This window comes from Tachysurus fulvidraco, chromosome 17, assembly GCF_022655615.1.
Source record: "Tachysurus fulvidraco isolate hzauxx_2018 chromosome 17, HZAU_PFXX_2.0, whole genome shotgun sequence".
Lineage (NCBI taxonomy): Eukaryota > Metazoa > Chordata > Actinopteri > Siluriformes > Bagridae > Tachysurus > Tachysurus fulvidraco.
In genome coordinates this window covers 8,864,329-9,152,686 of record NC_062534.1, presented here as the reverse complement: position 1 = coordinate 9,152,686, position 288,358 = coordinate 8,864,329, and the positions used below count along the sequence as shown (strand labels likewise).

Here is a 288,358-nt window from a genome sequence, read left to right as displayed (position 1 = left end):
TATTCTACATTATTATTAGGCACTCATTCTACATTATGGTTTTTGTCATTTAAAATTTAATTGAAATTGCTATAGCAGATGTGCTGTACAGAGATATTTAAGGGGACATTATATTACATTATAAACGTTAATTTCAGATGTACATATGCTTTGCTAACTTTTAGTTAATTTTAAATTTTAATGTTCCTATAGTTTCCTAGAGGGATTTTTGGCTTTTCACTTACATGACAAGCTGCATTTTTGTCTTATTGGCTACACAAGAGACAAAAACAGTGCTATAAGAAAGAGTTTTAGTGTAAGAAACCAGATTCAAGATTCTTTCATTGCCACACAATGGTGTTGATGGTAATTGGAAAAGACAATGCATCCATGATTATAACTATACCTTCAGGAATTGTCATGGATTAGTTTCCTATAACAGCAAGCCCTTTTGCTTTTTATTTCTTACATACTGTTGTTAACAGGTGGATATATCCTTATTAAAGTCATATTTAGCTTAAAGCTTCTGGGGAAGATATTCAAGGTAAGACATTTTGCCAGATCAAGCATAACCATGCATTTGTACATGTTTCTGTGAACCTGAAATCTGTAATCCCATCTTCCTGGCAGTGAACACTATAGGCATCATTAGTGTAGACATGGCCTGAGCTAAAGCCATTTCAGTTTGGCTGTTTTTCTGAAGATTAAAGATCATTGTAGTCATGCTTTACAACACAGACTGTGGCACTCAATCACAGCAGATGGCACTGCTTACTGAACCTTGTCTCTCAGTAGGCGACTCATTGCTTATCATGAAGTGAAGCTAACCAAAAAAGCATGCCCCCATGAAAACTATGCATAAAACCATTACCTTATAAGGGAGCTCTGTTAAGTACATTTACGTTAATGTTTATTCTGTGAGGCCCAACAAGGCTATTATTTAGAAACTAATCACAATTACAGTTTGTAATGTTAAAATTTAAACACATTAAACACATTTCTCAACTCACTGCCTTAAAAGGTCTGTCCATCTTCTTCAAAACTCAAGTTTGGATATAAAATCAGGATCATGTATATTTTATGGTGATTAGAAGATTAAAGTATCAGCCTGGGTAAGAGTGCAGGTTTTAATGATGCAAATGGAACTTGTAATGCTGCTAAGAGCCATGTCTCCTTCATTATATATTTCCTTCAACTCTCTCTGTCTGAAATGCACAGAATAGGAGCTGTGAAGAGAATTCACATCCAGAAATATTACTAAATAATAAATAAATAAACAAATAAACAACCAAATAAATAAATAGATAGATAACTTTTACAAACTGTGCTTTCCTTTTTATCTCTAGTAGAGGTTTTTAAAATGAAAAAAATAAGGATCACTGCATTACATTGTTACCTTACCCATCATATATATATATATATATATATATATATATATATATATATATATATATATATATATATATATATATATATATAACAAAATCCAAACTCACGTGGCAATGTGTGAAAAAGTGTTTGTCCCCCTGTTAAAACATAATTTTACTGTGGTTTATCACACCTAAGTTAAATTTCTCTAGCCACACCCAGGCCTGATTACTACCACACCTGTTCACAATCAAGAAATCACCTGACTTGACAAAGTGAAGTAGACCAAAAGATCCTCAAAAGATACACATCATCCCGAGATCCTAATAAATTCAGGTACAAATAAGAAACAAAGTAACTGAGATCTACCTATTGGGGTACTTTTTGGAAGGTGTGTTTACCATTACATCTGGCATAAAAGTCTGCCATACATCTGGTGTAAAAACACTGCATTTTAGAAAAAGAACATAATACCAGCAGTAAAATATGGTGGTGGTAGTGTGATGGACAGTGGCTGTTTCGCTGCTTCAGGAACTGGAAGACTTCCTGTGATAAATGGAACCATGAATTCTGCTATCTACCGAAAAATCCTGAAGGACAATGAGTGTGTATATGTATGTATATAGTGAATTATTAATTAATTAATTAAAATTATTTTATCCCCAGCTCATTTTATGTTTGTCCACTGACAAAGAAATGATCAGTCTATAATTTTAATGGTAGGTGAATTTTAACAGTGAGAGACAGAATAACAAACAAAGAAATCCATAAAACGCATTTCAAAAAAGTTAAAAATTTATTTGCATTTTAATGACTGAAATAAATATTTGATCCCCCCATAAATCAGCAAGATTTCTGGCTCCCAGATGTCTTTTATACAGGTAACAAGCCCTTTAAGAGATCTTAGACCTAATCTCAGCTTGTTACCTGTATAAAAGACATCTGTCTAGAGAAGCGATCAATCAATCGGATTCCAAACTCTCCACCATGGCCAAGACTAAAGAGCTCTCCAAGGATGTTAGGGACAAGATTGTAGACCTACACAAGGCTGAAATGGGCTACAAGACCATCGCCAAGCATCTTGGTGAGAAGTTGACAACAGTTGGTTGTCTATTATTTGCAAATGGAAGAAACACAAAATAACTGCCAATCTCCCCCGGTCTGGGGCTCCATAGATCTCACCTCGTGGAGTTTCAATGATCATGAGAACGGTGAGGAATACACTTAGAACTACACGGCAGGACCTTGTCAATGATCTTAAGGCAGCTGGGACCATAGTCACCAAGAAAACAATTAGTAACACATTACGCCATGAAGGACTGAAATACTACAGCAACTTCAAGGTCCCCTACTCAAGAAAACACATGTACAAGCCTGTCTTAAATTTGCCATTTAACATCTGAAACATCACTGGGTGAAAGTGTTTTGGTCTGATGAGACCAAAATCGAGCTCTTTGGCATCAACTCATTGTCGTGTTTGGAGGCTGAATGCTGCATATGACCCCAAAAACATGGAGGTGGAAACATTATGCTTTTGGGGTTTTTATCTGCTAAGGAGACAGGACAACTGCTATGAAGGATGATGGACAGAGCTATTTACTATCAAATCTTGGGTGAGAACTTCCTTTCCTCAGCCAGGGCATTAAAAATGGTTTGTGGATATTCCAGCATGACAATGGCCCAAAACACACACCAAGACAACAAAGGAGTGGCTCAAGAAGAAGCACATTAAGGTCCTGGTGTGGCCTAGCCAGTCTCCAGATTTTAATCCCATAGAAAATCTGTGGAGGGAGCTGAATGTTTGAGTTGCCTCGAAAGTCAGCCTCGAAACCTTGATGACTTGGAGATGTGTGCAAACCTGGTGGCCAACTACAAGAAACATCTGACCACTGTGATTGCCAACAGGTGTTTTGCCACCAAGTACTAATCAAGGGTCACTTGTGAAGGGGTCAAATAATTATATCACTTATTATGTGAACAGAATTGTTAGGAGTGGAGTAACTGCCATATCACATGTAACTGCCATACAACGTACACATGGTTAAGACATTAAGACAAAGAAAGCTTAAAAGGAAATCACAAGGCTTTGTGTCAGCAGCTTTGTGTCAGCAGCATAAGAACACACAATAGGCCATGCAGCCTAGGAGACTTCTGAGGATGTTTTACAAAAGCATGAGATCATGAGAGACCTGATAATATGCTGACAGAAGCAGAATGACGTTATGACATCATACTAATAAATGGTATAAATAGGGTTTTAGAACCAGTTATCGGTGTGCATTCACCTTGAGGCAAGCTCATTGTGTTATACTTTGGTATTGCTTATAGAGGGTGCATCAGGAGAACAAACTCAGGCTTACACTTGTTTCTTGGTTTGTTTTATCTTTGCATTTTAAATTTCTACTTACGCTAGAATTGTTAAAAGAGAATTGGCGGTGGGTCATCATGTAGTTTTAGCTGACGTCTTCAACACAGTAAAAGTAGACCATAGCACAAAGCAACAAAAACAAGGATAAAATCTCCTGGTTGAATGTTGAGTAATGTAGTGCTTAAAGTTTAAAAATGATTAACAAATGAGCAAAAACAATGCTTCCGAGTGGCAGAAAAAAACGTGGTGCAGACACGAAAGATGCTTCCTATTGAAATACATTAGATCGAAAGTCCGTGCTGAGTGACACGAAAAAAAGGAAAATTCGTCTCCACGAACACGAATCAAACAGATTACATTTCGTGACCTCTGTCACGAACTGCCGTGAGACTGGGTTGATATATTACACACATCTATTTGTATTACACTACTTTTAATAAAAACAAGGCCTCCCATTGTGAGGATCCTGAAAAGACAAAAAGGTCTAAGTCTGACTCATTCATCTAAAGATTCAATCAATAGAATAGGTAGAATAACTTGGAGCGGAACCTTTGTTAGAAGACCGAGGGACTTCGAAGGACTCCTGCATTCATGGTAAGAGCAACTCTAATTGTTGATCTTGCGTTTTCAATACTAACCTGTACAAACTAGGACACATCCTTTAGTGGGATTGTGGAAGGGTTTCCTACGCAATCCGAAAACAGGTGTCACTAGAGGATACGTATGTCAGTATAAATTACTTCAATTAAAATGCAAATCAATTTATTTCTTTTTTGAAAGGCATTTTCTGGTGTTTTTGTTGTTATTCTGTCTATCCAGATGTTAATTCAATCAAGCATTCCTGTACAAACAAGTCTGATCATTGGAGGTCCAACCTAACAATTTATAGGACTTGCTGGCAACTTAAGGATCTGGATGTTTTGGTGCCAGGTACCACAGCACACCTCCTTGTTGTCTTCATTATTCATCAGCTTACAAAATAGCACTTGATCCAGGAGCACATCCTGTCCATTTTTACTTTTTACATCAGGCTGTGTTAGTTGTATGCAACTTAATAAAGCGACATATCTTCATGTAATGCGTACCAGACATAATTTATTTTATAATACTTTTTTTTCCATTTTGCTTTATCAGACTAATAAAATAATAGCAATATTTTGGTTAATTTAGTGCATTCTCTACATTTAGCTTTTTTTATTCATTAAAACATGTTTTAATCATATTTATATGATTAAAATTGAAAAACAACTCCTAGACTAATCAGTTATAATTTATTGTCCTTAAATAATATTCCACAATTTCCTAAATACATTTAAAGCCCAAAATCATCATATTTTTTAAATCACACCCACATTGTGTTAAACTTTCCTGTGCAATAAAACACAGTAATCCAAGGTCAGACTCAGATGTACCTGAAACATGAAACTGTTTTCTGCAAACGCCTCATGACTAATCCTGTAGAAGTGTCTGAGTTAAAGCTGAATTCTATAGTTACATTTGAGATCTGAATACTGATGTGTGCAATTTCAGTAATTTATCCCCTCTACACACACTTAACTCAACTCTGAATACAGCTCAGTGTGCATTATTGATGTGTATGTGTATGTGTGTAAATCACTGTGCTATTTCTACTTTCAGCAGCAGGTTCTTGATCGATAGTTGTCCTTTCTAATGACTTGGCTTTGGCCTTTTGCTCCAGGACACCAGGCAGCATACTAATATAAAGTGGTGAAAATGAGCTGATAAGGCGATACTTCCCGATGAACTGCAGTACTGAATGAGGACAGTGGATCTTGAAACCAATTGACAGTTGAAGATTGAATATGCTCTGAGGGGCTTGGAAGCACATAAAAAATCCTCTTTTGGAAAAGGCCAAACAGAGCAGCACTGCAAATTTGCCTTTAGCTCCTAACCTTGTGTTCACTGCTTCAATTGGAATATTATTTTAGATTGATGAGAGTTTTTGGGCATATTAAATTTGCATTTCTTTAAAATTTATAAAACTAGCCATGACCGCAACTACTCAAATGTGCAGGAGAAGCTGTCAGAGATTTTTATTTTTTATGCTTCATAATTTAAAGAGGAGAAGGCTACAGGGCAGTTCTTGCCAGTTCAAAGAATTTCTCCCAGCCTGAACATGATATGAAATCAAAATCATTCTCTTCTCTGTTTTAAGGGAGTAAATTGATAAAATATTTAAATTCACCACTCTGGTGTGGATTCCATTAAAATAAATCAAGCTAAAAAGACCAAAATGTATTTCTGTGAAACCATCTGATGTTTTTCAGTCATGGTTTTTTAATTTATTTCAACAGTAAACCGTAAACAATAGCTCATGATGAATATCAGTCTGTACAGTACCATGCTCATGTGACACATTTATTCAGTTTAAAATACATGCAGATCCTGAACAGCCCTTTAAACACATGTTCTTTATTTAGCTTCAGTGTAATGATACAATCAAACACTCTTCTGTCAGCTATGATTTGCAATCAGCAAACGCCAGACAGAATGCGCCACAATCAGCTCAAAGTTAGTCAGCCACTGACTTCCTGCTCCCCCTTCCGCTTCCTTTTACTCAGAATATGTTCTTTTTAAAGAAAAAAATTTGACAATTCCCAATTTCACAATTTAAATTTGACAAAAATTACAATAGTATTAAATATTTTTCATGACTGCCTCTCAAACTAATCCTGAGAGACAAAACAGTTCAATTCACATACCATTGTTTAATTTTTGTACATTCCATGTTGATCGCATACGCAGTCTTTCTGTCAGTATTATGCTTATGGAGAGGATGAGGGTCAGCAACGGGAGAGACTTTGTCAAAATTTATGTGCAATGTTAATGATGAAATAGGACATTTAAAAAAAAATCACATTTGGCAAATGTATCAGCTTCCTAGTGTTTGTATAGTTCTGTAGCAACATTTTAATTAAGGAGAAACTGTTATGCACAGATTAAGCATGTTTCCACACTTAGTATAGGTTGAAAAGCATGAAAAGCACAAAGGTTCATACACTGCATAAATTCAAGATTGCATTGCATTAGATCACTCAACATGGACATTCAGAAATTAATTTTAAATAAAGAAACCGGTCACAATGAGTGTGTGTTAGTAAAGCAGGCACATATAATTGCTTTAGGTCATTGTGGTGTTGTCATGGTAACTGTATTCATAGTAAAATGGCTGAACTGGTGTATCTAAGGTGTATTTATACCTATCATGGCAACTGATGACTCAAGTTTTCTGATAGACCTAGGCTATTTTGCGTTTATTTTATGTAGTAGCTTTTTTAATGCTCTGCAATATGTATGTTGCTTTGTAGATTTTATTGTCATATAGTAACAAAAAAAATTGTCATTGTTTGCTAGCTGTATTTTTCTAGCTGAGAATACTTTGCAGTATGTTATCACCCTCTTTCTGTATTTCAAGCTCCTCCTCATCAGCACTCCACTGGCACCAACTCTGGAGAGGATACAAGGTCCTGTCTTAGGTAGACTAACGCATTGCAGAAGGAATAAGAATGTTTACTCTATGGAGTCTCTGCTTTAGTGGTGCCCAGCCACTGCATTTGTTTGACATGTGGATCTGAAGTCATGTGAGTTAGGCATTGTATTTTTTCAGGAGGTCACTCTGCCAGTGCCTCTTGCGATCTGGGAAGAGCTTAGGAATTCTAATGTTGTGGAAATCCTCAATGCACTTCTTAAGCTCCTCCTCCATTATCTTCTTCTCCTTGCTCTGTTGTTCTTGGGCTGGTAACCCACATCTCGCTTTGTTGCAGGCCAATGTCTTCAGAGACAGAGTGGTGGGTCTTGCAGGGCTGATATCAGAAAGTGGAGGAGGGCTGGCAGAGGTGTCAGGTGGAGGAGTGAAGCATTCTAAGACTGGAGTCGGAGGTGGGGGAAGTGGAAGGTCAATTATGTCCTGGGGTTCTAAAAGGGGAACCGGGTCTGGAGGAGGTACATCTTGCAAGTCCAGGTCTACACTGTTCCTCTCCATACATAAGTCTTGTTCTGGTCTTTCTTCTGGCTGGTCAAAACCTTGGTCATGTGTACGTGCTAGTGATGTTGATTTGCCACCTGTGAAAATACATAAAAGTATAAAGAAATTTAGTAATATTGGAAGCAAACATAGCAGAACTAGTGACCATATCAGTCAAATCTAATGGACTGAGAGTCACATTTTCCACATCTCACACCAGGGGATATTTATTTTAACTAGAGCTTCCTGTTCGTGAACTTTCCACTGACAGAGCTCTATGGTCTAAGTAGACAAACTTCTTTGTCTGGAGTTATTGAGGTTTGGATTATACCAAATTTAAGTGTCAAACTGAATAATAATGAAACATCAATAACACAATAAATAGGAATGATTTATCACCCAGAAATGAAAAAATATCAGGGATCTCTGAGCTACAATTCAAGGACCCCTGGAGGCCCCAGATTACACTTTGAGGTACACTGACAAAAAATATTCATTGCTTTGTTTTCCATGGTCTTGAGAGCTTGATAAATGGAAGAAACCAGTCTATATATATTTCTACAATTTCATGAAAAACACAAACAAAGAAACAGAACGAGAAAGACAAAATAGTGCACAACAGACTCAAAACATTTGATCACATTCTCCTATTTGGGGTTTAGCCCATAAAATCTATTTTACATGACCAACCAGAGAATGGATGATTGAGGTCAGTTAACTTAAAAAGGAGAGCATAAGAATACATAAATATTGATTCTAAGGCAGTTTGGTGTGGAAGACTGCCATTTAGGTAAAAAATGCTGCTCCAGTGTTTAGGCATGTTGATGCTTTGTCAGCTGAGTTTGCAGAGGTGAATGCCCTGGTCAGCCATCGTTCAGAAAGACATAGCACTGAATAATATAACCTCTGGCTTTTAGGAAGCAATTCTTTTTAGTCAGACCAACCACACACACCCACATACAAGAAAAGCACACACTCACTCACCTGGGGATTCATCTGTAGCATAACCAGCTCAGCCTGCAGCTCCAGTGCAGGAAAGCTTGGTTTGTGTAACACCAAGATTGAACAGAATATTTCAGTGTGTCCATGCATAGAGTGTGTACACTCTAAAAAAATGTTTATAAACTGTACTATTCCTTGTCATAAGGATGGTGCCCTCAAGGAAACATCTTTAGTACCTTTAGTTTGTACTGGTAACATGAACTTAGTGTACATTTCAAACCGATTGTAAGGCTTTTCAGGACTGCTCTTTTACGTTTACTTAGCTTTTAAAAAGTAGACTATATGCACATTTCCAGGGAAAATAAACATATTAAAGGTATCACTGAGTGTACCACCCCAGTGACTGAAGGAAAGGTACAGTCGAAAAAACAGTTCAATAATCTTTTTTTTCTGAAAGAGTATATCCTTTTGCCATCATTTATTTACAAACCCAAACATGTGCACTTGAAAACTAATTTGGGTTTGCAAAGGAGGAAGTCAGAGTAACAGTGTTAATGTAAAAGCTAAGTTTAACATAATTCCAAATGGTTACTGTTCAATGGCACTGTAAATATAGGCTCACATTCAGTGAATGTGAAGACAACTTGTATATAATAGCTGTGTGTGGGATTCACAGGCTTTAGTCGTGGGCATGTGTGGGGGGCTTTTGAGTGCTGTTGGAATTATCTAGAGTAAGAGGGGGGGATGGGCCACAATTCTCTGTCAGGGCGTGCAGAGTAAAGAGGAAAATACTCTTCCATTTCCCTGTCAGTCTGGTAAAATATGAAAGCACCGTAGCATGCCTTCCTTTTTTCCTCCATGCAGCCCATGGAACGTCAATTGAACATTTTTTCTACAAAATCATCATTACTGCTATTAACAGCACTAATGTGTTAACCAGAACCAGCCTCTCATTAGGGAATGTGTGATTTCCCCTGCACAAATTCATCAACAAGGCTTGAGTAATGCCTTTTAAAAATCAGACTTACATAATGTTTTAAAGGAAAGTGCAACCTACAACTCATTAAATATATTCACATTGAATATTTATGTTGGGCTAAATTATTGGTTCCTGATTTGTGCCTGTATTGGCATTATACTTGCTTGTGTGCAGCACTTACCTTATCTGCAATTTGCTAGAGCAGTTACAGTTAGGTTAAATATTTGCTTGCTATTCTCAATGTCATCTATCCATCCATTCTCTACACCGTATTTCCTACTGAGTCGCAGGGAAGCAGGATCCTATCCAAGAAGCCTCAGTGCACAAGGCAGGGTACACCCTTTACAAGATGAGAAGATGCAAACTCCACACACAAACGCACACACAGGAAGTGTGGGGGCAAACAGGCAAACAACCATGCCCCCCAATTCTCAATATCATATTAATGAAAAATACAAGTTTTAGTATGCAAAAAACTTAGATAGATTGCTACTGGCAACACTATCGGCTGGATATGTACAGTAGGATTTGTATAGCAACTTTTATACAAAAACAAAAATTGGTACATTAAAAGGTACATTAAGAATTTAATCATAAAATAAACATTTTGCACCACTTAGGATCACATACAGATTAGAAATATGAATATGCAAGGAATTCATGGTGCATTTCTCTTTAACGGAATAAATCTTTATCAAAGTCCACTCAAAATATCCACTAAGATTTCACAGATTTTTGTGGTGAGTATGAAAAACATATGCCAACACATCAATGCACAGTGGGCACCTTAATTTTTTGTCCTCTCTTCAAGACAAAACAGGACTGCTAGAATTTATCCTCTTTCATATAATATTACACTTATTTGTATTTGAATTCATAAAACCTTCAATTAGCAACAATATTGCTTTCTTATCCACAGTGCTGTCTCAAGAGCAGGCATGGTTGTGAGCTCAATTGCAAAAAGGGGTGCATGGAGTGCTATGTGAGAAGATCTACAGTGTAAGTCTCCACAGCTAAGAACTACAGTACACTTGAGTGGGATGTGGGAAGCTTTTTACTATAAAATGTTGTCTGTTGTCTCTGTGGTTACACATCACCATTATGGAGCTTTACAATGGCTGAATGCACCAGAACAACTTTTCTCTTTTAAACATGTCTTCCAGTGACTTATAAAATTTAATAAATCTAATTCACATGTTTGTTATATACAGCAAAGTGTTTGAGATCAAAAGATGGAATTAAGACAAGAGTTTAGGATTTCAGACTTTATTTCTTAGTAGTTGTAACTAGATGTGTTAAAGAACATACAGTAGAACAAACCTAATGTATCAGACCACCAAATTTTCAAATGGATGTTATTTGTAGTTGGACTCATCCCTAATTTATACGTTTATATGTCATTTTATAGGACATATTGAAAAACCCAAGTAACAAGCTTACAACATGTCCATTGTCAGAAACTGCTGAAAAGTGCAAATGACAATTAACACAGACTATGATTATAAATAGATTATCTGTAATCTCTAGTTATTATGACTGACAACATAAGTATGACTAATAGTAGCTACGAAGTGTACATAGTGTTTAAAACATTCATCAAAGCTGTTGAACTTGATACTTGACACTACTACCAGCACCACACATCAGTGGTAATTTCAGATGGCCTTCAATCAATAGTGTATCCACTATAGCATATATAAATAACCTGAATTCAGAACCATGGAGAGTGCCACAACAGGACAACCACCAAAAACAATAAGTACATCTGCTTCCTGAGTTGTGTTAATCCCAAGTGCTCACAGCTGGAGGGCGATAAGTGCATCAGGCTTCCCCAGCTGGCAGCTCATTAGTGGAGTGACAAAAGGTCTCCTCATGGCAGGAGAGAAGACAGAGGAGTTGTATGCCCCCTACTAACCAAATAGAAATCCATAACACTTCACACTTTTCCCTGACAAAGGTTCCCCAGTGGAAGACTGCCCTTCAGCTGCAGTGATATTACCTAATTATGTGGCCTGACCTTTCCATGCACACCAAATACCTTTGCAGTTGCTCAGTAGTTACCCATCACAATCCATCAAGCAGCAAAACACCATAAAGCTCGTGGTCTGTTTGTCCTACATACCCAATGTTGTCCTAATCATAGTGGATTGTTGTAAATGTGTTACTTATACCTCAGAATACTGGCAACATGAACACTATGGAAAGGACACCCAGAAAAATAATAAAGAGCATGTGTTCCCAGGTTGGCATCAATCCCAGGAGTCTAAATGAACTCAGAGTACCAAGCTGAGCTGAATGAATTGAATTCTGAGATATAAGGGTGTATGAATATGCCCTGATAATGCTAAACCACCTATAGAATCATACTGTATGTTGACAATCAGTATGTCTTCTTTCAGTGTTCTTTCCTGCTTTACACAATATGTGAATACCCCTCTACAACACAGAGATTAAGCTCCCTACTGTGGCAAGTATGTCACAACTAGAAATAATGATGAACATACAATAGCTTTTATTGCTTTTATATATAAAAATATATAAACAATAAAAGCAATTTATTTTGATTAATAATTCTAGTTGTTTCTAGTTGCTTGTCATTTTCTTTTCTTTGTAGTGAAGATAGTTATGAGACAGAGAGATTGAAAGATATATGCTTTGAAATACTTAATTAATTGAATAAAAAAAAATCCCTATATGCCCCCTTTGTTTGTACACATCTAAAATTTGTTCATTTTCTAAAGCCAGTTTTGTGCAGTGTTGAATATTAGATTAATGGATGAGTTATTGCAGGCAGACAAAAGACAGCTGCTCTGCAATACAGATTTTATTGGGTTGAGACAATTGTTGATCAGAATGAAACTAGATTGAAAATTCGACTCTAGAGTTGCCATGTGTTGAATGTGCTGTGCTTGCTTTCCTTATGGCTCACTATTAAATTGTAATAGATTGAATTTTGCTGGCAAGCAGCTGCATGATCCAGTCACTACTCAGAGGTGGAGGAGTGAGAGAAAAAGAGAGAGATTTTCAAACATCTGTTGGCTGGTGGTGCTTTCATAAGAAGGAGTGTTTTGCTACACTGAATGTTAAATTTTGATGCAGTGCAAGAAAATGGAAGAAGAGATGATAAGGTGAGGAAAAGATAAAAAGTGTAAGTGGTTGGTGGGGGTGAAGGTGAGTAAACAGAATGAATCGATTGGGAAATTCTCAAGTCAGCCAACCTTATTAACCACCACAACAGATTACTTTACATTGTTTTACATCTCTGCTCTAATTTAATTAGAAATAAAACCCTCCCACTGCATCACACACACACACACACACACACACACACACACACACACACACACACACACACACACACACACACACACACACACACACACACACACACACATGCATTCACTCTCAGGGCTGACAATAGCATGCATTCATCATGCTCTGCTCGGCACAAAATAAACAAGCAAAATCAAAATCTTTGTTTTAATTAATTTTGACCTAAGACTTCCTGTGAAAACTTAGGTTATAATCTTTTTCAATTAGAAACAAAAGAAACTGATTTTTTTATTTGTTTCCATATATTCCTATACACCTAATATCATTTATGTCACTAATTGTTTGTAGTTATAGAATTAATAGTAATATACTGTGTATTGTGTACAGTGGAATATTAATTCCTAATTAGTGAATGAAACATGAGGGTTAAAGGAACAGTTTGAAAATAAAGGATCATTTTGCTTTTTGTGTGGTGGATTTCAGTTCCAGGGGCATGCCATTCCATCTCCTGTGGAAACTGCATATGTTTTATTAGTTGTATATTGGGAAAATGAGACAGAATGAACCAACAGTGAAATAATGCAAACAGAGGCCCAGTTATTAAGAAAATCAGGAAATCATATACTTATGTATCTTTAAAAGAATATGAATATTGTAGTTCTATTGTCACTTTTAACCATTTAAAGCTATAGTATTAATTAACTGCAGAGTACATAAATTAATAATGTCTACAAAGCAGGCAAAAAGATTTTGGAAACCAGGTGGGCTCAAGCAGCTGCAGAATCTTAAAAAAGGAGTAAAAACAAGCCTGGTCCAGTCATGCCTTGCACACCCTGAGCTTTGGGCCACTGCTGTGCGTGTTGACACAGAGCCGCTGAATGCTAGGTAATTAACAGGCTGGCACTTTTGATTGGGCTGCTTTTAGCTCTGCTTTTGCACACAGCTCTCAGCGAAGGAAGGAAGAAACTGTTTAGCCCCCTGATGTTTTCTCTGTACATTCAACACCTTTCGTTATTTGTTTGATTTGTCTGTTTATTTATTCATTTAGGCTGGGGTAGAGGGTATGCGGCATGATGGCACAGTGGGTTATGCTAGATTGCCAATAGTCATGAATGAGTGTGTGAGTGCATGTATGCACGGTGTCATGCGATGGAGTAAGTCCCACCATACCATGATCCACTAAGACCTTGTCCAAGGTAAAGAGGTTGCTGGAGATAAACGAACAAGCTTATTGGTCTATTTATTTATTTAAATGCGGGAAAGTACAATTCAGCTTGAAAGAATGAAACATTTGCTTTAAAGGTAATTTTATCTGTCTATCCATTTATCTATTTTCTTATGCATGTATTTATCCTACACTGGGTCACAGAGTCCAGAGCCTGGAGTCCATCCTAGTGACTCACAAGGCACAAGCAGGGGGGGAAACTGGACAGTGTGTCAACTCATAAGAGTGCATACACCTATTCAAACAATATAGACAATGTAGAGATGCCAATCAGCCTACAAAGCATGTCTTTGGATTGAGTATCTGAAGAAACCATTAAAGCACAGGAAGAACTCCACACACAGGGTGGAGGCAGGAAACAAAACCAGTATGTGGCAACCTCTAAGCCATAGTGACCTTGATAAATGTATTGACAAATATTAATTATTTTTCCTTTAACTGTCCTACAATTCCTCAGTTGAAATGCGGTTGAAAAGTGAACCGACTACTGTTTCTCAGCACAACATATGATTTTCCCTCTGTTAGCCCTATGCCCCATCAATAAAGGAACAGTTTCCTTCATTGAGGTCCCCTTCTGGTATGTAGCATCCAGGAATCAATACATTTCTGAGAAGGTTCAGCAGCACAGTGTTTGGTATTATAATGTAAAATGTGAGACTTTAATGGAAAAATGTAGAACTTCTGAGCCAAAAGGACTTCGCTCCACATTCTGCTCATTACATATGCTACCAGATTAAAGGAACATTTCCTCCCAAATGTGGTTAACAGCGAATAAAAACATGAATCACTTGGTTATTTGCAGAAAGCCAACCAATATGTTGGACTGAATTCATTATAAACTTGCTTAGATTTTTTTTTTTACACCAATGTTTGAGCTATTGCTTTTAACTACTTGAAGCATAAAGCATAATTCTACCAAGGACACTGCCATAGCTGCAGAAAATTTGATTAATAGAGTTAATTAGGTTAGAGACAGTGTGATGAATTACACTGGTTGCAGAGGGTTGTGTTTACTTCCTGAAATATAAGCAATAGGATGAATGGATTAGAAAATAGATTTGGAATTTTATATTAAATATACTATACAAAGAGAATTCTGTCCAAATATCCTGCATCACTTGACTGTTTGCCCAAAGGTTTAGAAATGACTGAAATGAATAATGATGATAAATGATTTTATTGTTTCAGATTTCATTCTTGACGAAAGAAAAGTGGCCGATATTTTTGTTAACAGGCAAAAATCTAGAATGTTTTGTGTACAATAAACTGTGTTAATGACCCTAAATAAAGGACTACCTGAAATTGTCCATGAAAACATGACATCGTTGTATTCCTTGTGGAAAAATTAAGCTTAAACATTAACATGAAATATGCAATATTTTTATTTTGGTATGATTTCTTACTTGACTAAATTTTCTAGTTGCTTTCTAACCAAAAACACACTCTGGATGGGATCCCAGAGTAGTGAATTGGGAACTGCACTACCATGCTGTCTCTACTCCAAATCAAATGAAATAATGGCAATTTCATAGACTCTAAAAGTTCATTCATTTGTTTATGAGGGTTGTGTGATATGCTTCAAAGAAGCCCGTTATGCTTTGCCCCATTGCTATTGTCCTTTCCTTCATTTTGCTTTTGAAGTCATCACAGAAATAAATGATAAGCCAAGAGAAGAGAGATAAGAGAGATAAGCAGGAGAAAGCTTGAGAAGTGCTGAGCACATTGCAAATAGGAGGCATATGTTCAGCAGAGATGTGCATGATAATCCAGTTTAATACTTCTTCCATCTCCACCATTAACTACATAGACACTGTAGCAACATCATCATCAAGGCAAAGTTGATCACATCATCAACATCATCAAACCTGTTGGTCTTGTTTCACATCTTGGCCCTAAATTATTAACCAAATTGTTTATTTTTCCTTCATACAATTTTACAGTCATTAGATATGGAGAACTGTGATTACAAAAAGTAATACATGACTGATTATTACTTAAATTCACCACACATTACAGACATTGCTGATTTATTCATGCTGCTTTTTAGCACTTTTATTTTGCTAACTTGCTGCTAACAACACAGAATGTCTTCACAAGAAAATGAATAGGATAACAGGATATCCTATTTAAGGATATGAGTGGCTCAATGTAAACATTTTCTTGTCAGGCAATAGCACATATGTGGCTAATGAAAGCATTAAGTGAAAAAAAATGCTTACTCAAAATGGTAATTTCATTATTTGTGCCATAATACTTTCTAAAGATCTGAGGTAACAACTGCTGTGCAAATCCTGAGGGTGGACCTGAAAATGCGTTTTCTATCTTCTCTCAGTTGTTTTGTATTCACGCCCAATTATTCTCCTTTGAATCTGCCGTGTTGCTAACATTGTAACTACAATTGCTAATGTTGTAACCTAAACTTTCCCGACTTTCATAGTGCATAAATCTATATGTTTTATCACCCGAATAATTGCTAAATAATCAACTCAGCTAGCTGTTACAAAAGAAAATATGCTAATATATCCGCAGATCTGTTTCTTACAAGGAAGAAAATGTTAATGGTGTAAGCTTACATAAATATGGTAGGAAAATAATAATAAAAAATCCTGAAAACTATACACAAAATTATAAAAAAGGGGATGACGTTTTTGTTTAACATTTCCATTTAGAGCACAAAAGAGCAGAACACAAAATGGTTCATGTCACTAATAATAAATATCATGAGGCTTTACTGAGCAGGTTTCGGGCAATACCTTAATCCTTTTTTGTCTGTGTTCCAAAGCCTCCTGCTCAGTGTTCAGCCCTTGATGTGCTTTGGCAAGAAGGCAAATTCCCCTTCTACTGTAACGCTTTGTGCTAGTTAGAATTACAACAGCATAACACACATTTCTTTTTTATAAACACATTATGCTGTGTACTTTCAGAAACTAAACAGATCACTGGACCTTCTCATGCCATAGTGGCAAATCTTTACATGAAGTCCCACTGCAGATTGAGAATGATGTGTGTGTCTCTCAGCTTTATGGTTTATTCGCCTATTCTGTCTACCCGCTGGTATCCTAATGGCTTGGTCCCATAATATTTAGCTTAACATTATAATGACTAAATGACTTATGTTACAGATAAGCAACATTCAAGAAAGCAATGAATGTCCACTTATGTGATGGACAGCTGAGAAGAATGCTATAGTTATAGGTTGGTGCCAAGGCTACTTGGAGATACAGAGAGGCCCCATCCAAGCCCTTTCAGTTGGCCTTTTCCAGATTAAAACAACAGACACCAAAAAATCAAACACCCAACAGCATGAAACAGTACTTCACAAAGGCCAGAAATGGGTACATAAGTATAAAGAGCTGTTTCTAGCTGAGGGGACAGAGTTGGTTTGAAGAGAGGGGAAATGGTCAACCATAACAAGAAGCATCAAGGGCAAGTCTGGTTGGAGATTAAGGATGGTTAGCTAGAAGTGTCTGCATCTAAGGGAGCATGATCTCAAAGAGAGGCAAGTAGGTTTGGGAGAAGAAGGGTCAGGAACACAGGTCTGTTCTCACTCACGGTAGAAAACGTATTCCGTGTAGCTGGTCCAGATCTTGTCATCAGTTTGGTCATGTGTGAAAGCGCATGTGCCTGTCGAGTTGCATGCCACCATGTGAAAACCAGCATCAGCCAGCTTGTCGAATGCCTGTTCAAGGAAAGTGAACTTCAGATAGTAGCGACAGGTGTACCGCTCGGGCGGCCGGTCCGGGTCTCGACTTTCATTTAGGGTTTCCCCAAAAACCTCTTTGGCCAATGACGTCTTTCCACACACCATGATCCGGGCCACACGCCGAAATTTAGCGTCGGTTTGGCTATCACGACCCAGAGTGTAGGAGCCTCGGTAGCCAATGGTGATGAACCCAGTGCGCTTGCCGTCACTGGCTGCTAGGCTGCTGCAGGTTGCTGTCCCCAAAGATGCCAGGTTTCGGCTAGCATCAGCACTGGGTGACGATTCCTCTGGGTCACTCTGGCATCCATCATCGCCCAGTGAGTTCTGCTTGCTGATCTTTGGAGCCAGAAGTTTGACTAACTCGGGAAGATTGAAGTACTCGGCCTCGCGTTGTAGTCTCCCTCGCTCTGGGAAATGGTCAGGCAAAACAAGTTGCTGGTCTCTCATGTAGTCCAGGATATAGCGAAAAAGAAAACCATCACGGTCAATAAAAAAGCGCCCCTTGGTGTCACGTGCTAGACTCTTAGCAGTTTTCTGGCTGAACATCTCCCATAAGAGTGAGTCAGGAACACTTGTGAGTGTTGAGTAACGAGTTATGTATACCTGGCCCCCTACATTGAGTTCAATAATTTCTGGAAAGGCCAGCTCCTCTGAAATGCCACTAGTATTATCAGGCAAAGCCATGCTGATGAAATAATTAGCTGTTGAGGCAAACCTTCAGCAGGAAAAACTTTGCAGTGGAGTATGAATCCCAAGCCTCTTGCTTCTCGGTGCAGAATTTCACACTGTGATAAGAAATAAATTATACGAGAAGCTCCTTTTCAAACCTACACAAATAAAATTAGGATTAGGAGTAATTTGAATTCAGCCGTCCTTTGAAGAGAAGAAATTTGTACAACAGGAATTGGAGAATCCGTCCTTCTGTCCTGTAGTTTCACTCATAAAGAAAGAAATGTTTACATACAGCTCTCTCAGAAGTCCATTACTATCCCCTTGCTTTTACAGTTCTCCAGCTGAACTTCAATTGTAGACAGCATGAAATATAGTGCAGAAAAAAAATCTTAAGGGAAACCGTGAAAAAGGAATGATATAAACAAACACGCCAGGATATGCACCTTCCATAACTGATGCTGTTTGAGACTGAAGCTCTGTTTCCTCTGCCTCTGTGCTCTCGCTCTCTCTCTCTCTCTCTCTCTCTCTCTCTCTCTCTCTCTCTCTCTCTCTCTCTCTCTCTTATCCCCGCCCACTCTCTCTTAGCCCCGCCTACATCACAGGCACGTCACGTACATAGTGTACTTGTTAACTTCCTTAATCCATTAATATCACAATCTAGTCAGTGGAAATGTTCATTTTTCAATTCATAATAATAAAAAAAATAAGACTATTATAACTCTGAACCGATTCCCGGGTCTTTTCAATAGAAACACATTCGAAAATGAAAGCGATGTAAAGGATATCCTTATACTCAAAATATTAGATACGTATTTTTACACAGATATGAAGACATGGTTTGCTCTATATGTGTATTTTTAACGCTTACATTTTTTTCTTCATAATCATTCCAATCTGAGGCGAGCAAGCAGCAGCTTTTTATGTGCAAAAGTGACATCTAGTGGACAAATAATGTGGTGCGTGGCTGGGTATTGCTTGTCAACACTGGCTACTTCTAGTGTAAGAGTATCATGTTTATGTAATTCATTCTTCTTCAGGTAAAGCATTAACTTGTTTAGGGCTGCTGTGCTGTGGACTGTGGAACACTTCTGCAAGTACAGCAATAACAAGCCATGGTTCACAGCCAAACTCAAAAAACAAGCCAAGGAAGATGCCTACAGAGGTGGAGACAAAACTCTGTATAAGCAGACCAGGAACCTACTGACGAAGGAGATCAGAATAGCCAAAAGAAGCTACTCTGAAAAACTTAAAAGCAGGTTTTCAGATAACAACCCTGCATCAGTGTGGAAAGGCCTGCAAGACATCACATATTACCAGAGTCACCCCCCATCACCCTCTGAAGCAAACAAAGACCTGCCTGACGACCTCAACACCTTCTACTGCAGGTTTGAGAACAGCATCTTCATACCTCCCATCCAACCCAGCACACTGACTGACACCACACCTCTGGGAACCCCATTAACAACTCCTCCCAGCACTCGAGTTGCACTCACGATTTGTGAAGAGGATATGAATTGGCTCTTTCTGAGACAGAAGACAAGGAAAGCCCCCGGCCCAGACGGGGTCTCCCCCTCCTGTCTCAAAGCATGTGCTGATCAACTGGCTCCTATTTTCAGAGTAGCTGGATCCCCTACAGTTTGCCTACCATGCAAACAGGTCAGTGGACGACGCAGTCAACATGGGACTGCACTACATTCTGCAACACCTGCACTTCCCAGGGACATATGCCCGGATTCTGTTTGTTGACTTTAGTTCGGCTTTTAATACTATAATTCCGGAAATTCTTCACTCCAAACTCCTAAGGCTCACTATCCCCCCTTCCATCTGTCAGTGGATCACCAGCTTCCTGACAGACAGGAAACAACAGGTGAGACTGGGAGGTGCCACCTCCAGCATTCGGACAATCAGCACTGGCATCCCACAGGGATGTGTCCTCTTCCCACTGCTATTCTCCCTCTACACTAATGACTGCACTTCAAGTGACCCAACTGTTAAACTCCTGAAAGTTGCAGATGATACTACGCTCATCGGTCTCATCCAAGATGGCGATGAATCTGCATACAGACAGGAGGTAAAGCGGCTGGTGCTATGGTGCAGTCAGAACAGTCTGGAGCTAAACACCCTCAAAACTGTGGAGATGATAGTGGACTTTAGGAAAGACCCCTCAACACTACTCCCCCTCACAATATCCAACAGACTGGTGTCATCTGTGGAGTCCTTCAAGTTTCTGGGCATTAACATTTCCCAAGACCTGAAATGGGAGTGCAACATAAACTCTATCATCAAAAAGGCCCAGCAGAGGATGTACTTTCTACGTCAATTAAGGAAGTATGGTCTGCCACAGGAGCTGTTGATGCTGTTCTACACTGCAGTAATTAAATCTGTCCTGTGCACATCCATCACATCAACTAAAGAGGACAAAAACAGACTGCAATGCACGGTTAGAACAGCAGAAAAATAATTGGCACCCCCCTGCCCACTCTCCAGGACTTGTACGACACAAGAACCAGAAACCAGAAGTCACTACTGACCCTTCACACCCTGGACATAACCTCTTTCAGGTCCTCCCTTCTGGCCGGCGCTACAGAACTTTGCTTTCTAAAACTGCCAGACACAGGAACAGTTTCTTTCCCCAGGCAATCACCCTGATCAACAACTCACCATAATTATATTCACTGCTTCTTATCATAAGTACTGCATTATCAGGACTGTTAGTCATCAATTCATCTGTATATTAAACAGTACTGCTGCTGTATATTGCACAAAAAGCATAATATTGCACAATATTGTTATTTGCACTCCCACACTTTATGTACATTACTGATCGTTCATATTCTATATTCATATTTTATATATTTTTTCATTCTACATCCACATTTTATACTCATTATGTCTACATTGCATCTGATCATCTGCATTGTTTTCTTGTATAGTATTGTGTTATTTATGTCTGTACCTTTGATAGTCACAAACTGCTGGAACCAAATTCCTTGTGTGTGTCAACACACTTGGCCAATAAATATGATTCTGATTCTGATTCTGTACGTGAGATGTGAAAAGAAAAGATACACCCTGGTTTCAGAAGCAACACACACACACACACACACACACACACACACACACACACACACACACACACACACACACACACACACACACACACACACACAAAGCCAAGGCAAGAACAGACAGTATCCTGAGCTCAGGATTAAATCACAGTCAATGGATCTTCAAGGTGGCAATGCTACCTGCCCCATTGTACTTTTGACAATGATCAACAGACCAGAGAAAATTGTATGGGAGGTTTGTCTTCACTTTGTTTTGGAGCATCGTACAATTGATCAACTCTTATTAAAAAGCTACAACTTCAGATGTGGAAATAAAAAGCAGCAACAATACACATAATATTAAATGGGTTTTTAAAGAAATATACTGATGTATAACAGATTAAATTGTACACACATTGATATGGTGAAGTTTCCTTTTCCAAACCAGGACTTAGGACTGTGTTATGATACATAAACACAACAAACTACATTTTATTATTTGCTTGTATTATTAACTTCTTTTAAGAGCTATAAAATGATCACAAGGTTATAATTATGATGTGTTAATAATTAACAAATAAATAATAATAATGTGTAATAATAATGATATGTCAATAATCATTGGCAATTTGCTGTGTTGGAAGACCAAACCTTTCTGGGATATGCCGTAATTGGAAAAATAGTCACACACTAAAAGAATAGTCCACAATCACACCACACAACTCCACCGATGATTATTTTCCCATAACACTACAGCCTGTAATGTTTTTTTTATTCCCAACATGTCATAATTATCTCACTATGTATACAGAGGTTTGTCATGTACTGCTCTTGTAGTAGAGGCAGTTACAGGTATAGATAACAAAAGATGATTGCTTGACTGATTGTGTTATCACTGTCATTGGTTTAACTGATGAGGACATCTTAGAGATACGGAAATTCATTCAAATTCAAAGGGGCATTGCATGAAAAAGCATGAAAGCTGCTGACACTAAATCAGATAGCAATGTTGAGCAGGACATCAAACACACTGTTTCAATAATCTAATCACATTTTAATTACATTCACACAATCAAATTGAATATGACATTTTCATCTGATGAATGGCTTTGGAGAAGCCAAACCTCTCAAACCTATACAGTATATATTCATTTTGTCTCTGCCTCTTCGGTCTCTCACTATAGAATCTCTAGATTTAATTCTGAAGCTCAGGCCAGTCCTTATATTTATTTAATCTTATAAAGGAGATGTCAGACGTGGGGGTCAAATTAAAGCATCTTCTTAGTGCTTACACTTAATATATGGCACAGATGGCCTTTTCATTGTTCTTTATTTTCAGCCTTTATATTATTTTTTTATTTATAGTATAGGCACTTCTAGTTACACATCCATTTTATTGATCTTAAAGAATTACACAAAATAAGCTGTGATTTTCCTATTGGTATGGTGAATATCTCTTATATCAAATCAAATCAAATCACATTTTATTTGTCACATACACATTTTTGCATCTGTCTGGTATTTAAGCATAAAAGGAATGCAATTAGTGATAAAAAAACAAAAACAAAAACAAAAGGAGATAGATAAATAAAAAGTATAAACTATATAAAAAAATATAAAATATGAAAATATGAAAAACATATATGTGAAAAAATAATGTATATACATATACATAAACATATACATAAATGCGTATGGTTTTTAATGATTGTCCTTAAAGTGTTTATGTGTAGTATGGTGTGTATAGAGTGTATAAAGTGCCACTGAGCTGTGCAAGTCCAGAATTAAAGTGACAGTCCAGAATTAAAGTGTCATAGTGCAAAAAAGGTGTGCAGAAAAACAGTGAAGTCGGACGGAGAAGTCCAGTACTAGATCCTTGGTGTTTCCTGGTTTAAACTCTGAATGGCCTGTGGGAAGAAGCTTCTCCTTATTCTCTCTGTGTTTGTTTTCAAGGAGCAGAAGCGTTTCCCTGAACGCAACAAAGAAAAGAGTCCATTGTTGGGATGGCTGAGACCCTTTACAATCTTCCTGGCCCTGGTCTGGAACCACATGCTGCAGATGTCCTGCAGGTCAGGGAGCTCTGTGTGGATGGTAAGTTCAGCTGACCGCACCACCCTCTGGAGGGCTCGCCTGTCCTGCATGGTGCTGTTCCCGAGCCAGGAAGTGATGCTACCCATCAGGACACTCTCAATGGTGCAGGTGTAGAAAGTCTTTAGCACCTGAGAGGGTAGTTTGAAGTCCCTTAAACGTCTCAGATGGTACAGATGCTGCCGGGCCTTCTTCACCAGGGTGTTGATGTGACAGGACCGAGACAGGTCCTGTGTGATGTGAACACCTAGGTACAGAAAACTGTCCACTCTCTCCACTGGGGTCCCTTTTATGTTTAGCAGTTGGTATGACCACTCCTGCTCCTTAGTCTTTTTTTTTTTAAACATTTATTTATAAACATTTTCAAAGCATTAACAAAAAGTTTGATACAGTTTCAGTTATAGCTTTCCCCCCTTTATAGCCCTTTCCGCCAAAGTAATTAACCATACATCACATAAAGGTTAACACAATAATTATACTTCTAATAACCACAAAAATAAATAAATAAATTTAAAAAATAAATAAATAAATAAATAAAAAAGAAACAAATAAATAAAAATATACACAAATTACATAGCCAATAATAAAAGTTTCCTGACATGGAAACTCATGGTCCGTACACAATTATAAAACAAAACTCTGATTGGTGATAATATTTAACATTGATCAGAGAGTGGGAGAGTCTTCATCTTCTCAAAATATGTAATCATGGGTTGCCATGTCTTATAAAAATTTTGGACAGATCTTTTCATTAAATATTTAATTTTCTCTAATTTTAAGTATAATATTAGATCACATAACCATATTGAGGTTTTAGGCAATCTTGTTGACTTCCACTCCAATAATATTCTTCTTCTCGCTAATAAGGTGGCAAAAGCAATAACATTTTTTACTTTATTTGTCAGTAATACTCCGTGTTCTGGTACTCTAAAAACTTCAACACTGGGTTTTATATTCAAACTAAAGGCCTCATTTAATATTTTGAATATGCATGTCCAATAGTCACTCAACTTTTCACAAGCCCAAAACATATGAAAATGGTCTACTTTGTCACCTTTACATCGATCACATAAATCGTCAACATTTGGATACATTTTTGAAAGTCTAAATTTTGTGTAGTAGGCACGATGGAGGACTTTAAGTTGTATAAGGCTGAGGCGTGCACAGGAGGTTGATCCATTTGCTCTATTAAGAGCCTCATCCCAAATTTCATCAGGTATTTCGCTTCCTATGTCCTTTACCCACTCACCTCTTATTCTGACAATTAAAAAATCATTTGAGGACATAATCGTCTTATATATTGCCGCAATTTGACCTTTAGGAGAAGTAGGAGATTGTAGAATTTTATCCAATAGTGAAGTAGGTGGTAAGTCAGGAAAATTTGAGCTCTGAGATTGAATGAAATGTCGGACTTGAAAGTAACGGAATAGGTTGGACTGTGACAGTTTTCTGAAAGGTCATTAAAACTGGCAAATGTGTTGTTTGTACACACACACACACACACACACACACACACACACACACACACACCCCCCGGGAAGAGACTGAAATAAGTATAAGAATGTAGGTAATATATTCATTTTTAACGTTTCCTATATTTGCCTCAAGAACAGAGACAAATTGCAGGAACCTATGATCAAACCCCCAGTAATCCCTCAACTGACTTAAAACTATTCCAACCTCTAGGGGGCAACCCAAACTTTACCCTTATAAACCATTCTCAGTACGTTACAACACTTTTTATGAATAAAGTCTTAACTCAGTGAAGAATCAGGCTATATCCCAGTCTCCTGTAGGTAGGCTGTCTCTTCGTTGTTGGAGATAAGACCCACCACAACAGTGTCGTCAGCAAACTTGATGATAGTGGTGGAGTTGGAAGTGGCCACACAGTCATATGTGTACAGTTAGTACAGCCACATATTTAATATACAGCATGAGATGCATTTTAGGACCCTTGTTAAGGTCAGTTGGTAAACAATTTAAGCTCTGAAGTTATTGAAATATAAAGACTTTGTCTAAAAATGTATTTTGTTATTTAAAATATAGTAAAACTGAGATTAAATATAAATATAGGTCAATAGGCTGGTGTATCCAAATAGCAGATGAAACAACATGATAAATGTTGAACACTACTACACTTTATAACTGTAATTTATGACATTCATGAAACCCATAGGGGGCATGGTGGCTTAGTGGTTAGCACGTTCGCCTCACACCTCCAGGGTTGGGGGTTCGATTCCCGCCTCCGTCTCTTGTGTGTGTGTGGAGTTTGCATGCTCTCCCTGTGTCTTGGGTGTTTTCTCCGCTTTCCTCCCCCGGTCCAAAGACATGCATGGTAGGTTGATTGGCATCTCTGGAAGTGTGTGAGTGTGTGAGTGAATGAGAGTGTGTGTGTGTGTGCCCTGCGATTGGTTTGCACTCCGTCCAGGGTGTAGCCTGCCTTGATGCCCGATGACACCTGAGATAGGCACAGGCTCCCCGTGACCTGAGGTAGTTTGGATAAGTGGTAGAAAATGAATGAATGAATGAAACCCATAAAAGTTTCCTGAGAAATTAAATTATCTGCAGCCCAAAACATTTTGGACAAAAAAAAAAACTAAAAAAATTTGTGTAAAATCTTCAGTAATTTCTTTGAAACCACTCACTGCCTCTGAGAATGGAAATGTGACTACTGTAGATGGTAAAAAGAGACCTTGAAGATGGATTGGTTTGTAATTTAAAAGAGCAGTTTTGCTATGATGGATTAGGACTACAATTAGTGTGAAAGCTTTAGGATTTTGCTTGCCAATGAACAAAGTCTGCATCAGTTGATAACTTCATTAATATAGACTTCATGTTAGAATGAGAATGAATTTCCTGGTTACACAATTGCACTTTCTGGATACAGAGTATACAGTTATAGATGGGGAATAATTTATGATCACACTATCAAGTGTCACAAAGATGAGGATTAGTTTCCTTTTGTGTCTTCTTCCTGTAATGTTTCTTCCTAGTATCATCTCATTAAGCCACCATGACATCAGGTTTGCTAATTAGGGATAAATTGATATTTTTGTAAAGCTGTTTTGTGAAAATGTCCATTATTAAAAAATGCTATACAAATAAAATTCAATTATTTTATTTTATTCTTTTTTTTTGTCTATGTGCCAAAACAAACCTATTATATAATTGCAGATATTTAACTGAACCTTCCAGAGACATTTTGACATACGCTAAAGGATCTTCCTGTTCCACCAGTTCTTTATGTCTTCATACACTGTACTCATTGACAAGCTAATAAGACCTGCATGTAGTATTTGTGGTTATAATTGTGTCATTTTTATGGTTAACATGGTTTAAAAATCTACTACACAGATATGACAGGTTTTCCAGCTCTCAAATCAGTTAATTCAACAATACAACACCACTGGGACACTGATTAGGTTTAGGGCAGCTGCAGTTATTTGTGGTATTCCACAATGTTGGAAACATTCTCACTGCATCACAGACAATGTGAATCTTCTCTTCTAACACATCTCAAAAGTAAATGTGGAGACCAGTGAAGTGAATTGTAAAATGATAAAATGAACTCACTGTCATTGAGCTAGATTAAGTTGGTGCCATTATAAGAAAGGTAAATTGTGGCTATAGACAGATGCACATGACAGTGCTCAACTAACACTTGATTGACATTAAAGGGCTCAATATGTGTTTAAAAATCCTTCCCCACTCCACACCACCATCAACACTAACTGGTGTCCCAATATGTGTTTAGCATACACAGACGTTAATTGGTTAATTGCCTAAAGGCTTAAAATCATTTTGTGGAATTTTCCAAGCTGTTTAAAGGCTCAATAAACTTTTAATTCACTGGAATTGTAATAAAGCCTATTAAAAGTGCAACAATCTATCTGTAAAAATTGGAAAAATTACTCATCATGCAAAAAATAGACATCCTAAAGAACTTAAAGATTGTTAAAGATAATGACATCATGCACAGGCACATTCACACCTACATTTTATTTGGTGGTGAATTTAAACAATTTACATATGTGTATATTATTACCAAGGGGCAAGGAAAACTCCCAAACTAAATGCTATGCATATGTAAGGAAAACATGCAAAATTCCATACAGATCATAACACAAGTTAAGGATTGACTTGAAGGCCCTGGAGATTTGATGTGGCAATGTATCCCACTACGCCACCTGTGCCAACTGTGCACTGATATAATTGAACACTGTGTACACTTACTGGTCACTTTATTTGACTCACTCATTGTTATTCATCTAACAGGTATACAGTTAGAGATTAAAAATGTCCTTTTCCATGCACCGTACACTCTTATTGGAACCACATAAAGCCCGATGTCACAGTGTCACTTATGAACAGAGAATTTGTGATCAGTGGTGCTCCCTTTCCACTGAATGATAAAGTAACAGAAGGTTGACAAATAAAAAAATACTCCTTTAATAAATAAGACTCCCTTGATTATACTCAAGTATCTTATGCGTTATCTGTTATGTAAATGCGACAAAGTTCCAGTAATTGCTGTTGAAATTAATAAAACTTAATGCATACTAGTCTATGCTTTATTTAACATGATTCATGTAACCCATATACAAAATAGATAACCTGCTTGTCACTATGATTCATATATTCTCTCAAAGATGAAGATGAAGAAGCAGCAATAATAATTACATTGCATTATTGTATTAAAAGTGCAGTGTTTAAGAAATAAAACTCAACAAGCCAGACTGTTAAATGAAAATTACCTATGACCCTGGTCGTGTGATGCAGTCTGATGCAATACCACCCTGAAGTGGATTATTTTCTTATAACAACACATCATGAAGTCTTTTATTCCTCTGACACAACACTGGTTAGCAAATGATTAATTATTATTTTTTTTAATTAATGAGCAACACGTCGTGCTTTTTAACCTTTTATTTCTACATTTCATTTCACCGATTCCTGATCTAATTTACTTTACAGACACAATACACTGTTGTTCTCATCTTTTATGTTTCTTTCTCGAAAGACAGCACTGATGCCAGACTAGCCTGCTATACATGTTACATAAAGTTCTCCTTTCAAAAAGTCTCAAAAGATTCAATTTATTTGTATAGCGCTTTTAACTATTCACATTGTCTCAATGCAGCTTTACAGAAGTATGGAAACAGAAGAAAGAGAAAAAGAAATAATAATAATAATAATAATAATAATAATAATAATAATAAGAAGAAGAAGAAGAAGAAGAAGAAGAAGAAGAAGAAAAGTAAATAAACATATGTATACAATTAAAGTTTAAAATTAATTTGAAGAATATTATATATTATATATATTAATTTGAAGAATATTATATGATATATTATATGTTGGGCAACTGAGCAAGGCCCTTAACGCTCAGTTGTATAAAAATGAGATAATGTAAGTTGCTCTAGATAAAAGTGTCTGTTAAATGGCTTGTCTTTAGATTATCAAAGATGCTGTTAAACACGTTCTGACCAATCAGATTCGTGCATTTCAGCGTGACGTGGTGACGACACCCACATCGCTTTATTTTTACTACAGAGTCGGAAAATCTTATTTTAAACTAATTACCTGCCACTTTTTTCATTATTAAACGTTCACATTTAACACCAAATGAATAAAACCAGCGTTTGCTGCCTATCCGTTACTCTGTTAGAGAAGAACCGCGCCAAAGGGAACATCGGAGCTCGTGGGCGGGGTGCGTGACGTCATCGCGCAGGAACGGCGTGTGTGTTCTCGCGCGCTATCGCCATCGGACACTCAACAGATCAACTATGGCGGAAAGGTAGTGAAGACGTTCCACCTAACAAGGGGATTCAGCGTCAGATAGTTACGGTTTGACCGACACACCAGCCTGCATCTGCTCAAACATTAGTCGTTGTTGTACAGCAAAGACGCAACGCCAGAGGCCCCAGAACACGAAAAGATGCCGAATATTAAGATTTTTAGCGGAAGCTCCCACCAGGATTTGTCTCAGAGAATCGCCGACCGGCTCGGACTTGAGCTGGGGAAGGTCGTGACGAAAAAGTTCAGCAACCAGGAAACATGGTGAGTAAAAACCCCACAGCTTTGTACAATTGTCTCGTGTTGCTTTCGCGTTATATTGCCTACGAGCATCTTGTCAAGATGCCGTTAACCGATTGCTTTCGGAGGATGTAGTTCCGGTCATGTAGTCGGTCTTTCCACGTGGGGCTGTGGACACTACAACTCCCAGAATGCTCCGCGGGACGCGTTTACCTAATATAGCAAACCGTTTGGTGTGCTTTATATTTATACTGTATTATTGTTCGTCTGTGTCGGTTTTATTAACATTAGCCTGGTTTCATGGTTTTGGGAGTTCATAAGCAGGTTCAATTAATGATAATCAGGCTAAATTCGGACAACTAAGTATTTTAATAAGATGTACTAAAATGTTTTGCATTTGAATACCATTTTATTTGTATAAAACACGTAGATTTTGATTAGAATGGAGTTTAACATCACTGTCTTGATTGTGGCGTGTTGTGTTCAGCTCACACTGGAACTATCACGAATGTCACGCGCAGCCGGTGACGTGTTTTCACTTTTACTGCTAAGATACATAGCCCTACATCACACACTACACTACACTACATTACACAACCCTACATCACACAGTACACTACACTACATTACACAACCCTACATCACACAGTACACTACACTACATTACACAACCCTACATCACACACTACACAACTCTACATCACACAACCCTACATCACACAGTACACTACACTACATTACACAACCCTACATCACACAGTACACTACACTACATCACACAACCCTACATCACACAGTACACTACACTAAATCACACAACCCTACATCGCACACTACATCACACAACTCTACATCACACAGTACACCACACTACATCACACAACCCTACATCACACAGTACACTACACTACATCACACAACCCTACATCACACAGTACACTACACTACATCACACAACCCTACATCGCACACTACATCACACAACTCCACATCACACAGTACACTACACTACATCACACAACTCTACATCACACAGTACACTACACTACATAACACAACCCTACATCACACAGTACACTACACTACATAACACAACCCTACATCATACAGTACACTACATCACACAGTACACTACACTACATCACACAACCCTACATCACACATCACACAACCCTACATCACACATCACACAACCCTACATCACACAACCCTACATCACACAACCCTACATCACACAGTACACTACACTACATCACACAACACTACATCACACAACACTACATCACACAACACTACATCACACAACACTACATCACACAACACTACATCACACAACACTACATCACACAACACTACATCACACAACACTACATCACACTACACTACATCACACTACACTACATCACACTACACTACATCACACAACACTACATCACACAACACTACATCACACAACACTACATCACACAACACTAATCATATACACTACATCACACACTACTTACACACCACATCACACCACACTACCTCACACCACAATACTTCACACAACACTACATCACACACTAATTGCATACTAACCACACAACACTACATCATACACTAATCGCACACACATCCCTAATGTCATAAGCGTCTGCTGCACCCTGTAATAAATAAACAGAATCTTCTCGTACATCTTTCAGTGTTCATAAACAAGACATCTGCTTGATTAAAGTATTGTTTTTTTACTAGTACTGTTAGAGAGCTGTCTGGCTTCCTCTGAAGTGTGGTAAAATCCAACATATACATATATATATTAACTCAACATTGATTGATTAGAAGGCTATAAATGCTGGATTATGTCCATTTTGAGATATTTAAGTGACCGATTAGGTCTCGTCTCGGCGTACACAAATGTCAAATCTTGAGTTCGAATTGCAGAAGGCCACATCAGGTTCTACTCCTGTCAGAAAAAACAAGAATCTGAAGCAATTATGGGCAGAAACTCATCAAAACTGGACTGTTGAAGATATTAGAAAAAAAAATTATCTTGCCCTTTTTGCTCCAGGCTTCAACGGTCCAGTTTGGGAGGGTCTGTGCCCAGGATAGACTCAGTTTCTTGTTTTTGACATAGGAGGAATCCGTTGCCATCTTCTGCCGTTGCAGCTCATCAGCCTCAATGTTTTATGTGTAAATTATGAGATGCTTTTCTGTTCACCAAGGTTGTAAAAAGAGATGATCTAAATTACTATAGAATTTCTGTAAACTCAGACCAGTCTGCTCAATCTCCTCCGCTCTCTCTCGTTAACAAGGTGTTTCAGTCTGCAGATCCTCCACACACATTTTTTTGTGTGTGTCTTTGTCTTTCCCACCATATTGTGTAAACTCTTGACATATGAAGTGTGAAAATCCCTGGAGATCAGCAGAAATTTGCTTCTTGCCAATGTTCTCAGATTACATTCACTGCTTCTTATCATAAGTACTGCATTATCAGGACTGTCAGTCACCAAATCATATGTATATTACACACTACTACTGCTGTATATTGCACAAAAGCATAATATTGAACAATATTATTTGCACTCCCATACTTTATGTACATCACTGATCGTTCATATTCCATATTCATATTTTATATATTTTATTCATTCTATATCCACATTTTATACTCATTCTGTCTACATTGTATCTCATCATCTGCATTGTTTTCTTGTATAGTATTGTGGTATTTATGTCTGTACCTTTGAGAGTCACAAACTGCTGGAACCAAATTCCTTGTGTGTGTCAACACACTTGGCCAATAAACCTGATTCTGATTCAACTGATCCACAACACAGAAAGCAGATTACAACCATTTTACCAGGTTAAAATTCTACTCAACATTGTGTGCTAAACCTTGGACACTTTTTTGCACAGTGTGGAGATTGGAGAGAGTGTACGTGGCGAGGACGTATACATCGTACAGAGTGGCTGCGGTGAGATAAACGACAACCTGATGGAGTTGCTGATTATGATCAACGCTTGCAAGATAGCTTCAGCTTCCCGTGTCACTGCAGTCATCCCCTGTTTTCCTTATGCCCGTCAAGACAAAAAGGACAAGGTGAGGCTGGTGTCTGGTGGAGAAAAAGTGCTATGCAAATATCCTGATGTTTGCACAGTCTATTGACTTTGGGTGTGAGGTGCATGTGCTATATCAGTGAAAAGAGCAGTAAATTTCAAGGTAAAAATTAAACTTTTACACATCGTTTACTTGCCTCCATGTTTGTAGATTACTTAATAGGATTCATAAACATGTTAAATGGTTTCTAGCTTTCTATTGAGCAGAAAAAACATTTCCCAAATTCTCTGACAAATTTTAGTCTTTAAACACAAAGGCATTTAAAAAATGTATGAATAGTGTAATGAACCTTGCAAGGAATATGGTATAAGTAATTTCTTTCAGATGTTTATATAACATACAGTATACATCATTGCCATGGACAAGAATTTTGACAGGTTTCCCTGCACTAAACAGAGTTCCTGTTACTCGTGTATGAAACTGAAAACCCATACATTCAGTTCCTTTTGAAGGTCCTGGAACAGCAAGGCCACATCTTACATATACACTGAATTGGCTTTGAGAACAAAAGATGATCTGTGCTGTTCTAGATTGACTCTTAAATAATTAATATCTCTGAATGTCCAGTCTTGGTTTGAGCCCTAGTTATCACCTGCGAAGGCTGAATTTGTTATTAAATAGGATAAACCAACAAGAAGGCTATAGAGCTGTCTATGGGAGAAACACAAGACATTTTATAGCTCAGGAAAGAAAGAAAATCACTGTCACTACACAAGCAATGGGCAGAACCAATTTAGAATGTCCTGTGAAAGAAACCACTAATACACAGGACAATAATAACAGTCAGTGACATTACAATCAACGTCCAAAGGGCAGGAGTAAAGGTATCACTATCCACTGTTTTGAAGAATTCTTAAAGAACAGGTTTTCTTTAGAAATGAAAATCACTGATCAGCTGTGAGAAGCAGAAGGCAAGAATGGAACCCAAAAAGAAGAACAGAGATGAACCACCAAAAGTCTGGAACCAAAATGGACCTCTACCAAAGTGATAGAAAGGCCAAAGTGAGGAGAACAAAAGAATCTGCTAATGATCCAAAACACATAAGGTCATCAGTCATGGTGTAGGTGGTGTCATGGCTTGGGCGCTTCCTGGACAGGCTCCCTTCATTCACTTTAGTGATGATGTAACTCATGAATGGTAGCAACAGAATGAATTCAGAAGTCTACAGAAGCATTCTATCTGCCGATTTACAGAGAAATACATCCAAAATAATTTTGAACTAAAACACAACAAAGTACTTTTTAATCAGGATAAAAGTGGAAGGTTTTAGACTGTCCAAGTCAATCAGAGGACCATAACCAAATTGAGCAGTATTTTTCTTCCTAAAGAGGAGACCAAAGGGATGGACTCCCCAAAAGCAGTAAGTGAAAGAAGCTTTTTGTACAAACCTGGAAAAGCAGCATAGAAGAAGAATGCAGCTGTTTAGTTCTGTCACTGGGTCACTAGCATGATGCAGTTATTGTGAGCAATATACATCCAAACATGGCGTTATTTACTTACTTTTATGTTTTTCTCACCGGAAAAAATGGGTGGTATGTCAGCAAAGGTGTCCTGTTCTAAGTTCTCGTGTAGATTGACTTTCTGATCTATCAGCTCATATTTAACAGCTATTGTGTGAAGCAAAAACAGAAGAATCAGCCTTGCCACTTTTGCAGATTAGGGCAAATGTTGAATTCTGTAAATAAACATTTAAGATGTTCCATATTTTCTAAAGATATAATGCAAGGTTTCAGGATTTCAGTTGATGGAACAAATGTGAAGCTGTGCAACTTTCCATAATGGTACTGTAGCATCTGAGTAAGCTTCTTTTTTTCTACAAATATATATAAAATTTGTTTGGCTGAAGAATTTGTGATTTTCACCAAAAACGGCTTTTTTTTATATATACTTTGCACTGAGTAAAGAATTTTCTTTCTTTTTCACCTACAAAAGTTCTGGAGAGAGTTTCAGTTGAAACGTTTTATGACCAACTGTCTGTTGTAGACATAATTGACTAAAGCAAAATCGAATTACTTTAACCACTCATCATTTCCACTAACAGAACGTCTTGAAATGAATCTTAAACCACACCAATCTACTAAAAGCAGTTCGTGTAGTAATGGAATATATGTTCGTGTTAATTCCTGTTTTTCATTTAGAAGCAGTAGTTCCCCCTCACTTTCACTTGAAGTTAATGAAAACAGGAAATACAGCTTGTTACCAAGGAACCAACAAGCAGTCTGTCCTGAGGAGTTTCCTGTGTCTGCTCACATAAAGCAGCAGCTTTACATCAGAATGTTATAAAGGAGCCTCCTTTTAAAATATGAAAAAAATGTTGTGGTTTTTCTATGAAAAGCTATATAACAATGATAATTAGATTCCTTAGAGCCATATGACACGCTTCCCTCTGAATTACATGTTACTATAGCAACACTTCCATAATAGCACATTAATATTAATGCTGCAGTTGGACCTGCTGATATTAAGTTGAACTGCTGTTGTAGAGCTGAATCCCATACTGACAAGACATTGATGACTGTTTTTCTAGAGCTTATTGAATCCTTTGTAAAATTCTCATTGCCTTTTTAAATGTTAAACAGTAAAAGCACTGGTGATGGTTGTAAATATTTGTAGCAGTAGAGCTGCGTTCTCAGATTTATTTACTAAGCAGTTGCTTACGAAAGCAAACTCCATTCTGTGTGACTCGTCCCCGTCATGACGCATTCCATACTTTGCCTTCAGGGTCTTTGTATGAATTTCAAGATTTAGCTCATTACTTAGCTTAGTGCAATTTGTGTTGTGTTTTTTTTTGTGATGCTTTCTTTTAATGTTTATTACATGTTTAATACCTAATTGGTGCATTTGTCATTGCATTTGGTGTGTTCCTTTTCTGCAAAACAAATTGCCCCTAAGGGGGACAAGAAAAGGTTAGGTTAATTTAGACAACCCTGTCAGACCATTCGAGAGTTCCACAGCGCAGTGCTTATAATCCCAGTTCAAATTTAAAAAGCTGTTGGATGCAAAACCTCGTTAATAATTTGAGTAAAAGAGTCACTGATGCCATATGGAAAGTTTATCACAGCTTTAACTATCCTCATGTGCAAGGTTACTCCAAACATGAATATATATTTTGAGTCTTTCTTGTTTTGCTTTAACTTCTTTATTTGCTGAATATAAAGCACACATCCAGAAGTAGAAAGTGAAAGTATAAACTGGTGACTGGACAGTGCAGATTATTTAGAATGTCGATTCCTTAACTCCTGACTAATTTGCATCATTTTAAGTGTATTTGAATTTTGTTGCTGCTCGTAGAATCGCAGCTGAAGTTGTGCACTTCAACTGAACATTAAAAAGCTTGATGTATGTACATGTATGCTTTAAATTGTAATGAGTATTAACAGTATGCTGATATTTTTATAGGTCAGTGATTGGTCAGTTTTCTGTTGCAGTCTGAGTTGTTTTACTTCACTAATAATAATAATAATCATATTTGAATCATTTTTTATTTATAAAGAACATGAAGTTTTCTGTAAGAAGAAATATTTCATACTTTTGCTAACAGTGTGTTTCTGGCATGGAAGATTTTATATTGCTCATTATTAAAAAAAAGCTGTTGGGTAAATCAATCTGATCACAGGAATAAACACAAAATCAAGCAAAAAAACAATATTCAGAAGCGATTGCAATTTATCAAAAGATTTCCAAAATACGCTTTCAGCCAAAGGCTTCTTGAATTTGCATGCATTAAATGTGTGCTTGTAATTTTACCAATTCAAATAGTTTTCTTCTTTAAAAAAAAAACACAACAACTTACAGAACTTACCATAAATGGCACATTATAAGCACATTATTAATATTTTTCTTCGTTGCCATTTTGTTTTCAGAGTCCCGTTACCCATCAGAATGAATATCTGATAGTTTTGGTTTTTTGTCTTTTACTCTTAACATCGAGTGAGTCTTAATCAACCTTTTTTTAATCAAAACAAAAAAAAAAAACCCAAAAGGTTTCAATTTTACTGTAATGTGAGATATGTAAAAGAACATAATTTTGTGTGTGTGTGTCTCGAGACTTATGCACAGAGAAAAACAGTTTATTAACCGAAAGTATTATCGTTATTAGAGCCGAGCTCCAATCTCTGCCAAGCTGGTGGCCAACATGCTGTCGGTCGCAGGAGCAGATCATATCATTACCATGGACCTGCATGCCTCTCAGATACAGGTGAAGCTCAGGAACTGATTCCTCTGAAAGCCGGTTGATGCATGAATTTAATATTTGACTGGACTTGTAATGCTGCTCTCTAAAGGTGGTGTGTTTTTAGGGTTTCTTTGATATTCCTGTGGACAACCTGTATGCTGAGCCAGCTGTGCTGAAGTGGATTAAAGAAAATATCCCTGAATGGAAGAACTGCACCATTGTGTCTCCAGATGCTGGAGGAGCTAAAAGGTTTGTGTCACTCTTTCCGTCTAAAATCAAGACACTGACGCTTTTACAGTTTATTCTGCCTTTGCATTCATTGCAAATCACACTATGTACATTTACTGCATCTGGCAGATGCCTTGATCCAGAGCAACTTATTTTATCTCTCTTTTTTTTTTTTTTTAATAGAGCTGAGCAGTAGAGTGTTAAGGGTCTTGTTAGTTAGCAGTTTCTCTCTACAATGGTGATCCACACTCTCAATACACACTTTGTCTGCTGTCCTTCCTCAAACTGCTTTAATCTCACCTGCAGCTTATGCAGAATTCAGCAGCTAGGGACCAAAATGATGGATCATATTTCTCCTATTTTGGCAAGTTCAGAATTGAATATTAAAGGTATTTATATGCACAAAGCTTTTTCTGGTCCTACTCCACGGTACATTAATTGACCTTTTCCACCCATACTCTTCTATCAGAGCTCGTAAACAAAAACTTCTAAATGTCCACCTTTTGTTGTATTAAGTTGGTCCTGAATTCTGGAACACTCTTCACTTCCACAAAAGGTCTTCTCTGCCATTTTGAAAGCTTCTCATGACCTTTTTTCCGTCTTGTGATAGTGTTATTTTAACTTGATGGCAAATACTGTCTTCTTAGAAATGTTAAATGTTGGGCTTTTATTTCTTACTTGCATGAAGTTTTAGCTGTCACATTTATTGTAAAGTTAGGTCATGCCATCGATCAGTTATCCTCAGTGGACAGGATAAATATTTATTGATGAGAGATTTTGTGCTAAAGATGAACATTTTATGGAAATTTACTTTGCTTCACTTCTCAATGTTGCAAGACATAAAACAGGAATCAAAAACACTACAGAAACAAACAAAGATTCTGCAACCATTGCAGTTGGGGTCATACATTTAGATACGCCTTGCATCAGGAAAAAAAAGAGGGATCATAAAATTTGCTTTTTCCTTTAGTTAGTTCTGCACTGAATAAGCTATTTTACTTAACAGATTTTTCTATATAGTCCATAAGACAATGAATATACACAAATGAACCAGTTCAAAAGTTTAAATCCCCTCAATTCTTCTTATGTGTTGTTACATGGATGATCAAAGATTGTTTTTATATTTTGTGCTCGTTGTTCATGAGCTCCTATTTTGTCGGAACAGTTAAACTTCACAATTGTTCTTCAAAAACAAATAAATAAATACTAAATAATATTTGCTTTTCCAGCCTCATCTGTATATTTGAGACCTTTCCAACAGAAGGCTTGCGTTTCACATCCATCTTTTCACACTGGGGACAAATAAAAGACGTACACAACTATAACACAATTTATTGACCGTGTGAACAGTTAATGTTGAAACTCATGATACAATGAGAGGCACAGAGGGGTAGCTTTTGAACAGGATGTGAATTTTTATTGAATGGTATACATAAGATAAATCTGTATTTGCCAGAAGACAAACTTTTTTGCGCACACATGTAGACTTGTGTGTTTATTCCACTGACAATTCAGCTATGTGCTTTTTGGTTTAAAAAAATATTTAAAAATGTTTTTTTTCCCCACAATGTTATTTTTACTCGTTTGTTGACATAAATTTTAAAAATTTAAATTGTTTTTCCACCTACAGGGTCACATCTATAGCAGACCGGCTGAATGTTGACTTTGCCCTCATTCACAAAGAGAGGAAGAAGGCTAATGAGGTGGATCGCATGGTGTTGGTGGGAGACGTGAAGGACCGTGTGGCTATCCTCGTCGACGACATGGCCGACACGTGTGGTACCACCTGCCATGCTGCTGACAAGTAACTACTATATTCTACTGCTGCTCTTTACACTGAGATTGTAATAAGGAATAAGGTTCTGCATCATACCTTTTTAGAACATGAGCTGAATTAGTTTTTTGATCTTTGCCAAGACAGAACAAGTCACTTTTAATTTTGTCATACTTGGCTGAACTAAAATATTTGCCCACTTTAGTTTTTCACTTAAAAAAACAAGCTTTTTGCCTGACAAAAATGTATATTTGGAATATTTTCCAAGATTAACTACAAAATGCTAAATATAAATAGTTAATAATAATACACTGAAACATCTCCAGCCTCCTGTTCTGATTTTCTATCCTGTTTTTGTTACATTTAAGAACTGCTCTTCATGGACAAGCTACATTTTTGCTAGAAACTCAGTTACGACTGGTAAATCTTCTTTATCTTAATACTTATAATCATTGTAGTTTCTGTGGTTTGTTCTTGGAGAACAGTAGAGCTGCAGTCAGGACCAGTTTTTCAGCACTGTCTCACCCAGAAAGCTTGTGTAATCTTGGCAATCTTGGCTTGGTTCAATAATGTACTTTCAGTGAATGAATGAATGTGGTAAGTGTGTAATGTTCAGTCCCCGGTTTGGGCAAAGACATGCCAAGTCAGCCTAAGTCCTCTTCCGTTTGTGTGTTGAACATGAGTACAGCCATCATAGAATGCAATTAAATATATATGTCTTCACTGTTAATAGTTTAAAACAAGTATCCTGTGCTTACAGTTTCACCAATTCAGAGGTATTTTTTGATGCTCATGTTCTAAAGGCTGCAGATGCACTGAATCAGACCTAAAATACTGCATGGCATTTTTCCAGCTCTTATTTGCATGGGTGTAAAATATTTTCAGTCCAACAAAACATTTTTGTTTTGTCTCAATGCACCTGTCTACATTACACTGACCAAAATCTCCATCCAATCTGGCAACCTTGAATCCATACACACATATATAGAGTATATTGTGGTCCAAGCTACATGTGTACGAGACTACATATCGTGCTCAATAAATTGAAACTGAGCAAGTGTTCTTTCTCTCACTCTCCTGTTTCTAGGCTATTATCAGCCGGTGCCACCAAGGTGTATGCCATCCTTACCCATGGCATTTTCTCAGGGCCTGCCATATCACGCATCAACAATGCCTGCTTTGAAGCTGTAGTTGTGACCAACACCATTCCACAGGAAGAGAAGATGAAGCATTGTCCTAAAATACAGGTTGGATGTCAAACATATAGTATAATAAATTAGGATTAGTGCTCAGAATTAGTACAGGGTTATTATTCTACATAACAAATGAACATAAAACAGAAAAGCAAGGTTAAAGGAGCGGGGCTACTGCATGCTGGTCTGTGCTGGGTTTCACAATATGAACACAATATGTAGCATTTTAGAGAAGTTTTATATCTTTGCACTGAAGAATAATCCCACTTTAAAAACAGGTGCTGTCTTTGAAGGAGCATGTAACCGGTAGGACATATTAAATGAATCCATCCCTTACTTTGAGACTTGGATTAATAGATTTACTGATTCTGAACAAACTGGTAAATTGTCATTTATGAGCGAAATAAATGAACCAGGATCTGCTGACTCACTGTCGTTCATTCAGTTTACTGCCTGAAGGGAAAGTGGGACAGAACGGTGAGTCAGATGAGTGTGTAGCATAAAAAAAACAAGCATTTACATTTACCTTATAGAGCAACTTATATTTTATCGAAATATTTTATATAGCTGAGCAATTGAGGGTTAAGAGCCTACATTGTAAATATACACATTTTAGGGGCAGTCCCATCAGATAGAGACAAAACACTCGTGTGACAATCAAAGCACAAAAGGATGTAACAGCCCCACCCCAGATCCTGGACTTTAACCCACCCTTAATTCCATTAACATAACTGTCTTTCTCAGACCACTTCATTATCATAGGAATGAGTTTACTTCTAATGCTTGGCATTCATTCTTGACTCAGACCTTGAAACCAATGGCCACCTTAAAAAATGGGACAAATGGTATCCTGAGTTACCTACAGTAGCCCTTTCCTTTCACATTAAGGAGATACAGGAACCACAAGATTAATGTAAAGTTTGAATTTAACTAGCACTGTAACCTGATTTGGCTTCAGCATGATACAAAAAAGTATACTTGAAATAAAACATTGTCTTAAAATTATTTTCCCACACCCTCCACCTCTATCTTATGTAGCTGTTTATTTTGTGTGGCTGCTTGATTTTTTTTTTGGTTATATTTGGGCCACTGTGCTCTTTTTCACAACCGTGTAGATTCTGTGCAGCTAAAAAAAATTGTCACTGCTGTGGGTATAACTACACCAGTGATACCTTTATCTCTGCTTCTTCTAACTTTATAGACTAAAAACGTATGAATGTTACTAGACTCCGTTTACTAAAGTGCTTGTTACTGTTGTTTTCCACTTTCCAGGTCATCGACATTTCAATGATCCTTGCAGAGGCTATTCGGAGAACCCACAACGGCGAGTCAGTCTCGTATCTCTTCAGCCATGTTCCCCTGTAACCTCTTCTCAGCACGTGTCCCTTTATTGTGCTTTAGTACCAAAACAAAGGGAGCCTGACCCCAAGTCGGTAAGATGTACCTGGCTGAGACCCCAAAGGAATTCTAGGAAATCATATCACCCTGTCCACCTCTTGGAGCTGTTCATCTCTAGTTGAGGATTCAGATGCTTTCACTCAATAAGACTGTGGACATTTAGATTCTAGTCTTAAACACCTCCATTTTATTACCTTCTGCGACTAGATTCGGGTGACAACCTATTACACTTTAATTTATTTGGGCTTAATTTGTATAAGTAAGTAACTTGCGAGATCTCCATAGGCAGAAAATGTAAAGTAGTTGAATGAGTTTATTTTCGTACTTCTTTCCGTTTCTGTTTGTGTTTGTAGACACTTGGGGATCGTAACTTGGGGTCTCTGCTTGGGGTCTCTGCAGGCTGGAGCTTCCTTGATAGGCTATTTGTTTTCACTTCATCCCCTCCCACACTTTCTTTACATTACTCTACTTTTTTATTTTAAATTTGAATGTATTTTCCGAACTGATTTAGCCATACTTTCTAGAAAGTTATCATGAAAATCATCACGAAAGTGCTAATTCTGTTTCTCTTTTATATGTGTTGGGTTTCCGTTGTTTTTCCATTTCGAATTGCTAAGTTTTGTTCTTATTAAACAATTGTGAAAAGGAACAAGGCATATGACTTGGGTTACTTGATCAGGAGAGGTGTTTGTCAAAGAAAATATACTTAATCACTTACTAATTATCATTAACTTTTTACTATTGGTTGTTGAACTTTAATCTTTTTGGGTCAGTTTTCATCCTTATCAAAGTGTTTGTTCTTTAGCATTGGGTAAGTGTGTATTTATCATTGGTTAAATATAATAGCTCTATACTATACTGATGCTGGGGCTTTTATTTATTTATATTTATTTTTTCCTTCCCTCCAAATCAAGAGAGCCTGTGTCAGCTGAGATGAGAGAACATTTGTAATGGTAGACCAGTTTGATGATATAATTGGAAATAAGTATCACTGGATATTGTAACCATGCAATACAGAAACTGACACTGTTGAAGGTTATGCTGATGATAATGTGTCACTCTTGTAAACATGGTTCTCTGTTTAAACCAGACAACCTCCAGGGGCAGTGTTTTGACACCCGGTTACCTTCCTATAAATCAGAATTTCAGTTTTAGTTTTGTGAAATGGGGGAAAAGAAAGCACATTCTCCTTATTCCTAATTCTATGTATTTATTTATCAGGGCCTAAATAACAATTGTTTGGTGCTCACCATCTTCTGTAAACAAACAAATAACCTCAGTTACAACAACAACAAAAATACAGTATATTTCAGAAAGTAGTTTTTTTTTTCCTAAAAAAAAATAAACCCAACACTCAGAAACCAGAGCAGTCTTTTTTTTAAGTCTTAAATAAAGATGATTGAGCTAACAATGTAGGATGAGTAAAAGTTTTGCAGGTGTTTTGATGCCCTGGAAGGTTCCTCTTGGCTCACATTAGGCTTGTCATCACCCAGATTTTCCACTTGAATGATGCACTGTTGCCTCAAGCTGTCCTGAGGGAATAGCTCCTGCAGCAACAGTTAGCAACTCAAGTGTGTCTATCGGGCCAGTAGCTCACATTGTTGCCTGCACATTTTTATAGTGCTTTGAACAATAAACATTGTCACAAAACAGCTTTACAGTACTTTTTAATGTAATTTCTAATGAGTATGCCAGAGTTGACAATAGCCAGGAAAAATTACTGGGAAGATATGAAGAAGATCCTTGAAAGGAACCAGACTCATCTGGGCCATATCAGTGTGATGATAAATAACTTCTCTTCTATAACTATATATGTAAACTACTCCTTATATAAAGTGCAGTTGCAGGGTCTAAAGTCTAGGATCTTTTTCCTCAATTAACAAACACAAAAAAAAATCTATTTGACGTGCTATTAAGTGGAGGAGCTCAGTGATCCTTGGGGAAGTTCCTTATGGTTGTCTTTTACACATCAGTTAGGTTTGACTGTGCTGGCATAGCTGCCAATGGCCCTTGAGCAAGTTGTTCCAGACCCAAGTGCCCTACTGCCAGGAGTGCAGTTTAAATCAGCTTCTTTATTGAGGAAGCAGTCCGTGCCAGCTGGAGATCCAATGCACAGCAATGTCAAAAGCCAACATATCATTCAAGCACTTGTGCTTACTTCTTGAACAGTGTGCATCTGTCTGGTGAACACACCATGAAGGAGACTCAAGCATCAGAGTCCATATGTGCAAGAGTGAATCTTACATTATAATGCTTTACCTTTTTGAGTTTAGCTGTGAATATTATGGGAACCACTGCTTTAGTTGTTTACCACAAGAACATTATTTCAAAGGAAACCCTTCAGAAAATGCAGTGAGGAAGAAAACATGGTACTTGGGATCATACAGGTAAGATGAGGGGCAAAAGTGCTCTGTTTGCCATTCTCAAATATTCCTCTGAAAAACATATGTAGTCACAAGCTTTTATTCTCAACGTACAGCATGGATGAGGCGAGAAGAATACAGTGAATGTCAGCCATTAAGAAAGTTTATAATGTCATAAAATCACCACATGACTGACAAAAGTCTTAAAATGTGTGAATGCTTGCATTAAAAGTTATCCATTTATTGAAACATACTGAAACTGCCTCTTTCAGAAAGTGTTGGAGTGTTTTCTGTACTGTTTATACTGCATAGGGGTGCAGGGAGTCTGTAATCTATCCCAAGGGACAAAACGGGATACACTGGACAGGATGGCAAAATACAATCACACACTACAGTCAATATAGCGATTTCATGCTTACAATGCATGTCTTTGGACTAAAGGGAACCACCATGTGAACCACAAGGAAAAATGCAAACTCCATACACAGGAATACTCAGGAATCAAACCCCCACATATATGGATGTGCAAGGCTGAAAGGTGGCTACTTGGCCACAGTATTCCCCTTATTCTGTTGTAATACAAATGAAAACCAAACTGATCCATTACTTTGCAGGATGTTAAGTATGCCAAATTGGTTTAATTGCAAGCAAATGAACATTAAAAACCTGAGCTCAGTTTTTAACATTATATATATATATATATATATATATATATATATATATATATATATAAACAAAGTATTTTTTACATAAAAATGACAAAGCAGAAGGTTATTAGCATTCATTTCAATGACCCTTCATTTCTCTTCATCTGTCATTTGGATTCGCACCTCTGTTAGTCTAAGTAAATAAATCATTCTGCTGTGGTGAGATACACAAAATGATTATGGTTTGATTAGCTCAGTATGAAAATGGCTAGTAATAACAGTCCTGAAAGTCAGTATTCACAAGCTTTTCAACATTAACGTTGACATTTATGTGATTTCTTCACATTCAAATTCCTGACGGCTGCCACTGCCAATGAGAAGGATGCTTTATCTATGCATGGTTTTAGCAAATGGGTGTCGGCACATGACGGAGAGGTTACAGAAACATGCATCAGGGTTTTTTGTTTGTTTGTTTGTTTTGTTATTCTTTTAACCTCGCACCTACATTTCCTTGAGAAAGTTATAATGATAATAATTATCTGGGCGATACTGTAAATTTTGGTATCGATCTGATACCAAGTAAATAACAAGGCCGATACTAATACCAATACAGATAATTTTTTACTTTTAAAAGCAGGCATTTAAACCTAATGTACTTTCCTGCATAGTGAGAGCAGTTTGTCATGATTTATAGGTAAACGTCAACTATGCTGAAGCTGAATCTTTTTTTAGATTTTGATTAGTGTTTTGTTCAGTCACAATAATATCACAAAATAAAATGTATCCCTTTCGTTACCCTTCTCTGGCTTTTTTTTTTTTTTTTTTTATAAACAAAGTGCACACTAATTGTTTCTGGGGAAAAAAAGTAAAAGTGCAATTAAACAAAAGCACAAACTGCTTCTGGCTCTAATTCTTACTGAATTCAGGTGGGCCAACCAGTACCATGTGATTAACCACCATCTAAACCGAGGGTCCTCCTGCAGTATTACAGCACTTAAAACTAGTGCTTGAATATATGTGATGAACAACCAGATTTCTCCATTGTGTACTTTTCAAAAGTAAGCTATGGCAAATATAAAGGATGTAACAGGAAAAGATGTAATGGGAAAGTGGTGCGTCCCCTTCTGTATGACGCTACTCTGTAGTCATACTCTGTGCTGAATGTAATGCATGAACCATGTAGGAACCAACAGATTTGGTACCCATATTAAGATGGATATTATTAAATTGTTAAAAATCATTTATTTAGACAGTGGCTAAATATGTATGAATGTATTTATTTTTAAATGTCTGCTAAACAAAACTATAATAACTAACTAATTTCACTTTAAAAATGAACATGAACTAATGCTGCAAATCATTAGTTCGTGGTGTTGCCACATTATTGAACCTGCTACACACAATAAAACAGTTTGCAATGTTTTTATTTACGGCAGTAAAAGTCACGTGATGTCAGGACCACGAATGGAGGAGTAACGTGTACCGTGCAAACGAGACGTAAAAGCAACGATATGTAGAAACCGAACTTCATATACATCAAAATAGAAAGTATCGATGATTTCAGATCGACACCCCACCACACGTCCAGGGGCGTCACACGGCGCCTTATTATTGGCTTGCTGCTGATGCTGGGGGATGTGTGCAGCTGTTATACACCCAGCAGCATCTTACACCAGTTTCATCTTTCAGTGCTGAGATACAACGGAGATATAGGCAACGTACGATTTACGGTACTTGTGACTTAAAAAATAACCTTATTATGAAGTAGAAGGAAGAAGATGCTACGGTGCAGAGAGAGATATATAAAGTGCACCCTGCTATTTCATCCGGGTGCATAAAATCCGAAAGAACCTCCACCCTTCTGTTCCGTCCACCACCTAGTTCTTTAACGGTAAGAATATTATGGTATAATTCCCGAAATGTTCCTAAATCTCTGCCTTCTATATGCTGATTTAAAAAATAATATGATGTACTGCACTTTATTATTCTGTAGTAGAAGAAAAAAACGTTCATTTGCGTTATATAGTTTAGTATATGTATAGTTATATAGTAATATGATAATATTAGAATTTTAACGGGTCCGGGCAGACCCGTCACTCGGTCCAGATCCGGACCGCGGTCAGCCATTTGGTGATGCCCGCACTAGGCAAACCACATCCTGTGTTAACAAAATTATTTCCCTCATTTAAACATTAAGGTATAATCAGGAATTTGCAGCATGGGCATATTTGTAGCAAGGCCAAGATAAGTTTATTCTACTTGAACTACACAAAAGACTGAAACTGGCTTCATGTAGCGGATTACTCATTTGAGTATTCAACCTGGTCACTATACTTCATCATCTCTCTTGCTTCTTTCCCATCTTTAATAACTGATGTGTGTGTGGATGTTTTCTGAATGATGACGTTTTTATCTGAAAATGAGAAATGTTTTCTCCTATTTGTTGTTTTACCATCTGCCACGGGTCACATATCTATTGCTGGCAGACAGTTAATCCTATATGGTAAACAAGAATATGCTGAGTAAATATTGTTACACAGAAACTACAGCAACTGAGAAAAATTCACATGTCTTATCTAGAAGTCCTACAATGGTTAGTGTTGCAAATGCACAAACTTTCTACTTTCCAGCCACTAAAGTGCTTTGAGAATTGTGTCTTACATCTAATTGACTACAACTGATAGAAACAAAACAAAAAGAAAAATGAAACAAAAGAAAAATGAGTAAAACATCATAGGTAGAACTTCTTGATGTTTATAACTCACTCCTATAGTATAAACAACATACTTTCACTATTAAAACGCACTTTTTGCAGCAGACCCCTGAGTGTGCACTTTGGATGGGTCAAATGCAGAGAACGAATTCTGAGTATGGTTCACCATACAGTACTTAGCCGTATGTCACGTCACTTTCACAAACAGCTTGTCCACTTGGACAACAGGTTTCTGGACAACTATCAGTTCCCCATGATTGTGTAGCTCAGTGAAACTGAGAGGCATTTTGATGGCTCAGGAAACCTTTGCAGGTGTTTTGATTTGATTAGCTGATTAGCATGTCACCATATTCTTATTCAAGGTTTAGGAGTGTGTTTATGGGAATTTTCTCTTTTGAGCATTCTTCTAGAAGAGCATTTGTGAGGTCAGGCACTGATGTTGGACGAGAAGGTCTGGCTTGCAGTCTCCACTCGAATTCATCCCAAAGGTGTTCTATCAGTCAGTCAAGTTCCTCCACACCAAACTCGCTCATCCATGACTTTATGGACCTTGTTTAGTGCACTGGAAGGGGAAATACCCAAACTGTTTTCACAAAGTTGGTAGCATGAAATTGTCCAAAATGTCTTGGTATGCTAAAGCATTAAGAGTTCCATTCACTGGAACTAAGGATCCAAGCCCAGTCCCTGAAACTTAACCCCACACCATAATCCCACTCCACCAATTTTACACTTGGCACAATGCAGTCAGGCAAGTAGAGTTTTCCTGGCAACCGCCAAACCCAGACTCGGCCTTCGGATTGTCAGGCAGAGAATCTTGATTCGTCACTCAAGAAAACACGTCTCCTCTGCTCCAGTGGTGGTGGCATGCTTTACACCACTGCATCTGGTGCATTGTTTTGCACTTGGTAAAGTAAGGCTTGGATGCACCTGCTCAGTCATAGAAACCTATACTTTGAAGCTCTCTATGCACAGTTCTTGAACTAATTCTGCACACTGTGGCCCTCAGCATGCACTGGCCCTGCTCTCTGATTTCACATGACCTACCCCTTAGTAGCTGAGTAGCTGTTGCTCCTAATTGTTTCCACTTTGTTAAACACAGTTCTCTGGTCAGATGAGACCAAAATTGAACGTTTTGGCCAAAATTCAAAATGTTATGTGTGGTGGAAACCTAACACGGCACATCACCCTGAACACACCATCCGCAACGTGAAACATGGTGGTGGCAGCATCATGTTGTAAGGATGCTTTTCGTCAGCAGGGACAGGGAAGCTGGTCAGAGTTGATGAGAAGATGGATGGAGGCAAATACAGGGCAATCTTAGAGGAAAACCTGTTAGAATCTACAAAAGACTCGAGACTGGGGCAGAGGTTTACCTTCTAGCAAGACAATGACCCTAAACATACAGCCAGAGCTACAATGGAGTGGTTTAGATCAAAGCATATTCATGTGTTAGAATGGCCCAGTCAAAGTCCAGACGTAAATCCAATTGAGAATCTGGTGCGAGACTTGAAAATCGCTATTCACAGATGCTCGCCATCCAATCTGACTGAGCTTGAGCTATTTTGCAAAGAAGAATGGGCAAAAATTTCACTCTCTAGATGTGCAAAGCTGGTAGAGACATACCCTAAAAGACTTGCAGCTGTAATGTAAATTTGAGTCTACAAAGTATTGACTCAGTGGGGCTGAATACAAATGATAATACAAAAAAAATTTGGACACCATTTATCATTTTCCTTCTAATTCCAAAATATGTGCCACTTTGTGTGGGTCTATCACATAAAATCCTAATAAAATACATTTTTGTTTGTGGTTGTAACGTGTCAAAATGTGAAAAAGGTCAATGGGTATGAATACATTTGCAAGGCACTGTCTATGCTGATTAACCTACTGTATTTGCTAAAGCACTTCAGAAATGACGAAAGCAATTGTGTTTAGCACTTATGAAATTGAGCATAGCCTGTGTGTTTTTATTCCTCAACAAATGGCCCTAATAATTATTCTACCGTGCTGAGGTAATTACACACCCTTTAAAAAATTTGCACACCACTGACATTAGGAAGGCATACTTGCATACTTTACTTTATTGTCCCCAAAGGGGAAATTCTTTTTCACAACACTGCAGTTGTTCGACACACACAACATAAACATAAACAGTCATAATACAAACATGTCAAGAAACATTCAGAATAACACTCAGCGATGACTACTGTTAAGATATTTAATGACTGAGGGAATCAGGCTTCTTCCAAAGCGGGCCCTTCTGCACCTCAGAGCCCTGTACCTGCGCCCTGAGGGCAGTGGGGCTAGATACTCATTTAGTGGATGTGTGGAATCCAGTTCTACTGAAATGGCAAAGCGTCCGATAGCTGTGTTATTGAGTTCTATAAGGTTAGGTGTTGAAAGACCTATAACTTTTGCAGCAATATTGGACACCTTTGTGAGTTTGACCATATTTTTAACAGAAAGCATGCCGAAAAAACACGTTGAACAATACAGTAAAATTGACTGAATAATGCTTTGATAAAGTAGAAATAGTAAACGAGGAGCGACATTAAGTCCTTTGAGTTTGCGAATGACTGACAGTCTTTGATGACTTCTTTTCTGAATGTCCATAATGTGCTGAGCAAAGGTGAGTGTGTTATCCAGTGTCACTCCCAGATATTTGAAACTGTCCACTATTTCAACTGGTTGATTTTAAATGACAATAGGGTGCTGAGGTGTAGAGGGACTGACTATCAGCTCTATTGTCTTGCTAACATTCAGATTCAGGTGGTTACCCTCACACCACTGAGTGAAGTACATAACAGTGGTGTGATAATCCATGACAGAGTTGTTGTCTCTAAGCAGGGCAAGAATTGCGATGTCGTCAGAATATTTTAAATACTTTATGCTAGACGAAGGGCTGATATTGTCATTTGTGTAGAGTGTATACAAAAATGGGCTTAACACACAGCCCTGCGGTGCTCCGGTATTAATAGTAAGAGCAGAGGATGTAATTGAGCCCAGCCGTACTACTTGCTGCCTGTCGCTAAGGAAGTTGTGTATAAGTTGAATCAGCCATATGTATACAGAAGAAATGTTTTTTTTTTTTTCATTCAGGGGCATTGGGGGCCCTTTTGTTGAGGTTCTGTGGTTCTCTTCCGCTTGGTTCTCTCATGTTTTCTTTGTATTAGTGGACACCTTCATGACCTACCATGTTTGCATGGTGACATGGTTACAAACTTCTTTTATTTATATATGATGGAAACCAGTATGTTTTTCTCGTATTCAATCAGCTGAATTTAACACAAATGTACCTTAATCAACCATGCATAATTTTCTTAAACCTGAAAAGCCTTTTCAAAAGATAGGAAATAAGAAAAACCTGCAAGGATCTTCCATGAATTTTCCATGGCTATTTTCCATGGCTAAGTAATTAACTCAAGTGACAACAGTATATTGATGTTTTACAAAGTAGGAATAATTATTTTATCTCATTTCTTTCTGTCCCTAGCAACGTGCTGTTCACCAAAAAGAGAAATGCAGCAAAATCCTGCAGACAGCAGTGGAAAGCATGATGTCTCAGAGCGGGGTATCTCTTTCCAGAGTTACATGAATGGTGGAATGTCCAGCCTCGTCTGCACTGTCATCACTTTCCCCTTGTACAAAACTGTGTTTCGGCAGCAGCTGCACGGCACTCTGATCCATGAGGCTGTGGTGCAGCTATATAAGGAAGGAACGCTAAAGCTTTATCGAGGAGTCGTGCCACCCTTGCTGATGAAGACTCTTCAAGGAACCATCCTCTTTGGCTTCCAGAACACCCTCCTGCAGCAGTTATCCCCCTGGGCTGAATCATATTTTCCCCAAGCAATGCATCCTGCTCTGGCCGGGCTCGGGACAGGGGTAGTGGAGTGTTTGTTTTTTACCCCCTTTGAGCGTGTACAGAGTGTCCTACAAAACAGTAGTAATGACCGCAGCCTTCCCACTCTTAGCAAAATTGTCGGTCGGATGCGGACAGAAACTTTAGCAAATGGGTGGTACCGAGCTTTTTTACCCACTCTTACTCGCAACGCAATAGGAAGCAGTCTTTATTTTGGCCTTAAGGATCCGTTGTCCAGAGTGTTACTTGAGAAAGATTGTCCCCCCATTGCATCATCTTTTGTGTCAGGGATGGTCAGCTCTATTATGATAAGCTTGCCCTTGTATCCACTGTCAGTGTTGGTGGCCAACATGCAGGCCCAGGTTGCGGGTGACAACCTGGGTGTGAGAGCTAGCTGGCTTCAGCTGTGGCAGAAACGACAACGAAGTCTAGTATTGTTGTACCGTGGAGGATTGCTGGTCATCTTGCGCTCCTGCATATCCTGGGGCATTACCACTGCCATTTACGACCAGCTGACAAAACGCTCAGGCTGAGGAACAGGTCTGAATTTCGCTCTTAAATGAGTAACATTGTTAGCATAGAATAAGCATATCCACAAAATGAGTTTCCAGTTGATTAATTTAAAAAAAAATTTGTTGTTGATTTTTATATGTGTGTGAATAATTTACTTTCACTCTACGATCTGGGTAACACTTGACCTGTGATCTGTAACACTTGACCGGTCACACTTGACAGGTGACCTGGCCACTTAATAACCACACTCATTCAAAATGAATCAGAAAAAAATTAACATACTTTTCTTCTTCACATGATCCTCAGGAAATTTGGATGATCCAACTTCCTGTTGAACATGTAACTTGTGGAATACTTTGCAAGCATGAAGTATTAAATGAATTCACATATTATGCATTATAGTATTTTGATGATGTGTAGTTTAGTGGTACAGGAAATACTGTGGTTTTCTTTTCTAAAGAGATTTTTAATTAATCTTTTACTTTATTTTTCTAAAACATTTACATTAGCTGTTGTGAAAGACACTTTACTTGTTTTTAAAATGTATTTTAACTTTGGTTTATATACATATTTTTAAAATTGTATTATTGTGGGGCCTAATTGGCCCTGTTTATTTATTCATTCTGACAAGAATCTAAACAATCCATTCTGACTTCCTGAGTGTCTTGAGTGAGTTAACTATATTGCTAACTATTGTTAACTGTATTGCTCATCCACCATCATACAGTGCATTTCCTCAACATGCTCAGGTTTTATTGATGTTACAAGGTAAAGTAAATTGTTAAACAGTGCCTCAAAATGCAATCTGTCTTTTTGTGTACAGTATTTCATGTAGATTACATAATTCATTAATCACCTGTAGGTATTAATCTCAGGGTTACAAGCTATTAGATCGTTACTTTTAAAGGCTGAACTAGTAACAAAATTTACATTATACTTTACTTAGATGAAGCAGAATCTCTTATTTCATCAAGTGAATTGTGAATGTAACCTCATACACTATTACTCTAAATATAATCAAATAAACTTTTATCAGCCTTGCCTTGGCTTTGGATCTTTTTGAATGAATACCCACCTAATGCTCAACTGACTGGATTTCATTTGCTCACTTCTTCTCAGTCTTGCTCAAATAAAATATCAATATAATTATTTGTGGTGACGCATCTCCTGAGGTACCTGTTACCATTTAACATTTCACATATGCATTCAGTATTTGTTCCAGGATTAGGGTTCCACCCTCCAATCCACGTGTATGGAATCTGCATGTTTTGCTGGTTTTCTCTGTGTACTGGGCACTTCGGAATCACTTGGGATAAGCTTCAGGCTCTTCACAACCCTGTGTAAGATAGGCAGTACAGAAAATGGATGCAATTTGAAATTTTACAGCGTATCTTACAGTCTTATCTCATTTTAAACAGTTTAAACTGCAGTTTAAAGGCCTTTTTCAGGGACTCAACTGTAGTAGCTTAGTGAACCTGGGACTCTGAACAGTAGGGCAACACCTTAACCAGGAAGCTACCACGTCCCAAAATATTAGGAGATTTCTGGCTTAAATTGGTGCCCAATGTGGTATTATGTCTCAGCAATAACTGTTATTTGTTTAACCAAGTGCTTATAATAAACATTAAACCGACAGGCTGTAAAATAAATGACACAGAGTGGTATAATTGTTTTTAATTATAAATGATTCAAACCACAAGAGGGTGCTGTTGCGTCTTGTTTCACAACAACAGAAATGGTCAGTGAAAGATGTACAGTGTCCATCACTTCGTGTAGTATAAGCTCGAAATAGGCATCTATTTGCTAGACATCTAGTGCACTACATGACACAAGCACTGTCACAGACAGATATTGCTTATGTAAGGAAAGTAAGGTTCTGTATTAGGATGCAGTGTCTCCTGCTGTTATTTCTGATTAACTGTAGCTGAAACCCAAACGGCTTCTTAAGTAATCCCACACTGGACAATTTATAGTGTTGAATTTATCCACAGTTGAGCTATTTGGAACTCAACCTTCAGCTGTATGCGATGACAGACATGAGAAGGAGGGGGAGGTTCGTTTGACCAATAAGAGTGAGGGGGTTTAGAAGCGCGCTCGCGCAGATCGGGGCGTGATTTCCTACTTAAACCGCTAGTCATAGGATTACACGAGCACACAGACACATAGCTTCATAGGTGTACTAACGGCGCGAGGACAGCTTCAGGTAAGCAGTATTGTGTGTATTATTCCTATATAACTCATATACGAAATAGAATTCTAATGCAGACGGTTCAGTTTGTACCGTTTAAGGTGAGATATCATTTGCAAGCGTGATTAATTTGCAAGATTATATATATATATATATATATATATATATATATATATATATATATATATATAATGATTAGTTTAACTTAACTAGTAGTAATTAATGATGCATACAAATATTTTACGCGAAACTGCTTGTGGGTTAAAAGTGAAGTTAAATCACTGTTTTTCAGTGCCACCTAGTGGGCTAAAAGCCAAGATTCTCCTGCATTCACCTCCTTTAGTCCCATCAGTATCACTTCTTCATCTATCTGCCTTCAACGGATACTGTGTTAATATTCGTTTTCTGAACGTTATATGTAGTGAATAAAGGAAGTACATCCACTTCTTCGACGCGTTCAGGCTGTAGATTGTGTTTATTGCGCAATAGCAGGGCGTAAACTGCACTGACAAACAGAGATGTGTTAATGTAACCATGGGATTATTAAATACATCAGTGCCTTTTGGTGCATGCTGTATTGGTGCAGATGTATTAGGAAAATGACTCAAATATACAGTTACAGTTACAAAAGATACAGTTTTTGTGTTGCTCTTGTTGCAATATTTATACTAGATCCAAATAACAGGTGAGCTTATTTAATTGCTGTGTTATATGTGATTTAGTGTCATTTGTTGTTGTTGTTGTTGTTGTTGTTGTTGCACAGATAAAGTGATGGATGTAAGTCATATGTGCATCATATTTTTCATACATTTCCACCTCTTTGCTCAGGTAAAATTCTAGTTAGAGGTATGTAATGTGATTTGTCTGTGAACTTGACAACAGTTCAATGCACTTTTTGGGTGGAGTACAGTTTTTTAAAGTAGATCAGCAACCTCTACATGCAGGGAAGGCAACACAAGCCTCCTTAATTACAGTGCAAGGGGACAAATGTGTTTCTTATTATGTTTACCTTAGGCCTGCTTGTCATTGAAAAGCACACTCAACCCATTGTGTGTGTGTGTGTGTGTGTGTGTGTGTGTGTGTGTGTGTGTGTGTGTGTGTGTGTGTGTGTGTGTGTGTGTTTTCCACACCCACATCTTGTGCAATGGCACCTGTAGATAAGGAACTCTGTCAGTAACACTGTTGTATGTTCCTAAAGAGTGCAGATAGAAAGACTGGATTTGCATCAAGCTGATATGCAACAGAACTTCACAGGCTTAAAACAGTGGGCTTTTTGTAATGCGCAACACTGTGTGGGCTGAGCTGAGCTGTCACATGAGCACTGATGAAACAAGGCACATTCTGAAATCCTCAAGACAGATTCAGCATGGCTATGGCATTTATTTGAGAAAGGCGTTAAAATCCTTGTTCAAACATTTCTAATCCTTGACTATTATAGTACAATTCACAGTAATTGGTGATCACACCAATGTTTTTTTTTTTGTACCAACTGCCTGTTAATGTTTTAAAACCAATCAAAACGATGTAAAGACGTTACAAATCTCTTTAGCAATTTCTTGGTTCTGTTTGTGTAACCGCTTGTGAAAATCTTCAGGTTTTTTTCTAGTTCTCTATTCTCGACAATTTGCAACTGTACAAAAAGACCGTTGTACTTTTTAAACAGGCTTCTCTTCCACTGATAAGAGAAAGTTTAATTTCATGGGTGGGGTTTGACGACGTGTCCAGACAACAGAAAAGAGGAATTAGTTAAGGGCGTGTAGTAACAGGGAGAAGGAATGGCCTGGTCTACAGGACAAGCCTGCTTAGGAGCTGGAACAAGAAATAAAAAAGTGAAAAATCAGTTATACATTTGCTAATTGCACTTTGGTTTAAGATCAGCAGGTTTCCATTTTTGCAAAGAGTTTCTTAATAAATTGTTTAATGACCATCCTTAAATTGATGTATGAAACTCTGAAAGCTCATTAATGTCATGCAGCAAATGAACAGCTAATTTCTCACCATGTAAAATGTGAATGAGAGAATTTATTTTACTACAATTTTTCTTCATCACAGTTTTGTCACTTATTCGGTCATAGTTTGTTTACAGTCATACAAGTGTCTTGGATTTACCTCACAGTTTCTCCGGTTTGATTTAAAAGATTCAAATCAGCTCATCTCTTTCTAACAGAACATCCAAAATGAGTGACCACCCAGTCAAGCAGGAGGTGAAGAACTTCGACAAGAAGTGTCTAAAAAAGACCAACACTGCAGAGAAAAACACTCTTCCAACAAAGGAGGGTAAGCAAAACTGGAAGCCTTCATTTAGCTTCCACACTTCCCCCAGGTTCAAGCAAATGCCACATGCTCACATTCACCTTCTGTGTTAAGTGACATTAGGAAACAGAAACAACAGATTGTAAGAGCAGATATGTGATGTATTTTGCGCTCGGACAGAATCAGAGGAAATGGTGGAAATGGATGTTTGTCCTTAATTCACCTGTAGCCTAATACACTGCCAAGTAAAGGATCCAAAGTATAGAAAGGCATGTCCTTTTATTGTGTGAACATGAAACATCTCTTCAATCTCCAAGCCAGCAGAAAATCCTTCCAAATATCTACAGACACAGATTCAGTCTAGCTCTTTGTAATGTTCCTGTTGCATGGTGCATCGTTTTATTACTGTAATTTAGGGTAATAATGATTTAATTATTAATTTAAAACCCTGAATAATCTGCCCATTATTTTTCCATATCATTTAGTTATTATTAACTTATTTCCTCTGAATTTCCCAGAGAGAGGAAATATTGTAACATGGACTAACATGTAACATTGAGTAGGTTTATACTATTATTGCTATTATTATTGCTGTCGGTCTCCAGAATAACAAGGGCCGAAGTGTGCTAATGTGTGCAGAGGGATCTTTATCATAGCTGTAGGCCTTTTGTACACCACAAACCATGCTGCTATCGATTTCCTCGTTCAGAGTTGGTTCAAGTTAATGTACAAGTATGTTTATAGCATCTGGTTACACACAATACCGGAAAAACCAGGACTGGCCTGGGATATTTTTGTGTTTTGTACAACTAAATTCAAACATCAGCACGAATACTAGAGTTTGTCTTTAGTTAGTGATGATCAGCTTATGAACAGTTTCTCAAAATGCTTTGATAAAGACAATGAAGCAAAGAATGTACTTTGTTTAAAAAAAAAAAAAACAGACAGACAGAATGAGCATTTTTGTTTGTTTTGTGGTTTTATTTATGAAAGTGAAGTGAAGATCCCAACTTAGCTTTGATTTAATTTGTCCAGCAATTATTATAAAATGAACAACAGTTATTAGTGTTTAGTGTTTAGTAATTTTGTCATATAATCCTTTGTCTATCCTGAGAAAGCCAAAATTGATGCAAGTGTCACATTACAGTGTTTACATCTGATACATGGAACTATGCCAAAAACTACAGACATCAGTCAAAATATAAGGGATACACTCTTCCTTGATATATTCGAAATGTTATTGAATCTGTATTTTTTTTTTTTAAATCTTGCAATAATAGTAATAAATAAATGTAATAAATGTAACCATAAGGTCATCGGTAACCTCAGAATATAATAGCATTCCAAAAGAAAAAATCATAACATTATAATTATCTTAAATAAATTATTTGATGATGGTAACTGATGTTTCCTTTAAGCGTCATTGCCACTTTATTATCTGTTTTTTATAACATTCGTTGCATCACCTTTATTCTTACATGCACTTCCCTTTTTCTTTAACAGACATTGAACAAGAAAAGAAGGCTACCGAGGCTGGAAAATGAAGCCTGCCTGCCATGATTCTTCATGTATCTCTTTATCTAACATCCCCACCCTTTTCCCATCTCCATTTTAGGACATTTTCCTCAATCACCCATTCCTGCACTCTAAAATCATGTTAAAATCATATCACAGTCTCTTCGTAGTGCCATAGGCAGAGAGACATACAGCTGAAGGGGCAGATGAGTGGTAAAAATCCTGCATAATTGCACCTATGCATATTTTTAAACGTTTCTTCTATTTTGCATTCTGAGAGTGGAAAAGGTGGCATTGGAGCAGCTGTGCAATCAAACACAAGCTTATAATTTCTTATCATCAGTCAGTAACTCTGTCATCTATGCCATGCCTCCGTATCTGCTAACATTCTTTATGAATTATCCAGTAAATGACATGTAAAAAATATTTTTGTTTAAAATAAATGATGTTTTAAACATACATTGTAGCAGTGTTCATTGCAGTTTACAGTCGTGCTCAAAAGTTTGCATACCCTGAACGACATTGCTAAACATTGTCGTTTATTTGGAAAATGACTGATTTTTGTTTGCACAATGACTACAAAAGGAATGCAAACCTTTTAACAGGGATTATTTCCTTATTTTACATATTAACTTGAGTCCTATAAGAAATAATATAAATTTGTCTTCTCACTCGTGTTTTCTTTAAAAAATGATACACAACTTGCAAATTCTCCCAAGGAATGCAAACTTTTTGAGTACAACTCTATGCGATTGTGTTTATAATATTCTTTGCATTTTCTTAACTATGATCATGAATATCATTCATTCAATTCAACTTCAGTCACTGCCTTCAGGTAGGGTCATGGTAGTACACCCTCGATACACCCTTAACATGCACTCATCACAGTAACACAATCATCCACACCTAGTGGCAGCTTAGCATAGAAAAAAAAAACCTGCTGGCTCATATGCAACATACACTAAACTCTCATGGTGAGGTATTATAGATATGCATCTTAGTTACATTAACAAACAATAACCTAACCCAATAATTACTAATTATTCTCTTCCACATTTCCACTAACTGAAGATTATAGTGCAAACATGTTAGACATGTCAGACTGGAGTCTACAGAGTATACTGTTGCAAGTTGTCTGACTAATAATTTGCTAATGATTAGGTTTAGCTATAGTGCTTTGTGCAGTTGAAACACTACCTAACTGATATGTTTATTACACTTGCATGTTTGTGGCATTCATTCTCAATCCATCAATGACAATTATTAATCCTTAAAAGTAACTGCAAGTTATTAAATTTTCAATAGAACATTTTTCATAGTTTGATTCGAATGCTACATTCACAGAATCATGTAGCATGAAAATTTAAGTTTCAAAAAGGCCATCCACCTCTTCCTGATTACTAGACTTTTGTATATTAACAGTATTGAAATAATTTGATGAAAGTGGCATTTCCTACTGCTGTGTATAGATGAGTAAAAACACTTCAGAAATGCTTACAGTGAGAATCGACTTATTCTTTAATTTATCATGCAAGGTTTCCTTTTCTAACCAGCACTCAAAACAAATTTACATCCTTATTGCCTACTATTTATTATTCTTAGAGCCAGCTTCAGAAAAACTCTGTCAAACGCTTCCAAAAAGTTAAAGGGGATGAGGGCAGATGACAGCTTGGGCAGAATCTTCTATGAAGTCTTCTCAGGGACCAGCAGGGCAGTAGATTGCAGTAGTTGATGATGAAGAGGTTGATTGGAGAGGTAACTGAAACTGCATGGCATTCAAAAGATGAGATAGTTAGATGAGACAAGGGGAGAGGTGTGAAACACCATCTCCATGACAACAGCAGACCTGTACCACCACCCCTGCCTGTTTCTCATGGTTAGTGAGAGAAAATATAGGCAGAGGATTGGGCAGCCAGTGTAGCTGTGCTTTGTGGGGATTTTCCATTTTCTCATTTCTCTCAACAATGGGTCTAATCACCATTATTTCCAACAAAACAGTCACTGATCTCCATTATTTTAAACCACTGTCAATCACTAATCACTACTGTTCCTAATGACCAACCACTGATCACTGATGCATATTTTTACACTGCAAGTACATTTCCCATATTCCTAAAGCGATCATAGAACACATTGGCACTGGCATCTTATCACACTAAACTGAATTTATTTGACCAATATTAAGCATAATAATAAAACGATATTATGATTTTACTGCTTTAAATCCTTCATGTACTTTCCATCAGCTCTGCTACAATACATAACATGTCTGTGAAAATTTGAAAAATTTCCAGGGGTTAAGATACTTAAGTCCCACACTGTGAGTATTCTTTTTTGTTGGTCATTATATCATCACACTGTTAAGAAGACTGATAAGAGTCTGGCCCACACCTTCTTTTCATACATTGTTATTCAAAAGGTGGGGTTAGAGTAAACTTGAGGTTTCTAGAGTCCACATGCAGCTGAAGACTTGAAGAAAAATAAATCCTACATAATAATAATCCTACAACCTACAATCCTACATAATAATCCTACAACCTCTACATAATTATTGCACCATTAATTAATGCTCAATAATAATAATAATAATAATAATAATCATCATCATCATCATCATCATCATCATCATCATCTGTATTTATACATCAAATTTTACTTCCAGTGTTGTACTTGACATTCTGTAAAATACCAATTTACAATCAATTGTTGAACAGTATATACATAAAGTTTTATGATAGCTATTTAAATTCACAAATTAAAATCTAAGTAAAATTTGGAAGTGTTGAATACGATTTGCCCTCAGTTTTTATGTGTATATTAAATCATATTTTAAGTCAAATCTGAAAGTCATGCATTACACGTTTTCTTTTTGCAAACCCTTCTCAACACGTCTCAACAAGAATGACTTAACATTCCTACCAATACGGATGCTTATGTGCATGTTCAAATAACCTCAAGTGAAAGTCTTATATCAAACCAAATGTGTCAATTTGATTAGGACATTTGGCTTAGCCTGGAGGAAGATGGTGAGGAGAATTCCATAGGGAGATCAGCAATTGCAAACACAAATATATCTGTGGGTGATGAAGAATGCAGTCAGACCATTGCACCACTAAGAATGTCTCCCAGCACATTGACTTGCTTGAGCATGGCAGCAGGGCGTGTTTTTGCACGTAGGCTGCCTTCAGAGCTGAACTTGAACTGAGGACAACACAAACCATGAGGCACTAACTCATACTATTCCTTATATGTTTGAAAGTATTTCTGAACTGTAGTTAAAAATTAAATGTCTAATGTATTTAGTTTAATGTCTTTTTTAAGCATAAGCATTCACCATTGAGCTCATACTCAATCTTTTTGAAATACTGTACAACTTTCATTCATGGTCCTTTTTTTGCTGCATGCTCAGCTCATTGTCATCTTCATGTTCAACATTATTGTGACTCAAACAACGCTCTGAATAAAGTTAATAAAATTCCATTCATGCCTCTAGTGAGGTTCTTTGAATCCGTACCGCTACAGAAAGACAGACGAAGAAGCCTGCAGTGTGCAGATGTACCAAATGTCTACTAAGGCCACAGAACCTTTACAAAACACACAGTGCAATACAAATGCTCACAGACACGAAGACATATGACATGAGACATATAAGATATAAAATCAAATATCTATCATCCCATTGTGTATATATGATGTTCTAGAATACTAGCTATTCTGGTAACTGCAATATTCTCAGATTAATATATGACCATTAAATTATTTACTTGGGGAAAATGTGTTAACTTGTTTAATGGATGATTTTGAATAAATTAAATTTATTTACAGTTTATTCCTTTTTATAAACTGAATGTTGATGTAAATTTTGTGCCACACCCAGGCCTGAACACATTGCAACATCTGATTGTGTTTGGAGCGTGGATACCTCTTCTTCGGCATATTGTCTTCTAATCTTGTGGTTTAGGTGTGTAAATCATGTGGTCATAAAAAGGATCTAGTTTCTTGCTCAGATAGCATCAGAGCAGCTCCATGCAAATACTGTACTTAGACTAAGACTACTTTTAAATCCATTACGACTCAACTGTATGAAACAACTCTATATTCTTGTGCAATGTTCCACAGGGTTTTGTTTTAACACTGAAATGGATTTATATGATATCCTTGGGTGTAAAGACAAAGTCCATGAATCACCATAACTAGTTTTGCCAGAGCTATGGTTTTCTTATGGAATTAGGCTTTGTTACTTCTGTGGGATGTATTTTTTTATTCCTGTGCTGCAGGTTTGAGGTTGAGAATTTCACAATGTTCACAAGTGTTTACAAGCCATTTTGTATTATATTGTATTGTATTGGAAGGTGCTTGTACTGTTTAAATTTATTTACTTATTTTCATAAGGCCATATCACAGTTGGTGTCGAAACTTTAAATATAACCTAATTATTAACATAGGTAACAATTATCTTAATTAAGGCAAATGATATGACTTTTTATTTTATTTTTTTAAATACTAAAATATACAGTGGGTCTAGACATCTGAGACCACACTGAATATCTGGGATTGGTTTTTATTCACAGTAGGAAAGAAACAGAAAGTTTTAGAATTTAGAAATATTTTAAACTAAGAAATTAAATGTTTAATATCTACAATACCTTTAGTCAAGTCGAGTCAAGTCAAGTCAAGTCAAGTCAAGTCAAGTCAAGTCAAGTCAAGAAGCTTTTATTGTCATTTCAACCATATATAGCTGTTGCAGTACACGGTGAAATGAGACGACGATTCTCCAGGATCATGGTGCTACATAAAACAAAGACAGGGCTAAGGACATGTAAGTAGTCTTAGCCACATGTGCAACCTGGTGCAAACAGTGCAGGACAAGACAACAAGACAGTGCAGAACAAAAGAGAGTGCAGATGAAAAGTTACAAGACAATACAAAAAATACAAAAGAGACAATACACAAAAGACAATAAACAGAAACAGCGCCAACCGACCAGTGTAAATACTGTATGTTCAGACAATATTAATAGTAGCAGTAATACTAGAATGAACACAGTTTCCTATCAGCAGGTCCCTGAGATAATGTTTAGGATTTGTGCAAAAACAGCAAACGACTGAAATATTGTACAGTATGTGCAAAACGACTGAAATATTGTACAGTATGTGCAAAACGACTGAAATATTGTACAGTATGTGCAAAACGACTGAAATATTGTACAGTATGTGCAAAACGACTGAACTATTGTACAGCATGTGCAAAATGAAGGAAATGATTAGACAGTGTGTGGAAAGAGCAAAAAAGTAAAAAGTGTACAAAACAGTATGTAAACAGTTTGATGGATGTAAGCAGTATGTAAACAGGTTGATGGATGTATATTGGAAGTGTGTGTATTTCGTGTAGGTCTGTGCAGTCAATAAGATGATGTGTGTATGTTGTGCTCAGTACAGTTCAGTTCAGTTATTGAGAAGTCTGATGACTTATGGGAAGAAACTGTTACACAGAATGGTCGTAAGGGCCCTTATGCTTCAGTACCTTTTTCCAGACGGCAGGAGGGTGAAGAGTGTGTGTGAGGGGTGTGTGGGGTCATCCACAATGGTGTTGACTTTGCGGATGCAGTGTGTGGTGTAAGTGTCCCTGATAGAGGGAAGAGAGACTCCAATGATCTTCTCAGCTGTCCTCACTATCCGCTGCAGGGTTTTGCGATCCGAGATCTTAGTACAGTTCCCAAACTAGACAGTGATGCAGCTGCTCAGAATGCTCTCAATGGTCCCTCTGTAGAACATGGTCAGGATGGGGGGAGGGAGATGGGCCTATCTCAGCCTTCGTAGGAAGTAGAGACACTGCTGGGCTTTCTTGGTGATGGAGCTGGTGTTGAGTTACCAGATAAGGTTCTCCGCTAGATGAACACCAATAAATTTGGTGCTCTTGATGATCTCTACTGATGATCCGTCGATGTTCAGCGGAGAGTGGTTGCCCTGTGCTCTTCTGAAGTCAACAACCATCTCTTTAGTTTTATCAACATTCAGAGACAGGTTGTTGGCTCTACACCAGGTAGTTATATGTTGCACCTCCTCCCTGTATGCTGACTTGTCGTTCTTGCTGATGAGACCCACCACAGTCGTGTCATTGTCGAACTTGATGATATAGTTCAATCTGTGCATTGCTGCACAGTCGTGAGTCAGCAAGGTGAACAGCAGTGGACTGAGCACACAGCCCTGAGGGGCTCCAGTGTTCAGTGTGGTGGTATTGGAGATACTGTTCCTGATCCGGACTGACTGAGGTCTCACAGTCAGGAAGTCCAGGATACAGTTGCAGAGTCGCAGTGTTTAGTCCCAGTAGGCTCAGCTTCCCAATAAGGTGCTGAGGGATGATTGTATTGAATGCTGAACTAAAGTCTATGAACAGCATTCATGCATAATTGCCTTTATTGTCCAGGTGGGTGAGGGATTACTAATATTCAAGCAGTTATTAGTACATTTGCCTAGCCTTCACCAGTTTTCCTTCCTTAGACCACATTTGGTAGCTACTATCCACTGCGTTGTAGGAACACCCTACAAGACCTGCTGTTTTACAGATGCTCTGACCCGGTCACCTAGCCAATTTCGATTCATTAATTTGGCTGACTTATAGGTTTCATAAGGGAGGCTATATCACAACAGTGTTTCATAATAGTTTTTCAGTTAAAGATCATTTTATTCCATACTAATATAAAAAAAAAAAAACAATAGCAGTAGCTAATCCAAAGAAAATGTGAAAAATGGATAATTTATGCTAGATTTCCCATTGCTTCCTAAATATGCAGATGGTAAATTAATCTATTCCCAAATAAGACAATTCGAAGTTCTTTCTTCTCTCTTCGAGGTAAAGACAAAACAGTGTACTTCATATAAGCCACAGTCATCTGTGCTTAAAACAAGTAAGCATAAATTCTCTAGTATTACTTGATAAAATATTTACATAATGCCTATGATTGTGTTATAAAAGCTGACTGCAGGCATTCTGGGCATCACAGGCATTACCATATGGTTTTATTCAAATATGATCACTAGAACCTTGTGACCAAAATAAAAATAAACATTGTGTGCTGAATATATAATTAGTGCAGGTTGAAGAGGAAGTGTTTATCATTTCTATTTTTCTCTGAACAAACCACTATTCAAATGTTTTTTGGGGGTTTCTATAAATTTAATATGCCAGAAAATTCCCGTCAAACTCATTTATCTGAAATTAGACATCATTTTGGATAAATTAGTTTGGCATGCATTTTCTGACATATTAAATGTTTTCACAAGGAAACATCTGTAAATCAAGCCCAGAGTAGGAGGCTTTTTACCTGCAACAACCTGTTAACACTTGCCCATGAAGAAAACAAAGCCCACATTTGATCTGAGCCATATAAAGTATCATAGGATCATTGCACAATGTGAAGAAAGTACAGATTTTCTTTAAGGTACCTTTATATCTGAGTCAGTATCTTGCCATAATCGTAATTCCTGGTGTTGTGGTCATGAAGCAGCCATAATCAGGACACATAAACAGTCTGTTTATTGTCGAAATAGAAGCAGACTTGCTTTCTGTTTCTCACTGAAAGACACTTTGACCTTGCTTAGCTGTGCAGCAATCTTGCTGCTGTTCATTAGAAACTTTCTCCTACACAGCCAATACACTGTAGTGCTTTGGCCAAAGTACACTAAAGTTGTTGCAGCATTCTTTGGCTCACTTAACTACACTGAATGGTTGCCAACTTCCTCTTGCTTATCTGGAGACACTGGTAAAATTATTAATATTAACATTGAATCTGTGTCTAAACTGGTCTAAAAAGCTTTCAATAAGAATGAAAACTGCAGCATAAACATGGCTGTGCATGAAGGTGTGTACCACTGTCAGTATGTATGGAGGTTTTTTGTTGTTGTCGGGTTTAAACTCATATGCTGACATTCAAGAGACGCTGGCAAGGTTTCTGAAACATGGTGAAGAAACTCACATGCACAGACATGAGAAAGCTAAACACATTCGCATGCAACCCTTTACATTCCAAGACAATAGGCTCATGTACATTTAGTGGAGCTGTTTTTAACGCTTTACAGGTTTACAGGCATGCTGTGGATGCATCATTTTTATTGAAAATGAAAACTTTTCTTCAGAATTTTCCATACTTACTTTATATTATATATATTTTCTCAGATAGCCTTTAAGAATGACTTTGCCAAAAGAAGAGTGTATTGAAATAAATCATTCTCATGGCTAAATCAGGAAACTGTTGCAAGGTTACAATGGACTTTCGCAGGAAACACAGCAAGCACATCACACACCACACTGTTGCCAAACTGGGAGCATTTTGCTAAAAAGTGTTAATCTCTCCTATATACCCTATATAAAGGAACATCTGTTATATGCACTAAACCGTTTTTAAACTAACAATCTCTTTTTTCAGCATCCTTTGGCCTTTAATTCAAATTTTACTTCCCTTTTTTGCACATTAAATACTGCCACTAATGAAAGTAATGGTATGATGTAATGTGATTCCATCCTTCCAACACAAACAACCCACCCACAATAAGACTTTTGTTTATATGTTTTTTTTAGTACTGCATTCTAACTGAAACTGGATTATTTACTGCCATCTCCTGGATACATTTAGACATTTCTCAGACAAGTTCAGGTACCCAGCATGTTGCTTGCATTTTTGCATATTGAACATCTCTTATAATCTCAGCTGGAATCATCACTTAAAACAGTGAAACCCTGTCACTGTCTATCCCTTCTCCTTTCCCCCTTCACTAACAACTAAGCTGTATTGGATAATCAGCCTCTGCATCATTCTCTGCACATGTTGTAATCTTTACGTGGCTATGCAGGTTTTCTTGTTCCCCTGTTCACTTTCATTAGTGGCAGTATTTAGTGTGAGAAAAAGGAAAGAAAATATTTAATGCTTAAAAAGTGATCATTGGGAGAGCCTAGTGTAAGTACTGTTTAGTGACTATAAAATATGTCCCATTATATACAAGAATTAATACTTTTTATCAAAATATGTAGTCTTTTAACAAAGTATTTTTACAAAACATATTCTACATGATTTATCAGTTTGTCAACAGTGTGGCATGTGATGTGCTTGCTGTGTTCATCCTAGCTGGTCTTCCTGGATTTTCCAGTATCTTACTCCATGCTGATTTGCCAACACTGGCATTTGTCTACATAAATGGCCAAAATATCAATGTTAAAAATCCCACATTGCACTGTCCATTCAATTATGCACAACTATTACTGGGTTTGACCTGCTCCTAAAGGAATTCTGACCAAACCACCCTCCACAGTCATATTCACTAACCAACCTTATAATTATAAATGTTGGTCATATAAACCACTTTGATGCTTCAGGTGGCAGTGAAGACCCATCTCTTCATTAAGCAACTAAATAAACACTAATCATGCATTAAAAACAACAACAACAACAACAACAACAACAACAACAACAACAACAACAAAAAACGCATATATTAGTTATTTACTGATTCACCTGTACTGAATGAACATCCTTGAAGAAATCGTCTTGGATCCAATACCTGTACTGAATGAATGTGCTTGAACATCCTTGAAGAAATGGTCTTGGATTCAGTATCTGCAATGAATCCTATTGCTTCTGTCACTTCTGTCAGTGAACTGCACTAGGAATATCAATTTGTTTTCTAACCAGACTGCCAAGCATGGTAAGAGCATCTGCTACATGCCTGAAATGCAAATTTAACGTAAATAAAATTCTCAAAGCGGCAGCATTATGGTGCATGGTCCATGGTCCAAGTTACTGTCTGTGAGGAGATTTGCATGTTGTGTTTCATCCAGGTTCTGCCATTTCCACTCAGCAGAGATATGAGGCATGAATTTCCCAGGTAGACTATCTGTATTGTGGATACTCCAAATAATCTAAGCTTAATAACAAATGCTTTGAAATCTGATGTTATTTAACAAAGAAATGGGGGTGCATGGTGGTGTGTGCATGTTCTCTGTGTGTGCAAGTATGTGTGATTGTTCAGTGTCTCACACTGTCCAGTGTCTTCTTGCTTGTCAAGTCAAGTCAAGAAGGTTTTGCTGTCATTTCAACAATATAAAGCTGGTGCAGTACACAGTGAAAAGAAATAATGTTCCTCCATGACCATAGTGCTACAGTGGTGTGAAAAAGTGTTTGCCCCTTCCTGATTTTTTTATTTTTTTGCACGTTTGTCACATTTTACAGTTTCAGATCATCAAACAAATTTAAATATTAGTCAAAGATAACACAAGTAAAGCCATCATGCAGTTTTTAAATTAAGTCCAAAGATGTACAGTTGAATATGACTGAGTATGTGTTACTCAGCCTGGTTGTGAGGGCCAGAATACTGAATACCTTTTTCGCCAGATGGCAGGAGGGTGCAGAGTGGAGGTGGTAGATGGGTTTTCCTCAGGCTTAGCAGAAAGTAGAGATGCTTCAGGTGATGATCAACAGACTAGTTGAGGGACCAGTTGGTTTAGGGACTGATTGAGGGACAAGTTGAGGTTCTGTGCCAGGGGTACGCCATGAGATTTGCGCTCTTGACAATCTTCATGAAGGATCTGTTGATGTACATTGGAGAATGGTTGCTCTGTGCTTTCCCGTATATAACAACCATCTATTTTGGTTGGCGCCCATGGTAATGTAATTTGCAGACTTGATGATGTGGTTTGAGCGGTGCATTTCTGCACAGTCATGAGTTATCAGAGTGAACATTAGTGAACTGAGCACACAGTCCTAAAAGGCCCCAGTGCTCAGTGTGGGGCTGTTTTAGAGTGTGGCACCCAGTGTGGTGGTGTACTGTGCTTTCTTATTTAGAAAGTCCAAGGTCCAGTTGCAGAGGACGGTGTTCAGGCTCAGCAGGCTCAGTTTTTCAGTCAGATGCTGAGGAATGATTGAATGCTGTCTATGAACAGCATTTATATGTATTTGTCTTTTTTGTCCAGGTGGGTATGGTCTTGTTGGAGGTTGATGGCAATGGCATCATCTGTGGAGAATTTGGGACAATATGCAAACTACATGGGGTCCAGTGAGGGTGGCAGCAGGGTCTTGAAATGCCTCATGATGAGCCTCTCACAGCACTTCTTAACTATGGGTGTTAATGCAATGTGTTAATAGTCATTAAGGAAGGATGGTAGCGGACTTGAGGCATGTTGGAACAATGGCTATTGAGGGAAATGCCGAAGACGTCATTGAAAACATCTGCTAGTTGTTCTGCACATCCCCTAAGTTAGGAATGTTGTCTGTCCAGCAGCCTGCCGGGGTTAAAAACTGGTAGCATTTTCCACAGCTATGGTAAAACAACGCACATCATCATTGGGAGGATGGGTTGTCTTCCTCGTCACCCCAAGTGTAGAAATAATTCAGTGCATCTGGAAGGGAGGTGAAATTGTCTTGAAGTTATGATGACTATTGTTTGCATGCTTCCTGAATATGTACCAGTTAGCGTACTCAAACATAGTCGTTAGCAGAGTTGTCTCCTGTATGCCAGCATAGCTTTACGACCCAGAAGTTAATTTCTGTTACACTTACCTTACAGCAGCTATAAACAGTAATTTCTGGTATAGGAATATGTATATGTGTATTTATAAACGCACCCTCCAGTGTCACCCGAATGAGGATGAGGTTCTCTTTAAAGTTTGGTTCCTCTCAAGGTTTCTTCCTCTCCCATCTAAGGGAGTTTTTCCTTGTTACAGTCGCCTCAGTCACCTCAGGCTTGTTTATTGGGGATAAATACAAACACATTTAAATATAAGTCTAATATTATCCTTGAATTTTTGTATTATATTAATCTTTGTAGTATATTTTTTTGTATTATGGTTCTAATGTTGCTTTGCGACAATGTCCATTGTTAAAAGCGCTATACAAATACATTTTAATTGAATTATTTTTTAGTAAATTAAAATGTGTAGAGGTAGACTGATTTCTGTGGTATGAGTGGTACACTATTTACAGTTTTCTATTAGCACTGAGCACAGAACTCAAATTATCCAGTAAGGAGCGCTAAATCCCAATACAACACAACGTGCGTTTTTAGGATAGTTAGGATAGGCTAGGATTGGCTAATAGAGAAAGACTGCTTGTAATTGGAAACTACTGGCCAATTATATTGTAGAAGGCGAGTTCTATTCAAGCCGTACGATCCAAAGGTAACGGTGATGTATGTATAGTTACCTCCACAGGCAGGGGGGCGGGACCTTTCATGCGATTGGTCTAGAGTCGGGCTACTCGGCGCTTCACAACAAACTGGTTAGCCCTGGGAATTACCTAGCTAGGCAGCTAACCGGCGAAGGTTGCAGCAAGAAAATCGAACACTGGGAACAGAAAGTAGTTATTCGGTAAATAAATGTTGATACAAATGTTGCTGGCGGTAATTTAAGGTACGTTCTTTAATATTGGTTATAGACTGGGAAACACGTAGCTCACTGTTTACCCGGCAACAGTGCTAGCTCTCTGTTTAGCTAACGGCCCCTTTTATATTTAGCTTGTTTTTTCGTTGCTAGGTAGCGGTGTACACCGACTCAATGTTTATTTTAATAGAATTCTCGACAATATAAGACTTCAGACAAATATCAACGACGTGCAATATACAGGTTACTAGAATACATGTAACATGAGGAGCAGTTTTGCGGCTTTCCTGGTCTTCACCAGTATTTGCAGACTTAGGCAGATTAGCTTAGCTGTGTTAGAGACACGTTTGCTTGACCTACGTGCAGATATAAGGAGCTGGGGAAAGACATTCCATATTAATCCGATTTTGTTTCTATAGCAACAGCTACACCACAGAGGACTTTGCGGTTTCCAGGTAACCTGACATGCTGTGCATTTATTATTATTATTATTATTATTATTATTATTACTAACTTAGAGTTCATGTAATGAGTTACATATTTTTTTACATAAAAAAATACATAATTGTAGCTATAGATGGTTAAAAACGTATGACGTGCCATTCATTAATAAATGAATTGTAATAAGTGGTCACATTTATTACATAATCTCAATTATTAATCTCAGGTTTGTGACTGGACTCATTACATCACAGTGCTGATTATTTCTGTGTAACTTCTTACCCTGTCATGGTTTATTCCTTACTTAATGTTAAACACATTAAACACTGAGAAAGTGAACACGAAATGCTTTAACTATCAAATGTTTGTACAGCAGGTAACAATGGCCTTGGCTTAAAGTCAAGTGAGCATCATTAATGTACCATGTATTACAGTGATTCATGATTTCCAGCCTATCTACAGCATAAACCCTGCCCTTTTCAACAAATACCAGCCCTAACACACACTGTTATAATAGCTAACAATAGAACAAAGACATCTAGCCCAATATGAATGTAATAGGACATAATAGTATTTGTTTGTCTTTATGCTTTTTGGTTATGCACAGAACTGATGTGAACTTCAAAGAGAGCAACTTTTTTTAGAACACAAACTTACAATACATTGTTGAAACAAATTTCTCCAGCTGAATTCAAAACTCGCCAAGAAAGTTTGAAATTTGATTGGACAGGACTCCCTAAACCTTAAATAGTTTCCATTCGAACACGGGTTGAACATACACAATCCCTGCACGTTTTAATCAGATAGATTAAGTCATAGGGATTTTGTTTTTATTTCTCTATTAGTTTTTCTTCAGGGTAGGGCTGTATCTCTACTTTCCAGTTTACTTGCAAATCATTTCCATTTTCAATCTTACTGATTTCATGAAACCTTCTCTTGCTCCTTTACAGCCTAACCCTACACTTGTGTGGCTTTTATTCTCTTATGGGGTGGAATCTAAAGCTATGTGGCTAAACACAAATGAAATAATGCACCAATCCATGGCAATGTTGTTTGTTTCACATTGGTCCATGCTAGTCTTTGTACTAGTTTCACAGGCAGATTAGCAAAGCAGGCTAACTCTAGTAGCTGTGGACGCTCAACATTAGCGCCAACAATCTCTGCTACTTCCTTCCAGGCTTTATTTTTGTTCCTTCCCACATATAATGAGAGGTTGTATAGGACAGGATGAGGTGAAACCATGCTCATTTGCAAGTGCTTCTTTAGTTTCCAGAGAGATTTGCAAAAGAGCTAAAGCACTTTGAGCAAAGTGGATTTAAACAATGGCATTCAGATCATATGCAGAAGTATTATTGTCATTGCTTCCCTAATATGTTAATGTTCTAGGAGTTGCAGTAGTTTTCTGTAAATGTATAGTGATTGAGACTAGCATAGTGCTTTTAGTGTCTGTCTTTCTTTTGCTAGCTTGTACTATGGAAATGCAGTGTGGTTGATCGATGTCTTGCTTATTTAAGATTTACATCCAGGTACATTGAGTCATCTCAATCTTTATAACATGTTTTACCCTCAGCTTATAACTAAGAATATTTTCAGTTTTAGTCTACACGAGGGTCATTCTTTTAATTCTTAGGCTTATATACATACCAACCCTGAGGTGCATGTCAAATTACATGCTCATGCACTGTTTTACAGTAATTTGTAGTAGATAGTAAATAGTGTGAGTAGTGTGTCTAGTGTGATGCACTGTTGCATGCAACGTCATTTGTCGTTGAGAGGGAAATATATGTTTTTTTATATTTCTAACAATTATATATAATATCTCTATTCACTAAAATATGGATGTACTGAAAGAGGACATGAAGTTAATTGGTGCAAGAGTATGCTGAGGATAGAATTAGGTGGAAACCGCTAACAGGAAAAAGTAGAAGAAGACTATTTCTGTTTACTAAACCACAATAGTCTTGAGACCCTTCTAAAGTTCATACACTAGATGATAGTTACATAGTCTATAGTGTATGTGTTTAATATGCCATTTGGGATGCAGCTCTGGTACTTAGGATTAAAATTACACATGCACTGAACTTGTGTTTATACCCTACAGAGTAGGAGAATGGTGGTTCCTGACAGTGGAAGCGGAGCTCAGCAGGCAGACATGGGCACAGTGTCGGGGTTTGTAGACGAACAGGACGGCGTGGAGCTGGAGGAGGTCCGCAAGTTGCGTGAACTGGTGCGGCGTCTTGAAGTACAGAACGAAAGCCTGCGCAACCGGGGCAGCACTCAGCATCACAACATAAATGATAACGAGAGAACACTGCACGAGGACACTGGAACCAGCTCAGCAACGGACGACCAGACTTTGTCTCCTCCTCAGGAAAGTGTCATGAAAGACATGTATCCTCTTTCTGAAGCCACGAGGCTAGAGGATGATGAGGAGATGGAACAGCACAGCCCAGTTTTTAATCTCCCTTGTGTCTCTGCACCAGGGCACACTCAAGAACACACACACACTAGCTCTTCTCCCGATAGTTATGACTTCGAGACAGTCTGTGGGAGCGATGCAGGTGTGGACCAGTCTGCGCTGGACGAGGTGGATGTGCTCGATTTGGATGACTGTGCTGATATCGGTGACGAGGACTGCTGGTATGTTTCTGATGTTTTTTATTTTGCGATATTAGTTTCACCTTATCAAACATTAAACCAGCTGTTCTAAAAAGGTGGTGTAATGTTTCAAATAGAAACAATTACAGGTATCCATTTATGCACTGGAGTCTGATCAATCACTAGCCGTGTCTGTCTTTTCGAGTTGACATTGTGAACATTTTGTTTTCAGCTTATTCCTCTTGAACAAATAAATTCTCCATGCTGTAAAAAGCATCCAGTAACTTCAGAAGCAGATTTATTAATGTCACTACTGAAATATAGGTCATGCACTGCACATGCATAAGCAAAAACCGGCTTAAACAGGAACTTCAAGGGCATCATTGATTCAGTTGACAACAATAGCTATGTCCCAAATGACATACTATACACTATGCTTATGCACTATGCAGGTCCTCCAGGATTTCACAGAGGGTTTTTTTTTAAGTGTTGCAGCCAAAAATGTTTGACGCTACTTTAGATTTTTTGTGGCAAACTACTCGAATATGCTAAAATGTAAGTAAGGTTTCTTTTTTTAAACTACCACCAGTTGCTTTATTTACTTTGTATAACTGTACTCATGATCAACACACTTGAATGGAAGAAGGCTTTGGCTGAATATTTGTTGTGATGACATCTAATGACACGTCCTTGTCCAAATCTAAAGACAATCTATGAATTTTAGAAGTGAAGTATCGTCTCAAATGGAACAGTTTTTTTTTTTTTACCAACTGGAAGTATAAAACCTTTCCCAATCTATGGAGGTAGATGTCTGATGCATATAATCTGAGGACCCTAGCTTCAGGACTCTGTAAAAACTGGCAAATGAAATCCCACAATGTCTGCCAATTTAAAAGACGTTTATTTATCATGTTAAAATGTGTTGCCTGGCCAACTTTTCCTTATCCAGGCTCAGAGCCTCTTAGCTATGCCCCTGTTCCACAGTGTGAGCAAAGCTGTGTATGAAGTTTACAACATTCCTCACTTTTTTTTCTCTTTTCAGTTCAGTAAGTGCATCATCTGTGTACTTGAAATGCACTTCATGTTTTTTTGTGGGAACACACTACCCGCACTATTTATACTAAGAAAAGGCATAGGTTAGTGCATAATTAAGCAATTTGGGACGCATCCAATGTCAAATTATTGTTATGCCACGATTAAAACAAGGTTGAGAAAATCTGCACACTGTCATGTATGCTGGAATAAACAGCAGCAACAGTCTATAATAATCTGTGTTTTACACCTCTCTGTTTGTTTTGAGCATTCACAATTGTGTATCTGTTATAGGGTGTATCACAATGGCTCCGTTCAGGCTGAACATTCTCAACAGGAACTCTTGTTTGTTTATGTAAAAATGTATTCGGCCATTTAAAGAAATGTTGGTGCACTGTACAGTATCTCGCAATGGAACTGGCTGTGTGCACAAAATGGTCGTAAACCATGCAGATGCCACTCGTCTGCAGTGCTCTTTTAGGATTTGGTTTTTACATGTCTGGTTTCCTCTGTCAATCCAAAGATTGGCGCTTCTAAATTGTGTGTGTGTGTCCCTTATGACATGTTGGCACACTGTCCAGGATGCCACCCTCTCTGTGCCCCATGTTTTCTGAAGTATACTTACTCCAGGCTCAACCCTGTGTAAGGTATGCGTTACAGAAAATAGATGAATGAATATGACCTGAGAAATGTCTCTTCTGTAATGTGGGAAATTCACACAAAACCAATTAACAAACACATTTCTGTCATGGCCATAAACCAGCACTGGGACCTCTGAGGTTTGATTGTTTGTTTATTCTGTGCAAAAATGTCAACTATCCAAAAGGCTTTTAATTGTGTTGTCAGCATTTATAATCTAATGTCTGTTCTGTAAGCGAGGAGAAAAGCCGTTCCTCAGTCTGAGAGTGCAGGCAGAAATGGCCCTGAAGTACAGTACCTGCTGAAAGTGCAAACAGATGATGGCAGTTGGTGAAAGAGCTCTTTGCACATGCTGGTAGCTTTCCTCAGATAGTACATGAGACACGGAGAGAGATCTCATCCAAGACTGGAAGTGACTAACTGCAGAGATTTCTTGGCTATTAATGTGCAGTTTGTATTAAAGGTTTACGGTTTGAAATGGAAGTAAAAAAAAAACAAAAACATCACCATGGAAGTAATCAACTGTATAAAAACTATGTGGTGTATGTAAAATGATGTAATTATGGTAGTAGTTTGGAAGTAATTATGATCAATTTGAGGGCCCATGGTGGCTTAGTGGTGAGCATGATTGCCTCGTACCTCCTGGGCTGGAGGTGTGATTCCTGTCTCTACCCTGAATGCACAGCTTTTGTATGCTATGCTCTTCCTGTGCTTCAGGGGTTTCCTCGAAAAAAAAAATGAGGTGTGGGATGACTGGCATCTCTAAATTCTATGGAATGTATGTGTTATTGTGCTCAGTGATTGGTTTGAACCCCGACCAGGGTGTCCCCCTGTCTTGTGTCCAAGATTCCCTGGACACGATTCCAGGTTCTGATGCAGCTGATAAATAATGGGTATAATTATCAGGTTATACATTGCAGCTTCCATATCTGATTGATTTGGCGATACCTGAATTCTGTGCAGGGTCTCATCATATAGCCGGCTAAGATCTGTGCTTCTCAGTACTGGGCTTGTTGCAGCGTTGATATCGATGTCATTTGTGATGAACTGCTGTGCTTGTGGCTGTTCTTTCATTCCTTATGCCTGTCTGCACATCAGCGTCCAACCCGGAGGATAGTGAATGCGACTGGTTTGCATTAATCAAAACACTGCTCCTGGCTTTTGTTTTAGTCTTGCTGCCATTGTTTCTAAGAGTAAAATTGAAACGTGTTGTTTAAACAGCATTGCTGTTGAAGTGATACAACTGTGGCAGTGAATTGACTGCCTGCTTTAATAAACGTTATGAAAGGCAGTTTGTGTTTGAATGTTTGTTTCTCTCTATGCTCTTCCTGCTGTTATGTCATGACAGATTATATTTATTATTATTTCAGCCAGAAGGTATGCTTATCCAGCCAATTTTATTTAAGCAGTAGAAAAACTTGCTATCAAGTTGTAGACATGATGTGACGTTAGGGCAAAATTCACTACAATTTAGCCCCATTCATTAATTCATTTACATATGGAAGATGATCTATATAAGTGGATGTCTAAAAAATGTTTAATTTATATGACAAGGTTTATTGTGAAGAGATCATTGTAAATCTCAGTCAGATGGTAAAACTGTGCTTTCTATCATATGTAGACTTCAAGTTGGAGGCTGGTGAGGGAAGTTAGAAAATGAACTAACATGCCATAAGAATGTTTTTTGTAACTTTATACATATATGAAGTGTGATGTATCACACAGATGTAAACCAGTGATACCTTGGGTTAGAGATCATTGTTTATGAATCATCTGAGATGGTCAAAGTAAACATAAATAAAGAATGTGTATGAGACTTATTAAGACCAGTAGTCTGTCTGGTGGTCTGTAGTAGAAAGTGGTATGTACCAGTAATCCTTTTTTCTATATGGTTGCTTAATATAGACTATTCTAACCCACGGGTTATCCTGCTTGGGTATTTGAGTTCCATAATTGCATATATCCTAATTTACACATATGTACTTGACATATTTTTTGTTGTCTCTGATTTAGGGTTGTTATAAGCTCTGGGCTTGGCAGTAAGACGGCCATACTAAACAAGTATGTGATCCTGCTTACGCAAAAGCAGCGGTGGCTCAACGATAGCTTTATGTTTAACTATGTAGAATCTGATCACGTGGGGAAACAGGAAAACCTGGTGAATCCTGACAAACTTTAGAAAAAGCAACACCGAATTTATTAGCTGATATCCTTAACTGGATCTGGGATTTGAAGGGCATATTATTTCCTTTGTGTCTCTATTTTTGGGTTGTTTACTCTGTCCATAGCTTTTAAACGTTACATGAACTTTTCTCTCTTTAGTGCTACAAAGGCTTACAATAGATTCGCTCAGTACATTTACATTTGAGCAGTAGTAATTGTGTAGATCAGAGGAGCTGTACCGCCTCCTCTTCTGCCTGTGGGCTTTGTCTGATAAGATTAAAGTGAGAGCCAAGAGAAAGTGCTAATTGTTGGGTAACTGGGCCATCTGAGGCAAAGGCTATTGGCTTTTAAACACACGCTGAAGATGGGCCTCAAATTATATACCTACATTTACATTTACAGCCTCAGGCAGACGCACTTATTCAGAGAAATTTTACATTTTTTGACTGTGCTTGGGCGATGATGGAGCAAAATAAGTACTTCATACTTATGCCACTATTCTATGCTATTTTGTATATTAGTGAGTATTGTGTTCATGTTGAAAAATTCCCCCAAGAAGAAGTGAACTTCAGGCACCAGCATAATGTACTTCTTCATGTGAAAAAGTGTGGAATGTTGGACTCTTCTTTCTTAGCAGACGAAGGATAAGGCTACCAGGCACTGACACTTAAAAAAGATGCCGATTGACACTCTAGTGGACAAGCCATCTTACAAAGGTCTTTTAAATTAGCTCACATTATGTGAGTTCTAATAATCCACCATATTTTGATCAATTCTATGATAGCATGTGAAAGCAGCATTAGATTTTATGAACATGGTCTGTTTAGCATGGAAGCTTCTGACAATAGGTTTTTTCTCTTCAATCTGAGCTGTTAAATGTTTTTACATCTGTACTGTATTTTTATCTGTGTTTTTCAAAAAAAAAAAAAAAGATGTGACTCTTTAGCTGTAGGTGTGTTTTTTTTGGCTCTGTCTTTGAGGCACGCGTATCATTTATATCGTGAGACATTCTTCGACTCAGCCTTGGGTTGCAAGTGATCACTGTGAAATCGCTGATCATCAGTAATCTGAGACAAACCTGTTCTGATGAGACACTGTTTTTTCAGCTTGGCATTCAGATCATGGGTGTAGTGTTGTTGTTGTTGTTTTTTTTGTTTGTTTTGTTTTGTTTTAGAAGTGTGTGAAAAGCTGGATGTCTTCAAATGTGAAGGATTTGACCATCACTTCTGTTTTCTTTCATGAGCCTTATTTGATGTACACACACCTGATGAGCATGAATACTTTTCCATTTATTTAAAACACAGCTCTCTCTCTTTCTCTTTTTTTCTTTCTCTCTGACACGTAGGTTGTACGTGTCTCCGAAGAAGCAGGTACAAACAGAGCAGGGCCCGGAGTCTCCTCTGAAATGGTGCCGGAAGGTGCTTGATCACCCGAGCCCTGAGACTGAGGTGGCTTGCAGGACACTTCTGAATCGTCTGGATCAAAGTATGCATTACGCACCTTGACATTGTGTGTACACATTTACTTTTAGACAAGTACACACTAACACACAAGATGCTATGTCTGTGTATGGAGAGATATGGAACAAGGGATTCTTGCCTTATATTTACAAAGAAGCAAATTAATTTTGTTTCTTGTAGGTCAGTATGAGTAACAGTTAACGTAGGATTTTGAAAATGCAATGCTTTTTGCGTTTAAGGAACCCAGCTTGTTTGAAAATAGTGCAACTTAAGAAAACAGACCATAAGAGAGAACTATTCTGTACTGTCTGTCTGCAGAACGAGGTGTTATTTCTGTGTTTATTACTGTGTTTGTGTAGTTACATGGGGTGTGTGTGTTTTACAGCTGAGCATGTTCCACTGAAGCTTCCTGTTGTATGAAGCTTGCTTTCTTTACTCTAGTGTTACAAAGGGTTATCTCACACTTGAAATATTTAACTCTAGGTCATTGTAAACAGAATCCTGGGTTTATCTTGTTTCATGTTTCACAATGCTCATACTTTACGAACAACAAATCCTGCCTATTTGCAATCTGAAGTTTCACATTGTATATTCCTAAACTCTGGCTTAATGTGTGTTTTTTTTTTTTTTATTTTTTTTTTTTATGTATTTGCATATTAGCTCCATCAACAGCCATGACTAGATAAATTCACCATGAATCCATTTTAAATAACAGCCAGTCTCACACCTTCTCAGTAAGGAAAAAAGTGTCTCTGCGTAAATCCTCCGTGACTGTTTTTAAGCCTCCTGAGACGTACAAAGGCAAGACGAGACAGGAAAAAACAAGAGCAAATGATCTGTATTTTTTTTTTTTACCATGGAAAGATATGTTTAATAGTACAATAGTGTCATTATTTATGCCTTGGAAATTATGGATTGTTTCCAAGAGTCATCACTGGTGCCTTTTCATGTCTACTGGCACATTTAGTGACTGGATACACCATATTCAAATTACATGAACAATGTTCATGTTTTTAGTGAACACTTTGATAGGCCAGGCTCGCGATTATAGCCGTGAAATTCTGAAATTCGGAGTATGGTTTGCTTTCTCCATGTAGAAAGCGATGATCCACTTGTGAATTACAGATTGACACGTTCCTCTACACAGGGTTAAAAGCAGGGTTTAGAACGCTGATAATCCAAGGTTAAGAGCATTGTGAAAACTCCGTAAAAGAAAGGATTAGCTTGCATATTTATGAAGCCTTTAAGATATGACAGGAAGAAAGATAACAGTACCTTCTCCTTTGCATGGAAAATGCTTAACATTTTCACTGCAGTATAACAGTATATACAATATAAAATGTACTGAATTGTAATTGGTGCTTACAGATAAAATTGCATTTATTGATTCCATTCCAAGTTCAACGGCTGTAAATGATAAACAAACTTAAAGGATTAATACCATTTCTATACGTTTTTGCTCATGACCTGCTGACTCTACAGTCCTAGGCATCTTATATATAAAAAGAACATCTAATATATAAAAGAAAATCTAATGTATAAAAAGGTTACTTTATTTCCTGGACAAGTGCAGGCCTGAGGACGAGTTGTGTTCACGAGAATCAAGGCACAGGACCATTGTAAATCTAATTCTGACCCCCTCTTGCAGGTAGTCTCAGGTTTATTACCGTGATGCATTTCCTGGTCCACATTCTTTGACTTTACCAGCTTTTCATGTGAACCTTCTGTGAGTCCTTAACAGGCTACATGCTACAGAATGTGAATGTCCCACGTACCTTTCGATTAAAATTTATTTTTGGAAATGCAGCATCAGTGATTATAAGTTGATAAGGGGAAATATGTAAACACCTTTAGCTTACAGGATGTGGTAGCCTAGTGGTCCATGTACTGGACTGATAACTGAGTTATAATCCCAGGTCCACCAGGCTGTCACTGCTGGGGCCCTGACTAAGGTCTTTAACCCTCTATTGCTCAGCTGTATAAAATGGGATAAAAATGTAGGTCGCTGTTAATAGGGGCGTCTGCCAAATTCCATAAATGTACATGAATTGTACGTTAATAAGGGTGTCCCCTCGCTTGACTGCCCCTACTCCAACACATATATTGATATTTGTGTAAACTCTAGAGACTGGTTTGTGTGTCTGTGTTTGTGTGTGTGTCAAATCAGGCATTTCTGAAATACACAAACCAGCACATCTTTTCATATTAAAGTGACAGTTGAGTGTATACAGTGAGCAGCGGTGCCTAAACAACGTTATACTCCTTCAGATGCAAAATTATATGCCACCTCTCCCTTTGTTTCTCCCATAGGCTCGAGATGGAGGAACATGTACAGCAGCCCATCGCAAACCTCTGCGGGCTCATTAGCCGAAGCCGGCTCATCTCATTCCCCTGGGTACCACAAATCAACTAACAAAACCCTACTAACCTGTGGCAGCTCAGGTACGGCATGACATTAACACAAACGCTCCTGCTTTCGTAAAAACGTGCATTTTAAAGTCCCTCGCACTATAGAAACACAAAACATGCATCAGTGTGTTTTGTGATAACTTTATGGGTGTCACGTATAGCTGCTAAGGTTTGTTTTTCTTCCCATTTCTGTGTATTTATGTGATGTCATGCATGGGGTGTGTGCTGAATGTTTGCCATTAGAGAACTTATGTTGACTGAGTAAATAACAAATTCGAAAAACGGGCAAGTAAAAATTAAAGCATTTGAAGGGAAGGACTTAGCATAGAATCTGCTGCCTCTTTTTTTGTTTTACTCTGAAGATCATTTGTTAAAAGGGACATGTCTGCTACATTTTAGGCACATGAAATATTCTATATGATCTAGAATTCTTTTAAACAATGATTTATTTGCACTTGGATTTCCTCGATGTAGAGTTTTACTTTTGTTTTTCGGATAATTCTTTTATTTCATAAAATTCCATAAAAGTTCCATAAAACATCTTAAACAAAACGTGTAAGAATCATAAACTTTTAGTCACAGAGCTTATTACAATAATCTACAATATAAAAAGGAAAAAAAATCCTTCAGCGTAAGGCAGCGAAAGGGCAATGATCACTTCTGAGTAAGATTACAGAATCCCTCCATCAGTCTACTACTAAATACAACAGACTCTAATATTGTAACTAATAAGAACTAATAACTAAAGGTATATGTCATGATATAGTGAACATCTTATGATTTTTATTTTAAAAAATCTTGACAAAGCAAATTAAATACAACATTCTGTTATTGTGTGCTGTTTGCTTCAGCAAGTCACTTCCTATAGTGATGGTGCAGTTGTTTCCTTGCACATGAAGGCCATATAAATCTTCATCAAATTACCTCTCTGAGACTGGCAGCTTCTTCATAAACCCTCGATCATATACAAGTTTTCGACACCCTTTGGCTCACTTACTATGTAGTAATCAGCATGTGTGAGTGTGAGTTAGTGATTTCGAAGTTCTTCACACACGTGCGCAAGATTGAGATGTTATTTAACTACAAAATGAAGAACAAAAAAATACAGTTTTAATCAAATTTTCCGTATCATAATCACACTATCTTTCCTGTAGGTGCTTAATGGTTAACCTGTTAAATTTTATTTAATAATATCTGCATACAGATGCTGCATCCATTGATTTCATCATTTTTTTTGACTGACATGGGCATAAAGAAAATCCAGAGCTTTCAGCTCATAATTCAGATTGTGCCATTCATGTGCATTTAACTTATAAATCCGTAGAAAGAAGTGCTGGGCGAGTTCAAGTGGAACTGTTTGCGTGTATGGAATTGAACGAGGTCTTGACATGGCGTTTTACTTGAGTGTAATTACAGATCTTCTGTTTCTGCATGTTTTGCGATTGTAGGTTACATGAGCATGCACTCGGCGCTGAGCTCCCAGTCGTCCATCGACAGCGAGCTGAGCACGTCGGACGATTCCATCTCAATGGGTTACAAACTGCAGGACCTGACAGACGTGCAAATCATGGCTCGGCTGCAGGAGGAGAGTGAGTGGATATGCACGTAATATATATGTATCATGTATCTAAAACAGGCTTCAAAGTAAAGAAACATGTTAGTGCAGCTTCTTCAGTGGATTAAATGATCACTATCCTACTATTGCTACATGACAAAAGTAAATCGTGTGTGCATCATCTTATTTAAATGTCTTTTTTTTTCTTTAGTATTATCCTCCAGAAGCTTCACAAGTGTAAACTAGCTTACCGTGACTTGTCCTTCCCTTTGATACTCTATTAACCTCCCCAACAGGGATTTTAGATTGAGAGTGCTGCAAGGCCCTGACTTTGTGAATTAACAGGAGGATGATTTTGATTGACATGAAGTCATTTAGAATCTGCTAAATTCTGTAAATACAATCTGTGAATTCAGAGAAATGAGTTGTGCTTGTGAAATAAAAACATACAACACAATGAAAATAACTCGTGCATGTGTAAAAATGTGCATTGTGTCTATTTGTAAAAACACTGTTCACCAATTACAAGCACACTATATAGAATTACAAGATCAAATCATTGCCTGTTTGCAATGCAGTGAAGTTGTGCACTTGTCATTGGTGCACATTTATGTCTGTTATTTTACACATCCAGTGTGCACAGTTTGTTTCAGTTCAAATTACTTTTGCAGGTTTATGTTTTGTATTTTAAGCTGCATTCTGCATCAAGTCACCATTTGCTGTACTATGAAATCGCCTGTAGGTATTCTTACTGCTGGTCACCGTAGTAATAATGCTTATCAGCGAGTCGTGCCTCTAGCATTCAACTGGACAGTAAATCAGTTTTCTTGCTGCTTAAGTGAAGTGTTCTGTAAGCATTTGGTGTTTTTATATAAAATTCGCCAGTGTGTATGTGTATGATGTCACATGATTTAAAGAAGAAGCAATGTGAGAACTTTACAATGTGCGTTCAGCAACATGTTTGCATAAAGTTCACTTCACTTGACTTTGATCTCCTGTCACTTGCTATAGACAGACAGACACAGAGTTTATTGATCCCAGAGGAAATTCAAGAATTAATAGATTAAGTGATTTAGCATTAAATAGCTTTAAATTGGCAACCAGGATATAATTAGTGTCACTTAAAATGATTTTGATTAAATATTTTTTTACTAAAAATTAATCAAATATAAACATTTTGTATTTCTGTTGAAGCTTTTAAATTCCATATTTCATTACCTTTATATGCAGCTTTAAGATCTGAATACAGGACATGAAAATTCAAGATCTGAGAGTCAAGATTTTATTTCACATACACAGTTTACAACTAACAGCGAAAAAAAACACAGATCTTACACAGACTGCTTATACTGTACAGAGTTAATTTACCCATGTTCAGCTCTGTGGCCATGTTGTGCCTCCAGCTACTCAGTCCACCTTTATTGTGTTTTTGTTAATATCTGTAATTTTGTATTTGTAGGCCTGAGGCAAGACTACGCTTCAAGCTCGGCCTCGGCATCCCGGCGGAGCTCAGCAGCTTCACTGCACTCGTTAAGGCGAGGCACGTACAGCGATCAGGAGCTGGACTCCTACAGCTTGGAGGATGAAGAGGCAGACATCATGCCTTACACACACATCCACCGCCGCCACTCCCCTTCTCCCGGCACGTCACCTCGCTGTCCATCACCAGCTGCTGGCACACGTGTGCCCAGGTGCTCGCTTCAGGGCATGGCGCCAGAGCTCCTCAAATTTACTAGGAGTGAGGGTAGGACTTAACACAACATGCATATACAATTGCCTGGTTTTAAAAAGCCTGGCAGATATTTGTTTAGAGCTTAAAGCAGCAGTGGTTTGATGTTACAAGGTATTAAGATGAATACAGTGCATGGAACTGTGGATCAGTTTCCATGAATAAGAGTTTTCTACAAATTGATAATTTAATACTTTATATTGTCAGATGTTCCTGTGTTTACAGAATGGGCCTTGTGTTACCTTAGTAGCCTACTGCAGCATACTGCGTCTTTCACTCTAATCTCCATCTACCACATCAGTAGTGTGCAATGATCACATTTATATGTACTTAGAAAAGAAGAGATTAGGGAGGGAGAAGGCAGGGATTAGTTCTGAAAAACAGGAACTTTGTTGTACACTTTGCATTATGGGTAGTTGATAGTAGTGTAGCATACAAACACTGTTTTTATTCTTTTATTTAAATCATTTAACAAACAGTTCAAAAGTACAAACACATCAGCTGCAGTGAGCTAACTATGTCGCAATTAAAGTGACACACAATTAAATGAACCCGAAACTGTGTGCTATATAAGGTGCGAAACACTCGTGAAATGTTTTTGCTGATTTTCGCTGATGGTGAAGGCACCAGGGTTTGATTTAGACACTCTGAAAGCATTCCAGATGTCATTCCACCCTGCACTAATAAAAGGAAAGGTGACTGCATGTAGCCATTTTCCTTTTACAGCAAATCTGAGGTGTGTGTGTGTGTGTGTGTGTGTGTGTGTGTGTGGATTTCAGAGGAGTTAAGACACAGCATGCCTAACCTGGCCCCACGCACCAGCCTACGCTCGCTGGAGGCAGTGAGAAACAGCCGCAGCATGGAGGCTAACCTGCACAGCTCAGGCAGTCGCATGTCCCGCCTACCCCAATCCCCCACAGGTCGGTACCCAGCATCCCCTGCTGCTTCACCCTCATCCATACACCCTAGAGTAGGAGTGGCTGTATGACTGTCATCCCTTCACTTCACTTATGTATTTCTTTTTTTATTTAAAGTGTTTATTGAAGGCTTTCAGGCATTGACTGAAGTTGATAGTACCAGATTCTGAAAAATATGTTGCCCGTTATTCTTCAGACTCGTGTATGATCATGCCAGATGAGTGTATGCAGAATGCAATTTCATTTGCATTCTGTAGAACGATACAAAGGAAAGGGGACGTCAGTCTGTCAGTGCAGCTCCTCACACAAAGCTTACTCTTAGTCTTTCTCTGGGAATGACAAAAACATATGGCCCAATAATAGATGATTCCTGGAAGGATGGCTGTTACTAAAGTATTTTGTTTTGTTTTCCTTATACACTCCTATACAACATTCATGAAACACAAAAGCTGCCTTTAAAAACATCACATTAATGTTGGACATACGGCCAGAAGCAGAAAGACACAAAAACACACCAAGCCTGGAAAGTTTTACTCCAGCTCCTAACTCAAAACTTACCCCTAAAACCCCCTCTCTGACACAACACGTATATGCTTCAGGACAGTGGAGGTGGACATATAATGCCTATAGAAAAAATTTGGACCACTTTTCTACTCCTGCACTTTATCCAGACTCTACTCTTAAATTCAAACCATAGGTTTTCACTTAATTCTAAAACATTATTATGAGTTTATACTGTATTGTTTATATGTGGTTTTTATGGTAGGTTTGTGGTCATTATCTCATTAAAAATCCTTTCCGCAGTGAAGTTTGAACCTCGAACAGCCATACAATTAAAACTACTAACTGGTGAAGTGAATAACTAATCACCTTGTTACAGGGGCACCTGTTAAGGGTGAGATTATGTTAGGCAACAGATGAACAGTCAGTTCTCCAGTTTGATATGTTGGATACAGGAGAAATGTAAAAGTGTAAGGATCTGAGCTGCCAAAATGTGATGGCTAGATGATCTCCAAAACAGCAGGTCTTGTGGGGTGTTCCCCATGGAATGCATTCGTCAGTACCTAACAAAAGTGGTCCAAAGAAGGACAGCCAGATAATTGGCAGTTGGATCCAGGGCTCATCGATGTGAGTGCAGGCTAGTCCTGATCCCATAGAAGCACTACTGTAACACACATTGCTGAAATGGATGATGCCTGCTATAATGATGGTACCATAACACAGTCAAATCAAATCAAATTTTATTTGTCACATACATACAGTGTACAACCTGCAGTGAAATGCTTTCATTGCCTGCTGTTCTTCTCAGCCCCTACTTTCAGAGAAATGTAAGAAGGTGGCCTGGTCTGATTTATCTAGTTAATCTAGTGCATGTTGGCTAACTTATATGAAGAAGATATGACAACAGGATAGGAAAAAGGTAAGGCAGCAGATGTGGCATGATGCTCTGGCAAATGTTTCAAGGAAAACTTGGGTCCTGGCATATACCACCTACCTAAACATTGCTGTAGAACAAGTAACACTATTCCCTCATGCCAGTGACCTGTATTAGCAGGATAATTCATTCTGACACACTGAAAAAATTGTACAGCTATGATTTAAAGAACATGACATAAAGTTCAAGGTTTGTGTACGATTGTGCCTTATGAGTGTACATAATTTAAACCTTCATCTGTTGCAGATTATTTTCTATGGCCTTAATTCAGCTGAATCATATTTTAACTGCTTGAAAATTTGAATAGAATTAATTTGACTTTTGGCGATCAGTGGCCATCCTGTCTCTTCTTGGTTTTCTCCTTGTTTACGGGTCACAGATTGTGTTTGCATTCATTTCAATGTTTATTGTTGGGAAACTTGGAAGAACATTCACCTACCTACATTATTTAGGAACGCTTATTTATGATATTTGATAGTGTAAAGGAAAAGCCTCAGTGTGTGTACTATTTTAGACAGTCATTTTTTTATCATGAAGTTGGGAAAATTGTGCAGTTGTCTATATTTATTGTTAATGTGTCGCCCTCTACTGGTGAATACAGAAACGGAATTTACTGCTACCCAGACCCAGATCAAAAAGGATAAGTACCGCATTTAGCAAACTATAAACGGTAAACACAAACAAAAGGCTATGCAACATAATGAATGAGGTCTAAGCAAGTAAAAATAATAGTAAACTGTAAGTAACTCATAAACTGGATGTTGCACAGTCAGTACTTTAAAATAATGTATCCTTGCAAGGAAAAAAATATATACTTTAACAATGTAAACATAGTATGCAGTCAGAAAGTATTGTAGTAGAATGTGTCTGAGCTTGCAGCACAGCAGCTATACTCAGTGCCATCTTGGATCTGTGTCATCTACGTTTATGCATGCAAAACAACTTTCAAAGGCCAAAGAGAACATTTTAAAATATTTAAATTAGAAATGATAAGTATGACCACTGTCTAAACCGTACAATCTCCCTATAAGTGCTGGCTGTCACTTGCTCTTCTAGGTGTGTCTACCACCCGATTACGAGGCAGTGGCCAGTCACCGCTCTTGTTGCGGGCTCCTGTGAAAGCTCTCAGCCCTGTGGGCAGCATGGCTGCTGTGCGGCAGTCTGCAAGAGCGAATGCTGGAGCTCAGGGACATGCTTCAGGAGCACGGAGGGTGCAGTCACCAGGGCCTGCCAACGGAGCAGCTTACGGGGCAGGAAGGACCACTAGCACAGCACCAAAACAAGCAATAGGCAGAAGCATGACACCTACTGCTGCAGCTTCCTCAAAAAGCAGGCTTGCCCAGACCCCTAGAAGGTAGTGCTTGACTCTCATATTCTGTACTGTAATTCTTTGAAGGAGATCCACTCAGATGTTTTGTTTAGTATTTGAAATCAAGTAAATATTTCACATTTAATTATATAGTACAAAAATAGAGGAATATCTCAGAACATATCACTACATTGTTTAGATACATGATGTCTATAACAATATAATGTATGGGTTTGGTCCCAAACATCTAGCAAAAAGAGGATTTATAGTTGTTTTTTTTTGTATATAATAAATTTTTTTGCAATTACAGGGAGAGAAAATAATCTATAATATCAGCTGCTTCAAATCAGGGGTTGTAATTGTTAAGAAAAAAAAAGTAAACAGAAAAATATTATAAATATATTTTGTGATCTCAAAGCACAATTGAGCATGAAAACATGAGCAAAAGCTATGACTGTATCAGTATTATATGGTCATATTGCTCATACTCAAAAAACCCCTACACCAAGTGTGGGTGTGTGTCCAGGTGGTAATGCAAATTACAGACGACTGTAATGTGACGGGGACAAAAATCCTTGTTCAGTTTCAGACCTAAAGTAAGTATGTATCTTTAATTTCACCTTGTGACTGAAATGATGGACATAAACATGATAAACATAATCTCTCATAATGCAGCTTTGAAGTGAGCAGTTTTTTCCAGCCTTTATTACTGACTCAGCATAATCAAAGCTTGATTTGTATAATCAATTTCCTGTAATTATTGCATCTTCTCACAGCAGGTCTCTGGGTATGACAAAAACCTCTGGCCCGATGACAGACGATTCCTGGAAGGATGGCTGTTACTAAAGTATTTTGCCATTTTCCTATACAACATCCTTAAAACCCAAAAGCTGCCTTTAAAAACATCGCAGGGACGTTGGACATATGGCCAGAAGAAGAAAGGCACAATACACACCAAGCCTGGAATGTTTTACTCCAGCATGAATCTCCTGCCCACCCACCCACCCAGTCATTAGCCAGAGAAATGCTAATGGAAAACCTTTGAGACAAAATTATTTTTTTTTCATCAGACTTTAAAGTGTTTTTTTTTTTTTTTTATTAAAATGCCAAGCTGCTTTATTTGTATAACTGGAAAGGTTGTTGGACAAAATGTGCTGTAGTGTATAAAATACCTAGAACATATGTATATGTTGTTTTAATAAGTTTTTAGCTCTTTATTCAGAACAATTGGATGCTCTCACTTTGTTCTTGAAAAAATGAAGGAAAATATGTATGAGTTGTGAAATTTTATCTGACCCATGGCACAAAAATACAGTCTATGCAGTCTTCCATCTTTTCAAAAAGTAAAAAAAAAGTTATAATAAAATTCAGATTACTGGTTTCTGCTTCAATAGTCTCCAACATTTTGTCTTCTCTTGTGTCTCTTCACTATTCTGACAAAGTGTCTCTTATATACTGTATATGGGGCAAGACGTGGCCTAGTGGTTAGAGAGTCTGAATCGTAATCCTAAGGTTGTGGGTTCGAGTCTCGGGCCGGCCACGACAGGTGCCCTTGAGCAAGGCACCGAACCCCCCAACTGCTCCCCGGGTGTGTGTTCACGGTGTGTGTGCACTTTGGATGGGTCAAATGCAGAGAACGAATTCTGAGTATGGGTCACCATACTTAGCTGTATGTCACGTCACTTTCTTTTTCACTTTAAATGGTTCTTTAATTTTCCAAATGAAGTTGTTGAAAGCCAAAACGTGAACTCTAGTTTGTAATTTGACCTTCCAAATAATTAATCTGTGCCGCTCCCCTCGACTTATTTTAAGCATGGCAGCATCATATCTAGGATCATAAAGTAATATGATGACTACAAACAGTAACAAATTACAAATATGAGCTGCAACTTCATTTCAAGAATTCCATAGTGGTTCTGGTTAAAGTTTAATCCAAAAATAGGTTTTATACAATTATATATTTATACAAACAATTTTAAAGTAAATTCAAAATGCATTCTGACTCTTCAGGATACTTAAGTTTATGGATTTCTTCAGTGAATGTTTCAACAATGACCTTTTACTAAATGGTACTGTGTACACAATACTGCCACCATTATCTCTATGTATGGAACAAATTTTATCTGCAGGTTATTTTCTTCATTTCATCATTTATTCATTTGATTTTCAAATTTCAGATTTATAAACTTAATCTTAACAGCTGTAGTTTTCCTACAAAATTAGGCAGCTGGCAGGTCTGTTACCAATATATGATTGGGCATTTTGCATTCTTCAGATTAGTGTATGCTTCTTAATCTTGTTCCCAAAGACACTGTTACTGTACTATAGAATATTTCTTATGTATTTATGATTATATCCCGTATGTAAAGAGATATTGGGCCTACAGTGTAAATAAACTACATGCTGTAATACAAATCATGCCTTTAATTGGAACTATTTGCCAGCGTTGGCCGCTGTGTTTGACTTTAAAAGAAGTTTATGTTCATGAAAGTACTAATTATTGAGTTCATGTCTGTGGAGTGTTTGTCACTAAGACCTGGTGTATTTACTAGCATCCTACATATAGGCCCAATAGGCCAATATACATTTCATGCAGCTATCTGTAAAAAAAAAATTGTCTGTATTCTTTTAAGCATCTTAACACGTGTGTATTTATTTTTAATGTAATTAATCATCTATTGGCCATCAAAAATAATCGCGCATTTCCTATTCCGTGTATTAAGACCCTGGAGAACTGCCTCAAAGGCCTCGCTGCAAATCACACGTGCACAGATTTACACCTTCCGTTGTAAAAACAAGAACATTACGGCGCGACGTGTGAATGTCATGATAGTCCATTGTTTAGAGCGTTACTTTGTTATTTTTTTATCTTACAGAAGCTTTAATCGAGTTAATAACATAATAGCTTCGGCTATGTTTCTCTATGGGTGACGTAAATGGCCCGGACTCGGCGGTGAGCGAGGCCTCGCGCGCATTGTCTGCCCCCTCCCGCCCCTGTTGGCTGCGCGCAGCCTGATTGGCCCGGGCCTGCGAAAGCTTGCTCGGGGATTCTGGATGTACAGGCCGCAGATGCACTACGGCTGGAAAATAAAGCCAAAATCGGATTATGTTCTATTCGGTACAATAAGAAGGGCGTTGGCGCGCCAAAGACGAATCAACGGACCAGGTAAAAGGGTCTCTATTCAGTCCGGATGTTATTAAAATATGAGCCGCGGCCTGTTTGGGCCTCGTTGGACAGCACAACAAACAAAAGCTCGTCGAAGGGCCTCCGCTTAGCCACTTAGCTAGTGGCGCTAATGGCTCGAGGACTTGAGCGAGTAAGATATTCGTCGAGTAAACGATTTCCGCGACTCAAACGAATACCTAGAGGACCAGTTCATAAACTAAATGCACGTCCTAACGCGGTTGAGCGAGTGTTTCGTTTCACCCTCACTGCTTGATCATGTCGTTAATGCTAACTAGCATTAACCAAGATGGCGGACGCGCCTGCGGCAAATGTACAACTAGCGCTACACAGAGGAATCGCTAACATACACCAGTAGTAAGCCAGATGTATTCGGTTTCACTGCGCTGACATTAGAAGCCCTACACTGGCGTTTGCGTTTCTGATGGCCATTAATATAGTCGCGAAAAAACGACGTTAAAGATTCCAAGCGTTGACGTAACGGCGAATCAGCGCACGTAATAGCGGGAAAGCGTCAATGGCCATGATTTCAGCTGCTGCAAAGGGCTATGGGTAGAGAGAGGGAGGGGATGGGAGAGGAGGGGAGTGGGGTGTTGTGGGGGAGAAAAATAAACATGAAATCTTTTAGACATACAATGACACTAAATATTAAATGAAGACAGACGTGATCGTGGCTTTTTAAGTGCTACGCTAACGCTTATGCGCTTGTTTTGGGGTGCAGAGACACTTCCTGTGTTTATTATAGGCGGTGTCATTACGTCATTTTGGAAATTCCCTCCACAACTTTAACACATCCCTTGGGCTGTCTGGTCGGTGTCGCCCTGCAAAATGTGTTTCATGTGACATTATACACGAAAAGCTTTCCACACGTCTGAACTAAAGTGTTAGTGTTTTGCAGTGCCATAATCATTCAGTGTGTACAACAACATTTAGAGTTCTTGTTGTCACTGGCGTGTTATTAACGACACGTTATTTATTTTCAGGTGTTTTCCTTCCAGATGACAGACACGTACGCAGTGTTGCTTAATGTTTGACACGTTTATGTGTAGTAAATATACAGTCAGCAAATGTGAAGGTTTGTTTACATTTGTTTTTAGGAGGTGGATAACAATTACAATATCTAAATATCCCATCCCGATTACAGCTAGTCATGACTATTTCTATTTCTGGTTCATTTTAGCATTGTGAAAAAAAAGAAAATGGATCAAGGAGGAGGGGTCTTAGAGCTTCACTCCCAGGATTTGAAAATGCCCCACACAATGATAATGCAAGACTTTGGTAAGGGCGAATATAAGTTTATAAGTATAAGTCTGTAATCTGTCTAATAGAGTCTAATAATTTCTGTCTAAAGATGGAATATAGGGATACATTTAAATTAATGTTATATCCTGGATGTCTATATCCATGTATAGCTGGTTTATGACCATGTCCATTTTTGAAAGTGCTATAAAAATAAAATAAAATTGAGGCGTGTACAAGGCCATTCTGCTCTTCGCTATGTCATTTGGGTTTCAGCCTGTCTGTGTATAATGTAAATGTGCCATTGTTCCGACTCTGCGTTCTTAGGCATGGGGGGCATTGCCCACATAGATGGTGAACACATTGTGGTATCGGTACCCGAAGCTGTGCTGATATCAGATGTGAACACTGATGAGGGCATCCTGCTGGAGCATGGCCTGGAGGCTGAAGTGGTGGAAGGGCCTGGTATTGGGCAAGATGTTATCATGTCTGAATCCATTCTGGGAGCAGAGGTGGCCATCGAGGAGTCTCTGGATAATGACCATCATGTCCTGGCTGCTGAACTTATCGAAGAAACAGTGCCTGAACAGGTGTTTGTGACTGATCTAATATCTACGCATGAGGAGAATCCACTGGACACTGATCTGGTGTCCGAGGAGGTGATGGTCGCGGACACAGAAGCCATAGTTCAGGCACATGATTCCACACCACCTTGTGTGACCCTTAAGACTGATGACGACGAAGATGGCAAGAGCACCTCGGAAGACTACCTCATGATCTCATGTTAGTCAGTAGTTATTTAATAAGTGAAATGTTATACTTGTACTGTGTTATGGCATTCTCTAAAACAAAAGGTAGTTGTTATATGCCTTGGAATGTGCAGTCACATATTTTTATTGTTTTGTCTTCACATTGCAGTGGATGATGTGGGGGAGAAGTTGGATATTGTTGACACTCCAATAAAAATCAGCACGGAAATGGGCCAGGATGATGAATCTAAGGAGGATGAGTTTGGCTCTGAGGTTATCAAAGTGTACATTTTTAAGGCCGAAGGGGATGAAGATGTGGAAATAGGTGACAATTTGTGACAAATCTAACATGACAACTATACATGACAATTTGTATGCTGAATAGTTGCATCTCTCTCTCTCACTCTCTCTCTCTCTCTCTCGCTCGCTCGCTCGCACACACACACACACACACACACACACACACACACACACACACACACACACACACACACACACACAGATTAAGTTTAAATGCTTTAAAATAAATCAAGAAATGGCTGTGAGGTTGTGGGAAATAATTCTAATTTTTTTTCTGGTCATGGTGTAGGTGGAACGGAGGTTGTTGCAGAGAGTGATTTCCCCAATGGGCATGCGGTGTTAGAGCCAGCAACAGCAAGCACAGGAAGGCTGCCCAGGGAGAAAATGGTTTATATGGCAGTGAAGGATACCAGCCAAGGACAGGAAGATATGAGTGAGTAACCCTTGTTCTTAAAGCACATGTAAAGTTCCTGTCAATTCAGTGTTGAAATTTATATTTAAGAATGGCAAATTCACAGTCAATTTCATAAATCTATGCTCACTGGTCACTTTATTGGGAACACTCCAAACCTGCACATTCACAGACTTATCCAAGCAGTTTTCACATGAAACATGAGAATTAGTGTGTGTGTGTATTAGTGAATTTAGAGTCTATTATTGTTGGTTGGGTGCTCTGTCAGATATGAAGTTTGAGTATTTCCACTGATCTGTTTATCTGATTTATAAAACACTCTGTAAAGTTTTTAGAGTTTACATGGAATTGTAAAGAAACAAAAAGCACGCAGGAGAATATCCAGGCTTGTTTGACCTTAGAGAAAGGTTAAGGTAACTCAAATAACCACTCTTTATAACTGCAGTAAACACTGTGCACATGCTCTGGGCAGTAAACTGGACAGTTGAGAATTGATAAATTGAACATCTTACCATCCTGCCTTGTGTCAAGCGTTCAGGCTGCTGGTGATGGTGTTATAGTAAGGGATTGTTTTCTTGGCACATGAATCACTGGGCCCCTTAATTCCAATCAAGTGTTGTATGAATGCCACAGCCCATCTGATTTATATTGCTAACCATGCACATCAATTTTATGGCTGCAGTTTGCTCATCTTTTAATGTCTATTTGCGGTCTGATAGACAGTGAGATTAATGACACTACACTTGTCTCCACCTGCCAGATGGAATGTGGTAGATCAGGGATTTCACAGGATGAATGTACAGCAGTAATATGATGCAATAATGTTAACATGGATCAGAATCATAAAGGAATGTTTGCAACTTCTGGAATCCATATCATGAAGTATTAAGGCTGTTCTGAGAGCAAAGAGAGGGGTTGCATTATTAGTCTGATTTTCATAATAAAGTTTCTAGTGAGTCTCTTAATGTTGACTTTTAAAAGCTGCAACTGACATACAGTATGTGCCAATGCTAGTACAGTAGCACTATTGTTGGGTCACAACTGCTTAAATAAAATGCAGGCAAACCTTACCGGACCAACCACACAGATATAGAAAGGAGGCTTCTGATCAGAAAGTCATGAGTTTAAATTCCTGAATTGCTGAAATGCCACTGTTGGGCCCTTGAGCAAGGCTCTTATCCCTAAACTGCTTAGTTGTATAAATGAGAACAAATTGGTAGCTTTGGATAAGGGCATCCACCAAGTGCCATGAATCTAAATGTAAGGCCAAAGGTTTGTTCCATTAATCATGCCATTTGTTTTGTAAATAGATGTTTCTGAGATGACTGACCAAGTATACATGGAGGTGATTGTTGGGGAAGATGAGGCTCCTGCCATACAAGAAGCTCGATTGGAAGAGTCCCCTTCTAATAAGACATTTGTTCCTGTTGCATGGGCTGCTGCCTATGGTTTGTCATTTCTTCATTCAAATGTTAAACCTTTTATGTTTGCTTTTTTATGCAATTGTCCCATACCTTTCAGTTTACAATAATGCAAAGTTGAAGAAAGAAAATTCACAGTGCTCTAATGGAGGGAAACAGGGGGAAGTGAATTGCAAAAGAACAGAAAAGATTAACACAACAATTAATTTGATGAACAGTGCTAACTTTACGAACGGTGTTAGCTATTTTTGTTTTTCACTTTTAAACTTGCCAATGCCGTGCTAACGGACACCTGTGATGTATAATAACTTGCTAGCCAATGTTAGCTAATGTTTCTCAAAGAACACTGATAACTGACAAGGAAACTAAATGGCCAAGTAAATATTTTTCTCACTCTTGTGAGACAAACTTGTACGTTTCTATTATTAAGTATAAGTCACTTTAAGGCTACTTTTTAATTACTAGTGATATTTGATTTTTCTAGAATTTAACCCTAATGATGACTTTTAGGTCTTTACCTGTGTTACCTGCTAATTTATTTAGAATCAGCGAGTTAAAAACACTACATCTATCTTTCCTATCATGACTACATGTTGTCTTTTCCATTGGTGAGTAGTCGACTTTATATTCATGTGTTTATAATTAAATCATCTTCAATAATTTAGCAGATAGTTGAAGAGATGAAAGTCTCAGCAACACAGATAGAAGAAGACGAAATTGTGGCACACCACAACCTTCCATTAAGTCCACACCCACGCTTTTAGCATGCTACTAGTGCAACAGCATGCTTTTCTTTAATAGGAAAACTAATTCCCAAACCTGCAACTTAGCGAATAATACTTTGGGGAGTATTAAATTTGGAGACATTCCTTCTGTGGAGATTAAAAAGTCTATTTGCCATTTTCCAGTTAACAATGAGTATCACTATTGTACAAACATACATGCTTCTAAGATTGAAACATTTGTTGGAAATTCTATAAATTCCCTGTTCTGTCAAAAACACTTCAACCTGTCTTCTGTAAATTGGCCTTTACTTGCAAGCATGTGTGCCAGTATAGTAGCAGACTCACACGGAACAGGTTTCGCAGGTTTGGCAGATGTAGAAAGTGTACTGTAGATCAGTGTCCTTAAGTGAACTATTTTGTTCGTCCCCAGGTGCTAGTTAGCTTCATTGTGTCATAAGTGTTCCTGTTTTTCTTTCCATTTGCAACAACACTGTGCTGCAGTTTCAGGTTTTCCTGAACATTCCTTAGCATTAACCAACCATCAGCATAAGTGATGCTGATAAACTGTACTTTTTTTTACATGTTTGGATTAGTGGGCAGGGATGTTTCACATTGTGTCCTGTATTAGCTTTGTGCAGGATGTAGTAGAATTGGTCTCTTATAAACAGCAGTTTGGCAGACTTCAGCTTCAGAAGTTTCAGCCTTTATAGTCATTGACCATTCTTAATTATCTTTGGTTAACGTGACCTGTTTAATTTTGCCATTTGTGTTCCCCTGCATTTGTATTGTGTCTTTTGTATATTCTTTCTGTTCTGTGTTATCCCAAGGTAGCATTGCGCAGTGTATAAGGTGTATATATTGTTTAGTTATTCATTTCTTTCTGGTAGTTTGCTTTCTCTTTAATGCTTTTTTGCTCGAGTGTTACTTGTGTTTGTGTTATATTGGCATCAGTGTGATACAGGTGTGCAAAGCTATTTGCTGCTCATCCATCATGGCCTCTATCAGAGGGTGCTGCCTCTACTCTCAAATTCTTGATTTGCTCTTCTCAAATAGCTCTTTGGAAACCACTAGAATGTAAATTATTAACATTTTAGCACATGGTTCTTTACATTGTGCACTTGTTTTTTGTCCAAACTTTATAGCATAATTAATAAAATGAATGGCCAGTTGAAATGTTGCAACTCCTATTTCTTACTGTAGGTAACAATCTGGAATCTCATTTAGAGAGTAAGCATGGTGCAACCACTCCGTACCTGCAAATCAGTGACAGCATCAGTACAAGCCGCGCTCTCAAACAGAAGATCAAGAAGAGGAAGAAGGGAGAGACACGGCAGTGCCAGACTGGTATGATCGAACAAGCTGGTATCAGTGAACAAGCTGTAGAAACAGCATTTAAGTGTGCACACTTAAGTAAATCATCCTCTCTGTTGCAGCTGTAATAATTGGCCCTGACGGCCTGCCACTGACGGTCTATCCTTGCCACATCTGCGGCAAAAAGTTCAAGTCACGTGGGTTCCTGAAGCGGCACATGAAGAACCACCCAGACCACATGTTTAAGAAGAAGTACCAGTGTACAGACTGTGATTTCACTACTAATAAGAAGGTCAGCTTTCACAACCACCTAGAGAGCCATAAGCTCATCGTCAAGAACGAGAAAGTCCCAGAGTACACAGAGTACACACGGCACTACAGGGAGGCGAGCCCACTCAGCCCCAACAAGCTGATCTTGCGTGACAAGGAACCCAAGCTGCACAAGTGCAAATACTGCGAATATGAGACAGCTGAGCAAGGCCTGCTCAATCGCCACTTGTTGGCTGTGCACAGCAAAAACTTTGCACATGTTTGCGCAGAGTGTGCTAAGGGCTTTCGCCACCCGTCTGAGCTCAAGAAGCACATGCGGACACACACGGGTGAGAAGCCCTACGGCTGCCAGCGCTGTGACTTTCGTTGTGCTGACCCATCCAACTTAAAGACTCATGTAAAGAGCAAGCATGGTGCTGAGCTGCCATTCAAGTGTGCTCACTGCCCACAAGCATTTGCCGATGACAAGGACCTGCAGAGGCACATGGAGGTCTTCCAGGGCCATAAGACTCACCAGTGCCCACACTGTGAGCACAAGAGCACCAATTCGAGTGACCTGAAACGCCACATCATCTCTGTGCATACCAAGGACTTTCCACACAAGTGTGACGTGTGTGAAAAAGGCTTCCATCGGCCATCAGAGCTCAAAAAGCATGCAGAAACGCACAGGGGGAACAAGGTGCATCAGTGCCGGCACTGTGACTTTAAAATCTCAGACCCTTTCACTCTGAGTCGACATATTCTGTCCGTGCACACAAAAGAGCTGCCTTTTAAGTGCAAACGCTGCAAGCGTGGCTTCAGGCAGCAGAACGAACTCAAGAAACATGTGAAGACTCACAGTGGCCGCAAAGTCTACCAGTGCCAGTACTGTGAGTATAATACGGCGGACGCCTCGGGTTTCAAACGCCACGTAATCTCCATTCACACTAAAGACTACCCACATAGGTGTGACTACTGCAAGAAGGGTTTTAGAAGGCCCTCTGAAAAGAATCAGCACATAATGCGCCATCACAAAGACACACTGATCTAACACTCTTCTGTCCCATCCACCTCGTAAACTAGCACCTAATTTACAGAACAGATGATCAGAATGGAATGGTACAGTTCAGTCGGGTAATTGCTCTTTACCCCCACTTCCCCACCCCTTCAGGTTTTTGTAAAGGCTTTTCAAATACCCTCAAAGTACTATCCCTATTCTTGGAGCAGGATTACTAGGGTCAGCCAGGGTTTCAAATCATTATATTTTTGTATTTACCTGGCCGAATAGCTGCAAGTAAATAATGTCCTCCATGTTAATTGGGTAAATATAGCTTGAAATATATGCTGTGGTTGAAACGAAATGGCCATTATGACCCTTAGGATTCCCTGTAGCCATGTTGGTGTGGGCTGCAGTGTACTCCCTTAGTGAGTACTATCTAGTGTGCCTAGCTTATTTGCTAACATTTTTTAATACACCAGTCAAAATCATGTCATTGGTTTCAGTTGGTCATTTGTGGTAAAATTATTTCCGTTATTTTTATATTTACTTATGTACCACTCATAAGTAGACACGTATATTTGCGCATATGGGTATAGTTACATGCTCACTTACACTTACACAAATTGTAACATCAACCAGTCAGTTTTCTTACCCAACATTTTTGAGGATTGAATTCACTTTAGTTTGAATAAACCTTTTTAGTTGTCTCCCTTGTGAATGACACTGCAAGTAATGTATATGTATAATCACATGTAACTGGCAAATGTGCACATATTGTCATTTTGAATTCCAATTTGCAGTCATGCCTTATGTGTATTGTATTTTTCTTGCACTGAATTCAGTAAATTGAATGTGATTATTTTTTAACAAGTCTCAATTGTGCATTTAATAGTCGAGTTTAGTGGCAAGTGGCAGTCATAGTAAAGAGAGAGTATTGATTTAATTTGTCTACTTAATTTATTTATTAGTTGGAGGATCCTGTTGACTTGCATAGTCAGTTATTATACAGGTTGCCATAAAAATTAATTGACCCAGTGTTGATCCAAGTATTAGAGATGCTTGCACAAATATTTCAAATTTCTTTGTTATTTACAACACAACTACAGATTATTATTATTATATTAGAATTGCCAGAAATAACAATGACTCCAAAACCCATACCAAAAGAACGTACATGCTTTTTATATTTCGGTATTGTTCCTAGTTTGTTAAGGCTAGAAATGTTGAAAAGGAAAGACAAAAATGTGGGGAAAAAAGGTCAAGTCTAGGACTAAAGACTTTGCTAAAAAAAAAAGTTAGCAAAGACTGATGGTAGCCTGCAGCTTGCTTTTTAAAGTCTTACTTAAATTAGACATTGGTTGGAATCACATACACACTATTTGTATAGAATCTTTTCTTGCACAGGAGATACTTTAATCATCTTGTCAATCATAATTCAATCCAAAACCAGGGGTTCTGCACATTGTTGATTTTTTTTCCTGTTGTTTTTCCTGCATAACTAATGGTTTACTTCAGCACATGATAATCTGAAAAAGATATGTACAACCAAAGCAAAAACCTTTAACGAAAAAAGTCTTCTGTGTTTTTTTAAATTAAGTGAAATAACCAGTTTAAATCTTTTTATTATGTCTTTTTAATGACCCCATTATATGAAAGCACCAATTTATATATATATATATATATATATATATATATATATATATATATATATATATAATATAATATAATATAATATATTAGTAATAATAATAATAATAATTAGTATAATATATTATATATTAGTAATGTATTACATTTATTTTATTGCAAAAAGATAAAAAATAATAATTCCATTATAAATGGGATAAGTTTGAATGGGAGGAATTAGTATTTAAATCGGACTGTTCTCTATAAAATTAAACTTGAATTTGAAAAGATTTAAATAAAAAAACTTGAATGCAGTGCTTCACGTAGATACACATTATTACTGCATTGCCAAAATTTGTTTATAGTCTAGGACTGTAACAAGGCAGTGGGTTGTTTGGCAGCAATACAAGGTTCTCCATTCAAGATGTATGTGCACCAAAATACATTCAACAGACTGTATAATAATGCCGGTAATAATGAAATTGCAGCAGCGTGATGTATACTGTGTTGTATCATGTTTAATTATGTGCATTGTAACATCCCTACTATAGACCCAGTCATAATCCGTTCATAAACGATTTGTCTTCATGATAGTAATCCTTCTTTAAGGCATTACATTCTCAAACACTTCCCCACAAATCTAATAATTTGTCTGAGAAGACGCATAAAGGCAGATCATTTTAATGTATCCTTTAGCAGTGTGCTGTATTTAATGGATAGAATTATCTTAAATTGATCTAAGTGCTAACCTTTTTAGTGCACCTACTGTACAGCCTGCTGAATTCTGTAGTCCAGGTTATTAACACGTTCAATAATGAAGTATTATTGGTAGAATATTTTATGTACTTGCTTCTCCATGTCCAAATGATATAAACAAGAGTGAGAGCACAAGACAATTACTCTTTGACTCTCTTACCTGTTTTATCCTCATAAAAAAAAAATCGCTTTTATATGTAGTTTTGAAAAGAGACTTCTATTACAAGTTTAATATTTAAAGCTATGAAGAAATTAATATTTCAAATACTGCTGGCAAAAGTTAGATGAAAGAATTTAATTTGACTATTCTTTATTGCTTTTAAACATGACCTTGCACATAGACAGAACACAGTGAGGGCAGACGCATTGACAGAGATCCAGAAGAACTTAAGATGGCTACATATACATAAAGAAAAAATGAACACGTGGACAAGCCATATTTGATGAGGCAACCAAGCCATAACTTCAAAAATATTTCTGAACCATAAGTGAATATCACTGTAATGTGTTTTTATAAAAATAAACATGTCACATGCTGTGTGTATATATACATATATATAGATAGAATATATTTGATAAAATATAGGTACTATGTAACTATGATACATTACTGCTATAAATTATAAACTATTTTGCTTTAAAAAACTGAAGAATTTTGATAAATCTGTAGCAGTGTTAGAATATTTTCAAAATGGTTTTAAGCTGCATCTCATGTCATTTACAACATGTTTACAGGTTAAATAAGGGAACACTTTTATGAGAATCTTCAAATGTTTGGTTTTGGGTTTCCATTGAATAACATTATATTGTATACTCAGTCTTCTTCAGTAACAGTCTTCCAGCAAATTGTTGACTTTATAGTGTCCATTTCATGTAAATTCACACTAAAGGATTTAAAGTGTTAACATGCAAGACACCAGAACAGTGATATACGAGCGGTATGATTTATATTATTCAGACTATAAATTGCAAGAGCAGGAGACAGAAGTTTTCAGACAGAAAAAGGCTGTTGATTTTATTAAAATATATAAACGCTCTTATTTGGGCTTCTTTAATATACTCTGAAGTGCACAATAACCACATGGAAATTCAAAGTGATTTCAAGTTTGATGTAGAGTAGAGGATTGAACGTCAAGAAACTAGAAACTTTTAGCAATAATAACACCTATACATGTATAGATAAGTTTTCAATACAAGCATGAATCGTAGAGCTGATTTAATAAATAAATTGCTGTTGAATCGCAGATTTTCATGATCACATTGATCTATCTAAAACTAGGTGTGGTGAAAAGTTTATTTTACGTGACCGTGAATGTACAGTGTTTTGTGCATGCCAAAGTAAGTAGTTATTTTCATCATTAATTTTTGGTGGGAGTTAAAGCTCAGTGATTTATGATTAAAACAGAAAGGATTTTGTTTTTTAATAGCGAATTTGGATATCTGCTACATTTTCTGCCCTGAGCAGGTGTTCTGTTCCACCACCTTCGGAGTGGGCATTGTGTGTTCATGAACATTTGTTTCAAATGTATACATTAGTTTTCCAAATAGGTCAAAATATGATATTGCAACAAGGGAATACTTAAATCTCGTATCACAACATTCAAAATTGTACAAACAAGCACATCAAATAACCATCGCTTTCACTATCTAATTCACAGAATCTGCTACTTAACATTTCTCTGCAATATTTTTGCCCCAGGTATATATTTTGTTATATATTATTCCTCTGCAATATTTGTGTTAGTTTTTACATGATAATGTAATACTGAATGTATTTAAACATAAAAATAAAACTTCAGTCTTTTGATAATGATAATCGCTATGTACGTTTTTAGTATGTAGCCCTGTTGATCATCCATACAGCAGAGGGCAAAGGATGGTACTATAATTCTTTGTCCTTGGCACAAAGTGCAAGGTAGTCAGAGGTCCTTTGTTTTCGATACTGTTAAGCAACTTGGTGCTGACACTATTCTGTAAACATGTCATGGAGTTTTATGTAATTTGGTAGACATGGATGTAAGAATTGTTTAAAAAAAAATGGAAAAACAGTAGCTCATCCAAGAGTGTTCAGTTACTTTAAGTGATATATTGTGCAAAAACTATGTTACTTGCTGGGCAAGGTTTTAATGGAACGAGTAAGAGAACCCATGTTGGTGGCGGTGGGGAGACTTGCACTTTTTGTTGGTAAGCTGCATGAATGTCCCATTGCCTCCTCAGCAGCCCGGAGTAGAAGAGTGTAGTTCACTGCAACCTCTTCTACCTTTCGTAAGAGCTGTAACCTTTGGGCTTCCGATCGAACACCTCGTACCAACCGAATGAATGTCTGAGTTAGGCTGCACAACACCTCAAAGCTGGCTGTGACGGCACTTAACATTCGTGAGGGACTTTTCTCAACACTTGCCACTCTTCTACATGAGGCCCTGAACTCTTTGAAGCGGACTGCAAGTTCTTGCTTGTATTCTACCAACTTTGCTGGTGGCAATCGCGGTTCACCCTCAATTTGGGCACTGTTGGCACATTGACGTAAAATAGAAAGCAATTCATTAGCATCAAGTTGTGCATTTAGGAAACCATCAGGTAAACAGAATGTTTTTCCCTGCAGTGTCTGCACTCGTGCCATGCTTGTTTCCAAATTGCCACAGGCCCTTAAGTCAATCTCCTGCGTTTGTGGTTCCTCCTCCTCTTCTTCTTCCTCTCCACTGCAGTCCTCAGCATCAAGCACTTGCAAAGTCTTGCTGACAACTGGCATAGCTCTTGAATCTAGCTGCATTCCAGGCAAGACCTGTAGGGGAATGGAATATGAAAGTTCATCTTTTTCACTGCTCTCATCAGCAGCCTCACATTTGCGATAACAGAAACAAAAGGAGCAACATTTTTCCCTGTCCTCATTCTCTTCACTTAAACCAAGTAGAACCTCAGTAGTTCCGTCTCGACCCTGGCGAACAAGTTCTTCACCCTGGATGAAGAATACTCCTTTCTTTTTAGAATCCCCACTTTGAGTATGAATAGGTTCTACTGGAGTAGGTAGTCGTAGGCCTGTAGCCCTAACTCTTTCCATTTCCTTCTCTAGGCTTTTTGTTTTGGTTGATTTAACCTCAGCATAAAGGGGTGTGCTGTCATTTTCAATTTCCCCTATGCTATATCGTCTTTGTAGTTTTTTGTACTGCGGAGCTCCAGTGCATTCTGAATGGGACGTGCATGTGAGTAAACAGGATGTGTGTGTATCACTGAGTTCTCTTGACTCCAGGCTTGTAGAACGGATTCGAGTGGTTTTGATTTCCAAAGTTTGAGGTTGTGTAGCAGTCCCTTGAATGTGTGGAGATTTGGGTTTTGCAGGGGGCGTTTTGGAAATGGCTCTCTCCCTGCCTCTGTGCTCCACTGTAGAACCTACTGGAGTATCAGGTAGGCGCATTGCCCTACACATCCTCTTGCAGTCACAGCTACGTCTCTGCTCTCGCGAGATGCCAGGGACTTTCTGCACTGGGCTTGTGCGCAGCTGGCATGAACATGGAGTACCTGATGGGATGGGAGATGACCCTTGGGACAAGAATTCTCCCTGTGATGCCTTAGGCTTTAGAAGCTCCTCAAGGAACTCTAATTCATACTGCCTCACTTTCTGGAGCTGGGCACGTCGTTCATCTGTCTCCCGACGCAGGCGGGCAGGAAATGTGGCTGAAATTAGATTTCTAATACTTAGAAAAGGAGCACTACGTTGGGACTTGCCTTTGCTGTTTGCTTGCTTCTTATATTCTGCTCCTGGAATAGTTGCCCCTTTTTCTCCACAGCTTAAAACATGTGTTGTGTTTACTAAGACTGGCACACCTTTAGTGTTTTTCTGTGGTTCAGCAAGGCCCGTACATTTGGAGGTGTCTGTAGTGACCTCAGATACATCTTTCCCTTCCATTTTCACAGGCACCACTGGGGAGTACTTTACTGGGGGCAGGGCTTTAGGCTTAGCTAAGTTTATTTCAGTGGTCCTAGCTGTGCTGTCTTTGTTGCTAGATAATGGAGGTCCTTTGGGACAGAGTCGCTCATCATCAGTGGGAGAGGATGAGTGCAGCACTACCTTTTGGGCCGGTGCATCTTTCAGTCGGAGTTGTTGCCCTGGTTCTGAGCGGACTGGACATGTGCAGAACAAATCATCAACTGGCAGTAGACCCTTTGAACTTGAAGGCTTATCTGTCTCACTTGAGGCAATCTCAGCATCTTGGCATATCTTTGTTTGGGAAATCTTGGCAGAAGTATTTTTGTCTACAGGCAAAGCAATAGGTAAGGCTTTATTGGTAGTTTCTGGGGTTGTGTGGCTAGGAGTTTTCTCCTGGATATTTTCAGAGATATTAGAGCTTAGTTTACCTTCTTTAGAAAATGTTAATCTCTCTTCTTTCTTGACATCAGAAGTGTCCTCCTGTTCAAGAGACTTTAGGTCCTCTCCTGCCAGAGGCACATGTTCTACAGAGCACTCTTTAGTTTTCTCTGAATCTTGTTTATTCTTTAACAAATCTTCAGTCTTAGCTTTCTCCACATGAGCTCTAGAGGGTGTAGTCCCTTGACTAGGACTGACCTTCAAGGGCACAGTTTTACTGAGGATCACAGACCTAGGTGGACAACCACCACGAATTTGACTCATAGAAAAAGCCCCTCCTCCAATTGCTTGTGTTGTGCAGCCTGGAATTGTCAAAGGGAAGTCGCGTCGACTAAATATGCGCTCCTTGTTAATGTGATGAGCCAAAAGGTATGCCTGATTTTGATGGTGCTTCATGGCAGAAACCATTTCTGACACATCAGTTAGCTCTGATGAGTTGGTCTCATGTCCAGAGTCAAGTGAAGACTCTGGAGTAATGGCTGCCAGAACAATCAACCCTGTGGGAGAACAGAAACAGGACACAATCGGCATCATGTTTGACATACATTGTGATGATAATGTGAGGGTATAACTAATCCTTAGATATCTAAATGAACATATTTTCTCAGACTACACTGTTAAAGAAAGAACTCCCATGAATTATAATTACATTTAAGTGTTAATAATTGTATATAACCAAACATTGTTGTTATATTTTACAACAATTATATACATATATACTATGGGATGCTTTTTTGAATTCTTTTACCTTGTACTTACAAATTTTGGATTTTAATATATACATAAATACATATAACACGTGTATGCAACCAGTAGTTTGTGTACATCTTGCACTTAGAAATACTTGGTATGTCCACCTGCTGTCTGTTGAGTCTGCTGCTGCTGATGAGGGTAGTCCTCTGATGCAGCTAGTGCTTCCAGTGCCTGCAGAGTGGACACTAAAGCATCATCTAGCTCCTGAGCATGGTCTCGCACTGTCCTTGGGGCAACATTATCAATTAATGTGACAGGTACTTTCTCTTGGGTATCTGCCAGAGGTGCTAATGCTGCGGTAGCACCAGTGGTGGGAGCAGCCTTACGATTCTTTTTAGCATCATCTTCATCAGAGCTATTATCTCGAAACCCTGGAGGTGGTGCTGCTATTGCAGGAGGAGGAGGTTGCAACTTCTCTCCTCTATCCTCAATCTCTTCATCCTCTTCACTTCCAGGAGGAGGAAGAGCTGTGAGATCAACAGCTCCACCTTCACATGAGGCACATTGCAAGGCTTGTTTACCAGATGTGCCTTTTTCTGTCATAATGCCCCCTGCCTTAAGCTTTGCCTTGCAAGAATCACAGAAGAATTTCCCTGTACGCTTTGAGTTTTCCATTGTTTTAGCCCTGCCTCTGAAGCCTGAGCTGTCCTGAGTTGGGCTTGGTGGATCAGCCACTGATTCAGTACTTTTGAGGGTAGGATCGGACTTGGCACGTGAGCGGTTCTGTGACTTGGATATGAAATTCTCATTAATATCCAGCTGCTCCTCTGCTTGCATTTGGAGCTCCTGTAACTGCTGCTGCTCTTTCAAATGTATGTGACAGAGGCCAAGATGTTGTGATGGTGGTGGTGCTGATATTTTCTGTGACGTCTCTCTGGACAAACCATCCCTCTCTTCACGTCGACTGCTACTTGACACAGAGCGGGAATGAGGATGGGGGCTTCTGAAATCTGAAGGACAGAACCATCAGAAGAGTTGAAAAGGCAAGGGTTACATGGTAGATGGGCATGAGTCCACATGGAAAAAGCAGGGGCCGAGGGAGACCACAGATATGGAACCTGAAGAAAAGTCTTTTGGAATGTCATGTGATGGTGTCATCCTCTACAGACCAGAGTAGATGGTGATAGCATCCAGTGTATGGCTGAACATTATGGATGTATGTTCTTAGGTCAGAGAAATGGATAAATCCAGGATGTAGTTTCAGTTTACAGAAAATGGATCAGACATCCATGGATTAATTTGAAATGAAGATGGAAGGATCGAGAACAGCAAGAAGAAATGAGTGATCTAGTTTTGTTGCATATATACATGAATACATATGTGTTAGACAGAGGGAAAGTTTATGAGCTAATGCCACATTATGTACACAGTAATATCTACAGCCAACTACACATCTTTGTTGTCCTTTATCAAACAAATGTGACATTCAATAAGTGATATTTTTAGCATTTGCCCTATTTTATGATATGACAACATTTTTGGAGGTGCAAAACAATTGTTTTCAAAATGATTACATTATGAATATTTGATGAAACCTGCTTTAAGAGAATAATGAAATACTTTCTTTTATGCTCAATGGCTTAGACAGGTATGGTCCATCATATGTTTACTTTTTTCTTATATCATCTTTCTCACCAAATTTTCTTACAGTGTTCTTCACCAAAAAGATTTGATTAAAGACTGAATATATAATTGGAGTTCCAGTGCAGATCAGTGACATTAAGGTGCAGCAGTCTGTGCTTTCAGCAAGTTTTCTTTCTTTTATGTAATCTTACAAAACAGCTTCTGGTTGTTACTAAAATAATACATTTAGATTTTTTTTCTGGAAGTTTCTAGAACCTTTGTAATTGTTGTTTATTTTATACAACTACTTTTGCACACTAAATGTTTCTGAAATTTTTGGAGTTCCACCTGCTCAAAACACAGCAAGTTGCACAAGTTTTCAAGCCCTTCAGAGTACTTGCATCTCATCAGCACTACATTGTGGCACATTCCAGAATAGGATCTCTGCCACTTAATGGACAGCATTGCAGTTAATAGATGCACTAAACCTCATTTATCAAGCTGGACATGAACAATCATATTTGCAAATCATTTGTAGGCACATTTAAACAAGATATTATGATTCTGTTAGTTTGGAAAAATATAAGCTATAATTACTAATTACTATTAATTATAGCTTATATTTTTCCAAACTAACAGAATGATTTGCAAATATGATTGTTCATGTCCAGCTTGATAAATGAGGTTTAGTGCATCTATTAACTGCAATACTGAAAATTTAGCGAAACAGTCATTTCATATTAATAGCATTAAAAAAAGAACACAAGCCAACACAAATCTATAAATTAAAAAAAAAAAAAAAATAAGACTACTGATTCTATTACAACAAAAGAAATTGCCATGACACCTTATTTCAATGCTGTGTAACACTCCAGAGTCAGGACTAGGTGACAGTTTAGACCAAAAATGCTTACAGCAACTTTAAAACAATAATTGAAATGAAAATTCTGCTCCTCCATGGCTACATATCAATATAAAGGCTTGAGTTTTCTGTCCTTATTTAAAAACAATAGCAACCAACATACAAACAAACCAAAAAATAATAACAAGGATGTGAGTACTACCATACCTGCCTTGATCATGTGAGATTGACCAGGTGTCTTGTAGTAGATGGTCCTTTTGGGATCCACAAAAAGCTTGTAATACCCAGAAATCAGACAGGCAAAGTTTGATGCATCTGGCCATTCCATCAGTAAGACCAGGGGCTGAACAATTAAGCAACAAATAACTCACATGTCTAACTATTATAAATTCTCTAATAAAAAAAACAACAAAAAAAAAAACAAACAAACATTTGAGTTTATTGCCATACCTTAGCTTCAAGCATAGCCACTTCTACACGGGCTACTCCTTGGTGTTCCCGGAACAGCTGCACCTTTGCTACACGGCTGAATTCAGCCAAGACTGTTGTGAGGTTATTTTTCAGATCAATGACGTGACTGATGCCATGTCTTGGCCCTACCAACAGTGTAGTGGCAGTATGTTTTTCATCCTTGGAGACAGATAAGAGGAGAATTGTAAATGGAAAAAAGTGATAAAGATGCAATTGTTAGTAAGCCCAATCTATTCTTACCAGTCCAACTGTATGAAATAACAAGCCTCCAAATGGTGGAAGGTCATTTAGCACACGTATGTACTGTAACTTTCCTTGAAGAGGGGGCACCTTAAAAATAAATAAATAAATCAAACATTCAGACCAATAGGGGGCAATGTGTTCCTACTCTAACTTTACTAAAGACTCAAGAAGCATCCTTTAAAATGGCATGTGGAGTTTAATGAGTGTTTCTATGTAAAATTGTTTCTATGAAAATTTAAAAGAAATGCAACTTTGATTTGAGGAACTTGATCTGAAAAGCAAACGTTACAAAAGAGTGTGTAATAATTTTATCAAGCCTGTGATTGAACAAGTGAAGTGCTTGAACATCAGTAAGGATAAAAGTGAAATTGTGTCTTTGAGTCAAATCTTCAGGCCTTCAGAGTCAAAACATGAGCACCTTACACCTTTGCAACTTACACACTTGCAGCATGTCTGCACCACTGAATTGGCACAAAGATCATTGGAAAATTTGTCCTAATCTGATGAATTAATTACTTTCATGTACATTCATATACTCTGGAAAACTGTATACTATGATTGTGTACTCTGAATTAGTATTGATTCTTTTATTTATTTATTTATTTATTTATTTATTTATTTATTTATTTATATAGTGAAACATAAACATGGTTTACCTAATCTCCAAAGAACATTTTGGTTTCAGCAATACTACCATCACCTTTAATGTACAATGTCTGCACCTTATTGCCAGCAGGTGGAGGGTGCTGATAAGTCTTGAGGAGTTGAGAAAGGCTCTTGCAAACATTCTTCTCCTTGACAGTTGGCAACAAGGTAAGAGGAAGGAAAGGTTCCAGACCCCATTCTTTTCTGAAAAAGGTAAGGCAGTTAAGCTTTCATGGCTTTCACAAGCATGTATTTTTAGAAACAATGTGTTTTTTAAAGGTGGCATGTTTGCACAGCAGGTAGCATTGCTACCGCACAGCTTCAGGTTCCACAGTTTTATCCTGAACTCAGATTACTGTGTTTGTGGAGTTTTGCATGTTTTCCCTGTGTCTATAGGTTCTCAGGTTTTCTCCAAAAACTAGCCGACAGGTGGATAAGCTACTCAAAATCTCCCCTAAACTCTCTAAAAACTAATTGCTACCTTTCCCAGTAACTGAGGTGGTAGGTGCAAGAGCGTTCCTTTTTATATGTACTTTTAACCTATAAAGGTACATGTAGTGTGCTTTCAAAGCGTTAACCTACTCTTATAATCTATTTACTGTATGTACTTTAAGTGTTTTAAAGGTACACTATATCCATGTTTGCAGGTGAAAATACATTGTAAAGGTCATTTGTAGAGCTTGATTTAGGACTTACTCCACATGCTTGAGAGAGATCTTCTGATTGGGTCTCGCTACTGAGACTGTGATGTAAATGTGTAGGGCTGCCAGCTTAAGCGTCACATCAGACTTCCAGTCCATTCCAAACCGTTCCTTGATGACATCATTGCGACTCTGTTCAATATATTTGAAACCTTTTAGACAAGCAAGTTATCAAAGTAGAATTATTTCTTTGTAGGAAGTAAAGGACTTCAACCTGTATGTACAGGTACTCAAATGCAGCAGGATCCCTCCTTAATAAGTCAGCAGGGTCTTTGGGGAAGAAGCAGATCCGGAATAGACAACGCATCCCCTGGAAATAGGTTCTATGTACCACCTGAAGTAAAAAAACAAAATGCAAGGTCCAGAACATAAAAATCTTTCTGTATTAATAATATGGAGTAAAAGACTCTCCCTCCTTAACTGCAAAACAGTTAATAAATGTTCAAATAGTTGTTTTATTAGTGCATATGAATAATGGGTATTGTGGCATGTGGCATTTCCAACACAAAGGCAGACTCACATGAGAGAGAGGTTGGCTGTCCTGCAGAAAGTGCAGTCTCTGTTTATGATCTAGTCCTCCAGACTCCAGAACCAGAGCAAAGTGCTCGATATAGCGTAGAGAAAGGCGGTCTTGTAGTGAGGATATGACATCCTGTCACAAGAAAGGAAGAAACTATCACCTTTTTTTTGTTTCCAAGGTCAGTCAACAGTATCATAATAGGGTAAAATATCATATATTAATGCTAGTAAAATTATTTTAAGTACTTCCCCGATTTCATATATATTACAAATATTACACATTTTCACCCAAACAAAATGTGTCACACTCATCAGATTGTCAGGGTTTTCGGAACATGCACATCAACTTTAAATATATTTCACCAAATATATTTGTATAGGTTCACTGATTTTTCCCATTTCTTAAAAAACCTTATAGTAGGTGGACTGGCTATGTGAAATTGATATGTGTGATATAATTGAAGTGTGAACGTGTGATATAGATATGAATGTGTGTGCATAATGCCTTGTGTTGGTTTGTGTTGGTTTGTCCCATCCTGTTTATACAGTATTCCTGCCTCATAGCCAGGTTTCCTGAGATAGGCTCTGTATACCCCACAACACTTACCAGGATGAAGTGTGTACTAAAGATGCTTGAACAAAATGTTTTTATTTACTTTCATGTAAGGAGCCAATTTATCAAACTCAGAGATAAAAATAGTCAGTCTGCCTAATGACGTATTAAACTGTGCAAACTCGGTGTGATTTATTCACATAACAAATGTCAGATGAAGTTATTGGATAGCTACTTGCCATGGGCAAATATATATCTGCCTAATCAAATGAGTTTGTAATTAGTGAACAGGTGTGAAAATGTCCATGATCCTCCGGCACCACAGACATAATGAAATTTTTAAATGTAAGCACATTGTGGGCAAGCAGACAAGCAGGTATTAAAATAGCCCTTTGTTATGTGAATTATATATATATATATATATATATATATATATATATATATATATATATATATATATATATATATATATATATATATTTCCACTTCAAAATATTCATCATGTAAAGGTTATTCCCAGGAAACTATGTAGTTTAAAACCATGTAGTTTAAAATATGTGGCAGAAATGTGTGTTTACCTAATAAACATGTTTGGCAGTTACTCTACTAATGCAACAGTGGAATCGATTGGACTGCTTTCAGCATTCATCTTTAGAAACAGATGTGTGGGGGCTTTTAGTATCTCATGGCTGTGCTTGCTAAAAGGTCTTGGAATATAAATGAGGGACCCATGCGTTGTATGCAAACGCTGCATCTTCACTGCCCCTGAGTGCTTCCTGTTGAGGCTTAAGGAAAGTTGCATTAGTATTTAGTACATCAGGATCCATACTGATGTGAAGTGAATAATTACATGTGTACTTGGTTGGCCTACAGTCACACATTTACTAACACACACAGGTATGCTAAAGGAATGCTCTCCCCCTTCAAATTATGATAACATGTTTTGGTAATACTGACTGAAGGATAAATCAATGACAATGCTATTGTTTGAGCTCAGTGAAACACAATTTATCCTCACTGAGCATCACATCTTAACCTGTATGTATTTTCCTTAAGGTAAATATTTATTGCTTGTTAGTTCAAATCAAATCAAATCAAATTTTATTTGTCACATACACATACAAACAGAGTACGACATACAGTGAAATGCTTTTTGCATCTGTCCAGTATTCAAACATAAGGAATGCAATTTGGGATAAAAAATATAACCAAAAGGAGGTAGGTAAATAAAAAGTATAAACTATATAGAAATAAACTATATAAAATATGAAAATATGAAAAAAAAAGTGAAAAATAATGTATATACATAAATATACATAAAATCGTATGGTTTTTAATTATTGTCCTTAAAGTGTCCATGTGCATTATGGTGTGTATAAAGTGTATAATACATAGTTATTGTATACTGTATTATACAACAATTAGCTTAATGCTAATTTGGTTGTCTTGATCATAATTTTTGTCTTTTCAGATAACATCATCCCTGATCTCTATGTTATCTTTAGATTGCACTCAAGCCTTGTGCTCTACCTGATTGTTCATCTTCCTTGCTTGAATCCATTCAGAACAATGATCCATAACATATTCTATGAATAGAGGCTTTTGGAGCAGATGTGGTTGAATTAATGATGGCTCAAAGTGATACATTTTTATAATTCGCATTTTTATTTTAAACTAATCTGGAATAATTTCAAACAGATGCAAGGCTTTTTTCTTACTCTAAGATGGAGGTCTAAATCTAATCTCTCTCTTTTAGAAAGAAAAGATTTCAAAATATCTAATAATGTAGCCTAATGAGTCAGCTATGAGATGTCTGTGTCTTCCTGATGTGTCAGTTGAAAGACACTAATGTTTTTTTTTTTCCATATACTTTCACTCATGTGCCACTGACAAGACTGATTAATTTAAATACCAGTAATTAATCACATTACTGTGCCAAGAATTAGGCACATGGTGAATTTAATTAGTTTGAGGTTTTAGTTCAGAAACTGAGATTTTATAAAATATAAATGCTGTGCTATTCATCATGTGTCATCTATGAAGCTTGGCACATTGTATCAACTTATTCTAAGTCCAAGAAGGAATTACTGTAGCAGCTTTTTGCTCTCTGAGTTTCTCTTTATGTCGCTAAGTATGGCATTAATCATCAATCACACACAATGAATGCCCTGATGGTTATAAAAAGCAGCTTTAAAACCTAACGTAATCCAACAACAGGCTTACCCTGACCGTGGTGCGACTGTCAAAAGTGAAGGACTTGATTTGCCCATTCTCCAGGAACACCTTCAGCACGTTGGGTATGAGTAGCAATGAGTCGTCCTTAAGCATGGTCTAACAGGCCACAGGAATAAGTAAAAAGAAAGAAGAAATTGTGAAAAGTGAATTAATAACAAGTCTGGTTGGTGACTGTATATGCTCAGGAAGGATGTTAAGTAGGTTATAAGGTAAGGGGAAAATAATGGGAGAATTATAACTTGAAAAAGCGAAGGGAGAACAACATAATATCTAATAGGACAACATTTAGACAAGGACAATGCCTATAACAACCCCTGATGCAAATTCGTTGAAGTAGTGATGCCAGAATAAAGGATAAAACAATACTTTTGGAGTCTACAGGAGTACACTGTGGAACAATCAAAGAGCAATTAATTTCTCCAGTGCATCTTTTTAATATGTATGCACAATCAGACAATGGAGCTAGATTTATTCATGCTGAAGAATCCAGTCTCAAGGTTACTTCTGTTTCCATGACTTCCACATCAATTTGAATATTTGGAGAAGATATTTTCTAATATTACTAAAAGAACCTTGTTAATTGTTTAAAAGGTGTCATTTTATATTAACATTATTAATATAACATATTATTAATATAACATTAATAAATATCAATTTTCATTATCAAAAATGTTTGAGCAAGTAAAATTTGTATCACGACAGAAAAAGACTGCTTCATCATCAACTTTCAATCATCAACTTTGTTTGTTGTGTACAGGATATAAATACAGCAATATATAAGGTCTGGTGATTGACTTGGTCAGATTTTCCCTCAGATAAAATCCTCTGTGTTGACAATGTATTTTGGTTCATTGTCTTGCCGCATGATGAAGTTCCTAATTATTCTGGATGTATTTCTCTGTATATTAGCAAACAGGATGTTTTGTAGACTTCTGAATTCATTCTGCTACCATTCATGAGTTTCAATAAAGACTAGTTCTGTTCCAGAAACAGCCACGCAAGCCCAAGCCATGACACTACCTCCAGCATGCTGAGTAAGTATCGAATCATGAGCAGATCCTTTTTTGCTCCACACTTTTCTTTCCATGGCCTTTCCATAATTTTCATAAAGGTTAATCTTGGTTCCAGAACTTTTGTGGGTCATCTCTGTATATCTTTCTGAATTCCTGCCTTGCCTTCTGATTCTTACTGCTGATTTGTGTTTTTTTTATCTTATTGTATGTCCTTTAGATTTCTGCTTTTGAAGAGGTCTTTGAAGGGTAGATTGTGATACCTTTACCCCTTCCCTGTGGAGGTTGGTGATATTACTTCTGTTTTTCTTCACAGCTCTCAGAATGTCTCAACTTATTTGATCAACTTCTGTTGTTTTCTTTGGCTTGCTTTTCTCCTATAGACAGCTCTCTTGTCTTATTTTTATTTATCCTTTTTAACAACAAATGCAATCCTCACAGGCAAAACCCAGGACTCACACCAAGAGTAGAGTAAACAACTCATTCAGAGTTGTTTAAACAGTCAATCTAACAGAACACCTTGGCAACAAGAAACACCTGTCAGTTACATGCTACAATATATAATGTAATATAAATATCAGAAAATAAAAACTGAAATTCTCATTTATTTTCTCATATTCAACTTTTGAATTCAAATGTCTTTTCATTTATTTTTTAAAAATGCGTGTCACTGTGTGCGCAACACTAAGCAAACATTCAGTGTTTCTTTGGTACTAGTGAAATAATGTCTTCTAAACACTACTTCTAATAGATTTTCCATTAAGAATTTCTGAAAAAACTTAGTAACAATGCAATAAACAATAATGCATTTTTATAAAAAAAATTATAATAATGAATATTACAAGAGGCATGGGGGGTGAGAGAGCTGCTCAGCACAGAGCAGTGTGTGTACTATATATAGCATAGATAAATTAATCATTGAACGGTGAAAGAAAACGTGATGAAAATAAAGAGCCTCTTTTTAAGTTGTTCCAAGTCTGCCTCCTGTCTCCTCATTTCAATTTCACCCGTAAAGTGTCACAAACGTATTAATGCATTAAGCTTCTGAGGCTAATTTGTTCATGCGATTGTAATTCAATGGTACAATGAGATGTGAAATTTGTGATATACATAAGTACCATGTACACACAGAATTAACTACAATACATACTGGTGACACATTAAAGAAAAAACCAGCATAAGGTCTGTTATAAATGTGTTGGGCCATTATGAGTCGGGCTTTGCATTGATTCTACAATTCTCTCGGACAGTACTGGAGAGATAAACAGCATTGTTTCAAAAGATTTTGCCTCAGTTGATGTTTTAGGTTATAGTGGTTTAGAGCAACATCTAACATGATTATTTGTTAATGACTATTTATTTATATTAAAAGTTTCACTATCTATAAGATTTTCATTAACTGCTCATCAAATATATCAGAAGTTATGGTGACGGTTCTTATAGAGATTTTATTATTATTTCTTTAAACACATGAAACTTTGACTCAAGTTTTCTTTCTTTTGGTCTACTTCTTCACCAAGAATGATTCTTTTCATGCTTAATTCTGTTAAGGTGCCTTATTTTAGGCCCCTGTTGGCGTGACGGTGCCACCAACATACAGAAGATCTTTAAGGGTCATGTGATGAATGTAAGTGATGAAGCAGGTGAGCTGTTTCCTAATAACACTTTATAGTCAAGTATAACAAGATGAACTGATGATTAAAGTGAGGATTGAAACATGGAATGGAGTGAAAATGAAGCATGATCAACTCCCTTGTAATTTCTTGTTCTCTAGAAAGGACTACTTGCAAGTCAGATGAAACCGTCCCCTAGTTTGCCATTTGCCAATAGTGCAAGATGGACTGAAATGATTTGGGAGACTCAGGTGAGGTGGTTTGATCTTTACCGATTTGGGCCCTCTAGGCCTGATCAGCGAGCTTCTTCTTCCAGGAGAGCTGCACGCCCCTCCCATTCCTCCTCTTTTTAAATATGGTGTTCGCAGCACCCGAGGGTGTTGTGTTCACTCTTCCTTGTTCGCAAGGCAGATATGAGACTGTATAGGACATAACCCATGGAAGGAAATGTTAACATGGGCACTATCGAACCCATGTCCATGTCCAGCTAGAGGGAATGGTAGCTTTAGCGCAAATGAAAAGCTACAAATGAATGGACTCCTTGAAACAAGATTAAGTGCTATTGGAAGACTAGGTTGTGGCTGGGTGCAGTGATTCTCTGATGATCTTCTGATTACACATAATACGGTTTTTAACTTTCTTCATTTTGCCTTTATGATTCCATTATGTAATTAATAGACATCAGACGCTGCTGTTCAATTTTGGTGCCAGGTACATTAGAGTTGTGGTGAAAGCTTTGAGGAAGTTTTGTCTCAGTTGACCTTCTGGACAACAGAAGGAAGGTACACATTTGTTATTAATGAATTCTAATAATATCCCTCTCTGGCTTCAGTCCTAATGTATTTTGATGTAATTTGGGTAGTGCAACACTGGGACCACACCCTAAGCCAAGCCATTTTTAAAGCCTATATTTTAATATAACCTGGAGAAAATATGCAGTTTGTTTACTTCCAGCTATGAACTGTGAGAGCTCAAAGTCAAAAGAGCACTTAGGTTAAAAAGAGGGAGTCAAAAGACCTTAGAGGCTTCTATATCATTTCCCTTTGCTCCTTAGTATGGTGGAATGGGTCTACACAGAGACTGAATTGATGCTTGGTCACCTGGATAATGGAGCTACAGTATGATGCAATGGGATGAGTAGGGTCTGAAATGATAGCAACATGGCACCGTAAAGGCCAACCACTGAGGAACATATTAACATTCAAATTTTAATATTCTGCCATGGGCCACATGACAGTTAAAAACAAGTGAGTGTACAATATTGATGAAAGCTTTCAAGGTTTTCCCCAGTATCCCAGTGCTGTGTTACTGTAAATATTTTATGATTCTCATTTCAGAAACCACCCCAAGCACATTACCACTGATATGAATTGGGAAAAAGATGAGCGTGACAGGCAGCAGGACATACTGAGTCTGGGTCACTGATGGACACTTGCTCAGAAAAGCGCACTTTGGGGGGATTGGTTCGCAGGCGAGCTTTCTTGGCTGCACTTATGAAGGCAGATTTAGGTGACTAAGGGAACAAAACAGAGAGAAAAAAGAAGTGAATGACTTCATTTCATGTGATCATAAAGATTTTTTTAAGGAATTTAGAAAACTGGTTAGAAATGTTTTTGGTTTTAATTTGTTATATATTATATAGAGTAGAGGTGGGAAATAACATGCAACATGCAAGTTACATGAATAACTTTAAACAAATGATACTCTTACACTTTGTTCACACTAATAAATGACAAACTGGCCAATGTAAACCCTTTAGAAATTCCTATATTTGACCCAAAACATCATCAGATTTTCACACAAGTCCTAAAAGTAAACAAGTTGAATGAAATCAAACAAATGAGCCAAAATATTATACTTCATTTAATTATTGATAAAAATATCCAGCATTACATATCAATGACTTGCAAAAGTATGTGAACCTTTGAATTCAGTATCTGTTGTGAGATCTTGTGCAGCTAAAGTTTCTGGTAACTGTTGATCTGCACAATGGCTTAGAAGAATTGTATCCTATATCTCAGTACAGAACAGCTTCAACAACTGGGATTTTGGTGGGTGTCCTCACATGAGCTGCTTGCTTCAGGTCCTTGGCCATTGAAAGGACATTGACTTGGCCATTGAAAAACATTATCTTTGTTCCTCTTTAATTATTCTTTGGTAGACAGACTTGTGATTGTTGCTTATGCTTGTTGTCTTGGTGTGTGACCCATTTTTCTTAAGATTCCATTCATGGACAGATGTCTTGCCATTTTCATTTAAATATCACTGGTATAATTATGAATTCTTTGTTCCATCAATGATTGCAAACTGTCCTGCCCCAAATGCAGCAATAAGGCCAAAGCATGGTACTACTATTACCATGTTTATAAGGTTCTTATGCTGGAATTCAGCATTTTCCTTTCTCCAAAAACAGTGCTTTTCATTTTAAACCAAAATTTTATTTTGGTCTCATTCCTCCACAAACTATTTTGTCAATAGACTTCTGGCTTTTCCACATAATCTTTAGCCAACTTCATGATCAACATTGAGCTTTTTGGAGAGAAGTTCTTTCTCCTTGCAGCTTCGCCGTCACAAAAAGGTTGTTTGTTGTTCCCCTGATGGCAGACTCATGAACATTAACATTAGCCAAAATAAAAGCTCCACAACATCATCTATATATCATCCATCATATATCACCACCCTCAGATACCACAGCTTCTGATCGGATCTCAACATGTCTGGCAAAAATATCATCATGGATGACTGCTCATCAGTTCTAGCAAAACTGAACTGTTGTTCATACCAGGTGATTCATCCCCAGGTCATGACCTTGCTATATCCCTGCACAGCACAGATCTCCCCTTCAGCCACATCTTGCAACCTTGGGGTACCATGGACAATCAAATCTCCTTTTCCTCTCATGTTGCTAATGTGACTCGCTCATGTCGGTTTCTTCTATACAACATTAGAAGGATTCAGCCATTTTTGTCCACACAGGCTGCTCAGGTACTTGTTCAGTCTCTTGTCATTTCAAGACTGGATTACTGCAACCCACTGCTGGCAGGTCTACCTATGACCACAATTCGTCCTCTGCAAATGATCCAAAATGCAGCTGCACGGCTTGTTTTCAACCTGCCTAAGTTCTTGCATACCACCCCGCTGCTGCGATCCTTCCACTGGGTTCCGGTAGCTGCACGCATCAGATTTAAAACACTGATGCATGCCTTCAAAGCCAAAAACGGACCAGCTCCCTCTTACCTTAAAGCCCTCATCACTCCTTGCACTGCACCCCGTAACTGCCGATCTACCAGGACTGCTCGACTGGTTCCACCATCTCTCAGGGTAAGAGGTAAGTATACTACAAGACTCTTTTCTGTTCTGGCACCAAGGTGTAATGAACGTCCCCTAGAGGTCCGGACAGTTACCGATGATCTTAAATTTACTCTGTTTGTACAGAAACTGTCTACCTATGGATTTTTGTAGTCCAAACCCTTTAAGATTATTTTGTAACCTTTTCCAGTCTGGTGAGCAACAATAACACTTTTTCTGAAGTCCTCAGAAATCTCCCTAGTTTTTTCCATGATCCTTTTCCACAAACACGTGTCAAGAGCACCAGACTTCAATATATCTCTGTTCTTTAAATAAAACAGGGTACTCACAGAGACCTGATTGTCATCCCATTGAGTAAAATCAGAAGGACTCTAATAAGAGGTTTACATTCTTTTGTCTCCAACATCTGATGATGTTTTGGTTTGATTGGTTTTGATTTATATAGACATTTCTAAAAGTTTTCCAACTTTCAAGTGACACTGTATAGCTTGGAAGGTTATAGCAAATGTTGTTAGTGCCTCTGGTGAATGGTAGCTTTGCTAATCTGCCAACAAAACCAATATGAAGTCTAGCATACAACGTGTAAATAAAACAGTCAAATGTGATTTTATACTGATTAGAGGATTATTTCATCTGGTATAACTAGTTAGCTTTATAAGATTTATATAAAACAAGTTAGCTGGCAAAGAATGATATGCATATATTTTTTGAAGTGGTGTTTAGATGATATTGTACATAAAGTATGGTAATGCATTTATTTGGCATTGTTGTCTTTGTTTATTTACACTGAATAGTTTTGAAATGATCATGAAACTAATCATTATCTCAAGCATCATGTGACTTTAAGCTCGTCACTTGATGCTTTTGCACCATTACTCTAGTACGTATTTTATTTATTTATTTTTTTAAAGTAATGGAGGTTTCTCCCATCTCTGCTGAACAGTCATATGAAACAAATGCTGGGGAAAAGGGGTTTTCATAATTATGGAGATCAATAATTCTGCTATATGAATTCACATTAAAGTTTCATTACATGCATTATTGCACAAGACCACATAATTTGGCAAAGTTGGCAGAAAGAAATCATGATATTATTGTACATGGAGCAATTTTTCCAGACCAAATTACAGACCAAAAAAAAATTCCCAATAATGTTTGAAGAAATGGTTTAGCAATGAATGTGGCTTTTGAGTGAGAAGCATATTGTTTTAAGATGACTTGGATGATTTCATCACCTGTAGGGGCTGCAGCACAGTGAGAACAATTGAATCGTTGCAATTCCTGTAAAGAGAGACATAGGAGGAAAGACAGTAAGATGCAACAATTCAAATTGAACATAGTTGAAATAAACCGTGTTGTCTGATGCAGACATAGAGAATATATAAACGTCAGACATAAAAGAGTCAGTTATGTATCATAACAATGCCCCTTCCACGTTTGGTGACAATAAAGGATGTTACCTTACAAGGTCTATGACTCTCTCCCTGGGCGCGTCACTGACGTTTTCCTCGTTGATGACTAGGATCTGATCACCAGCAAAGAGCTTGCTGTCAGATGGACCGTCTGCAAAGCCAATGAACAAAGGGTGTGTATTTTATGCAGATTGACTGTGGGAGATCATTTTTTCTTAATACCTGCTCATGAAGCCACCAATTGGATCGTCTCTACCTTAATGATATAGCAACTCAATTAGAATTGTAATGATAAGCTTTGGTTTATTGAGTGTAAGTGCATTGCACAGTGCACCTGAGACATTCAAATACGAGTATAAATAAAACAAGCAGTCACTTTTAGCGTAGATGAGATTGGGTGGCCTGGTGGAGCAGACGGCTGCTGTGTCCCAGTGGGCTGCAGACGTCTGGTCCCCAGGTCCTGCTAGAGACACGTGTCCTACCCGCAGAGACAGAGCGTACAATGACAGGCCGTTCGCTGCCGGCAATGAAGCCAAAGCCGTGGATCGGGTGGCGCTGGATGCAGACCTTTCGAGCTATGCCAGACGTCAGGCTACCACTGTCCATGCCATCCTGACTCTCCTCTAACATTGCAGGACTGGGACAAAACAGCATAAGAGTTAACCCTTACTTAACAATGTCCCGTTGACCCAGGAATTTGATTCTTCAGCAAAATAGTTATAAACTCTGTTTGAAAATATCAAACAGAAAAATTATTAGCGATGTATACTACCCTGATGTTAACCTTGGTGTAATGGTTAAATCCAAACCCAAGGATCCACCTGACAGCATGTGTGTGTTTGTGTGACTGTGTCAAATTTCAATGAACAAAATCTTAAAATATAAAAAGTAAGTATCATAATGTAAAGTAGTAACGAACAAAGAAAATGCCTAAATTCTCAGCAATTATAATTATTAATAAAGGAATTTTGATCTGAATAGTAAGTTTAAATGGGAATGCTGGGGACAGGAATGCCATGAAAAGATACAGTTCAGTTTTATGTCCACTTCAGCCTTTTCAAATTTGTTGATATGATTTATACTACTTACAAGATGTCTTTACATTTTGGGCTAGTATTAGCATTAGGGTTGGTAAGGACAGCAACATTCATCAAATGTTCTAACATGCCACAACTGATTAGAGTTTTCTTTAAATAATATTATTCTACAACAATCAGACATGCAGGCTTGCAGGAAAGGAGTCCTGACTCTACTGTGCCAAGTTAAAGCCATCCAGATGCAATAGTTACAGATACCACCCTGAGATAAATATCAAAGATATAGTCTAACTAATTAATTTTAAGAAAGAATTTGGGTTTGTTTTCTGTGTAAGCTATCATATAAAATATATTTTTTAATGGAATACTCTTTAATGGTACAGTCATGTCCCCAGCATAATTTATAGCTATGTTGTTTATAATGAATACATATATTTTTTGTTAAAATTATTCATTACTATATTAATTCTTAGTGCAGCATACTGTATTTGAATCTTTTCATATTGTGCCAGTGACTTAGCCTACCAGGTAGTGCTAATGTGGCTTCCATGAAATGAAGGTTAGTTGCATAGTTGGCAGTATTCTAGCTAGCAGTACTAGCCTACAGTGAAAAGCCTGCTAGTGTTTTGTTAAGCTCACAGCATAGATGGCTTCATAAAATGTTAATGTGTCTTCAATGTGAATGAAAGCTATTAGTAGCAGTGGCAATATTACATGATAGCATTGTCAATTCTTAATTTTCATAAAACCTCTAAGCATTTTTAATAAAATGGTGAAGAATGTAAAGCTAGATTTTAATCCTAAATATGATTACCTTTCCATGGTAGAAAGGCATAGTGTTTGAATAGTGAGAAATAGAGAAATTTCTTTTGCCATCTTCTGCTTTATTAGTTATGTTGCGAAAGTTTTTTACAAAGCTTATATTCGGCACAGTGTGAGAATGTAAGACTCATAAAATTAGCCTGTTCTAACTCACTTTGCTTTTCATGTTAACTAAGCAGCTCACCTGTCACATTCTTTTGTGTGTCCATCTTGGACCTGGGCCATGCCCTGAAAGGAGAGGACAGGATGGAGCAGTGATTCTTTGCCACGGGATCTCTCTGTTTCGCACTCATTCACCTGAATAAGAGAGCAAAGGAAGAAGATGTACATAGTTATATTGAGATTTATTTCAGAAATTCTGCCATAGTTTAATGCATGGCAGGAGTGATAAACATGTAGAATATTGAGGCAAATTTCTGTAAAATGCTGGGCTCATCCTTATGGCATTTTGTTCTACCATCCTGCCCTCATTGTCATACAGTGTCAAGGACTATTTTAGTTTCCTTTTCAATGACAAACATGTCACCCTTTCAGCTTGGGGGATTCCTTCTTCATCTGAATATGATACATACACATACTCTGTGTTCTATTCTTTACACCCACCTCTTCAGATACTTCCTTCTCTGCTTAATCAATGTTCTCTTAATCCTTTTGAACACCTAAAAAAATCTATGGACACAGAAACAGGAACTCCTGGCTTCAGCAAAAGGGTGCTTTCGTCTAAACACCTTGATAGCCCATGACTTATTATGAATTATTCCCCATAAAAGCTTTAACAAATAGTGCTTTCAAGAAATGTTTATTTTGTCTGAAACCTTGTTTATTTTGTCTGAAGTTGGTTCTATTTTTCTGCAAACTTGAGTCAAGTGTTACTTCATGGAGGGGAGATGATGAAAGTTTTGTTTTGTCTGACTTCAATCATTGGCACATATATCATTTTCTCATTGTGTGTGTGTGCATGAGTGTGTTCCTTTGTGATTTCTTTGTAGGTTTAGTCGTGTTTAAATTATTTGATAACTGCTTGGCCAAAATTAACCCTAAGACAAGCGGTGCACCTTGGTGATGTGCGGCATGTAATGGTAATGTTGGGTCACTTTCAGAAAAGTCATAATATCGATCAGTAGAGGTCTGTCTGTCTGTCTGTCTGTCTGCCTATCTAAGCTATTATCCATGTCAATATGTGCCTTAAAACCAGACATCCTGTGTGGGGCAGGTAATTTATATCCATACTGATGAGACCACATAACTATCTCTGAGATGATGCCAATATTAGAGATTTCTACAGTAAATTTAAAAATGAAAAAAAAACAACACATTTGGTATGCTTTAGAGGTATAGTGAAAATGTAACATAAAATAAATGAAGCATGTAAAAAATACATTTGTAAAAATATAAGTGGAATAACTGAGTGGAAAAAGAATCGTGCATGAAAATTAAAGTGAAAAATTTGTTATAAAAAATCATATGGACTACACAGGAAAGGAATGGAAGAAATATAATTTACAGCCACTTTTACTCAAATTTGAAGTTCATTTATATTTTTGAAAGGACAGACAAAGGTTGATATAAAACATAAAAGCAATTAAAATAACAAAAAGCTAAATAAAAATTGTTCAACATCTGGAAAAAACAGAATGAAAGCAGAATGTATACACATATAGAGAATGGATAGTAAATAATTAAGGCTTTGTAATTAAGTATGTTGATTTCACAGTACTGGGTATAACAAATAACAAATGAAATCACTCAGAATGTTCGTGAGCTAGAGGATACTTGGGAAAGTGGTTTTGGTTTTGGACTGTTGTTTCTTGACGTTTGGGGTTTTTGAGAGTGTGACAGATGTGCCAGACAATATTAAACTATTATCCCAGTTGGCAAAGTATGTGAAACAGGAAAACTGGACAGGAGCGATCAAGAAAAAAGTGACTCAAATTAAATTAATGATGACACTGCTCTAAACATTATCATTCATGTACATCAACATGCTTAAATGTTGTTGGTTTAGTCTAAAAATGATTCTATTCATCTCTTCAGTTTTTTTAAGCAGGGCATATAAATTTGACTTTTATACAAGGATTTTATTTGTAATATTGTTCATTTTATTGAACTTTTTTGTATGGTTCATTTTTGTATCATGTACTTTAATTCTTTTGAGCATTTATATAATAACCCTTATGAAAATAAAAAGCACATATGTATCCTTTATCCTTATCCTAATTGAATCCTCTCCTCATTTCTTGACTACTAAATTAGATTGGGGAATCAAATATGCATCAATTAGTTTTTTTGGGATGCACCAACTGACTCTGATTTTGAGTAGAAAGCCAGAGCATAGATCTTTACATAATATGTATTCAAGAAAATACTTGCACAAAGGTTTGAAATAAACAGTTTAGTCACAGGCCAATTATTGCAGTAAGAAGCCACATCCCAAGGGCACTAGATAGCCAGATTGTTGCCATGGTTACCACCACACAGGATAGGAAGTGAGGGATGATGAATTGACCGCTTCAAATGATAGCTTCAGTTTCCATTATAGACACAGAGATCACTAAAGAGAGTCTTTAAGAACTGTTTGCCCCATTGTACTTTGAAGAGATGGAACTCAACATCTCAGACAACACAAGTCATGGGGCCTCTATTCTTTTCCTGAACAGAAGAGAATTCTTAAAAAACATGGGTAACTGAGTCTACAGAGATGCGTTTGTATGAATTTCTCTGAAGCACTGTGTTATACTTTATGTGTAAAAGATTCTTCTTCTCAAATACAAATGCACTCATGCATTTGGCAGTCAACTTTTTCAAGCTGTTCAGTCTTCTCTAAACATAAACTTGTACAGCCAGATGCTGTCCAATTTGTTGCAAGTCATTGACCGTCTGGGATTCTCTGTTTTGTGTGCCATGCAGTCAAATCACAAATCGCAACTCCCCAATACATTACAATTTTTGCAAGATTAACTGTTACAAATTCCTTGCAAATCTATCCAAGTTCCACCCACAATTATTAGCTTGTAAAATTCAAAAGAGCAGTCTTTAAGGAGCAGCTTTATGTAGAAAAGCATTTTCCAAACTCTGTCTCTGAAACTTCAGTGACTAATGACTGAATGATTAATATCCCTTGAATATTAATCCAAATCTTTGCGCCATATTTTACACCAACTCAATTCTACATCAACTAATAATAATGTTTATTACAGTGAAACAGGTTTAGAGTCAGTTTGGTGTGAGCTAAAAAAAATCTGACTTATACACTCCTTGATGATATGACTTGAAAATTTATTAATATTCAGTTATATAGAGACTATCATACAGTAGTGACTCTTCCCCAGATGACCTGATATATTAAGTCCCATTAAATTAATAAGCACACAAGGGAGTGAATCTCACATGATTTTGACTGAGAGGTTAATTTACACATTTCTGTAGCAGTATTAGCACATACATAAATCAATTTAATATGCATTCTATGTCATGGACATGTGTGAATGACACAAAGTGGACATTTTTTGCAAGTGGCATTCAACTAAAATGTGTAAAGTTCCAGTTACATTAAAAAAATTCTCTTGCTTACAAAGGACCAGAGGCAACAGTTATCTTGTAATCCTCAATTATTAGCCATTGGCTCAAGGTTAGAAATAAAAGATCAGTTTATCATATAGTTTTAAAGTAACTATGTTTTCTACAGACTCTGAAAAGATAATATATTTTAAACTTACAGTAGGTAAGAATGAACACACACACTCTCCAACTGTCATTAAAACTTGTTTTTGTAGCAACTGTTTTTTTTTTTTTTTTAACAATACATAGCATCACTTCACTAATCAGACCAGGCAGAGTAAATAAAATGCAGTAAGAATCTATGAACATTTCTGAAAATGCTTTCCTTAATGAGCGGACTTCAGGTAAAAAAGTTACATAAATACATTTGATTACCTGTAACAAGCAGCAACAAAGGATCTAATTGAGAAGCTGCAATAATATCATGTAAAAAAAAACAAAAAAAACCTGAGGTGCAGAAAAACTTTGATTAGTTCTGTTAAGTGATTGGTTTGATCTGGACTACATAAGGCAACCCCAAGTATCATAGCATTGTATATTAAAGGCTATGATAAATAAAGAACACACTTTTTCAGTTAGCCAGATTGTCGTATCACATCATAATAAGAAAATTATTCCATTTAGCCATGAACTTTGCCACATCAATGCAATCAATGACATGATGTGTTATGACTTGTACTGGCAGAGGATTTAGTGTAGTTTAATTAGTTAGTATTTTATTATGGTTTAATTATGATTATATGCTTATATTATAGCATGTCTCAAAAGTCTCCATACATAGGGGAAATTGACACTTTTTAGCATAATGTAACATTTATTTATTTATTTTTCTTTTTAATTTATTTATTATAATTGTATAACCTCTGTGTATATAACACACACAAATGTCTGTTGCAACTTGGCTCCTAGCTTCGCTACTGTCATTTGCTTGCCCAGAGCTCGCCCTTATGACAGTTTCCAGATCCAGCCATGAGAATGATGTCAATGCATGCTTCTTTTTAAGGCATTCTTAAATAATATCTGAAAATATCTAATATAATATAAACTAAAGTAGAAATTTTTAAGCTTATAGAGATGCCTTCTTTGTTTGTACACAAAAGTCCTTCTTCAGAGGATTCATCTTCTGGTTGGCATCATATGGCACCTTATAACAATCTTATGGTTGGCATTTGTCTCTCTGGCAAAGCAGAAATGAAAGCATTAGATTTTATCTATCCTTGCAGTAGGTGGTTTTATAATACATCTGTACAGAGGACAAACAAAAGCCGACATGGCCAAAAATCAGACCACATGCCTGGATCCTGCTAGAAGATGGCAGTCATTCACCTTCTTCACTATACTGCATAAATTGGTCCCCTGCTAATGCCAGATGGTGTCCATTTAGCCTAAGCCATTAACTAAATCCTCACTTGTGAGGGATGGCAGCTTAACACCAGTGATTGATGTTTTCGATGGAGGGGGTTTAGTCTGACTAGAAGTTGCACAGTTCATGATGATGTTTGCCAGGACAATAATACCGGATGACTGAATGAGTTGACGTAAACATGAACTGGATAAGTAATATTTCCATAAACACTAGTGGGCTATGAAAGCACTCAAGAGGAAATTATATACTGCTTGAGATGATGTTAATTCAATGTGAAATTGAGCTTACAGTTTCTGGCACAAACTTTGTTGCCACTATCACAACAAAAACAGTTTAGGATATACTGTACTGTACCTCTATCAGCTTAAGCCAAATTGTACACTTGTGTGAGACTGAGAGCCTTTCAGACCTGCTATATCAGAGAAAATGTATATAATTGTTTAAAAATTATAAAGAAATATTTTAAGATGATGAATACAAATCATGTATTCATACAAATACAAATATATTTACACAAATCATGCTTGAGCCACAATATGTATTTGTGCCAGAAGCTAGATACTAGAAAAATCTGACATCCTGGTCTACAACTTTGCTATTGTTTTATTTTATTACATTTTTACTTCATTATTTATGGTCTAGTGGCATGCTGGTAACAAAACACATTTTGATGCTAAAATTAAGATTCATGTATGAATTTTATTTTCTTTTGGTAAAAATTGTTTTTATACTTGGATATGGATTTTTCTCAGTTGATCTAACACGTTTGTACAGACTATGTTCACGTTCAGATTGCATATTTCTTATGGTTTTGCACAATATTCAAATGTCATATTTCTCCAACATTGCACACAAAACACCAACATCAAAGTGTCCATGACTTCAAAAGACAAGCAGTTATGAATACCTAGTGAATTATTTAAAGTTTATAACCAATTAACAAAAAATGTTCTATTTTTTTTGCTTGCCAAATACAACTGGGTATAAAATGTTCAAATAATTTCAACATAAAATCTTCTCACATTCACATAACTATTTACACTTGTTCCCAATTTAATGTCAGCTTGGGTAGTAAACAATAGAGTGCAACAGGGTAATTTGTGTTCCCACACCTTTCAAAGTTTTGCTACGCATATACAAAATTTAACAGATCAATGAAAAAGAAGAAGAAGACGAAGAAGAAGAAGAAGAAGAAGAAGAAGAAGAAGAAGAAAAAATATGAAAAATATAAAATATTATATGACTCTACTTAGAAAAAAGAAGGCAAGGAGGTTTCATTTCTTCAAGGAAATTAGATGTAGACTTACATGTCTACAGGCCATCAAGAATGATGCTTGTGGAGATATCCAGGCAAATGCATGACAGACAAATTCAAGACTCTCTGTATAATTTTTCCCCGGGTGCAGTGCTAGAGAAACATTATGTGATGGATGAAAGTATGGATGAAAGTCTCTCGCCTTGGAGAGATGTCATATTGATTGTGAAAAACTGTATTAAGATATATTTATAGAAACCAGTTATTAAAGTCAGTCATATTTTCATCATTACATTTCCACCACTCACTTCCCGTGTTATTATTGCAGCACTACATAACTATCAAGAAAATTAGAAATTTAATATCTTAAAATATGTAAAATGTAAATGCAAATAACATTTGATTATTCAAACAAAATTGTAATTAATATAATGTCAAATTAGTGTCTTAAATCTAAGATATTAGATTTACAATTCTGCTGTATCTTCAATAAGATATGTGAATTGTTAAGAGTCCTATACAAATAAAATGAATTGAATTAAATATAGCTCTGAGGTATTGTGTTCATATAGATTATACTGCTTAATGTTTAGAGGTGAATTTAAATTAAATGTGTGAATGGCAGATTTATCTCTGAAATGCTCTACCCATTTGCCACAAAGCATCTGATTTATTTTCTACACGTTTCTGATAAACGCTTAGGCTTTATAATCAAATGCTGCTTTTTAGTATAAAAACAATGTGAAATATAGCTGCAAGCTCCCTCGCACATTTTTTTATCGCTATACGGTGCCTCCCAGAAAACAATGCACGGTGGGCAAGTGCATGAAGTGGGTAAATATCAGTGGACTATTTTATGTTGTTACTGACCCATTTCGGGACTGTAGGTAAATGAAACCCCACATTTTAGACAAACAGGGGTGCTATTCAGCCACTTAAGAGACACACCTTTGTCTGACCTTTTTGTCCACACTTAACAGCCGACAAATGTGATGTATGTGTCAAATTTCGAGTTAATCTAAGCACACCAAAAGCCTTAATATGCCTGAAATAAAAGTAAACTTTGACAAGATGCCATGGCAACAGTGTTCGAGATATCAAAAATCCGTTCGCAATTTCGCATTAGATTCAATCGCATGAATCCTCTAAGAGGAGTATTTAAAAGTTCATTGCATGCAACTGTGAAAAAATCCACCTTTGTGACTGACACACTTCCTGGAGCCTGTTGGTGGCACTATGCCCGGGACTCACAATAAGCACATCGATGCAATCGGAATCCTTGGCCGAACATACACACCGCGTGTCATCACAATAAGACATTTTTTGGCTTAGATAGAAGACACTTCCTGTTTCTCTGAATTTGCCATAACTTAGTCGCTTCGCCATGGCAGCATCGTTCGAGATATCAAAAATCCCTTGGCAATTTAGCAAGTGCAACGTCTCGGCATCATGTTGACCACTTTTGGTGTCAATTGCATGAATGTCCTAGGAGGAGTATTTAAAAATTCACCACATGCACCTGTTGTGACTGACACACTTCATGGCGCCTGTTGGTGGCACTATGTCCGAGATTCACAATAGGCACATCGATGCGATCGGAATCCTTGGCCGAACATACCCACCACGTGCCTTCCCAATAAGACATTTTTTGCTTTAGATATTAGACATTTCCTGTTTCTCTGAATTCAGCATAACTTAGTTGCCTCGCCATGGCAGCACCGTTCGAGATATCAAAAATCCGTTCGCAATTTCGCATTAGATTCAATCGCATGAATCCTCTAGGAGGAGTATTTAAAAGTTCATTGCATGCAACTGTGAAAAAAATCCACCTTTGTGACTGACACACTTCCTGGGGCCTGTTGGTGGCACAATACCCGGGACTCACAATAAGCACATTGATGCGATTGGAATCCGTGGCCGAACATACACACCGCGTGTCATCACAATAAGACATTTTTTGCCTTAGATAGAAGACACTTCCTGTTTCTCTGAATTCGCCATAAATTAGTCACTGTCAACTGTCAACTGACATCAATACTGATATATCACTAATGCCCTTGTGGTTAAATATGCACCAGTCCCCACAGCAACATTCTAAATAGGTAGTAAAATCCTTCCCAGAAGAATGGACGCAGCTACCTACTTTTGGACATTATCTTTCATATTTAAGGATGATCTATGGGAAAACAATTTGAAAAGGACACCGGTCCATGACACACACAATGATCTTATATAAGCATCTAAATAATTATTTAAAGATCTTATATATAAGTGTATGTGTGTTCAATTCAATTCAACTTTGTTTACAGTATTGTGCAAATGTTTTAGGTAGGTGTGAAAAAATGTTGTAAAGTAAGAACGATTTCAAAAAAAGAGGCTTTAATAGGTTATTTTTATCAATTAAAGAAATGGATAAGCGGAAGAAGAAGAAGAAGAAGAAGAAGAAGAAGAAGAAGAAAGTAAATGGACTCGAAATCAAATCAATATTTGGTGTGACCACCGTTTGCCTGGAAAACAGCATAAATTGTTCTACAGTAGGTACACATGCACACTGTTTTTGAAGGAACTCAGAAGGTAGGTTCTTCCAAATATCTTGGAGAACTAACCACAGATATTCTGTGATTGTCGGCTGCTTTAAATCATTCTTGCAAAGAACATGACTTGTGACATAAAACTGTCTTCCACAATCTCAACTTAGCAGAAGATTTTGGATGTTCCTCACCCAGTTTTAAGCCTTCTACACAAGGGTTTTTTTTTTTTTTTTTTTTTTTTTCCCAGTTAATGACTGTGTTTCAACCTACATGTAAAATTTATCAAAAAATTATCATAAGCACCTGCTTGGTATAAGTGGTTAATCATACACATGACTCTGATCCTACAAAATCCCTAAATTTGTGCAAGTGTTCAAAGTACTGACTGAAAAAAGATACTGACTTTTCAGATACTGACTGAAAAATTACATCTTTGAGTAATCAAAAACCTACTGTCCAACAACTGCTAAAAGAGCTTTTTTCTCTAACATACAGTATTTTACCATGTATGGGTACACTGGTTTCCTCCCTCAGTCCAAAAATATGCTGAAGGATGTTCTGTAAACTGTCCGTAGAGTGTGAATGGGTGTGTGATTGTGCCCTGCAATGGAAGTCCATGCAAGGCTGCTGACAAAAAGAAAAATTATCCTGACTGTAAATTACATCTTCACTGAGCTTGAGTAATTAAAAACCATATTACCCAAAAATAGTAGACTACTGGATGAGCTTTTTTGTAAAATGCTTTCTATTTTTTTCCACATTTAAATAATCACATTAACATATGGGGTATGTCAGTGGCTGCCAAGTGACATCTGCGTTATACCATGGAAAGTTCAGATATGTAAAGCATAAAACACAACAAGGTATACTGATATGGGAAAACAATCAGTGATGTAGGCTGTCATGACTATTACTAGCCACATTTAATGTTATGGAGCTTCTGAAAAAAGTTTCCTATTATAACTTATAACATCTATAAACATTCCCTCACCAACTTCTCTAAGTTTCTGACTGTTACAAAGTAAAAACCCATTTTAAACCCAATTTAAGTGTCTTAATTAAGCATCTACTCAGACACTTTGACTATATATCTACAATTACCGTTTTACTAAAATCCATTGGTGGAGGTGGTGTGTCTGCAAATTACTGTTGTAAATTATAAGGATTTGCACTGGTTCCCTAAAATGTATATACTCAAACTCAGTTAACTCAAACTGATCACAACTAGTTAGTCAGAGGCAATTATAAATTACTTTTCCAACAGTGCCTTTATTGCCCTGATTGCATTTGGAAATCAACATATTAATGATGTTGCTTGTCATGACATACATGGAATGAAAAACATGTATACATTTTTAATTAATGTAAACCAATATCAATTGTTTTATAACACCAGTGTTTTTAATTGCCCAAAGTATTCAAATAATTATATCCCCTGCAACAATAGCAGAAGATACAATATACTGTAGTTATGCTTGTTCTATCATAAGCAAATGTTTTTTGTAAATTTGCAATAAGGATCTTCATCTTCAAGTTCCCTTTTGGAACTAGAGCTGCGTTGAAACGCTATGGGAACGCCCTCTGCGTGACCTCGCTCTGAACCACGTGTGTAATCTGACCAATAGGCGTTGGGACGTGACGTCATCGGCGGGCGACGTTGCGTAAACAGGAAGCTACAAATGGCTGCGAGATGGACAAGACGCTAGCTTCTGCTCGTTCAGGTAAGCGCTGTTTTCTGATACTGTGTTTTTCTGATCGAGTGATGGCTAGCAGACAGAAAGTGTGTTTTTCCGTGTCCCCGTTTTATTACCGGGAAGGATTCGCACGATCGATGCGTTGTTTGCTTGGGAGTTGAGCATGGACAATCGGCTCTCGAGGGAGTCGATTGCTCGCATTGCAGCCGCATGGCTATGCGCACGCTTCGCTCCCGGAGAGCGCTCTTCGAGAAGAGCACTCTCCCTCATGGCTCCGGTCCCGCTCTTGCCGAGGCAAAGCGGCGCCGGCGCTCGTGGGGCTCGCAGGTCGATTTAGCAGCGGGATTGGAGGCGGATGAGTCCTCTTCAGCCTCGTCTGCTGAATCGAGCTCCGGCTCTCGCGGAGAAGTAGGCCCGATGGCTGCTTCTTCTCCTGGTGCGAGCAGCGCGGCATCACATGTCTCTCCCTCCGAGGAAGGAGAGCTGATGGATGCTAGCGAGCCCGTGGGCTCCTCACAGCCTGTGCTGTATGAGGAGCTCCTCGAGGTCGTTACACGAGCCATAGCCAAACTGGATTTAGATTGGCCGGTGGAGCAGCAGAAGCAGCGCACACCCAGTAAGCTGGATGAGCGTTTCCTGCACCCTGTGTCACTTCCTCGGCGCCGGAGCCTGCCATTTTTTCCCGATCTGCACGCTGAGGTGTCCAGATCCTGGGAAACCCTCTACGCACTTCTCCTAGTCACTCCTCGCTTTACGTGAATGTAGTTGGGGCTAAGGCGTGCGGCTACGGGGCGATGCCACGTGTGGAAGAGATGCTGGCTAGCTATCTCTCCCCTAGCATAGCATCATCGCTAAAGGCTCCGGTGTTCCCTACTAAGCCACTACGTGCTACATCAGCCTTAGTAGGGAAGGCTTACGCGGCAGCAGGTCAGGCCACGGGCTGCCTCCACACCATGGGTGTGTTGCAGGCTACCAGGCTGACCTGCTATGTGATTTGGATGAGGGACTTAGCTCCGGGACGGCTGATATTGAGGAGTTGGCTGCCGTCTTGGCTCTTCGGGCCACGAAGCACACGGCGCAGGCCGTTGGGCGGTCCATGGCAGCCCTGGTGGCCACAGAAAGGCATCTGTAGCTCACCTTGTTCGACCTCCCGGACAAGGATCGAGTTGTGCTACTGAACGCACCGATGGCTCCTCCTGGACTGTTTGGCGACGCTGTAACGGCAGTCGTACCCAAGTTCCAAGAGTCTAAAAAGCAGTCGGTTGCGTTTCAGCAGTACCTCCCTCGGGGATCTCGTGGGGCTGTTCGGTGGCAGCCCCAGCTTGGTCCTTCCGGCACCGCGAAGCCCAAAGACAGAGCGTGGCCACCCGATCTCCGCAGGCGGGGCCTAAGGGCTCAAGGTGACGCTCTAGGCCCAGGAAGGAGCAGGGTGACCTGAGGGTCACCCTCGCCTCCGACAAACGGGCAGTGGTGCGTAGATCCTGATGATCTACGGTTGGGGGGATGGGGCACACCTCACGTGACGGTGCCCATCCCTCCCCTGCACCACCGGGGCGCTAAGCCGTTGGCTCTGCCACGGGATGTGCTTCAGAGCACGGCCCCCCTCCAGCAGGCACCTCCCTCCACTTCCGCCCAAAGTCTCTGTACGGATGGGGGAGGCCCGCCACCTCTCAGGAGGTCTCAACGGACGCAGTACGTGGCTCCGGCCGTTCAGGTCATGGAGGCCAGTCTGTCTGCCATGCCACAAGATGTGCTTCAGGGCACGGCTTCCCTCCAGCGGTTCGCTCCGCACCTTTTCACCCGAAGTTTCGTTGTGGAGGGGGAGGGTCCGCCGCCTCTCGCGAGGCACCATCAGCTGCAGGGCTTGGCCCCAGCTGCTCTGAGTGGGTCAGAGGCCAGCCGTGAGGGCTGGTTCCCCTGAGGAACTTTCTGACAGCTTGGGAGGAGCTGCCAGGAGTCTCCCGGTGGGTCTCCCTGCGGACCATAGAGGACGGCTACACGGTTCAGTTCGCGTCCTCTCCTCCCCGTTTCAACAGGATGTGTCCCACCCTGGTGGGACCCGAGCAGGCTCTGGTCCTGGAACAAGAAGTGCACACACTCCTGAGAAAAGGAGCCATCAAGGTGGTCCCCCCCTCGGTTCGAGAGTCAGGCTTTTACAACCCGTACTTTGTTGTTCCATTCTAGATCTACGCTCCTTGAACCGCTCTCTCAGGAGGCTCAGGTTCAGGATGCTCACCCTCAGGGAAGTCATGACTCAGATCAGGTCAGGGGACTGGTTCGTCACAATAGATCTGGAAGACGTGTACTTTCACGTTTCCATCCTTCCTGCACACACGAGGTTCCTGAGGTTTGCTTTAGGGGTGAAGCTTACCAATATCGGGTCCTCCCGTTCGGCCTAGCACTCTCGCCCCGCACCTTCACGAAATGCGTTGACGCGGCACTGACCCCGCTGCGGCTCCAGGGCATCCGCATTTTAAACTACCTCGATGACTTTTTGATTCTGGCTCAGTCGGAGCACCAGGCATTGTGTCATCGAGATGTCGTCCTCGCCTGCATGAAGGTGCTTGGGTTTCTGCTAAACGCCAGCAAAAGCATGCTCTCTCCAGCACAGAGAACCACCTTTTTGGGCGTGATATGGGATGCAGGATGCAGGCACGGTTATCACCTGCTCGGGTCGAAGTCATCCTCACCTCGGTCAGGAGAGTGCGGGAAGGCCAGCGACTAACTGTGAAGTAGATCCCGCTCGGCCTCCTGCACATGAGGCCCCTCCAGTGGTGGCTCCGGGGCAGGGGGTTTCCTCTCAGGGGAAACCCATATCATTCCATCAAGGTCTCGCGGCGTGCCCTACGAGCCTTGGATGTTTGGAAAGACCGAACGTTTCTGTCCCAAGGCCCCGTGTTGGGGGCTCCTTGTCGCCGCGTGATGCTAACGACGGACGCCTCCCTCACGGGGTGGGGTGCGGTCATGAGTGGCCACTCCGCCCAAGGTCTGTGGAGCGGTCCATGTCTCTCGTGGCACATAAATTGCCTGGAGATGATGGCGGTGTTTTTGGGGTTAAAACACTTCCTCCCGGACCTGAGAGATCGCCATGTATTGGTCCGCACGGACAATACTGCGGTGGTCTCCTATATCAACCACCAAGGGGGCCTCCGATCTCGCCCTTTGTACAAGTTAGCACGAGCGGTCCTCCTGTGGTCTCGGGACAGACTCCTCTCTTTGAGGGACATTTATATCCCGGGACGGTTAAATGTCAGAGCAGATGCCCTGTCGAGGCAGGGGCCGAGGCCTGGGGAATGGCGTCTCCACCCCGAGGTGGTGGAGTTCATATGGCGGAGGTTCTACAGAGCCCAGGTGGATCTGTTTGCGACCCGGGAATCCTCGCACTGTCCCCTCTGGTCCTCTCTCTCTCACCCAGCCCCGTTAGGTCTGGATGCCATGGTGCAGTTGTGGCCGAGGCTACGCCTGTACGCCTTTCCTCCGATTGCACTGCTCCCTAGAGTTCTGGAGAGAGTTCGCCGGGATGGAGTCCGTCTCCTCCTGGTAGCACCTCGATGGCTGGGCAAGCCATGGTTTGCGGATCTGGTGTCCCTACTTGAGGGCCCTTCGTGGGAAATTCCTCCCAGGAGGGATCTCCTCTCACAGGCGGGCGGAACCCTGGTGCACCCCCGCCCAGAGCTGTGGAGGCTGTGGCCCCTGAGGGGGCACAGTTCATAGCGGCTGGTCTCTCTACCGAGGTAGGAGAGACCCTTCTCCGCTCCAAAGCTTCCTCCATTTACAGCCCCCGAACAGAAGCGACAGAACCGACTGTGTCCAGTGCAAGCACTGGTCACTTACCTCCGCAGGACGAGTCCGTGGAGAGAATCGGTGCAGCTGCTCGTCTGCTTCGGCCCTAACAGGAAGGGTTTCCTGGCCACCATGCAGATGGGTAGTGGATGCGATTGTCGGCTCACAAGCCCTCTGGCTTCCCCGCACCGTTCGGGGTCCGAGCTCACTCCACCTGGAGTGTGGCGGCCTCTACGGCCTGGTCCACTGAAGTGGCACTCCAGACATCTGTGACGCTGCGGGTTGGTCCACCCCGCTGACCTTTGCCAGGTTCTATGACCGTGACCTCAGAGCCCCGGGCTCCTCTGTCCTACGTGCAGGTGCCGAGGCCCTCACTCTCTAAGCAGGGTCTGGTCAGTGTGGCGTGATTGGACACTCGTTCCCATAGCGTTTCGACGCAGCTCGAGTTCCGAAAGGGAACGTCTCTAGGTTACGACCGTAACCCTAGTTCCCTGAGGAACGAGACGCTGCGTCTCCGTGCCACACTCCCTGCATCCCTGCGGCACTTACCTTCTCTCACAGGAGCTAGCGTCTTGTCCATCTCGCAGCCATTTGCAGCTTCCTGTTTACGCGACATCACCCGCCGATGACGTCATGTCCCAACGCCTATTGGTCAGATTACACATGTGGTTCAGAGCGCGGTCACGCAGAGGGCGTTCCCATAGCGTTTCGACGCAGCGTCTCGTTCCTCAGGGAACTAAGGTTACGGTCGTAACCTAGAGACGTTCTCAGCATATTAACCAGTTGGCCTGTAAAATGATTGCAAAATCATCTGATCACAATTATTTTAGCAGATCAGATTATTTGATGAGATTAATCAGCACTCGACTTAGATAAAATTATCATTGAACTTTCTTAAGATAATCTAAATGCTTTGAACAAATTGCAGTCAGTGTTTCTTTTTGGATTTGATTTAAATCTTTAAACATTCCTTTAAAAGCTAACTACATTTATTTTCATTTTTGTTGAAGAGCTTTTTATTTTTTTATTTATTGTTTAGCTTGTCCTATGCTAAACCTATTCTAAACCATGTTCTTTCTTGCTCAATTCCTTACAGATGTAAGCCAGGGAACCATCTACCATGTGACTTACCCTCCCTAGCCTGTGAAGTCAGTTAAATCCAAAAGGTTGTTGCCAATATGAAGCAGCAGTCCTCCATTAATAATATTTAGGAAGCTTGAGAATAAGCACCAGATACAGTAAGCTGTGGTAACCATTTTGTTGAGTGGTTGATGAACCATCTACTGCTCAATGTGGCCAAGACCAAGGAGATGGTGGTTGACTTCAGGAGGAAATGTGAATTGTTTGAAGAAGATCAGGTCCTTTAATGTTTGCAGCCATCTGGATACCTTCTACCAGTCTGTTTGTGGCACAGCAAGGTAGCTCTATTGACTGTATCTTTATCCACACTACCATACACTATGCCGGTATACAATGAAACTGGATACCATCTCAAGGACTGGCCTCTTTTGTGCCACTGTTCTTTTTCATTAATCATTAATATCAGCTATTATGTCAATAATATGTAAATAAGCAGTGGCATCTACACTGTGGAGCCATAGCATCTGGTCCAGCTTTTGAAATGTGCACTGAAAAGCCAAGAGAGATTATTGTGGTGTAATTATAATTGGTGTAAACTAGGGTGGAGAAAATTCTAGCCAATCTAGGAATTTGTCAATATGAGGCATTGGATAGGCATAAAAGCACATTTGAGAAATCAATGCAGAAATTAACACTCTACCCACCTTGGGCTGCTACTACTCCCCTCTCTAGCATATTCCCCAATTTAAACCACTTTTGTGTTTAAGATAGATATAGAATATGTCTGGCTGCAAATAATAATAACAGGAGTCTCTGTGCGATGTTCTCTCTGGTCAGTTCACCTGAAATCTGGAGAAAAGACAAAACAATTTGGCTTGCGTCTCGACAGCCTCAGATATCTGGTAAAAGATGGTCTCCAAGTGGTATTGGATTGGAACTAGATTGTTATTAAACACTCCTTGCTACTCATCTCTCTCTGCCACTACTGTTGCCAGAGCAACAAGGACTGCCTCTCTCCACTGTTTCAAGTGATTGAGGTGGTAAATCTATTAGCCTGTCTAGTCGCAATGCTGCATAGTTGTGTTCCTCAATTTGCTCATATAGGGGTGTAGAGAGTTATACAAGCTCTTTATCTTCTGGTGAAAATTGTCTCACTGGGACATGCTTATTTCTAAGCTTTTTTTTTTTTTTAGCAAATATTTCCATGATGTCTGACAATTACTATCTGACTGATATCCAGCATGCAACAAACTTCATTTATACTAGGTATACTGTACTTGTCTGTAATTTTTATTACTTATATATAAAGACCCAAAAAAAGAAAACACCAAGGATCCTGATCCAAGGCACGAAGGCACCTCCCAGACAGCACTGCTTCAAGATTAACATTTATCTTTTAAGACTAAAGCTGTTTTCCAATTTGACATACAATTGAGGTCATGTCACATAGTCCGTAAAGTCTATGCGGTGTCACCTTGCTGGCTCATCTAATAGCTTTATGAGATACATACCAATTCTTTTGGATATGGGAAAAAGGACACAGCAGCAGGATTGGCTTGAATAACCAGCTGACATTTGGATTATGACACATTCCATGGAATGTGTGACCAAAAGAATCAAGATATTTGTTTTTGAAGTGTTTTATATACGCCCAGATATACAATAATATGATAATAATATGCCAAAGGAAAGAGATATCACATACTGTAAATATAGACAACAGAGCTCATGTGACCACATTTGTCTTCATCCCTCTAGGTTGTCTCCAAGCACCTCCCTCCCAGTGCTAAACTATACCCACACCCATGCTGCTTATTGTTTAGAAAAGTAATTTCTTACTATAGTTCCACTTTTACTAAAAAAATGCTATTCCATTACAACCCACTTTCTTCCCAAAAGCCTAGTCTTGTCTCAATTTCACAGCTGACCTTTCACAACTCATTTACTTTGTATAAGATGGTATAGGGAATAATTCTTGATTCAGACTACAGCTGCATTCAGACAGGATTCAATTTACATGGGGACCTGGGTTAATTCCATTCCACTTATATCTGTATTTATATCTGTATTTTCTCTCTCCTAGCCTAAAAATAATCTTACAATTTTTTCACTTTTTTTCATTCCATCTAGATATATTTCTACATGCTCTCCCCAATTTGGTCATCTACCATTTCCCACCCACTAGCAAGGTCTTCCCTAACATGAAAGTTACCAGCTGCCTTTAAGAAAAAAACTTTTTTTCTTAAAGGCACATGAAGCCTACTGCATCTTTTTCAAATTCTGCTCATGCTGAAGGAAGAAACCAGACTCAGAAGGGAACCCATCCTCATTTGGGTGAGTTTATAATAGTGCAACCGAGAGCTCCTGAGGAACTAATGGGTCAGCGTTAACTCTGAGTTCACCATGGACTCAACACAAATTCCATCCTGTCAAATTCTTCCGATTAATGTCATTCCCATGAAGACAGTGTGCCCAATTTTATACTATACGGCTTCCAGTCCCTGTTGGCTCTGACATCATCAGGATTCGTACTTCAATTTACTGACGATTGAAGTTGTATTGATTGAAATATCCATTTTCCAAACCATGAAAAAAAATGAATGCTTTTTAGTATTGTCTCAGCAACTAACTTGGCAGGGGTCACATAACTTAAATATTGGCAGCCCATTTACAGGGCAGTAAGAATAAAATCGGAAACATTAAAATCTTTTTATGTCATGCAATGCTTTGTTTTCCAAACTATTTATTGCCATTAAAGAGATGTGGAAATGGATACGATTGCAATATAACACTTTAAGGAGAAGAAAAAGGAAAACAAATCCAAATCAGCAGGCAAGCTTGAGGTCAAGAGACATTGGTCAGGAGGGCAATGAAAAACAGGACAAACTGGCAAAGTCAAAATCAAGAGTCAGGTCAACACAGATATGCAAACACAGTCTCAGTAATAACAGTCTCAGTAATGTCAGAAATGCAGAGCAAGTGGAAGTGTATACTTTGTGAACTGTGTGTAAGTGAAAATCTCCTTTGTAAAGATTATTTTGTATGCCCAACCAGAAATCTGGTGATTGTGAGTAAGAGCATCCCCTTGCACTTTTATCTGGCATTGTTCCTCTGTACTGTAAATCATCTGTTCCTACTGAGATATTTGAACTAGCTGTTTGTATGACAGGCGTTCAGGATCAAAATTATGAGGTTTGGCTCTCAATGTAGAGCTGATCAGGTGGGGTGGCTGGGAAGATGTTGGTGACCATGGGACCAGGTATGATGGTTCTTCAAGGTATGGGCTGCCAGGTATGATGGGATTATAAGGTGGTGTCAGGGAAATTCAAGCTTGTAGCTATCTTCATATAAGTGTATTATTTACCTTGGTGATCAGAAGACTTGAGCTAATGGAAGATGCGCACGGTGGTTGAGGGAGGAGTAAACAGGCGGAGGAGTTAGGAGAAATTACACTTTCACTTTCGTTCACTTACTCGCTACTGTACACTCTTAATGCTACTTTACACTTAAATGGAACTTAACTAAACTTCACTAAAATTAATGAACTTAATGGAAATTCTCTTAATGTAACTAAACTTAATTGCTACAATTTCTGTTTTCTTGACATTAATTTTGCTTAATTTTCTTCATCGCTCAAGAGGCAGATGTACCGGTTCTTAACTTTTTCACATATGGGTTTGATGGAGGTCCCTGGTGGTGGTTTTTTTAGGCCAATTACATGAGCAGTTATGTGATGGGCATGGCTTTGAGGTAAAGAGAGTAGATAAGAATGGCATTTATATAGGCATTTTTTCTAGCATGTCCAGGAAATTTAAAATACTATATATCTATCCATATGCCTAATGAGCAAGCCGGAGGTCATGGCAGAAAGGAAAAACTCCCTGAGATGATATGAGGAAGAAACCTTGAGAGGAACCAGGCAACCCATCCTTATTTTACAGTTACACTGGGCAGTACCTTATTACAGTACACTGGGCAGTAAATAATGTAAATGTAAATAATGTCCTTTCTACAATAGTTTTTAATAGTGCAACCGAGAGCTCCTGATGAACTAATTAGTCTGCGCAAACGCTGAGTTCACCATAGACCTAACGCTAATTCCCCCCTGTCAAAAAAGAAAAAGAAAACTCTAATGGTTATATGCTTCATAAACAATAAAAAAATAAAATAAAACCTGCTTCATATAGAACCCACAACCATTATTAATGGAAAAGCTAGCAATCCTGTGACAGGTAATTGGTTGGAATAATCTATATTGCATTCACTCATCAGTTGTTTGATGGACATGGAGAGAAGTATAATGAGACAGCTTTTGATATCACCTGTCATGAATGCTTATAAAATATATATGGTAAGATGCTTTAACAGCAATTTGCCTTAGTGTTTTGTATAGTCTAAAATCTGAGAAAGAAGCGGCAGACTTCCAACCTGTGGAGTTTTAGATTTCTTGTTTATGTACACTGTTGTTGTCTTACACTAAAAAAACACAATCTGGCACAATACCAACACAGAGGATACACTGACCCTGATTTTCTTTAAGGATCTCACTTACATGGTAAGAGATATGTAAACTGTAACTCACCACATCAATGAAAAATATTATATAGCATCTTTAACAATAGACATTTTCAATATTGTCAAGGACATGCTCAGTGAGATTAGAGAAACCAAACTCAAAGGTGAACTCATCGTCTTATGGGTGGTATTGCAAATAAATTTGTGATTTACACAATCTAGAGTGTAAGTTGCACATTAAAATCATTAGACTATCTATATGAAATCAACTACATCAAACTTTATGGGATTCTTCTGAGCAGCAGCTATCAGCAACAAAACACACTGAAAGGTTGACTGCAAGAAGTTAGATTGAATTGTGTCACTTATTGGCCATGACTCATGAAAACAAATAAGGTTAAAACTGGTTATTTATCTATGTAAATATGTTGCATCATTCCTTTCCAGTGAACATTCATTCATTTTATTCATTTATTCATTTTCTACCACTTATCCAAACTTCTGTGCCTAGCTCAGGTGTCATTGGGCATCGTGGCAGGATACACTATAGAAGGAGTGCTAACCCATCGCAAGGCACACAAGGAAACCGGAGTACCAGGAGGAAACCCCCGAGGCACAGGGAGAACATGCAAACTCCACACACAAGGCGGAGGCGGGAATCTAACCCCCAAACCCAGAGGCGTGAGGCAAACGTGCTAACCACTAAGCCACCGTGAACTCTTCCAGTGAACAATAAACTCAAAATCGTATCATTAATTTATTTCATTTGTTTCAGTAACTATTTTATTGTGGTCATTGCTGCATTAAATCCAAGTCCAGGAAAACTAGGTTTGAAGTGGGAATACATCACCACATGGAACTATGTACACTCTCATTTACACATGGGTCATCAATCCATGTTCTTACATGTTTTTGAACAGTGGGAGGAAAACAGTAACCTAGGATAGTAACCAACACTCAGGATGCTAGTCCACTGCAGGGACCATACACAAAGACACACCTGCTCTTTCACACATAGTGGCAATTTGAGACTTGCTAACACACTGGCATTTTGCAGGTGGGAGAAAACCAAAGAACCCAGAAGAAGCCCATGTGAACACAGAGAATATATTTGATATATTTGAATATATTTTGATATTCTCCAGATCATTCAAATGAAAAAGAAAGGTTTTATTTTTCTCTTTTTACAGTTGAATTTCTCATGTGATCAGGTTAAATGAAATGCACCATTAAGCATTACTGAATCTCTTTGATCTGTTTTCTCATATTCTCCAGTTCACAAAAATTCTGTTTTAGCTTCTGTGCATGTCCTACAATACATTCATTATGTAATATACTTGACAAATGCTTAACTCCAAACCCAAGCACCTGATGAAACTGGAGCTAATCGTCCCTCTGAATCATGGAAGATATATACAGTACCAGAGCTGAGAGTTATTCGTTTCATTACAGTCCACTTTACCCAGTGAGAAAGCAGTGTTTTATTGGGTTAGCACTGCTCCTGCATTAGTAAATCACATATAAATGACAGATAGATATGGATTGCTTAATCACTCCAGGGTGTAGAGGTACAGGAGCAGCACCTTATTAGAATAGTGATGAGAGAAGCATAGCTCATGGCGGTTTATGCCCACAGCAGAATCATGTCCAACTGATGAAACAGCAAATTAAATGCAGCGTCGACTCCTATTAGCTCTCTGTTGTATCTTTAAAATCAAGGGCTGAACAAATGTTTCCAAGGGGTGAGCAAATGGAAGAAACCATGTAAGCCTATGCGTTTGTCACAGAGAATGTGTTTTTTTGCACCAGCAAATGATAGAGCAATAATAGTAGAACAAATGCTAGTTGTCAGAAAGAAGGAAAAGGAGAAAAAGATAATGTACGTTGAAATGTACGACAGGACAAATCCCACATCAATGACTGATGTACAGTCCTGCTCATCACTATTGGCTATTCAATCCTGCTCATCACTATTTATGGTTATGTAGATAATGTAAAATATCTCCTGAAAAAATTCATCAAGTGAAACAGCTTTTTTTTCCACAGAGAATTTGTGTTTGATACAAAAAGCTGATAAACAATGAAAAGAAAAACAATAGGAGGAAAAAAAATTTCAAACTTAAAGCTTGCTGTATAACTGGTATCTGCATCCTTCACTACAAATCAGTATGAAAATCCATTTTGATTCACCTGTGGTAAATCACAAATGATAATCACCTCTGATAAATTGTCAGTCCTATGTGACAAAAATTATCCACTGAATGATGACTTCAGTGTTTTAAAAAGCCATGTTACTGCCTGTTCATTAAGGCAAATAAAGCAATCTCCAAAGACACAGTATCCCTGTTTTAACAGTAGACAATTTTATTAAGAAGTTTACCAAGCATGTAACTGTCAAGAACCTCCCTGGACATAGGGAAAAGAAGAAAATTGATAAGAACTCTTCAAAGGTTGGTGCTAATCGTGGAAAAAACACCATGTCTAACATCCAAAGACCTGAAGACCAACCTGGAACAGTCTGGGGTCATGGTTTCAACAAGTACTATATGCCGCACACTAAACCAAGCAAGGTTTCATGAGCGAAGGCCAATGAACCACCATTGCTGAAGAAAAGACATAAGGAATGACTGGTCTTTGCGAAAGAGTACCTGGACAAAACACAGTCATTTTGGGAAAATGTTCTATGGACAGATGAAACAAAAATAGAGCTTTTTGACAATGCGCACCAACAGTTTGTTTACAGACGACGCAATTTTATAAGGAAAAGAACACCCTACCAACAGTTAAGCATGGTGGAGGATCCATATGTGGGGCTGCTTTGCAGTGTCTGGTACCGGAGACCTTGACGGTATCACAGGAATCATGAAATCAGAGAATTACCAAGAGATTTTGGAGCAAAATGTCCTACCTAGTCTACAAAAACTTGGTTTGAGGCAAAGATCATGGATCATCCAGCAAGACAAAGATCCAAAGCACATAACATAAAACTTCAAATAATAGCCCTGGCTTCTATTTACCCAAATCGCCGAACTGCACCGGCTTGTATTTGAAACAGGCGTCTGTAAGAGACAGGCCTTTAATTTAGTGTTGAGATGTTCAAGCATGACAGTAGGAGGTTACCACATTATACTACGTTTTATTTATAATTAATTCGAATGTGTTTAACAAATCATTTAATGTAAGAAATGTCTTAGATTATTGGCAGCACAAAAAACGAAACGATGTGACAGCAATGTGCAGAACAATATAAGTTACCGCTAAAATCCATCGAGCATATGAACTTGTTGCCCGAAACACATCAACAAGAAAGAATGAAGGCTACCCTGTAAAACAACTGCAATCATGTGATAGAAAATTACTCTATTCATCACTATCATCATCCCCGCGATCCTCAATTACAAGTTCATTGGCGAATTCCTCCTCCGCATCGCTCTCCTCCACTTCTCCCTCTCCGGCCTCCGCTAACTCTGCCTGCCTTGCTTGCACTATCAGCTCCCGCCCAGATGCCCATGGCTCTCCCTCTTTAAAACAATGGATAAGGTGATCCTTGCTTAGATCAGAAGCTACTGTCAGGCCACATACCTAAGGATAACATCCCGAAGTTAATGAAATATATTATCTCCTCTTTCTGCCTCGCACACACAAACACACGCGCGCATGTGTGCGCGCAAGCATACCTTAAAGGAATTTTTCAGCCCCTCCGTATCCAGCTTTTCGTATCCAATTTTATCCAGGTTAAATGTCAAATCATACTTTTTTCTTTTTGTCTCCATGGTGGTATTGAGAGAATTAAGAAAAACTGAGGACTAAAAAAAGTTCGTTAACCTCTTTATGTTGCCATAGTGATGAGTCGTTCATGAACGGTTGCGTCTGTCACATGAAATCTAATCAAAACATAGAACAGACGATCTGAAGGGTTTTAAAAGATTAAATACAACCCGATACTAAAAAACAGACCAGGCCTCTATTTGAGACCGGCCTTTATTTACCCAAACCTGTCTTCACACCAGGCGTTTAAAAGAGACAGGACTCGGCTATTATTTGAAGTTTTACGGTATCCAATAGTATCAAGGGATTGTTGAAAAGGAAAAAAATGGCCAGCAATGAGATCCCATTGAAGATCTATGGGGTGAGCTGAAATTTGCTACAAAAAACGTTTGGAGGCTGTCACTGCTGTGAAAGGGTGTGCAAACAAATATTAAGGAAGGGTGTCTTTATTGCTAACAATCCTGTTTGTTTTTTTTTCCTGTTTCATCTTTGAAATTACTACATGCAAGTTGAAAAACAATGTTCTTTGTTTAATTTCTTTGGACCTCCACTTAAAAAATCCTGATGGTATAATTTTGGTACGTTTTCATTTATTTCTGAAGATATTACACAGATTATACAAAAAATGAAGGGGTTCCAATAATGGTGAGAAGGACTGTAGATTTCCCATGCCAGAATGCTCTTATCATTGTCCATCTTGTTTACTACATGATGGCTCTGTGTGACAGTATTGTAAAGCACTGGTGTAGAACAGATTAAAATGATGCAGATTCTCAGAGCAATGTCACAATTAATAATGCTATTGAGAGTGAGAATGACATGAGCAGTCTTTTTCCCATTCAGCTTTTAACACATTTCATGGCTCTTCTCCTTGGCAAATGCATGACCAGCATCTTCATGAACTGTGGCAGACTATACTGTCAACTTCGGCCACACATGATTGGCAGGCAACCATCCACTGCTTGACACTCTGAGCACAGCTCATAATAGCTGAGCTGTGAGGTGACAGGCTGACTTGGGATGGAGTTATATGGTAACCCTGAACATGCAGCAGCACTGAGATGCAAAACACAATGGGGAAGTGGAAAATTTCTCACATCTGAAAAAAGGAGGAATTGTTTAAGGTCTAGAGGAGTGAAATTGAATCATGTAAAATCATGCATGCAGCTCTGCAATATCAGCTGTTTATAATTACAGATTTCATGCTTTAGTTTGAAAAACAAGTGTGTCATATAAAGTGTTTCATTTCATTTAATTTGTACCTAGAAAGTCAACATAAAATATATATGCACTGCAAAGTCATGCACTTGCATGGACCTTTTAAAAGCTTAACTTGCTTCATCTTTAATGATTTCAATTTTGGCTTCACAATTTCAATTTTGCTGTACATAATAACCCTTAAATGAAAATTACATATTACATTTATTCACTTAGTCACTGTTTTAGTTCAAATTCCATGCATGCTGGACTCAGGAGCTCTAGTGTTATATACTGGCTTTTCCTCTTACTGCAGAAAAAATGATTAAATTGCTGGAAAGTTATTGCCTCCATAGAACATATAGACCAAGATTACAAATTATGTGTTGCCTGCAGTCAGACATGTACAGACTACAAAGGCTTTGCCTCCATTGACAAATTTCAAGACGTCAACATTATAAAATATAAGAAAACTGCCTCTAAGGATCTACCAATCAGAAATAATGTGCTTATTGATGAAATCTCAGCTAAAAGATTAATTTGTGGCTTGTTGTGGTCAGCATGTGTATTTGCATTTATGGAAATTATTAAAGTTTACAGAGACAGATTTTTTAAATTTACACAAGAAAAGCTGTGGACAAAACCAGAATGAGACATTTAGAAAATGCTCAAGTTCAGTATAAATGACATACTGCTAGTCACATGGTGATTTGGACAAAATGTAACCACTTCACATGTGCATATGCTCATAACCAATGATTAACAATTAAAAACTAACTATTTTTGCCATATGGTCATGTGAGCTTCTAATCTATATCTAGTAAGGTTGTGGGTTCGAGTCTCGGGCCGGCCACGACCGAGGTGCCCTTGAGGCACCGAACCCCCCAACTGCTCCCCAGGCGCCACAGCATTAATGGCTGCCCACTGCAGGTGTGTGTTCACGGTGTGTGTTCACTGCTGTGTGTGCACTTTGGATGGGTCATTCATACTTAGCCGTATGTCACGTCACTAAGCAAGAGATTTTATGTATAATCCATTTGAATTCCTTGCTTTAAAATAATTATTTAAAATAATCCCTTGGCTGAAAAATGTGAATAGCAGACTTGTGAGACAGAGACAAAGATATAATAGATTTACTGTAATCTTTTAAATCTGTGGAATTATGGGAAAACTACTTTGTAGAGACTTTTTAGCATATTTATGTTTTTTTTTTTTTTTTTCTACTGGTGATATTCAACGTTTTGTTTCAACAAATATTTCTAACAAGGTGCAGTCTGGAGTCATGGTAATATCCATATTGACATACTGTGACTAAAGAGTATCTCAGTTGATATAATGCATATGGCAACCCATCATACAACCTGAACTGCACTGTAATTTCAGGTCATAACTCTAGTACATTCCACAGCAGTACGTAGGTTGTGTGACATTCTCTGGGTCCTGGCAAAGTCTTGGTTGTCTGGAGGAATGTTACAGCACAGAGGGTGATGGATGGCCTTTTTAAATGGCCTTATCTGGGCTGTATGTTTTCTTCCTGTGTGCTGAGAATACCAAGTACTCAGCCTGCCACTGCACAATTATCTGGCAGGCTGAGCAGACTGGCTTGCCCCAGAGTTGATATACACACACCACACACCCTCACACATATATACGTGTGCTAACACTAATGAGCTTGTGTGTGAGAAGCAGGAAACTCAATACCCAGCTTTTTCATGAAAATGGCACTGGCACAGCATCTCATTAACGCATTTAGCTTGGCAAAGAGAAAAGTGTGAGGTAATTGGGTTTGTACTGTCACTACTGAGATTCAGGGACATATGATATCACGCTTTTCTGTCAAAGAGGAGAGATGCCACACAGTGCAAGTGTCCAGGCATAAAACCAATATAATTGTTTAAGAACTAAAGACCTGAAATATACAAACCATTCATTATATAGTATTTTGCTACAAGTATTTTTTAAGAAACACAGAAATGTTGAAGCATAAAAGTTTGTAGTCCACTTTTGTTCAAGTATTCCAAAGAGTTATTTGGCTGGAATTTACATAAATAAAGTCATGAGAAATACAGTATGGGGTAACTTTACTTAATTGTAAGATTTAAATAAAAAATGTAAAAAAAAAATTTTTTTTAAATAAAAATTATAAGAACACTTTTGGGAAGATGAATTAACTGATTCTGAACATAAGATGCCAAACTGCATAACTCATTTGTGAAAATATCTTAAATCACATTTTTAATATCTTATCCTTAAGCCCTTCTTTTTTGAGGGGAACAAAGCAGCACCTCTGAAGTATATGTGCATGTATCATATTAACATACTGTGTACATTACAATCAAAGGTTCTGTTAATCAAATATGAATTTATGCTTTCATAATGATTGCAGAGGTGGTCCTGGGGCTCTGAGAATTCAATGTGTAGGAAATAAAGAAATTCTTGACTGCCTTATCAGTTTCATTTATTAAATGCACCTAAAGAACAGAGGGCTGATTAAATCAGCTGGTAACAGTGTGTACAGTGCCTTTGCAAAATTATTCACCCTCATTCCTGTTTTGTGCATTACAACCTGAAGTTAAAATGGAATTTTATTTAGATTTTATGTAATCGACCTAACATAATAGTCTAAATTGTTGTTCTTAAAGTACACTGCAACACTACTGAAGAACAAGCAACGTAAAGACCAATGAACTCCTAAAACACTTGTAGAGAAATAATATATATAAATAATAATATATTATTAAATAATATATAACAAACTTCCTGTCATGAAGCAACATTAAATCTATTATAACAAAATGGAAAGCATAAGGCACATACTACAAACCTGCCAATAGAAAGCCACCTACAGTACTGTACAGTACTGTACTACAGTGACTACTTTTACAACAGTACTCCCAGACTGTGCAAGGAGGACATTTTTCAGAGATTCAACAAAGACATCAAAAGATAACATTGAAAGAGCTGCAAAGATTCACAGCAGAGATGGGAGTTTCTGCCCATAGGACCACTTTAAGCTGTACACTCTACAGAGCTGGGCTTTATGGAAGAGTGGCCAAAAAAAAAAAAAAATAGAAAAAAATACATTTGGTGACTCCCCAAACACAAAAGAAGATTCTCTGACTAAAATTGTACTTTTTGGCCATCTGGGAAACTCTGTGTGTGGCACAAACTTAACAATTCCTTGAGAACACCGTTCCTACAGTGAAGCAGAGTGGTTAATGCATTTTGCTGTGGGGACACTTTTCATTGGCAGAGACTGGAAAACTGGTCAGGTTCACCTTCCAGCAGGACAATGACCCTAAACATATGCTAATGATACACTTAGTGGTTTAAAGGGAAACCTGTAAATGTCTTATAATAAACAGTCAAGAGTTATATTAATTAATTATGTGAAAATATCTTGCCCTTGAAAATGGTAGGCATGTTGTGTGTGAAATATTTTATGACAGTTCCAAATGCTTATGCATGGGTGGACCTGTCATTAAGGTATTTTCTTTTCTATGCCTATTAATATTATTAATATTGCAAGACAATGTATAATAATATAACAAATTCTGAATACCACCAGAACCACCCAATATTTGGAGTTGCATTTATCAGTTTAATTGAACAGATGAACAGATTTTTGCCTATTTCCTCATCCCCACCCACCCAGAATTAATTCCTGGCAGCACATCTGTTACAGCATGACAATTATTTCTTGAGGTCTGTACTATAATTTTGAGTTACTTCTATAATATATAAGCATTATTATGTCTATAGCCACAATGGTATTCATGTGAGTTTTCAGTTGATAATTTCCTCAGAGGGCTAGAATGATAGATCCAGAGAAAATCCAAACCAGTGTGAAGTATGTCATATTGTAGTCTTTGTGTATTGTTAGCGCTTACAATAATTTAAACCCATTTTTTAACAATTTGAGTCTGAAAATTATAGAATTGTATAGCATCATGCTACATGACAAGACATACTGTAAATTAAAAGATTTATCTGACTCTGTTTTAGGTACCTGTTAAAAACAAATGAACAAGCAAACAATATACCAAAAAAATACAAAAATCATTTTAATACTTAAATGATTAAAATTCAAACTTTACAGAACTTGTAGAGTAGTGATCAATATATGTGACATTAGATGATCCTACACTATTATGTTTTTCAAGTAGTTATAGAATCCTGCTCAGAGAACCCAGCAAAAACAGAATAAAAATCTTATAGCTTATTGCACCTGATGTGCTTTTGCAAGAGAATTTCAACTGGAGAAAGATTAAATTAATATATAATATATTTTTAAGCTGGATTGGTGGAGCTAGATTGGTATAAGAGTTTCAACATTGTCACCCCAAGACATAAAGTGTTCCTACTAATTAGCCTTCTGCAGTGATGCCAAAAGGCAAAGTAAACAAATTAATAATACTACAGCACTGTAATATTGTCTTAATGTTTATATTGTTACATACTTAATGTTATATACTACAGCACTGTAATATTGTCTTAACTTTTTATTATAAGTATCTAGATTCTTTCAGTATGTGTCAAAATTGCAACACAAGCCTAATTGGTTTTGTCATGTTCATAACCATAACAGTACTCACCTCAGGGTTTCAACATCTGTGCCTTGGGTTCTAGACTATTGGGTTGAAACTATTGGGTTCATTAGGAGGTAATATGCTAGAAAGCATTATGACAAGAAGAAACTCAGCTGGAGACTGTCTTGTACCAAGTCTCTGAGGCCGGCAACATACAACCTCCTCCACCCCAAAACTCCCCCTAATGCAACTCTGATTTCTTCATTAGCCTGGATGTGCACAGATAATTAGCATCTCCTGTCACGGAAAATAAACATTGTGTTTATCAGCAAGGCTCTCCTTTCCATCTCTATACCTCCCTCCTATCCTCATCGTTCTCATTCACATGAATGTTTTTCACTGAGTTAAACGTTGTGGTTGCAGGAGGCAGAGCGAGACGTTTCATTCGCTACTGCCAACTCTTTAAAAGAGAAAGAAGCTGGCTGCTGTTGCTAAGCCTAGGGTGGAAAATAGAGGTCTGTGGAAGGATTTTGTTTTTGTGCTCCAATGAAGTGGCCTAGACTCAATTCATGAAGAGTTTTTTTATTTTTGCCTAAAATCACATTCTCTAGCCAAAACATTTACTTTCTGGTCTGTGAACACTAAATTCAGCCTTTTATCACATATTCAGCTAATAATCCATATTTACCTTTTTGGACACTTATTTAATTTAATTATTAAATCAGAAGAAGCCATTGCATTGACGGTGCATATATCTGCTTGGCACTGCTGCCTTACATTCACTAATTATTATCTAACTCTTTGGTCAAAAGGTTTTACAAAGTAAATGTAGAAAAGATAGCTTGTTTATAGGAATCATTTCAACAGTTTTTAGTAAAAACAGTTATAGATGCCTTCTTTATATTACAAAGATGTGTGTGCTGTGAAGCCTTGTATTACCTATGAATAGGTAAGCTGTACTGTAAATGTTTACATTTGATATTTTTATTTTCTCATATTTGCCTTTTGAACAGTGCAGTCAAAGGTTTTTTTCTGCATGATTATAATATGGATGAAATTTATTCAGTTTATTATACGCAATATAGATGCAACTATATAGCTCACGTCTTGTATTACACTTATCACTCTCTCTGAATACAAATATGTGGTTTGGAATGAGCAGATAATATGTTCTAAGCAGACACAAATACATATAAAAATATGTGGAATAAGAAAAAACTTACTTGTGCGATAGGGATTTCAGTTCAAGAGGTGCGATAAGAAACTTGTGGGATAAGAAGCTTGTAGGACCACATTCATTAGCTTGCAATTATTGCATTCATGCTTTCATCCTTAGTAACTGCATGGTCAAGGATATGTTGAATTAATTCAGCTAAACCTATCATAGACTGTTACACACAAACAAACAAAAAGTGTGTGAAACAGAATCAAAAACAGTTCCATGCACATCTATAGTTGAAACCAATTATGAATACACACACATGGCTGAGGTTGATGAACCGTCATAGCTAATATTCACAGACAATGCTAAAATGGTGGCCTTTATGCCTTCCCCTTTCCAGTGTTTTCTAGTATTTCTGAGGGCACAGGGCAGGGTTCATATTTCACAAAAAAAACTGTTGCAGATGTGTGTTTTTTAGTGAGCATAGGAGAAGAAGCAAGAGAATGAGGAAACAAGCCAATTAACACACAATTCTTGAAAAAGAAAAACAACATAGATTTAGGCACACTTTGGTTTAAATCTGAATAGTTAGTGCACAGTTAACAGAGAGTGTGATTGTTACAGCAATTACAGGTTGTAATTTAGTTATGAATGCAATAATTAATGCAGGTATATTTTACATAATGCCAATTAATACATCAATGATTTATTTATTCTTGTATTCATATATTGCTTGGACCTCCAAATGCTAGAGCAGGCCTTGTTTGCTTACAATATAAAATAAGAGAAATCTTGTCTTTTGTCTTCTGCTCATACTGAATGACTTGATCTCCAAATGTGATGGTGAAAATAGATTCACAACAAAGCTCAGGTGCATTAATTGTAGGACACGTCACAATGCAGGAACAATGCACAAAGCAGTATATGCTCTTTAATGCACTGAAACGTCAAAAGGAAAGGATAGGCCAAAGAAGATGGACAATGAGGATGCTGTTTCAATGGATATGGCTACTGAGCAACCACATAATACATAATGGTGTGGGTGCTGGTTTTCTTTCCAACCAAGCAAAAGCCAGACCCATGTATTTAAAGCAAATATAAACTGATTAAAACAGGTGGAATTGGACATGGCTCCTGCTTGGTTGGAAAGGAAATCTGCACCCACACCAGCCATTTGCGGATAAGATTGGACACCTCTGAACTAAAGGCATTGTTTCTGACATGGCAAAAACATTTATGTGAACTCTTACAGTGTGGTGTAATAATGTAATAATGTAATTGTCATCATTATCTTCTCATACTGTGCAAGTCACATGCAATTTAGCCATAAATAAAAAAATAAACTGCCTGAGACAGCAAAATTGTGTCAAAGTTTTGCCACAGTCATATAGCACAAGCCTTTCCCCCCGAGGAAAAATGAGGATGGAGTGTAACAGACAGATACTTAATGCTGATGTACTGTCTATCTGCTAGTGGTTTCATGCAACTCCCACACTATGTCAGAGCAACATGCTAGAGCTAAACACACGGTTTGGGGCACAATTACAGTAGCACAGACTTGCAAACACTGCACAACCTTTCAAACCACTGACCTAAGATTGTCATCATTTCTTTTTGAAGATGATTAAATTGGAGTGGGAATCTTTTTTTTTTTTTTTTTTTTTTTAACATAATCTTAGCTCATTCAGGATTTGTCCATTCCAAGATGTTTTAGCATTTTAATGGAAATTTGTGTCTATGGAAATTGACTGACCTTGAGGACTGAAAAAGGAGGAATATAAGTCTGAACTGAGAGCGGTATGGTCTTAATTAAGAAATAGTGTGAGATATCAGCAATCACTCCCTCCCCTCATGGCTGTTCTAGAGGAAAGCTTATTTCATGCATCACTGAATCTCTCTCATACACACAAGGAGGCACCTTCTGGAAACACAATATACATCTGTTATTTACAGTATATACAGTTTGTGTATATTTTTTGCAAATATTACCATGCTTAATTTTCTATGCTTAATATATGTATGACTGTATTTAAATAAAATACATGCGGAAAACCTCTATCAACCATCAAACCTCTGAAGTGACATAACAAAGCATCAATGCCCTCATGACTACTGCTATGAGTTGCAGTCCAATTAGTATTGAGGGTCTTACTGTCCCTGGTTCATCCATGCTGCTGTTTGAAAAGTTATTTTTTTCCCCAGCTTATTATCTAGGTTTATATTTTCAACTAACTCTTTCTGACATCATAGGACACAAGCTTTCTTGAGCTCCCAGTTCCTAATAGTTGTAGAAATGTCACGATTTATATACCATTAAGCACAATTAGGGTCATAACAAAAAGTATGTTTAAAACATTCTGATATAGTTTATAATGTATCCATAAGCATACTGCTCTCCACACAGTGAAGAGGCATTTCTGAGGCTTTCTCCCAAAATGCTTTTACTTCACCAAGCTGCGTAAGAACTACAGCTGGTATTGTATGCTAAGGTCAAATGAGATCAAAATAAAGGTAAAGTGAGCATTTTCAACAAGGTAATGCAGTAAACATACTTACAAATCAACAAGAAAAAACCCACAATAATTCAAAATCAAGGGGGGCATGGTGGCTTAGTGCTTAGCACGTTTGCCTCACACCTTCAGGGTTGGGGGTTCGATTCCTGCCTCCGCCTTGTGTGTGTGGAGTTTGCATGTTCTCCCTGTGCCTCGGGGGTTTCCTCTGGGTACTCCGGTTTCCTCCCCCGGTCCAAAGACATGCATGGTAGGTTGATTGGCATCTCTGGAAAATTGTCCGTAGTGTGTGAGTGTGTGAGTGAATGAGTGTGTGTGTCCCCCCTGCTTTGGGTTGGCACTCCGTCCAGGGTGTTTCCTGCCTTGATGGCCGATGACGTCTGAGATAGGCACAGGTTTCCCGTGACCCCAGAAGTTCGGATAAGCGGTAGAAAATGAATGAATGAATGAATTCAAAATCAATAATTTGCAATTGCTCAAATCTTACATAAAGATGAACGTCAACTTGCAAAAAGGTTCTATATACTGTATAAGTTTGGATGAGTCAAGTGCATTTAAGGCCAAGGATGCTGTAGTTCTGGTACAAGAAGCCATATCTTTCCTTCAGCACTAAAGGTGAAATAGTGTTTGTTGGTCTTTACTAGTCTTCAGTCTCATTCTCTCTCAAAATCTCTTTTAACAGAATTTGCCAACTAGCTCGAAATCTCAGCTTATTATTGAAGTATTTGTCTGAAAGCAAACCTATAATTTTGTAGATATTTTATTTAATGTCTACAATGAAGTTAATTAAAAAAATGTGCAGTTCCAATGTGGAAAATGTGTGTTTAGAGCTTTTTTCGTGGTTAGTAATAATAATAGTGGATTTTAATAGGCAATAGTGGTTTTAGTGGTTAGCATTATTAATTTTGCACACTTCTACTTTGTGAGTTGGGGGATAAGGTAGAATATTGTTTTTTTTCTGTTATAGCTTAGTTATATATATATATATATATATATATATATATATATATATATATATATATATATATATATATATATATATATATATATATATAGTTTATTTTGAATCAGTTCACAACCTAAAAGCTTAGGTTTATTATTGTAAAGTATGCTCTTTCATGAAGTACATGTTCACCTCCAAAAAACATATGATGTTTTAATAGGGGTTTACTGCTTTGGTTTGCTCAGTAAGCAAAAAGGACTTCCTCAGAAATGACTGTTAACTGATGTTAAGAACATTGTATCCTGTATAATTGCTGTTTGATATGAAGTTTTCATATAACAGAAACAGTGTTAATGACAAGGCAGTTACAGTATCTACTGTTCCCTGATGATATAAGCCAGACTGAAACCAAACTTTTCTTGTGCCTCTGTGACCGACAAACTATGTTGGAGCTTTTCCTGTGTGAATTAGTTTTCCTTGGAATTTTTCACTAAATATAATGGTGCAAAACTATATAAACAGATGGGATGGATTTGGGTTGAAATATAAAAATAAGCATTGGCGGAATTATAATTATTAGTTAATCAAATGGAAGAAAGACAAATACAATCTAAAATTTATTCATATACCAGGTACCGTATATGTGCAGGATCTGTGAGTAATTTCTTGTCAGTGACTTACAGTATCTATTTAGTCAGTGTTTTTATTTGCTCATAAGAAGTCTTCCCTTTACCGTTCTCTCATTTTGCTGCTTATATGCTGCTTATTTTTATACTCTTCAAAAATATCTGTATTTTAATTAGATGTTTGTAATGTTAACCTTTATAATAAATCCATAAAAAATACTGATGGAAAAGGAAGAAAAACTAATGTTTATTTAGATATGTGCACTCAGGCATTGAATTAATTAGAAAAGAATGTGCATGCATTCATTTAAACATGTTCCTCCTGATTCCATAGAAGTTGATCGTTTTCATGGTGGTTTGCAGGCTCAGCAAGCTCAGTCCATTAGTGGTCATAAATAATCATTGATGCAGACTAGCAAAGGTGGCTTTAATAAAATCGTTGTTTAATCGAATTTACAAATCTAAATTCCAGAATTAAATAATATTAAGATATAAAAAGTTAATAGTAAGCCTGTTTTTCAACACGTTTCTAAATAAAGTGTAGTTATTGAAGTTCAATTGCTTTTTTATTTAATAATAAAAACAACAACAGCAACAAAAACAGCAGCAATAATAATAATAATAATAATAATAATAATAATAATAATAATAATAATAAGAAGAAGAAGAAGAAGAAGAAGAAGAAGAAGAAGAAGAAGAAGAAGAATTGAAGTTATTGCAGTTACACAGACATTATGAGCTGGTTAATAAAAAAAGTATGAGCCTATAATAGTGAGAGAAAAAGGAAAGTATGTCTAACATAACCAAACCTAAAGTCCCATGAGAACATTGTTGTACATACATAATACATAAATACATAATGACATAAAGCTATATTGTATATGTATCAAATCAATGACTCTCATACTTATATATCATTCACCAAGTTGCCAGATTAGATACCTATCTAGTAGAAAAAATGTACCCCAGTACAAACACACACAGTCACACACATATATCTGCTCCCAGCATGCCACGTCATATAGTTCCAAAGGTGGTGCTAAAATAGTCAGGGTGAGGTTGTATTGCACTACAGGTACCCTGAGGTCTGTGTTTACTGCCTACACACAAGCACACTTGTTCATGACTGCAGTTTTTTAAGAGATATCTAGGAGAAAACGGGACTAAGGAAAATTATTTGTATTGGTATCTTCTCTGATCTCTGCTGCTAATATATTAGTTCTTGGTTCAATATTATGCAATACTATAAGTTAAATCAGAGATGAATCAGACAATGCATTGCATTAGGAAGTATAATTATTGACTTTGGAAGTATAATTCTATGGTATTTTTTCCTGTTGTGCATATGTTACATGCATGTTTATGAAATACTTATTGTGAGCCTCTAAGTAATCATACATACAGTAAAGCATATAGCACTTATATGGTGCACTTAAGGTCTTCGTAGAAACCTTTTGTATTGAGGCAACCTGTGGTGACCAAGTCAGTCAAAAAGTGGTCTCCTGAGGCTATGGATACTCTGAAGTGATGCTTTGAAACAACTGACTCTGATGTTCTTTGTGAACACCATGCTGAGGTTTTTGACGGTCTGAAAGACTTTATAAATTCTGTGTGACATTGCTGTGTGACCTAAGTCGGTGCATTGTTTAGCAAACAGTAAACCTTGGGGCAATATTTCCCTGAATGCCTGTCTGAGCAAGAAGTAGACTTTATAGCAGGTGACAGGAATAGCATGAATAGTATTCATAGGAAGATTTAGTGAAGATTAGAGAGGATGGAGGACTATAGGAAGAAAATTGAGAATGATCTTCAAAGTGGAAGGTGAAAGAGGTGTGGAACAGGGATGAAGGTGTCTGGCTAGAGCCTGCCCCGAATTCAGTAGGCCTGAGAGTTGTATAAAGGCAAATGAGCTGAACACCTTCTTCAGTATATTTGCTATTTGGCCACATATCAAATAGGCATGTCCATGACATCTTTGCATTGTACCCTCCCTTTGTGTCCTCCTGTGCTGCAAATGATGGTCAGTCCTCACCGGCTTACCATCCCCTCCGCACCAAGATCTCTACATCTACATCTCATACATCAGGAAATACAGGTAGCCTTGATGATATCGCACCTGAGACTGCAGAGGGTCCCAGTATGTTGGAAAAGCTCCTGCATTGAAGAACCCCAGAAAATTAAATAACCATAGACCTGTAGCATTGATGTCACACCAGATACAGTCACTTCAAGACAGGTGTGGGTGGGGAATTGGGAACTGTTGGGATGAGGAGGATAAGGTTCTTTAATGTGAAGGGCTGTCTTCTGAGAACCTTCTATGAGTCTGTAGTTTTGAGTCCCATCTTTTATGAGAGAAATTTCCCCATTGTGGGACGAATAAAGGTACTATATATCTTATGTTGTGTGCTGGAGCTGCAGCATTTCAGTGAAGAGCACAGACATACTGACAAGATCATTAGAAAGGCCGGCTCAGACCTGGGAGCTAAACTGGACATAGTGGAAATGGTTGCAGTGAGAGTGATGCTGGCAAATGATCACGAAGAACCCCTCACACCCACTCTATAAAACACCACTGGGGCAGAGGAGTATGCTGAGAGGCAGATTGCCTCTGCCCAGCTGCAGGAAGTAATGCTTTCACAGGTCATTACTCCAGGCAGCCAGCAGTCAAATCTGCACTTTAATCTATCTTTTTATTTGTGCATAATTGTACAGATATGCATTATCTGCACTGGACACAAATCAACAACTGTAACGTCCATGTATATGGATAATACCACATAATTTCCTCATCTATAGATAATTCTGTATGTAAGCTTTTATGCTATATGCCTTTAGTTCAGAGGTGTCAGAGGTGAATCTTATCCGCAAAGGGCTGGTGTGGGTGCAAGCTATTACACAGTATTGAACTGCAACAAATTTATATTATATCTCTATGTTATGCATATATTTTTTATTCTTATCTATTTTTATCTTATTGTCTAACATTTGCACTTGATTTCAAGTAATAGGTGTACATGATTTCTTAAAACTATTCTAAATAATTCCCAACTGCAGAACATTACTATGTTTGCATATGATGATATACTATTGAAGGGTACCCATAAGCCAACTATTTCTAGAGATATCAGTCATTATCAACATTTTGCTAGAGGTGTATAAAAATGATACTGTCAGTGTGAAATAGACATTTTCACTTCTGTCATTTCTGATTTCCAATTCTTTCCATGCCTCTGTTTCTGAGTGTGCTTTTGTGCATGTCTGTGTGTTTCTGTGTGTGTTTTGTTTCTATTTGTTTGTGTGTCTAACCTCTCACATACTCAATTTACAAGCCTACTGACATAAGATCCATGGAGTGAAACTGCCTTGGAGTGTTTTGGGCCTATGTAAAGACATCCAGTGTCAGGAAGGCTAGCCTGTCTGCGGGGAAGAAATGACTTCTCTTTGCCTTCAAGCTCTATTCCCTCTCGCTAGAAAGTAGACTTAAAACCAAATATGCATACATTTTCTCATCAGTGCTGCTTTACTGTGTTTCATCTAATCCCTGTTTTAGGGCAAAAATAGAATACCGAAAGGAAAAGCCCAGATATAATTATATATATAAATTCATTAAGTTAATTAGGGTGGTCAATCACCTGCTATGATGTCTCATTAGAGATGCTGCCAACTCAGACAGTGTTTGTGAAGACTGCCACTCCATTTAGTTTTCAAAAAACTTGAATTATCTGGGACCAGTGCCGATACGTCTCAGAGTGTCTAGATTATGAAACTGAATCAGCAGCTGCTTTTCTTCCTTTTTAAAAGGCATTAATTAATAATCATAGACTATTTGCATTTATGTCAGTCGTATCCGTCACATGTGCATCTTGCATCATGGATATCATGAAAAATACATTGATTTGGTTGTCTTTTCTTAAAAAGTAAACAAAAGTGATGGAGTAGAAGAAGACAGAGGAAAAATAGGCATCATTTCGGTTTATGAATCTTCCTCAGAAAAGACTAAATTCAACCCTGTGACATGATAATTTTGGAATTGACACTGAACTGCCACAGATGAGCAGAACTATTTTTACCATTGGGAAGAGACTGTAAATGAAAAAATGACTTATGATGTTGATGTGTTGTGGAGTAATTTGGATAATAAATAAAACCCATTATTCATTGACATGGTATTCATGTTTTATTATGTGGTTTAAAGGATATTATTTATTTTGGTAATACCCAGCATTCAAAGCAAACATTTTATGTAAGGTTGTGTGCATATTGTGAAGCTTAATGTTCAGATGCCTCCTTCAGTCTTCCCTCAACAAAATTTAAATGTTAGTCCCTCATTGGTTCAAGGTCTATAAGATGACATTAAACACTACTGTATTTCATGACGTGACCTTTTCCCTCTCTATCCACTGGCTGGATTGCCTCTCTATTGGTGATGTTTTACAAATTAAGAAACTGTTTTGTATGCCAAACTAACAAACAAGCATACAGGGTTGTGCTAAAATAAATACTGTGAAAAAAAAAACGGATTTAAGAACAAAAAATTATTTTCCAGTATATAGTAAGTGCAGGTTATTAAAGTTACAAAGGAATGCACACAGAAGTGACTTCTTTTAATTTAAAGAATGAATCCTAATGTTTCTAATCCATTCAAAGTATTTTCATATGAATCATAGCTTTAATTTTTTAATGCTGTCATTTTTAATGGCAGGATAATTCATCACCATAAAGCTCTATACCAAACAAACAGCAAAAGCTATAGTATTTCAATACCGGTTACAAAAAAGAGAAATGTTTCATTGCATATATCACCCTTTTATTTATTTATTTATTTATTTATTTATTTATTTATTTATTTATTTATTTATTTATTTATTGTGGCAACACAAATTATGACAAAGTGAGTGCAATGCTTTTAAGGCCGAGAAAGTGAATATTGTAAATCAATATACACACATTCAGGCATTGCATAACTAGTCAAATCACTGTGCAAATGCACATTGCTAAAGGAAAAGATAAACACAAATATACATCCATCTTAAATAGCCTCACAGCTTCACTCATTTTTTTTATCAAAAACATCAGAGCTATTCACAGACACTGTGAAAATCTGTCAGCTCCTCAGACATCAGGTGCCTCTGGGGAACCAGAGCTGAATGTCAGAGCTCAGCAAACCCTGTGCAGGAAGACGACCTGAGAAAAACATGTGAAATGTTTGGACATGGTCTCTGTCTGGAGACCTGAGATATGAGGTGATCTGCTGTAGCTAACAAATTTTGGGATTTTTATGTGTGTGAATGCTGACTAAAACCTCTATTTGTATGACTTACTTAACCCTGACCACATTACCTTTAAGAATAAGAAACTATGTATGAATAAGCTTACTTTTGATCATACAAATCCTCTCTCCACACCTATTTGGCATATTCCTGTGGAGAGGTGCTTGAACATCCATGGGCATTCTGAATGTATTAAGGCCAAAACAGATGGCATAACAACATAACAGACATCCACATTTGTTTAAAGAAGTCCTCAGTGGGTTGCCGAAACTTCCTTTCAAGTTGTTGATTGACACTTCATCTTTTTACTTTACAAGGTTTTTTATTTTATTTTACTTTTTGTCTTTTCATTCCACTGACTGAAGCTCTTAGAAAAATAGGCTGGCTACTGTCTAAATGAAGTCATTCAGGTGATGCAAAGAGTACCAGCAAAACCATAAAAGGGCATCTACTGTACGTATGTGACATCACCCAAGCTTCTATTTGTGTGAATGAAGTGTTATGCTCAGAAGGTGCCAAGCAATGCAATGTCTCCTTCCCTCCTCAGGGAACCGGGTTACATATGTAACCTAATGTAATTGCTTTTTGACTGATCTCTGTGCTGTGTCATGGCTTGATGCTATGAGAACATCAATACCAACGTTACCACATGCTGGGGGATGTCAGTCCTGCAAAGCCATGAAAGCGGCACATGCAACTCAAAGAGCAGAACACCAACTAGGCCAGAATGACATGGGACCCTGGGGGAATTAATGTTCAAGCTACAAAATCTGATAAACGTGTACATGAAGTTCTGGTATGCCAGAGCCAGAGCACAGATATTACAGAGAGGAACACCACTAGCCAGGGCACTGCAGGCCACACTTTTAATGGAATGAGCCCTTATGACTATAGGAAAAGGCATGCAATGTACCTCATAGGGCCAGGTGATAGACTCCACTACCCAATTCGCCAGAGGCTGCTTGGAGACCTTATTGCCTTTTTTGCGGTTGAAAAAAAAAAGGCTTAAAGAGAAAAGACTAAACTGAAGTGATGGGCATAAATGCTGAGAGCCTGAACTGGGTGCAGCAAATCATGGAGTGGGTCAGGGAAGGTCTGCAAGGTGACCAGCAACTGGCTGCTGTGGGCACCTTGGGTATGTATCCAAAGAGAGAGCTCAAACGGGGCTTCTAACAGCCCCTCCTGGACCACAGATCAGTCCCATTAGTGGAGGCATGGCCTGCAGGAACGACTCAGCCACCTGACACTATGCAGCAATCTATAGACCATAGGGTGCCTCCCCAGGGAGCTGCCTTAAACAGGTGCGAGCCTTGAAGAAATAATGGTCACATACCCTTACAATGTGGAGGCCATTAAAGCCTTTGAGAGGTGTGTCTGTGAGAATTCCAGCTTTGAACCTGTGCGGCAATGGCACCAGAGGCACCAGGAGGCAAAATTCTCAAGGAGAGATCCCTTGCATTTAATATGGAATCCACAACCTCCAAAATACCAGAGTCTAAGAGCTGGTCCACCTCAGGGGCCAGACACAGAATTTCCATCTTGGTGACTGAGACAGGACATTCCTTTTGACAGGAATCTCCACAAACCAGACCTAAAAATCTATCAGATGAAAACGTACCCCTTGAGGGTGAATAAATCCACTTTCGCTTGGTCAAAACTCTACCATATGCATTCCACAACCAGCGACTGGAGACACCATTCTCTGGGACTCAGCTTCTGACTCAGCTCTGACATAACGTCCATGCCAAAGTTTGTGCTCTCTGAAATGTAAATCGCTCTCAGAGATAAAAACAGGACATGCTGCATCGTCCTGAAGAGTGAGTACAAACACAGACCACCCAGATGATTGATATAGAAAACTGCCTTCTTGTTGTCCAAGGTGGCCTTTCCACCTGCCATGAGTGAGGCGGCCATCTAGGATCGCACCCCAGCCCATGAGGGAGGTGTCCGTCAGAAACATGAGGGGCTTGTGACAGAAACATGCCTCAAGAGTGGGAACCAAATTAAGGAACCTATGTCTTTTCCACAAGAAGGGTATGAAGTGTATGACTCATAACCCCTATGACCATGAAATTGTGATTGCGGGGGTGAAACCCTTTTGCTCCTGAGCCAGAAATGAAGTGTTATCATGTGAATCAGACCCAAAGGAATAAAGCTGCTTCTGCCATGAACCCCAATAACTTCTGTGCCTGAGCATTAGAGAGTTACTGGCCTTCATAGCTGAAGGAATGGAATTCACCAGATTGAGAAACAAGCATTCCCCAAATTGTGGTTGAATCCCAAGTCACCCTCAGGAAGCAAAACTGAACTGCTGATCATCCCAGATGATTCATCCCTAGGTCATGAGCTTGCAATATCCCTGCATAACAATCTGATCTCCACCTCAGTTACAGCACGCAACCTTGGGTTACTCATGGACATTCAACTGTACTTTTCAACTGTGACACGCTCATGTTGGTTCCATCACTACAATATTAGAATGATTTGGCCATTTTTGTCCACAAAGGTACTTGTTCAGTCTCTTGTCATCTCAAGACTCACAACTCACTGCTAGCAGATCTACCTATGAATTCAACTAAGTGGAGGTAGGAAGATAGTTCTTTCCTGGTTAAGTCTGAGTCCCAAACAACTCATGTGGGTGAGCGCAATGTCTCAAAGTCTGGCCACCATCTTTCAATTAGGCTAAGCTAAGCCAGTCATCTAAATACTGAGTACACAGATGCCCTGGAGATGCATGAACGTGCATAGAGACAAAGCTAGGCTGAAAGGGAGAACACAATACTAATACACTTCACCCCTGAAAGCGAACCTGAGGAATCATCTGTGTTCTGCAAAGATGCCTATATAAGTACACATCTTTCAGATCTGTTCATACAAACCAATCTTTTGTTCTCATTTGAGACATAATTAGTTTTAATTAGCATCTTGAACCTGTATGACTTCAGTGTACAGTTTAGAGTGTGCAGATTTAAAATTGGATCCAGTCCCTCTGTCCTTTTTTAGTCTATAACTTGACTGCCAACTCTATAATCCCAAGTCTTTCTCTGGTAGCATCACTGAACAGGCTTTGGGGCCATCCAGAAGGTTTGTCTTTTTCCTTTATCCCCGTTAAACTGAACCACAGGTGCTTCTCCATGACATTTAACGCAGCCATGGAACAGCCAATGGTGCAGGCCATCTGCTTTGTGGCATAGAGGGCAAGGTCTGTGGCTGGTGGAGGCTTTCTCCACACTGCCAAGAAAGGAGAGAGATAGGTAGCTAACGTCTCTTCAACCCTGGGTATTGTCTCTTCAACAGTGTATCCATTCTCGATGCGGCCTATGAGTGACAAATAATTCAAGGAGGCCACAGTATATATGCAAGAAGAACACAGATTTTTCCAGGACTTTGACTCCTCAGCATGAAGGTCGGGAAAGAAAAGAAGCTTCCTGTGTGGAGTCAGCACATGGCCTGATGGCAGATAGCAGCTGTTAAGTTTAAAACGGATGAGAGTAGCCTGCTCTATGGGATAATTCAAATTAAGTTTGGAAACAACACATGCAACCACATCAAGTAGCTCCTCAAATGCCACTGATTCTTTCTCTTTAGGATACATTTTAGTGGCAACCCTCCCATCATCATACATGACCTCCTTGAGCCAATAGGGTGGGTTTTTACATAGAGCTTCAGACATCAGGCCATGATGCACTGTCGAGTTCCCGGAAAGGAACCGTCTATAGTTCAGCAACTCCATATTTTTAAGCATCATGGCTTCTGTGCCAGATTTAATGTTTTTGTGGCAAAACACATACAAGTAAATTGTTTACCCGCCAGCTGAAATAATAGGATTCTCATAGTCTTGCATAGACGCAATGTTCTCTTGTTAATGAACACGACAACGTTTTAGGAGTATTTATTAGATGGCTAACGATGTGGCTAGAAGCATGCATGAACTCACGAGTTAACAAACCTAGCAAACTACTGATACCCAAACAGAATTTGGTTATTTTAGCCACCCAGCTTACCCAAGAGATGTCTACTTTAGCAAAATTCACTTTGGTTGGTGAACATAACTTAATTACAAAAATTGTAATAACAAAAATACATATATCAGATATATACTTGGTCAATTGTAAATATTCACTTAAATATAAAAATGTACAAAAATACAAAGTTTACTTGTAATTTTATTGATCGCTACTTTTTCTCCATCCTTTCTCTAAACCACTTATGTTACAGAGTCACAGGTAACCTGGAGCCTGTCCCAGGTACAAGGCAGGGCACACCCTGGTCAGGATGTCAGTCTATTACAAGGCACAATTGCACACACTCTCCAAGGGAACCCCCTAGACAAGATAACACACACACACACACACACACACACACACACACACACACACACACACACACACACACACACACACACACACACACACACACACACACACACACACACACACTGCAGAGGCAAGAATCACTCTGGAGGTATGAGACAAACATTATAACCAACAAGCAAATGTGCCTCAAGTCACTGTTCACTTATTGATAGCCATGATATAATTACTAATGGTTAAGAACTAATCTTTATCTGTTGTTATCTTTTATCCACTAGTATTTTATTTTATGTATCATTTGTTGCTTATCTGGTCCTTTGTTAGGAAGAATTTTATATAACTGGGCCTTCACAAATTTTCTTGAATTTCCATGCTTTAGTGTTAATTAATGCAATGATATTAAAGAAAATATAAAAAAAGGCCCAATATACCAATGAAAACATATTAATGCATATCAATGAAGGATGCATAAATGCCTGTGAGAAAATAACGTGATCTCCACAATTTTTAGTGCTTTTGACTGCTTCTTTGCTTGAATAAAGTATTCCTGATGTGGTAAATGTGATGTCAGTGCAAGCCTAGCAGATCACAGAACATTAACTCACACAATGCCCACTAGTGCATTTGCAGTACACTATGCTCTCAAAGGTTTTCTGAAGCAAGTCTGAAATCTCTTTGAAAGCATGCAGCTGGTGGCACTCCTCTGCCTTGCTTGACTACGGAGCTGTTTTAGAGAAAAGGGAAAGTGCACTGTGGGAGTAATGATCTGCTGCTAAGCATTTGCATGGAAATAAATTGGTGTTTGTTTCTGCAAATCACAATTCTTGCCTGTAAGCTTTAAACCAATGACTGGTTGGGTATGCAAAAATGCTTTGATGTATTGGAGAAACTAAGATAGCCAACAGACACAGATCCTTGGGCACTCTTCTCGTTTTGCCTATTGAAGCAAAGGCCACATGCTGGTAGATCAGCTGCATTTATCTGCTGCACAAATCGCCTAATCTCAACATCTTATCTTCCCCATAGGGAGCTGATGTTAGCTATCATCTATTCAGGCTTGTTCTAGCCACTTAGCCGTTGATATCACAATGGTGTGGAGTAATATAAAAAAGCACAACCTTCTGCATAGCTATATCAGTATTCACTGAAACTGAAGAGCTTTTGCATGGCTAAGCACTACTATAAATGTGACACTAGATTGAGTGTACTAACGTTAGTGTGTGAGTCATTTTAAATGCACACTGAGTGGGAAGTGATGACAGAGACGAACATGTGGTGCAGAAAGAAAATGATCCAGTGTTTTTTTTTTCTTTTTCTTTCTTTTTTTTTTTTTTTAAACTTTTGGCTACTCTAAGGAGTCCTAGACTAAATGTAGTTTGCTGTATCATATAGACCCCACCCCATGCCACAGATCAATACAAAAAGTAGAAAAAACTTTTGAGAATTTTAAGACTTACAGTTTCCCTGGAATTTGTGTATCAGATTATATATCTTCTCTGGTCTAGTTTCCAACACCAGGACACTGCAAAACACAAAAAATATATACAAAACATAATATATTTAACACTTATTTTTAATGCTAACACTGGGCATTAAGGAATTAATGGAATTAATTAGATGAATCAAACAGGCTATGATAGATATATGGTCATTAAATAAGGCAATGAAATTCTGAAGGTTTGTAATTAGGTAATGTGTCAGGGGACATCAACCAAGTATTTGTAAACACAAGCTCATGTTAATTAATCACATAAAGCGGACCATAGCTGATTCTGTCATGGAAACAGGGAATTATTCTTTGCGGTAACATAAACCCATTTCACAGGCAAAAAGTAATATATAGCTTCATATATATTACATAGGCAATATTGCGTAATTGAGTAGACTTATGGTTTGTCTGTAAGTGTATTCAAATAAGTGTCAATATTCAGATATATTCATGACAATATACAAACAAAAAGAAATTGGCTTGTAAATTTTAATTAGCATCTTGAAGATTCTGAAGCAGATTTTCTGGAGACTTTTTTACACTTGCTTCTTTTTTTTTTTTTTTGCATACAATACACAGCAGCCTGCATTATGTTTTCTAACAGAAAAGGTTTCCATTGAAGAATGTTACTTTATTGACATGCAATCATTTTCTGTCATGATTTATCTTGGTGTATTTGTTTTACTTTTTAACCTGTTCAGGACCTCGCCCCCTTTTTGCAGGTTTTTCGCCTACATGACCTACCCAACAAAAAGTGGTACAGCTCCCACATACTTTGACACACAGGGGTAAGCATGGTCTCATTGGAAAGAAGAGATTCTCTAGTTTCAGATACAAGTAGGCCTTACTGGCACAAAGTTACAGAGGCTAGAATGGAAGGTTTTCATTTCCGCCTGAGTTGTTTACCTGATAAACTGATTAATCTTATTTCTCTGGAACATGTTAGGGACCAAATAACAACTGAGGATCATAGCCACATGTCTTGGCTTTCACCAAAAAAAATTCAAGTCAAAAGACCCAAAAATGGCTTCAATAAAAATATTTTTCTACGGACATGTCCGTCCGGTCATGTGTTTTTGTGTACTTGTTTACTGTATAACTGAATTAAAAGACTGCATGCTCAGTTTAAAAGGCCTAAAACACACAGAGCCTCTCTGACTACAAGTCTGCTGTGAAAAAGGCCTGTAACCTGACACCCTGAGCTGTGAGACTGTGAAAAGGTCGAGGATTGCGCAATAATTCTTGTGCGCAACTTTTTCACGCAGCTCCAGGCTGCGGAGACGTGGCATGTTGCATACCGTTGGAATCGTCTCCTTATTGGCTAAGGAGCTGTAGAAATCCCGGCCCATTTCATTGCTATTGGAAGGAGTAATTGTAAAATGTCATGACATCATTGGCTTCTCAGCCGTCTATCTCTGCAATACAAGCACCGATTGGCTCAAGTGGGGGCTTGTTTGATTCGTTAGGCCCTGGGCTATAAATATGACGTAAATTTAGAAACCCCCAATGAGAAGTTAGAGCCGAAAAACAAGATGGTGGCGCACTACTGTTTCCAGTTTTCGGAACACAAACGGAATATTTGCGAGGCGACCAAAGCGTTTTGGATATTATTATAATATAATATATTATATTACCCCAGTGAAGAAAGGGAAGTGTCTAAAGGTAAGGGAAAAACTGGTCTAGCGCCACCTAGGTCAGTTTTCTCCAACATTTTTTTCAAATAGTATGACGGCTATGAATCATTATGCTTTGTGTGTGGGCTTAAGAAAATCTTGAGAGTATAAACTTTACTAGGTAAATAGGTTTTTTCGTGTTTTTAGAGGACTTAATGCTTTAAAGCTGCAATGAAGCTTGTTTCTGGCTCATCCCCTAGTGGTCACTTTGTCGATCCTAAACTGTATTGGGACACATGACAATTACACCAACAGTTATTTAATAAAATCAAATTCTAAATACATAGACATCAATGTGGAGTTGGTCCCCCTTTTCCATGTTAGCAGCTTCCACTCTTCTTGACAGTCTTTCCACAAGATCTTGAAATATTTCTGTGGGAATATTTGCCCCTTTATTCAATAAAAAGCATTTGTGAGATCAGTCACATGTTAAACGATAAGGACTGGTTTGCTATTTCTGTTCTATGGGGTTGAGGTCAGGGCTTTGTGAGGGGTTGTAAAGTTCTTTCACATCAAACACATTCAACCACGTATTTTATGGACTGTTGTGTGTTTTGTGCACTGGGCCACAGTCATGCTAGAATAGAAAAGGGCTTTCCCAAACTGTTCCAAACAAAGGTGGAAGCAGATCATTGTACAAAACATCTTGGTATGCTGAAGCATTAAAATTTGCCTTCACTGTAAGATAGGGGCCTAGCCCAAACTTTGAAAAAGAAAGCACCATATTATTCCTTCTCCATTAAACTTTACAGCTGGCACAATGCAGTCAGGCAGGTAACATTCTCCTGGCATCTGCCAAATCGAAACTTGCCTTGTCAGACTGCCAAACAGAGAAGGGTGATTAGTCATTCCATAGAACACGTTTTTACTGCTACAGAATTCAGTGACAGCATGCTTTACATCACTCCATTCGATACTTGCCATTGTACTTGGTGAGGTGAGCATTGTATGCAGCTGTTTGGCCATGGAAATGGATTCTATGAAGAGACCACCAGTTTTTGTACTGATATTAATGTCAGAGGAAGTTTTGAACTCTTCAGTTAAGGAATCAGTAGGGCATTGGCAACTTTTATACACCCTGTGCCTCAGCATTGACCTCATTCTGTGGTCTTCCACTTCATTGAATGAGTTGCTGCTGTTCCTAAACATTTCCACGTTCCAATAATACTACCTTCAGTTGACTGTGACTAGCAGGGATGAAATTTCACAAACTGAATCACTGCAAAGGTGACGTCCTATAACAGTTCTGTAGTCTTCAAAACAACCCATTTTTTCCACAAATACGGAATGTAGGGCTAGTTGCTTGAATGTATGTGGCAATGGGACAATGAATTCCAATACTTATATCCATATAGTATATGGACCTCCCTTGTTCTATCAAAACAGCTCTCACCCCCATCGAGGCAGGCATGGACTCCCCAAGACTTCTAAATTTCTGCTGTGGTATCTGCAAGACATCAGCAGCAAATCCTTTAAGTCCTGTAAGTTGTGAGCTGGGCCTCCCATGGATTGGACACATCCCACACTTGCTCAAATAGGCTGAGATCTGGTGAATTCGGAGGCTGAGTCAGCATCTTGGGATCAGCATCACTATTTTTGATATGTGGCAGGGTGCAATATTCACTTGAAGAGGCCACTGTTATTTTGGGGTGTTGCCATGAAGGAGTGAACTTTGTCTGCAGCAATGTTTAGGTATGTGGTATGTGTCAATGTGATATTCAGGTTTATTTACATTTATGGCATTTGGAAGATGCCAATATCAAGAGAGATGTACAAAATTGCTTTGAAATCTCTAACAATGAAAACATCAGTACAGGTTCAATAGGTCACAGGCTAAAAATATATCAGTCTAAAATTCTGTGGGAGGGTAATACAGCTAGAAGAGCAAACAGATGAACAATTGTATAATTTTATAAAAAAAATAAAACAAGTGCTCGTTTACGTATTTCAGGAATAGGTGATTCTTCAACCATTGTTTGAGGACAACCAGTGACTTAGCTGTTTTGGTGGGGGAAGTTCATTCAACCACCAGGTGCCAGAATCGAAAAGAGTCTTGATGCATACCTACCTAGTACCATGAGAAATAACTCAGGCAGTGCTAGAGGATCTGAGGGAGCATGGTGCTGTGCAGGGAGTGATAAGTGGTTTGAGGTAAGAGGGTGCTGATCTGTTTTTGACTTGGTAAGCAATCATCTAATGCAGGCAGCTACCAGAAGGCTGTTGAGGGAGCACAGCAATGGGGTTGTTTGCGAGAACTGCATGTAACTTGTATGCAGCTGCTCAACCATGAAAAGGAATTTCATGAATAGGCCACCCGCAGTTTCTGTGGTGAAATTAATGCCATTGGAAGTTTGGAGTCAACAGAGTGTTGGCAACTTTTTCACACCATGTGCCTCAGTATTTGTTGACCTCACTCTGTAGTCTTCCACTTTATTGTCTGTTTCTGCTGTTCTTAAAAGTTTCCACTTTCCAATAATACTACTTACAGTTGACTGTGGAATATCTAGCAGGTATGAAATTTCACAAACTGACTCACTGCAAAGGTGGCATCCTATCACAGTAAGGCAACTGAATTCATTAAGCTCTTCAGAACAACCCATTTTTTTCCACAAATGATTGTAAATACAGTTTGAATGGCTGTAATGCTATACAATGCTTTTCTGACACCTTTCTTTTAGAGCCAGCATTAAACACTAACACTTGTACACCAGGAACAGACCACAAGACCTGCTGTTTTGGAGTTGTTCTGACCCAGTAATCTATCACATCCTAACCTTTGTCAAATCCTCACACTTACCCATTTTTCCTGCTTCCAACACATCAACTTCGAGAACTGTTCACTTGCGGTGAATACTGTATATCCTATCCCTTGATAGGTGCTGCTGATAAGAGATGGCCTGTCTCCTGCCAATTGTTTAAATGGGCTAAGTCTGCTGGGCTAATTATACTGAAAAGATATACAGTAGTAATGCTCGTAAAGATTTCTTGCTTATCAACAATGCATGCATACATATTAATTAGAAGAAAATATACATTTCTAAATCTCTTTGGGTGTTTGAATGATGTATTATTTGCATGTACTCTGTTTATTACAGTATACTCACAAAAACTTCATAATGCTTGATAATGTTAGATCTCTGGTTATGGTGTTGTTCCCTAGGCATTCATTTATATATTGGAAGTTTGTATGTCTAAGAGAATGTACAAGGAAAAGAAAAGGATGAGGGGATACATTCACTCCCTGTCAGCTCTTTGGGCTTTGAACCAGTGAAAGGTGAAAGAAAACAATCTCCTGTTGCTAATGGAAAAAAGAGATTCCTTTTCTGTGCCCCGCCATCACTGAGGCATTGTTGTTTAGAAGCCCTGACATGTGCCAGCAAGCTGAAAAGCCAACATTTTAAAAAAGAAATTAGGAAATGCTACTCACAGATAGCGTGTTGACATGTGTGTAAACAGGAACGCCTTTATGTACAAAATAGTTGGCAGTATTTTCAAAATAATAAATCAGTCATGGCATAAGAAAGCATAATAAATGCACATCTGTCTTAGATTTGTAGACTAAGCTCTCTTGTACTTTCCATGTCCAGGTTGGTGAAGAGAATCTGTTATCTAGCTAATTTAGCAAGCATGGTTATGCTTTTACTGTTCTCACATTGAGTCTAAAAAAAGAACAGCTAGAGAATAATCAGTATAAATTAAGATCAGGCAGCAATCACATTACTGTGTTACTGTCCGAGTCAAATGGACAATATATTTCACTGGAACAGAAGTGAATAACCTCATTGCAAAACCTATCATAGATAGCTGTATTATTTATTTATTTATTTGTTTGTTTGTTTTTGTTTGCTTATTTCTGATTTTAATTCAAGCATCTTGTGAGAATGATTTTAAGTTTAAAGACTAGTTCACATTTTCTTTGCAGAATGACTTGTACAGACAGTCCTCCTAATGGCTTGCAGTTTATAGTGTCCCTAATTTAGCCAAAGCATTATGGTAATTTTGATAAGTGCTCTGTGCAACATGGAGATCAACAATACACATCTGCGCGCACACACACACACACACACACACACACACACACACACACACTCTATATATATATATATATATATATATATATATATATATATATATATATATTTATATATATATATATATATATATATATATAACAAAAATATGAAGTGAAACATTGACTAACTTGTAACAGTGGTACAAGTAAAGGGTTGGGATATATTAGCCAGCAAGTGATGTCAGTTCTTAAAATTGATCTGTAAGAGGATGAAATATGGGCAATAATAAGAATATGAGTGACTGAGTGAGGGCTATAATATTTTAGGTTGAATATTTTTATGTTGCCATTTAATTTTGTGACAAACAATTTAAAAGGGGTCACTTCTGTCTAATGATTAATATATAACTGTTCAAACCAAATGCAAGGAATTTATGAAGTGCTTATGTTTTGGCTAGGGATGGGTTTAGCACTTGACAATATGTGGGGCAGCCTGGCTATAATCAAATAATAAATCTGTCTCAGAAGCAAAGTTACATGCCTTGCACTGACTATAGTTATACAGTATAATTCTGGCCAACAAATAAATATATCAATAAAATAGAGAGATTTATAGCTGTAAGGCTTCCATTACTCTGTCTGTAACTGTGTCAACATGATTTACTAAAATACCTGTCCCCAATCTGTCAGGCACTATTGTTTTCCAATGCATGGTCACACTTTGGATTGGATGTTGCACCTTGACATTTCATGCCTTATCTTTATGAATTTGTTTGTTCATTCCTGTTTGAGCAGTAGCTGTTCCTCCCTTCCTGACACTAATCAAAGTGATGCTATGATCAATATATTCCTCTTTCAAGTCACACACTTGTGCAAATGCATGTTGTCATCCAAGACATATGTTGATCTTTTTAGTTCAGATAAAAATAGTAAAACCAGAAGGTTAGTACTTGGTGGTTGGGATCGTAGATATGTTCTGCCTCCTGCACACATTCAAGAAAAAGGTGTTTAAGAAAGTAATAATCTGTTCCTGCGCTTCTTCCTGTTCCTCTCCTGTTCAATCTTATAGATCATATATTAGGCATATATGAATATAAACTTATTGTAATTAAACAAAAGAGACTCTTACTTACAGCAAACTAATGCCACATGAATGATATCTCTTTGAAGATTTTCCTGTTTTTCTTTTTTGTTTTGCAGCTGTTTTTTTTTTTTTTTTTTTACATACTGTATGTGTATATATGAAAGACAATGATGACACAATTAGGATCAGGTGTGGAGACAGGGAGGAGCAGACGAAGGCGGGGCAGACACGTGACAACAACAACAATCCCTGACAGTATGTCACTGCGGTTCTACATCATTATATAGAACTACTGAAGGTTGTGTATCAAACTCATCACAAAGGTTGCTAAGACATCTTGATGGAAGAATTTATGCTGCTTCCTGTTCCTGCTACTCAAAAATAAATCACTCAAGATTAGATTGCAAACTCCATGTCCACAGCTTTACAAATGTCTGCAAGCAACACTTTTCTTTTATTGATGCCCAGGTGGAAACCATAGTGCATGGTTAAAGCCATGTAAATGCAACTTGACCTGAACTTGTGTGCCTGTGCAATCACTGCCTTTACCAAATCGGCTAATCTGTCCGTAGTCCGTGAAACCCTTCAGTGAACGGCTGATAGATTTATATATATATACTGATGCTGTATGCCAAGCAGGTGGAAGGTAATCTAGTGAAAGTGACGTGACACTTCTCACTTCTCTGCACATCTGCCCACTGTGCAGAGCCAATGATGCCAAATACATACACACATACATTTTTTAGGTTAGACAAAGAAAGTTAAGCTTCTTGTCAACTCTGGGAAAAACTTTAAAACATTGTCTATGTTGCAAGGGATTTATACTTCCAAATGTGAGATCAGGAGCTCTGTCTGGCTAATCACTTACTATTGGGGTTGTACATTATTTTACTTGCCTGTTTTGTTTAGTAATAGCCCACCTCTGTGGGACAGACCCATGGATGTGGCAGTGTCCAGCAGACTGTGTGCTTACAAGACTCAAGATTCAGAGCTCCAATTCAGGGTTACTCAACTAAAATTGGTGAAGCTCACTTTGCTGAAGAACTGTTGATTAAACATGCAACTATAAATCTGTCTGCTATAGTTTGATCTGTTAAAATATTTTGCTTAATCTGCAACCAGACTGTTGTCCACCAGTGATCTCTGATGAACCCTGATCTAGATGCAGAGCAAGAACCTTTCATGCATCAGCTGGGTGAATTTCTAACTCACACCTAGATCATCAAACAGTTTAGGTAAATCATGCTTTGGATGCTTGATCATGAATAAGTAGTGGAGAATACAAGTTTGAATAGTTCTAATGTCTGAGGAGTCTCTAAGCAGACATAAGTATATATGCAGTTACTTGGGTCTCCAAGTTAACAAGGACTGTCCCTCGTTCATGTTTAGATAGATACAAGATTGGAAATGTTAGCCAGTGTTATCCAGTCCAAAAGAAGTCCACCAGCCTCTGGGCAACAATCCAACTAGAGCAGTCAACACAGCCAGCAAATGCCATAAAGAGGTTGATGCCAGACTGTTGACTATCATCACACTTCATCTGTAGGACTCTTGTGAAGTAGTGTTTCTGTTGGTCACAGCTTCCCCCCAGTTTTTTTTATTACTTCCTCTCAAGTAAACCACTTGATATTAAGGCCTGCACTGCTCCACTGCAAGATCTCTAGCATCTGTGTTTTTCCAAGGCTGTTCAAAAATGCTTTACATCCCCCCATTTAACCTTAGCTCACAAGGCTTTGCTATAAGTACACAAACCTTTCCTCTCTGTTTGTATATCTTGCTTATCTGTTGTAACATCTGCATACTCTAATACTGCATAATGTTTTTTGTACCCTGCTAACTGCATTTGCCTACCTATGCAGAAGTGATAGCAAACACTTGGAATATAAAAGCCAGAAAACCCTGTAGGACACCCCAGACTGCCTTCACTGGTGTACTCCGGTTCTCTTCTACTTTGACAAGGCACGTTTCTGTTGTGTACAACAGCTTTATGCATTTGATAAGCACAAAAGTCAATGGCTCAGCAGTTGTTAAGTAGTATCTAGCTTGAGCCAACAACGACTTTTAAAGCGATTAGTAGATTAGTGGGACCTAGTAGTAGGCCTACTGACATTTGAAAGGTAGCATTCTGGCACTTTCTAATGTTAGTGGACGATATAACGTATTTTTACCTTCAGTAGACAGCTGGAATGGATTTACACATGAATGAAGCATAACATTCAGCAGACTTATACAGGTCAAAATAATATTCTATTGCTCACTCCTGCTCTCCTATTTGTTTTTTGTTCATTGTATTGCATTTATAAATTGAAGAAAAATTCACTTGGTGCATACACCGTTCACATGTCATGTGTAGCTCATACAAGTGCTTATTTTATCCTGTTTTGGATAAATGCTCAGATGGAATGCAGCAATTCTTGCATCTCAGTCTGCAATCATACCCTATTTATTCCTCTTTTTAACCTCAGTAATATTTTGATCTACCTAGCTATCTATCTTGCTGATACCACACTTTTTGTTCCTTCAGCAGGCTATGGTATATTGCTAACTGTAAAGCTTTGTGGGAGTTTTCACTACATCACTATCATCTTATTCCTTGCCCACTTCATCACTCTCAAAAATCCTGTTGAGAATAAAAGGTGGTATCCTCTAAAAGCTTTACATTATGGTTAAACAGATAGACAGACAATTGGTAGCCTAGTGGTTTTGGTGTTGGTCTACCAATTGGAAGATTGTGAGTTCGACTCCCAGGTCCACCGAGCTACCATTGCTCAGTTGTATTAAATGAGATAAAAATGTAAGTCGCTGGATAGGGGCATCTGCTAAATGCTGTGAATGTAAATATATTATAATGATCTGAGAAACGCACTTTTGTAACTGATGCCCTTTATTTAATTATAAAACCATCGGTGTTGAGCTGAACTATTTTATACTCTGTTGTTTTTAGCCATGTTCGATGGGACAATGTTTAATCTTCCAAGAGTTAGATTAATATGGTATGTTATGTTCCCGAATATTCTGTCATAAACTAAGTAAGGAATTCTCATTTCTATCTTTAATAAAGAGTACCTTAAATTTCTGATTTCCCCTTAACAGCTATACTGTAGCATCTTGATTACACCGGAATAATTTGTTTTACTGTATCAAAGATTTGAAGTATACACATTCACAAAGATTAAAAAAGGCATTAACAAAAGTTTTTTAAACCTTTTGAGTGTTTCTTACATACCTCCCTGTCTAAATTAAAGTTAAAAATTACATATATCCATCACTAAACTGCTACTCTTGTTACCATCATCGGTCAAAAATTTCCATTTTGTATTATAGCTTTAACCTGCACTGCATCATCACCATCATTAATGTAATGTATAAATTATATATTTTATATTTTTGCTTTTTATACTCTTGAAGCATTTCTTATTTACATCCACCCCAGCAACATTTATATTTTGCAGACTTCTATAAGTTTAAAAAGGAAAAAAGAAAGGAAGAGCCCAAAAATTTCATACTTCTGATGTCCATTTTCTTGATGTACAGTGTTTACATCATATTAGCATTAGCATATCCTCTGGGTTTAACACTAACCTCTTCTGTCTTTACCAAGGTGCTGCTCTGTAATGTATATACAGTTCTAATCTCTGAATCTCCAGTGGTCCCCCACCGACTGACACCTTGCTGGTGTCATTGCAAATCAGCCCACTCACTGTCTGAGATCCCCTGCTTTGCAACCTTGTGTGGCAAACACATTTTTTGTGCATTACACCTTTCGCCCATATAATATTTTTAGTCCAACAGCTGATTAAAGCATGTACAGCAGTGCTAAACTCCCATCATCTTTCAAATGTGAAAATATATCAAGTTACTATTTTTAGCTTCACGTAATATTATTTTGTCATTAACAAATGTTTTAAAACAGATTATTCTGGCTCCATGTGTAACAACACAACCAGTAGTTATAAGAAAAAAAATGTTGTAAAGAAATGAGGCTGGGGTTGAATTCTTTCTAGCACAGCCTGTACATCCATGCAGCATATTGGTGACAGCTGTGCCAGGTGATTATACAGAATGAAACACCAATGAGAATCTGTAAAACGTCATCAGCAGTGATTGAGAAGGCATGATATACTGCCATACATTTTTCAACCCACAAATGCATTTGGAGGAGTGTTCGTGTGCCCCATATCATTCCTATAATGAGACATCATGAAGTAACACATTGCTATATTGCATAGTATAATTATAACCTTGATAGTATCCGTGTTGACTTAATTATAGTCATAAACTTCAGCACTGGACTAAGCACTCCCATCTATGTATTATGATGAGGCATTAAAAACACAATCATGTCTTTGTTTAGATGAAGAATACTAGACATTGTCTAATTGTTCTCCAGTCTCCAGTACTTACTTGAAACTATACCAGAGAGAAAAGTTTTCATGTTGGCCTCAGAGACCATGGCAGCCCACATAATACACTTTAGTACTTTTTAGTACTGTAGTACTAAATTAACACACCATCTTCAAAATCCCACTTCTGAGTTACTTAAAAAGAAACAAAATAGAATGAGAGCGATAATTAGCCAAAATTGACAGAGAAAAGAGCCAAAAACCACCACACGTTCTTTTGTCCCCCTAGCTCCTTAGAAATCTGAGCATGTGCATAAAGGGTTGTATTCAGAGTTGGCATATTAAGTCAGCAACATAAAACTCAAAAACTGTGTCAAAATCTAGACTGGGAAATTTCAGATGTCAGCTTTTTATTTTTATTTGACTCAGTTACGTTCATACAAATTTCAGTCCTCTACAAACCAGTGTCTCTAATATAGATGCTGTTTCCTTTGGTGTCCTTTTTGTTGACTTTAGAGGACAATGTCAATTAATCACTAATTATTATAATATTTAGCACTGGCCTCAACATATATTCCATAGTGTTTTTTTTTTATGGGCATTTACTGCCTAAAACATAAACTTCAGCTTCCCTTTTTGTGGTTACATCAAACTGCATGATAATGGTGCCTGACTTATACTAATACTTGGCCTAGCTGAAGCTGAGACCATTTCAGAATTGTGCAAGAATTGATAAGGGCTTCAGTTAGATAGAGAAGCAAACACGACTCTAGGTACATAAAACCTCTAGCACTTTAATCTGTTGTTACCTGTGAACTAAATGACAAAGTGTGCAATTTCTGTATTAAATCCTCACTGTATGCATACACCACTTCTTTAAATATGACTGTGACAGAGATACATAGAGAATAATGAGTACAAAATGAAACCAACCCAAACACAGTGGCATTATAGTTTGTAGTCTATAAATTTCTTTCTTCAAAAGGTCTTTAATAAGTATGCCAAAAAACAACAGGTTCTTGTGTCATCAACTTACTTTAGCAAATTGAGGCACATTATACACAAACACAGCATCCTGCCAACAGCATAGTCACAATCAAGAAAAAAACAGGAAGTTTTTTAATCAGAGAGTTAATTACACATTTACGCAAACATACCTGTACAAAGATTTAAAGTGCACAAAACACAAGAATGTAACTGGCATTGTACTGGCATTGTGGCATACTTATTTTTGTGAGTCACATATTTAATTAAGGTGCAAAAGAAATCTGGAGGGGACTTTATCTGCTGTGTTTTCACAGTCATCAACAAATGTGAAAAGTCAAAAATAAAATCTGTTTAATGACACAGGGCATTGCTCTTCTTCCCCAGCTCTATTCCCTGCTGTTAAATGCTGCAAGTTTTATCCTTAAGTTAAGGAAAAATAGGATTTCTCTGCAGCCCAGCAGTTAATTAACAGTTTCAGCTTATCTGCTATCAGCTTGCTTCATCATTATGTTAAATTTCACCATTGCAAATGATTAACAGTGCAGATAGTCCCACAGAGAACGATGCAATTATACATCAATCAGTGATATGCTGGGGCACTGATAACTCCATGCCACTGTGCAGGTGTGTGAAGTCCTGTGCATGCCAGCACCACACCACAAACTCTCAAGTCACAAGGTTATCATTTGTAAAGAATATGAATATCACATTTGTATCTTACTCAACACACTTTGTTGATTTACAAAATTAAACATCAGGTTATCAGTCCAAATCCCTTCTACTGAATTTCCATTTAGTAATGATTTTTGTTAGTATATTTAAATTATATCGTAGCATAAATTGGAAACCTTCACTATATTTTTTCTTATTCTTAGATTAATCTGTGTCTGGGAAGCTAGCCTATAACATGTCTTCCCTTATCTAATTAAACTTGGCACGCCTTTCTTTTCTTGGCACATCCATCTAGAGCTGTATTGATTTATATTAAATTGTTCTCTACATTTGCAATGTCTTGAATAATGCAAGAAAAGAAAGGGCCACTTCATATTCCTAAATGCAGTAAATATAGATTCTTTCTATCTCTAGAGTCTCACACACACATACTGTACAGTACACACAAACACACACACACACTCACACACACTCCAGCATCGAATACACATCCTTGTTGATTCCTTTTGAAGGAACTGCAGTTACATAAAGAGTCATGTCCTTTACGCCATGCATTTTTAAAACAAAGCACCCCTATGTTTTATAAAAATGCATTAGAGCTTTTAGTGGTATTTTTAAAAGTTTGGTGGCATATCAAACCGACTGCTGGAAATGAGAGTTTCTTGACCCCAATTTTTGCAATTGCATTTGCACAAATTATGTTCTGAATCATTCTTGGAAATACCAGAACATTTTTAAGTGCTTTAGAAATGACCGGTAGATGTGAAGTAATCTCGCTGCAGTTCAGACTTCATCCATCTGCTAAAGTTAGCATACAGTACATCCCAAAGTCTTTGTCCATTTAGTTTTTAGCAGATCATTACTAATCATAAATAATCTTCATTGTTTGAGTCGGAAATGCCGATTCATTCGGCTTTGTCTATCCAATGTGTTAAAAAAATCCCCAATTCTTAAGGTTTTAATGCTGTCAGTGTAGACGATTGCTGGAGCTATAATGTATATTATTTATAAGCCCATGTATGGCTAATAATACATTTGTTGAAACTATATTAATGATTGTTGTCAGTAGCCAGAATGCTTTTGAAGCCTGAATGCAACTGGCATAAAAATACACATCACCTCTCACTATAAATGTTTCTTCTAATAAATGAAATGGAAAATTAAAAAAAAAATCTAGTGAGAGCAGTAGATATTTTGCAATAGCAATGATGGTACTTTATGTACATTTTATTACTGAACTCTTGAACTTGTTCCAGTGAGAGAGCAAGAAAGAGGATACATTAAATGCACTCAGGCAAATCTCAGTACTTTACTGAAGGTCAGAACTTTCATTTCGTTCCTGTTTTCTCCTGCGGCATTGTTGTGCCTGAATGATGTATTTTTATGGAAGTATCTGAAATGAGCATTTCATCAACTATTTAAGAAACACATAAACCTTGTTAATCCTGCCTTGATGCCCAATGTCGCCTGAGATAGGCAAAGGCTCCCCGTAACCCGAGAAGTTTGGATAAGTGGTAGAAAATGAATGAATGAATAAACCTTATTAGTGGTGCACATATATTTGTAAACTGCGTTTACCAGTGTCAGTAATACAATTTTATTACGTTAGGGCTTAAAAAATTACACTTAAGCTGATTTTTATCAGCCAGAACTGGGGCTAGGTAGAGTGGTAGAGTGAATCATAAATACTGTAGTTACATAGACAAGTTGACTGGCTTAAATAAAAGAACCATAAAGAAAATAGGAAGCTTTATATATATATATATATATATATATATATATATATATATATATATATATATATATATATATATATATATATATATATATATAAATGAGCAAAAAGTACCCCATCTTTTTGCAGAAAACTTTAAACCTTTATGTTGGATATGGATTGGCTACAACAAAAGAAGACCCTGTTGAGCTGAACCCCTGTAAGTCAAGTCAAGAATCTGAGACTATAATGGAAACAACCTGTCCCAAATTGTACATTGTGTGTGTGTCTGTGTGTGTCTGTGTGTGTGTCTGTGTGTGTGTGTAACCAAGTGCACCAATGGTCATAAGAAAAATACATTCTACTGTATGAATGCTATGCTATGCAACTTAAACAGGGGCTAATTTCTCTACAGCCCAAATTGGATTTGAAGTAAATGTGTTATTACAATTTTGAATTACATGAATATGGATGTCTAACTGCCTTTGTGTGTGTGTGTGTGTGTGTGTAAAATACCATGCCCTAGATCATTCTTATTATGCCATCGTTGAGACCATTGTTGAGACCTTGTCATATAATACATTGGTTATCCTTAATAGTTTCAGCCTCAAGACCACATCTTTGACCGAGCATATCTCTCTCTGAGTCATTCTAATTAATAAGCTTCTCACCTATATTTAAATTTTTAGATTTCTTTGAATATTTTATACTAGTAACCTGTGTGTTTGTATCATACAGTTGATAGACAGGGAGAAAGAGCTGGCTAATACAGTATGCAAAATGGCTACTTCTCTTATCTGCAGTGTAATAAATCTAAACAGAGGCTGCAGAATGGTGTTGGCTGAGAAATAGTGTGTGTGCCTGTGCTTGTGTGTTTTATGACCAAATTATTCTTTGCATGCTCAGCATTCCTCAAAATTCACACATCATCCTTTCTGCCTGTTTAAATATTCTACAACATTGTATTGGTCCTACAAATTATTCAGACTGTACTGTAACACTGAGCCACATATGAACATGTTTGTGTGTAATGTGTGCAAACCTGGAGAAAAATTTCACACTGTAAAATTTTGATATGTGATGTTTAATAAACTTATTTAAACCTGTTCTATTAATTCCAATAAATCACCATCAAAAACCAGCAGAAATTGATCATGGACAAATGACGTGTAACCTTATCAGTGGTAGTCTTTCCTTCGGATAGCTTTGAGAATGCTATGACATCCCTATTAGTCTGCAAACTGTGTCAAGGAGGAATACCCATGGGCAGAGATTGCCTGGCCAGTGTTGAAGCACCTTTGAACTATTATGTGACCAAGAGTCTGCCCAGGGAAAGATTACCAGGGAATTCCAGTGGCAAGTGAGAGCAATAGTGGAAAGCTGGGAACTGTTAGCCCTTTTTGGTGCTTCAAGTACACCTGTGGTTCGATTGTTAAAAGCTGTGCAGCGTGGGCAGCAAAATATGTGGGAATGCATACAGTAGGCCACTACAGTGCTTTATTGAAAAGGATGTTTGGCTCCTCTTGAGAAAACAGCAGACAATATGGGTGGCTAGAATTCCTGCTCATCACTACAATAATATATTTGTGTAAAAGTATACTTTTATACTAGGGATCTTCTGTGTTTTGTCAGACTGAGAGGTGTAATATGTGTGAAGGGGATGGACATATGTCTATGACACGGTGAGCTCCTTGGTAGAGGCAAAGTTTTTGCAAAGAAGCATCCCAAATGGCAGTCCTTGTCTTTCCTAAATGGCTCAGCAAAATAGGGCTATTCATCAGAGGTCTTATGTCCTGTACTAGATAGTTTCACTGCAAGAAGTGAGGCTTCATTCAGCTCCAGCACCGAGGGATCAATACTTTAGCTACAGATTGGGCTGATCAGGCCAATGCAAGCAGTAGCACACTGTAAAACCAATGGGTGGTTCTTAAATAAAAAAACACATTTCAACATATGTATATTCATGAGAGAAATTCACATGTTAAAAGGTAAACCACAAAAATTAGAAAAAACTTTGTGAATTAAGTAAACACTATAAATGACTTATGCAAGAAATCATGTAAAAATTATAAATCATTCGAGAAAAAGTCTACTACATGTGAAATGTTTTAAAACATAATGTGAAATATGTAAGATGTTTAAATATTGTATGTGATTAATTCAGGGTTTAGTCAAGTCATTGCTGAGATTTGGCCTATTAAATTAAGCTAATTCATAACTTTCCATTCCAGTTCATTTGTATTTTTGTTAATAAGCAATTTTTTTAATACTTCGTATATTATCTACTGAGGTGTTACTTCAGTTACATTTTGCAGCAAGTAATAAAAAACCATCTAATAACCTCTACAACACAGAAAGCAATTCTCTGTGACCATGAAATGAAATAAATCAATGATTACACACAGTGGCAGCAAGTGAAGCCCACTGAAGTGAGGCCCACTTTTTTCTGTAAACACTGTTCTAGTACTATCTACTGTATCTACTGACATGTTACATACTTACTGTGATACAAGTAACTAATTAAAAAAAACAATTCGACTTATTATAATTTACAAATATCCATGTATATAAATATGGAGTTTTATATAGGTTTATAGGTTATGTACTAGGTTATAATGTACTAGGTTACTAGGTTATACATTAAAATCTTAGTCTTTGAACAACAGTGACTGCTAACACTTAGCAATTAGACAGATGGATAAACATATTTCTATCTTTGCACAAATGTATCAAATCAACTCCTTTAATATATTTCCTTAATTATAGATTATTAACAAATTATCCCAAAGTCACATGCATTTAACAACAGCAGTACCGAACAAACTTAGTTTGCTTCTGACATTTTATCATTTAACATTGTTTGATATTGGCTTCTATCTAAGAAATAAAAATAATAACTTCTAAAGCACATTAACAAAAATACTAAACTAGTCAATACTAGTCATATGTTGTTCCTGACACAACCCTCCATTTTGTATGGGCTTGAGACTGTCAATGAGAATTTACCCCTCTGTGGCTGGAGTGGTTCTCACCATGGGAGTCAATAATACTTATATAAAAATAAAATCTTTATAAAAAATTAAAATGCCAAATATTGTGATCTATATATATATATATATATATATATATATATATATATATATATATATATATATATATATATATATATATATATACACATTTGCTTGCAGTGCTTATTATCGCTAATTACTCATAGCTAGGCTTCAGTATTAAGTTTCATTTTGATCCAGGATTTATTTACTGCTAGCAATGTCCTACATTCCCTTTTCTTTCCCTACTTACTAAGGTTTGATATAGTCTCTTTGCAATGTTGGTTTATTTTTTAACTACATTTAAGTGCATTGGATATGTTGTTTAACATGTTTAATTCAGATATACTCTACTATTAAATGTTTTTGTAAAAAAATTACGTAACCCAGTAGTTTAAGGGATATCATGATCATGAATGTTAAAGGAAACTTTGTCTACAACAAAGTATTCCACATTAGCCCCATATTTCCCTGTATTTCAAACCTGGGTGCCTGTTTATCTTTTTCAAAGCAAGTGAATTGAGTTCAATAGGATGTTGCAAATGATTTTGTCTTTTTAGTACTCTTTTGATCCAAACAAAAGAAAAAAACAGGGCCAGCAAGCGCACACATTTATAGGTTTGATCTGAATCTGTTCAAGATCACTGGTTCCAGGTTTCAGTGTTTGAGCTCTGGTGATTAGTTATTCATACATTTTGACACTGTTGATACTGAATTACAGTAGTCTCCAAATATTGCTGACTACAAAGTACTTTGTTGAAACCAAATATTAGAAGTGTGTGCTTCAATCTGCTGCTGATGTTCAGGCCTTTGTGTTCTGTTTCTTCACTTTTCTCAATGTAAAAGAAAGTTTCATTTTATAATTGTTCTTCTAATCAATAACATTGTCTATTAGAGCAGATCTACAATTAGAACAATCTATAATCATAAACAAGACAAACATCAATTGAATGTCAATAAAACAGTGTTGGTGCTTCGATGCAGTATTTGCCCATTACTTTCTGTTCTGCTTGATGTGGGACATATGACATTTTGTCGTATTGTTGATAATTAACACTACTGACATTTCAGGGATTTGCATGATCAATTTTATCTGGGATTGGCTGAGAAAGGTAAGTAAACACGACAGTATAATTAGCATTTAAGGCTTGAATAGCCTTCAGTATGCCAAAGTTGGTGATAAATGAGCACTGCAAAGAGATCCTGCTATACTTAGTTGGTTATACTATTTTGCTTTCTGAGGGAAATATCGGTGTGCAAGGGAATATTTGGTTTCTTTAATACCTAATTTGTATTAGTTCTGAATTATTAACTATTTTAACTTTTCATATGGTGGTATACAGTATAAAGGGATAATTGTTATCTATACAAGATACAGAAAAAAGAAAGGAAGAGTTTTGTGATATGATTGTAATATGTACAGGTTTTCTATTATAGTTTTTTAATAATTACCAAAATGGTTGTATAATAATGTCTCTTAAGCAAACATTCACATGTGCAAACAGGTTTAAAAAGTAATGCTCCACTAAGTTTAAGCTGAATGGCAGGGTTACAGGTCATAGTTTTTATTATGACTTCATCTGAAATCCAATAAATTGGTTCATTGACATGAAATCATTCTTTCTTTTTAGAACCCCTGAGAATTTTATATGAGATGGGATCCCCAATCTGTGTTAAATGTGAAACAGTTGGTGGATTGTGAGATGGTGGTGTGCCCAATTGGAGCCAAGCTTCAAGACTGACTATACACACAAACATCTGTCAAAGCTAGAGGAGATGAGACGACTGAGATTAAATGTGCCTGTGAGGTTTTGAAGAGCCTCTTTTGAACCAGGTGTCATTTTATCTCAAAACGGAGTAGCAAATATGTTGCGAAAGCCAAAAACAACTTAGAGGTGAAGAGTAGGATTTCTAGCATTGTCAAATAATATAGTGGCAGACAAAACAATAAATAAATACATAAAAAGCTGTTTCAAATGTGGTTAGCCTTCTTTATTTTGAATGAATTGGATAATCTGATCCTTTAATCTGTAACAAGATTAATGTAGACTGTCAAAAATGAAGACACACACGCATGCACACAAAATGTTCTGGAAGACAACATCCAGAAAACATGCCGTTTAACCATCACTTTACAATTAAACATACCAAGAGACAAAAAATTTTATACACACAGGTAAATAATATATTTTACATGTAATAACTTAACATATACAACAAATAGAAATAGAAACAAAAAAGAAAATAACAGGGAATCATTTGCTGAACATATGTTGTTAGTGGAAATACAATGTGCAACATTATTTCACGATGCCAGCAGTCTTTTCTATAGCCTATTGAATTAGGTTTCTAAGCAACTACAACATAGGACTGGGCAGCCTGCTGGCTCCACTTCCTTCCAATGTACATACGTATCATTTGTTCACTGATGTAGATATTGTTCTGGCCATTAAAGTAAATTGATGCATTCTTTAGGAAATTTGTAGACACAAATCACCCCTTTTTATTGCCTATTTGGTATTTTACCTGCATTTCAGATTAAAACACATAAAAACAATCATTAGTAATCCAGTGAGTGAAATGCTCAGTATAAAGCATCAATAAAATGCACTTTCAAATGGAATTAGCAGTATCAATAATGCTCAATAAATGATTCTTTATTTATAATTTGTACGGCATTGACTACCATGCATGTCACGGTATGCTATGGTTTCCATCTCTGAGCTCACGTTCTCAGGACACACTTGAATTTTTTTTTTTTTTCAGTAGTAAATCCAAGTGAGTTTTACAAATGTCTGTACAAGAAATTCTCTTTTTGCAGTTTTTTTAACAGACAGACAAGTAAGTATTAACTGACTTCACAGTATGTAATCAGATTAATTCTACATGGACCACTGCTTTCAGAACAGATGTCAGGTTTTCCAACATGGTCTCATGAATGCAAATTAGCATTTTGATGTAACAAACCTGCTCTTGTAGGAATTTGATGGGGCAGAATTTTTGTGAGATCTGAAAGACTGTTCAGGTGTTTTCACTTCTGTGAGACATCCAAAGTAATGGCAATGTGTTTGGTGATGTGAAGGATAAGGTGACCTGTACTATCTTGTTCAGCTGTGCTGCTGGGTCTGACTTACAGTATAGGCCTGACAGTGAAAGGGCTCTTTAGGGACAAATATACACGTCACAAAATACATCCTGTGTTGTGTTTTATATGTGTTTTCTCACATCTGAACAAACACATATAAAAGTCAGCTTTGAATATCTATAATGTTGCATTTAACAGTGGTGCAACACAGTTTGTTATTTAAAATTTCAAATCATCAAATAATATGAAAAAATATGAAAAATAATGTTTCAGTGTATTTAGATTAGTATTATATGTTATTAAAATCATTCATTCATTCATCTGGTCAGTGTTGATCTGTAGCCCACTATCCACAATAGCACAATGGGGTCTGTTAGAGTTGGATACCTGCCAGTTTTTCTCACTGGAAAAAATTGAACATAGACCATTGTATTTAAAGTAAATAACAGTTAAATTAAAAATACATTCAGTTTCCACTTACATGTATATATCTTTAAATATGTCTTACTATAACTACATTTGAGAAGATATTGAGTAAATAGTAGTTGAGTGCTGTTTGTAGGAAACTGGCTCATAATCCATGGCATATCCGCTCATTTGTGAAACATTGTGGCATGTACATGCATAGCTGTCAGTGGAACTGGCTCACTGGTGTTTATTGATAGGGTTCCAACAGCATTTGGAGAATAAATTCTGTAGGGAACGGAAGCATCTTAGCTGCTGTCGTCCAAATCTAAAGCATAATTCAGACTTCAGGCAGTCACTGATTGCAATTGATTGAAATTGTTTATTCATTCATTCATCTTCTGTAACTGCTTTATTGCATTAAGGGTTGCAGTGTATCTGGAACATATACTCAGAACAACAGGAATTATTCAGGAATATGTTAACTTGGGTGATTTCGTATGGTCTGGTGAAAGAGGACTCAAGAAATTTGAAGGTCCACGGAAAAAGATAAAATGACTGCATTGCAGGCATGGCAGAGCATCACCAGGAAACACACTCAGCATTTTCAAGCAGTCGGTAATTGCAATGATTCTGTAGCCATGAACAAAACATGACAGTATGTCAAGATATTACGTTAACCACTGCAGAGACTTTGGTCTTCTAAAAAAAGGAGTAGGAAAAGAGTTTTACATTAATTACAGTAAATTTCAGCCCATTGTCCATTACAGGGTGCAAAACGTGTTGTACTGTATCACCAAAATATAATCACTCTCAGTAAATACTCAGACTAATGCTGATGTTCATTCGTCAATGATACAAGATGTTTTTTTAAAGTTTTAAAATCTAGCACTATTGCCCAATGCGAATAAAGAAAAGAACCACATCTATAGCAACCATGGAGTTTCTCATCAATCAACCTAAAGTACAATGAACTACAGAAAAGAGAATATCAAGCAATACAGTACATTTCCTATAATAAGCAAACTTGCATCATGGTTTTCAAGCTTTGTAGCTAAATATTAAACATGCCAGTTACATTTTTTAGAAATATATTATACTGAATATTCAATTGTTAGAAGTGAATATGTACCTAAGGGACTGTTACTCCTATATTGTTCACTCAATCTACATATAATCTTGACATGATCGTTTGCATTTAATTAATAGTTTTATTTCATTTTTTTTCAAAAGAGCCTCAACAGACTGTATACTGCACTTTGTGTTCCATTGAACAATTACTGAATACATTTTTAGCACTGCCATATAAGTCAATTTTATGACTAGTCTCAATATATAGCTATTAATGGTTTATAGTAAATTTTATCATTATTGCCATACAAAATCTGCATCATTTGAATGAATTGGTTTGTTAGTATGTCATAAAATGGAACTGATGCACCACCAAATACCCAGTAACAGCATCCCATTATTACAGCAATTTCCTAGCAAATCACTATTAGAATCTGAGTAGGAAATGTGCATCTTTCTTCTTTCTTTAGGTTATAAAATACTGATTTGGCACTTGTTACAGTACATCTGGTATATGTCCTCAGTATCTTTTATTATTATTTCTCAAGCTTCTACATTTCTTATTACATCAATTGCAAGCACAAAGAACCTCTACTGTTGTATGTGGAAATGAGTTGCCTATAATCACATGGGGCATAATTGTCCCTGCCTAAGGAACAATTTCTTAAAACATAATAATCTTATAGAGTACCACTCAGTCAGTTCCAACAAGTCTGTTTCTGTTTGTTCAGCGTTAACAATTATCAAAATTCCATGCCAATTTACATTTACTGTTTAGATTTATATACCTTTTGAATTTGTGAAAATATAGCAACATATAATAATATTTGTGATTTACAATTTGTGCAGATTTATACACAGGAACAATTTTCAGTAACAGTATTCCATATGTAAATATAATGCTCTCCTACAAACTCTTAAACATAAAAAGAAAAGGATTACTTTTTAATGGGCCATCTCTAGATCAAGTATGCCTTCTAAAACATCTGGATTCATTGCACAGCAAAGACTTCAAGTTGTGGAAGTCTTGTTAATTAGCATAAGTTGCATAAGTCTTTTTAATTAGCAAATATAAAGTGGCCCAAAATGAATCAATGGCACTGCCCTCCCTTTTCCCATCGCAATTTTTTGACACGTACATCAATGGCGTGTCTTTGTTAATGGCTGCTAATGTAATTACGGAGTGGGCGTTCTGAAAGGAGCCCACGAACACTTTTCTAGCTTGTCACTGGCAAAGTCAGTACTGGCCCAGCATTGTGTAACTAATTGTGACACAGCCATGTGCAAATGCATTTGAACCCTCCATCTTTTTCTAGAGTCCTTTATGTAAGTAAAAGATCTTTCAAAGACTCGCGGCTGGACTGCAGCACTCACGATCAATCACTCGCTATGGGAAAAACATGAACAAAAGGCTTAAGGAGTTAATGGTTTTGGCAAGAGGCTGGAGAGGCGTACAAATGGATCAAAGTTCTTTTTATGGATGAATTATACATTTGGATATTACTGAATATAGTTTAACAGAAAATGTCCAGGAGAATATTTAGCACAGTGATTGTGGATGTTTCTCTTTCTGAACAATTGTATTCTTGGATGTGACATGTGCATTGCTTTCAAATACCATAGCCCTCATACTATGTATTATCTCCTTATTTTGAAATAATGACAATTTATACTTAATTAATGTAATCAAGGGGCACAAGTAGTTAGCACGTTCGCCTCACACCGCCAGGGTCGGGGTTCGATTCCCGCCTCCACCTTGTGTGTGCAGAGTTTGCATGTTCTCCCCGTGCCTCGGGGGTTTCCTCCAGGTACTCTGGTTTCCTTCCCCGGTCCAAAGACATGCATGGTAGGTTGTTTGGCATCTCTGGAAAAAAATTGTCCGCAGTGTGTGATTGCATGAGTGAATGAGAGTGTGTGTGTGTGCCCTGCGATGGGTTGGCACTCCGTCCAGGGTGTATCCTGCCTTGATGCCCAATGATGCCTGAGATAGGCACAGGCTCCCCGTGACCCGAGGTAGTTCGGATAAGAGGTAGAAAATGAGTGAGAGAGTGAGTAATGTAATCAAAAATGTCTACATAGTGGACTCTTTGATCATTTCAATTTGAAGTAAAATCTCTGAATATGTGAAATAAAATCTGTGAATTAAGTGAATTAATATCATAATTATATATATATATATATATATATATATATATATATATATATATATATATATATATATATATATATATATATATATATATACTAAGAGTATTATTATATATATAATATTCTTTCTTAGTTACATTTGATTTCTAATTAGTTATATTTTGAATAGGGCTGGGCAAGTTAACGTGTTTTAATTAATTAATGCCGACAATTAGTTTATCGCGCGTTAACGTACTTTTTATTTTGAAAGTTCGTTGCTCACTGTGTTTGAATACACACAGATAGACTGTAATACTACAACCGAATACAACACAAAACATGGGTCACAGGAGGGGTGGGATGTTTATCAGTAGGCTACTGGCTGCTTGGGATGAGCGTCATCACACGTCTCAACCAATGAAAGCATTTGTTGTGTGCCTAAGAGAGCTACAGCGCGAAACAGAAAATACCTTGTGTGGACAGAAAAATGGAAAAAGGTACCAAAATCTTAAATAGACATTTTTATTTTAAACCTCTTCCACACGGTGGAGTTGATAGAACTAAAGCTATTTGTAACCACTGCAAAGCTAAATTGTCGTATCAATATCGGAGTACTTCGAGTCTGAAGTATCACTTAAATTGCTTGGAAAGGGCCAGTTATAATGTTACAGTATGATCGAGGTTCTGGACATTTTTTTTTTTTTTTTTTTTTTTTTTACAAACTAAACAAAACGTTAATGTTTTATTTAATAAAACATTAAATGTTTTAATGTTTTATTTATACGTTAATGTTATATTTAATTTGATTACATTAATGTTTAAGTTAAGATTTACAAGAAGTGTTAACTGCTATTAACTTTTAACTGCTGTAAAAAATCACTTTATTTGTTTGAAAAACCAAATGTTATTGCACTTTTGTTCATACAGCAGTACTTTGAAAGAATAAAATTACGCAATACACTACTTTTGATTTCATTATTGAATTTTGCACATGCTGTGATAAATCCCGATTAATCACAGAAAAATCAAGTGATTAATCTCGAATAAAATATTTAATCGTTGCCCAGTGCTAATTTTGAAATAATGAGCTATTAATTTTTTTTAAAAAATGATAAGATCTTGTAGAAATGATGACATAAAACCTTTTTCAATACTTTCTTTTCAGGGCTTCCATACTCAGTATATAAACAACATGACTTAATTTTTAAGTATCACAACATTTTTTTAAATTAAGGAAATTTGTAAGGAAGTAAGTTTATTTGGAAGCAAAAATATTGCATGAGAAAACGCACATAATATACAACTGTTGGCAAACATGGATTCAAATTGGCTGTTCCTAAATCCTGGAATATTTACCAGCCCTTTGTCACCATTGAAAATTCAAATAAGATCTCTTGGCTGAAAGCACCCCTCCACCTCCACCACCACACAATCCCTCTCAGCAGCTGTGCAGGGTGATTTAGAAGCAAAGTGCTTGAAGGGGAAAAAAGGATGGCTATATATGAGGCTGCTACCTGGGTCATGGTAAATCACTGTTGTTTCAGGCACAATTATCTTGATAAAAAATGTGGGAGATGGTACTGATGTTGGGATTTATAAGATAATCGTTTTGCAACTCTATGTGAGCAAATCTATGTATTTGCCATTGAAAATCAGGAGGCTGGTTCAGCCCCAGGGTTTGAGTGAGCCTGGCTCTGCCAACCTGCAATTTGTTCCTAATCACAATATGTTAAGGCAATGTGACATCTAATTAAATTCAAAGTAGAAGGTCAATTCCTTTCTGTACTTTCTGAAGATTTCAGTCTGAGGTCTAGTACATAAGAAAGATTATAGTGATGTATTTCACCTGATTCAATCTGCTCTCATTTACAACCACTTAGATTATATTTGCTAAAAATTATGAACTAATGTTTAATGAAGGTTTTAATCCTGTCCTGTTTGACTCCCGGGCTGGGAGCTAAGCCAGACACTGTAGTGTTAACTCTTAGTGCCAGTTCAAAGCACAGATAAAATGGGAAGGCCAAACCTAATATGCGGACCACCTGATCTGCTGTGGTGACCCTCAGCAGGAAGCCGAAAGAAAAAAAAGAGAAAAATGACTAGATTATCAGTGTCACTATTATTACATGTAGAAAATCTATATGCCTACCCATATAAAGAATTAAATTATCTTTAATTTTCATGTTAAAATCATATTTTCTGAGTCATATGTTGTTGTTGTTCTTTCAGCTGCTTTCTGTCTGGGGTCGCCACAGATCATCTGGTCTGGCGATGATTTGGCACTGGTTTTAGGCCAGACGCAACCCTCCCTTTTTATCTGCACATGGGACCGACACCGAGAGTTAACACTTCAGTGGCTGGGTTAGCATCCTGACCAGGAATCAAGCCCAGGCCTCGTCAATGAGAGTGCAGTATGCTGTTTTCTGACGTATTTCAAATTTCAAAGATTTGGGAAACAAAAACCAAACCCAAACGCAAAGTTAAGAATTGGCAGCATGGAAATGTGCAAAATAAAGAAAAAATTGAAACCAGCTTTTTAAACACTAATTAATTCCAACCTGATTAGTCAGGGAAAAAAATACAAACTAAGTGGTCTATTAAACGTCCTATTTTCTTTTAAATGTGTCTTCACTATTAATCTGTATTAAAATTTGGTTCATATATTTCTAGGTTTGGAACTAATTACTAATACAAATATTACATTTTTGCCGGTGCATTGTGTATTGGGTGGCAGTCGAAGGTGGGGGCCTCGGCGACGCAATCCCTGGCCACGGAATCTGGCTCTGGGGACATGGAATGTCGCCACACTGGGGGGAAGGAGCCTGAGCTGTTGCGGGAGGTTGAGAGATACCGACTAGAGATAGTTGAGCTTGCCTCCACACACAGCTGGGGCTCTGGAACCCAACTTTTTGAGAGAGGCTGGACTCTTTACTACTCTGGAGTTGCTGGCGGTGAGAGGCGGTGGGCTGGTGTGGGCTTGCTCATAGCCCCCCAGCTCAGCCGGCATGTGTTGGAGTTCACCCCGGTGAACGAGAGGGTCGTTTCCCTGCGCCTTTGGGTCGGGGAGAGGTCTCTCACTGTTATTTGTGCTTACGGGCCAAATGGCAGTGTAGAGTACCCAACCTTCTTGGCATCTCTGGGAGGGGTGCTGGAAAGTGCTCCGACCGGGGACTTCGTCGTTTTACTGGGGGACTTCAACGCTCACGTGGGCAGTGACAGTGACACCTGGAGGGGCGTGATTGGGAGGAACCCCCCCCCCCCCCCGACCTGAACCCGAATGGTGTTCTGTTATTGGACTTCTCTGCTAGTCACAGTTTGTCCATAACAAACACCATGTTCAAGCATCAGGGTGTCCATAAGTGCACGTGGCACCAGGACACCCTAGGTCGGAGGTCAATGATCGACTTTGTGGTGGTTTCATCTGATCTCCGGCCGTATGTCTTGGACACTCGGGTAAATCGAGGGGTGGAGCTGTCAACTGATCACCACCTGGTGGTGAGTTGGATCCAATGGCAGGGGAGGAAGTTGGACAGACTTGGCAGACCCAAACGTACTGTGAGGGTCTGCTGGGAACGTTTGGGTAGAGTCTCCCGTCAGAGAGACTCCCACCTCCGGCAGAGCTTCAACCAGATCCCGAGGGAGGTCTGAGACATTGTGTCCGAGTGGACAATGTTCTCCACTTCCATTGTTGACGCGGCTGCTCGGAGCTGTGGCCGTAAGATCTTTGGTGCCTGTCCTGGCAGCAATCCCCAAACCCGGTGGTGGACCCCAGATGTAAGGGATGCCATCAAGCTGAAGAAGGAATCCTATTGAGCCTGGTTGGCTCAGGGGACTGGCAGGCAGCTGATAGGTACTGGAGGGCCAAGCAAGCTTCAGCCCGGGTGGTTGCGGAGGCAAAAACTCGGGTCTGGGAGGAGTTCGGTGAGGCCATGGAGAAGGACTATCGGTCGGCCTCGAAGAAATTCTGGCACCTCAGGAGGGGGAAGCAGTGCCCTGCTCACACTGTTTACAGTGGGAATCTGCTGACTTCAACTGGGGACATTCTCGGATGGTGGAAGGAGTACTTCGAGGTTCTCCTCAACCCCACCGACATGTCTTCCACTGAGGAAGCAGAGGCAGAGGGCTCAGTTGTGGACTCGTCAATCCCCCAAGCTGAGGTCACTGAGGTAGTTGAGAAGCTCCTCAGTGGCAAGGCACTGGGGGTCGATAAGATCCACCCTGAGTACCTCAAGTCTCTGGATGTTGTGAGGCTGTCTTGGTTGACACGCCTCTGCAACATCGCGTGGCGGCTGGGGACAGTGCCTCTGGACTGGCAGACTGGGGTGGTCGTCCCTCTGTTTAAGAAGGGGAACCGGAGGGTTTGTTCCAACTACAGGGGGATCACACTCCTCAGCCTCCCCGGAAAAGTCTATGCCAGGGTACTGGGACTAGAATTTGGCCGATAGTCGAACCTCGGATGCAGGAGGAACAATGCAGGTTTCGTCCCGGTCATGGAACCCTGGACCATCTCTATACCCTCGCCAGGCTGCTGGAGGGTTCATGGGAGTTTGCCCAACCAGTCCACATGTGCTTTGTGGATCTGGAGAAGGCATTCGACTGTGTCTCTCAGGGTGACCTGTGGGGGGTGCTCTGGGAGTATGGGGTCTGGGGCCCTCTGCTAAGGGCTGTCCAGTCCCTATTTGACCAGAGCAGGAGTTTGGTTCACATTGCCGGCAGTAAGTCAGACCTGTTCCCGGTGCATGTTGGACTCCGACAGGGCTGCCCTTTTGTCACCGGTCCTGTTCATTATTTATATGGACAGGATTTCTAGATGCAGTCAGGGGCTGGAGGGAGTCTGGTTTGGGGACCACGGGATTTCGTCTCTTTGCAGATGTTGTTCTATTGGTTTCCTCAAATCAGGACCTCCAATGTGCCCTTGGATGGTTTGCAGCTGAGTTTGAAGCGGCGGGAATGAGAATCAGCACCTCCAAATCCAAGGCCATGGTTCTCAGCCGGAAAAAGGGTGGCTTGTCCCCCTCAGGTTGGTGGAGAGCTCCTGCCTCAAGTATAAGTATCTTGGGGTCTTGTTCACGAGTGAGGGAAGGATGGAGCGGGAGATTGACAGGCGGATCGGTGTATCTTCTGCAGTGATGCGGAAGATATACCGGTCTGTTGTGGTGAAGATTTTTTATTTACCAGTCGATCTACGTTCCTACCCTCACCTATGGTCATGAGCTTTGGGTCATGACCGAAAGGACAAGATCACGGATACAGGCAGATAACATGAGTTTCCTCCGTAGGGTGGCTGGGCGTTCCCTTAGAGATAGGGTGAGGAGCTCGGTCACTCGGGAAGAGCCCAGAGTAGAGCCGCTGCTTCTCCACATCGAGAGGAGTCAGCAGGGGTGGCTCTCATACCCGGAACATCTCCCCGGTATGTCCAACCGGGAGGAGGCCCCAGGGAAGACCTAGGACACACTGGAGGGACTATGTCTCTCGGCTGGCCTGGGAACGCCTCGGTATTCCCCCGGAAGGGCTGGAGGAAGTGTCTGGGGAGAGGGAAGTCTGGGCGTCCCTGCTTAGACTACTTCCCCGCGACCCAGCCCCGGATAAGTTAAAATATAACATGATAATACATGACATACCATGTGGTTATATGAAAATAGTGGCCCGTTTCAATGTTTACATTTTTTAATGAATGACAATTTAATTTATTATTTTAATGATTTATAGTTAGATATTGTGGATCATGTAAGAGACTATTTCAGTCGTTTTGCACAAACTGTCCAACATTTCAGTCATTTTACACATATTGTACAATATTCCAGTAATTTTGCACATACTATACCAGGGGTCGGCAACCTTAAACACTCAAAGAGCCATTTGGACCCGTTTCCTACAGAAAAAATACCACAGGGAGCCACAAAACCCTTTTGACATCAAAAATAAAGATAACACTGCATATATCGTTTTTTACCTTTATGGAAAGTATAGAAAAAACTGTAGTGTGTTGCATTTATGAAATCAATTAACTGCTACCGATTAAACGCAATTTTATTTCTGCAGGCAAACAAAAAATATTTTGAACAGTTTGAACTAACCTTAAGAAAAAAGACGCTGGGTTGAAGTTTACTTTCAAATAAAATGTTTAATATATAATTGAGTCATTCGTATTCATGACCAGGGCTCTCAAGTTTTGAAGACAGGCAAGCATGACATGTCCAACCCCTCGCTTTTTTTTTATTGGATGTTGCGTTAAATCTTTCCCAGACTTTTTCTGATTGGCTATTATGTAGCCTCTTTTTTGATTGGCTGATAAGTGTCAGGCTCGACTAAGAACTGAGACGTGCTTGATTCCTGCCCGGTTCCACAGAGACAGCAGTGCGGACTGATACATTTTGGGCACTGCGGCTTATTAAATATATGATAGTCAAAAAGTTTTTCTGCGTGAGAATATGATGCGGCGGGAGAGCGTGAGAAATGACCCAAATGCGTAAAAAAAATTTAATTTGCCGGCTGCAGCAAACCAAAACTGCGCCTGCTTCTGTGTGGGATTTCGCAAGTCGGCAGTTATGACGCATATTTTGAGCGACCAAAAAAATAAATAAATAAAAATTAAACACGGTTTATTTTAATGTTACAAGAGCATCATGATCTTAGAATTCAGAATTACATTTTTTTTAAAAACTAACAAACAAAAATAAAAAATTTTAATTAAATATTTATTTTCCAAATCTACAGGGAGCCGCAGCAGAGGGGTGAAAGAGCCACTTGCAGCTCCGGAGCCGCGGGTTGCCGACCCCTGTACTATACAGTACAATATTTCAGTCGTTTGCTGTTTTTGCACAATTCTATACATTATCTTAAGGACCTGCTGCTAAGAAACTGTTTCATTATGTATTACTGCAAGAAATATTGTTTGAACATGCAGTATTCACATCAATATTTACACTGGTCGGCGCTGTCTCTGTTTACTGTTTATTGTCTTTTGTGTATTGTATTTTTTGTACTTTTTGTTTTGTCTTGTAACTTTTTGTCTGCACTGTCTTCTGTCCTGTCTTTTGTCCTGCACTGTATTGTCTGTCTTGTTTGTCTTGTCCTGCACTGTTTGCACCAGGTTGCACAGTTGCACTTTATGTGGCTAGGACTACTTACTGTACAAGTCATTAGCCCTGTCTTTGTTTTATGTAGCACCACAATCCTGGAGAAACATTGTCTCATTTCACTGTGTACTGCAAAAGCTATATACAGTATGGTTGAAATGACAATAAAAGCTTCTTGACTTGACAAGTTAGTTGCTGTCCTTACTTACATTATAGAATTAGTATACATCCTCTGCTCTCTCTCTCTCTCTCTCTCTCTCTCTCTCTCTCTCTCTCTCTCTCTCTCTCTCTCTCTCTCTCTCTCTCTCAATAATGTATTAGTGCATGTGCACAAATGTTAACCAATCAACATTCAATGTGGTCTAAGAGTGGTTAGCCGCATCATATTTTGCACAGTCATTGTGTTAAAATGATGCTCAGAAAAGTAAATAAGTCTTCATCTATATAGTTCCTCAAACAATACGAAATTTTCCCCAAACATTAAATGAACACATTACTTGGTTTGTTTAGTCACATTTAATGGCCTGGTAGCTGCTATAGTGAGAAACATGGATTAAGCAGTCAGAATCATGCATTTTCCCATCTGTTTCAAAGCCGCATTGCTCCAGTCTAAGCTGAGGAATATTGAGATGGCTACTAATGAAGTACTGAAGATTGGCTACAGAAGGAAAAAATAATTTTTTCTAATTTTTATATGACCAAATTTAAGTTCCTCAAATTGCTAATTGTTTTTTTCAGTGGAATTGTGATAAAAGTTAATGTTATTATTATTATCATTATTATCATTATTATAATGATAATAATGATAATAACAACAACAACAACAACAATACTACTACTACTACTACTAATAATAATAATAATAATAATAATATGCAAAGACTGGCTGGGTGGTTTAAATTATTTAAATAATTATTTATAAACAATTTCCTTCACTGCCATCACTTCTACTACAGCATGTCATTAACCTAAAATGCATGAGCGTGTTGCACATATAATTATGTAGATTTTAATTTTAATTTTGCTTAGCATATTTCCTAGCTTCTCCTGAATTTATTTCCTGTCTAATAAATATCTAAAGGCTTAATGCAACTTTCAAATCATGGTGGCTCCACACATAGCGAAATGACTAGTTTATGAGAGAAAGCATGCCATTAATGCAGGGTAGATTTTAATTAAAACATATTAAAACTTTCATTCTGAAAGCTAATGCAGGATTTTAACACAGGCTGCACACAAGCCAGAAAAGTGTGAAGTGTGAATTAGATCATATAATTGAGACCAGAGTTAAGAGGTTATTGGAAGCAAGCATCTGTCCTTTTAAAAACAAATTAAATTCAAAACTCTTCTTAAATTTCCCAAATTGTGCGTGCGACAGTGGCTCTGTGTGATACTTACTTACACTTGCCACCTCTCTATCCTATTATCATTAATCATTTTAATGAAGCGAATTAGCTTGCAAAGTCCCCTTTTATGTTAATGGCATGGAAATAAAGCAGTAGAATGCTCATGATGTTATATTTATATATCTTATGTGTGCTTGTTTGTCAGAAGGAAAAACAAACACAACTGAGCTTGAATGTCTAGCATTTCTTTTTGCATTTGAATAAAGTAAAGTGCTTTGCAGAGATTTTTGTTAACCTGAAACTCTGCTTTGCCTGAATACCAGCACTGACATTTTGGCTTGAACTAATTAAGGATTTTTTAACAAAGCAGTCACTCGTACTTAGTGATTGTAATTCTGCAGTCGTCCCTCCACCCAGCGCAGTGAATATTTTGTAGAATTTTGAAATGAGTAATCATTAGAAACTATCTTAGAAAAGACCAAATAGTTTAATACATTTGTTAAATAATTAAAACTGAAATGATAAAAAGACTTAAATCTGAGATATGAGTTTTATCAATACTATATAGTTTTTCATAGCACAATGTGGTTTATTTTTTAATAAATATACTGTCTTTAAATTTGTTGTATTTTCTCAGTCTCAATTTGTATCTACATAATAATAATAATAATAATAATAATAATAATAATAATAATAATAATAATAATAATAATAGAAAAGACCTAAATGATTCTAAAAAAGAATAATCAGGCTTAAATTGGAACCCCATTGGGTTATTTTCAATGAACATTTTAAAATGGTTTTATATAAAGAATCATTTTGGGCTTAAAATATATGAAGCAATTGATAGAACTATTTTTTGTTCTATATAGAACCATTCTTTTTAAGAGTGCAGTGGCTTCACATAATCCAATAATAAATTGAAAAAAAACTCAGATGATAGTCTGAAGTTTTTTTTGGTCTTATTAATAAGAGAATCACTGCTTATAGCTGCTATAAATATGCCATGGGTCTTCAACCTTATCCACAAAGGGCTGGTGATTTCACTTCATTTTATCTTAGTCTCTAATCAATTATCAATCTTTCCTTATATGTGGATGTGATGAAATCAAATATCACCACCCACTCACTCATTAAAATCTCCTGGTGTAAGTGCACGAATGAACATGTCTTGTGGTACAATGTTTTTTTTACATTAAGAGTAACTATAAACAGTTACAATGTGTGAAGTCTCATTTATCAATAAATTACAAATTGTTAAATAACACCCTTTAGACCATGCTGTTATAATGGAAATACTCCACATTACTTTATGCTGGGGCATATCACAAACCCCAGCATAGATTATTTTTGTATAACATAATGGTCCATCTTATGTTATTCTGTACATAATGTGAGAATTAACTAGGCAAGAAAAGCTTTTTAACATTGCCCATTATATTTACAATAAACCCTGCATGGTCTCTACTTACACGCATTTTCTAGTATATGAAAAATCTACCAATTCAGTATACATGACAAAAGCATAACATGCACTCACATTTGCAAATTCATAAAACTACTAAGCTATTGAAAAAAAAAAGTTAGGTTAACTTTAAGTAGTTAGAGTTTGGGGTAAGGTCATTTTAAACTTTTTTTATGTCCACATTTACAGTGGTGTAAAAAAGTGTTGGTCCCCTTCCCACGGTGGCCGAGAAGTGCAAAACAAACAAACAAATCCGAAAACACATTAACAAATCTGAAAACACATTAACAAATCTGAAAACAAATGAACAAATCTGAAAACAAATGAACAAATCCGAAAAAACATTAACAAATCCGAAAAACAAAACACAACGACAAGTCAGACAACCCGGAAACGGTAGGTATCGTTTTTGAATGGAAACTTACCGATCATCGGACGAGACACCTGTCACTCAAGAAATACAGGTATGGAATCTTATGTGTAATGTGTAAAGTTCTCTGTTAAATATAAGAAAATAACAGAATTAATCCACAGTAATTCAGTCCATCCATCCATTCCAACTTTTCTCTGCGGCAGACTGTTAAACTTCATGCATACCTTGAGTGACAGGTGACTTGTCATTTTGTTTTCGGATTTGTTAGTTTTCGCATTTGTTGTTTTGTTTTCGGATTTGTTAATGTGTTTTGCACTTCTCGGCCACCGTACCTTCCTGATTTTTTATTTTTGTGTGTTTTTTTTTTATGTTTGTCACACTTTCATGTTTCACACAGGGCCATATAGGTTTGGATTTTGTTTTCCCTTAATAAAAAAACCTTCATTTAAAAACTGCATGGGGTGTTTACTTGTGTTATCTTCGACTAATATTTAAACTTGTTTGATGATCTGAAACATTAAAGTGTGACACATGCAAAAAAATAAAAAATTAGGAAGGGGGCCAACACTTTTCCACACCACTATATAAGAAATCTAACCACAACCTCATGAATTTGTATAGAATTTTCATAAGGAGTTTATTTATTTAGTGAAATTTACTTGCGGTTTGTGAACTCCTTATGGTTTATTAAATGCCCCAGTATCTTTTAGACCTAAATGACCAATAGCATCTCAATAAAATTGAAACCAGCAATTAAAATTGGCACACAGAAGAAGCTTGGTCTTACTTGAATGAATAAATCAAAGGTATATATTCTTCCATTAACAATTTGCTTTGAGAAATGAAACAATGGTATCCCTAAGGCATCTACCAATGGCCAAAAATATTAATTGACACTTAAATCATGCTGACTAGAGACTTTGAAAGGGGAAAAATTATGCTTCTTTAGAAAAGCACTTATAAAGTTGTCCTAGATGTCTGTTAGAGGTCTGCACTTAATAATATGTTAATTACTGGTTAATTACTTCTAAAATAGTTTGTGCCTCACAGCTTGATCTTAATGAATGCCATTTTTTGGCACTGCACATAACAAATTGGGCACTGAGTTTTGTGGATTCCCATCCAGTGTAACCCAGACAGAGTAAACCTTTTCATTACATCCTCCCTAATGACTCCATTAGCTCTCATAAATTATTATGGCTCATTCATTATCTAAGCAAGTTATTAAATGCAATTACTTTGAAAAGTGAAATGTGAGATGTACAAGTCCAGTGAATGTATTAAAAAAAGACAGCAAGAAAATAACAGTGACACACCACTTATTACTGCTAATATCAACTTATGTAAAATTGATTTTAGTAGATTGAGACCATGCCATTTTCTGCTTTTTTAAGTTGTGGTAATTTGTTAGACTTGCCTACAATAACTAACAGATGATATGATAACCGATGATAACCTCTATAATTTTTTTTTCAAGCCTTTTGACTCTGAAACTTTCATACGTAAACAAAGAAAAACTGTACTGAAAGGTCTTTTGTTATTATGTATTAGATCCATGTTGGAATTATGAGATAGTAGGCCTTGGACATGCCAGGAGATTTACAAGAGACTTGAACCATACTAAAGACATGAACACCATTCTTCTAAAAGATATTCTTTCATTTTTTTTTCATGTTGGAGAGCACTATCTACTGTATTAGTTCAGTTGGGAATGAGATCTAGCTATCATGAAGGCTATTTCTTATATATGATATACATTAATATCAAACTCACCAAACCATTCAGTTAACCTTCATACATTTTGGATGGTGACATTAAGAAAGAAATGTTTTATCATAGGATAAAGGAGGTCAGTCAAAAGACTATTTATTGATTTGCAGTGATGCCTCTCTAAGGGTTGTTTTGGACAAAAGCCATGCAGCATAAATGTCATCCACAGTATAACAAAACCGCTGGAGTTTTATTTAATTTGTCACTCAGTAGCCAACTACTGTAACTTAACTCATTGCTAAACAAAGTCTTGGCTGTAAGCATATTTTGCTTAAAATTAAGCTTTGGCTAGTGTGAAATAAATCTCTGCGAAAATCACTTTGCAAATTAATACACAGTTATTGATATCCTAATTGTGTATCTGTAAGAGATTTTTTTTAGCATTTTCTCCTCGTCTCCAATTTATTTTGGTGGCAAATTGGACTTTACTAATGTCATGAGTAATAATTATAGTTTTGATTCCCAACCTGGCAGTGTGTTATAGAGCTCAGAGTATGGTTTAAATGCATTGGATAATCCATATATAGTTTTAACAAAGTCTAAACTCATAATTGTTAACATGTATTTATGACAGTATATTAAAAAAGACGTAACTGAATCAGTAACTATTTTTTTTTGTCATTTGAAGTCAAAAGGTTTTATGTAAATACTAATACGGCTTGTGGCATATCATTTTGGATGCTTGTCATTGGTTAGATACGGATTAGCCCATGAAAGGCCTCTGAGACCCAGATTAGCAGATATTTATAGAATAATTTCTTTTAAGCAATTCGATATTCATATGGCTGTATGAACATATGGAAACCTTTTTGTTGAGAAAATCATAGAGAGAAATAACCAGAAATTAGTGAGTAATGTCTGTTAAATTTTAAATTAAGTTGAAAGATTTTTAGCAGCAAAGCACATTTACAAGGTTTTCACCCTAAATTTATACATATTAATTCTATATACTGTATATATAATAGAACAAATTACTCTAAACAAGTGCTCTAAATGTATTGTAATAATTTGAATTGATATAAAGTTGAGAATTAACTGAGGATATAGTTGAATCTTTTTTCCAGGATGATTCAAAGACTTAAAACTGCAGATTTTGGAGTTCAAGCGAATATGTTCTTCTGAAGCATTCTCAGCAGCATCACCAAAGAATTTCATCTTACATCTCACCAGTGTTGAATAAAGTACTAGAAAGCAATACTTGAGTAAAAGTACAAGTATTGTACAGTACTAGAAAAAGACTTTGGTAGAAGTGAAAGTCACCTTTTAGAATATTACTCAAGTAAAAGTCTTAAAGTATCTGATATATACTGTACTTAAGTATCAAAAGTAATTTTCTGATATTTAATGTACTTAAGTATTTGAAGTAAAAGTAAAAAGTAATATTTCAGTGATTTTTGGTAGGCATAAGAGCAGGGGCGGTTCTATGATATCATCTTTAGGGGTTTTAGCCCTCAGTGAGAATTTAAAACAAGAAGAGTTTTATATTATGTATTATATGACTACATAGTAAGCCAAATGTTATGGTACTATTTAAAATGGCAAAAGTGGACACCAAAATTTTATGCATGATGTAATGATGCCCGTCTTGAATCAAATCAGTTCATGTATGTGTGCATTCTCTACTAACAGTGTGTCCAATGAATGCAGTCATTAATAAAACAATATTCACAAGACAAAGACCAAATCAATAGATGTTATTTTTATGTAGTATAGAATTGATTGTTTGCATTAATATTTTGTTTGTGCTATCAACTCTGGTAATAAGGATAGTGAAATTTCACTGCTTTTGGTTGCCGTCTTTGTGGCTTTCCGCCGATTAACGTTAGGTAAACCCCTCCAGCTCTGACTGCGCATGCACGCTGCGCGTGCCTGTGCTTCTCCGTAGAGCGTGCATGCGGAAGTGCGTAATGCAATCTAGTAGCAGTGATTCGCCAAACCTCCCTTATTGCAGTCTCACACATTTCTTCTGATTTTATTTTGTAGTAACGAGTAAGCTTAATGGAAATATAACGGAGTAAAAGTATACATTTTATCTTGAAAATGTAGTGAAAGTGAGTAAAAGTGAAAGTGACATAAATTTAAATAGTGAAGTAGTACTTGTACTCTGTTACATTACAACACTGCATCTTACCCACACCCAGCTGCATTATCTTGGACTTTTGCTGTGAGTAATTTTCCGAGAATAATGATCTTGTTTGAAAGTAGCAGATCACTGGTTTAGGTGTTGGACTACTAATCAGAATGTTGTGAGTTTGAATCCCAGATCCACCAAGCTGCCTTTGCTTCGCCCTTGAGCAAGGCTATTAACCCTCAATTGGTCAGTTGTATAAAATGTAAGTCACTCTAGATGACAGTGCTGTAAATGTATTTTAGTGTTTTAGATATTTTAAGTATTTGAAATGGTTATTATTTAAATAAACTCTAGTTTGGAATTGATTTGAACTCTATATGTTAGTAGAATTTTTAACTCTCCCACAGGAGTTTATTTGTAACTCCTGAAAAGAGCTGAAAAATCAACTCCCAGAAAAGAATAAATTTAAATTTGTGCTAGAGTATATTCAGTGGTCTCACATGTACACCCAAATGTAGTGTGCATTAAGGCCTGAATTTGCTGTGTATGGAGTTCCTCTGAGCCTTTAAAACTGCAGGTGTTTTAAGATCCCACCTAAATCAATCTACAGTAAATAACACCACAGCACCGACACAATCAGTCAAAAACTTTCTAAATTAAATTGTGAATTGCGTGAATTCCGAGAGATTTGTAGAAACATGAAGAAGGGTTGATCAGCATAAAGGACAAGTTAAACAATTATGGTAATAAATAATTAATAAAGTAGTGAGATGCAAGGTGCAAAGAATTTACTGTAAACAGAAAGCAAAAAGATTATGCAAGTTGTCAGAGTTTCACCCTGAAGAAGGCAAAGCATAGAGAAGTCAGTCATGCCTTGGAACATCCATGAAACCACACTGACACTTCAGTTCAGATAACACAAAGGCAAGAAGAAACATGTCACAATAAATGAAAATAACATTTTCCCTGTGGTCCTAGAGCAACCAATGATTGTGGAGGTTCAGGTGAAGTGGCCTGCACATCTTATTAGATGTTCAGATTGCAGTATGTAATATGAACTCAATATTGTTTATAGTTTCATTATTGTTTATCCAATGCAATAATGCAATTGTTAATGAATTATATTACTTATTTTAAACAGATCTTTAATTTTTTTTCCCATATCACCATCAAAGCCCTTCTGGGAGGCTTTATGGCAGCCATTGAAAAGTGCACAGCTAAGCTTCTAAAACTATGCAGAGCCAGAAGAGCAGCTTTTGGACATGAAATGAATGAGTTCCTGGAAAGGCTTGAAGAAAGGGCAAGTTATGTTCCAGTATTTAAATATTTTATGGTTTGATCTACATTAATTTGGGTAATGATAACATCATTCTCATACTTGGCTATTTGGTTGTTACTTTTGTATGTTTTTAAAGGTGACAAAAATTGTTACCTGCTATAACACCATGTTCATTCCAATATTTCTGCCAACGTAATATTGTCTGAACATACAAAATTTACACTGGTCAGCTGTTTCTGTCTATTATCTCTAGTGTAATGTCTTTTTGTATTGTCTTATATTTTTTTGTTTGCACTGTCTTTTGTCCTGCACTGTCTTGTCTGTCTTGTTGTGTCTTGTCTTGCACTGTTTTCACCAGGTTGCCCAGTTGCACTTTAAGTGGCTAGGACTACTTACTGCGTCCTTAGCCCTGTCTTTGTTTTGTGTGGCACCATGGTCCTGTAAAGTATATATCCAAATCTTTAAAAGGTTTAAAGCAAGTGTATCCAAACCATATTCTGCAGAGTGTAGCTCCACCCTACCTGGAAATACTAGTAATACTGAAGACCTTGAGTAGCTGTTTATGTTTATTTAAAGTTAAAGCTAAATTCTGTAGCACAGTCTCCTAAAAACAAATTTAAATTGTCTAAACAAGTATTGTTACTAATTGAACTATAAAACTATTGTTCACAAGCATCAAGTTGCCTTGTTTTTTTTTTCTTTCTACATTTTCTCAACTTTTGTTTTTTTTTTTACAGTGAAGAGGGCATGAGAGCGATTCCAGTTTGCACAAAATGCAGGTAAAAATACTAAAGAGCATAATATGTAGAAATGTCCCAAGATAAAGTATTTTTTTTAAAGTTTCTTTGAAAACAGATAAATAGCTGACATAATTCTACATAGATTTTCATATGTAAGATCATTTCAGATAATATTAAGGAAGATTTCTTAGAAAGCACACACATCTAGTGACTGTTGCCCTCACTGAACCTCAACGGTGTTTCGTATAGCTTATTTGCTAATTTACTGAAGACATCAGCACATTTAGAATTACTGTAAAGAGATGTTTATAATTTTCCCCATTTTACATCTTTATAAAATTGGGAGTAGTTTTCAGTTGCAGAATATTAGCATGTTACCCAAACAAACAATACCCCGAAAACTACTTTTAAATAATTACAAATGAAGTGCATGAATGGCACTTGAGCTGAATTTGTTTCACATGGTCAGAGATAAATAAATACTTTCTGACAATACTGATAAGTTTAAATCGTATTATACTTGGGGACAGGTGAAAGTGGCAAATGATTAAAAAATGCCATTACCTTTCTCCCAATTAACACACAACATCACTGGTATTTTTTATTTTTGTTTGCATTATATTTGTTTATTTGTTCATTCTATCTTCCATGTATTATGAATGGTAAATTTTGTTTGTACTTCTGAGAGAAATTAAGGTTTTGTTTTTTTTCTTCCTTGCTTGTATAAAACTATGTAAAGTGTACTGCCAACCAACAATATTTCTGCTTCACCAGTTTTTGGAGGACTACAAAGTTTCCAGTGGTTACCATGGTTTGTCCAATATGTCAAATAAAGGTTCTATGTAGCAGCCTACAACAAAGGCTTTTTTAAACAGAAAAAAATATGTAGGAACCAGGCTCATGATTTCTCACAGCTTTAAATTCACACTCTAGACATTTTATACTCCCAAATAATGTTCAAATACACAGCTGATATTTTAAATAATATTCTTTAAAAAAGTATTTAAAAAAAAACATACTTCAAGTTTATAAAACAACAAAACCTCTAAAAGTGCAAATTAGGTTTTTGGTCTGTGTTGACTTTTAGCCTTTACATCATAACTTTGAAGGATTAATAGTACTTATTTCACTTAGCATTTTAAATGTTAAAGATTTACCATTTTGTCTTCTGTTCCCCATTTTGTGTTTCATTAAAAATGACCTTTTCCATCTGTGACTACTCTAACTCCTAATGGCCTCCACTGTATATTGTTCTCAAGGCCTGCTATTTCAGAGCCACAAATTACTTGTGTTAATCATAAGTGAAAAGTGTCTGATGCTTTGCAATGCATGTGACCCACAGGTATTTGTGCATGGCATGGTCTGTACAATGCTAAAGTGCAAAAGCTCATTTAAGTAGATGAGGACTTTATACAGGCTATGACTCATTGTTCTCTAAAATACCATAAGAGCTGCAGGTCAGGATTATCTAAGGTTTAAAGTTCTGACCTTGTGTTTTTATTTTTTATTTTTCCATAAATTGTGCAATCTTGCCTAATGCCAATCTTGGCTATTGTCAAAAAGCTTACTGGCAAGAACATATTGCATACGGTCATATTACTTGCCCAGGTTCATGTCTGACAACAGAATTTATATATTTAAAAATAGAATAAAAGTGTTGTTCTATGAGAGTTACATTCAAGCCCTAGTATACATTCAGTAGTCTGAGGGCTGTATATGCTTGTGTTTGAAAGATATAGCTTATGTGCTATGGGCTTTCTCTCTTTTAGCTAGTGATGTTTATAATTTTATCCATAAAATATTCTTTACTTAAGATGGCAAAAAATAAACCTATTTGTAGATAATGTAAACATTTTATTTTATTTTATATATTCAATTTCATTTAATATTGTTAACTATAAAAAATAATTTATTTAAAACTGGATTCAAATGACAATCCATGACTGTTAATAAGTTCAGGTTCAGGCTGAACTATTTTGCATTATACAGTATATACCAGTATAAACCATGCCTTAGAAAAACCTCCTCTAATCATATAAGTGATGTATGCATACAGGAATGATGTTTGCACTCAAAATATTAAATACAGCATTTTCTTTGAAATAAGCAAACGCTTGTAGCAAACCGGGAAAGCAAGGATAAAAAAATTTGTTAGCACAAACAACAATATATAATGTTCACCAAATGATTCACTGACATTTGCAAGCACTTTATCAAGACATGCTACTTCAAAAGCTTTCAGACCTGGGTAATAAAAGTTCTTTGCTTCTTAAATAGCCGTACAAACAATTTCCCAACTAATGCCATCTCTTGTGCATTATTATATGACTCATGCATTAAAGTTCTAAATTATGGCTGCAGTAGCTGGAGTTTACAACAGTCCAACAGGAATGGAGTTGCTGTGCATTCTCTGGAAAAGGTTAAACGATTTAGCTTTGCACTTCTATCAATATGTACAGTGTGAATCTGAATATGCATTAATATATTTTTAAAAAACATTTTTAATTAATTAAATTATCTGTGTTCATATCATGTATTCCAGAATATTGCTAAAACCAGAAAGCACCTTTGTCTATGCTCCATTTATACAGAGTAATAATTTATAGATAGAACTGTGTTTATAAATTGATGGTAGTTTAAAAGCATAAAATACAGATTTCTTGTTTTTTGTAGAAAAACCATGAAGAATTCTGAGCAGTGAGATGACCAGATTATAGAAAACCCAAAACAAATAATTTCCAAGTTGGAAATTGAGTAACCAATAACCAGTCTCCTGTAGGTTTGAGAGTATGAGGTGTATTAATTAAGATAACCAATTAGCATACTAATATCGACATAAGTATAAAAAGTGGCCTTTCATCAGTTTCATTAACATTTCTTGTAAACCTAATGAGGAACTGAATGCATATTGCATAATTAAAAAATTTAAATGCTTTGCTAATGTGATAGGGTGCATTACCCAAGTGTAATCTAGCTTGATTACTTTTGGATTATTTCTAATTTCATAATTAGGTCAATATTTATTGATCATTTTGTGAATTACACAGTACCTAATAGCATTAACCGGATTGGCTGCGTAATGTGCAAATATGTACTCCCATGCCACTCCCAGGAACAGGAAAAATTCAATATAAATAATATAATAGAGTTTTTGTTAATGTTCACATTAAAAAAATGTCTCAGTGACTTTGACCATGTCATGGTTCTTGGTGCCAGATGGGCTACTTTGAGAATTTACAGAAAGTACAGATTTCTTAGGATTTTCACACTCGTTCAGAACAAAGAATTGTGAAAAAACAATAAAAGCTAAAAAACAACAACCTCCAATCAGTGTCCAATCAGTTCTGCTGCTGAAAAGGTCTTATTGATGAAAGGTCAAAACAATAAAATTGAAAAATATTAATTTGCCATGAACAACAGTTTAGGTAGGCTGTAATGTAATGGGTTTTCTTGAAATACATTTGGCACGATAAATGAATGATTCATCATTTGAATGCTGCAGACTATTTGAGCATTATTGCTAATCTTTATGGCCAATTTCCATCTCATTGTCTCAGTCTCACCAGTCATTGCATTTAAAACCAGCTGAACACCACTGAGAGGTGGATGAACATGAGATTTGCAGAATGAATGTGCAGCTGTCAAAGTGGCAGGTTTTCAACTGCTTGTGTAGAATGATGGCTGTACTGAGACCAAGGTGAGGACCTACCCTGTATTAATACATTAGTGTTTTCTATAAAGTGGCTGGTGAGTGTAAGTAAATTCATACATACAGACACACAGACTTTTTTCAAAGCTTGAAAAAGTATTTTTTATAGTTTCATAGTATTTTTTTAACTCAAGATGAAGACTCAATAGCTTCCACTAAGAAACATGTGACTTTCTGAAAAGTAACACCAGCAAAGAAAAAAATACCTAAAAAACGAATGTATCTATGTACAAATATCTGTGCCTCAGTGGTGATATTTTCTGTTTGTGAGCCTGAACTTCTACACCTGGATGAAGGAGATATTAAATAAGTTAAAGAGAAGCATAAGGCATGGCTGTGATAATATTAGACACTGTACTGTATCTCATAAACACATGTTAGAATGTTTGGATAGCAGCAGCTACCGATACACGAAATGAGATTTGAACAATGCTAATCCCATTCTGTAGACCAACTGATTCAAATAAGACAGCTGAATTCAGAACAGCTTTTCGTGTGATTCACAAAAAGCCTGCCTACTGAGTAAGGCCACACACTGTATCTCTGGCCCTGCTGCTGAAATCTCAACTATGGCTGTTGTACAAGGAATGATTGAAGAATAAATGGAGAAAGCAAGTCAGTGAATGGCTCTGGGGAAAAAGGCAGTGACAGATGGTGGTATGCAGCAAGCACGATTTACACATGGTAACACTTAATACCGAATTATACAAACGACACCAAAGGAGTAAAGTCACAACAGAGATTGGTAATGCAAGACAGTGTTGAGACGGCTGTGATAACACAGGGAATATATAGTCATGCACACAAACAGAAGGAGCAAGAAGTAACTCAAGGTGCGTATGTAATGCAGTCTTATGCGATGCTTTTCTGAGTAGATACATTTTTCATGCCAGTCTCCAAATGACAGAGGATAAGACAGATAATGTCACTTTCAGGCTGATAGATTTAATTATTGATTTTGTTCCTTTATCGGTGGTTTATAGAAACACTGGAGTGTGCAATAGCTACAGTAGATTAACACAAATTGTTTTATTTTAGTTTGTTATTAAATACTAATGCAATCTTGTCTAACTGTCATAATTATGCCTTTCCATGGTATAACTTCAAATTCTTAATATTTTTTGCAACTCATTTTGTAAGAATTCCTTTCTTATATATTTTTAATGGATGCAATACTGTAAATAACATTATTATTTGAAGCAGTGTTGGTTAATTTTAATGATTAGGAGCATACAGTTACAAAAAATATTGTTTAATAAAATATAATGTTAAACATTATATTAAATTCTGCTAATTAATCTGAGTTATAGATAATGTACGAATAATCAATAGTACCAATACTATAATCCTGTTTGTATCAATTATTTTGGATAAATGATGAAATAAGGCCTGTCCAAGTTCCCAGTGCTTTTGCAATATTGTGCATGTAGATAATTACATTTGCTTATGTTAGTGATCTCATGCTGTATCTCATATAGCCAAAATGTATTACCGTGACCTGCAACTGTAAGATATTAGCCTAATTGTTATACTTAGCTAAATGAAGGGATCTGAGGACATGGTGCCTGCTGGCTCCAAACTGGAATAGGCCAAAGCTTTGATGCCTTTAATGAAGTAAAAATAAATATCAAATTTTATATAGTGTAGTAAAGATGTTTCTCTCACTTGAGCCTCTACTATCTGCTACTAAATGTATCCTTCTACATTCTACTTTTTATACTTTGATAACAAAATTAAAGCTGTTTGGTAACTGAAGCTGCATTTAAACATTACACACATGTATGGTACAATTTAATTTAATCCACATTTTCTTTGAAAAAGCCTTATCATTGTTGGTTATTATTCCTACAGATTTTTTATGAAAATGTATAGGTGATACAGCAGTTTCATGAGGATGTAAGCATAACCACTTATAAAAAGTATATTGTAGGGGAGACCAGGGACAGTTGTAACACTTTTTGCAATTTTTAGCAATACATCAAAAACCACTTACTGGAATAACCAATTTGTTATATTATAAACTTCAATCTGTCAACTGTTGAAACAATGTATTTAAGTGGTTTTATGAAATATGTACAGGTTGCAAAATTGATTTCAATACAGTCTCTCTAATGTTACAACCGTCCCAAGTGTACAGGGACGGTTGTAACGCATGTCATCTCATGTGAGCTAGCTTGACTGCTACTTTGACACTTTTTAGCCATTTGTATTTTTAGCTTACAAAATAGTGATTCTAATAATACTTGTTTGAATTTATAGACATTTGATCATATAACAGCATCCAAAGTAATTTTTTTTACCTCAAAAACAATCTTTTGTAGATAACTCCATCAGGAACATTCATATGTGGCTCCCTTTATGGCAAAAATGGAGGGAGACTAACTGAGCATGTGCACAGTGAGTGTAATCACTCTAGGTTGTTTCTTATTGGAGGAATTTAAGGTGTTACAACTGTCCCCTGTTAACTGTCCCTGGTCTCTCCTATTTGTATACCATGAAATGTACAAATTTCATGTAGAAAAAATGTAAATACATTTTGGGGCTGATTTTATTTCAAGCCCAAACTGTAGATTCATGCATCATTTAAGATTCCCCAGATTTGGTCTCAATTTGTGGTTTCCATTCACAATACTAATACTATCAGAAGCAAATAAATAGACAACTGGAAAATTCACTATTATAGTGAGTGTAGTGAATCTGAAAAAGGTAAAATACTTAAAATGTATTATCCATATGATGAGAGAACAGATAAGTAATAGAAATTATATGCACAACATAATATTGCACATGGCATGAAAACAAATGATGAACCAGGTGTTTGAGTCTGTGTTAGTTAGATTGATTTGAAAAAGGTATCCTGAATGACATTATAAATCTGAGCTTTTCTTGTGAAATAAAGTCTAAAACTATGTCATGTTAATCTATATTGACTGTAGTATATACAGTTTCTCATGTAATGCAATGTGTAAAAGATTTCTTCAGGTTTTTGTGGCATCAACAATCTCAAATATCGAGAGAAGGACGGAATATAAATTTTAAGAGCTGCAACTCAGAATCAGGATGTAAAGGACAAAATCCATTAAATTCTAATAAAATTTTAATCAGATACGACTATATGTTTCGCTATAACTTTTCATTTTCACTTTGTGGCATTTAAAGATTTATAAGTTATTGAGTAGCTCAAGCCAGTCATCTACTTATCCCTCTTTACTTTTATGGTGGTCTGTATTTTGGTCTGTTGTTGTTTTGGGACTAGAACCAGATGACATTGAAATTAATGATTCATTTTGAACCCTGTCTGTTATGCAGGATGCATTACATATACTGTAGTCTCACATGCATATTTATACATGATTAGCGCTTAACAATGCTTTAAATTAATCAAAGCAGTATGTGTTTAGATGATTAATTTAGCTCTAGGATGATAATCCATACAAACACACCAACTGTGCATGAAAATGTGCCGAGGTGAGTCATTGTGCCTCAGGAGCTTCACTCTGAACATTCATACAGTGTGAGAGTAGAGTGAGGTACTACAGTTAATGGTTTATTTAGCTTTATGGCTCTCCTTGTTTTTGCACTTTTTCATGAGTAGAGATATGCAATGCATTTTGGCATTTGGGTAGCACCATTTACACATTAGTAAGTAAACCATCTAACAGGACTTGAGTGCGCTCTTGACACTAACTTGTGTCTTGTGAACTGTGATGTTGGCAGACAGGTTCTGAGGTCCTGGTAAAAGCTTCCTCTTAAAGAATCCTTATGATTTGATCCGCAGGTTCCCCTCAAGCGGATTTGAGTGCTTCAATGTGGATTTATCACACATCCCATGGTGAATGGCAGCATACAGTACCACAGAGAATAATGGCAGACCATGCATCATACTGAGAGCAATTGTATATACTATTGTAATAATGAATAAGTTTGTGGTGTAACAAATTTATCATATTATCTCTTTCATAAATAAAAGGGTACATTTAACTAATAATTATCACAGCTGAGAATTCCTAGACTAACAATAAATCATAGATATCTGCTTGTACTACACCACTGGATTTAATTATCAACTCTGCTTCATGTCAAACTCATTTTGTTGGCTTTCAGATGAATTCCCTTTGAATTTATGAGACAATTGCTCCTGTTTGGGAAGAACATAAAATATATCTTTAATAATATATCTACAGAATGTATAACTTTTTGTCACTGGTAATATGGAAAACAGTGGCACATTTTTACAAGATTTGGTTTGGTTCAAATGCATAAAGAAAAGTTTTAGGAACAAATTTTTTTTTTACAAAATATTAAATAAATGTATTTAAAATAACTAAACATTTTCTGTCTTTAGGTCATAGATTTTATATTGATGCTGATTTTGAAATAATGATGTCATATTAGCATACGCCATGTTTTATGGTATTCATACTTTCATCAACACTGATGTCACATTAGCAAGAATGGCTTTGTAAGCAAGAGTGATGGAAGTATGGTGAGGCCATTGCATCACCACCAACATTCAGGATTCCTTCATTCCAACTGCAAGTGAAAGTTCATATAAGTTCAAGCAGTTGCATTTATTTTGTAACAAACATTCTACTTTTCTTGATATTTCTGGTGATGTCAATGAAACCAAATACACATAACTGGATATATACCTGTACTTGGAAGCTCTGATAAAGCAATAGGATGTAAATTGGGACATAAATAAATGTAAAATGGGACATAAATAATCACAAACCAATTCCAGGCTTGATGCTTGTTTTACTGCTATAAACATATTTAAATCTATTACAAATCTACTTTAAATCTACTTATTATATCTATTCATTTTTAACTTAAACAATTTAAAAAAACAATAACATAATAATCTTAACTCAGGTTAGTAATTACAAGAGTGTTTAAGTCATATAATATAAATCAACAATAACAAAATTATAGTACTTGGTGTAATGTAAGGTAACGATAATGTGACAGACAATAAAAGCTAATTCAAATGCTTACATCAGGTCCACTTGATGATGTTGAATTCCATTTACATTGATCATGTATTTTCAAAGCTCTGAATAAACATCAAACTATGTTTACAACTGAGGCTTAAACCCAGGTTGCTGGCATTTTGCAACAGTTACCACATTGTTAATATTATGTGAATTGATCATGTTCATGTTCTAAAATCAATTTCAATTTAAAATTGTAATCTGGTGTTTACAAACTTGTTTGCATTGAATTTAGTTTAAGCAATAAAATGACGTTTTGATAAACGTACCTATTTTTGTAAACTATACATAATAGTATTTTTTCTCATAGCTAACCAACAACATCTAAATTGTCGTTAAAACTTACAAATTCTATAGTAAAACTAATCCTATGTCACTTCAAGTGCACTAATAAATATTAAGACCATTCGCTAACAAATGACATCGAATTCAAGAAAAACTGTAATAAATCTAATAACCGGGTGCAGAGGTAGCTCAGGTGGTTAAGGCTTTGGGGCCTTGCACAGAAGGGCAGGGTTCAAGCCCCAGCATGGCCAGATTGCCATTGTGGCCCTGCTTGAGCAAGCTCCATGACCCCCTTTGTTCCGGGGTGCTGCATCATGGCTGACCCCGTGCTCTGATCCCAACTTTCAAAGCTGGCATATATCAAGAAAGAATTTCACTGTGCTGTAATGTATATCTGACAAAAATAAAGGCTTCTTCTAAACAGTGAATGCACATCACCAACATAAAGACTACATATAATTTCTTATTTAAACACATTTCTTGGCTGTGCTTTCTCCTGTTTAAAAGGTGTCAATGATTTTCACATGCAAATGAGTGAACACTCAGAATTTAATTCAATCTGGAAAATCACCTCTACTAAGGCAGCAACATTGTATATGTGAATTTAATCTCAAAGCATTTCATGTTGTGTTTCTCGGTTATAACTTTTATAGAATTCACATTAACTAGGTAAGGGTCACACTGACTGTATAGACATGGTTTTATCCATCCTGCTGTGTCTTGTATTTATTTATTTTTCATGTTTGTGAATGAACAGTTAAAATCAATAATGCACCGAATGACTTAAACATGTGCGCAAATGATCTTTCATAGTTTGTTGACCTTTTGACTTTAATCCCAATTTAGCTGGCTGGCATTATTTGTTTTCAATGCACATGCTAGCTCACAGCTAATTTCCTATAATTATTTAGGCAATACATCTAATGACAATGTTTATGAAAGTTTTATTATTATTTTTTTGATTGTCTGTGCACACTGTTAAGTATAACCGCTGAGTTGTTAGTTGTTAAAATATTTAATATGTATTTTACCAGCAGAAGCAAATTCAAATTCTCATGCCACTGCCATCCATGGCCAGGAGTGTATAGAGCACAATTGGGCACTCTGTCTTTCTGTCAATCACAACAGCACAATCAATTCTGGGTGTCTGTGAAATGATATATGTAGAAAACAGCAGAGATTTTGTCGGACTGTGTTATATGTTGTGGGAAAAGGCAGCTATCTAAAGTCAAAAAAGAAATCAAGTATGTCAAAGTTATATGAACGTGTGGTGTTATTAATAGTGTACATGAACAAAATGGTTAAAAGGGGAAAATGAACTTTTATACTTTATTCCATTTTAGTTAAATTGTGGTTTTAAGCAAAAATAATTTTAAACAAAATTGGATTTTAAAATACCACTGCTCTAGTCAATTTAAATGTCACAACCCCGATATGTCGTTCCACCCTAATCGGCATATAAAAAAATGTCACCTTACCAAAATAGCTATCCCACTGGCATCATACACTCAATAATAAAAAGTAAAAAAAAGTGCTTTTCCTCATCAGTGATGTGGTATACCATCAAGGGTACATTTCTTTTTTTGTAACTATGTGTCTTTCACCTTTGCAGGCAATATAAAGCACACAACTGGACTTTGATGACCTCTAATTCATATATTAAAAGGTTTTAAACTAATTAAAGTTAGTCCTCATGCACCATCCCAGGTAAAACATACAACAGATGTACATTTGATGGTACCAGCTAAGACACTAAAAAAGTAGTTTTTTTTTTTTTTTTTTTTTTTTAATAAGTACTGCTTAGAATACATAAGCTAAATATGCTTGCACAGGCACAGAAACAGAGCCTCAAATTGCTTATAGCGTTCAGAATAAACCTCCCTAATTAAAAGTGCTTAATTTAAATAGGAACAAGTAGTGTAAATATTTACCCAGAATCTATAAATGGTATATTCATACCATAGCATAAGCAATTCCAAAGAGGAGAGAAGCCACTTGACAGAGTTAAGCATCTGGAAGCGACTGAAAAGACTGAGGGATGTATGGATTAATCTGAGAAAGTGGCTAAGCAGTGTCGAACAAGAGATGAGAACATGCCATGTGTCGTGAGTGACTGCTCTTTGCCTATAGTGAGTGCTTCTAGTGTTTCAGTACCGAGTAGGTGGACTCTCGTTGTTGGCTTTATCTCGGAGCACCATATCTGTCTTTTCATCTATCCTGTATGAGTTACCAAGCGTTTCCATGGGAACTAAATGGAAATCTCTCAAAAAAAGAGAAGTGTGATGTGGTCAAGGTTGTGGATGGTTCATAACAAGATGAAAGCCAGAGGGTTTGATTAGTCCACCATTGAGCTGCAGAACTGCAAGAACAGCTCCATGTGATTAAAATCAGCATGGCAATTTAAAAAACATAATTTTAATTAGTCATAGGAATGTAGGGGGCCATTTTGGTATCCATAATCTAATTTATTATGTATTATTGATTATAATAGTATTAAAATATATTATAATATGTATATGTACACTCACCGGCCACTTTATTAGGTACACCTGTCCAACTGCCCGTTAACGCAAACTTCTAATCAGCCAATAACATGGCAGCAACTCAATGCATTTAGGCATGTAGACATGGTCAAGACGATCTGCTGCAGTTCAAACCGAGCGTCAGAATGGGGAAAAAAGGTGATTTGAACGTGGCATGGTTGTTGGTGCCAGACGGGCTGGTCTATTTCAGAAACTGTTGATCAACTGGCATTTTCACACACAACCATCTCTAGGGTTTACAGAGAATGGTCTGAAAAAGAGAAAATATCCAGTGAGCGGCAGTTCTGTGCGTGCAAATGCCTTGTTGATGCCAGAGGTCAGAGGATAATGGCCAGACTGGTTCGAGCTGATAGAAAGGCAACAGTAACTCAAATAACCACTCGTTACAACCGAGGTATGCAGAAGAGCATCTCTGAATGCACAACACGTCGAAACTTGATGCGGATGGGCTACAGCTGCAGAAGACCACACTGGGTGCCACTCCTGACAGCTAAGAACATGTAACTGAGGCTACAATAGAAGATTGGAAAAATGTTGCCTGGTCTGATGAGTCTCGATTTCTGCTGCGACATTCGGATGGTAGGGTCAGAATTTGGTGTCAACAACATGAAAGCATGGATCCATCCTACCTTGTATCAACGGTTCAGGATGGTAGTGGTGGCGTAATGGCGTGGGGGATATATTCTTGGCACACTTTGGGCCCATTAGTACATTAGCCTACCTTAGTATTGTTGCTAACCATGTCCATCCCTTTATGACCACAGTGTACCCATCTTCTGATGGCTACTTCCAGCAGGATAACGCGTCATGTCATAAAGCGCGAATCATCTCAGACTGGTTTCTTGAACATGACTGTACTCAAATGGCCTCCCCAGTCACCAGATCTCAGTCCAATAGAGCACCTTTGGGATGTGGTGGAACGGGAGATTCGCATCATGGATGTGAATATATATATATATATATATATATATATATATATATATATATATATATATATATATATATATATATATATATATATACGTGTATATATATTTATATATATATGTATGTGTATATATATATATATATATATATATATATATACGTATATATATATATATATATATATATATATATATATATATATATATATATATATATATATATATTATTAATATGTAAAAAGAAAAAACAGACATATGCATGTTGGTTATTTTCTGTTAGAATGGAAACCAACTGTATGAGGCAATCTGTTCTCTAACTCTCTAACTTCTCATCTCATAAAAGTAAACATTACTATTAGACATCTACTTCTACTAGCCTTTCGACGAAATGTCAAATGACATTTTATTGTACATTGTGCTCTATGTAGGTTCTAAAATGCTATTTTTATACCTTTTGTAGTACCACAGGCAACTCCATGTGTCAAATATTAAGACCACAGATCTAACTACTAAACTAAATGTAAACAGAAAGGAGTTATGCATGTTAAGCAAATTATGCATATGGGTAAATTTTCCGGCATAAATATTTATTTTGATATTGATATATTAAATACTGAATTCTTGACTTGAGTTTTTCAACTCTGTGAATGACTTAATGAAGATGGGCTCAGTTATTTTAAAGTCAAGGTATTTAATACACAAAAAACATCAATGTAATGAGGGATTCTAGTTTAAACGTGGCTTTTCGAGGCTTTTTTTGGTGGCTATATTTGATTGCGTTCCTCAAAATGGGGAATTTTAAAAGCTAGATTTTAAACAAAAGATATGGGAAATGCAGTTAAATATCACAACACTCGATGATACTTAAATACATTCTAATCTGAAACTTGACGGTGCCCCTTCATGATGATCACAGCTTCATTTTTTCCATCATATTATGCAAACATATAGAATGATGCTAATGCTTTTTCTGTCTGTGCTAATATAAAATGATTAAGGCTCATTAACTTAAAAAATACAAATTACATTCATTTATTTAACTGCATTCATTTTGCAAGACATTTTAAAATATTTAATTGACAGTTGGCCCATTGTTTTATGCATTATGCAAGTTCTCAAAAACAAAATTTCTTGAAATGACAATCATTTTCATTTGAGCTGTGAAAAAAGTTTTACAGTAGCTTCACACGATTATGCCTTGCTCATATTAATCTATGTTACTCCAAACATAAACACTATGTCTCAACCAACAGCATGATTAATTAGTTTCTGGCATTAAAAATCTAGTCAATGTATGTTGTTCTTCTTTCTATATTCACATACACAAATCAACCTAAGCCAGTACATTGGAACTAGCTTACTAAGCACAGGATCCATGCAATATGTTCCATCTTGATTAACGAAGATAACAAAAACCTTTACCAAGTTGGTAAAATACCATGAATGTAAACTATGCAACAATCTCCTACAATGCGTAGCTATGTGAACCATTCCTGTATTTAAGCAGCAGATATGTTGTGACATGGAATAGAGTAGTGAGGCATGGCAGTAACTAAACGCTAGACTGAATTACCCCGCATTGAATAATGTACTTGCTTACCATGTTTAAATGTCCTTCACCATAATTAGTGTAATTAGTAAGTTTTATCTTGTGTGGGTGTGTTTTGGAAATGGGGTTTTATATGGCACTGCAGTGCTTTTTACCTGTGCCAACTACTTCCAGCTCATCTGCCAGACAATCAACAGAAGCACAATGACATTGTGCTGTGTAAAAATTGCCTTTTTAATATGGCTGCCTCTTTGTAGCCTACTAGAGAAAGGTTTTCATACCATTGTGCAGAAAATATATCTTATGATTATTTTTTCAGATGTAAATCCTATAATATCTATTTATTTTCTCCAAAACTTGTTTTCTTATGTTATTTTGAATATCATTTTGTGTTTCCATTGCAATTGCAATAAAAGTCCTGTCATCAAAAGATTGGAGCACATTTACATTACAGGTTCTAGTTTTCGGGACATATTATTTTTAATTTGATTTCAATTTGTTGCTGTAGTTTTAGATTGGTAGAATGGTAGCTCTCTCCCCAAAAACAACAACAAAAAAAAAATACAATAAAGATGTAAATATCCTGTAGCAAAAACATTATTATATTTGTCATGTTTAGGTAACATTGGGCAGTGATGTACTGACAGTGATAACTCAGTCAGCCATAACTGAAACTTTAAACAACCCATTAATGACGTAAATGAATTAGTGAATAAGTGCTGTTAGGTGTGAATACAACAAAAACCTAAAGTAAGTTATACAGTAAGGAGCATGTAATAAACTCTTAGCTTTGAGTTTCAAGCATATATCTTGTCAAACAGCTTTGCTAGGTGATGTGTTCTTTAACCACATGTATATATATACTTTATGGCTAAAGGTATATGGTCACTTGTTTATCATGTTGATATGTCCTTGCTGAACAGGTGTCCATGCTTTTCAGGTGTCCATCAACTTTTGGTCATACAGTACAGTTAGTTATAAATGGTGTTGTCATTAATGAGTATTATGATGTATTATTATTTATTATTAAGCTAAATTAGATCTGAAATATCTACACAGAAATCATATTCTTTATGAACAATCCTAATGTTTTCTCACTCTTTTTCTTTGTTACTCTGACTCCTTTGGCACACCATGCTACAAAGATGGAGTGATGGTGATATTATTAGTTTAGCTTTTGACCTCCCTTAGGCCATGCAGTGCCCAATCAGCATTCTATATGTGTCCAGACTGATAACTATCTCTCTCAGGCCAAATCCTAAAAAAGCAGAAACCGCATCATGATCGACAGCCAACCCCATTATACTGTATCTTCTTACTGTATGTACAGTAGCCTGGCCAGGTTAAAAGATTGACAACTTTCCAAAAACCCTTAGGTGTGTTCATCTCAGTAATGGCTTTCCTACTGAGAGCATCACTGAGGGCTTCAACAACCACATGCCCCCATCAAAGTAGGTAAAACGGATGGACCCTGCTATATACAGGAGTGATGTATGTTCTAGCCAACAAGGGTGGACAGCTAAGCTCTCAAAAAGGCACATTCTCCAGTGACTGAACACACTGGCACAATTCCAGTCTCCAGAAAAGAACTGTAGTGCTGACTTTTGCTACCATAGACATCCTCTTTGGACCATTAAGTGAATAACTTTACATCAGTCTTTACACCAATTAAAAATCGTAATTTATTAGGAGATAAATTATAGAATATTTAATCTAATTTAATCCAATCTAGGGACTCTTTTCCACCCAAGGGCTTTAATTAATAAATATGAAAGTAGAACTGGAACTGATTTTTTTTTTAAATATAAAACAAATTTAGCATTACATAAAATTAGACAGCTACTAAATAATAACTTATTGTTATTGCTTGTAATTGTTATTTAGTATTAAGCTCATTTTGGTCTGACCATGTTAATACAGTAAGTCAATTCATTAAAGTAAAAAAAAAACTATTTATTGGGAAAAATGCTATTTATTTACATAGAAAGATGAAGATAGCTTGTTAATAGATAGTTGGTATAATAATAATAATAATAATAATAATAATAATAATAATAATAATAATAATAATAATAATAATAATAATAATAATAATTATTATTATTATTATTATTATTAAAGTAGGAAACATGGATTAAAATACATCAATTAAATGCTCGGGATGCAATGGATTGCACTGCATTAGATAATCAGCAGGATATGCTGGTCTACAATATGCTGGAGCTCTTCCATCTACAGTATAAAAGGAACAGTAATTGTCAATACAGAACTAATTCGAAATCAATGTAGATTAACCAATGGCATTTTATCTGAAATTTACTCAAAGTTGCAGTGAGTCAAGCAGCTAGCAAAAGCTTGCAATAGATAAATCGAGTTTATTTGATTTGAAAAAAAAAAATTAAAGATTATTAAAGAATGCACTGTGTTAGCACATCTTATTGTGGCTGTGTTTCTTAACATCTAATATGCAGAGTTATATGTAAGATGAGCATCAAGGGTTACACCTTATTTTAATGTACAAAAGTGTACAAGAGCAAGGCAGGTGATAGGATGAAATCAGTAAGTAGACAGATTTATTAACCAAAATGAGTTTTTAGCCTATGTCAGCTTGCATGTTTTAAAATTATAATAAACTGTATAATAAACGTGACTGCTAAACTAAAACAATACAGGAGTCAACCTGTATTACCATTTGGTAGAGGCTACACAGGAACACAACACTGCAATGAATTCCAAAAAAAGTATTATTGTGGTAGTGGATTTTCTGTTTGTGGGTATGAGGTCTATAACAGAATTTATCTTTACAATTTAGCTCAGGCTTCAGGAATGCTAGAACATTGTAGACTGTCAATGTCAGTCCCAAATAATTTTATTTTCCACTCTAATAACACTGTAGATGTGAGCTGCATTTCTACCCTCTTCCAACTTTAAATCCCCCAGTCTTCTCTGGAACTCTACATCCATTTTAAATTCAAGTCACATCAATAACAAGAAGGACAACACAAAGACTAAATCCCTGCACAGAAATAGAGAATAGAGAGATAATTATGTAGTTTTGTATGTGCAGTTTGCTACCAATATGCTGGTGGCCATAATCATTAAATTGACTCAGAATAAGTATGAGTTCTGTCTCTGCAATATGCTTACTGATCTCCTACCTGTCTGGGCACCCTCACATAATGCATAACAAATACTGTACCTGTCCAAGTGTGTCGAGATATATTTAGAAAAACACATTTGAATATATAACTATAGTTAACTTGACACATCATTACAGCAATAAACTGGTACAGTAATTTGAATTTAAACCTCTAAAAAGACAAGGCACTTTTCTTTTTTTAGCATTTAAGAGGTTAAAGCAGCTCAACCAGCAGGCAATAGTGAAGTCTTACCTTTTTCTGTGTTCCTGTATCCATCAGTCAGTGAGAGCCAAGGCAATTATGCTCTTTGGGAAGCCAGTTAGCGGTTTAGCAGCAAGACAGGTGTGTGTGCGTGTGTGCGTCTGTCTGTATACGTGTGGGGGATCACAGACAGCTCCTAGTGAGCAGTCCACCGTGGGTTTCCAGTGCGCTTCTGTTCACCCAAGTCATTCCATCTTGCCTCAGTGGATGCTACGGCTTACAGGTAGGACCTCCAACATCTCTGTCTGGAGCTTGCCATCATGCACCTGTGCTCATCTGCTGGATTCAACTTTCCCTCTTTTTCCTCCTCTCTCTTTTCCCTTTCCCCCTTTTACCGGTGCTTGCATATGTTTCCCTCCGTTCTTCAGGAAGACCCAGCGAGTGTGGTTGTGATGCAGAGACGGAGAGAGAGAGAAAGCACAAGGGGAGGGGGGTAGAAGGAGGTAGCGAGGGGTGGATGGAGGGAGGGAGGGACAGCAGGAGGGAGGGAGGAAAAGGGAGACGGCATGTTTCTTCCATCGGCATCAATCAGAGAAGAAGTGAAGTGAAGGGGGGGCTGGTGGAGAGACTTAGCGTCATGAAGAGCAGAACAGATATCTGTGCCTCAGTGCATGCCTGTTAGATTGTGTAAGCGAATATCGATGGATATGGATATGTGTGGTGGAATTATTCGAGTATGGAATCTGTCCCTACACATTATTCACACATGTAGGCAGAGGACAATCAGTGACAAATTACAGAGTCAAACATGCTGACACCATCTCTAGTGAATCGGAATACTTGCATATTTTGATCAAAAATATAGAGAACAGGGATCCTTTAAAATTCAAATAATTAACACTGCATGTTAGGCTAAATGACAAAGCATTAAACACACCAAGAGCTGGTTCCATCCTATCAAGCAATAAATTCTTTACATTCTGATGATAATGGCACCCTTGATCTAGTCAGTCAACTAGCATCTAATTGTCTCAATCCAAAACGTAATAGCAGAATACTTGAGAGAGTACCAGAGAGATATAAACACAGAAATATAGCAAGAACAAGAGAGAAAAGGAGACTGAGCCAAATCTAGGCATACAGCTTATGTCGCTCAGGCTGATGAAGGACTGGGGATATTTACTGAGAGCAAGGGGCCGCATACTAAACAGGTCCCTCAACGTTACAATTGATCGAAATGAAACCACTGTCTTGTCAATCCAATAATATTCTTTCTCTTACGTAAATGAATTGTTGCTATGGTGAATTTTCCTGGAGAGCCTAGTTTAGAGGTTGACTGAATGTGATGCTAGCATGTGTTCCCAAAAGAACCTAAGGTCTTGTCCTTTTGAATCCTGCATACCAGACAGAAGCCTTGTCTCTTTTAGCAAGTGTTGGTGCTTATGCTATAATGTATTCTTTCTCGTGTATTGAAGCTTAAGGAACAGTAAGTTGTAAAATCTGATTCCTCACTGAAGTTTCATTCATTCATTCATTCATTCATTCATTCATTCATTCATTCATTCATTCATTCATGCATTACACCACAAACCAAAGAACCAGGAAGAATCACAAATGGAGCATACATGCATGTCTTGTGAGCAGATAAAAGATAGCTTATAGCAGAAAGTGGCAATCAAGATGTGAGGTTCCAATGATTTTTTTGAACAAAGTTTAATGTTATATTACTGTCTGACTACTGTTCCAAGTGCACAAGCTCAAATAAAAAAATGTCACATGCGCTTTTACCCTGAGTATGCTGTGATCTCTAAGCAGTGTGTTGCTGAGATTGCTACACTCACTCTATTAATCAGTCTGATTAAACTCTAGGGGATCACTGCATAATACAATAACTACTGGATCTTGTTTATAGATAGAAAAGCCAATAAAAGGACAGAAAAATGAACAGGAAGGTGGCCATTTAAAAAATGACTGACAACTTAAGCATATCAGAGTCATTAAATGGCAAGCCTGATGTCTGCTATTACATAAAAATGTAGAAGCTGTTGTTGTTGATTTTAAAGAAAATAGCATCTTACTCTAAGGAAATGTTCTGCAATACTCATGGGCTCTGTAATAATCAGCAACTAAAATTCCACCAATGTTCAGCGGCATTAACCTGTGTGGAAACATGTCATAAAGAGCACCTCCCCCATGTCAGTTATTTGTGTGTTCACAGGCATGCCACATAAGGACTCCATCAAGCTTGTGAAGTGCTTGCTTGATGAAATCAGTGGTGAGGCTAGGATTAGGGCAGAGTTATTAAACTTGTGAAAGCAAAGGAAGATGTTCAACCAAAATTCTGAGGCTTTATTAATCATCTATTTTCATTCATTGTGTTCATAAACCATGTACACAAATGGTTCTATGCATTGAACTGGATTTATATATATTTTTTGCATATGCATGAGATTGTATGTATATTTCAACACACTGCTGAACAGGCATTTCCAACAACCCCTATTGGTAGAATAGTGTAATAGGAGGTAATGTGGCTATGCAGAAGTTCTATATTACATACTTTCTATCATATCAGTATAATTGACAGAGTTATTGAGTGAGGAGCAGATCATTGGTTGATTTTGTTTGCCCAATGCAGACTTAGTTGAAATCTATATTGTGCTAGCATTTCCCAACTAACTATGAGCTACATTTATCTTAGAGGAAGGACATTTTAGCTCACCTACAGATGACAGCATCTGTAAAAGGGGAAAAAAAAATTTACTGTAAGTTAACATCTTATCATAACACCTACACAGTTGTTAGCCATTCCAGGTTAATGTCAGTTGGCTCATCTACTGTTTTTGCTTGGAGGAACGCATAAAGTCTTTTGTCATATTTTTGAGTGATGACCTGTATCGTTGAACTCTGCTGTTAATATTCAATTCAATTCAAAGAAGAAAAAATAAGGATAAAATAAGGATAAAAATTAACATTTTAAATACTATGTATCTATCCCTATCTCCCAAATGACAAAATAGGGCTGGGGTTCTCACAGATATAATTGTAACTCTAATGTGGCATCAGCTGAACTGCATCTTGTCATCAAACAGCCTGAAAATAGTAAACGTTTATAGGTCCACTGCTTTTACCCCTGTGCCTTTTTCACCCTGTTACCTGAGCTGGATGCCTGCTGGAGTTGCCTCTAGCTACTTGCTGTAATTCCTTGTAGAGTCTCATCAAACACCCTGTTATCATTAAAGGCAAGTTCCTTAAACCTCAGGTCAAGAGCTGTGATTTCTGAGAGAACATGATTGTGTTCCACTCTGGGGAACTTGCTTTCTCAGAGTGTATGCAGTTGCTTGTCTATGGTAGCAAGTGATTCTCTGCAGACCTTTATACAGGAGGAACATTAGTTAATAGAAGTATGTAAAAATGATAACAAGACCATTTTATATTTTGCATATTTACACTATATACAAATGAGAATTAAAAAAAAAAATCTTGTAAGAAGTATATGTCTGCTGTCTACACTGAGATCCAGAATTACCTGCTATTGTGCCTGTACCACCTCCCATTTCTCATGGGTTGGAGCTTCACCAAGTGCACTGGGTAGTCCACTGATTTAATCCTTGGTTTAACAATAGAAAATATTTTATCTGCTGGTGTACTTTGTACATAATACTTTATGCTTGTTAAATCAAAACATTGCACAAAAAGTATGACATGGACATTAGGTTACACACACTTGAATTCTATTCACTTATGCCTTTTTAGCAGTTCCTATGCAAAGTGTAAACAGCAGCTACAGAATGTGAAGCAATGTGATGGTGCTTCTCCCTGACAAATTCTCTTTGTTTTATGATATTAATGATTTAATTGCTTAATATATTCTACATCAAAATGCTGCTCTCACTGTTTATTGATTTCTTAAGATAAATTATCATAGCCTTCAAAAATATATATATATGTAGCTCTTTTCTCTGTTTGTCCTGAGAGAAAGTGGCTAAGAAGATATTCTGGTGATGGTTAAGTCAGCTCTGATCTGCCCAAGAGTTGACATAGCTTATGATTCTTCATATGTATGAAAGGTGACAATGCTTTCTTAATAATAATAATAATAATAATAATAATAATAATAATAATAATAATAATAATAATAATAATAATAATAATAACAATAATAATAATAATAATAATAATAATAATAATAATAATAATAATAATAATAATAATAATAATAACAATAATAATAATAATAATAATTACTATTGTGCATATTATCTAATGCAAACATGATTGATTATTTTTAGAATGAGTGTTAAGAAGGTTTTTTCTGCTTGGATCAATATACAATGAATCAAACAAATCTGCACTTTCCACCTCTTCTATCATTTTCTGCTGAGACCAGTGGGAAATCACTGGCAGTGATCTCAACATATCCCTCATCCAGTGTGTTCATTCATGGTCTTTGGGGGGCGGGGGGGAACCCTGGCTTATAGATGCTGTATATTACGATATACTTTAATGCAGTAACAGCAGACTTTGCTGAATTAGCAGTAGACAATAACACAGCAGGTTTTTCTTCTAACTGCAGTCTTAAATGTACAGTAGTAATGTGCCTGTCAAGTGAATGTACATTCATCCTGCTTGAAGTAAAACTTTTATTCTACACTTTAGATATTAAATATTATTCTATACTGTACTATATTGATATTAGATTTTAATATAAAGTCTTGTTTTGCCACTGTCACTCATCTGTTTGGCTTTCATTTTTGTGTTTTATTCTTTGTTACTATCTCCATTAATAATGTGGTTTGTGTGTGTTTTTGTTGAGAGAGAGTGAAAGAGAGAGAGAGAGAGAGAGAGAGAGAGAGAGAGAGATTCTCATTAACATCTGCTGTACTGTATATTTATGAAATCTTAAAACCTCTACAGTTAAATAAATTATTTTGTGAATCATGTTGTATCAAAATATGCCTATTTGAACATATACAAAAATATGTGTACAGACCAAATGGAGAGCAAGTACAACTGACACAGTTAATTTTTATAATGAATGAATTTTTATGATTAAGACACAGAATATAGCATATTGTAGTAATAATGGTTCCAAGGGTGCAGAACTATGGATGTTTTATTTATATATATATATATATATATATATATATATATATATATATATATATATATATATATATATATAGTTTCCATATTAGCTATGCTTTGATTCAGTCAGTGTAATTCATTCAAATTGTTTTGTGAAGGCATCTTGACTCACACGTCTAGTCTCAACCAGAGGCACACCTCCTAATTGTATCTGTATTCAGTAATTTGAAAAGATATTTATATTCAGTAATTAGTTAATAGAACCCAATATGGATTATTGTTGGATTATATCTCTAGATAGCACTGTCAGCAATGTAAATTCTCTATACTGTGTGTATGTATGTATACTGTATATGAAAATGCTGCTATACTGTATTATTTGGATAATACCACCACCAAAATAAACAATAGCTTTACTGACATGTGTAGAACATATGTTACATAACAATGTGTTCCCTAACAGATTAAACTAGATATAATATTGATGGCTTTTACACACTCTTACATCTTTTTTTCTGGCATCTGTTGAACAAGCATCCATTCATTCTTTGATTCACATTTGATTAAACTGTCCTGCTTTCTCAAACTGTAAACAAGTATTAATGATTTATAAAACATTAGAAGGCTTAGCTCACATTTCTTTAAAAAAAAAAAAAAAAGGCAATATTTTTTGGATGTTTTGTTGCATGCTTGAGTTGAGTTTCTCTTGGCTATCCCTTAAAAAAGCTAAACATCATCAGTAAGGCATACCTTCTTGCCATATACAAGACCCTTCAAAAGTATAGAAGCAGGTTATAGAAGCAATTATTTTGTTTTTGCTATACATTGGGTTTGAGATCAAATGATCAACAAGATCAGAAATTAATCATTTATAATAAGATATGACTTCACCAATTTTTCAAGTGATCAAACATATTGGAACATGTAAATGTTTTTTGTTGCAAAAAAATGTGCCATGTTTAATTGTTTAAACATGGCAGCTGAGTGGTTCATGTTCATCAAATCTGGAAGTAGCTGTTTAACAGCAGATACTCATACAGGCTCACCTCAGTATCTGTGAATGACTCTGAAGCCCACCGCATACTGTGCTATAAAACATTTAATCTGTGCAATGAGAATCATGAATTACATACAGTGCAAGAGGTACAGAAGCTATGCTACAGCTAGTCAGGTTTCTATTGCTGATTTCTACTCTTCAGCTTACACAGGGCATATAAATATAAGGCTCACTGTAAAAAACATTTGCACGCTGCCAAAGCCCTGAGTGAACCTTCGCAGCTCATCCTCAAGCAGCAGGAGCATCCTCAAACGGAAGGTGGAGGAGAACAAGGTCTCTAACATCCACTAGCTCTGTGATGTCGTCATGGAGGAGGGTTAGGAGAGGGTTAGAAGAGGACTCCAGTGGCAACCTGTGATGCTCTGGTGAACTCCATGCCCAAGAGATTTAAGACAGCACAGGAAAATAATGGTGCCCACACAAAATATTGACACTTTGGTCCTAATTTGGACATTTTCCCTTAGGGGTGTACTCACATTGGTGGCCAGCAGTTTAGACATTAATGGCTGTGTTTTGAGTTATTTTAAGGGGACAGCAAATTTACACTGTTTACAAAAATGTGAGGGCTGTACTCACTTCTGTGAGATTCTGTATATCTGCACATCGTAGTTAGTTAGTTTATTTATTTATTTATTTAAGCTCAGTTCAAGTTACTAGTTTATGTAAAATGAAAATATTAAGTTGCTTAAGTTGACTTCTGTCAGGCAGTGGATTGAGGGGATATTTTCTGATGTGAAAAAATGTTCAATCTATTTCCAATTAATGTTCAACCATTCAGAAAAATGATTTTAGTCCAAATAGATGGATCCAGTGTAAACTAGAGGCTCCTTGACCTTCAGCAGAAGCAAACACAACAATTTGGTGGAATTTAAAACAGGGTTCTATTGAAGAGAGACCAGACACAGGTACAAGGCCATGGTTTATAACAGCTCTGCTGACATTACAGATACAATATGACCAAATATTTTGTTTCATTTTTGCGCTGACAATGAAAATAGTTCCCCAAGAAGCCTCATATGGATAGATCATTCATAGTGTTCATGCCACACATAGACTGACTACCATGCAGCTCACAGTGAATGTAGTAATGTTTTTAGGTAAAAACTGTCGCTAGAGATGAAATCACAGACACAGAATGATATATACCATGAAATATCCCATTGTTATATTGTTATATTAAATTTAACATACATACAAATAAATACAATATTATTTTTAATTTTTTTTTATTTGTTATGTTCTACAACTAAGAACCTGTCATTACTTTTAATTTAATAGGGAACTAAATAATAACTTCTTTGTAGCTAATATGTTTAATGAAGTATTGATCAAAAACACATGCTTTCTTGCTTAGTTCTTGCATAGTTACCTATGAGTTTTGTATTATTATTTTTTTGTATTCTTTTTGTATTTTTTTTTTCAGGTTTGTAACAGTATTGTAACATGTTAACAAGAATAACATTAAGGACGTGTATTGGCAAATAGAGAAAGCAAAAACTCAAACATATACAAAAGGTTTTAAAATAAAAAATAACAACAACATTATGTCTGTTCATAAATGGTGAAGTGGAACTACTGCTTAAAGTTAAACACATTTGAATAGATTGTTGACTGGGACAGGGTATTGTATTTAGGAGCAGTATAGTGCTCATCATATTCCGATGCTCGTACCACGAATTAGCAACCTGGTCAGCAGCCATGATTAATGCCATAACACAATCCAAGATCATTGATATGATATTGAAAACTGCAGTCCAATTCATTACATTTCTTTACCTAAAAGAGGTATGTACATTTGCCTTCAAAAATGAAAAACGGGAAAATATGTTCATTCAAACAGAATTATCCATAACCAGTATTTCCTTCTGTCATTCAAGTCCTGCCAGTAGTTATTGTCAAGGGATGGTGACTATAAATAGCTTACTGATTCCTGCCAAAGATAAGGATGTAGACAACAATGCACTATAACCAGAAGTTTAATGGACTGAAATCAAATCAGAGCCTTGCTGCGCCAACATATTATATTCCTGGTGCTGTATTAAGGTAGAGGTATTACAAAAAAAATAAAATAAAATCTCATATTTCATGCAAAACAAAAATGTTAACTGAACTTAATGTTCAGTCTGTTATGTATACTTTGTTTCAGATGTTTACAATATACAGTACAAAGCCTTGGCTACACTATAGTGTGCTCCATAAGGACTGTGTAAAACAATACTTTAATTAAATGTATATTAAAATAACAACCTGCCCTTCATACACCTGTAGTTTATGCAGACAAGTAGCTGAAAATATATTAAATGTATGAGCATTTAGATTATAATTTTCATGAATATTATGATTATGTTTGTGTTTAAAAGACTAATAATATGCAAAAACTAATGATATGCATTTGTGAAACTTGACAGGAGAATCTGACCTTCCACAGTTTAAGAATATGGTTAAATATATATATATATATATATATATATATATATATATATATATATATATATATATATATATAACCATTTGAAATGAAAATAACAACCAACAAAAGCTGGACAAGTTTTTCCACAAATATATTGTAAAATAAACCAGAAAGAGCTGAAACAAATGTGTGTATACAGTATAATGTATAAAAACAAATTCCAAAGAAGGTTGTATGAAGGAAATGTAAGTTTCTGAGCATATTTACAGTCCAACATATTGGGCATATTGTGATTATATCAAACTGCTCGACAGCATCAATGGACTTGATCTTGCTATTCTCTCTTGAGTGTATATTGCACAACAAAAATTCATTTTAGTTCAAGGTCAGAAACATTCATAACACTTCTGTTTTATGTTTTGTCATAAACTGAAAACAGCTGTTGTGTTGTTGCTTTGTTATTGTGTACATTCTAGCAATGTTAATAGGAACCCTTGTACACCTGCTCATTCATGCATTTATCTAATTAGCCAATAATGTGGTGCAGTGTAATGCATAAAATCATGCAAATACTGAAGCTTCAGTAAATGTTCTCATCAAATATGAAATTTGATCACACTGACAAAGGCATATTTGTTAGTGTCAGGTTTGAGAATGAAAGCAAAGAGTATGGCCACTGGCCAATTACATGATGTAATTCATTTTTGATTTTTCTCCAGAAAAATCTGTTTGTGTAGCATTATGGTTTGAATAGTGATTAATAAATTAATTCCGCCTGTTTTTTCCCCCCAAATAAATATGTAGTGGGGTAAGCCATATTCATCAAAAAAAAACCAAAAAAAAAACTGCCATTTACTGAAACATCCTTGCTTGAAATATCTGAATCAATTAGTGTCTCAATCTGATTTTTTTATTTTTATTATTCTATTTCTGCAATAGGGCCTGATGAAGCTGTTGGTCACTGGTAGACAGAGAGCCATGATGTTTTCTGTTGTTGAGTCACAATAAATCACTGGCACTCTATGGAGATAAAGGTCACATGACTTATATTACTGTTACTGAATCAGGGTACAACCTGCCTGGTGTAGCTCATTACCAGTTATTGTACAATAGATATAAAAAGTCTACATACTCCAGGTTTTGTGATGGCTAAAAAAAGAAACTAATACAAATCATGTCAGTGCCTTGTAATCCTAAATGTGAAATTTCATTGTATAAAAATAAAAAAAATAAAAAAATAATGCTAGCAGAATTTTTTTCAGGGAAAAATAGGGAAAAGATTACAATAATCTCATAAGTAGATTTTTTCATTTAAAAATAGTCATTCAGAACTATGGAAACATTTAAAGAACTGCAGGAATACCTGACAAGTAGTGATTACTCTCTGCATGTGACAACAAGATCTCATATTCTTCACATATCTGGGCTATGGGGTATGAAGGCTGGATAATAGCCCTTTTGTCACAGTAAAGTTCCATTCTGAGGTAAATTACTCCAAACCTTATGATAAAATGGTCTGATACTACCAATTAAAATAAAAACCTGTCATTTTAAAGGTGGTATGTAACACTTTATATTCATTGCATATCCATTGTAACAACATAACAGGATTCAAAGAATTATCCACTATGCATCTAAGGCCCTGTGGTGGCTGGCTGCAGTACAATTCTTAACCCATTCGAATGTTATGGAAAAGAAAAAATAATTTTAGCTCACAAATTATATTTTAGGAACAGTGTTGCCTTTTTTAATACTTCAGTACTATTCATTAACTGTTCTGAAAGACCCTCATAGTCGAGTCCTTTGCAGTGTTTCTGCTATTTTGATTTTTCAGTATTTTGCTCATTGTATATACAGTATATTATAACTATAGTAAACCAACAAAAGTGAATGAGGTGATAGCAAAAACTAGCTAACATTGGTTACATTCAATTGTTTAACTGTATGAAAAGGCACTCCGTCCAGGGTGTATCCTGCCTCGATGCTCGATGACGCCTGAGATAGGCACAGGCTCCCTGTGACCCGAGAAGTTCGGATAAGCGGTAGAAAATGAATGAATGAATGAATGAACTGTATGAAAAACTCAAAGTAGCATGAAAAGGTTAATCAGTCTCTCATTTAAAACTGAATAACAAACATAACAAAGCATAAAAGAACACTTTTCATTTAGACAGCTAGATGAAAATCATGGATAGATGGAATTTTGTTCAGTTTGTGTTCAATATTATCATGATTTTCACTGGTACATTAGATTAGCTACTAGCACTATCTATGCTTTGATTAAGAAAATATCCAGTAGTTAGCAAATAGTAGCTCAGTCATTTAGCATTTTACATATTAAATAATATAACACAGTACTTACATCTAAGAATTATGTGCCATTATAACAGATGTATGTTAATAGGATAGGAATTTCTTGGATATTGGGTATTGTGAGTGAAATGAAAAATAAAATGCTGTTTGCTTGCTTTGCTCTCATGCACTGTGGTCACACATTAAATACATTTAATGGTAGCCAATTTGTGATGGAATACAAATCTGGCTTGGTCTTTTATCTTCAATAAAAGCACTCTACCAAAAAAGCACAGCAATAAGCTTCAAAACATGAAGAGGCTAAAAGGTTAAATATTGTTTTGCCTCAGAAACTGTATAATATATGTGTATTATACAGCCTATATAATGCTTAATGCACAGAAATGTCTGACCTTTTGGTTCATTTAAATTCATTTATTATAAAAATATTTTGAAACACATTAAATCACAATCCAAAACACTTTTTGATGAGATTTTCTTGGCCTGACTTTTATGCTGTATATCTGATGAACAATCATGTTCTGTGTTCTCAATAACATAATCTTATATTTTCTTAAATATATTTATCTGCCTTTTTTCAAGATGTGTTCACTCATATCATTGCACATGAATATCATGATATTCTAAAATTAGGGGAGAGAATTATATCACAGATTAAGAGTAAATCAAATGTTTATTTGATTTACACTATGACTGCAAGATACTGAAATGCATAGGCCAGTTAGCACACAAATCCACTGGAGCAGCCCAATGACTCTGAGTCTTCTCTTTGTCACTTTTCTCACCGCTATTTGGTAGCATATACTGCCAGGCTTTTTTTTTATAACAATGAAACATGGAGATACCCATCTCTTTGAGGATTGACTAAAAGTCTTACATTCCTTACATGATTTACAGTTGTCCTGTAGCCATGATTTTCAGTGCTTGAGAAAATATCTTTGTACTTCCATAACGGTGAGTTGGCTTGTGCTCTAAACCTTCATAGGTCTACTTCCCAGCATCTGTTTTTCACAATTTACAGCTGGGACATCATTCTGTTCAGTTATTTAAGGTGTAAGTGAAACCCTGGTGAGTGTGAAAGAATTAACGATAGTGAAGGCAGATAGAGGGAAGAGAGCAATGTTGTTTTTTTTACTCCACACGGAATTGCACTAAAGAAAAGAAAACATATTTTAATATGGCTCTCGTTAAAAAAAATAAAAAAAGTCAGTTGTTGACACACTGGCTCATGTCTGGCATAATGCTTTCTGGTATATTTATGTACCAATCATTACAAACAGCTGTTCTCATTCATTACCTGCACTTCTCTATGACTCCTATTCTTGTGATGACTTGGGATAGAAATAGCTCGATCTAAGTGCCATAAAATCATTACCAAGTCTGATTAGCAATGTAAGGAAAGAAGAATATTTAGTCAAACCCCAACATGGTTGCATAAGTTACGAGATAGCGTGATCGTCCCTGGACAACTTCCTTCTCAAGATAACAGATAAAAGGATACAGCGGCTTCCACAGACCACAACAAAGGTGCTACAGTATATGCTATGTATACTGTATATGCTATATTCATTTCTGGATGATCACCACATTTTTCAGTTTATGAAGACAAACAACACTGCAACATTTTTTTTAAATTGGAGAAAAACTGCAAAGTGGGTTGCAGGAGGAGCTTGGTCACAGGGTTCTTTAAACACCAGATAAAGACGGTTCAGCCATTACTAAACATCTTGTAAAACAGGGAGAGCTACCATAACTGTAATCCACAAATGCAGTAAGTAGCATCCTGACTAGGCCAACATTAGCATTTACAGTTACAACAAAAGTCATCCTCTTTAACCCTCCAGACTAGCGGTCTCATCATGATTTCTGGCAAATATTTGCTAAATGGATGATAAAACAGACTCAAGCTCAAACTGACTGCTAACTGTGAGATGAGATATTGCTGTGCTTTCAGTTTAATTTAAACATGGTTCTGTTGCAACATCCTCGACTCAGCAGTTTATGTGGAAATACTCACATGCATCTGTGAGGACTGAAATTCATGGTGCAGGAAGACCAGAGCAGGAGGGCTGAGTTTTTGTGTTTTTTGGTGTACAAAAGCTTTTATAGTAACACATTCTTTGTGGCGGTAGAGTACCTAAAAAAGTGGTTGCCAATTTACCTGCCAAGGAAATTTATAACTGTCATCACTGATGCTGATTATCTCCTGTTGAGCACAAGCACTGTATATGCACTAAAGGTGCTAATTGACATGGTTATTATACTATAAAACACCCTGTCAACTTCAACTATGTGATCCCAAAGAAATTTCACCTTCCAACACATTGGACAGATAACACCTGTGTGCATATCATCTGCTGTTAAAACACCTAATATCTTGTGAAGTAGGCACAACATCACCTATATTTTCAAAAATGGTGTCATATAGAGCGTCCTGACCTGCAGCATCACTGTCTGTGAAAGAAACTGCTGCATCAAAGACAGGGAAATCACTGGAGCGGGTAGTGAAGACTGCTCGGTCCATTACTGGGTCAAGTTTCCCTGTCACAGCTTCACTGAGCAGTGTATTAACTACAGCTGGTGAACAGTAACGCTGAGCAGTGTATTAAGAAGGCCCGCAGCACCCCTCTCATAGACTGTTTACACTTCCATCTGGAAGAAGGCTACAGAGCATCTTGGCCGAGTCCACCAGTTATCTCCCACAGGCCATTTGACTCTTTACCAGATTGGTCTGATTTCCACCTGACTTAATTTCATTAGATATGACTCCTTTCTGCTACTATTTATTTTACTGTGGTACGACTTGAACTGTGGTATGACTTGAACACTCAGGATTAGATGCAAATGCAAGAAAATGACTCAAAGTAATGAAATGTAATCACTCAAACAGGTGACAGGGAATGAGCAAAAAGTACAGGAAACAAATGTAGATGTGGCTAACTTGGGTATAAACTAAGACTTACTGTATAGCCAAAAGTGCAAAAAAAAAACCAAAACCTTAGGAACAGGCATAAGTAATGGAACAATTAAAAGTAACAGAATATAAAATCATAATAATACGGAATCTAGTCCAGACAGTAAAACGGGCAAACTGGGAAATCAAAGGCAACGCAAAATAAAAAAATGAAAGACACAGGCACACATCAAAAACCAGGAAATAACATCGATACCAACAGATTAGTGACACATAGTTATTTATTTAGTTTCATGTTAAGTGCAGCACCATGATTCTAGGGGAACTACAATTTGTTCACATTACAGCTGTCTGTGACAATAAAGCCTACTTGATCTGCTTGAAGATCATGATGTGAATGCATCTCCTGGGATATACAGCAGCTCAGTCTTGATGGGATTTTGTTCAGCCGATAAGATGCTGAGATGTCTACAAGACATACTCTTGCCAGCAATCATATATCGGCTTTAAGTGTGGTATCTACCCATCTGTGTGGCATTTCTGATAAAAATTTCACACATTCATGATTTGATCACATTCATTCCCACAATGCTCTGAATTACATTAATACCATACAGACTTTGACTCACTCTTTAGACACACTGGATACTTAGAATCATTTCATAACTGTGAATGAGCATGCATTAAACATAAAAAAAAGTTTCTTGTTATTGTAAGATAGCTCTATTTAGTGTCCATATGATTAGTAACATATTCACTTAACAGTCATAACCACATAAATTTTGAGCCTTTTCACTATTTTCACTAGCCTCATTTCGCAAAGAATTCAGATTCTCACTTAAAAAATTAAGTGTATGTTTATTCATGAGCCACTGTGTTGCGAGTATGAGGGATAAAGTGGTTAGTGAATTTATAGCTTCTTTCAGGGATTGTACTGTATTGCAAAAGAAGCTTTTTTCCAAGCCTAACTAACACCATTTCGTAAGCTCTGGTGTTGTTTGAGATCCAATGCACATCAAACTTTGCTTAAACAGATGTTCCTACTGTACCTCTAACTATCTACTTACTGTAAGTGTGGAGGTTTCCCGGACTCACTATTAAGATAAGTGTTCTTTTTATTTGAGTGCAAGCAACTAAAATATTTTTTTCTTTATAGTTTTTCCAACTTTTTGCTCTCACTCACTCTGCACATGTGTACACACTGCCTGTCTAGACACCTATTACACTAAAGTGTCATTCAAAATAAAAGGTCCATAAATAAAGACATTTCTGTAAAGAAAATAATATTCATTACACTGGCCTGGCATTATATTTTTTTTCTTTTAGCTCTAACAGCATGCCTTCCTATAAAAGCTAACACTGAATTAAATTATAAATGTGATGGCATTGGATGACATTATCTAAGCAGGCAAATATAAACAAACAAACAAACACAAATCAATAACATTGTGATCTCTAAATATTGATTTACCATGTAAATTAATGACACATTTATTTATTAATCATTCTGGGCATATATATTGGTTCCCATTGTGATTGTAATACATTACATGACTGTATGAATATTGTGTGACTTCTGTGTGATAACTGAATACTCAATTGGTTTACTGTAGCTGCTGCAATTTAAATTATTTTTCAGAAAAACGCTACATCTTATCTAAGTTTTAAATGGCCAGCTACTTTAGAAATATCCATAGAGTCTGAAGTGAAATTATACTGAATTAATTACTGTTGCGGTTTCTATGACATTATATTTAGGGCATAAGTGCAGCAAATGGTTGTCATTTCTGCCATAGAAAAAAACTCATTTGAAGCTGAGCATCAACAAAAGGGTGCTAATTAAACACATAAATTGTACAATCAATAAGTAAATTGTATTTTCCTCTGTGCTTCTATAACCTGGTATAACAAGGAATATTCAGGAGATGGTTTCAGTTGCTCCATGTGCTGTTTTAATAATAAAAAAGGAGGCAACACTGTTCAATGGGCAGAGGGTTAAAGCCTGGTAATACACAAACAGTCAAGGCCAATCATAAATCCAGTGCAGTCAGTAATCTTAGCAAAGGACAAAGAGAAAAGCAAGTAGGTTGGAACAATAACTCAGAACTTAACACAACAGAATCTATGATCAAAACCTCATAAAAAAATTGACAAATAGTTTATTGACAGTAAGTTGTACAGGAAGTGACATTTAGTGTTCAGGGGAGGGCACCCTCTGCTGACATGGAGGTGTCATGACATAAGATGAAATTAATTGAAGCTACATAATGATAGTATGCAAAGTGAGCAATGAAAACAAGCAGGCTATCCTTCTACTCAACATTACAACCTACCTTGTCACACATGTTTATATTCGCCTTCGAATATATATTATATTATCATATATTTTGTGTAGTGTTTCCATGTCCAAATAATAGGCTAAATTAATTTTGAGGAAGATAAAAACAAACAAACAAAAAAGTAACCTTCATTAACTGCTCTAAGAGGATTCACAATCAAAGAACTACTGCATGACAGCGAGACAACAAAAGAACAACAATGCACTGTGTATGAATTGGCTATGTATTGCTGCCTGCAGTCAGTAATCAATACAAGAGGTGGATGTTTTTGAAATACTACCATCTGGTACAGTTAGGGCACACGTGCATTCTAGACACATTTGTTTATGCCAAGTGGTTCTCGTTGACTGCAAGGAATGCTGCTAATGACTTGTTTGTGCTTCTGGCCACTAATCTCTCCAATCTCTGTTTCACAAGTGATTATAAACCTACCAAGCAAAGAACAAATTGTAATATAGCTCTTTTGGCCATAATGATATTCTGTGAAAATATAGACAACACTAATTAAAACACTATTATTTATTCTGCCTATGTCAATATAATATTAGATACAAATTAACATTCTAATGCATTCAAATATGGAATATTTTAATTCTTTCTTAAATAACTTATTATTTGACAGGTGTACAGGTCACAGAGCAAAGAGTATGTTTCAGTAAGATGTAATTTCTATTCTTTAATATTTCTAAAATATTGTAATTTATTCTTTTTTTGTTATTTAGAAATTTTGATATGTATATCTTATAATCTGTAATTTCCTATGTATTAGTCTAGTAATATCTATAAAAATCCAGAGAATTAATCAGAATCAAAACACGTAATCAGCACATTTAAGCCAATAATGTACCGTGCAATGTCAGTTTTTTTTTTAAGATTATTTCTTGCCAGACTTTATGAGATGATCAAATCAAAACTTTGATTTCTATAAAAGAATATGCAGTGTGTTCTCAATGGCTGATTACACATGATCATCTAATGAGAGACCTTTGATTATCCAATTCTGAATCATCCATCAATGAGATAAACAGAAACATGCTTCAAACTACCTTTATTGAACTAGGAAATATTTTCAGTCCGTTAGCATGTTTGTTCACAATTTGTCTTTGCTGCTACTATATTTGTAGTGCTTCCTTGGATTTTGTTAAATACTATGACAGATTTTAATAACTACTGACATTTACACAATTTTATCATCTGCTGTCTATAGATGCAAAGGCATTATTTGACTGCTGGCGAGCACAGTTATGCATTCAAAGACAGCTGAGCTCACCAGTTAGTGATCAAAATATTCTTTTAATAATGTATTTTTTATTGCCACCTAAATACATATATAAATTCAGAGTATTTAAAAACCACCAGGCAAACATTTGCTCAATATTTTGTAAAACAAAAACATACAAGTCTTTTAAAACAAGTTTTTTAAGTCTTGCTTCTGATGAAATTAAACTTGCTGACATTTGCTTTATTCTTTATTCTGTGTCTTACATTTTTCTCCTGTGGTCCGTTCTGTTCAATGCTTTTTTTGTATTTAATGGCTCAGTTTTTTCTCCCAGAAGGAATGTTACTGTCACATTCTGTTTTGTCCGACCTTGATCTCATCAGCAGAAGTGACATGGATGTGGAATTTTTCTTTATTTGGTGTCTGATGGGCATAGGCTCTGGAGAAAAAGATGGACAGAGCCTTCTATAGTTTTCCTGACTAAGCCATTATCTACCCGTCTGTGGCCAGCTCACTGTCATACTCGGCCTTTGCTCTAAGCTGACAGTTTTTCTCCCTTTTAAGTGTTTCTTGTTCTTCCCCAGGCTTGGGAGTGTGCTGAACTTTCTTCTTGTGTTTAGAATGCTGATTTCCAATACCCATTTTCATTGCATAACTTGCATCACCCAGGCCAGGACCTTGTAAAGCAGCTCATTAATTCCTCCATCCCTGGACTAGGTCCTTATTTTTTCTCTTAGTGCCTTAATCAGCCACTGTTACAGTCCAACTCAGCTTATTCCTTCTAATGGCCTCGGCTGGAATTCTGCTTGGAGTGAAGATTAAATTCTGGTTGCACCACTATAGATTATTCCTCTATATTCTCCTGCAGTGAAATTTGTGCAGGCTATTATGCATGTGCCACAGGTAATGGTAAAATGTATCCCAGCTACACACTGACAGTCATACTTTGTTCTGAGCAGGATCATATCAGAATCAGAATTAGAATCAGGTCTATTAGCCAAGTGTGTTGACACACAAGGAATTTTGTTCCAGCTGTTTGTGACAAAAGTACAGACATAAATAACACTTTACTATACATTTAGTTTGGACTATACGAGACAAGACAAAACAGACTGTACAAGACAATACAGAAAATGTGAGACAATATACAGTAGACAGTATGAGTATTAAAAAGGAATACAGAATATATGACAGATCAGTAAGGTACATAAAGTGTGAGAGTGCATGGTAGTGCAAATAACAATTTTGAGCAATATGATGCTTTTGTACAATATACAGCAGCAGGATATTTTGTACAATATCCACCTAATAATTAGGGTGAGTTGTTAAGCAGGGTGATTGCCTGGGGAAAGAAACTGTTCCTCTGTCTGGTAGTTTTGGTAAACAGCTCTGTAGTGCCTGCCAGAAGGGAGGAGCTGAAAGAGTTATGTTCAGGGTGTAAAGTAAGTTCTTGTATGGTACAAGTCCTTGATAGTGGGCAGATTGCAACCAGCTATTACTAATGTAGATCTAAAGTCAGTCTGAACCGTCAGAGATTCTGACAGGAGTACCAGTAAAAGCAGCAGTGCTAAAACCTAGAATATACGTATGATATGTATGAGAAAAAGAAAAAATTCAAAAACTATGTAATGTGTGATGTCAATTCAAAAAAAAAAAAAATTCTGTTAGCACACACACAAGCCTTTTTCATATCTTGTGCAAAAGAAAGTCTGACTTGAGTGTGGCCTCCATCTAGCTTTTGGGCCTTGCAATGCTGAAAGCTACTGTAGCTAGAAATCAAAATGAGTTGCAGTTTTGACCATGGAGACAACTGACTGTTGCCATTGAGGAAATGTTTCTGTTTTTTCCCTTTGCAAGGATGTCAGTTTAAAAAAACAAAAAAGAAACACTATAAATATAATCTATCTATCTATCTATCTATCTATCTATCTATCTATCTATCTATCTATCTATCTATCTATCTATCTATCTATCTCTCTCTCTCTCTCTCTCTCTCTCTCTCTCCATATATATATATATATATATATATATATATATATATATATATGTATATATATGGAGAGAGAGAGAGAGAGAGAGAGAGAGAGAGATAGATAGATAGATAGATAGATAGATAGATAGATAGATAGATAGATAGATTATATTTATATATTTATATTTTTATATATATATATATAGTGTTTCTTTTTTGGGGGTTTTATATATTAATAGATATATAAATTTTATATTTATTTAACAGTATTAAATGAATAAATTTAATTCATATTAATAGTAAATAAGTATTTAGTGTGAATAGGTGTTTGTTTATTGCAAACATCAATTTCTAAGACTGTAACTAGGGAAACAAAGTCTAGAAACCTGTCAGACTTGCAGTGAGAGGAAAGTAACCAATGTAAAATGTGAACATCTAACACCTTTAATTATCTGTCCTCCTTATCATCTGATCAAATCAAAACTCTTCTGCCTTAGATATCTTGTAAATTATTTAGCAAAATTACTTAAGCTTTATGCAGAACAATTAAATGAGCTTTATTTTTGTATTACCATGTCGATGGTTTTTAAAAAAAATCTTCCCATAGGAATGTCTTCTCAGTAAACTCAGCCTTGTTTTTCTATTAAAACCTATGTGATTTTATAACAGATGAATATACAAGATGGATGAGGACTGTTATAGTGAAATGAGCTAAGGATTTCAGTGGGGCTTTAAAGGTGAACAAAAACAACAGCCACCACTGTCACCATCCACTACACTTTGTCTACTTCAGCAGCTAGTTTCCACCTCTTTCAGCTCCACACACACCCTGATCTCATAAAACCACCCTGTAATCACTCAGCCTCATAGGTATGACTAAGACCCAGCCAAGTCAAGGTTTTCTCTTACAGTACTTATTGTTTTTCTACTTGCAAAGTCTGACATGCGACAATTTCAAGATTGTCCAGGAAAAACTTCACCCTACAGAAAGTCATTGTTCAATAGACTCCCTCAACGATTTAGCCTTTCAGTCCTACCAGACAATAAGATTCTTCAACTTCCCATTTCTTTGGCACTGGACACATATTGGCATCACCTTTGTTTGTAACTAGCTGAGAGATGAACAAAAAGCATTACGATAAGCTGCTGAATAACACCAATCCTCAAGTAAAAAAAAAAAAAAAAAGCATTTATTTGCTTATCTATAGACCCATAACAAAAATTAAAATACTATCTAATTACATATGGATACCACAGTTGCTACAGTACTCTGAAAAGGTAGCAAGCTATGCAGTGTGTTAATATAATTTCAAACCACAAATTCAGATGATGTTTATAAAAGAGACACTTTGGTTTAGAAGAAAATTGAACATCTAAACAAAGAGGCATGCTGTGGAGCACATTACTTTTTCATAAGATTTGTGCATTTATGTCTCTCCTCTAGTGCATGCAGCCATAGCTAGAGTTCATTTCACATTCTGAAAGCTAGAAAGGTAATCATGAATAAGTCAACATTGTCAAACAGCTCTTATCTATTCATTTATTAAAATAACTGTTTTATTATTTTATTGGAGATATGCAAGAGAAATGCATTAGGATTGAGGTGGTTTGGTGTCTCTAAGGAAACTCGACATTATTTTTTCACGTTTATTCAGATTAGTATTATGTCTATCTGCCTGTTTGTCTGTATGGAATGAGTTGAAATGAACTTCAGACTGCAAAATTTACAAGGATGGACATCTGTATGTAATTCGTAACAACCCCCCCCCCCCCCCCCCCCAACACAGACTGGAAATAGCTAGAAGATATTAATATTTCAACAATATAAGAATGGGCCTCTTTTTTCTTTCATCTCCCACCTTGTACTTTGGGTTTTTGTATTGCAAATGATACATGGTGCAGGAATGATATTATCCAGCTTATTTTAACTGGCGATATTAAAAGAATTGGACAAATGCTAGAACTTGGAAGATGATACACATGAATTCATCAGTTGACAAAGATATTTTTATTTTCTTAATTGTAAATCCAACTCTTCTGGAAAGACTTGCCAGTAGATTTTAGCATGTGGCTGTAGGGATTTGCCTATTTATCCCCAAAAGCATTGGTAAGGCTGAGCACTGATGTCCAGCGAGGAAACCTGTCATGTATTGGTGTTACAGTTCATCAAAGGTGTTCAGTGTGGTTAAGGTCAGGACTCACTTAAGTTCCTCCACTCCAACTTTGGTGAACGATGTCTTTATGAAAGTCACTTTGTACACAGGGGTATTGCTAAAACATGTTCCAAAGTTTTAGTGAAGGGAAACTGACCAGGCTACAGAATACAAAGACATCCTAGTCTAATTATGTGGTTCCAACTGTGGGTCAATAATTTATGGAAATTTGGCTATGATGGCCAGGTTTCCACATACCTTTGGTCATATAGTGTACCTTTGCATGTATAACAGAAACTACCAAGATATTTTAACCTAGAACAAAATATTGAGTTAAAAAAATTCAAGTCAACTCAATAGATTTTTGAAGCACTTGCAGTAAATTAAAATCTTGTGTTTATTACACAAACATGTTCATGAAAATATCAGATGAACTGTTGAAGTTAGCAGAAATCAGTTACATTATTTAAGCCATTTGGGTGAGAAGAAGCAAGGTAATTATTTTAACCAACATTTATTTTCATGACATTATAATCAAAACACATATTTAAACAAGACATTATGAACAAAATATATGTTAAGGTGATTTGATTTAACCACTGAGATAAAAGCAGGTTAAAGAAATACATCCAAAACATCAAAAGATGAATATTAAACTAACATGGTTTCACTGATGGCAAAGCAGCTGTCAAATTGTTATATTGTAAGGTAAGTGTTCAGTTATTTTCTATAATGTCTTCCAAGAGATTAACAAGATTCCGCAGTCATTTATTCTGTTCATGATGTGAAACGAATCAGATATGCTGCAATATGAAAATCATTATTGACAGTGGTGTGACCCCTGATTAAAAGTTTATTGCTTTTCTATTCCATAGTCACTAAAGTTTATGGTTAGGCTTATACATGTGTGTATCTGCTATAAAAGTCGGTGTGAAATAGATTTTATTAGAGAAAATAACGTACAGTATTACAAGGAGTGCATTATTATAAGCCTATGATTTATGCTAACAATTTTTATTATGACACACTATACATTTGTGGTATAATTATACCAGCAGTAAGCAGCCGTTTTTTGCCTCTCCCTTAAAGTTAATAAGTTAATCATATGTACAGTACACTGATATTGGAGTCTCCTTCAAAGGAACCACTTTAGTTGTACCTGATCCAAAAATAATCTCCAGCCTCGATTCAGCTCATACTGTAGTTACATGTGTGATGTGGATGATATGCACTTGTGGGCTGCAATAATTCAGAAATTATTCACATATTGCATTTATTTATATGGTTGACACTTCTGTCCAAAGTGACCTACAAGACAGTCACACAATTGGCACAGTATACAACTGAGCTGTTGAATTTTAAGGGCCTTACGCAACAGTGACAGCTTGTTAGTCTAACCCAATACCATAACTATTGAGGTACCACCAGCAATGCTAGATATTACTGAATGTACAAAGCAGTAAGTATAACGAACATATTCTTATTTACTGGGATTTACTGTTTTTACTGTGGTTTACATTTTATTTTGAGTATTTGAGCTAAATATTCTATTCAGCAGGATGTCGGGTGAGCCGAAGATCATATTTCCTATGTAAGTTGATCTTCTAAGACATAAATTATTGCTGTACCTTACCTCAGTCTTGGCGTACCAAGCTTTCCATACTCAGTAAAAACTTTTAACACAGCCTCATAAAATTTGTCTTGCCTTTTTCAAATCAGCACTTTTTTCTATTTTGGCAAGTTTAAATGACAAAAGTCAGGTTCATTTGGTCTCTCATTGGGAAGTGTCTTCCGTATTTACTGAACAAACTTTTCTTAGCAAACAATTGGCCAACTGTTAAAATTCAGACCACTCTTATTTTCTATCCCACCATATTTGAATTTTAATCATCCATCAACCTGTTTGTCAAAATGTTATAGGATCTTGAGTTTTGGCTTCAAAACAGTATCTTTTGCAGATGACCTTAAGTGTTTCACAAGCAAATATACTCCCCAAACTGCAGTCCACATTTATCCCAGACCTAAAGGAAGAAAAAAACTCTGGCTCTGCTCTAAATAGGAACATCAGAAGCATCTGCACTGGCTGATGTTCACTGCTTTGGATTATCAGAGACAACACCTGGCATGGGCATTCAAGCTCTCAGACAAACACTTCACAACATGGTGGGCTAACATGCCTGAGCCACGGTGATTTGTAAACTCCTTTAAGCATTACACACCCAGGCTCCTTTAAACGATATCTGAGTACGGTTAGCAGTGCATTCTCAGCTATATTATGCCGTTCTGCTTCTTCTCAATTCATTTTATGTACTAATCATAGTTACAAAATACACAGATATTATATAATGCCATAAAACTTGAATTACATGAGCAATTGCTCATAATTTATGGTTTGCTGTTCATTTACTAGGTGATTAAAGATCAAATTTTGGATATGCTTTGTTACTGCTTTGAAATGATACAGTACTTCATTGCTTTATATGCCTAATTTCTAAAGAATAACACAAAAGTAGAAGATTTATGGACAAAGTGACTCAGCAACAAGTATTTGAATATCATTATATAAAAACATAAAGATAAAATGTCATCTGTCATTAAAGCACATTCATATGTAAATGGCCAAAGAGATACACTGATAACAGGAGTATTTGGATAAGACATACGTTTTAACAACAGCTCAGGACAATAGTAAAGCTTAAATTCTCGTGACTTGTAGCATGGTCTCTCTTATCAATTTTAGAGTATATAAGCTCCAGTTAATCATTGAGAAGTCTTGCCAATCTCCTGTTTCTGAGCCTTTTATTATAGATGCTTTGAATGCTTCGATCTTGTATCTTTGTTAATCCTTGTACATTTGTCAGTGCATCAGACTAAGCCTATCATTTAATTTGTCATGACTGATTGTGTTTTTACCCTTGCCTGCAGTTCTGCCTTGAATATTAGACTTGTGTATGTTTTGATAGAAAAAACGAAGCCCTTCTGCACATATGATAGAGTTACCTAATTATGTTATAGATTTGATGAATGACATTCACTTAATTAATCTTATAAATACTTCAAGAACAAACAGTTTTTGGATCTGTTCCAGTACTGGCCTGGCAAGTAAAACAACACTATGCTTTAACACTAGTTGCAATAGATATTTTACTCTTACAGCTACAAGGACAATAACTGTAAAATTCTGAAAACAGGTGGTAAAATCTTATTGAGTTTCTTATCTTAGTAATATTATATTGTATATGCTCAAGCTTTACTTGGGATTTAAAAAAAGTAAAACAAATTAAATTGTTTCCGTTACTATCCTTTATTTTATGGAGATGATTACTTTACATGAAATTACTGAAATCTATTTTTATGGCATCTTTTCATATCCAACAGGTAGAAACCATGCTGTATTCCTACATTGCACCCAGTGTTCCCAGAATTGGCTCTGGATCCAGCACTGCCCTGATCAGGATAAAAACAATTTGGATGACTAAATGGAGAATTGTTTTTTTTGTTTTTTTTTTTTTACCGAAGCCAAACTTGACCTCGGGACAGAAAAGTTTTTTTTTTGGGGGGGAAAATATAATGAAGGTTGTGGCAATAATATTTGAGTTAAATGGCTTATTTATATTCAGTAGTAAAACATGATTAATAAACATAGCATAAAAACAGTTTGCAAGAATATGGACAGGACTGAATGCATGCTCGACATCAAGAAAATATTATTTTGTTATTGTGCCAATGCTAAGATCCTGCATTCTTTAAATTATGGCTTTATAATTTCATTTCTGTAAAATGTAAATTTTTTTTATGTTAGTAGCATACATATTTGTAACTTACATAATTAAGTTACATAACTTACATTAAATCATACATAATTAAAAATACATTAAGTAGATGGCACTGAATACTGAGTAATCAGTCAACTCAGTCAATTATAGATAGTTTGAGAAGGTATAACCAGAGTTTCACAAATGTCGATACCTAAGCCAGTATTTGCGGTTACAACAGCTTTGATACCAATTTATAGCACTTTTCTTTTTATCAGTATTATCTATCAGAAAAATGAATCTTATCCAGCTCTTAATAAGGCAAATACAGCTGGGAAGTGAGGGTGGAGGCAGAGGCTGTCATTAGCATAATAGTGAAAACTGAAGCTACATTGTTGAATTATGTGACTGAGGGCCAACATGTAAATTATGAAGAGGAGAAGCCAAAGAACAGTTCCCTGGGGAATACCATGAGTGATTGGTATAGTGGGGGATTTGTGCTGTCAAATAGCAATGAAGTGTAAGAGAGGATGCTAGCAGAAATGCCAATAGCAGCAGTTTAACGTCAAGGAAAGGAAAAAGTGCCCTAGAGTCAAATGCAAGATGAAGGTCATTAGCAAGCCTTAGGAAAGTATTCGTGGTGCTGTGTTTTGGACCAAAACCTGAATGCTAGTGATTTTTTGTTGCGAGGTGAGACTGCAGTTGAGATGCAATAAAACTTTTCACTCTTTTGGCCAATTTTATATCAATGGGATCTAGACCAGTTTTTTAAGAACTGGTGTACCTGCAGCAGTTTTGCATACAATGGTAAATTGCTTAATTGTTTAGGTGAGAAATAGGAGAAGAGATATAAGATATTCATTTTTAAGCAGATTGGTTTAGGCAAAAATCATGCTGGGATGATGTGTTACATTTTTTTTTTAATCAGTTTTCTTTCCCATTTACTTTCTTTCTTGTACTGTACAACTTTTCTTTTGTTGTTGCTTATCAAGTGCCACTCTTAAAAATCATCTCAAAGTATTTGAAAGAACTCCAGAGGAGTGTGCCTTGACAAATATAAAGGTGTTTGAAGAAAAAAAAACATTTTAGATAAATTAAGCCATATAAAAAGTAACACGCTGTTAAAGCTTCTGTGATGTTAGTGGTCATGGCTATTATTGCAGCTTCAGTTTTTTCCATTAGTTGGTTTTATTAGAGTAATGAGGAAATGTTCTTTTAGGTGTTTATTTCTTGCCAAGGTTTGTTGGTGTGTTTCCAACACACCAACCATTAAACACCATCCAACACCAGGCCATTAAACTCCAAATTGAGCTGGTGCATGTCTATTTTTCCCTGGACATACATTCAGCCTGTTAAAAAAAATCCCTTGCATGTGTCCATGTGTATTACATTTATGGATGTTCTCAATGCTCTCAATGCTTTTCTCTACCCTACGTCAGCTGTTACCAACAGAGAGCTGTATAATGAAAAACAAATTTGTGGCCTCTTTGAGAAGCTGACATTTTACCGCCTTTCAATGTTATCTTAAACCTTTAGCCATACTCCATTTTTTTAAAACATGGCTCCTGCTAAGTTATACCATTCACCTGTCTTGCAAGCCAGTCAGATATTTTCTATTGCTTTATGATTGTATTGCATGCAGTATGGATTGCATTTTTTCCCCCATTAATTTAGACAGTGTTCAACATTGTGAAAATCAGCAGAAGACCGCATATGGTTTTGTTCCTGTTAGCCAAGAACAGGAATCTGAGGCTACAGCTGGCATGGGTTCATTCATACTGGGCAGTTGAAGATGCCCAGTCATTTTCCAATCTTCAGCTGTTTGTTATATTTGATCATGTGACTACTATTGCTTTAGATTCATGTTTTTGGCTGATAAGAAAACCTGATGTGGTATTCTGCTATTGAAGCTGATCCAGCTCAGGGTCCCACATATTGTGCATTCGGAGATTATTTTATGCTTACTATCTGGTCATTCTCTTGTGACTATTATATGAATACTCTATAGACTTGTTTTTAACTCTCATGTTATGGTCAAAGTCAACTTTTGGCCTGTATCTGCATGACTTTATGCATTGTGCTTTATTATCCTAGTTAATGGTATATATAAAGTTAATGGTGAATGTGGAGCTATTCTAGTATCAGTATATTATATTTGTGACATTCCACATCCTCAGTCATAATTTGCAGAAAGACCTTACAGGTCAGCATCCTGCATGGGTAAGTGACTGAGACCCAGACAATGTTGTAATAAAACGCTGGTCCAGGCCATTTGTGTCAGTATAAAGTGAATGGCCATGTGATTTATAATTAGAATGGCTTCATTGGATAGTCTCGATGCATTAGAAGTGGAAATGGGGTGTATTTAAACAGCAATAAGACTCAGAGAAAGCACATAAGTTGTTTATTGCAGCCCATACACAGTTTTCCAAAGTACTCCATCAATCTTGACTAATCATGTAAGACCCTACCTGTGTTAGTCTGCCTAAATCAGTATATTAGACCACCCATACTTCCAACTCAATCCAGATTTACCTTTTTCAGAGAACAATTCAATAGTGCTATAGAAAATTGCTTAACTATTGTTAAAGGTTTTTTACTTGATCAGAGTGCAGTCATGACATACATTAGCTCTATATAGACTTGAAAGACATTCACTAACTTAACAATAGATGCATTTAGATACACTAGAAGCAAGGATTAACACCAGAGACTAACTGAAAGCAGAAATGTGGTCACTCATAACCATCGACAACAAAATTAAGGAAGCATTCATGAAGCAGATCATAAATCAAATACAAAGAAGTCAGTTATGAACTAATTGGCAATTATAATTTAGAAACCATACCTGATCCAAAGCATCACTTCTATTACTTGGTGCATCTAGTCCCAAAACACAGACTCCCAGCAGGTATACAGCAACATTATGAAACAGCCTTTCAATTTCAAATACTAATTGTATCTCCTACCAAAGGTAAAAAGGAGTGCATAATTAACATACCCAGGATCCTTAGCTCAACTGGAAAACTGATGTTTTGATAACACCCTATCCATAAATCAGTAGTAAAGGAACAAACAAACAAACAAACAAACAAATAAATAAATAAACCTATGAAAATATGAAGTATAGTTTCTCCTACCTACTGCCAGGCAGGTAGCATGCTGGTAATCAGCACACTTGTGCCTATCAGCCCCATGTCCTTATGTCACACCACAATATCAATACTCTTAAATGTATTATATATATATATATATATATATATATATATATATATATATATATATATATATATATATATATATATATATATATATATACATACAAACAGTCTAATGCAAAATATTCAGTGTATTTCCATGATTGATTAGACACCTCCCTCATTTGTCTCACAGCCTACAAGAATGACAGGAAGTGAAGACTGTAATTAGTAACTGTAAACTAAAATATATTAATGTAAAGGACAAAATACTCAATAAAGTTGCCATTTGCATTCAGAATGGCTTTGATCCTTCTTTGAATGTTGTCATAAAAACCATAAATGGCTCTTGATAAGATGTTGGACTGAGATATTATGCTTGTACTGTAAATGTGACTTTGTCACTTCAAAGTACAGGTAGTTCTTCTACTGTATAAGATGTCAAGTATAAAGGAAATATGTTGTCATATTTTTGTTTGTTTTATTCTAACAAGAAAGTTATAGAACTGACTGCTTTGCTTCTGTGGTTATTGTCTCCCAGCATAGAGAAAAAAGTGTTGGTTTAAAATAAATCATAAAGACATAAGCTGAGAGAGGAAAGTCAGTGTAAAGACAATTTGCCCTTAATCATGTGCTTTTACAGTTATTGTTCATTTACTGAACTGTTCTGCACTATAGGAATATGATAATGTAGTATTTCTCACATAAGGGATTTTGGAACATCAACTTTGACATGTGGCAAGATACTCCAAATTTGACTTTTGTTTTCCTGTTTCCCTTATTTTGGATACTGCATGACCTCATGGAGTCAGATGGGTCCGGTAGTGAATATTCATTCATCGAGGGCATGAATTGTGCAAGGAGCATGTTTAGGCTGCTTGGGGGTAGCAGTATGGTCTCCGCCATCTCAGTTTGTCATCTTTGGAAGTGAGGGTGGTGTTTTCTGGAATGTAAACACTTCCTACCTGACTGTAGATATGAAGTGTATCTGTTCCCCTCTGAGAAGTTGACCCTCTGTCCCTGCTGGTTTGCCCTAGAATGTTAGTAAAAAGGAGGTCCTCCTATCATGATGCGAACAGCACCACCTGTACCCATTTCAATGTCCAATCAGCACAGTGTTGGAATTTCCCCAGACATGTCTCTCGGGGGTTCTATCCCCTGCTGCCCTTTAGGTGTATATGATAGCTATTTCTGCTACCCAAGCCCCCATCTTTGAGGCTTCTCTCCTTTGCAGCAAGGAAGGCTATGATTGCTGTGATCGGCTCATGCCCTTAGGGCTTACGACCACTGCTCTGGCCTGCGGTGTATGCCCTCTCAACACTTTGACAACTTTGGGGGCCACAGTTGAAAAGAGGTAGGCTGGTCACCAAGTAATGTGTGTGCCTACTGGTTACTAGAAGCCAGGGGCTGTTCAGTTTCCACAGTTCTCGCTAATCCACAGCTTCAGGAGCTCTCATAATTCAACAGCTTCAGGAAACTTTGTCATCCATTGTCCTTCAAAGAGATCTCAGCCTTCAAGACCACAAAGTGTTCTCTTCCTCTTTCTTCTGTTTGCTGTGAGCCTCAGCCAAGTCTGTTACTACAGGTTCTTGCAAAGCATCAAGACTCCAGTGACAGTGTGACAGCACCACAAACTGCCTCCACACGCGGTCCCTGCAATCCATCTGTGAGACTCTGCCAGTGTTCTCTTCACTCCATTCACTATTCTGATTGGTCTCTTGAGACACATGGCACTGCTGATAGATCTGTCCACCTCAGGTAATTACAATTCTCAGACCAGCTCTAAATCTGTATTAATATTACTGGTTATTACAAACATGCTATATGTTGTAATAGTTAGGTGTCCATATACGTTTGACAATCATTATTTCATCATTACAATCATTATTTGATTCTGTAACATTTTTATAAATAGTGTTTTATCCAGACATTATTGTTGTAGTGGAAATAAAGACACCCTGAAAAATTAAAAAGCAAGAATCCAAAAGTGGGAAGGGGCACAATTGTGGTAACACAAAGGCTTAAGAGAATTCATGCCAAAAGCTAATATATTACTGAAATTTCCAGCAGTAAATATATAGTTTGACTTGTTTATTCAGCTACTGTGATTTAATGACGGGGCACATTTTGTCCCACAATTCTTATATCTATGACTTTCATTCTACCTCTCTGACAGACCAACATAAAGAATGCACAAAGCTTTGAGCGAACACTCTCAAATACTCTAAAATGCATTTGGAGAAAGAGGTTCTATCAGAGTGAGACTCAATAAAAGCATTTTATTTTATTACGGCACATCTTCTATTATGTTTTGCAGCAGGGATGGGTGAAAGTGGCTTGACGTTTGAAACAAGCTGTACAACATGCCAAGTAATTAAGTACAACATTTCTCCATACTAATTGTTTTGTCTTTGTAAATAGATGTCAAGGAGTACAGTGCACATACTATTTTTTACTAAATATAGATAAAAAGGTAAATGCACATGCAAATAAAGTGATTTATTTTCTGAACAGGTACATAGCTTATTCACACATCTCTCATTTTCTTGAAAGTGACAGTATGTTACTTTAATTCATTATTTTTATTTTTCTAATTCGTGCTGTTCTTATTTAGATTTTAGGAGCCAATGAATGTACTTCATCCAAAGTATGATTGGTTTTAGTTAATGACCTGGATCAGCCTGTACATGACAAGCTCAGTCTGCAGCCCAAATAGGTTCCACTTCAGTGGCTTCTCAGAATCTGAAATAAAAGACTTCAGATAGGAGTAGAAACCTGCTTAATGCATGGACAGACTTTAGGCAGCTGGAAATGTCCACTGATGCCTCAGACATCTGTCTGTGCAGTAAGCTTGACAAATTACTTTTTCAGATATTTTATTATTTGAAGAAAGTCTGACTTGCTTGGTAAGAATGTCATTTCTTTCTTTCAGCACATTTTCCTGCACAGCATGTTTAGGGAGGTTTGGTCAAGTGGGGATTGGTCAAGTGTCAGCTGCAGTGCTGTGAGGAGGTGGGATGAATGGACAGGTAATCTGTAATGATTCTCACCTGTGTCTCATTAATGCAAGTCTACTTATTATTAATTAGACCTCTCTCACAAGTCTACAGCTGATGCTTTACAACTGCCACAATATACAATACAGATCAATTGATTCGTATCAAACAATGCATCAAGGCCAATTCTTTAGTTTTATATACCAATACAATGACCCACTCAAAATACTGTCAATCCAAAAGAGAACTTAATTAGAAGAAAAATATGGATGCTTTAAACTGGTCAAGTCAATCACCAGATCTTAATCTTAAATACAAATGTCTTCGGTGTATAGCAAAAACAAGAGAATTGGCCACGTTGTTTAAAACTATTAGAGACTGATTCTAATCTAATTTAATTTGATATAACCTGAAAAATGATACGCTCTTATGTAACCTTTATAACACACAGTATCTTTGTCACACTGGGAGGAGGAAGACAGACCCAGATACAGGATAGCTTCAAATGAGTAGGGTTTAATAAAGTAAATACATAAAAAAGTATAAACACAGACGAAAACTAAACAGGATAAATGACAAGGATACGCTGACAAACACACTAAGTTTGCATAGACAATGATTCTGCGCTGCCATAGGCAATGCGGCACGGTTAACAAGACAAGACGATTAACAATAGGGAACAGGTGTGTACAGACAAGGAGTTGTAAAAAAAAAGGCGGGGCAGACACGTGACATAAACAAATGCACATGGCCAAAAGTAAAGGCAGAGTCCTGACAATCTTTCAGTAATTGTATTTAAATGGTCATAACCAAGAAAAAACTTACCTTTGTTTCATTACTTACCATTAGGTTACGGTATTGTATCTAGTTCCATTTGTTTACTGTACTTTTCTCTAAACTGTTTGACATTCAAAATGCATTCTTTGGTTTATGCAGGAAACGGAGCAAATTACCATCTGCACACGGAAGCTAAAGCAGGAGGGATGCATAAAGGCCAAATGGAGATGTGCTCATTCATCTTGTTAGCATTCATTCGTCATCAGCGTCTCACAAGCTGTTTGATTGATGACATGACAGAGGCACGACATGTGTCGCCTTTCCCAATTAATCACCACTGCAGTATTTACACAGAGGGAGTACCTTCAGGTCCTGCACTGCATTAGTTACCCCACCTCAGTCCTGAAAAAGTCTTATACACCTTTATCATGCTTTATCATGCATTTATCTGTGCTGTGGAATTTTCAGAAGACTGTAATCATGGCCTACATTCCTACATTACCTAATAGTTGAAAAGAACAATGTCAGGTCTGTGATAGTAAGTCATACATTAGATTTTCTCTCTTTAATATTGCTCTCAGCTCACATACAGGATGTTATTATCTCATTTGGTTGTCAGTGTGTCTAAAACTTGTAACATATGTCCAAACATAGAAAAGATTTTTCAAAACTATACACTGTAAATATTTGTAGAGAGACAGATTTTTGTGACAAGATCAATAGTACTTCTGATAGTACTTCAAGATCTCAAGATGTAATCCTTCACTTTCAGGTTCATGTGGGGCCAGCCTGAATCCAGGTGCTCATTTTTTCCTGGGGCAGAGTACAGCAGGGCTTCACTGTAGGAGTCTCATCTTTTAAGAGGTAGCGTCTGTTCGTTTTTTAATGCCTGAGTAGAAAATGTGCAAGAATTTTCTGATACAGATGTCCACAAAATGGATTATTTACAAAAAGGTATTGCACACTTTCTATTATTATTATTATTATTATTATTATTATTATTATTATTATTATTATTATTATTATTATTATTATTATATCGTAAACCTTGGGTGGTAGCTCATCTAGGAGAAGGAAAACTCTGATCTCAAACCTCCGCTGCCTTGCGGCTATACCCACTCATGGGGAAGGCTAAGGGAGTAAACCCCGACAGAAAATCCGGAGATGGAGTCCCTAAGGCGGTCCGACATTGATTTCAAAGTCACTCCGGCAACTACTGCAACACCGCTGGTGCCAAGCTGTATCGACATAGTCGTTCCCTTGGGCTCACAAGCTGCGTGGAGAGGGGGGATCTGCTGCATGGGCAACAGCTGATTCCCTATTCTGGTTTGCCCAGGCTTTGTAGCTCCACTGGAGAGGACACTCCAGCGTCGTCTCTGGCGTTGGCACAACACGGGAAGCAGCAGTCTACCGGTTCTAAGCCGTAGCTCGTTTGGCGTAGAGCTTGGCGCCAGGGGCTGCTTTTGATGGTGGGAGGGATCACCATGTCTCATTGGACAGCTACCGCCCGCCTCAAGCTGGGCAGCCCCCAGTCAATAGGGTGCTGTCCTGCCATAGCCTGCTTGCTTCACTGGGTGCGTGGATCTTAGAGAATTATCTCAACAAGCAGGCTACAAACTCTGCACCAGGCAAGTTACAAAGAAGAAAAAAGAAGACTCCAGCTCTTCGTTTTGCAAGCTGGAACGTCAGGACCTTGTGTCCTGGATTCATCACTGACCTGCAGCAGGTAAACGATGCACGGAAGACTGCCGTCATTGACAGGGAACTCTTCCGACTGAATGTCGATATTTCCTGTCTTCAAGAGACCCGACTGGCTGGCAGCGGCACCATCAGGGAAGCCAATTACACTTTCTTCTGGCAAGGAAAGCCTTCGGATGAACCTAGGCAGCACGGTGTCGGCTTCGCTGTAAAGAACACACTTGTCGCCTTCATCGAGCCTCCGTCATCGGGCACTGAGAGGATCCTTGCTCTCCGGCTGTCAACATCATCAGGACCAGCCAACATCCTCAGCGTGTATGCGCCAACCCTCTGCTCAAACCCAGAAGAAAAAGACCAGTTCTACGAGGCTCTGGATGAAGCAATATCCAATATCCCCAGTACCGAAGGCCTCTACCTACTAGTAGACTTCAATGCGAGAGTGGGAGTTGAAAATGAGGCATGGCCCACTTGTCTCGGCCCGCACAGAAGGGGTAAGATCAACGAGAATGGCCAGCGACTGCTGGAGATGTGCTGCTCCCACAGCCTATGTGTGACTAACACCTTCTTCAAATGCAAGGAGATCCACCAGGTGTCATGGAGACATCCTTGTTCCTGCCACTGGCACCAGCTAGATCTTGTCATCACAAGGCGTGTGGAACTAGCCAGCGTCCTTCTCACCCGCAGCTACCACAGTGCCGACTGCGACACGGACCACTCCCTTGTGGCCAGCAAGGTATGAATAATACCCAAGAAACTGCACCACGCCAAGAAGAAGGGTTGTCCATGCATCAACACCTGCTGTACAAACAACCCAGAAAAGACACAGCAGTTCATCTGCAAGCTCCATGAGGCTCTCACCAAAGAGACACCTGATGACACCATCGACTCCAAGTGGTCCCACCTCCGAAATGCTGTGTACAACTCAGCCATTACTGCCTACGGGAAGAAGGACAGCAAAAACACCAATTGGTATGAGGCCAACTGGGAGGTGATGGAGCCCGTGAGGAAAGAGGAAAGCCCAAAGAGGAAAGCCCTCCTGGCTTACAAGGCTGTGTCAAGCCCTCAGGTCTGCCAGGAAAAATGCACAGCAGACCGCCCACCACTGCGCTAACACCTACTGGCTGAACCTCTGCACCAGTATACAGACAGCTGCCGAAACCGGGGATGCAAGGGGCATGTATGAGGGTATCAAAAGGCAATAGGCCCACCCTCTAAGATCATCCCAATTAAGTCCAAGACTGGCGAAGTCATCAAAGACCAGGGGAAACAGCTGCAGCGCTGGGTTGAGCACTATCTCGAGCTGTACGCAACCCAAAACGTTGTCACTGACACCACCTTAGACACCATCCCAGACCTGCCAGTCATGGAGGAACTAGACACATCACCCACCCTGGAAGAGCTCAGAAAAGCTATCGACTGCCTCGCTTGTGGGAAGGCCCCTGGGAGTGACGGCATCCCGCCTGAAGTCCTTAAGATCGGGAAACCAGCACTACCCCAACCCCTGCATGAACTCCTCTGCCTCTGCTGGGGACAAGGATACATCCCCCATGACATGCGAGATGCAAACATTGTCACTCTGTACAAGAACAAAGGAGACCGCAGTGACTGCAACAACTACCGAGGCATATCCCTCCTCGGCATAGTTGGAAAAGGTTTCGCCCGTGTCGTCCTGGCGCGCCTGCAGACCCTAGCCGCCCGTATCTACCCAGAGTCCCAGTGTGGTTTCCGAGCCGGCCGGTCAACTGTAGACATGATCTTCTCACTACGACAGCTACAGGAGAAGTGTCATGAGCAGCAGATGCCCCTCTACATTGCCTTCATAGACCTGACCAAGGCGTTTGACCTGGTCAGCCAGAGTGGATTCTTCAGGCTCCTACAGAAGGTCGGCTGCCCCCCACGACTGCTGGCTATCATAAGATCATTCCACGAGAACATGTACAGCACAGTGTGCTTCAATGGCGCAACATAGGAGGCCTTCCCAGTCAGCAGCGGAGTGAAGCAAGGCTGTGTCCTTGCGCCGACGCTTTTTGCCATCTTCTTCTCCATACTCCTCCAGTACGCCTTTAAGGACTGCAGCGAGGGCGTGTACATCCACACCAGAACTGATGGCAAGCTGTTTAACATCGCCCGTCTTCGTGCTAAGACCAAAGTCACAGAGGTTCTCATCCGTGAATTGCTCTTCGCCGACGATGCAGCCTTGACATCACACACGGAAGATGGACTGCAGAAACTGGTATGTCACTTCTCCCACACCTGCAAGGAGTTCGGACTGACCATCAGTCTGAAGAAGACTAACGTAATGGTGCAGGACACAGACTCCCCTCCCACCATTGACATCGAGGGGCACAACTTGCAAGTTGTTGAGAACTATACATACCTTGGGTCTACCATCTCCAATTCGCTCTCCGTTGATACTGATGTTGATACTGACTGACCGGGCGGCCACGTCTGCGGTACAAAGATGTCTGCAAAAAGGACATGAAGATGGCCAACATCAACGTAAACAATTGGGAGAGGTGTGCTGACGACCGCCCTGCCTGGCGTCTTGCTGTCAGACAGGGCGCTCAGAAAGCCGAGGAGGTGAGAAACACAAACCTCGCTGCAAAGAGAGCCAGGAGGAAGGCAAACCAACAACAGCCTCAGTAAGCATCAGCATTTACCTGCAGCAAGTGCAACAGAGACTGTCAATCCAGGATCAGACTTTTCAGCCACTCGCGAAGGTGCAGATAGGACACCTTAACCGGAAGCTACACCATCGTCTCTCGAAGACGGACGGATGCCGAAGAGGGAGAGATTATTATTATTATTATTATTATTATTATTATTATTATTATTATTATTATTATTATTATTTGTATACCACTTTTATTAAAAAGGGATCTTATTACATTAACCAAGAAAACTTGAAACCTTTAGACCAGATTCACAGATATGTTTTCCTTTTTATAAAGACATACAATTGCAAAAGTTTGATGTTTGTTTATGAAAAGGCCACCAGTGATGAGAGAGGAAGGGTTTTTACCAGTATTAAGAAGATGGAAGAATGCTGTTCCAGTGAAGGAGTTTATATGTCATTTATGTCATGACTCCAAAATTAATGGAGTGTGGAGTGTGTGGAGAATGGTGTCTTCAGTAATAGGACTTAAACATTGCTTTAAGTGACACATGCATGAATTATGTCTTGAGGTCTGAACTGTACCGAGCACAATGCACACACGCACACTCTACTGTATGAACTGCACTGATCTGCACCAAGTACACACACTTTCAGTATACATCTATGTCTACAGCCCATATCAACCATATCAAACTGTTTACATGCTGTTTTGCACACACGTTTTGCTATTTGCTCATTCTATCTTCCACTTTTCAGTCAATTGCTGTTTTGCACAATTCATTACAATACCTCATATAACTGCTGCTATTATAAATGTTCATTCCAGCCTTTTTGCAAATTTACAGTATATACACTGGTTGGTGCTGCTTTTGTGTATTGTCTTTTGTTTTGTTTTTATGTACAGTGTCAGTTATACTGTATATGGTTGAAATGACAATAAAAGCTACTTGGCTTAACTTGACTTGATATTTTGTAATTTATAGACATACAAACCTTTGATGTCCTGCAAGTAATTTACTATTGAGGTAAGCAGGTAAGAGTAGGAGGCCAGATACCAAGGTAAAATTAGGTAGAAGTTTATTTTGCAAACAATGCCTTCTTACAATGGTTACAACCAAAACCCTAAAAGTTCTTCAGTCTGCCCCCAAGAAGGATGTCAGGTTTGATATAGAACTCCATGTTATTCTTCCTATAAGAGAGATTTTCAAGAACAGTTTCCCTATGAATCTAAAAAGTCTATCTAAAATTGGATGAGCGGCATTCCAAGAGTGCTTACTGTATATTTAGTGTAACAGCACAGGGATGTTTCACTGTTGTTATGTACCACTTTGCTAGCAAAAGTCCCACTGAGCTCATTACTACAGATAAGTTAGTTACATCATCAGCAGGCATGGTAAAGGATACCTTTTTCATGAATATAACTTAGCTCATCATGATGATGAAAAGGAAGAAAGGCTATCAGAGAGTATGGTTTCTGTGGTATCCGTTTCTTCAAGCAAAAATAAACAAAGTATTTGGTTATACTGGGCCCAAAAGAATTGGTAGCTGTAATTAATTTCTCATATCTCTGCATAGCTGCATGGCTGTGATTATCTGTGTGATTGGCTGTGTGATCTGTATATAACTGACATATGCTATGTACATTAACTATGTATTTATTGTGTGAACAAGGGCTGGTGTTTATGGTCAGTGCCCAGGTGGTCTGGCTTTACGGGAAATAATGGTCTTGAATGCTGGAAAAAGGTCATACGTACTAGGGCTAAACAGAGTCAAAATGGCCTGACTCTGCTCCGAGTCTGATTCTGCACCATTCTACAGGAAACAGTTAACAACAAGACCCATGAGGACCACAGTGTCTATGTGAGTAAAGAGAAGAAGAACAGAGCACGAGGGAGAGAGACTTTATGAGCCACAGTAGCGTGGGTGGTTACTGTACATTGTGTGTGGGCAGCTGTGATTGAGTGCTCTGCAGCAATGCCATTAAAGTCAGTTTAAATCACAGCTTCAGCAAACAGCAATGCATGAAACTCATGCAGATATATGGCAGAGGGATGTGAGTGATCTTGGAGGTTACTTTCTCACAAACACTGGCAAAATCCTCTGGATCAAAAGCTGATTACTGTAATCTGTCTCGTCCTTCTCGCCATGCTTACGCAAACACTGCACAAGCGATTTGACATTGATTTGGTTTGTTTAGATTCCCGAGTGTTTACTCACAATGCCACATGGTTTTTTTGATGATGCTCCAGAAACAAACAAACAAAAAAAAAAACATTGCCATCGCATTTTACAATGAAAATGAAAATTGAAATGCATACCTCTAAACTGCTTTATATGCATGGTGCAGTTCAAAAGAACACTAATTCATGTTGAAAGTCTCTACTACCTTTACAATTTAAGCCCATTTGATGCTTCCAACAAGGTTAGACCTGATGGTTATGATTATTAAGTCTGATTATTTGATAAGATTATAAGATTAAATACAGAAATACACATGGATTTCTGTATTTAATGAAAGAAACAGCATTGCGGTAGTGTGGATGACCACAGCATGTGTTAGGGGAAAAAAATTACTCTTTAAAAAAATCTGATTTTATAAGTTACATAGGTTTATTTATTATGAACATTAAAATTTAGCATACTGTATAACAAATTCCTTTTTTATAGATGCGGGCAGTAGTGTTACTACAAAATAAATAAATAAATAAAAAAATAAAAATGCAAACCCACTTTCTGGAATTCCCCAAATCTGTATTGGGGAGAGTGAATAGCACCCACTACAAACATTGACTAAGGCAGAATCTGGCTCAGTAGAATGATTTTTAGTAGGCCAATTAATTAGCATGCACAGATGACAAACAACATTTTTATTATTTGTAACACTCAGGTACATGCAAACGCTTTTTGTAAATAAGCAGCATAATGTCCAGCACAAAACTCCCTTTCTATAAGTAACCATCACATTTTCATTAATAATATAGTGAGAAAATAAAGAGACCAACCAGACATTCATAATGTCTTTTTTATGTGAAGTGAGGAGAGAAAATCTTAGCTCATAGCTCATAAATGTTGGTCAATGACTTCCTGACTTTTTTGTTGAGAAACCCAAAGGGTCTACTCAAATATATTATTTACAATTTCATTTTATAACATGAAGGAATGTACTTAAATACTTAAATGATCATTACTACCGGTTATTCTTCTTCTATTTGGTTTAAGGCATTCCGAATAAAAAGTTTTGCATTATCACTTGCATTTTGATGAACATAGAAATTAATAAAATTATAAATGCCACCATCATTAAATGGTTTTTTAATATAACAGTTTAACAACAAGTATAATGTTTGGTTTCTTGGTCGCTAAATTGCTTGTTAAGAGTTGCTTGCTTTGTCTGTCAAAATACATGTGCTACTACTGAGATACAAGTGATCCTGACTCCTTCTGCTCTCTAGACCTCCTTAATCCATCTTGAAAACCACTTGAAATCCACTCACTGCGGCTGCTGATGGCGCCACATGCACACCAAAAGATTAAGGAGACACCTATGGATGGTACCTCTTAGAAACCATTAACCCCAATGGATACAAGCAGTTTTGCTACAATAGCCTATGAATACAAATGCTGTGATAGCTTTAGGATTGCACTTGCCAACAAACAATTTTGCACTAAAGACTCTACCAGTGAAAAGTTTTTGGTCATTTGTTAGAAAGGAACTTATTTGTAACTCATTTGTGTCAGCCAGATTATTATGGGTTGCCTTTAGTGTCTGGGTCCTAATAAGATTTCTTCTCATATTGAAACAGGGAGTCTTCATCCCTGCTGTTCATTTATTATGAAATAAATAAATTTAATTGAATTGTTGAACACCATTGTTGCCTCAAGTATAGTCATATTTATTATCATAATTTACACAAAAGATTATATTAATTAAACTTTAGGAATCCCCATAACATCTCAAAATCTGCATTGCAAACTTTAAAAAGGTCACCTCCAAATTCACTTCATCACCCTTTTTACCTGCAGCCTCAGCCATTTAAAATAATGCATTTTGCCTGGTTTGCAAACCTGCCCTGACTTTAGCTCCTTACTGAGGCTCCTCAATCAATAACTTTTAATAGACTTAGGCACTGATTGAGTACGGATGCCAGTTACACAGAAACTTAGATGAAGGAAAATTAATCACTGAAAAGATGCCTTCTTTATTATTATTTTTTCTCTGTGCACTCGGGAGTTGGGTAGCTGATTGAGAGACAGAGCTCAGTTTCTATTTGGGTGAATCCTGTGCTGTGAATGAGAGCTTTTCATTAGCAATGCCTGAGATTAAAGCATACACTAGAGTATACACTCCTGTACTTAACACTAATCAGCATGCTGTAGAACTGACAGCTCTGTTGTGACCTACTGATTCGGGTACATTTGAAGGCAACTATAAATAAACTAATTTTGTATATATATTTTATATATATAAGGGAGAGAGAGAGATAAGTGGCTGACTCAACACATGTATGATTATGTATGATGATGTTAAATATGTGTCCATAGATAAATTTGCTAAAATTAACATTGATAAAATTGTGCACTTTAAAATTATTCTGTTAAACTTCTATAGACTTTTCTGTATAAAGTATCTTCATGGCTATACCAAGATATTGACTTAGACTATACAGTTCAGTTCTGTTGAGTTTCTAATGCTGAAGTTATAATAAAGCTTATATTATAAAGTTGCAGATTTTCAAATTTGAAAGCTGAACAAGTTGTGACAAAGTATCAATTAAAAAAATCAACAAAAGCATGACAATAAGGTACACAGAAACCATAATTAGAAGTAATGCTGCCAATTAGTGAGAGAACCATTTTGGAAAAACTTTGACAGTAAACACAGTATTTTTCTTTAGACATTAATCAAAATAAATGAGCAACATTTTTATAGGTATTGCTTTTCAAAATAAATTTTCTACCTATATAACCTTGCATATGGTCATAAATTAAGGTTCTAAACATGTTGGGTATGAGGAAAACAAAAACATATCCATTAGTGTATGTTGCAGTACAAATCTATCTAGAACAGCGCTCTTTAACTATATACAGTACTCATGAGGACCAACCTATTCAAATGTAATTAACAAAGGGGCCAAAGTTATTTCAGAATAATTATAAGATTTTAGCATTGTACAGGATTTACAGTACAATTGAGATAGATTTGTCTATATCCCTTTCAGTAAAATATAAATTTCCTCATAAATTAACAATTCTAAGTTAAGTGTTGTGCATTTGTTGTCTAGTGACTGAAATCACCCGTTTTTTATTTGGCAAGAGCTATAAATTCAAGCTTAATTGAAGAAACAGCAAGCCAATGATACAGATCGAGGTGGCTGCTTGTGAGACACAGGTGTTTTTATTAGTAATGTATGAGAAGCTTGACTCATATACAGTCATATGCAAAAGTTTAGGAATCCCTGACTATTTCCATGATTTTCATTTACAGTTGAGGCCAAAATTATTAGCCCCCCAGGAATTTTGGAACATTTTCCTAAAGATCGTTCCAATGTTTGCAGCATTGATAAAACTTGATATAATCAAACATTCACCAGTGCTATTTAGTAGCTTTTGGTACATTTTTGGAATATAAAATACATTTTTAGGCTTGCTTTATATCAAATATAGTGAAAATGGGGTGGTCAAAAATATTAGCCCCATGTGAATTTTCGCTTTCAAAACACACCTTAATTAATCAATCAGCTTTCAAAATACAACTGTGCAGTCAATTGGCTTCCTAACAACACCTGGGCATTCAAACAGCATAAAAGGACTCCTAGGAGCAGGGCACTTGATCACATTATTGGGCGAGACTACTTTTACTCACCATGCCATACACAGGAAGACAAAGGAAATCAGTCTTGAGCTCAGAAAGAAGATAATGGAGGCTCATGATAACGAGGAAGGCTATACTTTGTAGCGATTTTGGCTTGCGAAGCAAGGTAAATATTTATAAGTGACTATAATGTGTTATAGTGACTTCTAAATATTTTAACCTAAGTTGAAATTAACGGTAATGGAATTAACGTTACATTTATTTGGTATGTTCGTCCGGCGATCAGGCATTGTAACCTTTATTAATTCTATGAAGGCGGTATCCTCCCGGCCAAGAAAGATTCGCTTCCCTTTTACTTTATACCGTAATTTAAATTAAATTAACTTAATAGAGCATGTAGTTCAGACCAGATGTTGCAGGTACCTTAATTTGTGAGTGATACTCAGAGACAATCACTTGTGGCGCAAAAATATGACATTTAATGAATGAGACAAACACAACATAAAACTATCTAGACAAAAAAAAAAAGCAATAGGGAAAACAAGATGAAAATAAAATAAAGCTGTTCCGAAAGTCTGACCACGGATTGGTGGTGTTTGTGACAATTTAAAGGTCGCGAACTCCACCCATCTTTGGGGAGATGGCCAATACTACGCCAAGATTTTGGAGGGAAAAACTCCCTTTGTTTTCAGCTGTCTGTGGGCGTGGTTTAGCTATCAAACTCTTAGACGACTTTAAAGTTTTATCCAAGGTGTATTAAGACGGTATGGCGCCTTTCGTGCTCAAATAAAATACACCATTGTTTGAAAAACGAGTAACCGATAATTTTGTGGTCATTTGGATACTAAACATGAAGGGTAATGACGGTATAAAGGCAGCGGTACATTACATACACAGATCAGTAATCGAAGGGCAACTGATGTTAATACGATATTGTGTTCTTATAAAGGCAAAGAAACAAAAATGAAACATAAAACAAGATGCACTTTCATTAGGGAAGTAAAAAGAAAACGATAGCTTCGTATACATTCTGACATCAGACCTTAAAGGGGCATACAGCATTAGAACAGGCATACATTAACACGCCATGATCAGTAATTAGAGTATAACTGATGTTAAATACAATGTTGTTTTCTGACACATGAATAAAATACACCCTTGTCTGGAAATTAAGTAGCAAATAATTTTAAGTCAGGCAAGCCTTAAAAGAAGAAACATATTACAAAAAGGGTTATAAGAGGAAGGTCTCATTGTGTTGTGTGTGTGTGTGTGTGTGTGTGTGTGTGTGTGTGTGTTCTGGTTGAGGGCCCCTATGAGTTCAATCAGAGAAGCCGCATGGGGTTATCTGGTCTTTGTGTAGGCTCCAGTCATTCTGGAGCCAGTTGTGTGTGTGACGCTGCGGAGTGTAGCCCTCAGTAAAATCGTAAAACTGAGTGGTCATCGGTTAATTGAGGAGTAGATGTTGAAATTTAGGGTGCCTGGGACATGAAATCTAAAATGACCTGTACCAGACGCTACAACTGCCATTTCCAAGTGTTTCACAGTGTCTAAAACTGCTGTACGTTGCATCATTGCCAAGTACAAGGAGACAAATTCTGTAAGGAACAAACCTGGGTGTGGTCGTAAGCACAAGATTTCAAGAACTCTGGAGAGGAAAGTAGTCAGAGATGTCAGCAAGATGCCCCAGATATCTGCCAAGATGATTGTTGCTGACCTGGCCTCTTCTGGAGTTGATGTTTGAAGGAATACAGTTGTGAGGGCTCTTCATCGTGGTGGGCTTCAGGGCCATCGTGCCAGAAGAACCCCTTTACTCAAAAAGCGGCACATCACAGCCAGACTGAGGTTTGCCCGTGAACATATGAAAGGTAAAGATGAGTTTTGGGAGTCTGTGCTTTGGTCTGATGAGACTAAACTGGAACTGTTTGGGCACATGGATGTTGCTTATGTTTGGCAAAGAAAGGGTGAGGCCTTCAACCCTAAGAACACAGTTCCCACAGTTAAACATGGTGGCGGGAGCATCATGCTGTGGGGCTGTTTTGCAGCTTCAGGCACAGGGAGCCTTGATCGGGTGCATGGCATCATGAAAAAAGACATTTTGAGGGATAATATGCAGAAATCTGCTCGTAGTCTAGCCTTAGGTCGTCGCTGGGCCTTTCAACAAGACAATGATCCAAAGCATACATCGTAATTGGTCCAACAGTTCCTGAAGGATACCAAAACCAAGGGTCCTGGAGTGGTCCGCACAGAGCCCAGACCTCAATCCTATTGAGAATCTGGTGAGTGCTCAAAGTGAATGTCCATGCTCGGAAACCACGCAATTTGGACCAGCTGGAGCAATTTGCAATGAAAGAATGGGCTAAAATCACTCAGGAGGCCTGTGCCAACCTAGTACATTGCTACTCTAAGAGTTTGTTGTCAGTTGTGGCTCAGAAAGGGTACACTATTGAATATTAATGACCAGGGGGCTAATAATTTTGAACGTTTCATTTTTGCCCTTTCTTGATTCAACTCACTATTTCAATTAAATATCCTAATCAAACTTAGTGGACATTTTGTCTATAAAACACTTGTTGTTAATGGTCATTTCCATGGAGAAATCAAGAGTTTTGTCTAATTTCATAAGGGGGCTAATAATTTTGGCCTCAACTGTATAAATATTCAGGTGTTTGGATCAGCAATTTCATTTTAATCTATCAAATAACTTAAGGACACAGTAATATTTCAGTAGTGAAATGAGGTTTATTGGATTAACAGAAAATGTGCAATATGCATCAAAACGAAATTAGACAGGTGCATAAATTTGGGCACCCTTGCCATTTTGTTGATTTGAAAACCTGTAAATACTTAGCACTGATTAATTGGAACACACAATTGGTTTGGTGAGCTCATTAAGCCTTGAACTTCATAGTTCATAGGTGCATCCAATCATGAGAAAAGGTATTTATGGTGGCCAATTGAATGTTGTTTTTCTCTTTGACTCTCCTCTGAAGAGCAGCAACATGGAAGCCTTAAAACAACTCTCAAATGACTTGAAAACAAAGATTGTTCAACATTATGGTTTAGGGGCAGGCTACAAAAAGTTATTGCAGAGATATAATATGCCAGTTTCCACTGTGAGGAACATAGTGAGGAAATAGAAGACCACAGGCACAGTTCTTGTTAAGGCGGGAAGTGGCAGGCCATGTAAAATATTAGAGAGGCAAAGGCAAAGGATGGTGAGAACGGTCAAAAACAGCTCACAGATGACCTCCAAAGACCTACAACATCAACTTGCTGCAGATGGTGTCACTGTGCATCGTTCAACAATTCAGCGCACTTTGCAGAAGGTGAAGCTGTACGGGAGAGTGATGCGAAAGATGCCACAAACTGAGTCGCTTGAGGTATGCAAACGCACATTTGGACAAGTCAGCTTCATTTTGGAATAATGTGCTGTGGAGTGATGAAACAAATTGAGTTATTTGCTCATAACAAGGGGTGTTATGCATGGTGGCAAAAAAACACAGTATTCCAAGAAAAACACTCGCTACCCACAGTAAAATTTGGATGGAGGTTCAATTATGCTGTGGGGCTGTGTGGCCAGTGCCAGTACTGGGAATCTGGTTAAAGTTGAGGGTCGCATGGATTCCACTCAATATCAGCAGAATCTTGAGAATAATGTTGAGGAATCAGTCACTGGATATTTCAACAAGACAACGATAAAAAAAAAAACAGTTCAAAATCTACTCTGGCATTTACTGTATGCAGAGAAACAAGTACAGTGTTCTGGAATGGCCTTCCCAGTTCCCAGACATGAATATCATTGAACATCTGTGTGGTGATTTGAAATGGGCTGTCCATGCTCAGCAAAAATCAAACCTAACTGAACTGGAGATGTTTTGTAAGGAAGGGTCCAAAATACAGTCATCCAGAAACCAGACACTCATTACAGGCTATAGGAAGCATCTAGAGGCTGTTATTTCTGCTAAAGGAGGCTCTACTAAATTTTGATGTGATTTTTCCTTCGGGATTTCCTTTTGATGCATATTGTGCATTTTCTGTTAATCCAATAAACCTCATTTCACTACTGAAATATTACTGTGTCCTTCAGTTATTTGATGGATCAAAATGAAATTGCTGATCAAAACACCCAAAAATTTATAAATGAAATTTGTGGAAATTGTCAGGGGTTCCCAAACTTTTGCATACAACTGTAAGTAAAGATTGGTCCAACAGTAAGCAGAAAAGTTGCTAACATTCTGATGTTTGGAAACTGGACCTGGTTCATTTGAATCTAAAACTGCTCACATCCTGCATCCTACTATGTAAGAGTGGATCTTTGTGCTCAGCAGACATATCTGCAATTGCAAAACAAGCAGTACTTTATGCTTGATGTGGAGATAATGGAATTGAGGTTTTGCATAAAGAATGCTTTGATGAAGCAAGCAGTACAATGGTTACATCAGTGGAGCAAGTCCAGCCAGGTACACAGAAATGCCCTGTATTCAGCATGCCATGAAAGGGGCTCTAATAATGACAAGTATATTGACACTTGTTAAATATTGTCTATTGTCATTGACAAAGGAAATTTCTTCATATATCTTGTCAAAAAATATTTAACTGGTTATTTGTACCAGTAACCAATTGAATTAGACCCAGTATGTCTTCAAGAAAGTGCCTGGCATCAAAAAATCTCACATAAAGACATGGTTATGCTGTATTGGTAGACTCATTACTCACAGCTAGTTATATTACATCTGCTTAATTTTTAAATTTCTCCAAAAGGGTGTCAATTGTATCATTTGCAAGAGTTTCCACTATTCTCATAGATGTAGTGTCAGGTACTACACTACACCCCTTGGCCTAGTACGGATTGCTTCCATTTTTTCAATTGGTATTTTTTTTTCCTGAGAATCCAGCCAACCCAAAGGGAGGCTCTGTTCATAGCTAATGAATAGGCTTTGAACCTTTCATCAACAGGCATCCAAACCTCCAAGAATATAAATATTTAAGATGGCCTTTTTAGCTAAAAAGATCAAGATCAACTATTAGGTAAAATCTGCTCCCCAGTTCACATTCTGTATGGCTGCTAATAACAGTGTGTGCATAATAGACCCTTGGAAGTCATTCAGCATTGTTATCAAGAACATGATAAATAAAAATTACTGGAAAGCAAACATAGATTGAAATCATGCTACAGTAATCGCAATTTTCCTCTTCAGTTTAGCAGCCCAAATAGATGTTGATTTCTCTGACTAGCTCTTACAATTACTATTAATCTCATTGCTATTTAGTGAGTCAATCTTCTAATCAATCTCACAATATTTAGTGAATCTACCATGTTTGAGCTGATGTATATCTTTAACTATATTTTAGCAAGCTTCTTAGCAAATCTCAAGTCAATCCTTTTGTTGCATTTGGGTAGTGATCAGTACTATGAGCTGCACCCCTCATCCATTTGCAGTGTTCAGGGGTGTCAGAGATATTTGTTTTCTGTCAGTATGCATTGCTTCTTGGCAATCTCTAAACAACAAAGGCCAATACACATCATACACATACACATACTCTCATACTTTATAAATCTCGGGATGTCATCCATTTGGGTTTAGTGGTCCAGTGAATGAGCTTCTCCCTCAGTTTATCACTGTATGAGATTTCACTGTCAGTGCAGAGACTGAATCTGTGCCTTCCGTGAACTTCAGGTCGATTTCATGTACACCCACAATTATACACTCCTACAAAAATACTGCTGTACTGTGCCAGACACAAATCATGATTTTGATTTTAAAATCCATAATAATTCAAGGTGCAACCTGTAGAAAATGCCAAGAAGGTTCAAAGACAAATGTCTAAATACCAACCTGACCTAATGAGAATTTTGCACAAATTTGAACAAGTAAGGACAATTTTGTATCTTTTTTTTTTTTTAAAAGACGTTACACAAATGCAAAGATTGCCTCTAACATTAGCTTGGGTTAACCCTGATATTTTCCTCGGGTCAATCTGTCCCAGCTGGAAGGTTTAATGTGTCATAACTTTAAAGGGTTTTCTTCCACATATTTGCCTGAAATTTACCAGGACTGTTCCAAATTATGAACTTTGCAAGTAAATTTAATTTTGTATATTTTTGTTGAACTATGTGTTCAGACTAGTATATACTATGCGTTTAGGATCCTCCCGGGTCATTTTGACCCGGCCACATTTAGTGGTGCATTGGTTACACTTTTGCCCTTTTCAGCACAATGAATACATACAGACACATAATGTCCACTAACACACACACCCAAAACACGCACACATACACACACACACACACACACACACACACACACACACACACACAAACACACACAAATTGGACATTGCATTTCATTAGGCCTCCAGAAAAAAAAAGCCAAACATTGCAATTCATTAGGTTTCCAGACAAAACAAAAGCTACTCATTTGTAAATATTTCTAATTCTCTCACAAAAACACATACATATATTAGCATGCCAGATGTGAAGTCAGAGAGCATTCACCAGCTCCCATTATTTTCATAGTCAGATATACTGTTACAGAGGTTAAGCAAATATTTCTTGCTTGCAAGAAGCCAAAAAGCTGCCCAAACAGGCTGTAAACAGAAAACCACATGTAAAAATAAATTAGGCAGTCTTTTTTTGAATCTATTTCATGGGTCATTGCCTGTGAATTTCTGCAGAAGGTAAACAGCCGTGTTAGCACTTTGGCCTTTATACAGCAGCTAGAGCTCAGAGCTCCTCATAATGCTGTTTAATCTCCCAGACAAACCTCTGCTGTGCCACCACTGGTTGACATATTTGATTTATTTAACCGGTATCACTTAATATCAACTAATATCACTTAATATCAATAATTTCTTTTGGACAGGCTGTTCAAGTGTATGATACTGTCATGGCTTGGCAATATCTTTCACTACATTTGATCATGGTTTCTATGTTTGCATGATTCTACAGTGTCTTTGGGAAACCCATGGGCTAGTCAGGATCTGAAAAGTAAGTCTAATTAATTAAATCGTAAGAATTAAGAAAACTTTTGAATAGTTGGGCTGAAGGAAAGTGGACATAATATTTTTTCTTTTTCATGAATACCAAAGTAATTGCTGACTTTTTGCTGATTTTTTGCCCAAGAACATGCATAGTATTTGCATTGAAAAAAATGTCCTTGCTGCTACAAAAGGCGTCCACAAGGCAAAGGACCAAAAATGATGAAAATCGGTGTACTGTGATTTTATGAATGACCTTGCCTGAAGGTTATAAAAGGGAAGAGAGAACCCCATCTGATAAAAAGTGTGTTTATTCTCAGACTCCAGATGTGTCCTTGCAAAGACAAATGTCAATGTTGAGATGTTTGACTTTCTGTGTAACAATTACTGTACTCACTTACTGTTTAACAACTTACAGATCATTAGGATCAAATGAGTAGGTCTTAGTTAACAGCTATCTTATTCATATAAAATACTAAGATCTACTAGTCAATTGTTCATGAAGTGTGTTAGAATATATATATATATATATATATATATATATATATATATATATATATATATATATATATATATATATATATTCTAACACACTTCATACTAAGTGTGTTACACACTTCTAACACACTTCAAACTAACTCATACAACACTACACACTAATTTTTGTATATATATAATAAAATTAGTATATAATTTGTATTTTGTAAATAAATTTTGTATATAAATAAATTAGTGTGTAGTGTTGTACATCTTCATTATCAAACTACTGTTGTACATCTTCATTATCTGCTTAAGAAGAACACTTCAGTCATTTCTAATCAGTTTTACTTTCAAGTTTAAACTCATACAGTATATAGATAAAATACATGTAAACAATATTTAAATGAATAAACTAGCAAACAAGTCTTTGGTTGCCCTGCGATCGGTTGGCACTCCGTCCAGGGTGTATCCTGCCTCCATGCCCAATGTCACCTGAGATAGGCACAGGCTCCCCGTGACCCGAGGTAGTTCGGATAAGCGGTAGAAAATCAGTGAGTGACTAGTCTTTGGTCACTTTGGTTATATATTCTAACACTTAAAGATAATAATTATTTTATGCTGTGCAATTAGTCTAAATCAGGCACAACAGAGAAGCAGGCTTATACTGTAACAAGGTCTAGAGAGGAAGAATACAGTATTTAAGTATTGGCAATGAGTATTGGTAATAACAATATGAACTAGGATCACTTAAGAAGGTTGCCAACATTGTGGTTGTTTTTTAAAACACTATCCAAAGTCAAATCTGGTTCAAAACTCTTTAAAAAAAGAGATTTGCTAATGTTTTCTGCAATGCCATTTCTTAATTTCTATTGCCAAGAAAATACTAATAAATATCAGAGAGCTTATTTCTTTTTGTGTTTAGCCAGTGTAGTATCCAGCATATAGGAATACATACAAGAGTTTGACTGAGAGATGTTTGCTAACAGAAAAATAGGCTGCTTGAGATGGCCTTTATGGAGCCTAACAAACTTAATTAAAAGAGCACTTTGGTGCTGTTGAGTGTAGAAATTGTTCCCCTACTACAATATTAAGAGAGCAAACCTAAATGCATCGCATAAGAAAATTACAAGCACTTATTTTGACTGTACAAACTCATGACATCCTTGGCTAAGGAAGAGAGTAGTAGCTCTGGGATTTACAGCCGCAAGGCAAACAGGAGCTTGAGCAGACAGCAGAGCCCTCCGGCCTCACTGCAACAGGCTTCCATTAGAATCAGAGTGTTTCTCCCAGACATAGTTATCAAAGTGGAAGAAGGCAATTAAAATACAGTCAGAGAAACTGTGCTCCCAGGCTGAAGGCAGCACATCTCTTTGAGGAACTATTTTTTTGTGAATTTACAAGCAGAACACAATAGTCCTGTTTACTAGTTTGAGGCTCTTTGCTGTCTTAATTATTCTGGACTTGTTTTTGTTTTCAGTGATTTAGGCTTCACTTATTCTTAGATTAACCCAGTAAAGAAAAAATAACATACATTATACTAAACAAAATTAAAAATGTTAAATATTAGAATAGATTCTCAAAAACTGAACTTTGTGTAACCCTCATTCATAATCCTTGCATATGCCTTCAGTTATAACCTATGATTCTGAGTCAATATTTAGAGCAACTCTAAGTAAGAGAACCTATGTATAAAGTATAACCCTTTCCAGGCCTAAGCATTAATACGTCTTAATAATAAACTTTATTTATATTTTCCTGTGAGCTTGTTTATTTTTTATATTTTTGTAATTTATATTTTCCTGTGAGCTTATTATTTATTATTATGTAACACTAATGTCAGAAAATGGGGGTGTCAAATTCAAATACAAATGCAAGGATAGATTTAAAAAAAAAGTAACTTATTGAATGTAACAAGATAAAAAACGGGAACACACTTTGAAAAAGAACCCAAAACTCAAAAATCATGACTGAGCACACGAAGACAAAACAAAGACAAGGATTCAAAAAGGAGTGACAATTAGACACATAAGGAACAGGTGTGCTGAGACGGGAAGGAATTATACTAGGGCGGGGCAGGCACATGAACACGAAACGTAAACACATGCACTAGTAAACCAGCACCAGTCTGGGCTACTCCTGAAAGTCGTCCCCCTAACCCCTAACCTTAGTATTCCTATTATTTAATGCTAATGATAAAATTGGACAGATAAATTTCTGTGTCTAATAAAGCTCAGAAAAGCTTTTATTTTCAATTGGATATTTTTAACAGTTTTTAGCCCTTGTTGAATTCTCATTTTGTTAATGGTTTGACCGTTATTGAACCATTCGGTTAATACAATAAATTAAAGGGGTTATAAATTTAAACTGCCTTTGAGTCACAATTTAGGGGACACTAGTATTCACGCTAAATATTTGGCCAAAATAATTCAGAGCTGAAGATGTGCCCTATTCAGAATGAATGTAAAGACATATATAAATTAACTGAGAAGGAGGAGCATGGCCAATTAATATTATTCTCGCTAGTTCATAACAGTGCCATTCATGAATGACAATTTGGTATTTTCAGCAAATAAAAGCAGTAGTTTAGGAATGCAGGTGAGAAAACAAGTGCATGTTGACAGGTTTACATTAATTCAGGCAATCAAAATAAGAACAAGCTTCAAGGTCATGGTCAAGATGCAGGCAAGAATCAGGCAAGCACCAAACAAAATAAAGATGGGTAGCCAAGACCATGCTGAGTGTTGAGGATGCAGAAGATAGGGATAGGTGGAGAGAGATGATTTGCTGTGGCAACCCCGGAAGGGAAAAGCAGAAAGAAGAAGAAGCCAAAACCATGTTGAGGAAACCTGAAAAAATGTCATAAGAATAGTGCAACAGTGTTGTTTAGGTTTGGTAATGACTATTGAAAATCAACACAGCACATGTCAGTTGCAAAATCTGTGTGAGAACTGTGAGTACTGTGAGAACTCATTTCAGTTGTGAATCAAGTTAAGTCAAGTCAAGAAGCTTTTATTGTAATTTTAGCCATATAAAGTTGTAGAACAAAGACAGAGCTAAGGACTGTGTGTTCTATATTGCATGTGCAGTAATACTGGAATTGTAATGTATTGTAAAAAACAGCAATCAATTGACATGTGAAAGGCAGCATGTGCAAAGAGCAGTTCCCAAACCAGACAGTGATGCAGCTGCTCAGGATGCTCTCAATGGACAATCTCTAAAACTTAGTCAGGATGGAAGGAATGAGATGTTCTTTTCTTAGCCTTCATAAGAAGTAGACACGCTGCTGGGCTTTCTTGGTGATGAAGCTGGTGTTGAGTAACCAGGTGATGTTCTCCGCTAGATAATCACCAAGAAATTTGGTGCTCTTGAAGATCTCTACAGATGATCCGTCGATGTTCAATGGAAAGTGGTCATTCTGTGCTCTTCTGAAGTCAACAACAATCTTTTTAGTTTTATCAACATTCAGATCAACATTCAGAAAAAGTTGTTGCCTCTACATACTGTATGCTGACTCATCGTTTTTGCTAATGAGACCCACCACAGTCATTTCATCTGCAAACTTGATGATACTTTGCTACACAATCGTGAGTCAGCAAGGTGAACAGCAGGGTCTTCAGTGTGCTGGTGCTGAAGATGCTGTTCCCGATCCAGAACTGACTGAGGTCTTCCAGTCAGGAAGGTCAGCATCCAGTTGCAGAGAGAAGTGTTCAGTCCCAGCAGGCTCAGGTTCTCGATCAGGTGCAGAGGTATGATTGTGTTAAATGCTGAACTGAAGTCTATGAACAGCATTCGTACGTAATTGTCCAGGTGGGTGAGGGCCGTGGCAATGGCATCATCCGTGGAGCAGTTTGAACGATACACAAATTGTATCGGGTCCAGAGACGGTGGTAACTGGGTCTTGATGTGCTTTATGACAAGCTTCTTGAAGCACTTCATTACAATGGGTGTGAGTGCTAAGGGACAATAGTCATTGAGGCATGACACTGAAAACTTCTTTGGCACTGGGACAATATTAATTTTCTTGAGGCATGTAGGGACAAAAGTGCTACTCAGGAAAATATTGAAGATGTCAGTGAAAACATCCACTAGCTGTTCCGCACATTCCCTGAGCACTCTGCCAGGAATGTTATCTGGTCCATCAGCCTTCTGTAATTTAACTCTGCATAGAGTTCTCTTCATGTCGGCCATGGATAGACAGAGCACAGGCAGGTGATGTCAGGAATGCAGAGATAAAAACAGACCGAAATGCAGGATAGCATAAAAATAAACTGATTTAATAAATAAAACACACAAAACAGGGACACAGACAAATCCAGACATGACAAAGGACGCGACACCAGACGCAACAAGAAACGACACACAAGACGAGGATTCCACACCGCCATAGGCAACGCGGCACGGTTAAATACACAAGACAATTAACACACGAGGAACAGGTGTGCAGAAGTGGGGAGGAAGAGACAAGGGTGGGGCAGACACGTGAAAACCGAACATAAACAACCACATGTGGCCAAAGTCCGGGCTGGATCTTGACAGTACCCCCCTTGAGGCACGGCTCCCGACGCGTCAATCACATATCAAACATATGTTAGGGAAGACGAGATCCAGAAGGGGGGGAGCAAGGCATAGGGTGAGGCAGGTGGGGGAGCAAGGCACATGGCGAGGCAGGTGGGGGAGCAAGACACCACAACAAGGCAGGTGGGGGAGCAAACCACATGGCGGTGCAGCCAGAGAAGGCCAAGCGATGTCCACAGCCGAGCAGAAGGCCAAGCAATGTCCACAGCCAAGCAGAAGGGCTGAGCGACGTCCACAGCCCAGCAGAAAGGCCGAGCGAAATCGACAGCCGAGCAGAAGGGCCGAGCAATGTCCACCACCAAGCAGAAGGGCTGAGCAACATCCACAGCTAAGCAGAAGCGCCCACACAACCCCCGACATACCACGGCCAGACCCCAATCTCGAAAAACAAGAAATGGGGAGGGTGGGAAAAAACCCTCCACCATGGAGCAAAAAACAAACAAAAATATACCTGGGGCAAAATACGGGCCTGCAATGGGACAGGAAGTGAGGCGGCATCCTCCATGGGAAACCAGGAAGTGAAAGGACATCCCCTGCCAGACAGGTGCGGGGCAATGTAGCAGGGCACCGAGAAAGAAAAAAAAAAACCAACAAAACCATGCTGGTGGCATCGTCCGCCAGTAAGAAGTGAGGAGGCACAGGAAGCCGAGCGGCCTCCCCCAACGGAACAAATACGGACCGAAGCTTTCTTGAAACAGTGATTGCCTGTATGCCCTCCCACATGCGAGGGGTGTCTCTGGTTTCCTGAAAGTGGCTGTGGATTCTCTGATGGCTCGGAACAGTGTGCTTTAACTCTCTACATTTGATTATATTGTCTTCTGGTAAAGTAGGTTCCTGTCTTTTGTATACTATCTGCTTAACTCACTTTGTTCTAGAGTAGTGTGATTTGAATCGTGTTATATTCTATAGCATTGTTGATTTTTATAGTGTTGGTTTTTGTTGTTCTCTCAGCTGATTAATCAGGAGTAGTTTCAGTCTCCCTTAAGGTGTGAATTGGGGGCAGGGCTTACCTATTTAAATTGAAGGTTCTTAGTATTAGGTTATTAGGTTTGTTAGTAGCTCTCTCTCTCTCTAACATTAGTGTCTAGTACTGTCTTGATATATTCTACCATACCTCAATTCTCACTCTTGTTTGACTACAAATATGTGCCTTAAACCCATCTCTGTACTCAAGGCCTACTCTCGCAGACGCTCTCATCCACAAAGCAGAGGTCACAATCCCAATAACCTCATCTACCCTCCTCTGTTGTGTAAGTCTCAAACAGTAGTGGTAGGTGGGCTCTGGAATTGTCAGTCTGCGGTAAAGAAAGCTGATTTTATCTCTGCTTTAACTTCCCATTACTCCTTTGATTTTCTTGCTCTAACAGAAACCTGGATATCCCCACAGAACACTGCTACACCAGCTGCTTTATCCTCCGCCTATGCTTTCTCTCACTCATCACGAGAAACAGGCAGGGGTGGGGGTACAGGTTTATTGTTGTCAAAGAAATGGTGCTTTAAACCTCTACTCTTCTCTAATTTAACCATCTCTTCTTTTGAATTTCATGCCATTTCAGTTACCTCTCCTATCAACCTTGTTATCATTGTCGTCTACCGCCCTCCTGGTCCCCTAGGAAACTTCCTGGAAGAAATGGACTCACTGCTTAGTGCTTTCCCTTCTGATAGCTCCCCCCTGACAGTGCTTGGTGACTTCAACCTCCCCTCTGACAAGCTACATTCTTCTTCCCTCCTGTCTCTTCTCGACTCTTTCTCCCTCACACTCAACAGCTACATCCCCACACACAAAGGAGGCAATGTCCTGGATCTGGTTTTCACCCGTCCTTCTCCAGCTACAGATGTGACTGCTACCCCACTCCACGTCTCTGATCATCACCTGGTATCCTTCACCATCACTCTACCTATCTTACCTAAAACTACCTCTCACCCCCTTGCTCTTACTCGAAGGTGAGACCTTCACTCTGTCTCACCTTCATCTGTAGCTTCTGGCACTCTTTCTTCCCTTCCTGATGCTAAGTCTTTTTCCTCACTACCCTTAGACTCAGCCACAGATACTTTCCTCTCATCTCTTTCCTCAACTATGGACTCCCTCTGCCCTATGTTCACTAAACCCAAGAAAACTTCTTCTTCTGCTCCTTGGCTTTCAGATGTGCTGCGCAACAATCGAAGAGAGCTAAGATCATCAGAGAGAAAGTGGAAGAAATCACAACTTGATGCAGATCTTGATTTTTACAGAACACTTCTTGTCAAGTTCTCCTCAGATGTGACTTCTGCCAAGACTTCCTTCTACAAGGAAAAGCTTGAAGCTTCCTCACATGACCCTCGGAATTTCCACAACATCATCTCTTCTCTGCTCAACCCCCCGGCTCCACCTTCTTCATCCTCCCTGACTGCAGAAGACTTTGCTTCTTTCTACCAGGAGAAGATTGAGGAAATCTGCCGGACCTTCACTTCAGCCCCGACTGCACTTACATCTTAGAGTATGGATTCCCCTACACCTTCGTTGTCACATTTTTCAACTGTGGCAGCAGAAGAGATTTTACAACTCATCCAGTCCTGCAATCCTACCACCTGCCCACTGGATCCACTCCCTACCACTATGCTCCAGACCATCTCACAAGACCTCTTGCCCTTCATTTCCACTATCGTCAATAGATCCATAGCATCTGGTCAGGTACCAACTACTTTCAAGAGAGCAAGGGTTATTCCCATCCTAAAGAAACCTGCTCTGGATCCATCAGACATCAGTAACTACAGACCGGTATCACTTCTCTCATTTCTTTCAAAAATTCTTGAACGCATTGTCTATAATCAACTGTCTGTCTATCTCTCACAGAACAACCTCCAAGATCCCAAACAGTCTGGCTTTAAAGCAGCTCATTCTACAGAGACAGCCCTTTTGGATGTCTCTGAGAAGCTACATACTGCTAGATCAGCCAAACTATCATCCGTCCTTATCCTCCTTGACCTTTCAGCAGCGTTTGATACGGTCAACCACAAGACTCTCTTATCCTCCCTCAAGAGTCTTGGGATTTGCGGATCAGCTTGGGAATGGTTTGCCTCCTACCTGGAAGGACGTTCATATCAAGTAACATGGAGGGGAGTGACATCTGCTCCACGCAGACTCTCCACTGGCGTCCCACAGGGCTCAGTACTTGGTCCTCTTTTTTTCTCCTTGTATACTCACTCTCTTGGTGAAGTTATTTCATCACATGGGTTCTCTTACCACTGCTATGCTGATGATACACAACTTATCTTCTCTTTCCCACCCTCAGATGCCACAGCTTCTGACCGGATCTCAGCATGTCTGGCAGAAATTTCATCATGGATGACTGCTCATCAGTTAAAACTCAATCTTAGCAAAACTGAACTGCTGTTCATCCCAGGTGATTCATCCCCAGGTCATGATCTTGCTATATCCTTGCACAACGATCTGATCTCCCCTTCAGCCACAGCTCGCAACCTTGGGGTAACCATGGACAATCAACTGTCCTTTTCCTCTCAGGGTTGCTAATGTGACTCGCTCATGTTGGTTTCTTCTCTACAACATTAGAAGGATTCGGCCATTTTTGTCCACACAGACTGCTCAGGTACTTGTCCAGTCTCTTGTCATTTCTAGACTGGATTACTGCAATGCACTCCCGGCAGGTTTACCTATGAACGCAATCCGTCCTCTGCAAATGATCCAAAATGCAGCTGCCCAGCTTGTTTTCAACCCGCCAAAGTTCTCGCATACCACCCCGCTGCTGCGATCCCTCCACTGGCTTCCGGTAGCTGCACGCATCCGGTTCAAAACACTGATGCTGGCCTACAAAGCCAAAAATGGACCAGCTCCCTCTTACCTCAAAGCCCTCATCATTCCTCGCACTGCACCCCGTAACCTCCGATCTACCAGCACTGCTCGACTGGTTCCACCATCTCTCAGGGTAAGAGGCAAGTATACTACAAGACTCTTCTCTGTACTGGCACCAAGGTGGTGGAATGAACTTCCCATAGAGGTCCGGACAGCCGAGTCACTGGCTATTTTCAAGTGGCGGTTGAAGACCTACTTATTCAGGAAGCACTTCAACTAGCACTTCTTTCCTTATCCTTTGCATTTAAAAAAAAACAAAACAAAACAAAAAAAACCTTTGACACTTTTTCATTGTAACTTTGAACAAATGTTTTAAACTCATGGTATCTTAAGTATTTAACCTAGTGAACCAGCATTAATGTATTCAGTGTTAGAGATTTAAGCACTTATGTACGTCGCTCTGGATAAGGGCGTCTGCCAAATGCTGTAAATGTAAATGTAAATGGAACAGTTTGGCCCTTGCCTTTCTTAGGGCCGCCATGTCCCCTGTTCTGAAGGCTAGGTCTCTAGTCTTTAGCAGCGCACACACTTTGGCAGTCATCCACAGCTTCTGGTTGAAGCGTGTGGTGATGGACATGGAGACGTTAATGTCGTCAATGCACTTGCCGATGGAGTCACCGTTGGTTGTAGCCTCCATGAATATGTACCATTCAGTGCACTCAAAGCAGTCCTGAAGAGCAGAGGTGGCTCCTGCTGGCCAGGTTTTCACTTGCTTCAGAACTGGTTTAGAGTGTCTGATAAGTAGTCTGTATGCAGAAATTAGCACAACAGAGATGTGGTCTGAGTAGCCGAGGTGGAAGCGGGGCTCTGCACAATATGCGCCGAGAATGTTTGTGTAAACAAGATCCTTCATGTTTTCCCTTCTCATTGCAATGTTCACATACTGGTGGAATTTAGCACTGATTTGTGATTTGCATGATTGTAATCTCCGGCGATGAAAAGATGAGATAAAAAAGTATTTTATACTGATTATTTCTAAATCAATGAGGCACTGTTACAAGACTTGCTAGGGTCACTAGCTAAGTGATGCAGATCAAGGGTGTCTGGCAAATCATGTGGGTAACGTATTCATACCTGCTGTCACATCTTAGAATGAGCAAGACCCTCAGGAAAAAAGACATGTAACCAGAAATAAGAAAATTTCATGCTTTGATTTTGGTTTTTGGCTCTGCTTATGATCTCTTCTGCCACCTGCTTCACCTGGCTTTGGCAGTTGTTTCATGTACAGTAAGTACAGTTCACAATAAAGTTTCAAATAATTTCACATTGTCATGCTGCACTTTTTGTTACATAGTCAAGGTTTAGTTTGGAATCAAGTACCCTGGGACCAAAAACAGTGTTATTCACTATTCTATAGGATTCCTTTTATTTGTAAACTTTTTAAATCTACCTAATTCATTCACAAGCCTGAATTAATTTCTTTCATCCACATACCAACAGATAACTATTCTTAATTATCTTAAGGTTTTAATAATCAAAAAATGTAATAATCATTAGTTCAAATTCCATCTTTGTCGCAAACTCCAATTCCAAACGGACAATGTGCCATGCACACATTGCTGCTATAGTCTACAAAACCCTCAGCACACATAATTCTCTTCTCACAGTCAAAAAGCTACTGATTGAACACGTCTGTGTTACATCAGCCTTACAATCACACTTACAGTTTAGAAGGACTTCAGTATAATAAAAGCCAATGGCCTGCCTCAGCACATATGTGTTGCTGTGCCATTGAGCTCCTTCCTTGCATGCTACCTTGCAGCCGCAGGGTTTATCCTCTCTCAGTGATCAAAAAGCAGATTATGGAGGAATACATGAAGGAGGCCTTCTAGCAGGGGTATTTCATACTGTTACGCCTTTATGTTTTGAATTTTGCTTATTATTTTTGTGACTGTCACTGGTGTCTTTCGGTGTCTGGTTCTTGTTTCAGCCCCTCCAATTACGTCACATATCCGCCTGCATGCCATTGGACGATCATCATGACACTCTATGCCCCGCCTCTTCGTCGTGCTATTGGCTGGCAGCGAATTTCAGGTGGACATTTAAACCACGTCGGCGAAAGTGAAAGGGGGCGCGGTTTTGAATGGTGGTATGCTGTGGCTTGTGTGCCGTACTACCCCGGTTGTGCAAAACACGGTGTATTGTCGAAATTGTGGGTTGTTTTAGTCATTTTGTGTTTTCTGCCTCGTTGTATGAGTGTCCTGTTGTTCTATTTTTGTGCTGAGTTTCATTTTTACCTGTATGTTACGGTCTGACCTAGACCCGGTCGTAACAATACCAGCCACATGACCTGTTACTGCCAGCATCTTTTTGTGACAACAAAAGGGGAAGGACTTCAACCTTGCAATGACTACTAGAGCCTGTGCACAGTCAAGTACAGGTACCCACTTCCACTTGTGCCAGCCACAGTAGAGCAACTCTTTTCCACTATTTTTTTTACAAAGTCAACCTCTGCAGCACATACTGTGCAGCTTTGTCCGCACCAGAGAAGGCAAAGAATGGAAGTTGCCATTTAGCAGGTGTAAGTATTGCATAATGCAATATAGTGTCTATTAAATCCTCTATATTCCAGTGCCTCATGTTACAACCTGTGATGTATGGGTATGTATCATGTTTTGTGTGAGTGTGTGTTCAGTCTATATGGTTTTGTCCACATCATTCCAATCTGAACATTCATGCTCCACTTCAGCTGTTAGTCCATCAAGTGTTGCCACTTCCAACCCAAGAAGACATCATTATTGGATGACAGTATAAAGCTATAATAACTTGCCTTTACTCACACTGTATGGTTCAACACTACAATTGGCTGTACAGAAGTTTGGGCTCATCTGGAATCTGGAATTCCAGTTTTTCTTACATGTTACATGTATTGTGATTATTTAGCACGTTTGAGTGTGCATTATACTTGGCATGAATATATTGTTGGTTGGCTGTTATTGGTGAATAATGGTGGTGTTTGATCTGACTATATTTACACAACCTACCTTAGGAGAGTAATATTTTGGTTATATGATTAGCTAGTAGGAAAAACTTCTGCTTTTTGCAGCAGCCTCTCCTACTCTGGCTGTTGTCTTCAGTGTGTCAGCCTTACCCTTAAATGTTTTAATGTTTGGAATATGCTGTGCTCATATTATATGGAAACAGAAGGACTGGGATGAGGGGTTATTATTTTTGTTGTTTGCTGTCCATGATGCTGTGCAGGAGTCTCTTGGTTTTTGTCCACCCAAACATGTGTTTAATCATATAAAACAAAGACCATTAAAGATCCTAGGGGAACAATGTCACCAACATAATATATATGCTGTATATAATCACTATGTATCTTCAATCGTTTTTTGCAAATATTGCTGCATGGTATATATCACCGGTAGTAGAGGTATAATTGTCATTTATGTTGAGTTGGTTATTTTCTGTCTATTTATTACATGAGCAATTACATAATACATAACACTTTGCCTAATTGTAGATATACTGAGTAAATTTGCAGTGGCATAGAATGACAATATTCTTGTTTACCCCCTTCTTTGAAACCCATATTTTCCATGTACACCAAGTCCTCATTAAGCTCAGGAGGCTCATTAAACACCAGCTCTATGTAAGAGGGGAGAAATGCAAGTTTCCTCAGAACCCCATCGCATTTATGGTATACATAATAGACCCTGCCTGGGTGGCTATGGACCAGGATAAAGTCACAGCAGTAATGGGCTGGCCCACTATCAAAACAGAGAAGAAACTGCAGCATTTTCCAGGCTTAGCATACAGTATATCTATTGCTGCTTCATTCTGGGCTTTTGAGCCATAGCTTACACCCATGGATCGACTCCAAATGAGACCTAAGCAGGCCCTGGAAACAAAGAAGCCAAAAAAACATGTCTTGACTCAAAGTAGCATTTTCCACAGCACCAGAACTCACCTATACTAAACCAGGCATTTGTTGTGAAAATGGATGCCTTGAAGATGAGGTGAGGGCCATGCTGTTACAGCCAGGAGAGGCCCAAACTCCATTCTATTCCCTCCCCTCCCGCACTGATGGTGCCAAGTTGAAAGTCCCCAGAACTATAACAATAGACAGATAATCTTAGATAGACATCTCAGGCTGGCATCAATTTCCGATGTCTTATCAATGTGGTTTTATTCCTTTCCATAGCCTAAGTGG

General features: G+C 37.5%; 7 protein-coding genes and 3 long non-coding RNA genes across 25 annotated transcripts; 8 read left to right on the top strand and 2 right to left on the bottom strand.

The window, feature by feature from the left end:
• Positions 1-15,223: 15,223 nt before the first annotated feature.
• On the bottom strand, positions 15,224-19,009 carry kctd12b (potassium channel tetramerisation domain containing 12b). Its single transcript, XM_027136140.2, has one exon. It carries the CDS (start codon positions 18,504-18,506, stop codon positions 17,664-17,666), a length of 843 nt encoding a protein of 280 aa, XP_026991941.1. The 5' UTR covers positions 18,507-19,009; the 3' UTR covers positions 15,224-17,663.
• Positions 19,010-29,346: 10,337 nt separating this feature from the next.
• On the top strand, positions 29,347-42,182 carry prps1b (phosphoribosyl pyrophosphate synthetase 1B). The gene is made up of 7 exons (XM_027135965.2): positions 29,347-29,689; positions 32,564-32,747; positions 36,866-36,964; positions 37,065-37,189; positions 38,799-38,972; positions 40,030-40,189; positions 41,408-42,182. The coding sequence occupies exons 1-7, from the start codon at positions 29,568-29,570 to the stop codon at positions 41,498-41,500; spliced, it is 957 nt and encodes a 318-aa protein (XP_026991766.1). The 5' UTR covers positions 29,347-29,567; the 3' UTR covers positions 41,501-42,182.
• A 3,818-nt stretch (positions 42,183-46,000) lies between these two features.
• Positions 46,001-52,419, top strand: LOC113635717 (solute carrier family 25 member 53). Its single transcript, XM_027135315.2, has 2 exons — positions 46,001-46,434; positions 50,750-52,419. Exon 2 carries the CDS (start codon positions 50,776-50,778, stop codon positions 51,646-51,648), a length of 873 nt encoding a protein of 290 aa, XP_026991116.1. The 5' UTR covers positions 46,001-46,434; positions 50,750-50,775; the 3' UTR covers positions 51,649-52,419.
• Positions 52,420-53,675: 1,256 nt separating this feature from the next.
• On the top strand, positions 53,676-58,043 carry tmsb1 (thymosin beta 1). The gene is made up of 3 exons (XM_027135868.2): positions 53,676-53,831; positions 55,984-56,093; positions 57,573-58,043. Exons 2-3 carry the CDS (start codon positions 55,994-55,996, stop codon positions 57,611-57,613), a joined length of 141 nt encoding a protein of 46 aa, XP_026991669.1. The 5' UTR covers positions 53,676-53,831; positions 55,984-55,993; the 3' UTR covers positions 57,614-58,043.
• An 11,685-nt stretch (positions 58,044-69,728) lies between these two features.
• Positions 69,729-89,028, top strand: zgc:66447 (SLAIN motif-containing protein-like). Of its 7 annotated transcripts, XM_027135815.2 has the most exons (11): positions 69,836-69,980; positions 70,370-70,405; positions 72,493-73,031; positions 78,169-78,308; positions 80,594-80,725; positions 82,141-82,281; positions 83,707-83,991; positions 84,756-84,896; positions 87,385-87,682; positions 88,147-88,233; positions 88,414-89,028. In XM_027135815.2, exons 3-10 carry the CDS (start codon positions 72,502-72,504, stop codon positions 88,190-88,192), a joined length of 1,713 nt encoding a protein of 570 aa, XP_026991616.1. In that variant the 5' UTR covers positions 69,836-69,980; positions 70,370-70,405; positions 72,493-72,501; the 3' UTR covers positions 88,193-88,233; positions 88,414-89,028. The 7 variants fall into 7 exon arrangements, with proteins under 7 accessions (XP_026991612.1, XP_026991611.1, XP_026991614.1 ...); XM_027135811.2 differs by lacking the exons at positions 69,836-69,980; positions 88,147-88,233 and adding an exon at positions 69,729-69,749; XM_027135810.2 differs by lacking the exon at positions 88,147-88,233 and having other exon boundaries at positions 69,803-69,938.
• A 1,343-nt stretch (positions 89,029-90,371) lies between these two features.
• Positions 90,372-99,094, top strand: znf711 (zinc finger protein 711). 2 transcript variants are annotated; one of them, XM_027135349.2, is made up of 9 exons: positions 90,372-90,803; positions 91,805-91,896; positions 92,002-92,099; positions 92,388-92,843; positions 92,979-93,134; positions 93,399-93,542; positions 94,832-94,969; positions 96,868-97,011; positions 97,101-99,094. In XM_027135349.2, exons 3-9 carry the CDS (start codon positions 92,021-92,023, stop codon positions 98,276-98,278), a joined length of 2,295 nt encoding a protein of 764 aa, XP_026991150.1. In that variant the 5' UTR covers positions 90,372-90,803; positions 91,805-91,896; positions 92,002-92,020; the 3' UTR covers positions 98,279-99,094. The 2 variants fall into 2 exon arrangements, with proteins under 2 accessions (XP_026991150.1, XP_026991151.1); XM_027135350.2 differs by lacking the exon at positions 91,805-91,896.
• Positions 99,095-100,686: 1,592 nt separating this feature from the next.
• frmpd3 (FERM and PDZ domain containing 3) lies at positions 100,687-226,463 on the bottom strand. 8 transcript variants are annotated; one of them, XM_047802577.1, is made up of 17 exons: positions 226,054-226,463; positions 168,278-168,342; positions 122,905-123,017; positions 121,344-121,498; positions 120,910-121,012; positions 120,685-120,730; positions 117,549-117,653; positions 113,506-113,613; positions 110,731-110,862; positions 110,425-110,544; positions 110,206-110,342; positions 109,587-109,713; positions 108,862-108,951; positions 108,601-108,780; positions 108,358-108,493; positions 105,830-106,675; positions 100,687-105,469 (listed from the first exon to the last, which is right to left on the bottom strand). In XM_047802577.1, the coding sequence occupies exons 3-17, from the start codon at positions 122,943-122,945 to the stop codon at positions 102,714-102,716; spliced, it is 5,082 nt and encodes a 1,693-aa protein (XP_047658533.1). In that variant the 5' UTR covers positions 122,946-123,017; positions 168,278-168,342; positions 226,054-226,463; the 3' UTR covers positions 100,687-102,713. The 8 variants fall into 8 exon arrangements, with proteins under 8 accessions (XP_047658533.1, XP_047658534.1, XP_047658535.1 ...); XM_047802578.1 differs by having other exon boundaries at positions 121,238-123,017; XM_047802579.1 differs by having other exon boundaries at positions 120,915-121,012; positions 121,238-123,017.
• On the top strand, positions 113,608-117,550 carry LOC113635730. The gene is made up of 4 exons (XR_003438895.2): positions 113,608-114,551; positions 114,748-114,811; positions 116,079-116,170; positions 116,302-117,550. It is a non-coding gene; the product is annotated as an uncharacterized LOC113635730 (long non-coding RNA).
• Positions 137,851-143,585, top strand: LOC113635732. 2 transcript variants are annotated; one of them, XR_003438897.2, is made up of 3 exons: positions 137,851-138,325; positions 140,118-140,321; positions 143,014-143,585. It is a non-coding gene; the product is annotated as an uncharacterized LOC113635732 (long non-coding RNA). The 2 variants fall into 2 exon arrangements; XR_003438898.2 differs by having other exon boundaries at positions 137,852-138,325; positions 143,019-143,585.
• LOC113635731 lies at positions 206,573-217,559 on the top strand. The gene is made up of 3 exons (XR_007138334.1): positions 206,573-206,729; positions 207,812-208,694; positions 216,143-217,559. It is a non-coding gene; the product is annotated as an uncharacterized LOC113635731 (long non-coding RNA).
• Positions 226,464-288,358: the final 61,895 nt, after the last annotated feature.

Coding starts and splice junctions, on each gene's coding strand:
- kctd12b (XM_027136140.2), bottom strand. CDS start 18,506: ATGGCTTTGCCTGATAATACTAGTGGCATTTCAGAGGAGCTGGCCTTT.
- prps1b (XM_027135965.2), top strand. CDS start 29,568: ATGCCGAATATTAAGATTTTTAGCGGAAGCTCCCACCAGGATTTGTCT. Junction 29,690..32,563: donor TTCAGCAACCAGGAAACATG/GTGAGTAAAAAC, acceptor TTTTTTGCACAG/TGTGGAGATTGGAGAGAGTG. Junction 37,190..38,798: donor GATGCTGGAGGAGCTAAAAG/GTTTGTGTCACT, acceptor TTCCACCTACAG/GGTCACATCTATAGCAGACC.
- LOC113635717 (XM_027135315.2), top strand. CDS start 50,776: ATGCAGCAAAATCCTGCAGACAGCAGTGGAAAGCATGATGTCTCAGAG.
- tmsb1 (XM_027135868.2), top strand. CDS start 55,994: ATGAGTGACCACCCAGTCAAGCAGGAGGTGAAGAACTTCGACAAGAAG. Junction 56,094..57,572: donor CACTCTTCCAACAAAGGAGG/GTAAGCAAAACT, acceptor TTTCTTTAACAG/ACATTGAACAAGAAAAGAAG.
- zgc:66447 (XM_027135811.2), top strand. CDS start 72,502: ATGGTGGTTCCTGACAGTGGAAGCGGAGCTCAGCAGGCAGACATGGGC. Junction 73,032..78,168: donor ATCGGTGACGAGGACTGCTG/GTATGTTTCTGA, acceptor TCTGACACGTAG/GTTGTACGTGTCTCCGAAGA. Junction 78,309..80,593: donor TCTGAATCGTCTGGATCAAA/GTATGCATTACG, acceptor TTTCTCCCATAG/GCTCGAGATGGAGGAACATG.
- znf711 (XM_027135350.2), top strand. CDS start 92,021: ATGGATCAAGGAGGAGGGGTCTTAGAGCTTCACTCCCAGGATTTGAAA. Junction 93,543..94,831: donor CCAAGGACAGGAAGATATGA/GTGAGTAACCCT, acceptor TTTTGTAAATAG/ATGTTTCTGAGATGACTGAC. Junction 94,970..96,867: donor TGCATGGGCTGCTGCCTATG/GTTTGTCATTTC, acceptor TTCTTACTGTAG/GTAACAATCTGGAATCTCAT.
- frmpd3 (XM_047802576.1), bottom strand. CDS start 123,050: ATGTACATCTTCTTCCTTTGCTCTCTTATTCAGGTGAATGAGTGCGAA. Junction 110,863..113,505: donor ACAGTCGCACCACGGTCAGG/GTAAGCCTGTTG, acceptor TTCTTGTGACAG/GATGTCATATCCTCACTACA. Junction 110,545..110,730: donor ACAGCCAACCTCTCTCTCAT/GTGAGTCTGCCT, acceptor TTTTTACTTCAG/GTGGTACATAGAACCTATTT.